Consider the following 247,001-nt stretch of genomic DNA (forward strand, 5'->3'; position numbering starts at 1 on the left):
CACCCCTATGCCTCCTCAAATGTGGTTGTCACAAGTCATCGCCGTGTTGTTCAATTTCTGAAATTTTTCCTGCGGTCAGTTCACCGGACATCTGTACATCATAACCCGCTCTGCCGCAATCGAATTTATTGGTTTCACGTTTGCAATCAGCAAGATAGCAGGCGAAGAAAAACGTTGGATTTTAGGAGTTCCCTTATTCCATTGGGAGTAATCGGGTTTAATTAATATTACAAAAGTATCCCGGCAATAATAAATTTTAAAAACCTGATGTGGGCAGCACAAGTCATCCTTTACCTATTTTTAATTACAGATACATTTTTTTTTTAAATAAATTTACATAAAAGTTTATTTCGTTAATAACATCTGATATTTTTTAATTTTTTTTAGTTATTATTGAATAAAAAGTTTATTCATCGTAAAATTTGTTTTATAATGAGAGCTTAATAATTATTATAAAATCATTTTATTTTAATTTAAAAAATAAAGAAGTGTGAAGTCTGATTCCAACTAAAGTACCTTCCCCTAAAATCCAAATATTTCAACAATTAAAATTTTTTGTTATAACTCTGGAACCAATGTAAATAAATACCATTTATGATATATTGTTGAAAACCTATGAATTAAGGATTATTACTGCAGTTAAGGAAAAGTAGAAAATCCATTTTTTTTTTTTTTGATTTTGGGATATAAGGGCAATAATAAGCCGTTATTGAGAGATTTTCAACGATATATCATAACTAGTAGTTATTTTCATTGGTTCCAGAGTTATAGCCAAATACCGATTAATTAATGAAATATTTGGATATTACAAGGGGAAGACACAGCAGTTCGAATCTGACTTCATACACATATATTTTTTTAACCTTTTTTTTTAATTTAAATATATTTATTTATTAATAATTAATTACTGACCTCAGATTTTAAGAAAATTTTTACGATGAATAAAATTCAATAATAACAAAAAATATGAAAAAATGACATATAATTTTCTTCCTGTTGAAAAAATTCCCGATTGGGACTCGAATTCATGTCCTTCGGATGGAAAGCAGAGACGCTAATACTGCGCTACAAAAATAAGACAATAATATATTATTATGTAATTTTTTCACTGTACTATGTCTAATTCTTTTCATAAAATAATAAAATTTATTTTATTTTTTTTCAGGTGGGGGACATGTTTTTAATTGGGGTTGTAGCCGCATGGGAGGTTGCCTCTAAGGACAATTTGGCTAATGGAGATCTCAATGGATAACCATCAAACAACTTCGTTTATATCACAGCTGGAGTTATAGGAGGAAAGACTGTATATTTATAACTTGTTGATAATAAAACTAAACGATTAAACTGTATTTATTTTATTCAATTTTAATATTGAAAATCCATTTTCAGGCTCCCAAACTATTTCATCTCTTTAAATGCATCATCCTGAAATTTTTCTCCTCTTCTATGCTTCCTAACATCTCCTGATTTCGTATTTTATCAACTTCCTTGGTATATGAAAGTATTATGGTCTCATACGGAAAAATTGATCGTTTATTAGCAAAATTTGCTAAATATTGTTTTTATTTCTTTAACCATTGAAAAATTACAATAGTGAAATCGGAATTTGTTAAGATTTTCTCCTTGGTTACCTGTTTAAATAAATCTATATACGAGGTAGGGCTATTAAATAACCCCTTTAAATATCCCCTTCAAAATTTTCCATTTTTCGAAACAGTGCCCGAAGTATTATTCTTCTTTGTGTTTCTTTCATGACGCGTGCCGATTTTTCTTTCACAGCTTCAACGGTCTGAAATCTTATTCCTTTTAATGCAAACTTGATTTTTGGGAACAGATAAAAGCCACATGGTGACTGTTGATACGAATAAGGCGTATGGTTTAACATTGGGATGTTATACTTGACTAGAGACATCTTGCCAGGCGATGCGGTGTGAGCTGGTGCGTTGTCACGATGAAGAAACCAATGACTTGTTCTTCCATAATTCGGGTAGTTTTTTCTTATTTTTTTACGAAGTTGAGCAAGGACCTCGAATAAAGGCAAGAATAATCGATGGTCAGATCGGATTAGATTACAAATTTTTTCAATATTTTTATCCGTTTTTGACGTGGAAGGGTGAACAACATCTTCAACGTCTTCTCCGCCATTTTGGAAACGCTGCAACCACTCAAAAAATCGAGCACGTGGTAATTCTTCGCCATATACTTTTTTTTATAAAAGATAAGTTTCAGTAGCGAAGAATTGTCGTGAAATTTCATATGAAATTTCACTAAAATTATTTTTTCTAATAAAAAATTCCAAACGAAGCATACGGGCAGAATATTATTCCTACAGAAACTGGAGCGGCAACAATCGAAAGAGAAGGCTTTAGTCTACACAGCTGTCAGTCGTACGAATTCTGCCCATGCGCAGTTCTTTTGTAGCAGCATTAGTCTCGTTATTTAATAGCCACATCTCGTAGATATACAAGAATAATCAGAACATAATGAAAATTCATTAATCAGAGCTGTATATAATTTAGTCTAGATTAATCGCTTTCGCCGGCTATAACTGCTCTCACAAAAACGCTATTAAATTTATATATAGCGCTGAAATGTCAATATTGCGTTTTTCTCAGCTGTATCACATAAGTATTTCAAAATTTACAGCCGGGGTATTAGGATTTATTTTACTTGCACTGGCAATTTATTATATTTCAAAATTACAGGATAAAATATTTAGATTTTCTTTTGCGTTGAAAATGAATATTGTGCGATTAATTGATAAGGATGTTGTAAAAGGCTTTTAGAAAGGTTACAAAGAAATATTTTAGTTAATTTTCAAGAAATTGGATCAGTGAATATTAAGTTACAAGGACCAAAGCAGGGTGACATACTTACACCCATAGCTGTTTCTATATGTTTTTTGTCTTTTTCATTCTCAATTTCTTTAGCCCGAAAACCCCGCAAAAATTTTTAAAAAATGTTATAAATAACATATTGCTACCACAAACCAAAAGTTCATTAAACCTAGTTAAAACTTTTTGCCTGTGTTGTTAGCAACGTGTATGAAAGTAAATATGTGAAGTGTACAAAAACGAGCGATTTACACTTTCCAACTTGATGCGTACATGCGTTTTGTAATTTAGTTTGCATGCATAATATTCGCTGTGAAAGCATCATGTTCATGCATATTATACGTTTGAACTCGTCGTCCTCTCAATAGTATGAAACAAGCATAAGCGATTGTAGAACGTCAGTTCAATTTCGAATTCGAAGCGTGTGTCAGTCCCCTTATTACAGTTTTTAAAAGCGTAGATTTATTAAAAAATAAGAATTTAAGTTTCGGTTTCGATCGGTAAAAAGATTGTAGAATGAGAATTATTTAAATTGTGTTTTTATTTTATATGGTGAGAAGCCACGTTCTTTGTTTTTATTACAAGTCCTCTCTGATGAAATTAGAAATTTGTAACCTAATTTCTGGATCTTACTTTCAAATCACCGCCACCCCCTTCGTTGAGAAATGCTGGTCTAGATGAAACAGTTGGGCTCAAAAAAGTAAAGATTTACAAAATTCCTTTTCGACATGATCACCACAGTCTAATTGTAAAATTGAAAGAAAAATTTCCATTTTACTTGGAAATGCTGGCAAAGTAAAATTCTGATAATCTTGCATTACAAATTACGCGTTAAGCTATAAGCTAAAAGTTTAACGTCTTAAACGAATGTATTTTTGTTTCTCTTAAAATAATTTTATCACAAGACAAATTATTACCTAAGGTAATAATAACAGGGGAAAACAATATTGTTTTTTTTAAAAGTATTTTGATTTTAAATTTTACTTTGTTACACGTACTTAGCTGTTGTTAATTTTGATTAACCAGTTATAAGGTTTTTTATCTGATTTAATTTGTGAATATATGACTTTCAGTGATTATTTATAACAGAGTGATCAATAAATAATCCTACCCTACTAAAAGTCATTTGTATGTGTGTCCATCTCTCTTAACTTACCACCGGAGTGTACCGATCACTAGCGGAAATTCCCGATTCGTTGTTACATATTTTTTTTATTATTATATATCGATATACATGCGAAATATATATTAATAATATATTTTTTACTTTCTCGTACGAATTAAAGAAATATTAAACTACCAAAAAATAAAATTTTTTAGGATTGGGCGAGAAATTTTCGTCAATTGAAGAAATCAAAATTTGAAATTCGGAATTTAACAATTTATTTACTTATAGTTCTTCCAAAAGACATTTCCGAATCAAAAAATTACAGATATATATGAAAAAAGAGATAATAATTTTTATACTATATTTTCGCGCTACACGTTTAAACGTGATCCTTCTATAATTCCGTACTTATTTACAAGAGAGAAATACGCTAATGTGGTATTCATTTTGGGTGTGCCTAATGGTAATGCTATATAGTTGTACAATAGAGTATGAAATATATTTTCCGAATCGCATTATTCCAGACCCAAAACAATTAGGATTACTTTTCGCTATGTTCGGGAAACAAGTTGTTATCTTGTATACGTACCCGACGACCTGTCCAACACGATGTTGTTATTGATTAAATTATGATGGATGTAATTCAATGCCGTCCAGACGTCAGTACACGACTTCTTTCTAAGCGAATCGCAGTTTCCCATTCGACGACTTGGAGGTCACTTAAACAAAATAAATTTTATCTTATCATAAACTACCGGTTAGCAACTACACTCAGAAGATGGTGAGCTTTGCTTTAAGTTCTCTAACTGGTGGAATACAAATCGAAAACGCTATAAGTTTATCTTGCTTACTGACGAGGCAAATTTCACTCGAGATGACAACAGCGTTCGCAGCAATTTTTGACACCGATTTAGCGACAATGTATGGTGCGGTTTTCTTCACAATCAGCTGTTGTGACCGTACATATAATCAGGCCGTTTCAATGCTGAGGTCAATTTGCATTTTTTTCAAGAAAAATAGCCGTATCTGATTGAAGATTTTCTTCTAGAGTCGAGAGGAAAAGTATGGTTCCAGCACGATGGGATGCCACCTCACTCTCACTTCTCTTGTCTCCCTTTCACTTACGTAAACCATCATTTCCTTGTGAAAGTGATCGGTCGTGGCTTAACACTAAGGTCGCCTTAGGTAACACCTTTAGATTTTTGTATTTGAGGATGGATGAAAAAAACTGTATACATAATAAAAATACATTCTCTGTAAGTATTTTTTTCGCTAGTACCATCACACCGGCGCGAATTAAATACGGTATGCGCGCGCGGTTTAGTTAGAATCATTGAATTAAATAAACGAATAAATATTATATTTAAATAAAATGATAAATATTTTTAATTAAATTGTGTGTAAACCGTGCATCAGAAAAGACCCACAGTTGCTGGTTTGTCACGCGGCTTAGGCCGCGTTCCGGGAACTGTGGACCTACAACTGTGTTATCAGCTTATTTCTTTTAATAATACAAAATATTGTGAAACTAAGGTGATTTTTATGCTGTACATCTTGAGTTATATATTAATAAAACAGCTCAATATTGACTGTTTACTGATGTAATAGTTCCTGATCTAACAGATTCTTCTTCTTTTTTTTCTCCTGTTTAGCCTCCGGGAATTACCGTCTAGGTATCACTTCAAAGGACGAGCGAGGATAATATGTATGAGTGTAAATGAAGTGTAGTCTTGTACAGTCTGAGTACGACCAATCCCGAGATGTGTGTTTAATTGAAATCAAACCACAATAGAACACCGGTATCCATGATCTAGTATTCAAATTCGTGTAAAAATAACTGCCTTCAATAGGATGGAACTCTTGACTTCCAAATCAGCTGATTTAAGAAGACGAGTTCACCAGTAGACCATCCCGGTCGGTTACTGATCTAACAAATTTATAATCCGATCTCACTGAGGAAATTGTTTCCTTTGATCTGGAGATTCTAAGTTGTAATTTCGATCAGGCATGGCATTTTTTCACAACTACAACAGATGCAATTTATCATTATCATCAATCGGCTGCTTTTAACATGTTACCGGAAATATTTGTTGAGTTTTCTTTCCTTAAAGAATGTTACAGTAATTTAATACATCAATTCATTATTTCGAAGAAAGAGACAGAAGATATAATTAAATATCTTTAGTTGTATAAACAACTAAAAACAAGTCTAGTTAAAAAATTCTATTTAAAAAAAAATAAACGGTATTCAATCTTTTTATACTTTTCTGATAAATTAATAGAAAAATAATGATAAATAAAAAATTTTTTTTAAATTCCAAAAATTGATATTTTATTATTTTTTCTGCTACACCACCCCCAAAATTACATCACAAAAAAATTTCGATTTTTCTTCGTACTATGTTATATCGAAGAAAGTAAATAAATTTCCACTAAACAACTTACAACTAATGTAACTTAAGATGTAACTTAAGATTACGTTTTTGGGCGTGGCAAAGATTTATTACGAAATTTTATAGTAATATTATTTATAATATTAAGTAATTTAATAGAATAAGAAAATATTTAAAAAATTTTTTAAAAAACCGGTATTTTTAAACTTTCATCAACCACTTCACTCAATATGTTGTTCCCGAGGTATTTTAACTGACTGATTCAGCTCTTTTTATGTTTATGAAGATACAAAAAAATATTTGTTAAAATACATGCAATATTAAAGGCGATTTTTCGAGAAGGAGGAATATTTGGGGGTCAATTTTTTTTTAATATATTAACATAATAAGCTTAATATAATGTAAGATTAGTTTGCAAAATTTTTTTAGAAAATTAACCACAAAGATTTATCTACTCCATCCACGGGAAACATTGACCCCACATTTTTACCAATAAATTGCAATATATACGTGAATCTTTGAACAAAATTTCATCAAAATAGGTTTACCCAATCAAACGTTATTAACCATCGAAAATAACACACATTTACATACGTACGTACGAATATTACCATAATACAATTTTTATTTTATTTGGGGGGTTCCTGAGTCCCGAAACGTCGAGAAATACGAAAAAAGTCATGCCCTAAATGTTTATTAATAACCATACTTTATATGTTGCTGCATAGCTCTAGGATGTAATTAACAAAAATTTATTCCTCTTTTCATTCTTTTTTGTACGGTTATAATTGACTTAAATGTGATTTCTGAATTAATATAAGAAAATCGTTGTTTCGTATTAACAATGAGATTATGTAAAATTTTCTTGATTGCTTTTGTAGCAATCTACGCTATAATTGAAATTAATGATATTTTATATATAAAGATATATTTATAAAAATAAATAAGAATCAACTTTGATTTACATTACCTCTTCTAACATAATTGTTATATTTTCTAGGATACGCAGTTGCGGTCGTAATCAAAGCAAAGATTGCTACAAAAGCATTCAAGAAAATTTTGGAAAATTTCGTTGTTAATACCAAACAACGATTTTCTTATAATAATTCAGAAGTCACACTGTTTAAATAAGACAAAGATATACCACTTATATATATTTTGAAAAAGGAAATATAACCAAAATATTATTTGTAGAAAGATAATCCCGTATGTTAAGGATATCCTTTTAGAAAAAATATGCGGTTTTATATCTCCCTTAATTAAAATATTATTATTTTGTGGCTAGTTAAGATTTGATTTTAAAATTCCATTATTTTTCCTCGATATAAGTCAACTAAAACCGTAAAAAAAAAAAAAAAAACTATTGTTAATTGCATCTTATTTTTGCGACATTAATCAAAATACGGGGTATAATTTTTTCGTATTACTCAATGTTTTACGACTCACTAAATCCCCAAATAATGTAAACAAATTCAATGCGCTAATAGTCATACGTGGATTAACAGAATTTGATGAAATTTAGTAGAAACACTCCAGTGTACGGTGCAATTTATTTGTAAAAATGTTGGGTCAATATCTCCAGGTGATGAAGTAGACATTTGCTTGTAGTCAATTTTGTTAAATGTTTTGCAAACTAACCTTACATTATATTAAGTTTATTACATGTGTACAAGCTTATCTTACCTTTTAAAAAGAAAATTTGATCGTAAATATTCCTCCTTCTCGCAAAATCATCTTCAGAGTATATTGCATGTTTTTTAACAAATGTTTTTTGTATCTTCCTAAATATAAAAAGAGGTGAAGCGGTCAGTAAATATACTTTGTGGACAAAATATTGGATGAAATGGCTAATCAAAGATTGGAAATATAGATTTCTTTAATTTTTTATATATTTTTTTTTTATTCTATTCAATTATTTAATGTTAAAAATAATATTACTATAAAATTTCGTAATAAATCATTCCTTCGCCCAAAATGTTTCCATAGGTTAGATCTTATTGGTTGTACATTTTTCATTGGAACTTTATATAACTACTTTCATATAACATAGTAAATAGTAATTGTGACGTGAATTTGGGGATGGTGGAACAGAAAAAATTTAAAAATATATTTTTTTGAATTTAAAAATATTTTTGCATGAATAACTTTTTTTATATTTTATAAGAATAAATAAATTGCTAGGAAATTATAAAAATATTGATTACATTTTTTTTTTTTAAGGAATTTGTAACTAGATTTGTATTGTGTATTTTATACACAATCAAATATCTCCAGTGTGTTTCCTCAGAATAATGGATAGATGTGTTAAATTTCTATAACTTACTTAAAGAAAAGAAAACTAATCAAGTTTTTTGGCATCCTGTTAAATTCTGCCGACTGATGATAATGATAAATTAAATCTGTTGTAGTTGTGAAAAAATACCATGCCTGACCGAAATTGGAACCCTCAAGATCAAAGGCAGAGTCGCTACCACTTCCTCAGTGAGATCGGATTATATAGTTGTTAGATCAGAAACCCATCGGGATGGTCTACTTGTGAACTCGTCTTCCCAAATCAGCTGATTTGGAATTCATGATTTCCATCCTATTGAAGTCAGTTACTTTTATACGGATTTGAATACAATATCGTAGATATCGTACAATGTAATAAACTTAATATAATGTAAGGTTAGTTTGAAAAACATTTTAGAAAATTGACTACAAGTAACTATCTACTCCATCCCCTAGAGATATTGACCTAACATTTTTACAAATAAATTGCGCCAAATACTCGAGTGTTTTTACTAAATTTCATCAAAATCGGTTAATTCAATCAAACAATATTAAGCATCAAACATATCGAACACTACATACGTACGTACGACTATTACAGCATTTAATTTTTTTACGTTATTTGGGGATTTCGTGAGTCGTGAAACGTTGACAAATACGAAAAAAATTATACCCTATATTTTGATTAATGTTGCAAACATAAGATGTAATTAACAATTTTTTTTTTACGGTATTAGTTGACTTATATCGAGGATAATTAATGGAATTTTAAAATCAAATCTTAACTAACCACAAAATAATAATATTTTAATTAAGAGAGATATAAAACCGCATTTTTTCAAAAAGGATATCTTTTACGTACCGGATTATCTGTATAAAAAAAAAATTTGGTTATAATTCCTTTTCCAAAATAATATAAAAGTGGGCAGATCTTTGTCTTGTTTAAGCAGTGTGAATTCTGAATTATTATAAGAAAATCGTCGTTTGATATTAACAATGAGATTTTCTAAACTTTTCTTCATTGCTTTGGTAGCAATCTTCTCCATGCTTACGACCGCAACTGCATATCCTAGAAAATATAACAATTATGTCAGAAGGGGTAATGTATATCAAATTTAATTCTTACTTATTCTTATAAATATATCTATATATATCATTAATTTCAAAAATAATACATTCAAATTACTTAATTGTATAGCAATAGTTTATCGAAACTTTTTTGATTTGGTGAACTTATTAAAATATGATTGCAATCATAGTTTTTTTTTTTTTTAGTTCAATGTGTACCAGTTTTTGGTTGGATTTTTTCTATATATTCGCTAATTTTTGCTTTATTGCCTCATATCATCAGAAATGATTATTTCGTTATGCGCCAGTTGAAAAAGTTGTGCTTAAATGTTTATTAAACAAAATATTAAAAAAACTTTGTGAACACAACATTAATTCCTTGTACGTCTATTAAATTACATATACACATTTTGCTGCACTTCAGTTAAAGTTATTTCGTTAGAAATTGAGATTCAATCACCTAATACTTTAATAAAAAAGAACAGTTATACAATTGGCAAAATGATAGTTTTTATTAACATAAAACATTTTACTCAATTAATTACTCTAATATAATATCGCTGATGTGTTAAATAAATTAATATAATCCACCTACCAGCACGAAGTTATGTTCTGTGTATCTTTCGTCTTACTTGGAAGCCATTATCAGGAGTTAACATTAATGCATTAAAGTCAAAGTCAGTATATTAGGAAAACCGGTACATTTATGACTATTTTTAAATTTTAACTACGATTTTTAAACTTAGACTTTAATGCGTTAATTTTAACTTCTCACGATGGCTTCCAAGAGAGCCGAAAGATCTAGAGAACGTTTCAACGTGCTGTTAAGGTGAATTATATTAATTGTAAATTTATCCAATTATTAATTCAAAAATTTTACCTGACACTTTGGGTTACAGTAAAAGTCCCTTTATTACTCTTTAAGTCAATGTAAGTCTTACATCTATCTAATACTATGTTTTTTTAATTAGTTTGGTATAACCACCAACAAAATGAAAATAAAAACAACTATTTCGGTACGCCGGAAGGCGGAGGTATATTTCACCGGTGCTATGTTGAGTAAAACGATTTCCACTTTAAAAGATGGAAAAACATTTGAAAAAAGTTTCACATATGCAGCATACGACAAGCCCCTTCTTCTAACAATTCCGGCAACAATTTGGTCATCTCTTGCCGTAATGGTGGCAATATCAAAAATTGTTTTACACAAGATTTTACGGAATGTTTAGAGGACCAACGACCACTTTTTAAACCTATACTATGCTTATTAAGGGAGATATGATTTTTTGTATCTTCGAAACCCAATTTGTCCATCCCCTGGACCAATGTTTAGTGATATTAAAATGTTTTATTTAGGTTAGTTTTAGATCCTTATCCAAAGAATGGTAGGAACTTTAAAGTAATCCGATGTTTTACTTTATAAGAAAGTTATAGCGATATTTTTGTTTCGATAAAGCCCCCTGCACTTCCAGTTCAATCGTTCGATTGTGCCCATTAACGAACTAGACCGAAATTTTTGGTCGGCATATTTTACGGAATGTGTATCGAAACTTTCCGAAGTCTACCAGGCTGAATTTAGGGATTCTGTTCCGAAAAGCAGCACGGCTAGAAATATATTGCGTCACGTCCTTATCAGGGTGACCTCCAACAGGCGTCCCGCAAACCTACAACATTTGGGAAGAAATAATGCATATAACGCCCACCCTCTGCCTTATCTCATCTGGTTGTCAAAGGCATGCCGTGTTGTTCAATTTGTGGAATTTTTCCTGCGGTCAGCTCACCGGACTTCTGAACATCTAAATCCGTTCTGACGCAATCAAATCTATCGGTTTCACGTCTGCTATCACAAGATAGCAGGGGAAGATAAACGTTGGATTTTAGGAACTCCCTTATTCGATTGTGAATAATTGATAAAATTAATATTATAAAAGTAGGCCCGGAAATAATAAATTAAAAATTCTGATGTGGATAGCACATGACATCCTTTTATATCTATTTTTTGAAAAATAAATATTTTTTTAAAAATAAAAAGTATACACAAAATTTTATTTCATTAAAAGTTTTGGTATTTTTTCATTTTTTTCGTTATTATTGAATAAAAATTTTACACAACTTTAATTTTGTTTTACGATAAAAAGTTAATAATTATTAATAAATCTATCTAAAACAAAATGTTTTTGATTTTGGGCTTTTTTGTTCAGTTGTTTGCAATCAAAATGGGAGGTGCACAACTACATGTTACAACATACCTAAATCCAAAATTTTCATCATGCTACGTGTAACCGTTTTTGAGTTAAGCGAGATACATACTTACAGGCGTCACGACGAACTAGTCAATTTGTTTTCAAGGATAGTCAAGATGAATAATTTTGTTGAAATATGGAAATCAAAATTATTGGCAATAGCACTACTTCCTTTATTTCGTACAAAAAAGTAAAAAAATTATGGATATTTAATTCCTTCTCTAACTAAAGGAAGAATTGTCTAACTAAAGGAATGATGATCAGAATTCAACTGAAATATCCATTTTGATCATCATTCAATCCATTTTGATTAGTTTCATGTTGACGTCCGTACGTACCAACAAGCCCACAGTCAAAAAAATTGGGTTTTTGGAATTTCTCTTAACTGCAGTAATAAGCCCTCATTGAGAGCTTATCAACTATATATCACAAGTGCTATTTGTATTTATTGGTTCCAGAATTACAGCCAAATAAAATTTTACTTAGTGAAATTTTTTGATGTTACAAACTGAAGAAAAATTACTTAATTTAATTATATTGATTTATTAATAATTATTGACCTCAGAATTTAAGAACATTTTTATAATTAATAATAATTCAATAACAACATAAAAGTTATTAATTAAATAAAATTTTATGTACTTACGTTTTAAAAAAACTATGTATATTTAATTTAAAGGTCGTAAAAGGAAGTCATGTGTTGTCAGCGTCAGACTGGCACACTGTAATTGCTGGTAATGGATGATAATAAAATGTACTTTTTCTATCTCGTGAAAAAATGCCCGTTTGGGGCTTGAATTCTTATGTTTATGAAGCTAATACTGCTCTACGAGAATGAGACAATATTTTATATTTTATTTTTTGATTTTTTTGCCTGTACTATGTATAATTCTTTTCATAAAATAATATAATTTATTTTATTATTTTTCTCAGACAAGAGACAATTTTCACAAACTTGGCCTTGTAACCGCATGTGGAGTTGCGGCAGGAATGGCTAATGGAGATGTTGACGGATAACCATCATCGGACAACTTCGCTTATATCACAGTTGGAGTAATACAAAGAAAGTGTTTATTTATAATAATTTTTTTTAAATAAAACTAGACGATCAAACTGTATTTATTTTATTAAATATTAACATTGAAAATCCATTTTCTGGCTCCCCAACCTATTTCACCTCTTTAAATGCGTCTTCCTGAAAATTCTCTTATCTTCTATACTTCCCAAAATATCCTGATTTCGTATTTTACAAACTTCCTTGGTGTATGAAGTTTTTATAGTCTCATACGAAAAAATTGATCGTTTTTTTGTAACAACATTTACTTAATTTCGTATTTCTTTATTTAACAATTGAGAACTTACAATAGAGAAATCGGAATTTGTTAATATTCTCTCTTCGGTTCTCTCTATAAATAAATATATATACGAGGCATGGCTATTAAATAACGAGACTAATCCTGTAAAATATTTTATTTTAAATTTATAAATATTTATTTATTATCCCCTTCAATATACACGCATCCATTATCCCTACAACCCTTCAAGCGAATTTTCCATTATTCCAAACAGTGCAGAAGTCTTCTTCTGTGAATTTTTTCATGACGCGTAACGTTTTTTTTTCACAGCTTCAACGGTCTTAAATTTTGTTCCTTTTAATTCAAACTAGACTTAGGGGAACAGATAAAAGTAACATGATGCCTGATCAGTCGAATAAGGTAGATGGTCTAACACTATATTATTATACTTCCCTAGAAACGGCTTGATAAACAATACGGTGTAAACTGGTGCGTTGTAATGATGAAGAGGAACCCATGACTTGTTCTACCACAATTCGAGTCGGTTTTTCTTACTTCTTCACGGAGTTCAGCAAAGACTTTGAATAAAGACAAAAATAATCGATGGTCAGATCGGATCAGATTACCAATTATTTCAATATACCGTTTTTGACGTGTAAGGACGACCCGGGCGAATATTATCTTCAACTTCTGCTCAGTCGTCATGAAAACGGTTAAACCACTCAAAAACCCGCGCACGTGAAAAACGTTCATCGCCATATGATTGATGTTCTGCCTGTCTTTCGGTTCAGCGCCCTCTATTGCGAGCGGCTGGCAAGTTAAACACTCGGTAAGATGAAGTTGAAGTGTACGCATCATATAGTGTTTGTGGTGTAGACTTACAAGGACGTCGGACCAGCGCCTTTCCCATTAACGGGTCATATCAAAATAATCATTAATTTATTCTTATAATTAATTAGTTTTGTTATAATTACGATGTTATTATGTATAATAGCGTATTGTTGTTGAAAATAAAATATCAGTTGATTCACGCATCCAGTGGTCATTTACCACTAGCTACACAGTCCACTTAGACATTTAAGTTGTGACCGTTCACCATATACCTTTTTTAATAAAAGATAAGTCTCATATGAACTTTCACGACAATTCTTTGCTCTAATGAAACCCTTTTTTTTCGGCAATCAAAACAGATGTTATCCAAACGAATGTTAGGCCAGACTAATATGTCTACAGAAAATGGTGTGGCAACAACCGAATGAGAAGGCTTTACGCTAAACAGCTGTCAGTCGTACGAATTTGGCGCATGCGCAGTTCTTCTGCAGCAGCATTAGTCTCGTTATTTAATAGCCACGCCTTATAGATATCCAAGAATAATCAGAAAATTATGAAAATTTTTCTATCAGAGCTTTATGTATTTTTGTCCAGATTGGTCTCTTTCGCCGGCGATAATTGCTATTACACAAACGCCATTAAAATTATGTACAGTGCTGAAATAGATAGTTCAGCTGAGAAAAACATAATATAGATATACACTGTGTTTTTCTCAGCTGTGTTGCATAAGTATTTCAAAATTGACAGCCGAGGTATTAGGATTTATTTTACTTCTACTGAAAATTTATTTTGTTTCTAAATGACAGAACAAAGGATTTTGATTTAATTTTTCGTTTGAAAGTTAATAACTTGCGATGAATTGGTAAGGATACTCTAAAAAGATTTTTGCGAGGATATATAGAAATATATGAGCCAGTTTTCCAGAAATCGGATCATTGAATTTTGAGGTACAAGGCCCAAAAAAAAATGCGACACCCTTACACCCATAGATGTTTACATATTTTTTTTTTATGTCTTGATCATTCTCAACCTTTTCAGCTCCAAACCGCCCTCCCCCTCGAAAAAAATACTGTAATGAAAATTTAGCAATCCCCATCCACAAGTCCATGAAAACTAGTTAAAACTTTTTAACTGTATCGTTAGTAACGAGTATGAAAATAGAAATGTGAAGTGTACAAAAACGATCCCATTTACAGGTTCAAACGTGATGCGTACATGCGTTTTATAATTTAGTTTGCATGCATAATATTCGCTGTGAATGCATCATGTTCGACCATGCATATTAGACTTTGAACACGTCGTGCTCTCAATAGTATGAAACAAGCATAAGCGATTGTAGAACGTCAGTTCAATTTCAAATTCGAAGCGTGTGTCAGTCCCCTTATTACAGTTTTTAAAAGCGTAGATTTATTAAAAAATAAGAATTTAAGTTTCGGTTTCGATTGGTAAAAAGAATGTAGAATGACAATTATTTAAATTATGTTTTTATTTTATATGGTGAAAAGCCACTTGCGTTGTTTTTATTACAAGTCCTCTCTGATGAAAGCATGAAGCCAACAAAATTAATTCCATTCTTGTGTTTTTCCAATGGAAAGTGTGTTTCACACACTTTCGATTATGTGGAAAACAATTTGCATGAAGAAGAGACTAGTATTCATCACAGTTTGGATAACTTGAAGATGCACTTCCGTGTGCTAAAAATTCAGTTGGCGATGTATTTCCCGGAAGAAAAAAATGATTTTTCGAAGAGACGGGTACTGACCCTTTTAGTGATAACATTTATTCACCTGCTAAGTTGCAAGTTTAGATTCACCAACAGCTAATCGAAATATCTGTCGATAAATCGTTAGCACTACAATTCACATTTGCAGGTTTCGATACGTTTTGGCTTGCTCGTCCGAGTAAATATCCTTCGTCCGAGTAAATTTAGACACAAAAGTATTGAAAATACCTTTCCACGTCTTCCTCTGTGAAAAGGGATTTTCGTTTTTGGTTGCGTTAAAAACTAAATATAGAAATCCTTTTTTTACCGCTTTAAAACAATTTGCTTTTTTACTACTCTTCTGTTAACTCGCTTTTGGACTATGTATATGAGATTCATCAAGGTACTACGGAACCTTTCAGCTGAATTTTGAAGCGCTTACCCTCATCCATTCGCTCTGAAATTTTGCATTCAAGTTTGTTTTTGATGACAACACACTTTAGCAACATCTTCAAGTCAAAGATATCCTTTTTGAAAAAATGCGGTTTTATATCTCCCTTAATTAAAATATTATTATTGTGTGGTTAGTTAAGATTTGATTTTAAAATTCCATTAATTATCCTCGATATCAACCAAGTAAAACCGTAAAAAAAATTGTTAATTACATCTTATGTTTGCAACATTAATCAAAATATGGGGTATAATTTTTTTCGTATTTGTCAACGTTTCACGACAAATGAAATCCCCAAATAACGTAAAAAAATTAAATGCTGTAATAGTCGTACGTACGTATGTAGTGTTCGATATATTTGATGTTTAATATTGTTTGATTGAATTAACCGATTTTGATGAAATTTAGTAAAAACACTCGAGTATTTGGCGCAATTTATTTGTAAAAATGTTAGGTCAATATGTCCAGGGGATGGAGTAGATAGTTACTTGTAGTCAATTTTGTTAAATCTTTTGCAAACTAACCTTACATTATATTAAGTTTATTACATGTGTACGATATCTACGATATTGTATTCAAATCCGTATAAAAGTAACTGACTTCAATAGGATGGAAATCATAAATTCCAAATCAGCTGATTTGGGAAGACTAGTTCACAAGTAGACCATCCCGATGGGTTTCTGATCTAACAACTATATAATCCGATCTCACTGAAGGAGTGGTAGCGACTCTGCCTTTGATCTTGAGGGTTCCAATTTCGGTCAGGCATGGTATTTTTTCACAACTACAACAGATTTAATTTACCATTATCATCAGTCGGCAGAATTTAACAGGATGCCAAAAAACTTGATTAGTTTTCTTTTCTTTAAGTAAGTTATAGAAAAACACATCTATCCATTATTCTGAGGAAACACACTGGAGATATTTGATTGTGTATAAAATACACAATACAAATCTAGTTACAAATTCCTTAAAAAAAAAAAAAAAATGTAATCAATATTTTTATAATTTCCTAGCAATTTATTTATTCTTATAAAATATAAAAAAAGTTATTCGTGCAAAAATATTTTTAAATTCAAAAAAAGTTATTTTTAAAATGTTTTCTGCCCCACCATCCCCAAATTCACGTCACAATTACTATTTACTATGTTATATGGAAGTAGTTATATAAAGTTCCAATGAAAAATGTACAACCAATAAGATCTAACCTAAGGAAACATTTTGGGCGAAGGAATGATTTATTACGAAATTTTATAGTAATATTATTTTTAACATTAAATAATTGAATAGAATAAAAAAAATATATAATAAATTAAAGAAATCTATATTTCCAATCTTTGATTAGCCATTTCATCCAATATTTTGTCCACAAAGTTTATTTACTGACCGCTTCACCTCTTTTTATATTTAGGAAGATACAAAAAACATTTGTTAAAAAACATGCAATATACTCTGAAGAAGATTTTGCGAGAAGGAGGAATATTTACGATCAAATTTTCTTTTTAAAAGGTAAGACTAAGCTTGTACACATGTAATAAACTTAATATAATGTAAGGTTAGTTTGCAAAACATTTAACAAAATTGACTACAAGCAAAAGTCTACTCCATCCCCTGGAGATATTGACCCAACATTTTTACAAATAAATTGCACCGTACACTGGAGTGTTTCTACTAAATTTCATCAAATTCTGTTAATCCACGTATGACTATTAGCGCATTGAATTTGTTTACATTATTTGGGGATTTAGTGAGTCGTAAAACGTTGAGTAATACGAAAAAAATATACCCCGTATTTTGATTAATGTCGCAAACATAAGATGTAATTAACAATTTTTTTTTTACGGTTTTAGTTGACTTATATCGAGGAAAAATAATGGAATTTTAAAATCAAATCTTAACTAGCCACAACATAATAATATTTTAATTAAGGGAGATATAAAACCGCATATTTTTTCTAAAAGGATATCCTTAACATACGGGATTATCTTTCTACAAATAATATTTTGGTTATATTTCCTTTTTTAAAATCATATAAAAGTGGGTAGATCTTTGTCTTATTTAAACAGTGTGACTTCTGAATTATTATAAGAAAATCGTTGTTTGGTATTAACAACGAAATTTTCCAAAAGTTTCTTGAATGCTTTTGTAGCAATCTTTGCTTTGATTACGACCGCAACTGCGTATCCTAGAAAATATAACAATTATGTTAGAAGAGGTAATGTAAATCAAAGTTGATTCTTATTTATTTTTATAAATATATCTATATATATAAAATATCATTAATTTCAATTATAGCGTAGATTGCTACAAAAGCAATCAAGAAAATTTTACATAATCTCATTGTTAATACGAAACAACGATTTTCTTATAATAATTCAGAAATCACACTTAAGTCAATTATAACCGTACAAAAAAGAATGAAAAGAGGAATAAATTTTTGTTAATTACATCCTAGAGCTATGCAGCAACATATAAAGTATGGTTATTAATAAACATTTAGGGCATGACTTTTTTCGTATTTCTCGACGTTTCGGGACTCAGGAACCCCCCAAATAAAATAAAAATTGTAATATGGTAATATTCGTACGTACGTATGTAAATGTGTGTTATTTTCGATGGTTAATAACGTTTGATTGGGTAAACCTATTTTGATGAAATTTTGTTCAAAGATTCACGTATATATTGCAATTTATTGGTAAAAATGTGGGGTCAATGTTTCCCGCGGATGGAGTAGATAGATCTTTGTGGTTAATTTTCTAAAAAATTTTGCAAACTAATCTTACATTATATAAAAAATGCAAATAGACCTCAGCATTGAAACGGCCTGATTATATGTACGATCACAACATTTTACAATTAGACTGTGGTGATCATGTCGAAATGGAATTTTGTAAATCTTTACTTTTTTGAGCCCGTCTGTTTCATCTAGACCAGCATTTCTCAACGAAGGGGATGGCGGTGATTTGAAAGTAAGATCCAGAAATTAGGTTACAAATTTCTAATTTCATCAGAGAGGACTTGTAATAAAAACAAAGAACGTGGCTTCTCACCATATAAAATAAAAACACAATTTAAATAATTCTCATTCTGCAATCTTTTTACCGATCGAAACCGAAACTTAAATTCTTATTTTTTAATAAATCTACGGTTTTAAAAACCGTAATAAGGGGACTGACACACGCTTCGAATTCGAAATTGAACTGACGTTCTACAATCGCTTATGCTTGTTTCATACTATTGAGAGGACGACGTGTTCAAACGTATAATATGCATGAACATGATGATTTCACAGCGAATATTATGCATGCAAACTAAATTACAAAACGCATGTACGCATCAAGTTGGAAAGTGTAAATCGCTCGTTTTTGTACACTTCACATATTTACTTTCATACACGTTGCTAACAACACAGGCAAAAAGTTTTAACTAGGTTTAATGAACTTTTGGTTTGTGGTAGCAATATGTTATTTATAACATTTTTTTTAAATTTTTGCGGGGTTTTCGGGCTAAAGAAATTGAGAATGAACAACACAAAAAACATATAGAAACAGCTATGGGTGTAAGTATGTCACCCTGCTTTGGTCCTTGTAACTCAATATTCACTGATCCAATTTCTTGAAAATTAACTAAAATATTTCTTTCTACCCTTTCTAAAAGCCTTTTACAACATCCTTACCAATTAATCGCACAATATTCATTTTCAACGCAAAAGAAAATCTGAATAGTTTATCCTGTAATTTTGAAATAAAATAAATTGCCAGTGCAAGTAAAATAAATCCTAATACCCCGGCTGTAAATTTTGAAATAGTTATGTGATACAGCTGAGAAAAACGCAATATTGACATTTCAGTGCTATATATAAATTTAATAGCGTTTTTGTGAGAGCAGTTATAGCCGGCGAAGCCCACCGGGTTGGTCTAGTGGTTAACGCGTCTTCCCAAATCAGCTGATTTGGGAGTCGAGAGTTACAGCGTTCAAGTCATAGTAAAGCCAGTTATTTTTATACGGATTTGAATACTAGATCGTGGATACCGATGTTCTTTGGTGGTTGGGTTTCAATTAACCACACATCTCAGGAATGGTCTAACTGAGAATGTACAAGACTACACTTCATTTACACTCATACATATCCTCATTCATCCTCTGAAGAATTATCTAAACGGTAGTTACCGGAGGCTAAACAGGAAAAAGAAAGTAAGTTATAGCCGGCGAAAGCGATTAATCTAGACTAAAATATATACAGCTCTGATTAATGAATTTTCATTATGTTCTGATTATTCTTGTATATCTACGAGATGTGGCTATTAAATAACGAGACTAATGCTGCTACAAAAGAACTGCGCATGGGCAGAATTCGTACGACTGACAGCTGTGTAGACTAAAGCCTTCTCTTTCGATTGTTGCCGCTCCAGTTTCTGTAGGCATAATATTCTGCCCGTATGCTTCGTTTGAAGTTTTTTATTAGAAAAAATCATTGTAGTGAAATTTCATATGAAATTTCACGACAATTCTTCGCTACTGAAACTTATCTTTTATAAAAAAAAAGTATATGGCGAAGAATTATCACGTGCTCGATTTTTTGAGTGGTTGCAGCGTTTCCAAAATGGCGGAGAAGACGTTGAAGACGTTCACCCTTCCACGTCAAAAACGGATAAAAATATTGAAAAAATTGGTAATCTAATCCGATCTGACCATCGATTATCCTTGCCTTTATTTAAGGTCCTTGCTCAACTTCGTGAAAAAATAAGAAAAAACTACCCGAATTATGGAAGAACAAGTCATTGGTTTCTTCATCGTGACAACGCACCAGCTCACACCGCATCGCCTGGCAAGATGTCTCTAGTCAAGTATAACATCCCAATGTTAAACCATACGCCTTATTCGTATCAACAGTCACCATGTGACTTTTATCTGTTCCCAAAAATCAAGTTTGCATTAAAAGGAATAAGATTTCATACCGTTAAAGCTGTGAAAGGAAAATCGGCACGCGTCATGAAAGAAACTCACAGAAGAATACTTCCAGCACTGTTTCGAAAAATGGAAAATTCCCTTGTAGCGTTGCAAGGATAGAGGAGAGTGTATGTTGAAGGGCATAATAACTAAATATGTATAAATTTAAAATAAATTATTTTACACCATTAATCTCGTTATTTAATAGCCCTACCTCGTATATATATTTATTTATACAGGTAACCAAGAGAAAATCTTAACAAATTCCGATTTCACTATTGTAATTTTTCAATGGTTAAAAAAATAAATACGATATTTAGCAAAAGTTGTTTCAAATATACGATCATTTTTTTTCGAATGTAACCACAACGTCTTCATACACCACGGAAGTAGATAAAATACGAAATCAGGAGATTTTGGGAAGCTAGAATAGGAGAGAAATTTCAGGATGATGAATTTAAAGAGAAGAAAGAAATTGGGGAGCCTGAAAATGGATTTTCAATATAAATATTTAATAAAATAAATACAGTTTGATCGTTTAGTTTTATTAACAAGTTACAAGTTATAATAAATATACAATTTTCCTCGTATTTCCCCAGCTGTTATATAAACGAAGTTGTGTAATGATTATTCCTAAAGATATCTAATAGGAAAATTATCGTGTGAGTTGCAAGCCCCCATCTGTGTACAACCCCAAAGTTGTAGCCCTGGTTTTCCGCCTGAGAAAAATAAAATAAATTTGTTATTTCATCTCGTGGCGAGATGAAATTTCGGATTTACGTATGTTGTAACATCTAGGTGTGCACCTCCCCTTTTGATTGCAACCGACTGAACAAAAAGTGTCCAAAAAAGCCCAAAATCAAAATAATTTTACGTTCGACTTTTTCTTAAGTGCAGTAATATTCCTTCATTGCTCGATTTTCAACAATATATCATAAGTGGTACTTATTTACATCGGTTCCAGAGTTATAGACAAATAACATTTTAATTAATGAATATTTGTATTTTAGGGGAAGGCACATCTGTTTGAATCGCAGGAAAAATTCCAGAGATTGAACAATTCGGAGATGCCTTGTGACAACCAGATTGGATGAGGCAGAGGATGGGCGTTATATGCATGATCTCTTCCAAATTGTCCTTAGGCGCAACCCCCCATTTGGCTACAACCCCAAGATAGTGAACCAGGTCTCCCACCTGAGAAAAATAAAATAAATTTGTTTATTTTATGAAAAGAATTAGACATAGTACAGTGAAAAAATTACATAATAATATATTATTATCTTATTCTTGTAGCGCAGTATTAGCGTCTCTGCTTTCCATCCGAACGATATGAATTCGAGTCCCAATCGAGAATTTTTTCAACAGACAGAAAAAATGCATTATATGTCATTAATTAATATCCAAAACCACTTTGATTATGAATATATCTTTAAAATATTCAATTTTTTATACGTGTTTAGTGACTTTTTATAAGATATAATACTTAATGTTATTGCAATTCAAATAGTTTTACGTTATTCATAATTAACTTTGAATTATTAGTTATTTTTAATTTACAGGTTATTATTGATAAAGGGACCTACAAGGGAAGTACCAAGAATCGCATTACTCAAAAGAGATGTGTAAATAATTCAGTATATGATAGAATTATGAAAGAAAAATCCATTGAATATAATCAAAGTTATAATTCAAAATCGCATTTAAATATTCATAGTCATTTTGTTTTGGAAGCAGTTTACACCTTTGTCATAAGTCATTAAATTCTGAATGCTGTTTAAAGCATTTAAAGATCCATCTTGCTACTCATATGAAGGAGAAAAATTATGTACGTAAATTTTGTCAAGAGTAATTTAATAGCAAAAGCAATTTAGCAACACATCTTAATATTCATTAATAGAGAGAAATTATGTTTGTAACTTTTGTCAGAAGTCTTTTAATCAAAGTCCCAATTTAAAATCACATTTAAATATTCATACTAAGGAGAAAAATTATATTTGTAACTTTTGTCTAAAGTCATTTAATGATGAAAGCTCTTTAAACAAAGCTTCCAGTCTCTCTTGAAGTCATATGTTTGGAATATGATGTCTTGGATGTAGGAGAATTGATATTTAATTCAGTTTGTACAAGCCGTTGAACACGCATAACTAATTGAAACTACTAACCAAAGCATGCACTGAAGTTGCAAAACATGCACCAAAGCATGTATCTTGATAGTTGCATTGGAGTCTGCTTGTCTGCACTTGTATATTCTGCTGAATCTGAGAGTATACTGAACAAATCTTGGGGATATATCCTGTCGTTTGAGCTTATTTTGTAAGGGATTTCAAGGACTGGTTTCCTAAATAGGGCCATTAGTGTTAAATACCTTCACCCCAGACATCGTGTATATAAAATGTGTGGGTTTGTAGATATGATCAATATGAATGTAGAAGTAATAAATATATTGACCTATTATAAATTTGCTAAATAGTTGGTTTTGTTAATTTGTTGGTTTTCCTAAAACAAGCATTTCATACTAAAGTTAACTCTGTGATTAATTAATATTCAATACCTTGTTGATTATGAATATACGTTAAAATTATTCAATTTTTTATACATATTTTGTGGCTTTTTGAAAGATAACACTTATTAATGTTATTGTAATTAATAAATTTTTTATTAATTCATAATTATAACAAAATATAACTTAATTTGCAGGTTGCTATGGATAAAGGAACTATCAAGGGAAGTACCAAGAATTTTATTACTTGTAAGAGCATAAATAATTCATTAAATGATGGAATTATAAGTGAAAACTCCATTGAATGTAATTGTGCATACGGTGATGTAACGATAGAAAATTTAATAGAGAATATAAGTAGTGAAAACAACTTGCTCGAGCAAAAAGGAAAAGAATTGGTTTGTGAATATTGCAATGAAAGATTCAGATGTAACTGTTATTTAAAGAGACACATTAATATTCATACTAAACAGAAAAAAAATAATAGTAACTTTTGTCAAAAGTCATTTAATAGTAAATCCCATTTAGTGAGACATCTTAATATTCATAAAAAAGAGAAAAATTATATTTGTAAGTTTTGTCAGAAGTCCTTTAATCGTAAAGATGTTTTAAATACACATGTTAATATTCATACTAAGGAGAAAAATTATATTTGTAACTTTTGTCAGAAGTCTTTTTATCAAGTTTCTAATTTTAAAATCACATTTAAATATTCATACTAAGGAGAAAAATTATATTTGCAACTTTTGTCAAAAGTCATTTTATGATAAAAGCTCTTTAAACAATCATATTAATATTCATAAAAAAGAGAAAAATTATATTTGTAACTTTTGTCAGAAGTCATTTAATAGTAAATATTCTTTAGCGAGACATCTTAATATTCATACAAAAGAGAAAAATTAATTTATAACTTCTGTCAGAAGATGTTTAATCATTTTTGTAATTTAAAGTTGTGTATTAATTTGCATCCCAAAAGGAAAAATTATGTATGTAAATTTTGCCAAAAGTCTTTTAATTGCAGTTGTGATTTTAGAACACATTAATTTCTACATAAAGAAAAAAATTAATATTTGTAACATTTATCAAAAATCTTTTAATCAGATTTATATTTTGGAAAAACATTTTAACAATATCCTTATTAGAGAATCATTATGACCTTTTAAGAAAGTTGATTAAGGAAAAACGTAATAGCATTCTTTCATATACGTATAATTTAAAACTAGTATGACAAAATTTTTCTAGTGTTTATAATGTAATGTTACATTTTTCTCATTTTTGTATGTTACAACTTAAGGCGGGGAATTTCTATCTTGTTTGTTTCAAACGCAGATTTGTATATTACTGTAGTTTATAATGTATGATGAGTATGTTTATTATGAACAATTTAAGCCCAGAACCATGGCAGTCAGAAAATTTGGTATAAAAAAGTTGTATAAGTTCTCAAGTGAGACTTGTGTAAATCACAAATTACATGTGTTTATCTTGAACATTTTTTTTTTCTCAAATAACGCTGATCTTGAATGAATCTAATACCTCATTCAGATTTTAATTTATGTACCCCAAAATTTTCCTAAACTTTCCTGTATGCTCCGTCTATTTTACCAATGTTCATTTCTCTTTCCACTTCTAAACACTTTTCTTTAATCCACTCTTCTTTCGCCAGTTTGCACTTCCTGTTTATAGCATTTCTTAATTGCCGATAGTTCCTTTTATTTTCTTCATCACTAGCATTCTTATATTTTCTACGTTCATCCATCAGCTGCAATATATCGTCTGAAACCCAAGGTTTTCTACCAGTTCTCTTTATTCCGCCTAAATTTGCTTCTGCTGATATAAGAATTTTCTTTTTAACATTCTCCCATTCTTCTTCTACATTTTCTCCCTTATCTTTTTTACTCATACCTCTTGCGATGTCCTCCTCAAAAATCTTCTTTACTTCCTCTTCCGGAAGCTTCTCTAAATTCCACCGATTCATCTGACACCTTTTCTTCAGGCTTTTAAACCTCAATCTACATTTCATTATCACCAAATTATGGTCGCTATCAATATCTCCTCCAGGGTAAGTTTTGCAGTCAACGAGTTGATTTCTAAATCTTTGCTTAACCATGATATAATCTATCTGATACCTTGCAGTATCGCTTGGCTTTTTCCAAGTGTATATTCTTCTATTATGATTTTTAAATTGGGTGTTGGCAATTACTAAATTATACTTCGTGCAAAACTCTATAAGTCGGTCCCCTCTTTCATTCCTTTTGCCCAGCCCGTATTATCCCACTATATTTCCTTCCTTGCCTTTTCCAATGCTTGCATTCCAATCTCCAACTATTATTATCATCTACATTTAACCTATCCATTTTCCTCTTTAAATTTTCTAACCTACCAATCTGTTTTAAGACTTCTAACATTCCATGTTTTGACTCATAGAATGTTATTTTTTAATTTTCTGGTGACCCCTTCCTTAGTAGCCTCCACTCGGAGATCTAAATGGGAGACTAGTTTACCTCCGAAATATTTTACCAAGGAAGGTGCCTCCAACTTTGTTACATGAAAATGGCGGGAGCTACATTTTCTTTGAAAAAAAAAAAGCTGTACTTTTCCATTACTTTCAGCTGCGCAGTAGATTGAGTGATGTTGATATGGCCATTTAAGTCCTCCTGACCTGTACCCTTAACAACTACTGAAAGAGCTACTGCCCTCTTTCAGGAATCATTCATTCATTAGTCTGGCTCTCAACAGATACCTCTCCGATATGGTTCTACCTTCGGACCAGCTATTCTATATCACTGAGCACTGAAGGGCCCTCACCAATGGCAAGGTCTCATTAGAGGGAGTTTTTAGATTAAAATAATCTTCCATCACACAAAAGTAAAAACTTTGATCACACGTGACCAGCAGTTATCAGTTTATAAAAAATAACACGATTGTTTAATATATCTAATACTATTTTATGTAACTAAAAAATATTTTATAGGAGGAATAGTCTTAAAAAAATGTTTAATTTAGAATATAAACAATCTATCAATGATTAATTAAAATTAAAATTTTCAGAAAGTTATATACTCAAGTTATACTCATTTAAGCTTATAAAAAATGTTCTTTTTATTTGAAAGTTTTTATCATTACTGAGTTTTTTCTGAAAATTTGTTACTACCTCCTCAAATTATAATAGCTATATTCACTTGCATTGATATTGCTAAGTACAAAAATATTTTCTCTTGATTTAAAAAAAAGGAGCCCAAGAATAAATATAACTATGTGGAAAATAATTTTGTGATAGCCTATACTGTTGAAGTTTTTGCATGTTTCTTGTTTAGCTATCGCTTATGAAAGAAACCCTACTGTGGTTCTCTGATGAAAGGCTTACCAGATTCATGAAAAAAGATGCTGAAATAGTAAACTATCATTACTTTTTGATTTATGGAAATTAAATTCACATGATATCTGTCTCCTTTGTGTGAGGTACTGCAAACTGCTAAAATTTGGTGAGAAAGGACAGACCTTATTCCTAGTACATGTAAACTCGGAAAGGGAAAAATTAGAATTCTCAGGAGGAACTTTATTTTATAGATTTTATTTTTAATTAATGACCTAATTTTTTCCTCGATTAATCCCATTTCGCAAAACAAGATTTATATCATTCAGACATGTCACAAATCTTTCAGATTTAATGCATCTTGCTCGTATTTCAATATTTTCTCTTTTTCATTGAATAATGTATTTTTTAAGAGATTGTATTCAACTTCTAATAAGGATGTATCAGAATATTGATATTTAGCAGCAGAGAATAAATTGTCCAAAGCTATAATACACCAGTGAGTTTACTACATTTATAAAATTTCCAGACTCAAATTTGTCTACCAGTAATGGTAGTTCAGCATAGGCCAGGTTTTCACGGTAAGGTCAGCTAGCTCCCTTGTTAACATTATTCTCCCAAAATTTATTTGTTTTAAAATTTCAACTTTTTGTTTTTTGTATGAACTGTTAATAAAAGGCGTAGAATTTTATAATTGCACGATTGAAATAAATCATTTAAAAATAAAATAAGTTGAAATAAATTTAAAATAATAAAATTAATGTTATGAAAAAATCATAACATTACTGATATTTAAATAATAATGGTACTATTCAATTAAAATTTAGAAAGCTCAATCGAGGCACAGAGTATTGATGAATGGCTTCTTGTTACCTACAATGTTCTGTCATGGTACACTAACCCCTCTACTGCGTTATTAGCCAACGCTACTTTAGACACCCTCGTAGAACTACAGAGCATCTATGCATTAACACTTTGTAAACTTTGATGAATAATATCAATAATTAAGAAATAAATTATTAAATGCAGTAAAACTAATTAAAAATAGATTATAAATTAAAACAGAGAATTGTCTGATAAGAATGTAAGCAAGTTAGATTTGAAAATGACAGCTCTGAAGTTATTAGTAGATAATTAGGTAATGTAAATCTTAAAATTAGTTTGTATCAAATTAAGCAGTTATAAGTGGAGATTGTTTTTCGTAAAAGATAAATACTTTATTCATATCACAGTACAGTTGTTGGTGGTTGGCGAGTTATTCCGTGGATAATAAAAAGAAACTGCTATAGCATTTGACTAGAAGGATAAGGGAAACCATGGGAAAACCTTGATTAGAGAATATAAGAAAATACAAAATTATACCTCGCCTTCAAAATTTATCAAGTAAGATGCTTAAAACTTTTGCAATCAACTATGGGGAACAGAAATGCTATTATTATCGATATTGGTAACAATTTCCACACAACTGGCAATGGTTTATCAACCTGACCAAATTGAAAAGAATTTTATCTATAATTAAGACAAGGTAGTTACAATCCATCCAACAAATGACTTTCCATATCCTTTTATTAATAAAACATACATTTAGTCAGCCTTTAATATTAGAATTTATAATTTTTTGTGTAGAAATTTTCAAATGCAAAAAACAGGATGTTTTAACACATTTGAACATTACTTACAAGACTTTGTAAGTAATAAATGTAAATAAATTTTTTTATATATTCTTCCTGTTAAATAAGATCTTAAAAATAAAAACTTAACAAAGTTCCAATAGGGTTCAGTTTTTGTTACAGTATGCTTTGAATGATCATCGGGGGTGTGGGGGGGGCTTTTGACTGTCATCTTGAGGTACTGTTTGTTTCACAAAAAAGAAATGTAAAGTTTACCATCCAAAACTCAACCTTACACTATAGTTATTTAATCTGTGGGTCATGAAATTGACAGTTATATGGAAAAAAGTGTATTAAAAGTGGAAAGTGAATTTTATTATAAAAAATTTAAAAGTATATATTCTAATTTCTATTACTATTATGATTAATTAAATATTCTAATCTTGCAATAGTAAATTTACATTTAAAACACAGTTCTTAATAATTTTATTGTTAATAAATCTACTATTGAAAATGAAATTTTGCTTGGTTCAAGGTTAATTTTTTCTTTGAGCTAAACTTTTTTTTTAATTTTAATTAATCATTGATAGATTGTTTCTATTCTAAATTAAACATTTTTTTAAGACTATTCCTCCTATAAAATATTTTTTAGTTACATAAAATAGTATTAGATATATTAAACAATCGTGTTATTTTTTATAAACTGATAACTGCTGGTCACGTGTGATCAAAGTTTTTACTTTTGTGTGATGGAAGATTATTTTAATCTAAAAACTCCCTCTAATGAGACCTTGCCATTGGTGAGGGCCCTTCAGTGCTCAGTGATATAGAATAGCTGGTCCGAAGGTAGAACCATATCGGAGAGGTATCTGTTGAGAGCCAGACTAATGAATGAATGATTCCTGAAAGAGGGCAGTAGCTCTTTCAGTAGTTGTTAAGGGTACAGGTCAGGAGGACTTAAATGGCCATATCAACATCACTCAATCTACTGCGCAGCTGAAAGTAATGGAAAAGTACAGCTTTTTTTTTTTCAAAGAAAATGTAGCTCCCGCCATTTTCATGTAACAAAGTTGGAGGCACCTTCCTTGGTAAAATATTTCGGAGGTAAACTAGTCTCCCATTTAGATCTCCGAGTGGAGGCTACTAAGGAAGGGGTCACCAGAAAATTAAAAAATAACATTCTATGAGTCAAAACATGGAATGTTAGAAGTCTTAAAACAGATTGGTAGGTTAGAAAATTTAAAGAGGAAAATGGATAGGTTAAATGTAGATGATAATAATAGTTGGAGATTGGAATGCAAGCATTGGAAAAGGCAAGGAAGGAAATATAGTGGGATAATACGGGCTGGGCAAAAGGAATGAAAGAGGGGACCGACTTATAGAGTTTTGCACGAAGTATAATTTAGTAATTGCAAACACCCAATTTAAAAATCATAATAGAAGAATATACACTTGGAAAAAGCCAAGCGATACTGCAAGGTATCAGATAGATTATATCATGGTTAAGCAAAGATTTAGAAATCAACTCGTTGACTGCAAAACTTACCCTGGAGGAGATATTGATAGCGACCATAATTTGGTGATAATGAAATGTAGATTGAGGTTTAAAAGCCTGAAGAAAAGGTGTCAGATGAATCGGTGGAATTTAGAGAAGCTTCCGGAAGAGGAAGTAAAGAAGATTTTTGAGGAGGACATCGCAAGAGGTATGAGTAAAAAAGATAAGGGAGAAAATGTAGAAGAAGAATGGGAGAATGTTAAAAAGAAAATTCTTATATCAGCAGAAGCAAACTTAGGCGGACTAAAGAGAACTGGTAGAAAACCTTGGGTTTCAGACGATATATTGCAGCTGATGGATGAACGTAGAAAATATAAGAATGCTAGTGATGAAGAAAATAAAAGGAACTATCGGCAATTAAGAAATGCTATAAACAGGAAGTGCAAACTGGCGAAAGAAGAGTGGATTAAAGAAAAGTGTTTAGAAGTGGAAAGAGAAATGAACATTGGTAAAATAGATGGAGCATACAGGAAAGTTTAGGAAAATTTTGGGGTACATAAATTAAAATCTAATAATGTGTTAAACAAAGATGGTTCACCAATATATAATACGAAAGGTAAAATCGATAGATGGGTGGAATATATTGAAGTTATACGGAGGAAATGAATTAGAAAATGGTGTTATAGAGGAAGTTGAGGAGGATGAAATGGGAGAAACAATACTGAGATCTGAATTTAAGAGAGCATTAAAAGATTAAAATGGCAGAAAGGTTCCTGGAATAGACGGAATACCTGTAGAATTACTGCGCAGTGCCGGTGAGGAAGTGATTGATAGATTATACAAACTGCTGTGTAATTATGAAAAACGGTAAGTTCCATCAGACTTCAAAAAGAGTGTTATAGTCATGATACCAAAGAAAGCAGTAGCAGATAAATGTGAAGAATACAGAACAATTAGCTTTACTAGCCTTGCATCAAAAATCTAAACTAGAATCCTTTGCAAAAGTATTGAAAGGAGAGTGGAAGAAGTGTTAGGAGAAGACCAATTTGGTTTCAGGAAAATTATAGGGACAAGGGAAGCACTTATAGCACTCAGATGAATAGTAGAAAGTGGATGAAAGAAAAACAAACCAACATAATTGGCATTTATAAACCTAGAAAAGGCATTCGATAACGTAGACTGGAATAAAATGTTCAGCATTTTAAAAAAGGATTTAGAAGAAACAATGAACGGCATAGATGAAGTCCTACGCAAGAACTATCGCATGAAAATAAACAAGAACAAAACAAAAGTAATGAAATGTAGTAGAAATAACAAAGATGGACCACTGAATGTGAAAATAGTAGGAGAAATGATTATGGAGGTAGAAGAATTTTGTTATTTGGGAAGTAGAATTACTGAAGATGGACGAAGTAGGAGCGATATAAAATGCTGAATAGCACAAGCTAAATGAGCCTTCACTAAGAAATATAATTTGTTTACATCAAACATTAATTTAAATGTCAGGAAAAGATTTTTGAAAGTGTATGTTTGGAGTGTCGCGAGTGAAACTTGGACGATCGGAGTATCTGAGAAGAAAAGATTAGAAGCTTTTGAAATGCAGTGGTATAGGAGAATGTTAAAAATCAGATGGGTGGATAAAGTGATAAATAAAGAGGTATTGCGGCAAATAGATGAAGAAAGTAGCATTTGGAAAAATATAGTTAAAAGAAGAGACAGACTTATAGGCCACATACTAAGGCATCCTGGAATAGTCACTTTAATATTGGAAGGACAGGTAGAAGGGAAAAATTGTGTAGGCAGGCCACGTTTGGAATATGTAAAACAAATTGTTGTAGGATGTAGAGGGGGTATACTGAAATGAAACGACTAGCACTAGATAGGGAATCTTTGAGAGCTGCATCAAACCAGTCAAATGACTGAAGACAAAAAAAAAAGTAGATGTTCGATTATCTCGTAATGATTCCTCGCCTTCCAATACCTGGTGTTATGCGAATTAACATGGCCGGATAAATGAAACCGTGCCTCGTCTGACGTGAAATACGATATCGAGTTTATCTGTCCACCAAAAATGTTTTTGAGAAGCCATTTGAAATACAGTCGTTTCGGTTTGTCTGTCTTCAGTTGTACGATTTCAATTTTAATTCATGAAGAATTTTACGACAAGATGTGGATTTAATATCAGGTTATTGAGATAACTTTTGTAGGGATATTTTTTGGACCGGCAGTAATTCTCCTTTCAATATCGGCAATGGCGTGTGGAATCCTAACGAAATATTCCCTATTTCGTTTTGCATTTGAAACCAAACCTATGGTACATCATTTTTTAACCAAATTGTGTATGCTACTTTTCGCTGGAATAAAAGCATTCGGAAATTTTTCTACGAATACTTAACGTGATTCTTCAAATGATCCAGAACGAATATAAGCTTCAACTATAGCTATCCTCTCCTGGATTGAATAAAGCATTTTACACCAACAAAACTTTATTTTTCTTCCTTTTTAGCCTGCGGGAATTACCGTTCAGGTATTCAGAGGATGATATGTATGAATGTAAGTGAAGTGTACTCTTGTACAGTCCCAGTACGACCATTCCTTAGATGTGTAGTTAATTGAAACCCAACCACCAAAAAACAGCGGTATCCACGATCTAGTATTCAAACCCGTGTAAAAATACCTGCCTTTACTAGGACTTGAATGCTCAACTTCCTAATCAGCTGATTTCGGAAGACGCGTTCACTACTAGACCAACCCGGTGGGTTACACACACCAACACTAACAATACTGCACTGTAACAAAACGGGTACCGACTGAAACATAACCACCTGACAAACGGCAGCAACAATCAGTAGTAACATATACATCCACTAGTCGCGCTAGTTGTATGAGTCTTTCATAAATAGTGTTGGGTAGCGGTTTCAATATGGGTTCGGATTTACGTTCCTCACCCTGTAGAATAGAATACTAGATACAAAATACGTATGTATTTTCTTTTGATGTAGAATTCTAGATTCTAGAATACAGAATATTTTAATGAAATTTAAGTATATTTAATAGTACAAAGGAATAATATAAATCTTAAAAACATTAATTTCTGTAATATACGAAGGTATATTACCCCTAAGACGAAAATAATTATAAGTTGTACCTCATATAATATATTATACGAGGGTAAGTCTATTATCCGCAATGTAGTTATAAATTTTATTGCAATGCAAATAGGAAACTTACATTTACACCATTTTTCAACATAGTTCCCTTGCATTTCAACGCACTTGGTCCATCTTTGCACAGATTTCCTGATGCCCTCATAAAATAAGTTTTTCGATTGAGCTGCGAGCTAGAAATGCACCGCTTCTTTCACTGTTTCGTCCGAGAGACAGTACTACCAACATAAAGAAAAATATAACTAAATTGTGGATAATAATTGACTTAACCTTGTATATATATATAGTCAATATACATACACATAGACATTTTTATAATTATTTTTAAAAGAATTCAAAACAATTTTTTACAAAAAATTTTATTAAAAAAAATGTATACAAGAATTTTTATGATGAAATTATATTACTATTTTTATCACTTAAAGAAATATTAATACGTTGAATTTTTATGTTGTAGATTTTCATTATACTTGTAAATTTTGTAATTTTGATAACCATAAATTTAGATAACGTTTAAAATTATTTTAATTAATTATTCTTGCCGTCATTAAAAATAATGTCTTTAAGATAAGTGCAAAAATGGAGTACTTCAAAAATGGAGCATTAAAAATGATGTATAGTCCAGTAGAGATTGTGAATGAGATTATATTGACAATAAATAGTAGCAGTAAATAAAGAAGATAGCTGATCATATCTAATATCTTATTACTTTATCGACGTCTATTAATATTTCTTCTTTGTTCTTACTATTACGGTTGTCTTAAGAATAATAAGATTTAACGTATGCTGCTATGAGATTAAATTAATAATGATGTATGTAATACATTGTTTAATTTTATAAATTTTTTATTCAATTTTAAACACACCTTAGTAGCTATAATGCGTGTGTACGCACACATATATACATATCTGCAGAGGTGGTTAAAGTTCACAATAGTTGAATTTTAAATTATTTTTTCCACCGTTGTATTACGCGGTTAGAATCCGTTATCATACTGAAAATTCATTGTGAAACAAATTAAGATGCTGGTGTACAACCAATCCTACTTTTTTCAAACACCAACCAATCAGAAATAGATATTATTTATCAGTAGTTTTTTTGTTTTTTTTTTTACTTTGATTTTAATACAATTTGTAGTAGTTACAAAGGTTACAAGGGTGATACAATACTGAGATCTGAATTTAAGAGAGCATTAAAGGTTTTAAATGGCAGAAAGACTCCTGGGATAGACGGAATACCTGTAGAATTACTGCACAGTGCAGGTAAGAAGCGATTGATAGATTATACAAACTGGTGTGTAATATTCATGAAAAGGGGGAATTTCCGTCAGACTTCAAAAAAAGTGTTATAGTAATGATACCAAAGAAAGCAGGGGCAGATAAATGTGAAGAATACAGAACAATTAGTTTAACTAGTGATGCATTAAAAATCTTAACTAGAATTCTATACAGAAGAATTGAGAGGAGAGTGGAAGAAGTGTTAGGAGAAGACCAATTTGGTTTCAGGAAAAGTATAGGAACAAGGGAAGCAATTTTAGGCCTCAGATTAATAGTAGAAGGAAGATTAAAGAAAAACAACCAACATACTTGGATGGAATGGGTGGAATATATTGAAGAGTTATACGGAGGAAATGAATTAGAGAATGGTGTTATAGAGGAAGAAGAGGAAGTTGAGGAGGATGAAATGGGAGAAACAATACTGAGATCTGAATTTAAGAGAGCATTAAAGGTTTTAAATGGCAGAAAAACTCCTGGAATAGACGGAATACCTGTAGAATTACTGCACAGTGCAGGTAAGAAGCGATTGATAGATTATACAAACTGGTGTGTAATATTCATGAAAAGGGGGAATTTCCGTCAGACTTCAAAAAAAGTGTTATAGTAATGATACCAAAGAAAGCAGGGGCAGATAAATGTGAAGAATACAGAACAATTAGTTTAACTAGTCATGCATCAAAAATCTTAACTAGAATTCTATACAGAAGAATTGAGAGGAAAGTGGAGGAAGTGTTAGAAAACCAATTTGGTTTCAGGAAAAGTATAGGGACAAGGGAAGCAATTTTAGGCCTCAGATTAATAGTAGAAGGAAGATTAAAGAAAAACAAACCGACATACTTGGCGTTTATAGACCTAGAAAAGGCATTCGATAACATAGACTGGAATAAAATGTTCAGCATTTAAAAAAAATTAGGGTTCAAATACAGAGATAGAAGAACAGTTGCTAACATGTACAGGAACTAAACAGCAACAGTAACAATTGAAGAACATAAGAAAGAAGCAGTAATAAGAAAGGGAGTCCGACAAGGATGTTCCCTATCTCCGTTACTTTTTAATCTTTACATGGAACTAGCAGTTAATGATGTTAAAGAACAATTTAGATTTGGAGTAACAGTACAAGGTGAAAAGATAAAGAAGCTACGATTTGCTGATGATATAGTAATTCTAGCAGAGAGTAAAAAGGATTTAGAAGAAACAATGAACGGCATAGATGAAGTCCTAAGCAAGAACTATCGCATGAAAATAAACAAGAACAAAACAAAAGTAATGCAATGCAGTAGAAATAACAAAGAAGGACCACTGAATGTGAAAATAGGAGGAGAAAAGATTATGGAGGTAGAAGAATTTTGTTATTTGGGAAGTAGAATTACTAAAGATGGACGAAGCAGGAGCGATATAAAATGCCAAATAGCACAAGCTAAATGAGCCTTCAGTAAGAAATATAATTTGTTTACATCAAAAATTAATTTAAATGTCAGGAAAAGATTTTTGAAAGTGTATGTTTGGAGTGTCGCTTTAGTGGAAGTAAAACTTGGACGATCGAAGTATCTGAGAAGAAAAGATTAGAAGCTTTTGAAATGTGGTGCTATAGGAGAATGTTAAAAATCAGATGGGTGGATAAAGTGACAAATGAAGAAGTATTGCGGCAAATTGATGAAGAAAGAAGCATTTGGAAAAATATAGTTTAAAAGAAGGGACAGACTTATAGGCCACATACTAAGGCATCCTGGAATAGTCGCTTTAATATTGGAAGGACAGGTAGAAGGGAAAAATTGTGTAGGCAAGCCACGTTTGGAATATGTAAAACAAATTGTTAGGGATGTAGGATGTAGAGGGTATACTGAAATGAAACGACTAGCACTAGATAGGGAATTTGGAGAGCTGCATCAAACCAGTTAAATGACTGAAGCAAAAAAAAAAAATTCATACTTTACATAAAAACTAAGACAAAAGAGAAGTTAATAATTGTAGAGGAAGTTCTCTGCTTTCAGTAACCTTTTAAATCTTATAAAAGCGGTAGAAAATAGAATAGAAGAGAAGAAGACATCAATAAACAATTTGGAGAATTGTTTATTTGTAGCTTGTGTAAAATTAGTAATCTTAGTTAGAATGATTGTGTATAATAATTATACAATTACATTTTTACATTTTAAAAAGGTATATTATTCTGCTGGTAAAAATAAACAATTTCCAATGCCTTTTCTATAGTTAAATTTATTTGGAATTGTCGGAACAATAAAAATCAAAAAAGGAGGTAACAAGATAACAAGACTGTTGACTCTGATCGCTTTTAATTGTGTTCCTGGTAGTAAAAGAATGGAGGAAAACATTGAAACTTAATGCAGTAGAAACAAAAAGTTTAGGTTACAAAGAGGACAATCTAGGAATAGATTGTATTGTTTTTATGGAAAACCAGGCGTTAATTGAAAACAATTTTGAAGTAGCAAAAATTCAAATAGAAATGTTAAAACTTATCGCAGAAAAAACAGGATTGTGTATTTCTTATGAAAAACAAATGTTTCACAAGTATTAAAAATAAACCAAAATCTCTAAAAACTATCATAATAGAATTAAATAAATTAATTAATCAGTCAAAAAAAAGAAAATTCTGAAATATAAATCTCATAAATGTATATTTATGAGATTTTTTACTGTAAATTTTTTACTGTATAGTAAAAAATTTCTTAAAGAAATGTAACAAAGAATTTTTTTTTTAATTTCTAATTTTTTTAGGGAGGTTTTTACCTTGTCGAGTAAAAAAAATAAAACATATTTTTTTACATTTTCTGACAGTATATACTTTCAAAAATATTTCTATTTTCAAGCATCAATTCATATTTGCAAAGTGATAACTTAAAGTAGTAGAAATGCAAATAGAATTTCAGAACACAGCAAGTGACCTGACATCAAATCTCTACCCTCTATTGTTTAGGTTTGCAGTTCTTATCCGTTCTAAACACTTTTTATACTGTGAACAGAATATATTTGAGAATGTAATAAGACTATCATGATTTGATTTGGGACATATATTTGAAAATGTTAATTTTTTTTTATTTTCAAGATTATCAAATATTTTTTATCATAATTAATAATTAAAGAACCCTCTTATCAACAATTCTTTTACATACATGTTCAAGCACATTCAGAATAAAATTCCATCATCAGAAACTTAAAAATTTAAGTTATAATCTTAATAAAACGAAAACTTCTTCTTTATGTAAATTTGTTTATGTAACGTTACCTGTCATTAATATACTATAATACATAACGATGGAGACATTCATATTGACAGGATATGAAGTAACTGTTGGTAAGCAGGTTCTTTAATTATTAATTATTTACACCAATGTGCCATGTCTGATAAAATTTATTTTTAATCACGTTTGTTAGTGCGAAAGAAAAAAGGAAAATAATTCATAAACAGGAGATAACAATAAAAGAAGACGCTTTTAAAGAAGGTGATATATGTGAAAGAAGCAATCATTTAAAGATTTTGAGATCAATATTGTTATGCTTCTTGTTTGGTTTTAATATCTGAAAACAATACTAAAATCTAAGATAAGTGATGTGAAGAGCTTTGCTCTGATAAAAATCAGAGCAAAGCTTTAGATTCATTCAAGATCAGTGTTTTGTGAAAAAGCATTTAAGAAAAACAACTCTCATTTGTGAACTTTAGATATCTACACCACTTTTGCTGAATCGGTGGAATTCCTAAGCATCTACCAAAATATCTGATCGGCATGGTTCTGGGCTTAAGATGTTCATAAATGTTATTCACATATTATAAACCAGAGTAATATTATTAACCAGAGGTTGGCCTCTTGTGGTGAGAGGGAGAGTCTCGCTCTTTAATCCCGATGTCTTGTGTTCAAATTCACAAGAATTATGGTATTTTTCACAGTGTAAAAATTGCTATTTCATCTCATCCTCTGATGCAGTATCTAATGGTGTATTACATCAATGAGAATGGTAGTACAAAAACTAGAAAAATGTAATTTTAAATTATAAAAATTTTGTTTTCTCTTAATCAAATTTCTTTTAAAGAGTAACTCTCGTTAAAAATGTTTGACAAATGTTATTTCTCTTGGTGGGTAAATTAATATGCCTCTTTAAATTACAAAGATGAATGAAACCCTTTTGGCAGAATTACAAATTGCGATTTTAAAGCAGAACTTCGATTAAAAAAGACTTCTGACAAAAGTTACAAACATAATTTTTCTCTTTTGTATGAATGTTAAGGTGTATCTTTAAATAAGAAGGTTGATAAAAAACCTTTTGACAGAAGTTGCAAACATAATTTTTCTTTTTCGTATGAATATTATTGTCTTTAAATTGTTTTTACGATTAAATAACTTTTTACAAAAGTTACAAGAATATCTGTATTTTTATATGAATATTTAAATGTAATTTTAAAATAGAACTTTGATTAAAACTTTTCTGACAAAATTTACAAATATAATTTTTTTCTTCATTATGAGTAATAAGGTGGGTTTTTAAATCGTTATCATGAATGAGAGACTTTTGAGAAAAGTTCTTTATTTTCTCTTTTTACCGTGAAGTTAATGTGTTTCTTTAAATAAAATTTACATCTGAATCTTTCATCGCAACATTCACAAACCGATTTCTTTCCTTTCTGAATAGGTAACTTGTTTTTACTACTTATATTTTCGACTTCTGTTGTTACATCACCATATGCACACTTACATTCACTGAAATTTTTTTTAATAATTCCATCACGCATAGAATTATTTATGGATCTCTTGCAACGCTTGGTACTTCTCTTGATAGTAACCTGTAAAATTAAAAATAATTGATAATTACAATCGCAAATCAAAGGGTCAAACCAAAAGTCAATGTCTGATTATGATGGAACAATAATGGAATCATCAACATGTTTTTTCATGGAGCTCGCTGTTACAACGCACACGTACTTCGACATGTCTGAAAACTTTGCTGTTCCTCAGATTCCTGCAGGATACAAGCTCCCCAGGGGCCACAGTTTGGGAATCACTGTATTAGAGAATAATAATATATATTTATAATAAATAAAATAAAACTACCACTTACTGCTTGTTTTTTTTTTAAATTCTTAAAATTAGCACTTTTGTCACGGGCACTTCTTCATCGATGTATTAAAAACCTTTTAAAAAAGACATGTTGAAAAAAGAAGGCTGTGTTCCTCCTTAGCCAGATCGTTAAAGATTATGAAACTCAGATTTTTAAGAATCAGAACATCTTTCCTTTATTAAATTTTATTTCTTTTTAAAAGGTTTATAATACATCTGATGAAATGGCATGCACTGCAAAAGTGCTAATATGTAAACATAAATATATATATATATATATATATATATATATATTTGCATACATTATCTGTCGTGTATGTTATTAATCTAATCTACTGTTGTCAACTGTTATTTTTACACAGACTTGTATATTAGATCGTGGATACCAGTGTTCTTTGGTGGTTGGATTTCAATTAACCACAGACCTCAAGAATGGTCGAACTGAGACTGTACAAGACTACTCTTCATTTACACTCGTACATATCATCCTCTGAAGTATTATCTGAATGGTAATTACTGGAGGCTAAACAGGAACAACAACATTAAGGATATCCCTATTGCAAACATCCTGTCCATTTTATATATTTTAAATCGATGAGGACAGCGATGTGTATTTGTATGGACGTCAGGAAATGTTGGCATTGCAGGAAATGAAAGAGCAGTGCCAGAACAGCAACAGTCTGTGATAACTTGGATATATTTCCTGTACGAGTGGCCGATATTAAAAATTGTCTAATACTATAAGAAACAGGTAGAATAATAAATGGAGAAGATTAAATACAAAACTAAATGCAGTTAGTTTTAAACCTTTTCATATAAATGGAAGAGTGACGTGAAGTAAAACTCGCCGAGAACAAGAGGTGGTGACCAAACTTACAATTGGTCAAACACGAATAAGAAATTTATATTTGTTAACCGGTGAAGAAAGACCAATGTGCAGTGTTTGTAATAAAGCACTTATAGTCAAGCATCTAAATGAAGAGTATACCATATATGAGGACCTCAGTAAAGGGTTCAGTTTAAGAAATAATTTTGCTGCTGATTTGAAAGATGAAATGAAGAGAAGAAAAAATAGTTGCGTATCTGCACGCCAGTGGACTATTAACAAGTCAAATAAGTAGATTTAAGCTATGTTGAGGAATCTCTAAGTGAAGTAGTTTAATTCTATAGATAAAAAAAAGGGTGTCCTGAAGTGTGGCATGTATAGGGTCCTCTTGCCTAGGACACTCAGGCTCGCCTGCATGCATTAGTGGAGGAGTCGGGAGTCAGGACATATCCAAAGATGGCACAGGGGACCCTTGAGGGTGAACAGAGAGTACAGGGGAAAAGGTATGCCTGGTATAAAGGGCAAAAGGCATGCCAGTACAAGGCATGCCTGGAGCCAGGTAGGTCAGGACCGGAAAGGGCAGCCTCCCCGCCAAGGGGTTCTTTGGCCGTCCTGAACAGGTGGTAAAATTGCTCCTATGATGCAGGGGAACTCTGATGGATTAAGTTCTACAAGACAATTTATAGGGGGACAATCAACCCCCACGGCATCCTGCAGCAACTCATGTAATGCTTAATGGCAGTTCCAGTTAGCCCAGGAGTGCTTATAAAGAAAAAAGAATTTAGATTGGTATGGTGAAGACATATTTTTTCATTTTTATTTTGTGTTTTATTTACTTTTGCATTTTAATATCGGGAATCTTTACACCCTGAAAGTGTTCTTAGTGTCTTTAATATATGTGAGTGCCTTTAATGTTTTGTGTTGTTTTTTTGGTGTTTTTAAATAAAATGTAAGGGCCCTTTAGACCCTGACATATGATGAACCTGATGGTGATTTAAACCTTATTTTAAAGAGTGTGACAAAAGCTAATGACCGTTGAAGTCGATGCCCATAAGACAAAAAAATGTTGATGAAAATAATAATAATAATGAAAATTTGGGGCTTATGACCATAGCAGTAGATATCAGTGGGACACCAATTTTCCAGATGTCCAACTAACTGCACTGCTTGAATCCAGACTAGACAACTTAAAAAAACTAATACATTATTTGAAAAATTTAAACACTATTCAAATAAATCTTCGCTGCAATACAAATTTTTTTATTAATGTTAATTTCATAGAAATTTTAATTTAATTTTTTCAAAGTCATTTAGCAAAAATATATGTGTTTTGGCCTTTGTAAACCTAATTATAAAAGCAAATGTCTACATACTATTTTCTTTAACCGTATTACTGAATCTCTTTTTTCTTACAAGGTACATATGTTCCAAATTTCTTTTTAATTTACTACCCACCGGGTAGTAACCACCGGGTTGGTCTAGTGATGAAGGCGTCTTCCCAAATCAGCTGATTTGGAAGTCGAGAGTTACAGCGTTCAAATCCTAGTAAAGTCAGATATTTTTACACGGACTTGAATACTAGATCGTGGATACCGGTGTTCTTTGGTGGTGGTTGGGTTTCAATTAACCACACATCTCAGGAATGGTCGAACTGAGACTGTACAAGACACTACACTTCATTTACACTCATACATATCATCCTCTGAAGTATTATCTGAAAGGTAATTGCCGGAGGCTAAACAGAAAAAAGAAAGGAAGAAGATGAAAATTTTCCACTGTTTTTTTTTTCAAGAGATACTACCGTAAGAGCTATCATTAAATTAAGATTTCATATTTTAATGCAGTGGGTAACTTGCAAGATGGTTTTACATTTATAGCCTAAAGAGTGGGATTAAAACACGCGTAAGAAAAGATTGGCAAAAACACCAAATTTTTGATTGGAAGCTATGACTTTCACATAATCTTAGATATCTTCTTTCTTTTTCCTGTTTAGCCTCCGGTAACTACCGTTTAGATAATACTTCAGAGGATGATATGTATGAGTGTGAATGAAGTGTAGTTTTGTACATTCTCAGTTCGACCATTCCAGATGTGTGGTTAATTGAAACCCAATTACCAAAGAACACCGGTATCCACGATCTAGTATTCAAATCCGTGTAAAAATAACTGACTTTACTAGGACTTGAACGCTGGAACTTTCGACTTCCAAATCAGGTGATTTGGGAAGACGCACCACTAGACCAACCCGGTTTTTAATCTTAGATATTTGCATCAAGTCTTGTTGTCAAATCCATTCTAAGATACCGTCCAAAAATTATTTTTTATATTTTAGTGCGTTTAATTTAAGAGTGGTAATTTAAACATTTTTTAAAAACATTTAAAAATTTATTGACTAAATTTTGTTCCATTTTTTCTCGACTTAAAATTGGTTTTTAACATGATAATTATTTTTGAGTGATTTGGTAGAGAATTTTTGGGTGGCATATAACGAAAGTACCGAACATAAACGCCAGGTATAATTGCCTAGTAAATTTTTACACAGACTTGAATACTAGATCGTGGATACCGGTGTTCTTTGGTGGTTGGGTTTCAATTAACCACACATCTCAGGTATGGTCGAACTGAAAATGTACAAGACTACACTCATACATATCATCCTCATTCATCCTCTGAAGTATTATCGGAACGGTTGTTACCGGAGGCTAAACAGGAAAAACAAAGGTATAAATGCAATGTTCAGCATTTTAAAAAGTTTACGGTTGAAGTGTAGAGAAGATCAATTGCTGACATTTACAGGAACCAAACTGCAACAGTAATGATTGAAGAACGTAAGAAAGAAGCCGTAATAAGAAAGGGAGTCCGACAAGAATGTTCCCCATCTCCGTTACTTTTTAATCTTTACACAGAACTAGCACTTAATGATGTTAAAGAACGATTTAGATCCGAAGTAACAGTGCAAGGTGAAAAGATAAAGATGCTACGATTTGCTGAGGATATAGTAATTCTAGCCGAGAGTAACAAATATTTAGAAGAAACAATGAACAGCATGGATGAAGTCTTAGCAAGAACTACCGCGTGAAAATAAACAAGAACAATACGAAAGTAATGAAATGTAGTAGAAATAACGAAGATGGACCACTGAATTAAAAAAATAGGAAGAGAAAAGATTATGGAGGTAGAAGAATTCTGTTATTTGGGAAGTAGAATTACTAAAGATGGATGAAGCAGGAGCGATATAAAATTCCGAATAGCGCAGGCGAAACGAGCGATGATTTGAGTGCATCGTCTTATTGAAGTTAGGTATAGGAATAATTTTTGTGTGAAACCTTCGCTGTTAGCAAAGGCGGGACCAAATATATCCCATTTAATAAAAAATATTATGTCTGGAAATTAATTTATAACAAAATACATTTTATATTTAGTAATTTTCACTGATATTAATTAACAAATTAATACCTTATTCTGTCTTAGAGAACATAATATTACCAATTTTTTTTTCTTAACTGAAAAAAAATATATCGGTGCAAAAAACAAAAGTTCAGTTTTGTAAATTACTATTGAAAAAAAATGTCTGTTAATTTTCGACTACATCGGCAATTGTGATGACGTAATTTATTTTTATTAAGTAATATTTTGAAACAGGTAAATGTAAAAAAAAAAAAACGTTTTGAAATTGCTTCCTTCTTTTATTTTAAATTCAAATATATATTTTAAAGCGATTATATATATTGAAGATTACTAAGTTACGTCAGGAGGGATTCATTAGAACAATTAAACAACTGTAATACAATTGACGAATCAGAAACACAATAAAGTAATTAACTTGTTTTTCAATTCTTATAACAAAGTTGTTTGTCTCTTGTCTTTTAACGTTGGACGGATAAGATATGTCACGAGGTAGTCGCTCGGGTCTGTAACGAAACTCTCCGATATGATTGACCAATCAGAAACGCAGTACGGTAATTAACTTGTTTTTCAATATCTTGTAACCTCATACGAAGTAAAAGGCAGTATCGCCGAAAACGTTGAACTATGTACATCTGTGGTAACTTGAACAATCTTCTAGACTGGATAACCACATAATTTAGGACATTATTTTAAAGTGAGGGACATTTATTTTATTGCATACAACATAGTTTTATTTTTTTTTAATATATCGGTTTTAAATTAAACATTTTTTTTCTTAATTACAGTTTAATGAAAATTAAAATTTAACCTAGATTTTTTAAAGCACGTTGTTACAGTTTATATGATGATCTTTTTTTATGAAATTTGGTTTTTTAATTTAAAATCTATTCTAGATAAATAATAATCTTCCATTTTACAAAATTTGTTTTATTCAAAAAAAAAAGAGGGGTGATGTAATCTTTTTTTGAAAAGATACATCAACATGGCAAAATTTTTATAAAATTAATTACCGATGAATTTTATGTAGGAACTAAAATGAATTTTATTCAAGAAAATGCTATAAAATGTATTAATATTTTCAATAATTTTATAGGAATTGCCAAATTTTTATATTACATCTGGATACTTGTACAAATAGTTAAGTGTAATTTATATGTACTGAATAGACATGTTTTTTCTTGCGCTTGGCTACCTTTAATGTCTACTGAAAACAAGTACAATACCTTGGTACGATGAATATCTTGCAGGAACTATCAAATTTTATTGTTTGATGTATCGAACACTTTAATTATTAGTAAATATTTTTTAGAAACTGTATTACGATAAGATTGTAGTTTGAATTAAAAAACAATAATGGGCAGTTATGTATCATATTTAAAATACTCTTATTCTTTTTTAGTTTTTTTCAGATCATAATAATTGTGTTATTTCCCCGCTTGAACAATCTTAATCTTCTTTCATACAAAATCATTGAACCAAATCTTATTGGACATCCTCACATTTTCACATCTATGTTATCAATTTCTTTTTTCAGTAATTCTCTAGAAAGTTCTAGAAATAAGAGCCAATTATCACTTGTACAAATATTTTCCATTATTGCAGAGGTATTCTTCCTTTATTTCTCAAGAGTTTATAATAATAAGAAATTATCTTTTATCTTGATTAAAGATAATTTAAAATTTATATTTGTTTCCCATATTTCGAAATTTTTCCTGGACATCAGTTGTAGTTAACTGCATTCATTTCTGGGTCTCTCGATTATAACCTGGAAAAGAAATCTTTTGTAAAGGTGTTTTATTGTGTAATCAACCAAACCTGTTTTAGCTAAATTTATTTTAATTTTTTTCAGCTCTGTAATAAATAAAAACTGAATATTCAATACTTGTTCTAATCCATTTTCAATATTTTCATTTGATCCATTACCATTTGTAGTGAATTGCCAACCGACACACAAATTTCTGAATACTGTAATACAATCAAAAAGGTTTTATAATATTTTTTAATTATTTTCAAGCAGGTGCAATTTTTTTATTTATTCTGATTATACAGATGACTAGGTAGAAAAAAAATAAGCACATAATTTTTTTAATTACTCATTTTTCTTCTAAATGTATTTTAGTCTAAGCTTTAATATATTTTTTATGTAATTCTTAACTTTGTTTGATTAGGTACTTTGGTGGTTAAGGTACTGATGTCCTATACTTTGTCGCTACATTCATATCAAAAAGTTAGACAATTATTTCAAATAATTTCTTCATTGAAATCATTTACAATTTTTTACTCTGTATTTTCTTTTCAGTTACAATTATTTTACTGAATTTATTTAATTATGTATAGCCGTTTGTCAAACTTCATACAGGAAGAAAAATACAATCCCAGTTTATGTTCATACCTTTATGGATTTAACTAGTCAAATGACCACATACTGTAAAGGTTCCATTTATTTTCATAATAACAAGTAGTACAATATAATCTTGTTCTTTATGTGAATTCTCTGTTTTTTAATGTAATGCAAACAATACAATTTTTCAAAAATATTAATAAGCATTAGTTTCCTAACCTTTTAATTAAATATTAAAATTAACCTCTTTGGAGAGAGATAAATGTTTTTACTATGTATATTTTGTATATAAATTATGTTTACACGGTTTTGTTGCCTCAAATACAGTAATTTTAACAATATACATAAAATAATTAGGTAGCTTGTAATTGCATGTCCTTGTTATGTAGCTAGTAATTTCATGCGGCTTGTAATTGCATGTTCTTTTTATGTAGCTTAGAAATATAACTGTTTTATCATAAAAAATTGTTTTACTAACATTGAGTAACTTACTAACATTAATTACACTAGTTTAAGTTTAGTTGATGGGTATTTTATGTATATCATTCATTCTGCTGTATTTGAGTTGAATATCTAAATTTAAATGTAATATAAATCGATTATCAATTATTAAATTATAACTGTTTCTTCAAAGAGGTTAAATTATAATATAATTGATTTTAAGGAACAGGGTACATAAACCACTTAATACAATTTCTCCAGTTTTGTTTAAATTTATTATTTTTAAATAAGGAGAAATTTGTGATTTACTAATTCATAGTATTGGCTTTTTTCAATCGTATTTGATCTGTTTATGTAAAATAGCCTCGCATCTTATTTTCTTTGTGGATTTGCTTTTATTTTATAATTATCCTAAGTAATTTCTTAAATAAATAACCATATTTAACAACAAAATTAATTCTAAAATGCCCCATTGATTATCTACATATAAACAAATTTAGGAATACAACACATCATCAGTTTTTTGGCATTCATTAAAAAAAAACTTTTCACCCTAACCATCTAACATTACATAAATCTATTTTTGACACCATCAAACAGTATTTGAAAGTATACTGGACTTCTGCAGAGAACCATCAAGGAACTATTACAGTATATCCATCAGTATTACCTTTGATCATTTTTGCAACCTAAAAATACACTACATTAAACCTTTCATATGAGCAAACTATATATATATAAACCCCCTGGTTTTAGTCTTCTAGAGTAGTATATGCCATATGCTGCCTGGTGGTTATCCACTGAAATTATTAGTTTATTTCCATAAATGTATATTTTTTATAAACCATTTTCCAAACCCATGTAAAACTGAAACCCCCTTCCCCCCTTGAACTGAAACCCCCTTGAAACCCCCAGGTTAATAATTACGTGGAGTGAATAATTACTGTTTGCTACTTTCCACAAAATCACCGCCCCAAAACTGCGATCGCGAATAGGTATCACCATTTGTAAGTTCCCTATTACCTTCCTTTCCTTTCAAGAAAGAAGAAAGAGGGAACGAGCCCAGCAGTCACAAGCCCAGCAGCCACTGACAGCACAGAAGAACGAAGAAACCTGCACTTTCCCCCGTTCAGCCCTTCGGGGCCTCGGGAATTTCAAGGTTAATGGTATGTAACTTCGGTTACTACCAATTCTTGGAAAGTGCAGGCCAAAGAAGAACGAAGAGGTCTTCGGAAGAAGAAGAGGGAGAAGAAGAAGGAAGACCAACCACTCGCCTCAACATCACGGACTGGAGTCCAGAACAGAGCCCAGCAGAGATGCGTCCTGAAGGGCAGCCATACCAGAAGCGGATGAAGAGCTTCTACACAACCTCTCCTATTTCAAAACTTACAATAAGACAAAATAACCCAGCAATAGCGATTCCTCCGGAAAGGGGGACGCATTGCTCCCTCCTTATAGCTAGTGTCCCGTTGTGGCGTATTCCTGCTAGCCTATTAAAGAGTTAGCACCGAAAGGACTTCAGTGGACGGTCTGAAGGGGAATTACGTCGGGAGGACAGGCTTTATAAGCCTAGCCTTCCGCGGTCGGCCCATGAAATGGGTTCGATAACGCTGGTTTAACAACGGATTGGAATGCAATTAAATCCGTCTTAAATTCACTAAAATAATAATAGACAAAACTTGAAAAATTAGATCCGAGATTAAAAAATAACCTTTTAAAAAACAAGCCCGATTAGAATGATCCAGCAGCAAGGGACTCTGTCCAGGTTCTGCGATAAAGTAGGGAGTAATAGACTCCTGCCAACTTTGCATTCCATTCCATTCCTAAAACTGAAATCGAGCACATTCTCTTTCTTATACTAGATTAGAATTGGAAATGTAATCGGTACCTGTCGCCTGCTATTAATCACTCTGCACCTCCCACTGTTCACATATAGAATTTCTTTGTAATTATATTTCATATTGTTGATGAAAAAAGACCTCCTTATGGATTACTGAATAATAAAATTAAATTTTTTTCTATAATCCTACAGATAAAGGTAGCTTCAATATTACATTTAGTAGTTGCATTATTTAATACCCCCTTTTCACTTGCATTGTCATAAATCACAACTTGATTTCATTTGCTATCATTAGCAACTTACCTTTTTTTCAATAATATAAATTATAGACTTTGTTTTAATTCCAACCAGGATTGGCCATATTATGCTGTGAAAATGCGATCTTAAGAGAATCTTGAAAGGGGTAATTAAGAGGTCTGGATAGTAATGCATACACCTGCACAAGTACAAAAGGGAAAAAAAGAAATATGTAAAATACAAGTAAATTCATTATTATTAAATACTCTCTGAGTAATTGATTTCTTTGAAAAATCTTCTATTTTTAATATTGAAAATAATAGAAAAATCCCTTAAGTTATGTTTCTTCAAATCCATAATATTTTTCTATTAAAATTATAAAACAAAAATCTTCTGGTTAATATTTCCTAGTACAGTCTTCTAATTTTTTTGTAGAAATACAGGTTCAAATTATGTAACTGTAGAAATACACAGTATTATACAGACAGAAAATTTTTGATATTCTCCGACGCAGTTCAAGGTGTATCATTTTAGATTTTTGTTCAACATGTGGCAAATCTGATATGCTCTGACAGTTCAGGGTGTATGAATTGTTTTAAATTTTTGATCAACACATAGCAAATCTATTATGCTCTGAAACAGTTCAGGGTGTATTATTGTAGATTTTTGATCAACACATAGCAAATCTGATATGCTCTGAAACAGTTCAGGGTGTATTATTTTAGATTTTTTATAAACACATAGCAAATTTGATATGCTCTGAAACAGTTCAGGGTGTATAATTTTAGATTTTTGTTCAACATGTGGCAAATCTGATATGCTCTGACAGTTCAGGGTGTATGAATTGTTTTAAATTTTTGATCAACACATAGCAAATCTATTATGCTCTGAAACAGTTCAGGGTGTATTATTGTAGATTTTTGATCAACACATAGCAAATCTGATATGCTCTGAAACAGTTCAGGGTGTATTATTTTAGATTTTTTATAAACACATAGCAAATTTGATATGCTCTGAAACAGTTCAGGGTGTATAATTTTAGATTTTTGTTCAACATGTGGCAAATCTGATATGCTCTGACAGTTCAGGGTGTATGAATTGTTTTAGATTTTTGATCAATACATAGCAAATCTGTTATGCTCTGAAACAGTTCAGGGTGTATAATTTTAGATTTTTGAACAACACATAGCAAATCTGATATGCTCTGAAACAGTTCAGGGTGTATTATTTTAGATTTTTGATCAACACATAGCAAATTTGATATGCTCTGAAACAGTTCAGGGTGTATTATTTTAGATTTTTGCTCAACACACAGCAAATCTGATATGCTCTGAAACAGTTCAGGGTGTATTATTTTAGATTTTTGGTCAACACATAGCAAATCTGATATGCTCTGATACAGTTCAGGGTGTATTGTTTTAGATTTTTGATCAATATATAGCAAATCTGATATGCTGTGAAACAGTTCAGGGTGTATTATTTAAGATTTTTCTTCACACAAAGCAAATTGCTGTGACACAGTTCAGGGTATATTACAACTTTTTCGGATATGTTATATCCGAAAAGATTATATATATTATTATATATAAGATTATATATATAGGTTATATCCGTTTGCTATGTGATATATTACAACTTAACGGATAGGAAATTCGATGTGCTCTTACACAGATCAGGGTGTATTATTCACATTTTAGCTTGTTAGGTACCAAATAAGATTCACAATTATTTTTAATTATAGTTCTTGATTACATATTGAAATTGTAAATATCTATGTTGTGTGCAATGAATAGTTTTCGCGATAGCCGGGTACAGAAAGCATTCGTACCGCGTCAACCGCGTCGCGACCGTATTTCATCATCCCGATATCGTTCATCGGGTTTCGGTTGGGGGTTGCTGTGTATATAAATGTGTCTATATATTGGGGGGTGATATATAAATATGATAATGTTAGAAATATTTTATTCATAATATTTATAATTATTCTATGTTTATTATGTTTCTTTATGTTTTCAGCTCATCACTTCGCTACCAGTGGCTGAAGTCCTCCTTCTAAATCAATTTAAATTCATAAAAAATTAAATGTTATAATTTAAATTTATTATTTAATTTTAAATTTAATCACATAAAAATTCCTTTGTATAGTTTAAATTGCTTTATAAAATTTTATTTGAAATATTAATGAGTGGGTTTTTAAATTTCCTTTTTTATAAATTATTTAAACTTTATTCATTTCATTGATAAAATTAATCATTTATATAAGTTCAAGAAATTTAAAAAATAAGTAAATATGTAGAGGCAATTTCTTAATTAAATGCAGCTTTTAAATCTGGTTCATGTAGGATATATGTTTATTTTTATATATATATTTATTTTATTTGATATTTATTATTTTACATGAGTTTTTTCTTAAATTGTTTTGATAGGTGTTACTCAAATTGAAGGTTAGAGCATTTTTATATCTAATTACAGTTTAAAAAATTTTTTTTTTCTCTTATTTGAAATATTTTAAATTTTGAATACCCCTTTGCTTTTCCCAATCAACGTTCAGCCAGCCACCTGCTTCAAAGAAGATGCATGCTTGCATGTTAGTTTAATTTTTTCAAACCAGGGTCAGCTGATTTTAGAGGTGCCATATTAAATTATTTCACTTTATTCGCTAATTTTTTTATTAAAAAAATTAACTTACTTGCAAAATTAACCATTTTTTTGTGGTAAAATCTTAAGTAGAATGTGAAAAAATTCATCTAGCATAACACTGTAATCCAAATTACTTCAAGATTTAATCATTTTTATGTGTAATATATTTGCCTTGCATATTAAAAAGGCATGAACTGACCCTGGTTTTTAGTGTGTAATTATTTTATCTTTCACATATTTTGAAATTGTGGGGGAAATAAGTGATTGGTGTAAATAAAGTGTGAAATTAAAGTGCGATCAAGATCAAAGTGTGAAATTAACGTTATCTTCCTCACTACAAAAATTTACATACTATAAATAAAAATGAGACTAGAAATAATACAGATTACCAGATTACATTCCACATCTCATCAACTCTTCACTTCATGCTGCATCCTATTTCTTCAGAGTACCAGATCGACCGATTTTTTCAGCTGCTCGATGGATTTGATCTTTGGATTAGTCGTGGCGATAAATGTAAAGCTGTGTTGCCAAATGGTAAAATATTAAGGTACTACTAATTCTTTACTACACCATATAATTTCATGATAATACTAGTATTTATTAAGAGTCCATCAGTTTATGTAATGTTTAGCTTCAGTTAGAGCAACCAACTAATGGAGCTACTCGCTCTGTGAATTCAAACAGCCATTATCACGGCATTAGCCCACTGTGGCTAGTCTAGTGGTTAACTCGTCATTCCAAGTCAAGAGTTCTAAGGTTCAAATCCTAGTAAAGACGTTTAAATGGATTTGAATACTAGATTGTGGATATTAGTGTACTTTCATGGTAGGGTTTCAATTAACCACACACTTCAGGAGTGGTCGACATGACACTGAACAAAACTACACTTAATTTGCATTCATACATACCATCCTCTGAAGTAATACCTAATGGTGGTTCCAGAGGCTAAACAGAAAAAGAGGGTCAGGCCATTAGTTTAGATTCCAGTTTACATCATTGATAGGTAACTTTCTCTTTTGATACAGCAGTTACTTTTATTTTTTAAATATTTTATTTGAAATATAAACCACCAAAATACAGTAATTAGATAAGTTAAACTTGCCATATTAATTTCCACCGACTGTTTTTTGCAGTACCCTGCATCTCCAGTATGTATTAAATTCTATTTTTATTACATTAAAAGTTATTTGTTTTAATGATATCACTTTTTTATGATAAATTATAATGTTATCTATTGTGAAATTTTAAATGATGATATGAACATAAATAGGGTATACAACGTATCCTATTCTACAGGTACAACGTATACCAAAATGAAACGACTAGCACTAGGTAGGGAATCTTGGAGAGCTCCATCAAAAACCAGTAAAATGACAGAAGACAAAAAATGAACATAAATGTACTTGTGAAAATATTTATAATTTACACAAAAATAATACAAATAAATTAAAAAGGATAAGATAGAATTTAATAGCAAGTGAAGGTGCAAGATACTGCACAAACTGGTTATTGGAAATAAATAAGGTAAGTATAAATAATCTAATTACTGTGTTTAGGTGGTTTATATTTCATATAATGTTATTTATATATATATATATATATATATATATTTATATATATATTTATACATTTTTTATGAATTTTGTTAGTTACAGCAATGAAAATTTATAAGCTTATTATGTACATTTCTTGGCTTACGATATTTCAAGACGGCTGTTCATATTTTTTAACCTTTCTAATAGTATTTTGAGTATTTATCAGTTAACACTTATATATTAACTCAATTATTCTTTTATAATGTAAATAATAGCCATGAAAAGCAACTGATTTTGTTTCATAGTGTAAAATAAATGAAATAAGAATCAAATTATTGTCGTGACAGTCATCTTTTCACTTAGATACCCCCAAACTTTTAATCATAATAAAAATGAATTTTATGTATGTTAACAGATAGAGAATGGGTTTTGATAGATGAAACAAAGCAATATCTTCATTTAACGTATTATTTTAATAGAACATATACTGTGTAAAAATTTACAAGTGGTTTCACAAGTTATTTCTTTTTTGACATGGAAATTCTGTATAGCTTTTCTTGTGACCCTACTTAGCTAGCGATTCTATTTCTGTAAAAAATGCCTATATAAATACTTCTACCTCAGATTAAATATTTAAGGAGTAAAAATGGACCCCGTAATCATTCCTAATAAATATTTTTGTTAGAAAAAGTTCAATGCTACCATACATGAAATAAATTTAATAACTAAAACAAAGCTATATTAATTTCACAACCGCTAATTGAATTTGTCTTACTTTCTTTTGTTTCAGGTAACTCAACGGTTCATTTAATATTCTAAGAGAGAGCTGCCATGTAAGTGGCCCTCCTTACATTGTGGTACCCCCTTTTATTGTAGTTTAATTTTCTACTAAAGGTACTTACTTTTGTTATTATTGTTTAATATTATAAATTTTCATGTTAAAAATAAGTTGTGTAGTTTTTAAGTTGATAGTATAATATTCTTATATAATTGCGGTAGGTGCCTTGTCCCAGTAGGGTCCCCTGATAGGAACTTTCCTGTAGGGAATTTTTTATGTCTATTTTTGTGTATGTGTATGTTTCTGTTTCAGGTTTAACATAAATTTTACATTAAAATTACTTAGATAAGCAGTGTAAATTAAGTTTTATGAAAATAGATATAAATTTTGTATATGCTGTGTATGTTTTTTCAGGTACAATGTAGATATTATTTTATTATTAGTTAGTTAGGTCGCGTCCGCGATCCCAATCCCTAATAGGGTCCTCCCTAAGGGGGAGGTTTTTTAGTCGGTGAGAGCCCGACACTACCGTCTGTTGCGGGCACAGACGGTGGCTGATACAGCTTTTTCCTCCTCCTACGCAAAACAAAAAAAAAAAAAAAAAAAAAAAAAAAAATTAACAGTTCATATTACGTGCATTACTAATCTTTTTGCAAAGTGATTTTGAGTTGTAGGTGCTGTACTGAGAGTATTTTTAAATTCATGGAAGCTGTGACAAAAAGAATGGTTACCGATTCTCAAATGTAATATTGAAAGCGGAAAATGATTATGGAAGATAAAGAAAATTTCAGTTAAACTGACTATCAACGTAGTTTCAAATCTGGATTGAATAAAAAGTAAGTACCATAAATGTCTAACATAATTTTTAAAATGCAGCAAAATATAAAAAAAAAACGACTATAATTTAGATACTTACCATTTATTTACCAATAAATGCAAAATCAGTGTCATACCAATATTTCAAAAAAGTTAATATTTTTGTGTATTCATTTATAATTTGTTTAAATTAGCTAAGTTTTTGTTATTCAAATACAGATGAATTGTAATATATTCAATACAGTTTTTAAACGATTAAATCATTGGAACTAAATTTTTAAAATAAGTTGACAATTGTTTTCTCACTTTTACCATGTTTTGTCACTTTCTCTAAATAAAAACCAACAACAGTCATCAATCATTGTAGCATCCCATCTTCCTTGGTAGTGATGCTGACGGAAACAGTCTCCCTGCTCATCACTGACAAAGCACAAATTTTCAGGAAAAAAGTCTAGGTGAGACTGTAGGAAATGAATTTTTAATGACATCCTACGTACAAAATATTTGTAGTTTTTAAACAGTTTATTAACTATAAACATAGTATTCATGTTTTCTGTTGCCTAATAAATACAAACTGTCTCTGAAGAACTTCCATGCAGCTAATGCATGATAAACAGCAGGGCTCGTCATTTCCTGTTCAACCGTTCAGTTACTGAGCACGATATAAAAATAACATGAGGCACCCAGATTTTATCTTGATCCCTGAGTGCGAAACCAAAATTAACAGGCAGTTTTTATTGATTCATAAAAAAGTTTTTCTTTGAGATTTATGCGTACATTTACCTCTAATGTAACAATAATTGTCTTGATGATTTGAGCATTCACCAACTTTTACAGAGGCCATGTAGCAAATAAAAATGAGAAAAAAATCTCTTCAGTATTATAAAGAATTTATGAAAATATAGCAAAACACTAATAACTGTGTGAACACAACAAACAGTATAGACAATAGAAGCTAGACTGAATAAAATTTTAAGCTCTGTAATAGACAACAACAGATGTCTGTATGATATCATATATATCTACTTCCATGATACAATGTAAACATAATTTATTTATTTTTTCTTTATTAGGCATGTGTGCGTACTGTTTAAAAGTAAAAATACAGAAACTATTCTTAATTGTAACGAGTAGTTCATCAAAATGAATTTATTATAAAAAAACATTACAAATTTATGATTTATGTCAAACCTTTACATAGTAGCACAATTTCAATGGCATATTGGAGATGAGCACCCAAATTACAGTGAGGAAAGTTGTGTAACATGTTAGATACAAATTTTGCATCGACAGTGTTATTTCAACGTTTGACAATATGTTTAAATTTAAACAATGTTTTATTTAAATTTAATTATTTAAAACAAATAATTTTTATTAACTATTTTACATCTGCAATGATATTAGATTATAAGAATTAATTACATTTTTAGTAAGTAGAAGCAAAGAATATAATGCGCTAACACCAATCAGCTATGCATAATCTAATTACATGTACCTTCATTTAATGCTAGTAAAAGAGTAATCGATGAAACACATGATGTTACTGTTCCCAACTGTGAGGTACATTTCGCGAATCATCTTCTGTGACGTAGCAGAAGTTGTAACTTCGGTTATTGAATTACATAATCTGTCATAATCACAATGCAGTGATGAATATAAAGCGCAAAAGAGGTAAGAGGTACAATTGCTTTCTATTTCATTAAGAATAATGATTTTCATACGCAACCAGTCCCAGTGGTGAATGGAGCGAAGGTGTTGCTTGTAGAGCTGAAAGATTTCCTGCCTTCATGTTTTAAAATAAATATCTAAATATCAATCCGGTTTAAGTAATTATTGATTACAAACCATTGTTTAACTGTTCTTCTGCAATGTTAGGGCAAATTAATAAAAACTCCCAAGTTTCACTTTAGTAAAAAAATCATGACTACGTCGCTCATAAGTATAAACATGAGATTATAATCTACAGATTTTAGTTTCACTGTATGCTTGGTCACAAAAAATGATTACAAAACACATCTCACAGTTGGAAACTGCAATATCATCATGTCTTTCATCAATTGCTCCTTTACCACTAAACAGAATGGATAAGTGGTTGAACAAGTCATTACATTGGAAATTCCTGATCTGCGACTTCTGGGCTATACAAGTCATACCATATAAAGTTGATTTCTTTAAATTTATGATGACACTATACAACCAGTCAATGTGATGAACAGAGTGAAAGGGCCAATTTCAGGGCTGAATATCAGCTGTAGTTAAGTCAGCTTCGTGCTGGTATGCAATAATTTTTGTGGGAAAGGCATCAGGAAAACCATTAAAATATCCATTTTCCTCAGAAAGCCTAACTATTGATGTTCAGTTTTTATTAAGATTGTTCAGCGTTTTTTTGGAAATAGATATGTCATGTCAGGTTATCTGTTGAGTTATGACTCCTTCAGAGACATAAAAATATTAATTATTATAGTGAACTAGATTCCTTGAGTCTATTAGAATCCCTTATTCCCCAAATAGATTCCATGAATATCAATTACATCTTTGAGCTGTGTCTTTGATAAAATTCTGGATTTATCTCTTAGGCTGAGGCAATAGCTACTTTCTTAATGGCCCCTTAACAGAGTGATATCTGTCTGCTTATGAGACTTATATCGCAGGCAAATTATTATATTAAAAGCACAACAGACTAAACTTAGATGTCTTGATGAAATTTACACTTCTTATAATTTAATTCACCAAATTTCTTCATAACAAAAAGCATAAAGTTAAATTTTATCATTTTAAGGCGGATTAAATTATGTGTTAACTAAATATTGGTAAACAAAAAATTATACTAATACAACTTACAGACTTTGTTACTTATTTGTAATTTAATCATAACTAAACTGGTAAGTTTTCTTTTTCAGCAATGTCAGATGGAGGACTTTTATCCCAGAATTTAATCATAAATAGAATTGTCATTTTCATCAAATTAGATTGGGGAGGAAACTATAAGGTGAGTTTTCAATTTAATTATTACAATGTATAAAACATGCAATAAGTAAAGCGGTATCATCAATGTACATTTAAGAATGTCCATCAGCTCTTACAGAAGGGAAGACATGTGTAAGGAAAGATTAGAAGGGCTCTAGCAAGAAGAAAAAAAAGTTTCATAGGTTTTTTAAGTTGAAGCATTTAAAAGAATTAGGAAAACTTGGGATTAACTCATCTTCATGATTCTACTAATCTTTATTTATTTTATTATAATATTTAAGGCTTAGCTCTATGTAGGGCTTATGAATGTAATTAAATTCCATTGTATGAATAACAATTTGTCTTTAAAATCAATACAATATTAGTAATGAAGCGATTAATTTGGATAACATCTAAAGTTCCAGGTTAACTCTTTCAAATTACTTCATATAAGAGGTGAAGCATATTGTGGCAGGTTTTAATGTATCTACCAAAGAGATTAACGATCTGTTTAATTTTCATGAGAAAGTTTTTATATTTTTTGGGGTAAGAGTGACATCTCCACTTTCACTGTTGGGAAATGATATTTATAACCACCGATATTCTTATGCAGAATTTACAAAATTTGCTAGAGCATTAAGAGAAATTTGCTAGAGCTAAGTGTTAAGAGAATAAAGCTCACACAGACGAAAACCCTTTAAATCATTAATTCACTTTCAGGTGTGATTTTTAATTGCAACTTACCTGCAAATTACGGTAGTAAATAATTTACTTTATCCACTAAAAATTTGTGTATTTGCACTTACATGTAGTTTCTGCCTTAACTTAAAATTATGTTTTAATAAAAAAATTATTCACTAGATGGATTGTAACCATCTAACATAACATTGCAGATAGAATGTCCAGAATTCCCGTTAATGATACAGATACTATTTTTGTTGTCCGTAAAGCAAACCGTCTGGGTTCTTTATTTGATAAATTCTTGTGGGATGATAAAATTGATTTTGTTTAACAAAATGGAGTGAACCGTTTTACTCAGAAGAACCTTTACAAAACACTAAGCTTGTAATCATTATGAATACACATTATGATTAAATATTTTCGCGTATAATGTGTAATGTCCAGTTTTTGGACTTCCTAAAAACATGAGCTTTTAAGAGAAAAAAAATGGGCTTTTAGATCATTAGCGATGCATACTTTATGAGAAAGGTAACTGTACAATCAGTTTATTTTACAATTAAAAGATTTACTTTTTCAAAAACAATATAATTAAATAAATAATAAATAAATAATTTTCAGTTAATTATTTTGTAGTAACATATTATTGATGTATTTACATTAATATTATTTCATGTGTTTGATTAAATAATTAAAATGAACTTGAAATACAACTATAATTTTTTTTTCAAATTTTATATTTATTCAGATCAGAAAAAAAACATTTATTTATAAAGTAGCAAGTTAGGTTAAATAATTTGTTATAATAAAAAAATCACCCTTACCAACAATTCATATTATATCCCTAGGGCTTTGGGTTATTCGACAATCCTCAGGAGACATATTTTTTTGTAATTTAAAACGTTAAAATTAATAACGTAAATAAAAAATTATACACTAAATAACCTACCTACGCGGGTCATTATATAGGGAAATAAGTTAGGCAACTTGATAATTATTAATTTAAATAGAAAATCATCTTCAAATTTGATATGTTCCTTTATTAATTTATTGTTATTACAATAATGTTTTGAGATTGCTTGTTTTATAATAATCGGTGGAAAAATCTAATATTTTAATAAAATTATTTGTAATTATTTTTATAATAATTAGTTGTAATTATGTTTATTTTATAAAATGTGATTAGCATAATTGGATTTATCGAAACAGCCTTTCTTTATTTTATTAATATGTTCTTTAGCTCCAATAGGAAAATAATGGTTGGTCATAACAATATATTCAAGATGGAAGTTTACACGTTTGAAACTATAGCCAACTTGCCCTTTTTTTTTTTTTTTTTTTTTTTTTTTTTGAAATTGACATTACACCCACGGGGTGGTTGTAGTGGCGATCTTCACAAATCAGTTGATTTCGAAGCCGCGAGTTCCAACATTCAAATCCTAGTAAAGACGGTTAGTTTAATACAGATTTGAATACTAGATCGCGGATACCGGTGTTCTTTGGTGGTTGGATTTCAATTAACCACACATCTCAGAAATGGTCGACCTAAAACTGAACTAGACTACACTCACATATCATCCTCAGAAGTAATACCCGACTGTGATTCCCAGAAGCTAAATTTGATAAAAAGAAGAAAAAAAGGAATTGAAATCAAGTTGTATACAGAGTGTATAAAAAAGTTCTCCCGGGATTTTCATAACATATTCTACACCTTAAATTTATGGAAAATTTCATATAAATGTATGCCTTAAAATGCTTCGTTTGTGAGTAACGGCTAATGACAGATTTCACTCAGACTTCAGCAACCCCGGTGAAACAGGTCATACTGAAATTTTTTGGACATTGATTACGGGGCAGAATTAGTGATTTCAATGGTTTTTTATCTTAAAAATTAAATAAAATACCTACCACAACTGTATCTGCAGTAGTTTTTAAGGAATCTGGGATGAAATTCAATAAATTAGGGTAAAAACCCCGTTTTTATGTTTGACGTACAATAACTTTGTTAAATGTGTAATAAACATCTAAAACCTTTAAATAAAACTTGTAGAGAACTTAATTATGAACAAAATGGTGTAAGATAATTCGAATAAAACAAAGAAAGTTTAGAAAAATTAGAATTTTATTTAGAAGCAATACAGAAGATCATACCTATCAGTTTATAATAAACATTCAAAAACAAGCCTGCCAGTTTCAAAACATTTCTTGGCTCGCTTCTGTACTGCTTTTGTAGCTGCTCTTCATAGTTCTTCAGGGCTATCCTTAAGTTATTAGGCAGCATCCATAATGCGAACAATTAATTCCTCATTAGAATGTATTTTTGTTTTATATACAATATTTTTCATGCATCCTGAAACGCAAAAATCTAAAAGGTGTTAGATCAGGTGATCTTGGTGGCGAGGAATCTGAACCTCCATAACTGCTCCATTTCTCAGGGAAATGATGGATACATTATCTATTACATTTATTTTATCAATTTTGATTCTAACACAATTATTTAAAAGACTATTTATATATGTTTGCAGATTTCATCAAATATAAGATAATCATGACAGAGTGAGTACAGCACTTATAGTTAAGATTTCATTATATGATAATCAGGTTCAGAAATTAAGGAACCAAATCGTCGTATAACATGTGTTTAGTTGATTCATATGACAATCGCAAATTTCATCGAATTATATTTTTATTATTATATTATTATCATCGAATTATATTATTATTATATTTTTGTTACCTTCATCAGTTTGTAAATATCAATGGTATTAAAGATTAACTAAAAAGCTTCTTACAAGGTACTTAATATAAAAATCATTTACAAATTAACTAACTTAAGAAGATGCATTAATTTAAGAATACAGTGTAAATTCAAGTGAGTTGTATTACAGTAATGTTATTTACAATTTAAAATATTGATTCTTTTGAATACTGTTGTCGATGTATTGAAAATTACTTCTTTAAAATAAAAGATTTGTTGGATGTTTAAATTCACTGAAATTGATGAGGCAGACTTAAAGACTTGTTGGCATACTCTACATTCCAAATACTATCAATTAGACATTTTATATTTAGATTTACCATCTTCTAAAATATTTATTCAGCTCATGAAATTACAAAAATGTAATTTACGACTGTGAAAAGGTTCTGTACATTAAGTTAAATGAATTTTTATTCCAGTAACAGGCTGTACTCTTATCTGTCTTACTGAGATCATGATTATAAACTTTGAACAAGGTTTAACATTTTGAGGTTGCAGAAGAATATACTTTCAAACTGATTTCATATCGAATCGTTTTCTATGACTTTGTGTCACTACTAAACATATGGGCATAACATAATCTTATGTAAAAACATTAGGAAATTATTTAAATATAAAATTATTAGTAAATCATTTTTAAAATTAATACAGAAAATCAGATTTTCAAGTAAAATGAAAACAAAATCCTAATTTATCTTTTTAATTCACATTGTTTTATTATTAAATGTATTGTAATGTTATAAATCCTTATTTGGAAATATTGTGCAGAAATTTTTAATAAGATTATAATTCTTAGTTTTATATTATGTAAAATTAATTTTTTTTTTCGACAGAGAAGGTAATATTGTTAATTATTATTTCAAGTACAATAATTTTTTTATATTTATTTGGTTACTTTCTTTCTGATTTTCTTGTGTTAAATTTATATTAACAATTATTTTATTACTGAAAAACTTTTTTTAATTTAATTACTTTTATACTATTTATTTATGTAATTGTGAAAATGGTTATTTCTTTTATAAAAGAAAAACTAAAAATATTTAGTGTTAATTACAAATATTATGAATAAAAACTTTCATGTTGCCCAGTAAGTATACATTAAGGTATTAAAACCTAATTTAATGTATATCAAAACAAGGGTTTATTCTGAATTTGTATTTATAATCGTGAATGATTAAAGACAATGTAAATGTTTGATGTTAACTAATGTAGGGCTCCTTCCTGACAAGAATATGTTCAAAAAAATATGAGATTTTTCTTTCTCAATTTATTTTATTTCAGAATGTAATATAATTGGAAGAACTTACAATTATTTCTGATCGTAACGTTTATTTTTTCATAATGCTGTACGGTTTAAAATATTGTAGATGTTCTGACCAAGGTTTTTCCATGGTTTCCCTTGGTTGTAAGGCAAATGGCAGAACAGTTAATTTTGCTTCCATGGTTTGTGCTTAAATTGTTTTGTGAGAACATATTATAGTTTAATCAGAATAATCAACCAATATTTATTTTCTTATAACAAATATTTGTTTGTAAATATTTAATAATAATAATGGACATGTTATAAAACCATACAAGTATTAAGTGAATTTATTTATCTTCCCCTACTACACCTTTATTTATTTACCTAATATAGCACAAATATTTGAAACTTATCTCCATTGCCTACAACATCTAAAAGTAAATTATGGGGGGGGGCAGAGCTTTCGTCATTTCAACATTGTTGTGAGAACACCAAACAACTTTGTTCAAAGTCGCCATTGTACATAGAGTACAGTAGCACCATATGAAACATTAATGACTGTTGTTTTATTTAAAACCTTTTTTTGTCTTCAGTCATTTGACTGGTTTGATGCAACTCTCCAAGATTTCCTATCTAGAGCCAGTCATTCCTTTTTGGTATAATCCCTGCATCCTACATCCCTAACAATTTGTTTTACATATTCCAAACGTTGTTGCCTGCCTGCAAAACGTTTCCTTTCTACCTGTCCCTCCAATATTAAAGCGACTATTCAAGGATGCCTTAATATGTGACCTACAACTCTGTCTCTTCTTTTAACTATATTTTTCCCCAATATTAAAATTCTTCTACCTCCATAATCTATTTTCTTCCTACTTTTATATTCAGTGATCCATCTACATTATTTCTACACCAGTTTATATAATCTACCTATCGCTTCCTTACCTTCACTGTGCAGTAATTCTGCAGGTATTCCGTTTATTCCAGGAGTCTTTCTGCCAATCAAATCTTTTAATGCTCTCTTAACTTCAGATCTTAGTATTGTTTCTCCCAACTTTTCTCCTCTTTTTCCTATATAACACCACTTTCTAATTCATTTCCTCTGTATAACTCTTCAATATATTCTACCCACCTATTGATCTTTCGTTTCGTATTATAAATCAATGTACCATATTTGTTTAACACATTATTAGATTTTAATTTATGTACCACAAAATTCTTAACTTTCCTGCATGCTCCGTTTATTTTACAAATGATCATTTCTCTTTCCACTTTTGAACACTTTTCTTTAATCCACCCTTCTTTCGCTAGTTTGCACTTCCTGTTTTAGTATTTCTTAATTATCTATAGTTCTTATTACTTTCTTCATCACTAGCATTCTTATATTTTCTACGTTCATCCATCAGCTGCAATATATCGTCCGAAACCCAAGGTTTTCTACCAGTTCTCTTTATTCCACCTAAGTTCACTTCTACTGATTTAAGAATTTTCTTTTTAACATTCTCCCATTCTTCTTCTACATTTTCTACCTTATCTTTTTTACTCAAACCTCTTGCGATGTCCTCTTCAAAAATCTTCTTTACCTCCTCTTCCTTAAGCTTCTCTAAATTCCACCGATTCATCTGACACCTTTTATTCAGGTTTTTAAATCCCAATTTACATTTCATTATCACCAGATTATGGTCGCTATCAATGTCTGCTCCAGGGTAAGTTTTGCAGTCAACGAGTTGATTTCTAAGTCTTTGCTTAACCATGATATAATCTATCTGATACCTTGCAGTATCGCCTGGCTTTTTCCAAGTGTATATTCTTCTATTATGATTTTTAAATTGGGTGTTGGCAATTACTAAATTATACTTCGTGCAAAACTCTATAAGTCGGTCCCCTCTTTCATTTCTTTTGCCCAGCCCGTATTCACCCACTATATTTCCTTCCTTGCCTTTTCCAATGCTTGCATTCCAATCTCCAACTATTATTAAATTTTCATCTCCTTTTACGTGTTTAATTGCTTCATCAATCTCTTCGTATACACACTCTACCTCACCATCATCATGGGCGCTTGTAGGCATATAGACTTTAAGAATCGTTGTCGATTTAGGTTTTGATTTTATCCGTATTACAATGACTCTATCGCTATGCATTTTGAAATATTCTACTCTCTTCCCTATCTTCTTGTTCATTATGAAACCTACTCCTGCCAGCCCATTATTTGAAGCTGAGTTAATTATTCTAAAATCACCTAACCAAAAGTCGCCTTCCTCTTCCCACCGAACCTCACTACTTCCTACTACATCCACATTTATCCTATCCATTTCCCTTTTTAAATTTTCTAGCCTACCAACCTTTTTTAAACTTCTAACATTCCACGCTCCGACTTGTAGAATGTTATTTTTTAATTTTCTGATGACCCCTTCCTTAGTAGTCCCCACCCAGAGATCCGAACGGGGGACTAGTTTACCTCCGGAATATTTTACCAAGGAAGGCGCCTCCATCAATGCTATATGAAAATGCAGAGATCCACATTTTCTTGGAAAAAAAGCTGCTGTAGTTTTCCATTGCTTTCAGCTGCGCAGTACTCAGAGTACTGAGTGATGTTGATATGGCCGTTTAAGTCATCCTTACTCCCACCCCTAACAACTACTGAAAGAGCTGCTGCCCTCTTTCAGGAATCATTCCTTAGTCTGGCTCTCAGCAGATACCTCTCCGATATGGTTGCACCTTCGGTCCAGCTAATCTATATCACTGAGCACTCAAGCCCCCTCACCAACGGCAAGGTCTCATGATTCATAGAGGAGGAATAAATATATATTAATATATTTATTTAGTGTATGGCTCCAACATGCAACACCAATTACAGTAAAAAATTACAAACAAACATTCAACAAATTAATATAAGCTACTGATTCTGGAATTGTCATCAGGAAATCTTCAGGATTCCCTTCATAAGTTGTCCTAGAGCAAACTTCTGTAATGTGTTTAACAGTATAATTTTCACCACACTCACAAAGTGGCGTCGGTGTTTTACCCCATTTATACAGGAAATAGGCGCATCTACCATGCTGAGTTTGTACTCTGTTTAGCGTTGACCAAGTCTTATGTGGCAAGTCAAAACCCGGCGCTTTTGAGTATTACATGGGATTTCGTTAGTCTGCTCTGTGGTCCCGTTTTCTCCTGGTCAGCCATCAGGACCTCCTGCGACTCCTCAAATGATCTACATTTTGTTGTTAGCACCCAGTCATCGGCTTTTTAAGCCGATGGGGAAGCGTGACACTTCTATTTTACTAGCATTTGGTTGGAGGCGCAATCTCCGGAAGTACTTTTCCAGTTTCTCCAGGTCAGCCATCAGGACCTGCTCCGACTCGTCAAACAATCTATATTTTGTTGTTAGCACCCAGTCATCGGCGTAGCCATGCATTTTAGATCTTGTCTCTGGCATGTCTGCAACACAGAAGCTGAAATGAGAGGCACAAGTACCGATCCTTGTGGCAGGTCGTTCTTGAGTTTCCTGGGTGAGCTTATATCGGATCCCATGATAACTTGGAACATTCTGTAGTTCAACATGTTATTAAGGAGGCGAGCTGTTACTGTTAGTTTGCATGAGATTACAGGGAGGACCTTACAAATCATGCTATCTTCCCCCCACACAAACATTAAAATATATCTTTAAATGTATAATTATATACACGGATTTTTGAAGACGGATATTTCAGTGAATATTGTTGATATTGACAGTGAATATTGTTGTTCATATTCATAAACAAAACAAAATTTTTGATAAAATGGACTATCATAAAATAAAATTGTTTGTATCATATATATGCTTTCACAAGCCGCCGGTAACCTTCCTGCCTATTAAATCGTCATCCGAAGAATTAATGGAACAAACATACTCAAAATATATTCTATGAACTTGTTTTATATGACGAATATTTCAATCATTTTTAACAGTATAAAATAAATATTATTCAAATTATTAAGTGTTATTCAATTAAACTTTTATTCATGTATTTAATGTCGATAGTTTGACTCAAATATGTTTGAACGTGTAAAAACAATAAGCTTTTTTTTTACTTTTTTTGTACACAAATATTACTCCTCGTAGCAACGTTTTATGTCTCTATTTAATTAAAGACGCGCGTATTCAAATTGTAGAAAAATATTTATTAATTAAAACATAAATAACAAAGACAAAAGTGAAAATTGAATAGAATACTGAAAACAGATTTTATTGACTGGCTCCAAAAGTTACATCGATAATCTACATACATCGATAAATCGAATTGATGCGATACAACAAAAACTAAAAATGACGTAGTAATTAACCTAGTAACCTAGACGTAGTAACCTATTTAATATTGAATATATTAGAAAAAAAGAAGGTAAGAAAAGTTTAGTTATTTTTTTGTGAAATAATGGGTCCGAGTGATATTGTAGACTGTGGTGTATGATTACGAACACCCCAATAGCACAGTAGTATAACTGATATGCATTCCTACCATGTGCTGTCACTGTTTACACCCTCGGTTATATATATATATATATATATATATATATATATATATATATATTCTGTGATCTGTGTGGTGTTTGGTAGTCATTAAAATTATTTTTACAGAGTGAAAGATGTATGTATTATTTACGTGTCGTAAGTATATTAATATAACTAAATATAATATAGTAAACTTTATAATAACAGATTTAATAATTAATCATATTTGGATACCCAGAAGGTAAGAAATCGCTATGTTACTTTTTGTGAAATTACGGAAGCTCACTAGGGACGGAGTCAGAGCATTAGCAAACGGGAAATTAGTCGTGAACACCAAGAGAGAGATATTCAGAATTATTCTGTAGGCGAAATAGTTTGAAGTATTCTCAAACAAGTATAATTAAAGCATTAAACATATTTATGGAAATAGGCAGATTTCGATGTGCTTGTGTTTTTTCAGTTGAAATCATATCCTACATATAAATTATATTTTTGATTAAATTTGATGTACTTGTTGTGATTGTTCAATTCTGTAAAAGGTAGTTGTAGAAGGTTCTCATAAACTTTCTATAAGAAGAGATAATCTCATATTTTTATGTTAAATTTTTAACTTTTCCATAGTGGCTTCTTTGTACCACAGAAAATTAATGCAGTCTGGCTTTACCAGAAACACTGTAATAAATTTAGATGTTAAGTTAATCGAATGCTGCTCCTGAATATTTCATGCAAAAATCTGTAATGTGTTTATTAATGGTTGGTTTGGTTGATAATGGCATATGAGAGTCTGCAGTTTTACAAGTTTTCATGTCTAATGTGACAAAGCTATAACTAGGGTCAGGTTAGGACACTCACTTTTGACTCGCGTTCTGATAATAGTTCATGTTATATATCCTTATTTTATGTTACTGGCTTCTTAACTCATTAATTATGTTTTTCTTCTGACAATTTTTTGATTGTCTAAAAATTAAATTTTTGTTTTTAATACAACTGAATTGACTTCCACTAGTACTTTAAAAACATGCAATAATCCTTGTTTAATTTAGCATCATAGTCTATATACATAGCATATAGTCTATATTTAGGTTTTCTTTTGCAAAAAATTGTATCAATATAGGTAATAAAAAACCATCACCTCTACTGTTATTGCCTACTCATAAAGATTTTTTGGAGATTTAGAAATTCAGTTATACCATAAAACTCTGGTTTTCATGTGGTCTTAGTTATAAATATAAATTATATGTATAGCAAATCATTTCCATACATAACTGATGCATTTTAGTGCTTTAAAACCCAGTTTTATACATAACATATCTTAAATTATCTTTAACAATATATTTGGTTCCAAGCTCTTGACTTCATCAGATGTTACGTTTCAGTAATATTTCATTTAACATGCTTATTTTAAGTCACACTTTTGTAGTAGGATATTAATATATTTTTATATTTTTTTTGCAGAGTATGGATGCACAAACTAACGATTCAGTTTTGGAAGAAAATCCATTATCCTTGCCCATTAAAAAAGAAGACATGCATGAAACTGGGCAACAAGAATATTTGTTTGTACATCTTGCCAAGACTGATGATGATAAATTGACAATTTTTAAACAAGTAACCTATTTTCTTCTTTATTTTGGCTTAAGTGAAAAACATAAAAGCTAGTTCTTGTAAGACTTTTCAATTTTTCTGTTCGTAAAGATATTTTTTTTTACTGTTTTTAGCCCACATATTATTGAGCATTCATGTCTGACAAGAGATATTTTCATTTATAGTGTAAAAAACATTTATTAGTGGAGTATAGGGGGTTAAATAGCTTTGTTTAACAAATTGCATCTAACATTTTATGGTAGATAAATTTTGTACAACAATACGTAACAAATAAAATACAGTGAGCAGATGCCTCATGCCTTAAACAAAGGTGACTAACATATTCATTTTATACCCACATTTAACATTGTTTATATAAATGTTTAAAAGAGTACAAAGCTATCATTGCCTTTATGAAGCATGTTTAGTTACAAGAAACTTTGTTATAGGTTCCAATAATCCTTATTCTATGTCACTGCAATTTTTGTTTCCAAACAAGGTTGATGTGCTTCTTTATATTTGCACCAGCAACCTGTTTCTTTTACCAAACAATTTAGATTGTGCAAACATTTTTCTATTGATCTATTAATTTAATGCCAATGCCTCCAATATTTCCCTTTTCTTGCACTATCATGTGTGATTATATACTGCAAATTCCAGTTGAATATTATTGTAGATGTACTCACACGGATGAGTTATTTCTATGAAAATCAATTTATTTTATAATTGTAAGAAAAATAGATATATTATTAATAGATGTTAATTATATAAAGATAATAAATTATTATTATTATTATTACTTTATATTTTGCTGCAGAGTATGGATGCACAAACTGATAGTTCATTTCTTGATGAAGATCCATTATCTTCCAGTATTAAACAAGAAAGCAAGCATGAAACAGAGTGAACAGTACATTTGATTGCTCCTGTTGCTATGATAGATGATAAACTGACAACATCTAGACAAGTAAGATATTTTCATTTACTATTTGATGGTTTACCTAATATTTAGCATTCTAAATAATATCTAATAATTAGTTATTTTGATTAAAAGCTTAAAAATAGTGATACCAAAGTGTATGTGAAATGATAAAACAGTATTTGTAGGATTGAGAAGTCACACGTCACTCCTCGTGGCTTTTGATAAAGAATAACCATTCCGAGTGAGATTTTATATGAGGTTTCTTGTTTCTATCTTTATAGTGTCAAAATATGCTGTATCTCATCACATAAACCTACTGAAATGCAGCTGATATATTCTTGCAAGTAAATTTATAATCTTTTCACAGAAACCAGTTATATAAAGAACATTATTGTCCTCAGAGAAACTACTTCATTGTGTCTCTTATGATACTGTAAATGTGGCACAGCCAGAAAAAATTTTTTGTTTACCTCCCAACAGACAGCATGTTGCATTATTGCTATGAAACATCCATAAAATCAATAAATGTTTCTTGTTTCTATCTTTATAGTGTCAAAATATGCTGTTTCTCATCACATAACAAACCTACTGAAATGCAGCTGATATATTCTTGCAAGTAAATTTATAATCTTTTCACAGAAACCAGTTTTATAAAGAACATTATTGTCCTCAGAGAAACTACTTCATTGTGTCTCTTATGATACTGTAAATGTGGCACAGCCAGAAAAAATTGTTTGTTTACCTCCCAACAGACAGCATGTTGCATTATTGCTATGAAACATCCATAAAATCAATAAACGTAAGAAATATTGTACTTCTTAATACCATTCCTATTGGTCTTTGGTAACAGCCATGAGCCTACTATTCCAAAATCTGTACTTCTTGTATAGTTTTTAGTGTGGTATTTATGAGTTTTCTGAGGGTTCCTTGGGATTTTTTAATGTGGTTTTATGCCATTTCTCTAGGGTTTTTCAGTACTCATGGATTGGAATCTTTTTTTCATGTGTATTAAATTATAATCTGTAATTATAATAAAATGATTATTCAATAGAAATATGACTATTGCATGATATAAATCTGAAAATTAGTAGAATATATTGAAATGCTACTATTTTTTAGCAAAGTATCAGCTTTCTCAAAACAAGGTTAATTTCTTAGAGTTTCTTTTCACAGAGAATTGAATTCATATTTAAATGGTAGTATAAATTCAATTTGTGCTTAAATAGTTGGCAGCTCACAAACATCCACTAAAACTGTTGAAACCATTCCCAGTATTGAATTCTCTTTGCACAGTCTCTGGCCAATAACTTTTGAATCGCTTTATATGGGACAAGACTGAGCTTATTACAAATTGCCTTGTTGCAGCTGTTTTTCTGTTAAGCTAACTTTTGCACGGATTTGTTAAGACTACATCACATAGTAGTCGATACGTCTTCATCGAGTACTTATGGTCTACCACTTCACTCATATTTCTTTACTGATCCAATCTCCCCAAAGTCTTCGATTAGTGTTCTTACGCCATATCGATTAGGAACCAGTGTACCTGGAAATCTAATAAAATACTAATCTTTCATTGTCTGTATATACCCATTATGCTTATGAAGATGTATTAAATGAGAAATATTCACTGTTCAGTGTGCACATGGAAAGACAGCCTCAATCATTTAAATACAATGAACAAACAGTGACAAGAAAGAGTCGTATCTTCTTTAGTTGACACATATTCTTGTCACAACATCCTGATTGGGTCATGGAAGCTAACTGCATTCAATACAGAATTACAAACCTTTGTAGAAAACATTATTCATATTAACACAGAATAAAATCCCTCAACCTATAATCATTTTTATGTAGGTGTGTAGATACTTTTCGAATACACTGGATTATGAACTTCCTGTTAGAGCTCGCGCTTTAGAATGGTATATTTTCAAGTTAGATGGTAGCAATGAATTTAATTTAAAGAATGTGATAACTTCTGAATATTTTGTCTACAAAGATGCTAATCATGTTACTCAAAATTTTGTCACTAAAATAGCTGTGAAAAAATGCGTGAGTTCTTTGTGTGAGTTGTAAGGGTGAAAAAAATTCTCTCTCCTTCTTTAAAACGCAATCAACATAGTGATTGGTTTGCCCTCTTAACCAGTTTTAGAGATCTTAGCAAAGAAATTTATATAATTTATTTATAAAGAGATCCTTTCATCATTACTCGAAATTTGATCAATATTGATTGTTGAAGAAAAATAAGTAACTTCATAATCTACTAATTTTTTCTAAATGATGTGGTATTGAATTTGGATCTCAGGTGTTAAATTACATGCTAAGATGCTATTGTATTGTTTTATTACATTGTCTGGCCAAAATTGTGCAAGAGTTTTTCCCAAACCTTGACACAATGAACTGTAGCTTTGATACTACAACAAATCCACAATTAACTCGAAGTGATGTTCACTTTTTTTTTGTCTTTAGTCACTTGACTGGTCTGATGTAGCTCTCCAAGTTTCCCTTTGTAGTGCTAGTAGTTTCATTTCAGTATACCCCCTACATCCTACATCCCTAACAATTTGTTTTACATATTCCAAATGTTGTCTGCCTACACAATTTTTTCCTTCTACCTGTACGTCCAATATTAAAGCGACTATTCCTTGTCTTAATATGAGGCCTATAAGTCTGTCTCTTCTTTTAGCTATATTTTTCCAAATTCTTCTTTCTTTATCTATTTGCCGCAACACCTCTTCATTTGTCACTTTATCCACCCATTTGATTTTTAACATTCTCCGATAGCACCCCATTTCAAAAGCTTCTAATCTTTTTTCTCAGATACTCTGATCATCAAAGTTTCACTTCCATATAAAGCAACACTCCAAATGTATACTATAAAAAATCTTTTCCTGTAATTTATATCAATTTTTAATGTAAACAAATTATATTTCTGACTGAAGGCACGTTTCGCCTGTGCTATTCGGCATTTTATGTCGCTCCTGCTTTGTCAATCTTTGTAATTCTACTTTCCAAATAACAAAATTCTTCTACCTCCATAATCTGTTCTCCTCCTATTTTCACATTCAGTGGTCCATCTTCGTTATTTCTACTACATTTCATTTCTTTCGTTTTGTTGTTTATTTTCTTGTGGTAGTTCTTGCATAGGACTTCATCCGTGCCGTTCATTGTTTATTCTAAATCCTTTTTATTCTGAGCTAGAATTACTATATCATCAACAAATCATAGCATCTTTATATTTTCACCTTGTACTACTACTCCGGATCTAAATTGTTCTTTAACATCGTTAATTGCTAGTTTTATGTAAAGATTAAAAAGTAACGGGGATAGGGAACATCCTTGTCTGACTCCCTTTCTTATTAAAGCTTATTTCTTATGTTCTTCCATTATCATTGTTGCTGTTTGGTTCCTGTAAATGTTAGCAGTCATTCTTCTATCTGTATTTGAACCCTAATTTTTTTAAATTGCGGAACATTTTATTCCAGTCTACATTATCGAATGGCTTTTTTAGGTCTATAAATTCCAAGTATGTTGGTTTATTTTTCTTTAATCTTCTTCTACTAGTAATCTGAAGCCTAAAATTACGTCACTTGTCCCTATACTTTTCCTGAAACCAACTGGTCTTCTAACACTTCTTCCACTCTCCTCTCAATTCTTCTGTACAGAATTCTTGTTAAGATTTTTGATGCATGACTAGTTAAACTAATTGTTCTGTATTCTTCACATTTATCTGCCCCTGCTTTCTTTGGTATCATGACTATAACACTTTTTTTGAAGTCTGACGGAACTTCCCCTTTTGCATAAATATTACACACCAGTTTGTATAATCTATCAATCGCTTCCTCACCTGCACTGCGCAGTAATTCTACAGGTAAATAGCCTATTCCAGTAGCCTTTGTGCCATTCAAATCTTTTAATGCTTTCTTAAATTCAGATCTCAGTATTGTTTCTCCCCTTTCATCCTCTTCTTCTTTCATCCTAAAATTGCTTCCCTTGTCCCTATACTTTTCCTGAAACCAAATTGGTCTTCTCCTAACACTTCTTCCACTCTCCTCTCAATTCTTCCGTATAGAATTCTAATTAAGATTTTTGATGCATGACTAGTTAAACTAATTGTTCTGTATTCTTCACATTTATCTGCCCCTGCTTTCTTTGGTATCATGACTATAACACTTTTTTTGAAGTCTGACGGAAATTCCCCTTTTTCATAAATATTACACACCAGTTTGTATAATCCATAACACCATTTTCCGCTGTATAACTCTTCTATATATTCCACTCACCTATCGACTTTACCTTTCGTATTATAAATCTGTGTACCATCTTTGTTTAACACATTATTGGATTTTAATTTTTGTACCCCAAAATTTTCCTTAACTTTCCTGTATGCTCCATCTATTTTACCATGTTCGTTTCTCTTTCCACTTCTGAACACGTTTGTTTAATCCACTCTTCTTTCGCTAGTTTGCACTTACTGTTTGTTGTATTTCTTAATTGTCGATAGTTCCTTTTACTTTCTTCATCACTAGCATTCTTATATTTTCTACGTTCATCCATCAGTTGCAATATATCGTCTAAAACCCAAGGATTTTTACCAGTTCTCTTTTTCCACCTAAGTTCAGCTTCTGCTGATTTAAGAATTTCCTATTCAAGTTTACCCATTATTCTACATTTCCTGCCTTATATTTTTTACTGAGACCTCTTGTGATGTCCTTTTCAAAAATTCTTTACCTCCTCTTCCTCAACCTTCTCTAAATTCCACTGATTCATCTGACACCTTTTCTTCAGGCTTTTAAACCCCAATCTACATTTCATTATCACTAAATTATGGTCGTTATCAATGTCTGCTCCAGGGTAAGTTTTGCAGTGAGCGAGTTGATTTTTAAATCTTTGCTTAACCATGATAGATTCTATCTGATACCTTGCAGTATCGTCTGGCTTTTTCCATGTGTATTTTCTTCTACTATGATTTTTAAACTAAGTCAGTCCCCTCTTTCATTCCTTTTGCCCAGCCCGTATTCACCAACTATATTTCCTTCCTTGCCTTTTCCTTTCTTCATATACACTACATCATCATCATCATCATCATGGGCGCTTGTAGGCATATAGACATTAACAATCGTTGTCGGTTTAAGTTTTGATTTTATCCTTATTACAATGATTCTATCGCTTTGCATTTTGAAATACTCTACTCTCTTCCCTATCTTCTTGTTCATTACGAAACCTACTCCTGCCTGCCCATTATTTGAAGCTGAGTCAATTATTCTAAAATCACCAGACCAGACGTCGTTTTTCCTCTTCCCATCGAACCTCGCTAATTCCTACTACATCTACATTTATCCTATCCATTTCCCTCTTTAGTTTTCTAACTTACCAACCTTTTTGACTTCTAACATTTCACGCCCCATTTTCATGATCAATTAATATAATTTTGGATCTTCAATATATGACTCTTTCATTATTAACTTGATTCACCCATCCAGTACTAAACCTATTTTCTCTTATTTTTCATTTCATTCAGTTCTTCCAGCGGATGAAAATCTAATAAAAATGATAAACCGATCTTATTACTCTTGTTTGATTTTTTAAGAACAAATGTAATGACCAATATCTTTATCTGGGGATGAGTTTGGAAAATATTTACACTTATTGCCAGGTTTCTATTTTCAGTTAATATTAACAGAACTAATCTACAGTAATTTTTTTTTTATTTGCCATTATAAAATTGTCTGTTGTCAGACCAGTTTTAGTTTGTATGCTTAGTAGCATGTAGTTTGGGGATTGTTAAATTTTGTTCCTTATATTTTAACTGTTTGTACTAATGAAATTTCTATTTTTGCTACATTGAAACAAATATATTGTGCTTCCTTAAATATGAACATAAGATATTTAATATTAAAGTATAAAGTTGTCAATTTGTAGATTTGTCAATTCCGATACATTTTTAACTTAACAGTTACATTTTTTTTTTTTATCTTATTGAAGAAATTATCGATGATGTGGAGGAAAGAATTACTGAAAGTAGTTTACAGACATCAAATTGTGTGGTTTGCAATAAATTAAAATATAATTGCATTTGTGATAATGTCATCGATGAAGAATATGATGATTTTAACAGTTTTTCTTTTAAAAAAAGTGCTTGCAAATTACAGAAAAACGTGTTAAAGAAAGGAATGTTATATCTTTTCATCTTCCTATTCACACATGTGTTCTTTGTCAGGAGTCTTTCACTCGGAGATCTACATTATAGTCACACTTATCTATTCATGTTGTAAAAAAAAACTTAAAATATAATTTTTCTAAAAAAACGTTTATTCGACGCAGTAAGTTAAAAACACATATCTCTACTAATACAAATGAGAAAGTTTTGTAAAAAAACTTTTAATGAAAGCTCTAATTTAAAACCACATCTCTCTGTTCATAATGGTGAGAAGAAATTTACGTGTAATTTTTGTAAGAAAACATTTTGTCACAGGGATAGTTTAAAAAGACATCTTTATTCATACGGGTTAGAAAATTTAATTTGTAATTTTTATCTAGAAAGTTTTACTGAAAAGTCAAATTAGGTTACAAAGTGGTATAAATTGTCTCTGTTATAGGATCTTTGCAGTTTGTGGCTAGTTTTTTCTTTTTACATTATTGTATATACTACTCTAAACTAATTAGTTTATAAACAAGATCATTTGGAACCATTTATGTTATATATGTACATTCTGTTAATAAAGCTTTGAAATAACTTGCATATTACATAATTCGTATTTTCTTTATTTCCGGTTGTCTAAAATGTACTGAGCCTTTGGAATCCAAAATGTAGAATACATTTATTGTTTTTGAAAAATTACATTTTGAGACTACCTGGACCATATTTTTTGATAACCTTCTTCCATTTTTCTGTCAACACCATAAATCCTACACTATAGAACTTCTAAGTTTTCCGTTCTTAAAATTGAGTTACAAGGTTTTCAAAGGCCTTTTTTGAAACTAATTTAACACCATTCAGGGAATTATTGCAGAGACTGAAACAAGTGCTATGCTACCGGTGTAGGTCCAGGCTATATGATGGACGCATCAAAATCTCCCAGTCAAGTTCTTGCAATTGTTGATAGGTTGTTAAAGATGTCGCTTTCTGGCGGTTATCAGTATGGTGTATGACATCCTTTCTATTTACTAATTCTGGCCGTTTTTTTTTTTTTTTATTGATAAGTGCAGTCACACTAAATGCCAACAGTACAGGTTTGAGTCTATCATACTGCTTGGTAGCACCAGACTGTGAGACACGATGGCCTTCCAGTTACACCTAACACAACATAATCTTCCTGGCCATCAGTGTGGGCTTTGTCACAGACTATGGAGTTTCTCCTTGCTTCAGTCACAATCTTTTTCACCATTGTGTTCTTAGGTTATCCACTTTTCATCACTGATGATCATCTGGCTTCAGAAATGGCTCAGTTTTATTACGTTTCAGTAGAGATTCACAAATAGAAATTCAATTGAGTAAAGTTTTCTCAGTCAGATCATGTGGTACTCAAATGTCAAGCTTCTTTTTGTAACCAGCTTTCTCTGATTGGACTAACAGTGTTTGGTGATGGGTGTTAGGCCACTGACAAAGTCATGAAGGCTCGCATGGCTAGACTTTTACCAGAATATCACTCACTTTTTCTGTGATTTTGTTGTTGGTCTTCGACTGCAAGGAGCATCTTGGACATAACAATTTCCAAAACAAAAGCGACTGAACAATCTTTTGGCTGTTGTGTTTGATGACATATCTTGCCCATAAACAGCACAAGTTTCTTCACGGTTCTGCGCAGCATTTGCATCTTTATCGAAATAAAATTGTAAGATCTCATCAGTTTTGCTGAACATCCACTTATTTTCATAGCACAATACCTTACGTCCAAGTATAAGAATTGCAACATTTTTTGCACATCTAGTAGCTTCAACTGCCAGCTGTCAAATAACATTCGGCCTGAATCACTGCAACTCATATACCCTGAGATTTAGGACATTAAACTATATAGTGTGCAAAACATTCATTACTTTTTAGACTTCCTATTATTAATACATAACAAATGAAAACTACAAGTTTAAGACATTGTTACTAAGATGTTCATTAAGTTAAGAGTATATTAGAAGTAATTGTGAAAGAATATTAAAAACTGTATCCAAATATATCTATAATTATAAAATAGCATGAGAGTCATTTATAAAAAACTTCTAAAAATACCTGATGAAGATTAATTTGAAATTAAGGAAATTTGTATACATGTCTTTCTTACAATGTAAGTGAGCACTAAGAAAGAATTCTGTTAAATTTTGAGTTTAAAGGTTCAAATTGAGTTAAATGTAATTTATTATTTTTAGAATTTTTCTTACCTATACTTGATTTTTGGTGTGTGTGTGTGTGTAATCTTCATGTGAATATCAAAAGTGCAGGCAGTATATGGCATGGCAGCCCAACAAATACAGCTACTGCCACTCTTATTGTATGTACGATGTGATTGGCTTTACCAGCCTCTGGTTACTTGACTAAAAAACATAATGTTTTAAAAAATAGTTGTCTATTTCACAGAATGCGATACAAAAAAAAAATATTAAAAAACCTGTGTATTTTTATTAAAATTTTTAAAACGCCTTGACTTTAGAATAAGTTGTACGATACATACATATATTGTGTTTTTTGACCGTAAAACGTACAAATTTACAGAAAAAACCCAATACCCTATCTTTGACATGATCATTTTACTTCACCTTTCAATATAGCTGTTCTAGCCATATTTGTCGGAAAAGTAATATTTATTTATAAAATAATGTTAAGCTAAAAACATAAAAAAAGGCCATTGTTGAAAACGTGTAAGTAGATTTCTTCACATAATTTAATTCAACTTTGATAGCTAAGATACTTTCTAATAGTATTTTATCTTAATCAAATCCCCATAAAGAGATGGGGGAAAAACTTTTCTTTTTTGCTCTTCTGGGTTCAAATTCCCATCCTTGAATTTTATTATATCAATATATTCTGAAATACTGGCAGAGCAGGTACTACATATCTTATCAAAGCAATTTTATGTTTACATATGCGCAAATTGATATCTGTTTCTATCTTTAATTTTTACAAATAAAATTCATAAAAAGTATTGTTTAAATTTTTGCGCTAAATGAATGTTTACAAAGTTCATATTATATTAAATATATATATATATATTTATATAAATAATATCAATCTAAAAATCAATGTGATATTTGACATTCCATTTCATTGACCAGTGCCTCATAATTATTAGATCAGTATGATGATATTCTGTTCGTAAACACTCAACAGGATGCTCATCAGCGAGTTGAGATCTATATTTTATGTCTTCTGACACATTTTGATACTTTGATATTAATACATTTTAATATTATAATATTTATTGTCAAAAATGATTTGCAAAGATATATGGTAACTGAAAAATGATTCTGTCCTGCAAGCTACTCTTTAAAGAATGGAAACCTCTCAGTAGTGCAATACAAAAGTTCTTACCTGATACGTAGTATTTTAGCTTAATGTCATTACGAAGATCCAAAGTTGCTTGCCTCAGTTCTTACTTGAACAAGCTCTGCAAGGTGTGCACACATTCCTATTGTACTAGGTGAGTAAAAGGGTCCATTAAAAAAACCATTGGCTTGATGACTATTGACTATTGATGGCTATGAACTTTTTTTTAGAATTTGAAAAATTGTATGCCTATTTAAATTAAATGTCGCCTACCATTTTTTTATATATTTAAATATATATATATATTTTTTTTTTTAATCGATGTTGTGGAGAAATACCATTTATGTACCCCCACGTGGTGGAGGAGTGTTGGACTCACATGGGTTCGGCTAGATGTTATAGAGCCTATGAATGCCTGCACCCTACCGCCGACTAAAACTCCGGTTTCACTGTTCCTTTCCACCCAGAGCCGGTTTTGCAATTAAGTATATCACAACACCGGGGGTGACAAGATAGGGGGGCTTAGCAGTCCTGTAGCTTCATCGCTGCCCCCACCTGCACAAGCGTGGACAGATGGCGACTCCACTGAAGGCTGTCCCTCACCGCCTCACCTTCTGGCTCTTGACGCTGCTTCTGACAGCTACATTATTCTGACTGTTTCTTCTTGGGCTGTTTTAGTTCACTGCTTGCTCTAATTAACTATAGTTTAATCAATAATCTAGATAATATAATGACTTCTACCAACTGTACTCAGTTTAGCTAATATTCACACCCTACATCGCTATTTACCTTCCTTTTGGACATTGGTTTCACTTGCAACTTGCTCAGAGGCTACTGGAGTCCCCTCGCTTCATCTACCACCCATGCATGTAAACACAAACGAGCGGCAACTGCATGAGGGGCTGTCTTTCACTCCCTTGCGACACCTGACCCGGCTGCCAGGGTTCTGTTGTATATTCAACTCGCTTGTCATCTACCTCTTCTTGCCTCATCATTTTCTTTCTGTTGTAACACTATACAGACAAAATTAGCCACAGCTGCAAATCGGTCGCTTCACATCACATTGTCAGGATTAATTTGCCCTGTTACTGGTGTGCACTCACATCTTTCCTTCTCCCATCTACTACAGGAAAAAATGATGTATTCTGATGTTTCTGTTTCATTGCAGTACTGACACTCTGTACTATCTGTTCTGTGTCTTGCAAACAAGTACGCTCTGAAGGAGCTGTGGCCGGTTAGGAACTGTGTAAGCCAGTAGTAATTTATCTCGCCAAATTCTCTCCCGATTCACGGTCCAATCTCGCATATTAATCGTCTTGTGTATTTACTTTTACACAAAACAGTCCACCCTATCTGCCACTTCTCTAATACCTCACGATATGTCTCTTCTTTACTCATATCATCATCTATCTTCACCTGTGAATCAGCCAACTGCTGCAGCAGAAACACTCTGGCGACCACAAGTAAAAGCCTCTGTGAACACCAAGGAGTAGGCACATGTAATTCTCTGAGCTATCCTCCTTTGTACTCCCTCCAGCTGTCATCTGTTATGATCATACCTCAGAGATCTGTACCATACCGGTACACCATACAGCAAATTTCCTGCAGATATATTTGAATCAGTTTTCTCAGGTATGCAGGGACATTGACTTTTTTTCAACACCTTGAATATAGCCTTCCAACTGAGAGAATATAATATATTGTGGCCATCTACCAATATGACCACTGGGATTTGACACGTACACCGAGTACCTTTCATTGCATTATCGACAGTTTTCATCACCTCTTTTACAGCATCAATCGCTGATCTCCTCGACCGGAAACCAAATTGCCATTGACTAAGGCCACCTCTCTCTTCAATGTAATTCCTCAGCCTGGCCTCTAACATTCGCTCTAATAACTTGCAAAGAATTTTAACTAAACAGATCGGTCTATATGGTACTGCGCACTCCGGCGCCCCAGGTTTCTGTATTAAGACCAGTTGTGATGTCTTCCAAGAAGTAGGGATAAAATCACCCTTTGTCATTTTATTCATTACGTCTAGAATAGTAACTGGAGCTTCCTCTATCAGGATCCGGACGACTTCAACCGAAATGCCAGCCGGACCCGTACTCTTATGCAGCTTCATTTTTTTACCTGCAGTCTTAAGCTCCTGCATGGTAAACAGCAGTATAATGTCAGCTAGTATTTCTTTTCTGAAAGGCTCTGTTCGTTTCAGAAAGAGCTTCGTGACGTATTCACATACCTTATCCTTCACGATCACCAGTAAACTGTCAACCTAATCTTTCTGATACCAACTGGTAGCCTTTCCCCCACAGATCTCTGTCAATGTCCTCGTGTAGTTCCTTCCAACATTTGGTCTTGGCTTTTTTAATAGCTGATGCATACACGGTTCTGGCTTTAGCATACTCCTTTTTTGCACTGTTTGGTTATAATAAAGAGTAGAAAAAGACGAAACAATTGTAAAACTGAAACGGGTAAAAGATTGATGAGCCTTATCTAGCCTTTACTTTTAAATTGATGTATAAGAAATCAAAAGAAAAATTAAGATCATGTAAGCTGTTTTTTTAAATATTTTTATTGTGTATTTTCCATAGGATCTTTTCTGCCCTGCCAAAAACTCTACAGCAGGGAGGAAGCTTCGGCCTTGCACTGGGAAATACAAAATAATTTCTTTAATACACGTTTTAACACTTCTTTAGAGATTTACTCATACAATGCTTCTTAAAAACTACATTGTTTTATTTTGTGATGTAGAATTATCACAAAAGATGTACAACACTTTTCCCTTCAAAGTTAAGATGACAGGTGGTTTAGCAAAGCAGAAGAAATTTCTGGCTGCCTGGTGAGGGGGTAAAAATATTTTTTTTTGGTTCAACCGACGGCTCTTGAATAATATATTTTCCATTTGGAGTTAAGTGGTCTCATTTGTCCCACTCTTTGGTAACAATGTTTATCCCCAGCTGGGCTGTCCCGTTCGCAAAGAAAACACATGTACCTAGTATAGCCTAACTGCATGCCTAACAAAATAGCTGTAACTTTCAAATCACCACATATGTTTCAATTATGTTTTTTATAATTTATTTTTTCAAGAACATCTTTCATCACATTGTATGTCTTTCAAATTAATACCATAAGCAATTGGTATCGAAGGATATTTATTACCGTTGTGTAGTAGAACCGCTCTTAAACTGTACTTGGATGAATCTATGAAAAGGCGCCAGTCCTCAGGTTTATGAACTTGTCCTCAGTGTGACATAAGTTCATCAATGTTTATCCAGTAAACTGAATTATTTTCATCAATAAACTATTAAAACAATTCTTTTTGTCAGTTTCGAAAACCCGAAATATTAGTATTTTTTTGAAGTAGATTCCAACCTTGCAGTCTTGATCCTAACAATTCAGCTTGATTTTTTGATAAGTTTAAGTCCCTAACAGAGTCGTTTAATTTACCTTGTGATATAAGATGCGGTATCGGAAGGTAATTCAAAATCAAAATCATTGTTGTCTTCTTCAGTACTGCCTGATTCTTCATCGCTGCTTTCAAAATATACATTCACAGGTGGCTCAGGAAATTGAATAATTTCACAGTGAGGCACAGGCCTAATTGCAGATTGCAATGAACGATATTTTACAGTATGTTTAGATTTTAGAAATGTTATGTAAAAAGTAGTGTTTTTTTACTTGATTTTTTTTTGTTTAAATGATTTTTTAAAATAATGAATTTTATGAATTTAAAATTTCTCAAATAAAAGAATCAGTCAAAGATGATGTATTTAACTCGATGTTAAATAATGTAGATGTTGATATAATTGATGAAATTAGTATAATTAATGGAATTGTTGGTGCCATACAAATTGTTGATTTTATAATTATTCATTTTATTAAAAATCCTGTAGTTGGAGGTATACCTCTTATTGATAATGATGAAATTATTAGGGATGTTTTTGTTAAATTTGTTTGAGTATTGATTTGGTTTAAAAAATTGATATTATTTTTTTTGAACGTGTTTATTATAGTTTAAGTTGATTATGGTGTATATAATTAATAGAAGAATAAATTGTTGTTTTGAAATTATTAATGAAAAGATTATTACTGGTGAATTTGAGATTTGATGAGTATGCTATTAATTTTTTTAGTGATGTTTGTTTTATTCCTGAGATTGGTGCCATAATTATTGATATTATTATTAGTTTAATTCTGGTTATTTGGGTTGCAATAATTGTGGGAATGATTTTTTGTATAGTTATCATTATTATACATATTTCTCATCTTATTATTTGCATAATTCTTGGTACTCATAGGTGAAATGGGATTATACCTATTTTTATTAAAATTCTCATTATTATTAAAATTCTTTCATTAATGGGGCAGTTAATGATAGCATTAATAATTATTGAGGTTATTATAATTGATGAGGATATTCTTTGAATAATTAAATATTTTATAGATTGTTCATTTATTTTATTTCTTTTTTTTAAAAGGGGTAGAAAAGAAATTAAATTGATTTCTATAGATATTCATGAGAATATTATTCTGTTGGAGGATATTGTTATGATAATTCTTACGGTTATTGTTGTGATAAATATTGTTTTTGATAAATTTATTTTAATTAAAAAGAGAATTTATTCATCGATGGGGTATGAACCCATAAGCTTAGTTTAGCTTATCTTTTTGTAAAAGGATGTGTGATGCATTAAGAATTTTGATTTCCTCAGTTTCAGTTTAATTCTGGATTTTACAATTTAGCATGAGTGAGGTTTCACTTAATTTACTTCATCAAAGTAATCCTTTAATCAGGCATCTTGCTTGAGTATAAAAATCAATTGTTTTTTATCCTTTTTTTTTTATATATCATTTTTTTTATACGGTACATTATTTGCTTATTTGTTTTTTTTTGCAATTTTTTTGCAATTTTTTGTGCAAATTTTTGCAATTTTTGATTTTTGAGTTTAATTTTTCAACAAAAATTTTTTCGTTATAATAAGATATTTATATTATATCATTCAATTGATTAATTATTATGTTACAAAAAAGAAAAAAGATAGTTATATTATAATATATATATTATATATAGTAATATATTTATTTAAATATATCTATTTCTCCCTTTAATATTTAATCTTATTAAGTATAATATTTTAATTCATAAGTGTTATATAAATTAAAAAATTTATTATATAATAGATAACCTCTTATATTTAAGTAACGATTTTAATCTAATATAGATTTTTAATTTAATGTAAAATAGTTTTTGTAAAGATAATCATCTAAAAAAAATTATTTAATTAAATACTTATTTTATAAGAATTTAATTAAAATCAACTTTTAATTAAATTAAATAGGATTTTATTAAAAATAATTTTATTCATTTAAATAAATTTTAAAGTTTAAAAAACCTAAGGAATATAATTATATTATAATAAGTGTATTTAAAAATATATAATTATTAAAAAAAAAAAAAAAAAAAAAAACCTCATGGTTTAATTCTTATCTTAAGGTTTAGTTTGGTAAAATAATTACATATGTTTTATTTAAGTATTTATTTTGGTTCTTTAAAAACAAATTTATTATTATTTATGATGTAAAGATTATTGTTGTTTAAGTTTACTTTTATATATTTTGAACCATTGTTTTTTTTTTTTTTATAGAAAATTATGATAATGTTAGGGGTAGCTTTATCTTATATTTGTGTGGCTTTTAGATATCAACTTTTAAGTTTACTTTTATTTATTTTGAACCATTGTTTTTTTTTTTATAGAAAATTATGATAATGTTAGGGGTAGCTTTATTTAATATTTCTTTTTCTTAAATTATTAGCTTTTGATTTTATTGACTGGTTTAAGCTATAATTTATTTAACTTCAGTTAGGGGTAGCTTGAAGTTGTATTTGCACAAGGGAGGAGATCCTTTTTTGAATGTAATTTGTTTAATTTGTTGTTTAAAATTTTGTAGTTAAGGTCCCCTTTAAATATAGTTTTAAAAAAATTTGATTTTTGTTTTAAAATTTGGCTTTAAATTTATAACGCATGTAAATTTTTGTTAGGTTAAATATCCTTAATGGTTAATTTTTATTTTCAGTGTTAAGGTTTTTTAATTTAATTTTTTAATTTAGCAGTAATAGTACTTACTGTAGACCGCTTTTGAAATTACGTAATTGCGAATATAAAAAGAAAAAAAAATGTTATGCGACTGTCATTTTAGCCAGGGTTGTCGTATCGTGACTTTTTATATTAAAATTGTATTTTTGTTGAATACCCTTTAAAATAAACGCGTTTCAACTTCTATTTAAAATTCATATCGGAAATAGATGAACGTACAAAATTATGAACTTGCAGTTCGCCTACGCGTCTGCACGGGCATTTCTCCCCACCGACCCGGCCGACCCCAGAACCCTTCCGTCAGTTGCAGGCGGCTGTTTATGTAATTAATCCGTGCTGAAAAATCTATTCTATCGCGAACCTCTACCAGGAACGACCGAGAAGAAGAAGACGGTAAAAAATCTCACTATATACATTCTTCTTTGAAGGATGAAGTTTTAGCTAACGTTAAAAGATATGCCGATTTTATTATCGCTCTAGAATTATAAAACGTACGATCTGACAACAAATATATAATTTCATTTTAAAATGCCGAGCGCGGTTTAAGAGGAGATTCTATGAAAAAAGATTCCGTAAGTACTTTATCGAAATTTATTAATGAAATTAACGCAAATGTGAATTCGCTTGAAGCGATGCAACGTCTAGCAAACAAGAATGAATTTATCGTCGTCCAATTTCTAACATCAAAATTGGATTACAATGATGTTAGATCATTGTAATATGATTACACGATATTAAATTTAATTTACATATCGATTCGTTTCACATTGTTAATTTAAAATATTTAATACTATTATGGAATCGGAACAATTAATAAGACAAAGAGGGTCAGTAAAGGCCTCTACATCGAGAATTCTCATTTTACTGACAGATTTGATCGTTCACAAGATGATAGAATTGACTTACAGATTAAGTTAAGGAATCTTTTTAATTTGCAAGGCAAATACGCTGTCGTTCGATCAAAACTTTAAATGGAATTTTATGATGATGATTTATCTTTCGATCGTAAATAAGTCGAGCAAGATTTATGTATTATAGAACGCCAATTGCAAAATTTAATAAACGATACTAATAATGATAAAAAATCATCTAATAAAGAAATCAATTTAAACACAGTATTACGCGTATTATTATTACTAATATTATTATTATTATTATTATTCGACATTTTTGGTAATCCGGCCCGGGGACCAAAAATGTCGAATAATTTATACCACCTTGGTTTAATACCTCGGTTGGGTTTAAATTATTCGCTGGTTCACTGAAATATATAAATCTTTGTTTTGATTATATCCGAAGTTATATTTATTCTAATATTCAAACTTCATATACGTAACGTTGTTATAAATTAATTATACATGACTGTTAAATACGTGTTGAGTCTCTGATGGCTGATACTAGATACTGCTACTATTTTTCTCATTACCGCAATTCTTCGACTCGAGAGATTTATTAATGAGTTATTATAGTTTAGTAAAATACTGCCGTTTAAAAATTATTTAAAATTCAATTAAAAGTACTTTATCGAATATTTTTTAAATAATAGTAATATTTACAACATTATAAAAAGAAATGTAAATATAAATACGTGTACGTGTGGAAATAATTTTCAATGACCTCTTGAGAATTACGAAGTAGTTCTTTTGTTTAGTATTTTATCGTGGTTTCCCTTAATCCATCCAACCAAATGCTGAGATAGCACCTGGTTTTTTCCGTGGAATGCATATTTACCCGTTCCTAATGCGATCTACGTTATTTATTATTGTTTAATGAACAGAATATTAATTTTACGTGTAGAAGAAACGTAAAGATATGTTACTATATAGTAATATATAATTAAATGACTGAATTCAGTGGTTTTTTTTTTTTTACAAAACTGTTGTTATTTGTAAAAAAAATGAGGTGATCTCTTTTCGCAATCATAATGCTATTGTCATGTATTTTAACACACTTGTATATAAAAAATTAACTAAAAATTTATTGCGACTTTATCAAAATGCTATACTTGAGTTGTTATTTTACTTGGTTTTTTAAAATTAATATAATTACCTGAAACATGCAAAATAGTACGACACCGAAATGGAAGCTTGCCAGTTAATTATATAACAACAAGGTAACATTCATTGAATTATATGTCTGTGTTTTTTCCTTTAATCTTCCTTCTACTATTAATCTGAGGCCTAAAATTGCTTCCTTTGTCCCTATACTTTTCCTGAAACCAAATCGGTCTTCCACTCTCCTCTCAGTTCTTCTGAACAGAATTCTAGTTAAGATTTTTGATGCACGACTAGTTAAACTAATTGTTCTGTATTCTTCACATTTATCTGCCCTTGCTTTCTTTGGTATCATGACTATAACACTTTTTTTTAAGTCTGACGGAACTTCCGTCAAAATAATGAAATAATTGCCGATATTAACACAATTTTTCCCCTTAATGGTGTTTTTAATTTATCAATAATCTGTTACCCATAAGTGCTAATACTGCAGTAAACATTTCAGCCGCTGTATTACATTTACTCATGTTTGAATATTAAAAAACTTACGTTGCCTGAAAACGATAAAAAAAACAAAACGATTTACATATTAAATTAATCAGTAAGTTTTAATAATATTGTAAATCTATAAGAAAATCGGATAATGTTAATGACGTGTCATAGAAAATTCGTTATTCGTTAATTCGTTTAGACAGATTGGAAAGAGACATCTCATAGTAACCTTGAACGTGACTTTTACCTTATTTTAAGGTTAACATGATTTTTTTACACGGAATGACCTATTTTTGATCTGCCGATGAAAGGAGTAGAAAATTTTACATTGAAATATATAATCGCAGATATCACCTTGGACCTTTTTTGAAGGTCATACGGCTAACCATCAGAGCTAGTGTTTTAGTGTAGTCATTTTTATGGTCTTTCCCTTTGGAGCATAAACGTGTAACTCGTCAGGTCCACCGTTCCTGGGATATTTGTTTAATTGAAACCTAACCGCCAAAGAATACCGGTATCCAAGATCTAGTATTCAAATCCGTAAAAAGGTTATTCTTGCCTTTACTAGGATTTGAACCTTAGAACTCTCGACTTCGAAATCAACCGATTCACCTTATTTAATTTTTCCTTTACTTTCCCGACTAGCGCTACAGTAGAGCTACAGCTATAGAAGGGGAATTATGATAATCGGCCTAATTTGGGTACATACGGTTTTCACCAAATTTTGAGGTTTAGACAGCCAAGGAACCCAAAAAACCGAATGGTAATTTTCCGAAAAGTCGTGTGCGCGTGTTCGGTGTTAGGTGCCACGTCCTAAATCACCTTATATCTCTAGAATTACCGAACCGATTATGACAACCTAATCAGATTACTACTATATATGAGGCATTGATGACATTAAAATTTCAATTTAAAAGGTCAAAGAGGTGAGGCTGTAGAGCAAGATCACCCTCAATATTAGTACCCCCTCTCACCAAAAGAAGCGCTAGTGTAGCACTGACATACAGCTGTTGTAGTCGTCTCTCTTTCTTTTTCTATTTAGTCTCTGGAACCACCGTAAGGTATAACTTCAGAGGACGATATGTATGAATGTAAATGAGGTGCAGCCTTGTGCAGTGTCAGGTCGACCGTTTTGAGGTGTGCGGTTAATTGAAACCCAACCGCCAAAGAATACCGGTATCCACGATCTAGAATTCAAATCCGTATAAAAGTAATTGCCTTTACTAGGATTTGAACTTTGGCCCGCTCGACTTCAAAATTAGGTGATTTGCATGCATAATTCACCACTATACCGACCCGGTGGGTATTTTTGTAGACGACTGTTATGTTGTGACGTCGCAGTTGAGCGGCAAAATTAAAAAATTAATAATATTTAAAGTGTAGTAAAGTATTTAAAGTGGCCGCTGGTACCGCCGCATCCGCGCGAATAGAATACGGTATGCGCGCGCGCTTTAGTTAGAATCATTGAATTAAATTAACGGAAAAATAGTATATTTAAAAAAAACGATAAATATTTTTAATTAAGTTGTACGTAAGCCTTGCATCAGAAAAAAGCCGCGTGACGGAAAAGTACTACAACTGTGTTGTCAGCTTTTTTTATTTATTTTTAATAGAGCGATTTTCTCCGTAGATGTTTGCTAATAATAAAATGGTTTTTGGTCTGGTTTAATAATATTATAATAACGTGTACTTATTCCACGTTTCGTTCTATTTTATTCAGTCAATGTTTTTATACTTTCCTTTATGTTCAGTCGTTTACATAAATTTACTTAGAATTAAATAATCTACACATATATTTTTTCCGAAAGTTTATTTCTTTTCCAGCAGTATAACACTGTGTGTTGCGATTTAAATTTTGTATTTTACATTACTTTTCTAACAGTTACGGTTGTGGAACATGTTTTATTCAATTTTTGAGGTAAAAAAATAATCTGAACCGGACTCCCAATTTTCGCTTCGTGTAATTCACGGGGGTTAGTTGCAGACCATAGTAATGTATTTTGTGAATTAATATGAAACCACGCTTCATCTGTAAAAAATGTCGTGTCGAGGATACCGACGGAATTTTAGTCGGTAATTTAGTCCTTCGGTATGATCTGTAGGCTTCAGTTCTTGAACACACATTGCTTTGTAGGGGAGTTGCAGTTCTTTTGTTAGATTTATGATCGGTAGCAAGTACGATATCTTGCTGCTGCGCTTACTTACGCGTTGACATCGATGGACTTTCGGCCATAACGTTCGAAATATCAAGCAGTTTCTGTTCGTTTAGTCTAGGTGATATTCCACTTCGATCGGCGTCTTCAATACATCCTGTCGCCCGAAATGTTTCGATAAGATTTCGAACCGTATTGCGGTGAGGAAGAGGAGTAATTGTAAACTTTTCAATAAAGTTCTGCTTCACTACATCAGTGTACTTGTTACCTTCGCGAGAGACGTCTTCAACGAGAAAAATGCGTTCCTCTACCGAAAAAAAAACCATTACGTTTCTCGGAACTAACGATTCCGATAAACGAACGAAATGAAGCGCATCGTTCAGCGACAACTCAACAGCTGACGTTTTGGTTTATTACTGAACCCACCGAGTCGATCTAGTCTTAAACTCATCGCATATCAGCCGATTTCGAACTCGAGAGTTCTAAGGTTCAAATCCTAGTAAAGGCAGTTACTTTTATAAGGATTTGATTACTAGAACGTGGATACCGGTATTCTTTGGCGGTCGAGTTTCAATTAACCACACATCTCAGAAACGGTCGATCTGACTACAAAACTACACTTCATTTACATTCATACATATCATCCTCTGAAGTAATACCTTACGGTGGTTCCGGAGGCTAAACAGAAAAAGAGAGGTTTATTACTGAACAACGCCCAGTGAATTCACCGGGCAACAAACCTAACGCCGAAAGATTAGAACGCATCTGGTAATTCTGAAGCGTATTGTACAACTGCTTTCCGAACGCAATGTATATCCCCGCAAAAATCTAAAGGAAAGGGATAATTGTTTAAATGTTATTTCGATTAAGAATTTTGTTTTTAATACGTTTACATTTACTAACCTTTGTAATAAATTATTTTTGTTACAAGGTTACAGACAACGCGGAGGTATTATTTTATCTTTTGTTATTTATCATTAGTCCCTTTTTTATTCTGGTTCAATATTTCTTTTAATTTGGTCTACGTGTCTTTTACAGGGTCCGGCATATAAACCTGACGATTTTTGAGGGATAATAATTAAACTGTGTTTCGTACTATTAAAACATTTAATTTATCAAATTAAAAATCAATTTTTGCAATTTACAGTGAATTACTTGCGTAGATTTTTTTGTTTGAATATTATATCGTCCAAATGTTTTTCATTACTCCTCACACATTCGCTTAACCTCGTTCTAAAATTTGACGTTGCTCGCTCGATCATCGCTTGTGGAAACGCTTCAATTTGTCGTCGAATGGCCTCCTTGAGTTCTACGATCGACTGCGGTCGACTACTGAAGACTTTACGTTTGAGATACCCCCGCAAAAAAAAATCACAAACAGCCAGATCAGGTGAACGCGCCGGCCAAGGAATGTCGCCAAATCTGGAAATCAAACGTCCAGGAAAGGTTTCTCGCAGAACATCCGTTGCGATTCTCGCCGTACGGACGGTGACACCGTCCTGTTGAAACCAAATTTCACGTCCTTGAAAGTCATTCGGTTTCGGTCGCAAAAATTTATTCGACACGTTTACGTATCGATGAGATGTTACTGTTACTCGGCGATTTAACTCCTCAAAAATATACGGGCCGATTATGCCGAACTTTGAAACCGCACACCGCACTGTAACATATCGACTGTGAAGTGGTTTTTCAAGAATTTGCCGTGGATTATGCGAAGCCCGATAACGCTAATTTTGTTTATTTACAAATCCTAATGGATGAAAATGCTCCTTGTCACTTAGAAGAATAGCGGCATCCTGGTGGACATTTTCGAGGATGACCTCGCAAGCCGCTTTGCGATTATATATAACGATTATTGTTTTTCTAATCTATTTGTCATCGTCTGATATTTCGACGCTCATCTTTAGCATTTCCTAGGATAAGACTAATTTCCGAGATGAAATTGCATTTTTTTTTATTCGTGCGTTCTCTATTATTTTAATATAAGGTTATGTCTCTATATTTTCGAAATTTTTAGCTATTTTTTTCTAAACGTTATCGATAGTTTTATTAGTAAAACTTTAATAAAATTCATTTTTTTTCGATAAGGCTCTTCCGAATCGAACTGCGTTCGGGTTTCTCTTTTAACCGTCGGAATATTAAAGAATCGTTGATCAAATGTTAGTAATATTTTCGAAAATTAATAAATAGGTTTGGCAATCTTTTTACCTTTATTACCTTTACCTTAATTCGTAGATTAGTTACGAAACCGAGCAGGGAATTCCAGAAGTTTCGTATATAGAAAAATTAATTTTGTATACTCCTGTAATTAACAGGATCGATCCTTAAAAATCGTTCGGTAAGCTTTATTTTATAAGATAGGAAAAGATACGCTTTAATATTTGATTAAATACAAAAGTATATTAATATAATAGAAAAAATAAAAATATTAACGATAATGTAAATACATCACCCCTTTTTATACCGCTGGCTATAATATTTTACAGCTCTACTATTTTTTCTGCCGTTTGTCAACATAGACGACTCCTGCTGATTTGGAAATAATGTAAGAAGCTACATCTACAGCCCGTTCATAAAGTCACGCTTTAATCCTCCATCTACGAAAATATTACACGCGTGTACTTTTTGCAAGCCTAGCGTTTATTTATTATTCGACGCGTTAAATAATTATTCGATCTTATTCCGAGCGACAGAATGTTTTTACCGAACCGGTCTGTTATTTTTCGTTTAGAGTCTAACGTTTTTAAACGGGGAACGTATCCGGCGGTAAATTTAATGTTCGTTTGTCGTTATTAAATCGCAGGAAATTCATTACGCGTTTAATCGCTTTTACGTTCATCGATAAAAGGAAAGTCGCTCTGGAAAGGGACTCTTTTACAAATTCGACTTTCCATCCGGGTTGTATCACGAGGCTACAAAAACATTCCGAGTAATGTAAGAATTAGTAGACCCTGACGACTTATAACAGTGACCTGACTGCTTCAAATATTTCATTCCAGGTGGTGCGCATGTTCTGGATAAATTTTTTTTTATTCCCGTTTCATTTTGGATACATCATCAACCGAAACAGTACGGTATGGAATTCTGAGAATCTTCACGTGTATCGTCCATGGCCCATCACATTATTAAAAAATCGGTGCGCATTTCGTGAAAAAGTGAAACCGGACGAATCTTCTTTTTCTTTCCTGACATCGTAGTTTTAGAGTTGTGCTGAAAAAAAGTAAAGTACGGTAATTAATCAAAAAACGGGGTAAGGGTTTTTAAGTTTCACGACCGAAGGACTCCAAAAAACAAACTAATTTGGGGGTAATGTTCGTGCGTACGTATCTAAGGTTGTTGTCGGGGTGTTTGAAGCTTAATAACTTTTGACTGGATGAACCGAGTTTGATGATATTTTGTACAGACTCGTGTATACGAGGCGATTCTTCGGTAAAAATTTGAGATCGATATCTCCAACGGGTGGAGAAGATATTTTATCGGACTCAAAATTTTGCAAATGTAGCTCTCCACTTTATATTAAGCTCAGTAGTTGCGCGCGTTAAAAAAAGAATTTGCCCAAAAATTCTTCCCTTCCTCAAAAATCGATCTTTTCATTTATCGCATTTTCATAATCGATTATTTTTTTTACGTTTTCGTGGGCATAAAGTAGTGCGAGCGACTAAAAATAATACTTTGGAGTTAATATTGGGACGGTGAAGCCGATCAAACTTTAAAAATATCGACTTCTTTTAATTGTTAAAATCTGTTTTTATTTTCACGTATAATTTATCTGTTATATGATAATAAATTGATAACCGATAGCAGAAAACGTATTACAATTTTTTCGTCGGATTTTTCACAGAAACATTAATCGCAAAACGTTATTAAGATACTATTGTAGATTTCATAACTTTGAGCGAAAATAGTCGATTACAAGACGGTTATACTGCCGTCGATACTCGTCTAATCTCACGTAGACAATGATCTTCATGAATCTTTCACCGCCAGACTATTATTTACGGGGTCGCCTTAAAAACGTACTTTTTCAAAAGAAAACCCGCACGCTTCGAACGATATATTGAAAGATAAAATATCGAAGAGAAAAACGGTTAAGCGATTCTAAGGAAATTTATACCAAAAAAAAAAGAAACGTGTCGATCAAACCGAATATTTTGAACGTTTACTGCGACATATAAACGAAATAAACTTAAAATTATGGTCTGTTTAGTTTTCTATTGCGTACAATTGAATTACTGTTGCGGTTTTTTTTTTCATCGGGTTGCACGACTTTATGAACACTCTGTATAAATTATAAAAATAACAGATTTAATGCGTTACCGCAGCGAAATTTCTTAAATTTAGAACGATTCAACCAAACGGTTTTATTTCAGTCGGTTTGTTATTGCGTATTGTTATAATTAGTAGCGCTTCAGGTTTATTTATCCAACCGCATGCGTACAAAGCATTCCTTAAATTCTCCCGCTGTAAAAAAAACCACAAAATGTTGACATATAGGCATGTTGACGGTAGCGTCTCGGCCTTTAATCCGGAGGTTCCGGGTTCGAATCCCGGTCGGTCATTTAACACTTTTAACACATTTAGCACTTTATACAAAATTTATTTGTCATTAACAGTTAAAAAATTACAAATTATAATCCACTTTAAAGCTTAAAAAGCGTATACGCGCAGATGCGTTGAGTTTTACTATGTGCTGGAACTGTCAATAGTACAATGGAGAGGAGATACTGTACTGCACTCTGCAAATCGACTCGGTACATTAAATTTTAAAGAGTAATACGATCTTATGCTAGAACTTTAATTAAATTTTGAATGCGCTTAGAACCGTTTTATTATTAATATTATTTCCAAAAAATATTTATTAAATTTTTTTTTTTGCTTTGAAGCATCATGAATCTGTTTTGCCGTCGATTAGACCGTTTAATTTTTTAAAACGTCGCGACTCTTACGGTTTTATATTTTGTAATATACATTTATTTTCCTTCGTTTAAGACTGTGAATCTCAACCTCCACGATCCCCAAAAAGTAAAAAAAAAAAATATATATATAACGAATACTTCGCGACCCCGTAATCCCTACTTAATAAAATCTAATTAAAACTATTTATCTGCGTCGATAGCGACGCGTATGAACAACCGTATGAAGTATACAAACGCCAGTAAATTTCAGGTTCCGACTTGCGTACGTGTTCCTGGTAATTTGGTCTGCTTCCGTAATATTCACAGCGAGAGCGTCATGTTGGAATACGCGTACGATACATCTGCACACGTCATGCTCTCCCCGGTATAAAAGAGGCGTAAGGAATCGCGGAACGCGAGTGTAGTTTCGAATGCGAAGCGTGCGTCCGGTGCATTTATTTAAATTTTTAAAAGCTTAGTTTCAATGAAGTTAATAATAACCGACGGTACCGTTTTTGTTTACCGTGCGGTCAGACGGAGTAAACTGTTCTTTTTTTGTCGATTAAATTCTTACGCAAAACGGATAAATTTGTGAAAAAACGAAGTGAGCCGCCTAAATCCCGTGAATCGATCGGTAAAAAGACAAGACGGTACAACGAGAGTTATTTAGAGGCTTTAAAGGCTTCCAGACAACACCGATAAATACGATTTTATTTACTGACGAAGCTACTTTTACGACAAACGGCGTCTTTAATTTAAACGTAATAATTCATAGAGCGAAGACTGCTCACTTGGTACTGTGGAAACCGGTTTCCAACGTAGATTTCACATTAATGTTTAGCGCGGCATTATTTATGACAAAATTTTGTCGTTCGTTTCTTGAAAAATAATTTGCCGGCTCTTTTGGAGAAACATTTTCAAACTCGATCGTAAATGATTTTCAGCACGACGGTGCATCACCGCTTTTTTCTTTAGTCGTTAGAAATCGATCGAACGCTAATTTCTTAAACCGGATCGGACGCGGTCGACCGATCGATTGACCTCCACGATCTGCTGACTTAACGCCGCTACATTAATTCGTTTGGGGTCATATGAAAACGATAGTATACCGACAAAATGTTAAGAGTTTCTCATTGTAATCCGAAATTATATTGAATTTATACTAAACGATCCTGAGATGATACGGAAAAACATAGGAAATAAGTTTGTCGATAATTATTTAAATAATCGTTTGAGAGAAATCGAGAGTTTGGCTTTGGGTGGGTGGTGATTTTAAAACGTATTATAAAACACTTGAACACTAGTACGGTTGTAAATGTGGAAAAAAATAATTTAATATATACGTTTATAGCCGCTTACAATCGCAAATGAGAGCTTCAATAGCGGCCGGACGGGACAGAAACGAAGCGACTGACGGACGGTCTCTGCACGGCTTGGCGTGACAGGTGGCGGGATTTGTGGACGCCTTCCGGTCATCCGTATTCCGATAGTAGAGCGCCTGGGTGATCATGCACGGTCTGTATATACGGTACGGCTTAGATCCGGCCCCTGCTTGATAAGAGGGGAGGTTTGTTAGCGGGTGAGAGCCCCGCACTGCCGTTAGCCGGCCTGACGGCGGCTGGCAGAGCTTTTTCCTCCCCCTACGGAAATATTACGAATAAATAAGACAAAACAATAAAAATCAGCGATTAAAATAAAAAATAATTATAGATGAAATTACAAAACCGAGAAGATTACACAAAAATGGAAAACCGAGCGTGCGTAATAATAAAACAAAAACCGTGTAACCGTAAGAAAAGATTCGAATTCAGTTTACATCTGCTAAAATAAAGGGTCCACCGATAGATCTAATAAAACCTTCACCGAAACCCGAACGATAATAATAATTAAAAGTTTTTTAAAACCCGGAATTAACTGTTTTCCGTTGAACGCGTACATTAATATTTGTTTAATAATTTTTATTAATGCCTTCTGAATTGTAAATCGTTTTATAAATATATTATATATTTTATAAATATTCGTATATAGGTCGAGCGTAAAATATTTAGTTTTTTAAGTAAAGCTTTTTTCGTATTTAATACCTCGAAAACGTTTATGCATTTTAAGTCTGGAGACTGTAATTTTCAAAACATTGTAGAAATTTCTCGACGGCTCTGTTTAGAATGTATAAAAAAAAAGATTTTCCAAAAATATTTAAACCGAAAGAGGTATTTTCAATTTTACGAGCGGGGGTTGTCCGTTTTAGAAAAACGTTTTATATTATTTTTATGTGTATTGCATATAACAGATTTGCTTTAATAAAGTTTTCTCTAAAATCCCTCCGAAGAAAATCGAAATTGGATTTTTCGCGATATCACTCTACTCTCTGAACGATTCGAAAACAAAATTAATACAACATATATAGAAATATTTAAGCCAAATTTGAAAAAAAAATCTGTTCCGTCAATCCTGAGATATAAGGCCAAAAGCCGTGCGACACAAATACGTACGCGCTTACAAATATATTCTTGATGAACCGATCGAACGCTTAAACGTAAACATTAAAAAAGAAAAACACGATACCTGATTTTTGATACGGATGACCGTATTTTCCCCTTTAATATAATTATTCTAGATATATTCGACGGAAAAGTAAACGATAAAGTTTTTATCTCAAATTTTGTTAAAATTTTCAAAAATGTATATAAAACTATCAAATTTTACCGTAACTTTCGTTTTAAAGATTTTATTTTAATTCTTTGAACAGAAATTAGAGCGAAATTTTTCGCAAGCCTAAACTCAAAAATGAGGCGTTTTCAAATACTCGATAAGCATAGTAATTAATCGGGTCGAATTTAATACAACGGGGTTTTAACAGATCCTCACGTCTCATGATAACCGCCGCTAAAAAAAATTATACGATTTTAGCATCAAAAAATTCCACAAGTTGTACAAAGATATGTACCTGTCTCCAAATTAGAATATTCTCTGAAATTTGTTTCTTAATTTTTTTTTAATTTGTTATATTTGTTTGCGATAGGGATAAAATAAATAACGCGTTAAAATTTCCAGTAAAGTGTAATTACATTACGATCGTATAAGAATTTATTAAACAAATTTATTTTGTTTGGTAACCGGTTTCAAGCGATTTCCAATTCAAGAATTAATTTGTTTGGAATAAATCTTTTATCTTTTAATTTCATTTTTATTTGATCGACTACATTTTCTCGATTTGTCGAATAATTTTTGAAAAGTTTAATAATAACATCCGATAAATTAGTTAAATCGCTTTCAGTACACTCACCGTTTATATACGGTACAATTAAATTAAGCGCCTCTGCTACATTTACTAGATCGTGTGTTGACTTTATTTTATTTATAAAACTTTGCGATATTTTTTTATTAAAATTTACTTTTATCGCAGTTTTTATTAAATCTTCTCTAAACGCTGCCTGTGGAATCAATCGTACCTTGAACTGAATCGACCAAAAAATTTAGCGTGTCGTTCAAATTCCACAAACAATACGGATCGCTAAACAAATCGATTAATCTTTCGTTAATAATTAATGAAAAAATTTCAAATAGCTCTTTTTTTTTGTTTCATCTACGTCTGAGGTTAATCCGGTACAATAATGGTCAAAAATAATATGCGAAGTATTCTCCGGTAGTTCTCTCTAAAAAAATTAATGAATTTATTTTTTGATCGGTAGTAATAATAATATATTGTATAGAATCATAAAGTAATAAAATTAAAAGAAACTGCTTCAGAATTTGCCTGGGTAGTTCAATGGAAATGACATAAAACCTTGATAAGTAAAGTATAGTAATCGGTTGAAATTTTACACGTCGGGGTTTTTACATATCTTTACGTCCCATGACCTCTCCCATTAAAAACAACCAATTTACAATTTTAGCATAAACAAATTCCAGAAAGTATATATATGTGTGTGTGTGTGTGTGTGTATATATATATATATATATATATATATATATATATATATATATATATATATGTGTGTGTGTGTATATATATATATATATATATATATGTGTGTGTGTATATATATATGTGTGTGTGTGTGTGTGTGTGTGTGTGTGTGTGTATATATATATATATATATATATAGGGTGGAATATTCCTTTTTTTTGAAGGTGCATTGTGAAGGTGAGAGTTCGTAAAAAAAATGGGGGATGGGCTCAAGAATGCGAACGCAAATCTTCTCTAAATGTTGCTTTTAGTACTTCTATTTTACCTTGAATGTAATTAATCAAAAATAATATCGTAAGTTTCCCACAAGGAAAAACCCTCAGTAGAAAACACGAGGTACAGTAAGAGTAGGAAGTAGCGTGCGTTTATAGTCGAAGCTTACTTTTCGAAAAACCGTTCCTACGTTGCGGTGCAACGTGCTTTCTATACTCGCTTTGAAATTCAGCCCGGAGGTCCGATTCCCGATCGAATGTGCTTCAAGACATCCGGGAGGGTGGTGAAAAAATTCCCAGGATGACGATGGACCGTTACAGCCCAGAAAATGTGGAGGCGCTTTGATAGTCGATTTTGATATTTCCAAAGCGGTCCTATTATAAGCATGCGGTCTATCTAGGAATATCCAACCGTTCGACGCGTCGAATTCTTACGAACATCTTCATTTCATCTCTGAAAGATGTTTGCCGTGCAATAACAGTCACGAAGTGATTTCCAGGAACGAATAATTGCTCGAAACTTTATCGGAAACGTTACCCCCTGAGAAAATTGTTTTCGTTAGCGATGCGCCTCGTCGATAAAATTTGCCTAATTTTCACCTATCCGGACGTATCATCAAGCAGAATATGCGCTATCGGGTTAGTAGAAACCCTAGAGAGATCCACGAGAGGCCTCTTTACAGTGATAAAATGACAATATATGGTGTCCGTTATCGAGGGTTGAAGTCGTTGTTCCTTATTTTTTTAAGAAAGGTAATCGAGCAGTTACTATCGGTTCACAGCGATTTGCGGACACGATTCAAAACGTTTTCGAACCGGTGCGTGAAGAAATGCATCGAGGAAATATCTGCTTCCAACAGGATATCGCCACAGCCCGTACAACCGAAGTTTCGCTGACGGTTCGAGGGCGATGTTTCTCGGACGGATCGTGTCGTTTCGAAGTAACACCCCGTGGACAGCGCAATTGCCCGATCTAACGCCCTGTGATTTTTTTTTTTTATGAGAATACTTGAACACAGAGATTTTCAACATCTCTTCACAAACCTGCTTCGGCTGAAGAATGTTGTTCGGCAGGCTAAATTCTGTTGGACGTGTTGGAACGTGGGAAGGTGAATTTTAGAAATCGGTTGCATCATTGAGTTAAGGAGACGGCCTGAAATTTAACAAATTTTTACGTAAATTTTGAGGTACGGGACCCTTACAAGATCCATATATTGTCCCTTTCATCGATTTGTGACTAAAATTAAACGGTAAAAATGTGCCCGATTCAGAAATTTTAGTGTGAAATTTCATTCAAATCGGCGAAAATAATTTTGGTTTGCACAAATAGATACCTTTACGATTTTTCTCACAATTATTACGTTATAACAACGATTCTAACAATTTTTCTTGTGAATTTTTTACGTTTTTATATTTTGATTCTAAATTATTATATGATCAATCCTGAAGATGGCAGAATAGTCGAAAAATTTTGAGCGAATTAACTAATCTAACGGTAAGCTGATTTTAATATTATATTTAAATTAAAGGTTTATGTCGGTTTTAAAAGATTTCTGTCAACGTTATAATTTTTTTTATTTTGGTATTTGATAGCTGTCACTTTTATCGTCTTTTGAAGCCAATTCCGGTTAATTTTACTTGCACCTGTTAATTTACGGTCAATTTTATCATGGAGTGGAAAAATGAAGATTTTCTACGTATTTTACTTTTTTATTTCCGTAAAGGCAAGAAAACCGCTGACTCGCACAAGAAGATATCTGAAAGTTTACAGTTTTGATCGCCTACAGAATGCACGTGCCAGAATCGGTTTAAAAAATTGCATTCTGTAGATTTTTCATTCGAATGTAACCGATTTTCTGGTCGAAGTACTGGTTGAAGTCCACGAAGACCAAATCAGAAGAATAATTGAATCGATCGATCGTCATATAACTGTAGGATAGATTTAACGTATCACACGCAACGATTTAAAACCGCATCCAGTGTCTTGGATGCGGTTCCACCCAAATTGAAAAAGATTCGCTTCGAATGAACGTTTCAAAATATCGAGCAACGTTTCAAAAACATAACGAATCGAGTTTTTCGATATACATTTCAAACGCATTGATGTTGACCGTTTTTTGAAACGAATTATCACCGTCGATAAAAAAGCAGATGTTCTGCAATAACATGGACCGAAAAAGATCACGATTCTAGCGTGATGACCCGGCAATAAATCAAGTCTCATAAAAAGAAATCGTGCCGTCAATTCTACGGGATACAAAGATGTACTTTTTAAGCTACTTCCAAGGAATTAAACGACCGATTCAGATGTATAATGTCGACGTAAAACTGTAGAAAGAAATCGAAGAAAATCGGCAGGAGGAACCGTGTTTCAAAATGACGATGCAAGGCCTGGAAGTTATTTAGTAACGTGTGGAAAATTATTGGAGCTTGGGGGAAAATAACTCTTCCCCTAAATAGCTCTGATCTTGCGCTATCAGATTATCATCTATTTCGAAGTCTGCAAAACTCGATGAACGGTGAAATTTTCGCTGATTATGATAACCAAAAATCGCACTCCGTTCGGTTTATTGCTGTTAAGGACCAAAAGTTAACCCACCGGGTTGGTCTAGTGGTGAACACGTCTTCCCAAATCAGCTGATTTGGAAGCCGAGAGTTCCAGCGTTCAAGTCTTAGTAAAGCCAGTTATTTTTACACGGATTTGAATGCTAGATCGTGGATACCGGTGTTCTTTGGCGGTTGGGTTCCAATTAACCACACATCTCAGGATCGGTCGAACTGAGACTGTACAAGACTACACTTCATTTACACTCATACATATCATCCTCATTCATCCTCTGAAGTATTATCTAAACGGTAGTTACCGGAGGCTAAACATGAAAAGAAAGAAACGTTGTGGTTTTCATGCGGTTGACGTAACATATCTATATATATAAAAATGAATGTCTGTATGTCTCTTATGCCTTCCTAAACCGTTCATCCGATAGCGATGAAACTTTAGTGAACGGTTGGACGCATGCCAGGGAAGGTTTCTGAGTTACTAAAATACGGGGTTTGCCGAAATTTCCCGAACTTTTCCGAATAACTCCTACAATTACTACGCTTAGGTTATGATAAAATGAGATATTTATACAAATAAATTAAATTATAAATTTTAAATTATAATAAATTTTTACATTAAATTTATTAGTAAATAAATAATATTTTAAATCTGGGAATAATCGGATAATATAATTAGGTTTTGCAATAAATTCTTTATGATTATAATGAACAACGGGGAAATTAAACTTGCATAAAGAACGGGATATATAATTTTTAAATAAAAGTGAGATGTTTATGAACATCTGTGACTAATGCAGTGTGGATAAAATAATATAACATGACGATGTTTTCCACCACTTCTTATTCCGTTTATACAATTTAATATTAGTTTAAATATACTGGTACAGATGTGCCTTCGCTTGTGAGATCCAAATATTTCAATAATTCAAATTTTATTTGGCAATAATTTTTTTTTTTTGTCTTCAGTCATTTGACTGGTTTGATGCAGCTCTCCAAGTTTCCCTATGTAGTGCTAGTCGTTTCATTTCAGTATACCCTCTACATCCTACATCCCTAACAATTTGTTTTACATATTCCAAACGTGGCCTGCCTACACAATTTTTCCCTTCTACCTGTCCTTCCAATATTAAAGCGACTATTCCAGGATGCCTTAGTATGTGGCCTATAAGTCTGTCTCTTCTTTTAACTATATTTTCCAAATGCTTCTTTCTTCATCTATTTGCCGCAACATCTCTTCATTTGTCACTTTATCCACCCGTCTGATTTTTAACATTCTCCTACAGCACCGCATTTCAAAAGCTTCTAATCTTTTCTGCTCAGATACTCCGATCGTCCAAGTTTCACTTCCATATAAAGCGACGCTCCAAACATATACTTTCAAAAATCTTTTCCTGACATTTAAAATTATATTTGATGTAAACAAATTATATTTCTTACTGAAGGCTCGTTTCGCTTGTGCTATTCGGCATTTTATATCGGTCCTGCTTGGTCCATCTTTAGTAATTCTACTTCCCAAATAACAAATTTCTTCTACCTCCATAATCTTTTCTCTTCCTATTTTCACATTCAGTGGTCCATCTTTGTTATTTCTACTACATTTCATTACTTTTGTTTTCTTCTTGTTTATTTTCATGCGATAGTTCTTGCGTAGGACTTCATCTATGCCGTTCATTGTTTCTTCTAAATCCTTTTTACTCTCGGCTAGAATTACTATATGATCAGCAGATCGTAGCTTCTTTATCTTTTCACCTTGTACTGTTACTCCGAATGTAAATTGTTCTTTAACATCATTAACTGCTAGTTCCATGTAAAGATTAAAAAGTAACGGAGATAGGGAACATCCTTGTATTACTGCGGTTAAGAAAAAGTCCAAATTTTAATATTTTTTGGGATTTCAGCTTTTTTGGACGCTTTTGGTCCGATCAATTGCAATCAAACGGGGAGATGTACCGCTAGATATTACAACAGTCCTAAATCAAAAATTTGAACATCCTACGGCTAATCGTTTTTTAGTTACGAGATAAATACATAGGTTCCTACAGACGTCGCGCCGAAGCCCTCCTGGTTGGTCTACTGGTGAACGCGTCTTCCCAAATCAGCTAATTTGAGTTCCAGCGTTCAAGTCCTAGTAAAGTCAGATATTTTAACGCGGATTTGAATATTAGAGCGTGGATACCGGTGTTCTTTGGCGGTCGGGTTTCAATTAACAACACATTTCGGGAACGGTCGACTTGAGACTGTATAAGACTACACTTCATTTAGACTCGTACATATCATCCTCATTCATCCTCTGAAATATTATCTGAACGGTAATTTCCGAAGGCTAAGTAGGAAAAAGAAAACAAGGTGTCACGCAGAGACTTGTCAAAATGGATTCGGCGATGGTGACAATGAATATTTCCGTTGTAATCTGAAAACCGAAATTTTTCGTAATCACAATACTTCCCTTTTTCGTACAAAAAATAAAAACGATTTACTTCTTTTTATCGTATCAATATTAGCTTAAATTTAGCAAATAATTTATTTTTTAAGTTCCGATTTTTTTTTTAATAATCATCGGTTTCCCACGGGTTATCCTGTATTTATTACTACTTTTTTCTGGAAAAAAATTATACGACTCTTATGAGTAGATAACACTAGTAATAATAATTATAGAATGAATAATTTTACTGGATTTTTAGGTTTAATTATGTTATCGATCTTACTTACAGTAATTCTTATTAAAATAACCGTATAAAACAAAATCGTCAAAGAATTGCAATTTTCTCGATACTATTACTTACGTTCAATAAAATTTTAAAACGGAAATAATAAAATAAAATAGAGGAAAAAGAACAAGGAGTCAGATAAAATTAAGAGAGATGCTGACAAAATCGGTAAGGAATTGAGAAAGTCTTTGTTTGGAAACATTGCTCCCAAACCGAGATTTTTAATTATTACCGTGGAGAATGGAAACTTTCAAAACGTTAGTCCATTCTTGATCGCAAGAGAGATAACTAATTGTGCTGGTGGTCCTGTTAAGGAAATTCGTAAAACCTTTAACGGATTACACGTTGAAACTATTAACGACAGTCAAAGTCAAAAAGTCCAGGGATTGAAGAAGATCGGTGAATTTTCGGTATCAGTGCAACCGCATAGCACCCTTAATACATCCAGAGGAGTTTTTGTTTGCCGTGATCTTCTAAACTGTACAGAAGAGGAAATAGTACAGGAAATGTCGAGTCAAGGAGCGATTCAGTGTCGCAGACTAACAACGAGAAGAAACGGCGAAGTTCTTCCTTCGGCCTCTCATGTATTGACGTTTAACAGGCCTACCCTTCCTGAAAACGTGCGTGCTGGTATACATCGGCTTGATGTACGTGCGTTTATTCCGCAGCCTACGCGATGTTTCAAGTGTCAACGTTTCGGGCACGCTGCAGCTAGATGTGAAGCGCAGGAAATCTGCATATGTGAAATGAAGATGCATGAGGGTGAACCGTGTAAAGACCCTCCGATCTGTATTAATTGTAAAGGGCACCATAACTGCCGATCCAGGAATCGCCCGGTCTATAAATCTGAAACGGCCATTCAGGAAGTTAAAACGCTTCAGAAGGTTAGTTATCCTGAAGCGAAGAAAATTGTTAAGTCAACGAACACCTCGACAATCGACCATTTATGCTGAAGCAGCTGCTGCCCCTTCTTCAACCAAAATTAACGCGGAGCAGTTGCTTAATACAATGGCACCAAGCCTTGCAACAACGATAGAAAAAATCATCGATGCTAAGATAGAGTCGACTCATCGCACAGAACCGTCTAAACATGAGAAGGCTCAATCCCGCATCGACATCGTCGATAAAAGAAACGTACCGGCGCAGCATAAAAAACTAGCTAAACCTGCGATCATAACACCATCGCATGAAGTAGTAAATAAAAATCTTGATTTGTCTAGAAAAGAGGAAAAGATCGCTCCGTCGTTTAGTTACAAGCCTTAGGAAATAGCGACAAGAAAATCCGACTCTACCGAAATGGAGGTGTAAGTCGTTATCGAGAAAGCACCAGAGGTAGACTATATACAAACCGTAACAACGGGGCCTCCAAAAGCTCAAAGAACAGCTTCAGCGAGAGCATCTATTTCAGCTGGACCCAGCACCGCTGTAGAGATAGAATCCAGCTCATCAGCCGCGGAAAGCGCATCGCTTGCCAGTCTAGATTCAATAGCAACGATGTTACCAGCACCGATGAAGCTTTCATCAGCTGATGTAAGCCGGCGAACGTCATCGGCATCAGAAAGAGAAGACGATGCCACGTCCGAGGCCTCAGACACACTGTCATCGGAAGTTGAGGCCGTTCGCAGAATGGAAAAACGGTGCAAGAAAGGATGGCCGAAAGGAAAGCTTAGGAAGTAATTTGTTGTATCAGAAGTTATAGGAAAATGTAAAATTTTGAACATTTTTGATACGTAAAAATGTGAATTATTGAACTTTTTTTTATTTTTGTTTTGAAGTGGGGTGGGGCTAATGTCCAAAGTAGTCGATGCCCCTAAAAACTTCCAAAGAAAAAAATAAATAAATAAAATAAAATTAAGTTTTTTATTAAAATGTGTTTAATTTTAAATAAAAATTGTAAATATTATAATTATTAATAGGCGAGATTCAATCGATATATAACGTCATGAAATTAATTATTTTATTAAATAAAGTTATAGAACCTGGTCCTTCGGAGTTCAGGTTAGTTCAGGCGAATCTCGGAGCCAATTTACGGGCTCCTGGTGGCTTCCGGGATCTTGGATCCCCGCACAGCTTGCTTCGGTCGCCATTCCCATCTACATAGAAGATTCCACCCCTGAACTCCCGCACAAAACGTTATTCTCATCGTTATGAGAATAATACAAATAAATATAGTATTCAGGCTTTTTAGGGCCCTGAAAAAGAAAATAAATTACAAAGTACAGAATAACGGTAACTACGGTAACTAAAATACACACACAACTGACGATGCAAAATGCATAACCTATTTATTTAACACGGCGGCAGAAATATAACAACGAAGTAAAAAGATTAATCTATATTTTCCTCATTAATATCTTTTTCACAACTTCACCCTCCTTGCGGATGAAAAAATAATGAATTTTTTTTTATTTCTTAACCTACAAGGGAGCCAGGGCGTCGGTCGATGGCTTAAAACTTTCCGTGGGAAAACACGAATGTATCCTTCAAATTATAAAGTAATCGGTCGGTTGATTTTCGCGTGATGCGGTAACAAACGAAGAGACGTGTATATATATATATAAATGTTTGTGTGTGTTAGGTCTAGAATGAACTTGATGCGTGTAACAATTAGCTTTCAACCTACTAACATATACCCCCTTTTGAATTTTGGAAATCGGACGATTGTTTGCAGAGGTATTATAAGAGCACCCCATTCCACCTCCCAAAACAGCACCCTAGGGGCACCCCGTTTCTTACCGGTTGATGGTGATGATCGGTCTAGCCTCCCACGAGGTGCTCGTATACCTCACCACTCCAGCCTCACACGCAATCCTCACGGGAAAACCGTAATTGTTAAACAGAAATTTTTCAATTTATTTAATATTATTTTATTTTACGCAACATAAATTTAAGGGTATTATTTTAGTAATACGCCTCGCAGTTCACGGTCCATTAATTTAATTATTTAAAGTTTGCGCTTCGACCCGTAAATCTCCATTTAGAGATTTTTTCGAAACGAACCAAATCTAAAAACTACTCCCTTACGTCAAGAAACGGAGGTAAAAATTTGTTTGCGATTCGTCGAGTAGTTTTTTACTTCCTTGTACGCAGTAAAGGAAGTATTGTAATCGCGATAAATTTCGGTTTTCAGATTTCAACGGAATTATCCATTTGACCATCTCTTAATCCGTTCTGACCAGTTTCGACGTGACGTCTGTACGTACGTATGTATCTCGCGTAATTCAAAAACGATTACCGGTACGATGTTGAAATTTTGGATTTAGGACTATTGTAACATCTGTTTGTGCACCTCCCCTTTTAATTGCAAACGACTAACTCAAAAGAGTCTAAAAAAACCCCAAAATGCAAAAATCCGGATTTAGGACTTTTTCTTAACCGCAGTAATAAGCCTTCATCGAGAGCTTTTCAACGATATTTCATAAACGGTATTTATTTTTATCGGTTCCAGAGTTATAGCCAAATAAAAGTTTAACGAATGAAATATTTGGATCTTACAAGGGAAGGCTCATCGGTTCGAATCAGAATTCATTTTCTTTTTTTTTATATTAATATATTGATTTATTAATAATTATTAATCTCTGCTTGTTAAAAAATATTTACGATAAATAATAATTAAACGATAACAATAAAAAAAAAAAAAAGAAGAAGTTATTACCGGAATAAAATTCTATAATGTACTTTTGAAAATCTGTATATGGAATTTAATAGGCGTTATCACATATGTGTATATGTAATAAATTTGGTGAAACATCTGATTATTTAATATTAATTAAAAATTATAATTTAGATTATTTTTGGATTTTCTAGTTTAATTTCCGTTTAATTTTATCAACATTTAAGTTAACTATAGAGCGACTTAAAAGTAGACCCTCACAAGAACAACATATATACTGAGGCATACGTGCCCGATCTTTAATAAACGGCAAAAAAATTCTGATCGTTTAATTCATTACTCCTCTGATATCCTCGGAGAATATTCTCCCTAGGTCGGAGTCGATCATCGTGTCGTTTATTTGTTTTTTGTTGTCGATCGTTTAATCGCTCTTTGGTTCGATATAATTCTTCTGATCTTAATTTGCGTACGCGTTCTCTGGTTTCAAAAATCGTGGAACCGTCCGCTTTATTAAAGAATTGGAGTATTTTATCTTAAATGAAATAAGTTTAAACGAAACGCAACAAAAAATGCTTATTTGTAATTTAATCGGCGTACAAAGAAGTCAAGTGGTGTCAACATCAGAATTTTTGTTGTATCTCGAACAAAGAAAAACGCGGTTCTACTTTATATAATTGTGTAGATATGTATACGAGTGTTTAAAAATAGATATGATATTTTGTTTTGATTTTTCCTCAAAAAAAAATGCCCAAATATTTTATAAAAATAATTAAAAAATTATCGATTTTTGAAACGGTATTAAGATACAGTATTTACGCGCATAAGAATAACTTTAAAGGCTTATTATCTCCTAACGTCACTGTGTTAAAATTATTTTTTTTAAATGTTTGATAAACTTTTGCGACCGATAATTTTGGAATTATTTTTATAAAAAAATTTCATAGTTTTCTCTTTCTTTGGAAAAAACCAAAACAAGAAAAAGTATTTTTAATTTACTCGATTTACGCACCGGTAAAACGGAATAGCAAAAATAAATAACCAAACTGATATATATTAATTTAAAAGTTGAAATCGTTTATTTAATACAAGTATGCGAAACTTTGCGTCTTGAAATTACAAAAAATAGTAATGAGTTTTTTGTTTGCGGGGGTTTGAATGAGATCAGAAAATATTTTACTTACCTATGAAGTCGTAAAAACTACGTAAAAAGGGTTTCTGTCTGTCCTTCTGATAGATTGCAGCCAAAATTAAATGACTTCAATGCCCCTATACAGAAGCGGTGCAAAATTTCCCGCTAATCGATTCATCCGGTCTGGAGATATCAATAAAATTTTTAAAAAATAAACAGTCCGCCGTAAAAACTTCCAGACGGATGATGTATACTCTGTTGGAATTTTTCTATCTTAAAATTGTATTTTTTTTTTTGTTTTTTTTTTAATCGTAAAGATCTATACAATGCCTTACGTGTAAAAATTTGACCCGATTAAGTTTATTATGTAATATACAATATACTACAAATACGCGTAAGTCACGTACAAAGTAAAAAAGTAACGCTTTAATTTTATTTAGAATGTTATTTTAAAAACGGGAATATTTAAAGTTTAAAAACCATTTAAAGATTAAAAAACATAACGATAATTTATAAAAGAAATTGAAACAGCTTACACTAATAAAGAAAGAAATATTATTTTTTTAATTATTATTGACTTTTAAAAGGATCAGTATTAAAAATTTAAATAAATATTTATCTATTTAAAATTTATATTAATTTAAACAAAAATAATTGTTACTTTTTTTTTATAAAAAAATTAATATTTGTAAAATGTTAGTTTAATACGCAACTTATACGTATTACTTACCCGACGTACGATGCGTATATTTACAAATAAAAAAATGTTTTGATACGGGTTTTATGTACTATCAAACATATCGATTTTATTTTTTTACTCGTTTCTTTATTCGTACTTCAAAAAATAAACCTTTTCAGATGAAAATACCGTTCATATTTAAGGAAATATTTGAATACTTTATTTGACGTCACATATTTTCGCTAAAATATAAAAATTTTTATGAACGCTTCAAATAGATATCGAAAGATGTATTTAAACTCTTAAGTATAAATTCTAACTTAAAAAAATTTCTATTTAAATTTTTATATCCGACAAATATTTTTGTCCCGTAAATGCTACGCGATGATATCGACCGATGGCATCAAGTTTCTAGAATATTTTTTTTATTGGAAAATAGTTTTACGCACTAAAAAAAGGTTTGAAGAAATATACTATATGTAATATTGTGAACCGCACGCCCTTTAATTCTCCTATATTAAATAGCGAGTTTGTTAGCAGTTTTTAAGGCGGTAGTGTATTTTTAATTTTTTATATTTATTTCCTTTTTTAAGAACAAGTTTTTAGATTTGACGTTAAATTGACATTTAGAAATAAAATTTGTGTAAAATATAATTCTGAGAAATCCGTATACGCATAAACAACTTCGAATAAAGAAGTTTTGAAAAATTTGAATTTTATTCATTTAAACAAAAAACGGCAGAAAAATAGCGTATTAAATTTTTTTTATTGTAAATTTGTCGGTATTAAATATGTATTACAATATCGTAAACAAATAATATTCGTTTGAAAAGTTAATTAATTTTTTCTTTCGGTTTATGAATTTTTAATAAAAAATGACTTTGTTTCTTAATATTTTGCAATATTGATAATAATTCTTGTTTCAATATAATAATTTCGTTATATAACAGTTTTTCTGTCATGTTTCGATCTGTTTTGTTTAAATAAATCAAAATAAAATTTCCTAAATTATTTTTTTACGTTCAGTTGATGTTACTGCGTAGATTTTCTCAGAATTTAATTCTTTACACATTTTTTTAATGGAAATTAAAAAAATATGTCAAACTAAAATAACGTTTTTACGCCAATTTTTTCTTGTTTTTTTTTTTTACGGCTATTTTCTAAAATATTATTATAGATGCAGTTGTAGGAGCAAATTTATTCAATTATTTAGGAAAACATTCATTATTTATCGATTAACATAAGATCTGTTGGCTCCAATTTACCTATCTTTTTGTTAGGTGCGCTCGAAAACTTGAAGTTTCCAGATTTAAGTTATATGAATTTTTTTGTTTATTTTTCGCTTTTAGAACGCGTCCTGAAATTCTTTGCGTTCCTTTGCGAGTCTAGTTCTGTATACGATCCATTAAAAGACGAAGATTTTTGTAAATAAAATGTTTTTTTTGTAAAGTTTACCCGGACCGATTTTAATATTTTCTTTTGTTCGAAACCTTTTCTCGAGTGTAATTTTTCTGGTAAACCGTAAAAGAATTCACCTAAATCCTTAAATTTTGAAATTAGTAATTTTTTGCCTCCTGTTACTCGATTTCCCAAAAAATTTTATCTGTTATGTAATATTAGAATATTTTTTTTTTTTTGTAAATTACAAAACGGATAAACCTTATCGTAATATTTTTAATAAGTTTATTAAAATTAAGGGAGATTAATTATTATTTTAAATAAAATGTAATAAATATAAAATAATCGACAAATCTTGATTTAATTTAATTATATCGAACGTCTATATAAGAAATAGAGATATTAATATTGTTGCTGGACTGCAATACACACACTTACGCACACATGTACGCAAGTTTAAATCGCGTGATCATTACTGTCCGACGGTAGCCAATCAGAACGAAGGAAGCCACCTGTGTTTCTTCAACACCCCTCACGCCTCGCTCCATCATCGCATTAGTCAGACTGACAGATGTTTTTACTTGAGATGCGTCATCCCAAATAAATTAAATAAAAAAAGAATTACCTCTAAAATTCCTGTTAACAAAAGTCGTCTGTCAACGTATGAGCTATACAATTTTATAAATAATCGTTTTATTTTATCATTGGCTATGGAACTACCGTTTTTTTTTATTAAAACATTTATTACTATAAAGAATTTATTTATTAAATTTATTTTATTTATATTTACATTTTCATTTAATTTTTTTTTTTATTAAACACTTCGCTTTTATCGTAATCTGAATTTTTCAAAAATCGGCCTTAAAGGATTAATATTTGAATAGATGTATAAATAAATATACACTTATACAGACTTTTGAGAAAAGTACAAGGTCTTCTGAAGCAGCTTTTTATTATTGCAATACCGGGTGAGCAACTTAAAATCGAAACTAATCGTCTCGAACTGCAGTTATTTTAGCGTCACGTTTAACACTGATATTACTGTCTACTTTTGTCAGTTTTAAACTGTCCCTGCTACAGCGCAGTTGTGTATTATTTTTTTTTCCTTGAATCATCATATAAACTTGAAGCTTGTGCGTGGAATATGGAAATTTACAATTTACATTTATTATTTACTGTAAATATTATTTTTTCATAGTAAATCTGATTTTTTTAAATCTCAAGTTAAATAACAGTGATTTTAATTAAGAAAAAATATCTACGTTTGCTATTTATACTTATAAAAGAAGCATATTTCTTAAGAAATATAAATAATGTAATGCACTTACAGCACAAAAATCTTCCTAGCAAGAGAGTTATTTTTTAGATAATAAGTAATAAATAAATTATTAGTATAAATAATATATAAGTCCCAAGATTATTTAATTAATTGCTAAATTTCATAAAAAAACGCGTAACTTCTTGCCGGTATCACTTTTGAGTAATAAATGTAAATTCTATTATTCTGGAATGAATCTTTGTTAACTTTATGAATAATAATTACATTTTTTCCTTTGTAAAGCTGTAAGCAGAAAAGAAATTGTGGAATAAATAAATAAATTTTGAATATTTTTTACATACTACTTCTATTTTTTGTTATATCCGAATACATATTTATATAAAACAAATATTGAAAAAGGAAAATTAATTTTATAATCAAGAAAAAAACCTTTACAGTCGTGGTTATTATTGCATTTGATTACTTTTAGTTGCGATTTAAATTACTGAATATTTTAGATTTTTATAATCTATTACAGTATTTCTTGTGAAATTGAACGCATTTAAAACAAATGAGGTACAAGAACCGACATTCGGTGTAAAGCTGTTTTAATGCTTTCCTGATTCTGGTTACTTATTCTTATATAGTGAAAAAAATAACGATCGAAGAAAAAGTGTAAAAAATTCAAAAAAATCAGTATTTTATTACATTTTCTGCTTTCCCACACCAAAATCACCTCTCAGAAAAATTTTTTGATTTGTTTTCATTTACTGCGTTAAATTGAAGAAATAAAATAATTCCACAATTCGGGGTGCGCCTCCCCGATCTAGATTTATTTTGACAAGTGAGCGGTTGGGACACATAAGCGGGTGGTGAATAGCACCCTACTTAATCCGCTCACGTTGATAGGTAGCTCACTAGGAGCTTTTAGGTAACGAGATCGCTAAACTGTTTTAGAGGCACAGCAGCCGTATCTTGGCACTGACATTTGGTCTATGCTCTAGGGCGATGGCGGGAGAAATGCCGGTTAACCAATACCTTCTAGTATACCTAAGTTTTGAGTAACCGACACAGTATTACAGAATAAGGTAATATTTCTGTTAGAGAAAATATTATAATTTAATAATCGTAAGTATTATTATTTAATATCGTGTTACATCCGTTGAAATTAATGTTATCGGTAAGTTACCCGTTATTTTATATTTTTAATACATCGATTTCTCGCCGATTACATTTACGCTAATTTGTAATTATATTATGTTACGATAATGAGACGTGACATGTATCGGTAGCAGTACTCACAACACATCCCGGGCGATCTTTATTAAACGACTTTGCCCGGCGACAAATATAAAATGATCTTTCAATCTAACTGAACAACCGTTAGTTGTTGGTAAGACAAAAATAAATTTCAGTTCTAATCGAAATGTGTCGGTACTTCATTTAATATTATATGCGCTGTTTAATTAGCGATTAGTATTTTAAACGAATTAAATAGCTAAATTTATTTTTAGTTTTCTATTATAATATTCACAACATATATTTTTTTATATATTTCAATACCGCAAAAAAAACTACATTTGTTTAGAAATATATTTATTTTTTTCCAGTTATACAACTAGAGAAGGAATGTGTAAACTTTATTATTTTTTTCTAGTACAGGTAGCATTTCATTTTAATAATTAAATACAAATATTTTAACACGATTTGAAATGCGCTGTTATTAAACGAGAAAATAAATGAAACTCAAAATTAAAGAGAAAAAGATGAGTTCAGGGGTAATAAGAGGGTACAGATTAACAATACTACTTGTAGAAGAGGTGTGAATAAAGGACATGAGACGACGGTACCGACGCGGCAGCTCTTTCTTAAATAATACACCGACTGACGGTTCCAGGTTCGGTCAGGTCTATATTAACATTATTAAGGGAAGGAAGTTCTAAACTGCTGTTGCTTTTCAGACATTTCTCTACTCTTCTCTTTACTTCAACGTTCTATTCGACCGTATTTCATATTTTAAGTCGGCTATACCGACCGTCTGACAATGTATTTTCCTTTTGTAAGTTAAGATTTATTTCTTCTCGCTCGATCTTTACCCCGACTATCGCTTTCAAATAGTATTATTTGTTGCGTCGGTTAAATTGTAACTTCTTTTATGCGATACTGTTTGTCCGCTGATGTTATGGTGTCCGATATTAACACCGTTGATTATATTGTGTCCCCGTGTCACCTACTTTGAAAACCGGCCTGTGTTGAACGTAAACACTGTTATTTGTAAACGGTGCTACCGTTTTTTTTAATTTCCGAACTAAATTATTAAAATCTTATGTTTATAAAATTTAGACGACCGCTTTAAACGATTATTATTCGAATGAATATTATCGATCGAATATCTTCCTAGATTAATTTTTAAAACGATAATAATAATTACTGTTATTTTGAAAATTACGTTATGAAGGTAAAAAAATTAATTATTTAATTATGTTATTTTGAAAATAAAATTTTTGGATTTTCTTTGGTTATTATTTTTTTTATCGTTTTCTTTTTGAAAAAAAAAATCATTCTTTTATAGTATTAAGGTACATAAATTAAAATCTAATAATGTGTTAAACAAAGATGGTACACAAATATATAATACGAAAGGTAAAGTCGATAGATGGGTGGAATATATTGAAGAGTTATACGGAGGAAATGAATTAGAAAACGGTGTTATAGAGGAAGAAGAGGAAGTTGAGGAGGATGAAATGGGAGAAACAATACTAAGATCTAAATTTAAGAGAGCATTAAAAGATTTAAATGGCAGAAAGGCTCCTGGAATAGACGGAATACCTGTAGAATTACTGCGCAGTGCAGGTGAGGAAGCGATTGATAGATTATACAAACTGGTGTGTAATATTTATGAAAAAGGAGAATTTCCGTCAGACTTCAAAAAAAGTGTTATAGTCATGATACCAAAGAAAGCAGGGGCAGATAAATGTGAAGAATACAGAACAATTAGTTTAGTCACGCATCAAAAATCTTAACTAGAATTCTATACAGAAGAATTGAGAGGAGAGTGGAAGAAGTGTTAGGAGAAGACCGATTTGGTTTCAGGAAAAGTATAGGGACAAGGGAAGCAATTTTAGGCCTCAGATTAATAGTAGAAGGAAGATTAAAGAAAAACAAACCGACATACTTGGCGTTTATAGACCTAGAAAAGGCTTTCGATAACGTAGACTGGAATAAAATGTTCAGCACTTTAAAAAAATTAGGGTTCAAATACAGAGATAAAAGAACAATTGCTAACATGTACAGGAACCAAACAGCAACAGTAACAATTGAAGAACATAAGAAAGAAGCCGTAATAAGAAAGGGAGTCCGACAAGGATGTTCCCTATCTCCGTTACTTTTTAATCTTTACATGGAACTAGCAGTTAATGATGTTAAAGAACAATTTAGATTCGGAGTAACAGTACAAGGTGAAAAGATAAAGATGCTACGATTTGCTGATGATTTAGTAATTCTAGCCGAGAGTAAAAAGGATTTAGAAGAAACAATTAACGGCATAGATGAAGTCCTACGCAAGAACTATCGCGTGAAAATAAACAAGAACAAAAGTAATGAAATGTAGTAGAAATAACAAAGATGGACCGCTGAATGTGAAAATAGGAGTAGCAAAGATTTTGGAGGTAGAAGAATTTTCTTATTTGGGAAGTAGAATTACTAAAGATGGACCAAGCAGGAGCGATATAAAATGCCGAATAGCACAAGCTAAACCAGCCTTCAGTAAGAAATATAATTTTTTTACATCAAAAATTAACTTAAATGCCAGGAAAAGATTTTTAAAAGTGTATGTTTGGAGTGTCGCTTTATATGGAAGTGAAACTTGGACGATCGGAGTATCTGAGAAGAAAAGATTAGAAGCTTTTGAAATGCGGTGCTATAGGAGAATGTTAAAAATCAGATGGGTGGAAAAGTGACAAACGAAGAGCTATTGCGGCAAATAGATGAAGAAAGAAGCATTTGGAAAAAATATAGTTAAAAGAAGAGACAGACTTATAGGCCACATACTAAGGCATCCTGGAATAGTCGCTTTCATATTGGAAGGACAGGTAGAAGGAAAAAATTGTGTAGGCAGGCCACGTTTATAATATGTAAAACAAATTGTTAGGGATGTAGGATGTAGAGGGTATACTGAAATGAAACGACTAGCACTAGATAGGGAATCTTGGAGAGCTGCATCAAACCAGTCAAATGACTGAAGACAAAAAACAAATAGTATTAACAACGGTTAATCCTATCCTATTAAGGGCATTTATAGTGTGTCAGTCTGTCTGTTGTGTGTCCATCCCCCTTAGCTTACCACATAAAACCACACCACTAGTCCGAGCGAAGTCGTTCCGTACAACAATAAGTAATAATGCGCTCAGGCACCGGAATGTACCGATCGCTAGCGGAAAATTCCGATCGGTTAGTACATGTCCCGTGTCGGTCAGGTGTATACTTGTTATATTATTATATATTTATTACTTCTACTTATTATTTATACTTGTAATACGTATTTATTTCTTTAATCGTTATATACGCGAAATATATGTTACTAATATATTTTTTAAATCTATTATAAACTCTAAATCTATTATATTTTTTAAATCGTGATGCGTTTAAGAAATTCGATCGTAAAGATGGTTTATGCGATGTAACGAGAGTTATTGTTAGAGGAATGGCGAATAATGTTATAAAGTGCAAAATTTTGACCGAGGTGAGAAACGGTGTGTTTTCCAAGAATAACTTTGATCGATGAGAGTACAAAAGGGTTTTCATTGAAGAGACTTCAGTTTCCTCTGCGATTAGATTTTGTATAAAAAAACCATTGAATCGGTCGACATTTATTTGAGAAGTTTTCTGGCACGGGCAGTTGTTTGTCGCGTTATCAAGAGTAAAAGCACGGAGCGGAATGAAAGTGAAATTGTCTTCAGAGCGTAGAAATAAACGAGTGAAAAATGTTGTTTTTAGAGAAATTTTGGACGGTCTAGACCGATAAGTGGAACAGTGATTTTGGTTTATTGAAGAGAAGACTTTTTTTTAAATATAATAAAAGAATCGCCTAAGGTTTTTTGTTTGTATGTTTATTAATAAATTTATTTTATATGTTTTAATATTTATATAATTTATAAATAAATTTAAGTTATACTATACAATATCATTTCGTATAAAAAAATTCAAAATTCCGACGCCTATGCCTCTCTCTTTTTCTGTTTAGCCTCCAGAACCGTCGTAAGGTGTTACTTCAGAGGATGATGTGTAATGTTGTACGGTCTCAGTTCGACCGTTCCTGAGATTTGTGGTTAATCGAAACCCGACCGCCGTAGAACACCGGTACCCACGATCTAGTATTCAAATCCGAATACAAGTAATCGGGTCTTCACTAAGGACCAGATTGAACGGGGAAGATTTCCTTATATTTTTTCGCTCTTCCTTGATCGGTTTTCATCATTAAAAAAAAAATATTTTTTACAAAAGAGGTAATCGATTTTGGATACCACCTAATAGTCCCATTCCGAGACGCCGCCCGCCAGGGCAACCAGATCGGAACGCCTAGCTGCGGAGGGCGTGCCCTAGGCACGCCGGGAGAAGCTAGTAATAAATTAAAATAATTTATTACTAGAGAACCCGATTTAATAGAGAAGGAGGTGAAATCTGGCAGAAAATAGTCGTACATTTTCGTTCAATATCTGTCTCCAGATATTTGTCAACCGATTTTCAAAACTAAGGTGTCATTTTTTCTAATAAAACGCTTAACATTTTGGTAAAAAGACATAATGTGATAAAAATTGACTCGGTCGCCGTTAACGTTAATACAGTGAAATACTAAAATAAAATAATCCGCCATTGAATAATACAATGAAGTATTTTATTTTAACTAATAAATGTGTAAACGAAACATTACTGTTGACTTTTGAATCCGATTTTCGTACGTAAATTTATCATTAATTGAGAGATTTCAACTTTTTTTTGGATGTTAGGATTATGTTAATGTTTTTTTTTCAAATTGTACTGTATATCTTTCATACTAAAAATAATTCATTTACATTTCTGATAAGTTTGTCTATCGATATAAAATAGATATATACGTACAAAATATGAATTCACATAACATATTCGGTTTAAGGCAAAATAACTTTCGTGACGTAAAGATGTCACGCCGAAACTAGTCAAAATAGATTCTGGGATGCTCAAAATGGATATTTCCGTTGAAATCTGAAAATGAAAAAAAGGTGCGCGTTTGAAAATTCATGACTCATTTACCTTTACTGTTTATAGTTTATAAAATTAACCCGACCTAAAGCTATAAATTCACGAGGCGTTTTATTGAATATGTTAGGATAACATTTCTATTATATATAATGTTTAATAAAAATATCTATAGGAAATAGTCTATAGTAAATTTGGGTATTGTTATTGTATTTGAGGGATGTAAAAAAAATTATATATATATATATAGAGCCTTTATAGAGCCCAGATTTTTATAAATCAGCCCTTAAGGCCGTTTTTCAAAACTTAACTGCCCGGTCCCCCGTCGCGCGACCAAAACGTGCTTGCCGTCAAAAAATTCAGCAGAAAATCTAGTATTTTTTGGGTTTTTTCGACATTTTAACTGTGACGACAACGATTTTGAAAAAATCGCTTCGATGCGGTAAGGGCGTTTTTCTAGGCTAAGGGAGCTTTTTTGCCGATTTTTCGCCGCCAATAACTCGGCAACCGTTAGGCCTATCGACACGGGAAAAAAATCTGCCGTCCCGATTCGACTCGGCTTCCGATCGGTAACAAAATTATCCCCCCCCCCCCCCAATCGGGCCCCTGCCCGAATACTGTCGGAAACGCGTATCTAGACAACCGCTCGTCCGATCGCGATCAAACAAAAACCGAAAATTTTCTTTTTTCAAGCTCAAAAACATTTGTCCGAAACATTATTGCGTAAACCTTCTGGTTCGTCCGAAAAAAAGGTAATAAATTTTCAAAAAAAATTAAAAACCCATTTACTCGCGATCGGACAAACCGATTCGGACCATTTTTATTATACACCATTTTTTTTATACCGTTAACACTTTATGATTATCTTTGTCATTCTCTTGTTCTTCTCTTCATTATTCTATTTTCTATCATATTTCTTAAGTTGTTCCCATCTATATATATCTTGGTCTATAATTTTGTATCCTATTTGATAGCTTTAATATATAATAATCACAAACGTGTGTTACTATCATATTGACGTACGAATTAATTTCATTCTTGACGACCGACTATTATAAACATAACAATTTTAAAAATGAATATTGATTATTTGAATTTAAATTAAATTCCCTGAAGATGGAGTAACAGCTCCGAAAGTACTAGGATTTACACTTTTTAAATGGTCGGTAAGTAGAAATTAATTTATACAAAAATAATGTTCATTAAAAAATACTGTAGTCAACGTGATATATGTGTTGATTTCCGGGACCGTTCGACCGCAGGGAAGTCCTGGATTTTATAAATTTGATTTGTTTATAAAGTTAAAGCCAAATTTCGTCTTGTTAATCTATAAAAATGGTGAAATTAGAAGGTCAGATCAGAATATCAAAGTAACGTTATTATTTACTGTTAATAGATCGGTGGAGTGGCCGAAAACAAAATAAAACAAACTTAAGAAAAATAATAATGAAACCGATTTCAAAAGAACCACACTAGAGATGAAAAATTTCGCTTTCTTAAATTTTTCAGTTTTAACGTATAAGAAAAGTTTTAATTATTTTATTTTAACGTTTTTATAATTTTATTTTTATTTAAAATAAAAATATATCTACAAAAATTTGTCAGAAAAAATCAAAAGATGCCAAGAAACTGCTACCTTCTGAGTTTGACATATGGTTCTGGCGTGTAGAAATCTATATTATTTTTCTATTGTACTAATTTTCTTGAATTTTGTTTGAAAATATATCCGGCAGAAAATGACATCAAAATGTACGTTAGGATGTTATTATATTATAACGTTCCAGTATGAAGTAATGTTAACGATAAATCTTATGTATAAAGCCAAAATTTTGTCTGTTTTAAGAAAAGAATTTCATCGATTATTATACGAGGGTTATTTTTTTTTCAAGGTAGTTCGGTCACGAAATTAAAACCACAGTGAAAATAATAAAAAATTTATTTGTAACAAGTACTTACATAGTTACGCTATTTCTCTACATAGTTGCAACTCCGATTTAGACATTTTTCGTAGCGCGGTTCCAACTTTCCAATACCCTCGTCATAAAACGGAGTCGCCTTTGTTTTCAGCCGTGTTTCTACGCCGGTCTGCAGCTCTATGTCTGTGCCAAAATGTTGTCCTCCTAGCCGGCGTTTCATGTGAGCAAAGTGGTAAAAATTGGATGGAGCCAAGTCCGGGCTGTATGGTGGTGATTAAACACTTCCCGACGAAAACGCTGCAGGAGCTTCTTTGTGCGGCCGATCATTGTCATGGAGAAAGACAATGCCTGATGACAACATTCCTCTCGGCTTATTCTAAATTGACCTTCGTAGACGTTGAAGAGTCACGCAGTATGAGGCTGCAGTGATGGTCGTGCCACGTTCCATAAATTGCACCAAGAGAATTCCATTCCGGTCCCAGAACACAGTAGCCATACACTTTCTTTTGGAGAAGGTTCGCTTGAACTTCTTCGGTTTAATGGGAGAATGAGAATGCATCCGCTGTTTGGATTGTTCTTTTTTTTCTTCAGTTTCGAAATGGACCCGTGTCTCATCCCCTGTGACAATTTTGTTCAAAAAATCGTCTTCATTGTAGTAGCGCTGGAGAAACTTTAGGAAGGCGTCCGTTCTCATTGTTTTGTGACGGTCGGACAGCATCTTGGGAACCCATCTCGCACACAGTTTGCGGTACTGAAGTCTCTTACTCATAACGGTGTAGAGAACTGACCTTGAAATTTCAGGAAACGAATCGCTCAATACAAAAATTGTGAACCGACGATTTTCTCGAATCGCTTCGTCTATTCGCTCAACGAGATCATCGCTTGTCACTCGCTTCCTTCCCTGACCGCCTGCATCATGAACATCTGTACGTCCTGCTTTAAAATTCCTGCACCATTGTCGCACTTTGCTGTCACTCGTTGAAGTTTCACCGTACACATTACTTATTCGTCGATGAATTTTAACTGCATTACACTCCTCAGCCTGAAGAAATCGAATTACCACTTCACACTTGGCGGGAAATGCTATTGTTGTAAACATCTTTACGTGCTAGCTGCGTGTTCAGAACTAAACGAAGTGACGCGGCGTGATTGAAGGCCATACTAGAAACGCTGCGTAACACATATGCGCAAAGGTTCATCCGATTTTTGCGCGGGTTTTTATTTCGCGACGGATCGGACCTTGAAAAAAAATAACCCTCGTATTTATGTCACCGTGGTAACTGAAGTAGGTTATGGAGTTTTCATCATCAAAAGTCTGTGTACTTTAGTTACCGCAGTTACTACTAGATGTCTTTTGTAATTTAGTTTCTTTTTCGAGTTTCTATAAAGCCGGAATACTGTAATTATTATTTATCAGTAGTATTTTCACAACTCTGACGGTAACAAACAATGCAGGTCTCCAGGAAATGGAGTACTCTGGTTAGACAGGAATGGTGAGCAAAATGAGCTCTGTGGTCCTGGGTTCAGCCTCGTGACCCCTAGAGACCTTGAGACTCACCTGTGTGAAACCAGATTGTTTAATTAATTTAAAACTTCTATCATTTCACTCTAATTGAACCAAGAAGAGGAAATTTTTCCACGAAATGAAAAACAACCGTCTGAATCGTGCATCTAAATAAGGTTTAAATAATAAAAAAAAATTTACATAAGCAAGAAGAACTTCATCAGAAAAAAATTTATCCTGCTTTAATTGAAGAGAGATTGTGGAACAGTGATGTTAGCTGTACAGGAAAAGATAGAAGCTTTTTTATAAGTAAACCTGACTAGTGGCTGGAAACTGTACTTATGATTTTTAGAGTGAATTTTCTCACATTAATCATTAACTTCATAGGAGTTACCTTTTATCTCTAGATTGTGTAATATTGCAATAATTTTTTATGGTAAAATTTTTCCTCAGTTATATTATTATTTTGATTTTTCTGATTATTCTTTTGTTTTAGAATATTTAAAATTTTCATTTCACTTTTATTAAATGTTTTAATCATTCTTTTAGTATAGTATCTAATGAGTTATTTCTTTGTTCATTGAATGATTTATCCTCATCTGCAATAAGAAACCTCCAAAATTAAATTTTTATTATTTCTATATAATATTATTTTAGTAATTTCATCTATAATGGAGCTACTACCTTTTTACATATTTTTAGTGGTAAATCTCTCTTTTGACAAGTTTCAACTTCATATATTTCATTGTTTGCAATCTTGAGTCTCTTTTCTTCTTACTATTTGTAAGCATCCAAAATCCTTCTTCTTCCTCTCCTTCCTTCCAATTTTTCTTCTACGAGTTTTCACAGAACATTTTTTGTAGAATGTGAAGCACCATGTTTTCCCCTTATTACCTTAACCGCTTCACCTTAACCTAATTCCGATCTTCCCCTATTCCTCTCATTAATTTTTCATTACTTTGTTGATTTGTCCATTATTTTTCACATAAAATTTCATAAGTATCATTCTACTTCTCTTCAGCTTTCTGATTGCTTATGATTCAAAATCATTATATTGCACACAGTGTTTGATAACCTTTTTGTCAGTTATTGGGCTGTTATCATTTTTACTTTCTAAACCTCATTTTCTTATAAATATACTATTTGTTACTCTTTTCCATGCATCATGCAAAGTCATCTTCAACTAGTAGCTTTTATTGTGGAATTCTATGATTTCAAATCTTGATTTTTTTCTTTTCTATAATAATTGCAACATTTTTAATGTTTATTATTATATAAATTTTGCTTGCTATCATAATTTATGATCTAAATTAAACCTTAGAATCTTAGTTGTATCTATGTTTTTAATTAAATATACATGTATGATGTGTGTGTGTGTGTGTGTGTACATGTGTGTGCGTGATATTAATTTATTTAAAACTTAATATTTTACCTGATTAGTGTTAATGTTACAGGTTCTAGTTGTACCAGCATTTGAAACTCAGAGATAGAGGACTTCATTTCCTCATAGTAAAGCAGAACTTTTACGTATGCTTGATATGGGTACATTGTTTACATTTCGTTATCATGTATGGACTAAAGGTCATGCTCCAACTAATTATGCTAAATGGCGATCTGCCACTACACCATACAGGGTAAGTTTTTGATTTTTAACATTTTGAACTTAGATACAAATGTGATACATACAAGGCATACACATACATACACACTCTCTCTCTCTCTCTCTCTCCACATGTGTGTGTGTGTGTATGAGAGAGAGAGGGGTGGATGAAAGTCATTAAATACTTTTTTTTGCCAACTGTTGATAAATTAGTTTCCTAAGAACATCAAGCAAAACTATTTTCCCTTAATTAAGTGTTGATTTAAAAAAGTCAAAATTTACAGAACTGAAAACATCACTTTTTACTTTTTAGGGTAGTTAATTTGAACCTTACTCTATAAAAGTAACTCTACAGTTACTTTTATACAGATTTGAATACTAGACTCTGGATATGAGACTCTAGACTCTAGATAGTGTTCTTTGGTGGTTGGGTTTCAATTAACCACACACATCACTCAAAAAGGACAAAACTTGCCCCTTTTTGGGTTTTTATTTATTTTTAAAGTTTCTTGATAAAAATTGATAAAAGTTTCTTGAAATATTTCATGGAAGATTTTGGGTTTAAATTTTGGTCAGGTTTTGAATTTTTTTACACGTTACAATACAATTTTAGTACAATATTTTAGATACAATTTTAGTATCTTCATCATTGATAACTTTAAATGGGTTTCACACCTACAGCTACTTAAAATAATAAGTACATTCATTTTATTTAAAATTATTTAGTTACGTCTGATATCTGGAAAGTAAGTACAGTTTTGTTATTAAAAAATACTAAAAACTTCAAAGAGGATAGTTTTATTATTACATATATCATACCTTTTCCAGTTTTCTGCATAATCTTCACCATTATTAAGGCACATTTCATATCTTGTAATCAGTTTTTTCATTGCGTTTTCAAAGAATGGTGGTGCCAGTGAAAATAACCTCTATTGTAGAGCATTTTTCTTATCAGCATTGTCGTCATAACACTGACCAGCAAGGGATCACTTGAGATAGAGAAACAAGTGACAATCACTCAGCGTCGAGTCAGGATAAGCTGGGTGGTTCCAATTGATTCCAACCAGACTAGAGTTCATTCAGACTTGAGTTTCCTTGGCAACATGTGGATGAGCATTGTCATGAAGCAATATTGAGCATGTCTCTCCTTCTGTTTTACATTCAAGATGCAGTATTTTTAGTATCAATACAAAATGAAGTATTTATAGTCTCTTCTCTTGGCAAAAAAAACCAACCAACAAAACCCCTATCTTATCCCAGAAGTTGATTCCTACATGATTTTTTGTCTTGAAGTGGTTGTTTTGAATTTCTGTTTTTATGGAGATTTTTGTCATCATTTCATAAAACGCTGTTTGAATTTTGCAGTTGTGTGAGAGACCCAAATCTTGTTACTTGTTACCATTTGGCTCAAAAAAATAATCTCCATTATTTTCATATCAAGTAAAAATGACTGATATGCCATCCATTATCCTTATATGCCATAAATTTGCCTGTGAATTTCTGCTGTAGAATTGTTTTTTGCCGTCAAAAATCATATTATACCTCATACTTAATACTTGGCAGGATCTGAATTGTAGCACTCATTATATATATATATAAAACTAATAACAAAAATAATAAATTGTTGCTAATATCTGGCTATTGTTTAAAGTAATTGAGGTATGCAAGCACCGTCTGTTTACATCACATATATAAGTGGTAAATTTAAGACAGATCGTACTTTAAAAACACTTCTCGTTACTACAGAAGAATTATGTCTCTTCATCGTGGATTCATGGCAGTCATGTAGTTCAAAGCACAGAGAAATGTAACATTAGTGAAAATGGAACATCTCAAATTGAAAAAAATTCAACTTGAGCAACAGGCTTCCTAGTAATTTTTTGACTGTGCAGTATACAAAAGCCCGTGGATGATCCGAACTAATAAAAATTTGTGTCTGTTCAGATAACGAAAAGTTCGGATTATCGAGAGTTCAATTGAAAGATATAGGATAGGGTATCGAGGAGAGTTTTGGAACTCGAAATAAGTGTCGAAACTCTTTCTTTTAGTATTTAAACATGCTTTTATTATTGTATTAATATTTACTTTCTAAAAATGGATTATATTACTGTTTGTTTAAAATGTCGGTGATTTCTGCCTGTTTCATTGAAGTTAGTGATTTTTCTACTGCATCTTTTCGTATATGAGCCAATACTAGTATAATTTTTTTTTTCGAGGGTGAAAAACGTCTTCACGTTATCATCGCCCAGATTTTTTTTAATGAAAAAAATAAAATAAAATAAAAATAATTAAAACTAGTAGGTAAAAGTAAAACTTAAAACAATCAAACTAATAATAATAAAAAAAAACAAAAAAGAAAAGCAGAAACAATTTAACAAAGTCCGAGATGGGTGTAAAGGCCCATTCTCGGGTAACAAAAGCACTAAAATAATAAATTTACAACACAACGCCGCATAACATATGCAGTCCACGAGTATGTGGCGCACAGTCATGCGGCAGTTGCATCATGCGGATAGGGGTGCTTATCCTCTTGTCATCAGGTACTCGTGTGTCCTATCCACAACCGACAGAGGACTACTTCTTCATGCCGAGATTTTGAATATGAGGAGTCACATGGCAACACAGAATCTTTAAACTTCCGGAGTTTATTATCTACAGTAGCCATCCAGTCACCTTGCCACCTTGATCTTAAAGATTGTTTTACATAATTAGTAAAATCAGAAGTAGCAACTCGGGTGGTTAAAGGAGGTTGATTGCATGCATCTTTGGCAGCGGAATCTGCATGTTCATTACCTGGAATCCCTACATGGCTAGGGACAAAGCAAAAACTTACTTCTGTGTTACGATTATTCAACTCGGAGATTGAGTTGTAAATTTCAATGACGATAGGATGTTTGGAATAAAAGTTTTTTAAGGCTTGGAGAGCACTACACGAGTCACTGCAAATAAGAATTTTTCTATATTTAGGGTTAATGATGTTTAGAGCCTTATTTATAGCGTATAGTTCAGCGGTAAACACACTCGTAATACCGCGTATAAGACCAAACATATAAGTTCTTTCATTGACAACAAATGCACAACCAACGGTATCATTTTGTTTCGATCCATCAGTGTATACAACCGCATCTGGTTTCATCTTGGAGAGAATACACTGAAAGATTTGCTGGAAGATAATAGGTAGTGTTGATTGTTTATTGTATGTCGTAAGGTCAAAAGTAAAATTTATAAGGTTTATTCTCCACGGAGGATATGAGCAAGGATACGTAGGAAAGAATGACGATGTGTCAACATTTATATGCTGCAGCAGATGCCGGGTACGGTCACTTACAGGTGCAGTACGACGTGGATGGTCCTCATCCTTTCCTAGATTAGGATTTCTAAACACTGAGTCAAGAACCGGGTGATTTGGCTGTCCTCTGAGACGAGCAAAATAAGATAATAAAAGCTGGTCTCGTCTTTCCCAAAGTGATGGTTCATCACAGTCTACAAGTAACCTTGCGACAGGACTTGATCTAAACGCGCCTGTGGCAAGCCGAAGGAAAGCATGATGTACACTATCCAGCATTTTAAGTACGGTTTGACGAGCTGAAGAGTAGGTGACACAACCATAATCTAAATGGGAGCGAACAAAGGAATAGTAAAAACGTATCATACATGACCTATCGGCTCCCCAGTTGGTGTTAGTAAGGACTCGCATCATATCTAGAAGTTTGGAACATTTTGTTTTAATTCTTTTATATGTTTGACCCAAGTAAGACGGCTATCAAAATATAAACCTAAAAACTTGACGTAAGTAGAGATAGTAATGATCTCTCCATTCAGGAAAACTTGTGGCATAGAAGGGTTTCGTAACCGAGAAAAGACTACACATTTTGTTTTTTCGGATGAAAAAGTGAAATCAGTAATCCTGGATCAAGCTTCAAGGTGAGATATAATGTTCTGCAGTAGTCTCTCTGCTGTGGGTGTTGAACGGCTTGCAATGTAAATAGCAAAATCATCAGCAAATAGAGAACATGAGATAGGAGCCTGCACACATTTGGGTAATACTGTTTATGGCTGCAGAAAATAAGGTGGCACTTAATACACTACCTTGAGGCACTCCATTCTCCAAGATGACACTACCTGAGAGCGAATCGTCAACACGACCACGAGCTGTTCGGTGATTTAAGAATCCCCGGATAAAAGCAAGCATATTGCCCTTGATTCCCTATTCTTTGAGAGTGTTAAGAATACCACGTCGCCAGGCTGTGTCATATGCCTTTTTTATATCGAAGAAGATAGCAACGAGATGCTGGCGATTGAGGAAAGCGTTTTGTATGGCTGTTTGTAGTGACACTAGATGGTCAATGGAAGATCGTCCTTGTCGGAAACCACACTATTCTGGAGATAGAAAGCCATGTTTCTCCAAGTACCATGTAAGCCTGCAGTTTACCATTCTCTCCATTATTTTACACAAAACGCTTGTTAATGAAATAGGGGGCGGTAGCTTGAGGGATTGGTTTGGTCTTTATCAGGTTTTAGTACTGGTATAATAAATGCTTCTGACCAGCCGGGTGGGAAGACTTGTTTGGAGAATAAACCGTTGAAAATATTCAAAAGTTGTTGTAGTGCCGAATTAGGAAGGTGTGAAAGCATGGAAAGGCGAATGTTGTCCGGTCCAAGGGAAGTGTCCTGTGAGTTTTTAAGTGCATGTAACAATTCCTTAAATACGAATGGGGTGTTTAATTCACCAACCAAATCACCAATGTTTAACGATAATAATTCTATCTGTATCTTGTACCTTTGAAAATCGTTATTATACGATGAGGTGAGAGACACCGAGCGGAAAGATTTTGCTAGACTATTTGCCACTGCTGAAGGTGATGAAAGGAGTTCTCCTTCAACAATAAGATCGAGAATAGATTGTTTCGGTGATCCGAAAATTGCACGAATTTTTTTCCACACAGTAGACGTGGGAGTAGTGCGTGAGATAGTGCTCACATATTTCGTCCATGAATTCCTCTTAGAATTCAAGAATACCCAACGGCACACTGCTCTAGCCCTGCGGTATAAATTTAGATGTTCAGCTGTAGGCCTATGATTAAATTTGCATAGTGCCTGCCGTCGATTCCTAATAGCATATTTGCAATCATCGTTCCACCATGGAACGAAAGGACGTCTAGGATTACCCGATGTTTGTGGAATACATCTGTTGGCATTCTCAAGTATCATGGACGTAAAAGAGGAATATTGGTCAAGGATGTTCGCATCATCGTCATACTGCGATTGGAATGCTTTATGGTATCCATTCCAATCCGCCTTTTCAACAATCCATCTCCGTGGCCTTCTTTTAATCTCGCAATCTACATCGAAACCAATAATAATTGGTCTGTGATCACTACCGTGAAAGTCATCACAAACAGACCAATTAAAATGAGGGAGTAAATTCGGTGAGCATATGGAGAGATCAATGTTAGATACAGTACCAGATGATAAGGACATGAATGTGTGTGATCCATTATTCAGTAGACAAAGGTCAAAGTCTTGTCTCACTCTGTTTATCATATTTCCTCGAGTGGAGCAGAAGATTGAGCCCCAGGAAATATGATGGGCATTGATATCTCCTACTATTAACAATGGAGATGGTATTTGCGTGAGGAGATTTGAGACATCTAGAGCACTGAACTCAGTGTTCAGTGAGAGATACAGATTGCAGATATGCAATTTGAAGGGGATAGAGCTTTACTGCAATAGCAGGAATGACAGTGGTTAGTTGAATTCTTGTAGCCGACACCCCATTCTTCATTAAGATAGCCACTCCACCACTCTCCCTACTGTCTACTAGGCAATCGTATCTCTCACAGAACTATCCTCTGAGTGTAATTGGGTCATGTTGTAGAAGGTGAGTTTCTTGAAAACACATGATTAGTGGATCATGTGCATGCGCCAGTACTCTAATATCTTCAATGCGGGACCGAATACCCCTAACATTCCACAGAATAATGTTCATAAGCGTAAAAAAAATAAATAAAAAAAAAATTAAATAATTAAATTTTGGAAATTATATAAAAATTAGCTGTACGTGATCTGGTTTTTATTTTTTGTATTTTTTATTTTAAAGAACTCTGATGCCCTAGGGTCGGGTGGTTCTTCAACCATATCCTCAAGTATATGAGGTGATGGTGGAGGAGATTTATTTGAATGGGATGCTGCAGTTGACATCCCAGAGGGGGTGGTTATGTGGGTTCCCTTTACGGGGAGCTTATTAGGTGGCTTACTGCCAGCTGTGATAGTCGCTACTCGTGCCGGTACGACTTTGGGAACAGGGACATTTGTATGTATCACACTGTTGGATTCACTAACTGCGATGGAGGACTTTTTATTCATTTTTGTCAGCTCTGAGATAGTGGCTGTAAGTGAAGCTACTTGTTCAGAAAGCATCTGAACAAGTTTTTTAAGCTCATTGCAGGATCCACACTGCTGATTATTAACATTTGTAGGAATTTGTTTAGATATAACGGTGGCAAAAGATACATCTGGTTTAACCAGGTTCCGTGAATTGTTTATCTTTTTATATTCTCTGCGTGCAGCCGGGAAAGATAGTTTTTGCTCCGTACAGATTTTGAGAATTGCCTTTTCTTCTTTAAAAGTTGGGCAATCTCGGGAGCGGGCTGTATGTGGACCACTCCAGTTTGCACATTTTTCACTTTCTTCGCAGTTAGTGTCATTGTGACCTTTAGCACATCGAGCACAGATCTCAGTTTTCATGCAAGATGTTGTAGTGTGACCAAAACCTTGGCATCTGAAACATCGCCGTGGGTTGGGTGTGAATGGTCGTACCCGAACCGAGAGGTAACCCACTTTAATCTTCTGTGGTGGAACAGGGAGATTGAATGTTAGTATAAGAGACGGTGTCGGTTCTTCTGTTCCGTTCTGTCGTTTATTATACGTTTCACTTCAACAACATCTTGGTGGCAAAGCTCATCAACTATTCCAGAGATATCTATATCTAAGAGGTCTCGACAAAAAATTACACCCCGGCTCGTATTTAATGTTTTGTGGCTTTCTGCACTTATATTTATACCACCCATATTACGGAGATGTAAGATAGATCGACTCTGTTCATCATTGAATGTTTCAATCACAATCGATCCGTCACGTAATTTCCTGATATTCTTCGGGGAGCCACTTGCACCTGTTTTGGTTTTGTTTATTAAGAAAGGTGAAACCTTTTGAAGGGAGTCCTTCCTGACTATTTCTGACAACAACAAATGTAATAATAATAATAATAATCTAATTTTTAGAATTCAATTCTAATAATTTGCGGTTCTCTTTGGCAGGACTTTTATCCTCATCAGACAAAGCTGACCGAGGTCTCTTCACAAGACTAGATTTGGTGGTTTTTTCAGATGGACCACCAACCATCATTGTGTTTGTTATTGGAACTGAAATTTTGGTCCCACGAGTACCGGCGAAAAATGGACCACTCCAGCAGAGTGAAGCTACTGCGTACTGGAGCTAGAGCTAAATACAACTAGGTTCGCCCTGGTGCCCAGTGGACATCGTTCGAGACTCACTACGTAGAGTCATTCACCCATCGGCACGATTTGTTCCCACCTTGGGTTACGGTTGCGTTTCATAAGATGTCGCAACACCACCGAGTGTAGATGTAAGAAATATAAGTATAGGTTGTTGTTGTGTAATTGTGTAAGTGTGTATGTTGTAATTTATGTAGTGTTCTTGGTGTAGTATATGTGTATTATGTAAAGTGTTCTGCAGCTCATTGTATAGTGGGAAGAAAAGCTGCAGAGGTCAAGAGAAAATTGCATCTTTATTCTGGACTACATTGGAGCATTCTCCATACAGTCTGGACTTATCGTCCAGCGATTATCATTTGTTTGGACCACTAAAAGTAGCACTTGGAGGACAGAAATTTGAAGAGGATGCTGCTGTTGAAGTGTTTGTGAGCAATTAGTTGACATCATGCTCACCTTCATTTTACGATAGTGGGCTTAAATGTTACCTTTGTGCTGGGAAAAATGTGTTTTCGAAAGAGGAAATTATGTAGAAAAATAATATTGTGCGTATATTTTTATTATCCAATTATAAAACAAAAATTCTGGTTTATATTTGATTCACCGTCGTATTAAAAAATAATAAATATATTTATTTTCTATATTGTTAATAGTCATACAATAGTTTGCGGTAAAGTGAGTGCAAGTTAATTTTTTTTTTTCAGATATAAGTAGCGTTTTCTGTTTTTCTTTTGTGAACAGTCAATCATTATGTATGAATTAAATAATAAGTGAATTAAACAGAAGTACATGAATAATTTTTCAAGTTTAATTATTCACCCCAATATAGTCCTAGATCAAGGCCCAAAAATTAATACCTCTAAGGTTAAATTAAAAATGTAACTTTAAAATTTTACAATGGACAATTAAGTTAAAATAAATGTGTTGCATAGAATAAATACTAAAAAATACAAGTCAAATATTGCATTTCACATATTATAAGGACCAAAACCATATTATTGTTTGTTAATGTTCAGTTGGGTCATTTAAGTTGTAATCTGTGAACAAATATGGTAACTGATAATTTGATGTGTCTTTAAATTAATTTTTTTGTTATATCACCTTTTATTTTTATTATTTTGCAATTGGTTATTAGTAAGAATGATGAGCTGTTAAGTGAAAAAATTACCTTGCTGGAAACTGAAGACTATTTGATAAACAAGGAGTCGGTTCCTTATTCTCTTCAAACTCATTATACGTAAAATTAATTACATAATGAAAATACATCAGATAAAAAATAAATTATCCAAATAAATGTAATCTCATAACATTTTTAATAAAGTGTTTTCTAAAAATCTGTTTTTATTTATTAACTTAAATCAATTTTTGTAGAATTTTCTGGTATTATTATAAAACATTTACAAAAATATTGTTTGTTTTTTAAATAATACTAACATTTTAATTTTTATTTTAGAAAAAAAATTAGACAAGAAAAATACATATTAATGGCTTTAACCAAATTAATCACATAAGAGAAGATATTAATCTTATTGACTGAAAGAGTATTGATAAATTAATAAAAAAATAATCATACTTGCAACTAACAGCAGACATTCTCTCTCGACTTCTTCAGCAGAACCAGAAAATTCAATTGTTGAACTAGATAAATTCAACGCCTTACTAGCCTGTGATATTACTACCTGCTGACAAGATATCTGTAATAAATAAAAAGATATTTTTGTTAACGTTACCATAAGATTTAAATTTATTTTCAATAATATTAACTAATACGGTAAAAATCATTTTTAGTGTTACCATTTCTATCAATTTACTGTTCGTAACTCTTACAACAGGTAAGACCTGTCCAGGCCTGAAAAGAACAATATTAATATTTCACACCTCTAATTGACATAATTTTTTGTACATATTAACCTAATGACAAAAAGTTATAAAGCATTTTTTGATGTTCCTTAATGCTTTGTTTCAGATTTAAGTAGCAGTTTCTGTTTTTCTCTTGTGAATCATTACATGTGTGAATTTTTCATAATTAAATTACATTTTTCAAGTCTTTTCCCTAATATTAAGTTTTAGACCAAATTTAATTTTTTGTTTCTAGAAAGAAAAATGAGTACTGAAAAGGCAGAGGTAAATTACACATCTTTGTAAGTTGTTTAACTTCTTCAAGTTGATTAACAATGGTAATTAATTAGCAGCAGCAGCAGGTGCTTTAACATCTGGCTCAGTGAAATTATACAATGAATACATAGTAATAAAGATAGTTTTGCTTTTTATCTTTCATGTTTATTGATATTTAAATATCACTGGTAGAGATGTGCTCAACCTACAGTATGATTACAATAGGTACATAAGTACGTGGCAAAGAAATTATGTAATTATGCGACAATGTTATTATTAGATTTCCAAATTTATAAACATGCAATTAATGATTGCAATTACTGTAGATACTAAAAAAACAAAGCTTTCTTTTAAATGCCGTATAATGTAAACAGGTCCAAGGGTAAGACACGTAATTCAGTATTGTGTAGAATAATAGATAATAAAATTAGGTTGTTCTTGAAAAATCATTTTATTGAATGTACAAATCATAACATCTGACAATTTCTACTGACTTAATTTGTTATGCATTTTTAGTACAGCAATTACAGAAAGAAATAGATAAATGTATTAACTTGATTTATATATTGGAATAATAAGAATAATCATACTAAATTAAAACAAATAGAATATTTTACTTTATAACAAAATCACTTAATCCCCCACTAACTTCATGAGAGGGGATCAAATCCCATCTACAGACACTTTCACTCTCTCTCTCTCTCTCTCTCTCTCTCTCTCTCTCTCTCTCTCTCTCTCTCTCTCTCTATTCTCAAGGTCTTAATTGCACTTAATATTCTGTGTATTAAGTGTAAAATTTCTCAATTTGTTAAATGCTAATGAGTCAGTATATACAGTAAAACATCTATCACTTCTACTAATAACTTAACTTTAAGATTAATCTGTTTCCTTTGAGAAAACCTCTAAGCATATTTTAATTTAAGTTTACAAGCATCTACTAATTAGCATAGCTTTACAATTAATAACAAATTTTCAAGAGGAAAAAATACATTTCAACATTATGGTAACAGCCAAGAATTAATTAGAAACAGCAAACCTGCTGTTGAAGTTCAGCAATGCTTCTTTCCACTGCCTCCTGTTGCTGACAAATATCTTCATCTGAAGATTCTTCACATTCTTCTCTGAATCCATGATGTACAACATGATGTTTTGGTGACAAAGGCTTGTGGCTCTGGAACGACAATAAAATATTTGCACATTCATTCTGGTTTAAAAAATAAATTATCAATTACAAGGTGAAATATAGATATAAGAAGAATTAAATACCACACAATCCTTAATTTCTATTAGATCATCACTAAAGGAACAAAGATACAGATGAGTGAGTAGTGATTGGCGCTTCTCGTTTTCATTGTATTATGAAACTCAAGAAGCATTTTGTGATATTAAAAACAAACACATTATTTTTATGAGTACTTCAGCAATATTGAGACTGATAAAGTGAGTTCTAGAAGAATTTTTATAGTGATATAATTGTAAATCAGATTTTTATAATTAATATACCTGATTCAAAATCTGTTGTTTTCCCATTACCTAGTAAGCACTTTATATGTTCACAACTAATACACACACACTCACTATATGGTCCCTTATATATATGGTTCCACTATATGGTTCCTTAATATTTTGTTAATAACAAAATATTAAGGAACGTGGTGAAAGTAAAGAACTATATGGTCTGACAAAGGAGATAATTTAAAATATTTTTAGTTTATGAAAAAAGTGTGCAAAAGAGTAGCAAATGAAATTTTCCCCTGGGAGTCTTTAGAAAAAAGGAGCAAAGAATTTTAAAGGAAGCATTGCTTAAGGCAATTAAGAACATTACTTCCTGTAACCACACAAAAAGCAACCACAAGAAATAGAAACATAGGCATGAACGATTTTGTTAAGAGTATCATACCAAGTTTCTCCTTACCAAAGATAAAAATTACAACTTTTCTTCCTGTATTAAATTTCATAACCAGAGAATACTCTATATAGAATATTAAATTTAGCAGGAAAAATCTAGCGTTTACCAAAAAATTGAAAAGCGTAATACCTACAAAGATAACTTCTCATCTTTGGGAATTAAAATGTAAAAATGATAATTTTATCCATGTTTACATAGATAAAATTTGCATTTTAATAATAAATTCTGAGCTCTAAATATAACATATAATAATTGAATTTTTTGTTCCTAGCAGTAATAAGAATGGTTTTGTTAAAATGATGTGTCTCATCTTCAAAATGGTTCAAAAGCCTGGAAATTACCATGACGTAGAGGAGCTTCTTAGATGAAAATAAAAGTTGATAATGATGATAGATTTGGTAGTCAAGAATCAAGTATGTTGAGGAAACCAAAAATTATTAATATAACCATCAATCAATCCATTTATGTAAGGCATATTATCTTCGAATCAATCTATTGAAAGATATAGTAGAAGCTCAATGATAAAGTCGGTGATGATTGTACAACTGATAAACTGAGGGTATGGAAATCAAATTAAATAGCATTTAACTTGCAACATTAAAATGTTTCTATATGAGATTATAAAAACTCCATTCCATAAACTTACACAATTAGCACTTACAATAATTAACACTGATTCTATTGTTTTTGCTATAGTTTTTTTTTCAAGGGATGAGGTATTTAGAATCAATTTTAATGAATATGCAACAACCTATATTCTGATTTTTTAATTAGTCCTTTACATGTAAACACTATTGGCGACAAATAATTCCTGTTATTTCCTTTGTATATTCATCTCCAAAATAAAATCATAAATTAAAGCGGTCAAATTTTTCACACTGTAATATTAAGCAAAAAAATAAAATCTTCCTGTTAAGGCTAACATGTACTTCATTGTTTACATTTTTTTTATTATTATTTTACTGAACCAGCAATCCAAAATTATTAACAGTATTGTGAATTAGCATTTTAGTTATTTAGTAATGGATGATGTATGTTTTTTGAGAACTACAATCTCTCCAAATTCATTCATAGAAAGCAGTAGTTGTTTTATAGAATTTGTTTTTACTTACAGCTTTGTGAGCTGTAAGTAAAAACAATGAGAACAAATAAATTTCAATATTACCTTCCATGATAAAATAATATTAAGCATGTTGTGAAATAATAATTACTTGTTATTATGCACCTTCAATAAAAAATCTTTAAGGATATTAAAAAAAATTATCTTGTTCCTCTTTTAAAATAAAATGTTTATGAAATAAGTTATACTAATATTTTAAAATTAGTACGATTATTAAATGAAGAGTTAAATAAAGTTCGTAGGTACAAATATGTATTAAGATATACAAGTTCAGAAACAATAAAAAAAAATAGTGTAACCAAACAGGTATAAGTTTAATTTTATTGCTAGTAAAATATTTTTGTCATTAGCAAAAGAGTATATAAAAAAATGAAAAAAGACTATGTCATTCATTTAACAGAAAATCAAGAGGTTTTTATAAACCATTGGCGAATCCATACACAAAATTCCTAACAAAGAAAAATTTTTAATTAATATACTTTATGAAAGAAAAAAAAATTGCATAAAAGATACATAACTTAATACCTATCAGAATACAAAAAATTTCCCATACAAATAAACTGCTGTAGTTGTCAATTATCATTATCCTAATGGTTTAAAAAATTTAATTTTTCCACTGGCTGCTTTACTTTTCCCCTCATTATTAAATACTTTTACAGAGATCTCTGCTTTATCATAACATTTATATGGAGACTTAAATTAAAAATATAGGTTTTTTTTTTTGTCTTCAGTCATTTGACTGGTTTAATGCAGCTCTCCAAGATTCCCTATCTAGTGCTAGTCGTTTCATTTCAGTATACCCTCTACATCCTGCATCCCTAACAATTTGTTTTACATATTCCAAACGTGGCCTGCCTACACAATTTTTTCCTTCTACCTGTCCTTCCAATATTAAAGCGACTATTCCAGGATGCCTTAGTATGTGGCCTATAAGTCTGTCTCTTCTTTTAACTATATTTTTCCAAATGTTTCTTTCTTCATCTATTTGCCGCAATACCTCTTCATTTGTCACTTTATCCACCCGTCTGATTTTTAACATTCTCCTATAGCACCACATTTTAAAAGCTTCTAATCTTTTCTTCTCAGATACTCCGATCGTCCAAGTTTCACTTCCATATAAAGCGACACTCCAAACATACACTTTCAAAAATCTTTTCCTGACATTTAAATTAATTTTTGATGTAAACAAATTATATTTCTTACTGAAGAATCACCAAAGATGCAAAAAAAATTATGATTTTGACCAGAGGAGGGCTAACTAGATTAGAAGTTAATTTTTTTAAATGGGACACATTTGCACCTCGAATTTGGATTCTAGAGACAATGATACATAAGTCTTGTCAGAAACATTTTTCCATAAAGTGGAATCTAACCTCTAAATAACCTTCGAACTTTACCTTTCTTTTCTTTTCTTTTTCCTGTTCAGCCTCCGGTAACTACCGTTTAGATAATACTTCAGAGGATGAATGAGAATGATATTCAAACTTTACCTAGTCCTGAATTCCTTTCAAAAACTCTTTTAAGCACCAAAAACTTTATATTTACAAAACTTTTTAATGTTTTCTATGCAAACACTATAAATAAATAGGATGTATCATTAAGCTCACCCAGGAATTTTGTAACCTATTCTGCATGTGAAAATAATGGAAAAAATTCATACAAACATATGTCCTAAAACGGATTGTTTGCAAGTTACGGCTTGTGCAAAATTTCACTCGGATTTCAGCTACCCAGGTGAAATGAGATCGTATTGAAATTTTTAGGACGTTAATTGAGGGACATAATTAGTGATTTCTTATGGTTTTTAACTTGAAAAAACTGTACTTATTTACAACAGAGAAATACACTGATGTGGTATTCATTTTGGCTGTTTGTAATGGTAATGCTACAGCTGCAGCAGTAGAATATGAAATAAGTTTTCCGAATAAAGCCGGTCGTCCAAGTTTCACTTCCATATAAAGCGACACTCCAAACATACACTTTCAAAAATCTTTTCCTGACATTTAAATTAATTTTTGATGTAAACAAATTATATTTCTTACTGAAGAAATATTCGTTTAGCTTGTGCTAATGATATGCATCATTAACTGCTAGTTCCATGTAAAGATTAAAAAGTAACGGAGATAGGGAACATGCTTGTCAGACTCCCTTTCTTATTACGGCTTCTTTCTTATGTTCTTTAATTGTTACTGTTGCTGTTTGGTTCCTGTACATGTTAGCAACTGTTCTTTTATCTCTGTATTTGAACCCTAATTTTTTTTAAATGCTGAACATTTTATTCCAGTCTACGCTATCGAATGCCTTTTCTAGGTCTATAAACGCCAAGTATGTTGGTTTTTTTTTCTTTTTATCTTCCTTCTACTATTAATCTGAGGCCTAAAATTGCTTCCCTTGTCCATATACTTTTCCTGAAACCAAATTGAAATCTTCTCCTAACACTTCTTCCACTCTCCTCTCAATTCTTCTGTATAGAATTCTAGTCAAGATTTTTAATGCATGACTAGTTAAACTAATTGTTCTGTATTCTTCACATTTATCTGCCTCTGCTTTCTTTGGTATCATGACTATAACATTTTTTCTGAAGTCTGATGGAAATTCCCCTTTTTCATAAATATTACACACCAGTTTGTATAATCTATCATCGCTTCCTCACCTGCACTGCGCAGTAATTCTACAGGTATTCCGTCTATTCCAGGAGCCTTTCTGCCATTTAAATCTTTTAATGCTCTCTTAAATTCAGATCTCAGTATTGTTTCTCCCATTTCATCCTCGTCAACTTCCTCTTCTTCCTCTATAACACTATTTTCTAATTCATTTCCTCCGTATAACTCTTCAATATATTCCACCCATCTATCAACTTTACCTTTTGTATTACATATTGGTGTACCATCTTTGTTTAACACATTATTAGATGTTAATTTATATACCCCAAAATTTTCCTTAACTTTCCTGTATGCTCCGTCTATTTTACTAATGTTCATTTCTCTTTCCATTTCTGAACACTCTTCTTTAATCCACTCTTCTTTCGCCAGTTTGCACTTCCTGTTTATAGCATTATTGCCGATAGTTCCTTTTACTTTCTTCATCACTAGCATTCTTATATTTTCTACGTTCATCCATCAGCTGCAATATATCATCTACCAGTTCTCTTTATTCCGCCTAAGTTTGCTTCTGCTGATTTAAGAATTTCTTTTTTAACATTCTCCCATTCTTCTTCTACATTTTCTACGTTATCTTTTTTACTCATACCTCTTGCGATGTCCTCCTCAAAAATCTTCTTTACCTCCTCTTCCTCAAGCTTCTTTAAATTCCATCGATTCATCTGACACCTTGTCTTCAGGTTTTTAAACCCCAATCTACCTTTCATTATTACCAAATTATGGTCGCTATCACTGTCTGCTCCAGGGTAAGTTTTGCAGTCAACAAGTTGATTTCTAAATCTTTGCTTAACCATGAATAATCTATCTGATACCTTGCAGTATCGCCTGGCTTTTTCCAAGTGTATATTCTTCTAAAATGATTTTTAAATTGGGTGTTGGCAATTACTAAATTATACTTCGTGCAAAACTCTATAAGTCAGTCCCCTCTTTCATTCGTTTTGCCCAGCCCGTATTCACCCACTATATTACCTTCCTTGCCTTTTCCAATGCTTGCATTCCAATCTCCAACTATTATTAAATTTTCATCTCCTTTTATGTGTTTAATTGCTTCATCAATCTCTTCATATACACACTCTACCTCATCATCATCATGGGCGCTTGTAGGCATATAGACGTTAACAATCGTTGTCGGTTTAGGTTTTGATTTTATCCTTATTACATTGAGGGTTGTAAGGTTCAGTTAACCCTGCATTCTTCCGCAGTTTATTTTATTAACTCTCAAGAAAAATCTATGATTAAAAAATGTTGTGGCACATTCTCATAAAGTCTTTGCCATGATCCTGCCTCTGTTCTGCCTACTTGATGCCAGTTAATAATAACATAAAATCAATGAATTCTAGATGAAAAGTTCGAATTTTAAGTGACAAAGCCTAGTGACAATATCATAACAATTTTTTTTTTTTTGTAACTTATTTAATGGAAAATTATAAGCAGAAGAAGCCATTTGGCATTCTCAGAGGTTAGACGTGGGAAAGGAGCACCTGATAATGTGGGAGTATATCTGGGTATAAGCAATTTTTCATGCAGTGCAACTTTACAAACTTCAATTGCCCTAAAGGTTGTCATCAGGAAGGGTACCGGCCATAAAATCCTGCCAAATTGCTTCTTCATAACCCAAAAGACAGGATGAAAAGAAAAAAAATGGAAATAAGAGTGCATATTTTTCATTGTTTTATTGTTCCAGACTCTTTTCAGTATATTAAAACACAATGCTGTACATCATGATAAAAATTGAGTATTTTGGTCTCAAACATCTATTGTGGAGAGGGAAGCAAGTTGGAAATTTTCATTATTAAAATACAGCGTTTAGAACTATATTTCAGTCATTTCACAATGCAACGAACAACATGTGAAACGACCGTAATTTGTTTGCAGTTATTTTTTTCTTTATCTGTAAAAAGTCTTTTTTTTAATTAACTGTTTATTATTAGGTTAAATTAAAGTTGTTTTTTTTTTTTTTTTGTTTTTGAACTCTAGTGAAATTAATATTGAATCAATCCAGTTATTTGTCAAGAAATTAATTATTTTATTTTGTCTGTATTCACAGCTTAGATCTTGTTATTTCTTTAATTTAATAATCTAACTATTATCAACGTATCTTTAGTGTAGGGGACCAATACCTTGCTTTGTCTGCCAATACTTATTAAAAAATCATGATGTTGGTACCACCATGTAAACTCAGTCAGATACGATAATACAGCAACCTGGAGGGCTATATTAAATCTGCAATTTGGAACACCCCAAAACCTCAAGGTAGGTATGTTAGTAGACAACAGTATGTTGTGCAGGTAGTTGGAAATCAATGTCATGTTACAATTTACTAGATGGTTAAAACTGTATGGTTAAACTAGATGGTTTATCATGTTTTACACATGATAAAGTACAGTTTACCAGGCAACTGTGTGGATAATCATGTTAATCTTACGCATAGATATTCAGATGGATCATCAAACTAGTAAAGGTAACCCGTGAAGATGGAAAACAAGTCTGAACTGTTATAAATAAACAGAGGTAAGACTGAAGCAGTCCAACCTCTGTTTGTAAAATGATGAACACAGTATCAAAGTACGAGAAGATACACAAAATCATTTTGCAACAGAGAACGATTATAGATGATTGCAAATATTGATCAAACTTTAGTGAAATATTGGACAATACCTGTGTTCAGACATGAAATCAAGTAATGATTTCTTCTTTATTTAAAATTATTATTTTATCACTTATTATATCTTACACCTATCACTTAATTTTGTTACATTGTAATACTGGTCTAATTAATTAAGTTTTACTGTGATTTCTCTTAATATATCCAGGTAAATGTTGGAACAATTTTTTTTGTATCTGTGGAATATCATATCTCTTTCTTTTTTCTGTTTAGCCTCCCAAACCACCGTAAGGTATTACTTCAGAGGATATTTATGAGTGTAAATGAAGTGTAGTCTTGTAAGTCTCAAGTTAAACATTCCTGAGATGTGTGGTTAATTGAAATCCATGTAAAGTAATTCCCTTTACTAGGATTTGAATCTTAGAACTCTCAACTTTGAAATCAGCTGATTTGCAATGACGAGTTCATAGAGTATCATATATATCCATCCTGTATGTGATCTATATAATATGTTATGTAATGATTACAATAAAAGAATTATTTTAGTTGACAACTACATTAAAGAACTTGTGTAATAAAATATTTAGTCGATGTTAATGGATACATACCCATACTTATAGATAAAATGTTATATAAAAAAACACATTTAACATGAAATATTTAATGTTATATATAGATTGGTTGTAAAGTAACTATTTTAAATTCCTAATAGTTTTATATTTAATAATATATTATAATGAAACAGTTTTGTTCTGTTTCTTAGAACTTACTTGGGTAGAAATAGAACAGTACCTGTTTATCGGAGAATATGCTCAACAATGCTTTATATCACTTCAGCTAATGCAGTCAGCCTTCCACTATGAAGTGTATTTAATATGAGTTCACCAATGGTAGCTGGACCACTCATCAAATATTGCTGTATTTGATCCTAAGAATATTACAAACTGCCATGTAAAGCCAATATGATCTGTAGAACAATCATATTGGCTTGATGCCAACCCTCTACATCCAGGTTGTGAGGTTTTATAAAAGGTGTGGGCTTTACTTGAACCTGAAGTCATACCCTGCAAAATTTTCTTAAGGAAGTGGATGTAGAAGTTTTATTACATTTTTAATTCTTAGTCGAGTGTTGATATAAATTTGATGCATTCTGATCAATATTCCACTGCAGAGTTCATGCTGAAATGCTTTGTAAACATTCTCAAAACTTACAGTCATGAGAAATGCTGGTGCTGATGTTATGTATTAATAAAATAGGTGATCTCTTATATTGTAAACATCTCTTATATTATAGCAAATTAAAATATGGAGGTAATTTACAACCTTTCTGTATACCGATAAAACTTCATAAAGATTTTTTGTGTGTAACTTTCAAAACTACACACAAACAAAAAGATTTACATTATAAGACAAATCAATAAAACACTGTTGATCAAACAACCCATAAACCCATGAGTATAAAATTAAATTACAGTACCTGTAGTTAATATTACATGGACAGACTGAGTGTATATTTTCAAAATACAAGGGACATGCACAAAAAACATTACTTCATATAAATGAAGTAATATATATTACTTAAATATATATATATAGATATATTTAAAACAGGTGTCCTAGACCTCCCCCGTCCTCCTTTTCTAAAATTGAAGGAAGTGATTTTTCTGGAAGTTAATTTTTTTAAATGGGACACATTTGCACCTCGAATTTGGATTCTAGAGACAATGATACATAAGTCTTGTCAGAAACATTTTTCCTTAAAGTGGAATCTAACCTCTAAATAACATTTTCTTTTTCCTGTTTAGCCTCTGGTAACTACCGTTTAGATAATACTTCAGAGGATGAATGAGAATGATATTCAAACTTTACCTAGTCCTGAATTCCTTTCAAAAACTCTTTTAAGCACCAAAAACTTTTTAATGTTTACAAAACATATTTAATGTTTTTACATTAAATTTACAAAACTTTTTAATGTTTTCTATGCAAACACTATAAATAAATAGGATGTATCATTAAGCTCACCCGGGAATTTTAATGAATAGTAGTGAACATATAAAGTTAAAATTTTATGTTTAATAATTATAATCGATATGATAAACTACCTGTTTTTTCTTTAATTATCAGAACATATTTATTAAGTGAAATAGAATATGGAATTTAGAATCGGAATTCAAAAAATATATCTTGTATGAAAATTTTAAAAATTTACATGCTTCAATTTTGGTCCCTCCTCTTATGAAATTTTTTACTAAAATTTATCTTCAGTCCATTTTTATCACAAAAGATTGTCACTGTAAGTTGAGTTAGGGATATCCATAAAAAATTTCAGTGAAGGTTCTATAATATTTCATAATTGTACTATTGTTCACAATTATATTATTGTTGAATTATATTATATTGAATGGACATGTATCAAAATATTAAGCCGAGTCTAATCACATGAGTATACAAGTTATGTGAGAAAAATAATGAGATTGGTAACACTGCGAGCAATCTGGCAACACTGTGTCTACCGGTCTGTGCTAGACTGGTTTGTTCATCCCTTTCACATGCTCAGTACGAGTTTCAACTCCGTTCAGCCAACACATTATCTTTGACAGCACCATCAGTAAAGTTGTGTTTTTGTTGTGTTACAAAACGGAGCATCGGATTTTAGAGCAACATTGTGCAATCAAGTTTTTTGTTAAACTTGGGGAATCCACGAGTTTGACCTTTGAAAAGTTGAAACAGACCTATGGGAACATTGCTTATCAAGAGCATAACTTTTCCGCTGGCACAAATCATTTTTGGAAGGCTTAGAACACGTTGAAGGATCAATCTTGCTCAGGGAGACCTTCAGCTTCAAAATCTGACGAAAACATTGAGCGTGTGAGATCAGACCGTCGTTTAACAATAAAAATGATAAGTGAACGGTTAAATTTAAACACTTTCCCCGTACATCAAATTTTGACAGACGATTTGGACATGCGAAAGGTTTGTGCAAAATTGGTGCTGAAAAATCTCACAACAGAACAGAAGGACAATCGAAGAAACGTGTGTGTTGATCTTCTTGAGAGGATTGACAATGACCAAGAATTCTTCAATCGTGTAATCACAGGTGATGATTACTGGATATTTGAGTACGATCCTGAAACAAAGCGAAGAGTGGCACACTCTGTCATCTCCTCGACCAAAAAAAATGCCTAATGAGCAAATCAAACATTAAAACCGTGCTGATTTGCTTTTTTCACAGTAGGGGTGTCGTGCATAAAGAATTTCTCCTCCTGGACAAACTGTCAACCTAATGTTTTACAAAGTTGTCCTTGTAAGGCTCGGGAAAAGAGTGATTCATGTGAGACCAGACATTGCATACAAGTGGATGCTTCATCATGACACGCCCCATGTCACACGGCCATTTCCATCAGGGAAGTTTTGACCTCAAAACGCATTCCCACGGTTCCTCAATCCCCCTATTCACCTGATTTGAGTTCTTGTGACTTTTTCCTTTTCCCGAAATTGAAACATGTCTTAAAAGGATGTCATTTTGGAACTCTGAAGAACATTCAAAAGACTGTTACCGACCAGTTATAAGCCTTACCGGTTGAAGCCTTCCACCACTACTACCAGGAGTGGGAACAACGACTCCACCAGCATAAAGCTGCCCAAGGAACTACTTTGAAGGGGATAATATTATTGTTTGAAAAAAATAAAAACTTTGTGGTAAGTAAAAAGTCAGTCTGATTACTTTTATCATACACCTCGTATATTATAAGTTAATTATAATTGTTTTCTAATTTTTTTATTGCAGTTATATATGTTAATCTTCCATAAATTAGTACGTTTCATTCTTATTTTATTTATGTCATAATACCGGCCCAGGGATTGGGGATTGAACTCAGTACCTTTTTTATTTTATCTATACAGTCTACAAATTATCAACATTTGTTTTACGCACTAAACATTATTCTACAATTACATCAACAAATAACAGAAACAAAAAAGAAATAGACACTTAAAAATTTATGAAACATTAATTCTAACAAAACTTTTAAGTTAGGCGGGTGCTGGGTCCACCAGCCAGAGCACTTAAAGCTTGGCGAGGTGTGGCTGGAAGGTAGTGTCCGTGCCCAGCAGCTCTCTTGATGGGCTGACCGGGCCTGCTGCTGTGGTGGGGATGTTGGCATCTGCCAGGAGGTTCCACATTGCACCGGCCAGGGAACTTTTTCCTTAACAGATTTGTAAATGTATTGCATTCAGTTGTGCATAAAAAATTAATTTTTTTTTATTTTATTAAATCATTTATTATTACTTTGAAAACTAATTTATAAAACGTATGCTGTATGCTAATATAATTGTATCAATAAATTTAATTATACAGTTTAATGTATAAATAATTTTATTCTTTTTAATAATTAATAAATTTTGTGTTTAATAGTTTGTTGAAGATTATGAACCCACAAAAGCTGATTCGTACAGAAAGAAAGTTGTATTGGATGGAGAAGAAGTTCAAATCGATATATTAGATACAGCAGGGCAAGAAGATTATGCTGCGATCAGGTTAGCATTGAATTACTGCAATGAACGTAAAAACTTTATTTCAAGTTGTATGTAATTTAAAAAATATTTTTTTTTTAATGCCATTTGGTTCACTTGTAAGTACAACGTAATTTACGAGATTATACAGACAGTAACTAGATTGTAGTTATTATTTGTAATAATAAATAAATAAATGAATGGATGGATGAATGGACAATACAGTGTCCATAAAGTCTATCCATGATTACAAACATTTATTACAAAAAAACTATTAACAGTTAACAGCTGTATGGTTTGTGAAAGAAAGAAAAATTATCAAGTTTTTTTTTACCACGTCAGTAAACTTCACATGTGCACCTTTTGTTGCTTGTCCAACAGATAATCAATTTCACACCATGTGTTGGTCAGCATTTCTTCGGTAACACTAGCAACAGCTTCAGTTATTCTTCATCTCAGTGTGTCCAGATCTGGTGCAGGTGTTGCATAGACCTCAGACCTTAACATAACCTCAGAGGAAAAAGTCTAAGGGAGTTATGTCTGCTGATCATGGTGGCCAGAGAGTGGGACCGTTGTGCCCAACCCATCTGTCAGGAAATGATTCATTCAGAAATCTCAAACTGGTAAACCTCAATGTGGTGGTGCACCATACAGCTGGAAAACCACCCTTGGTTGAGTCAGTTAGTTGAGGTATAGCTTATAGGTGTTGCAGCATATCCAGGTAAATGTTAGCTGTTATTGATTGCTTAATGAAAGAGAAGGGCCCAGTGATTCTATTGTACGTTAAACTGCACCACACATTCACTTAAGGGGAATATCTCATTTTTTCCCCGGTAAAGTATGGATTTTCTGAACCCCATATTTTCACATTATGCTGTTACTTCTCAGAGATATGGAAAGTGGCCTCGTCTGGAAAACACACGTTGCAGGTGCTCATTGTTGTTATCAATCCGTTGCAAAATCTTGGTCACAAAGGCGGCACAAAATCTACAGCCGTAATCTGGTTATAGATGTTACAGTATCTGAACTTTATATGCGTACAACCTTAGTTTCTTTGTAAAATTTTGTGCACTGTTGACCGGGGAATCCCTAGTTCATGAGATGCATGATGAGTATTTGGAAGGGCTATGTAAAAATGCTTGTTGCACAACCTCTACCTTCTCTTCATTAACAGATGGCTGCCTTGTTCACAGAAGGTCGACTGCACTTCCATTCTCCTTAAACTTTGCATACCATGTAACAATACTCTTGCTATCAGGTGCTGGTCGTCTGTACTCCCTTCTAAAATTTCACTGCGCAGTAATCTGTGATACCACAACACACATTGCGCTTTCTCGTGGATTGACGCAATTTTACAAAAAAATTGATCACATTGCCCTTTACTCTGCTTCTACCTGCAACAAACCAGTATTTATAATTTTTTCTTTCTTTTGTCACAACCGCACAGATGTAACTCTAATAGTTTTTGTGTAATCATTGTTTTTATAAGTTCATTTGATATTCAAACCAAAGAAAAAATTTATATACAGTAAAATTCCTGTAACTTGAATACCTATAACTCAAAAGTTTCTACAACTCAAAATTTATTCTAATTCCCAGCCGTATTGTACTATGTTATTCAGAAATATAATTCCTTCTTCAGCAGAAATCCTATAAGTCGAAGTAAAAAATTTGATTAGTTTATTACTAAAAATAAAATAAAAAAATACTATGCGATAAAAAAAAAAGGATCAATTAACATACAGTCAAAAGGGAAGCGAAATCTTATACATCAGGCATCAGTATTCATTGAAACTCGTTTATTGTAAGAAGTGTTGGTCAGGTGTCTTTATAGCTGTCTCAACTCGTATGCATAGTTTTCATACGTTTGTTTAGGTTTTTTGCTACTGTAAACAAGGGTGTTCTTATTTTTTCCTTACCTTGCAAGATTTTTTTAATTTACATATAAAATTGTTATCAATCATTATATTGTGGCTTGGAAAAGCTTATGATTATTATTTGTTCTATTTGTTGTCCTTCCAAAATCTATAAAAAATACCCGTGGAATGTAAATCTTAACTGTCCCATTAAGATGGGGTTCAGATGGACTTTCATGAACTCTGTTAGCTAGTTCAGAGGGAAACAGTGTAGGACATTCAAGATGTCCGGGCCTACAACGAAGGCAAAGACTGAGTTAATAAATTACTGATTTAAATGTCTACGGGCATTTACATAGGTGGCATCCCAATGAGGCCAGGCTTATTACTATGAGATGTAAAAAGTCAGAGGACAATAGACGACACCTGTTAAAGCCCATCAGGGCTAGGAACGGGGAAAGTTGGCGACCGGAATGTCACTACAGGGTTGGGATGCCCCATTAAAATGGAGAAAATGTCCTTGTTTAAAGTTTTAAATAATTATATTGGCTTTCGTTTTCATCTGGAAACTGAAACTGTAAAATGCATCCTGAATGAATAAGTAACAAAAATCTATTTTTCTTTGAGAGGAAGCAGCCTACTGATAAATATATCTCAAAAATTACTATCTGATGAATTTCCACATAAACAGAATACCAGCAATTTAATTTGTGTAAAAAAAAAAAATACAAATACAAAATACAAATTGAATTAACATAGCCCTTTTCAAGTTAACTTTTTCTTTAAAAGCATTTTTCTTTAACCTTTCTTTTAATTTTGCCATACCACAAAATTAAAAGAAAAATACATAGATATATAGTACACAGTAAACAGGTACACAGATATGGTTGCTGCAAAAATATATAAGTCGACTATTTGTATGAGGTCATTCAAATACAAACCGAAATTTGTTTACATAGCTGTTTTTATATTAGATAAAATTACAAATAAATTACTGTACTTTTCTATATAATTTCTTCAACAGAAATACATTTTTCCACTGGGTAGGTAGCTTCCTGATTCATCTATCAAAAAAAAAAAAAGATAAGCTGCCCCAACAACTAGTTGTGCACATAACGCTTGATTGCAGTATTGTCTTTGAATATTTCCTCTCCTAAAGCCCATTTCAGGAAACCAAACATATGGAAATCATACAGTGACAAGTTGGAACTCTACGGTGAGTGTTTAAGATTTCAATGAAATTTAGCAAGTTTATTGCAAATCTGAGTTGCTGTCTGCGGCTGTATATTGTCATGGAGAAGGAGGCCTTGTGAATTAGTTGCCAATATCATTTGTTGTGATAAGCAGCTCTGATGTCATCCAATCACTGGAAGAAGTATGCCGCATTTACTGCCATTCTTTCATCTAGGAATTCAATTAGCAACAACATTTTGAGTCCCAAAAGACAGTTTCCAGAACTTCTCCAGCTGACAAGCGTTTTTGACTTTGATCAGTGCATCCTGCCCACTTTTTTGACAAATGGTCTGAATGTTGCCATCATTGACGCTGGTATGCAGATGATGTTTGGGATTTTCATTCTCCACTGCATCACAGCCACTTAAAATTTTTTAACCCAATCAAACACTTCTCTGAACTGTGCCTGGAGTCTATTCAGAAATTTTCAGAGGAATTGACATCTTCATTTGTAAGAAATCTGTTAAACCATTTGTGACCTTGTGGCTTCTGAGTTACTTTGACGAAGGAGAGGCATTTTTGGACTATATTGTGACCTGCAATGAAATGTGGGTTCACTACATCCCGGAAAACAAAAAACAGTATGGATTTGGGAAAAAAGTCAAAAACGCTTGTTAGCCGGAAAAGTTCTGGAAACTGTCTTTTGGGACTCAACAGATTTGTTGAATCTGTAAGAATTCTTTTATAATTTGTTATGCAATGGATGATGGTATCTCCTGCTCAGACATTCTGCTACGATGTGGAAACATGATCTACAGGTGTGGCTGGGCAGTTGCTCCCCTCCACACATATCCAGTTAATTACCTGCAGCATCCCACTATATTCACTGCTGTTCCTCAGTCCATGTGGCAAAATTCCGGTTTATATTTGAATGACCCTCATAAATTTGTGGTTAATAAAATTTTGTATTTAATCACTGATATATGAGAACAGTTTGCAGTTGGAAGAGTATGATTTTGTGTATTTTTTTAATTATATGAACTATATGTTATGTCTTGATTAAAAACTGTGATTTAATCTACGATCTAGAATACTACTATTTTAAAAATTACACAGTAAAATGTATAATTTAACACATTTTACTGTGTTAAAATTACACAGTATTAGAGTTTACTGCTCATCTAATAATGCGATTATCTGGATATTTTAGGATTAAATCTTTGAGTTCAATAAACACTTCGGTAAAAGATTCATTTTGATCTGCCAAATTATTCTGAGAGTTTACTGAATGTCTGAGTAAATACATTTATTCAAATCTACGTGCACATATTTTGATTTAAGTACAGATAAAATAATAATATTAGAAAACTTCATTTTTAAGTCAATTAAAAAATTATTTATTTTTTAGTCTATATGGCAAGTAAATCCTTTTAACTTGCATCCCATACAGTCATATGTCATACCTAAGATATTTTATTAAACATGCTCAGTTTTAGTGAAAACATTATTTGTTTTGAGGGAGGTGAAGTGATGCAGATTTATTTATTTTTATTAAAAAAGAATGTTGTATTTCATTGTTTATTGTTATTTCTTTTTTTAATTAAAATTTTCCTGCAGTTTGTAACTGCGTGATGTTTTTGTGTTTTAGGGATAATTATTTTCGCAGCGGTGAAGGTTTCCTGTGTGTGTTTTCAATTACAGAAGATGAAAGTTTTCAAGCGACACAAGATTTCAGGTAAGAATTTTATTTGATTTTGATTTATCATTTTCATGGGAAAATTAATATATACTGAGTATTCTACTAATTCAATTCAGGTGAATCCAGACCATTCAGTCTCCAAGTTTTGAAACCTGAGTAAGGTTCTCCATCAAAAATTAAGAGGGACATCTTTCAGGAAACATGGGTGGGCCTCTAGATAAGGTTGAAGTTTAGAAAAATACATCTGTATGAATTGGTAGATTACTTCGTCGCTCATCCACTAGATAAAGTATGGTAAGCGATACCAAAAATGTATTTCTACTTGTATAAAGGTGGAACAGTGTGTGTAACTACATGCTTTTTTGCATTAAGCATCGTACTTCTATAATGCTATGATGTTAAATTGTAGCCAATGTGTTTTAACCGATGGTAGAGAACGATGTGGATGCTTGTATACAGATTCAAATTCCTTTCTCCATACTGAAAACGTAATATGCTTAATTTATAACAGTATACCACTGTACCTTTTAAATGCACACCGCATTTGAAAAGTACAGAATTCTTATAGCAATTATCCGTCTAGAATTTTTTTTTTTGTATTAGTAATTGAAATTTAATGTAATTATATGATTTAAAATCAGTTTGTATGATGGATTGTATATGTTGATAAATGTGTTAAAATATTTATTTTGAATGAATTAATTTTCAGTTGAATTTTAATTTCATTTCAGGGAACAAATATTGCGTGTAAAAAATGATGAAAGTATACCATTTTTGTTAGTCGGTAATAAAGGTGATTTAGATGAAAAACGAAAAGTTACATTGGCCGATGCACAAAGTCGTGCTCAACAGTGGGGTGTACCTTATGTCGAAACATCAGCTAAAACAAGAGAGAATGTTGATAAGGTTAGTTTTTTTTTATGTGTAATTTTAGATAGATAAGAAGCTGTAATGAATCCATCAAATTATAATAAACAGAAATACAGTAAACCATTTTTATTTGAATTTAACTTTGCAAGGTTACATCTGGATTATCAGAAATCTGGATAACTAGAAAATGAAAAAAAAAACTTTTTTTACAGGGTGGTCATATCATTCTAATGTTTAATAAAAGTATGAAAATATAAAAAAGTAAATGTATTTCAATAAAATTAAAAAAATACTTGGAAACAGATACAATGTAATAAAAAACAGATACAGTATTTCATTACAAAAATCTAACAAGTAGAAATCTTTAAATAAAAAAATAAGAATTTATAAAAATTGTCTTAAGAGAAATTAAAATTTACTTCCCTACTGTTTTTATAAAAAGTCATTAAAAAAACTTATTTAAAAAAAAAATGAGGAAAACTTATTAATAAAAGAATTATTCAAATTTTGCTGATCGTCTTATTATACGTCAGCATTAAAATAATGAATATAGAAAACAATTTTAAAATAAATAATAAAATACAAGGTCTGTTAAAAAATGAACGAGAATTTCTGAATTATGCACACTTATCTTGTCAGTTAAGTTGATCTTTTTTCTGTGTGTTATAGTAATGTCAGCGGATATACTTGTTAATTTTCAGCCAGCTGCAATGTGTTGTCTGAAGAGTGAAATAACAAGATATACTTACTGTGTTGGGTGATTTTTTTTGTATAGCAAATTTTGAATCAGAAATTTTGTGTTCAAAACGGAATTAAGTGCAACAAAGATAAAATTTTAAAGGCCTTTGGCAATGAATTTATCACTTGTAAAAATGCTTTCAGAAAGTCTGAGAAGATATCAAAGTTAATATGAAGTCTGGGGCATCCTAGCACATCAATCATTGATGAAAATGTTAGAGTTTGTGCTTGCTAATCACAGAATTGCCATTGGAGAGGTTGCTGAAGAAATAAGAATTTGATATGGGTCATGTGAAGCAATTTTTACTAATGTTTTGAAGATGAAGTGGGTGGCAGCCAAATTTGTTTCAAAACTGCTAAATTTTCAGTAAAAACAGCATTGCATAATCATCGCTGAACAAATGTTTACTACATCACTGATGACCCAGACATCCTCAAACACATCATAACTGGTGAAAAAAGGCTCTATTACATGACACCAGGAGATCGCATAACACCAATTTTACATGTGAGTAATAGTCGTTCATGAATCGTGAGGATTTTTAGCATTCCATGTTCGACAGGTTTGGCTGTTAATGTAGCCATCCAAATTAAAACTGTTTCTTGTCGCTGAAATAAACACGATCCAAAATTTCAATATCGTCATCAACAAGAGAACGAAACTGGCAACAATACTGTAAACATTTTCTGTGGTCTACTTCTTTCAGTTCTTGAACGACACTGATGCAATAAGCATGTGATTGTAGTTTTTTACCGGCCCTGAAAGTTGTAGTTAGTGAAAACCCATCCTGTGAAGAGATAACTTTCTGAATTATTTTCTGGGTGAGCAAGTCAAATATGTTTTTTCACATCCTCCAGAACTGTTAACAGTGACGGTTGACCTGTGCTTTTCCAATCGTGTTAATTCCTAGTCTCACGAAATTTATTAATCATATGCACTATTGTTGACTTATTAGGAACTGAAGAATTGGGAAATTTTGTCCGAAACTTGTCTTTTCTTCATAAGATTTACACGCACAATAAACACACATTCGTCCTTGGAAAATGCCATAGTTGACAAAATAGAGACAAATTTATACCGGTGTAGCACTAGCGCATAAGAAAAACATTTCAACCGTTACAAACTGCTAACCTTGTGTGTAATGTTGCCAACTGACATGTAGGGAGAAATAAAATTTACCTATGCGTGACTTCTACCTTCTTAATCTTAGGGTTGTGTACTTTTTGAAAAACCCATTACTTTTGCACCTCCTTGTATGGGTTTAATCTGACTATATCAAAATGATTCTTACTATGTGCTTGTACCCCTTTTCCTTTTATTTGTGAGATAATGTTTTGTTTTTTTTATTTTTTTTTCAGGTATTTTTTGATCTAATGAGAGAAATAAGATCAAGAAAAATGGAAGATAATAGAATGAGTAACAGTAGAGGAAAAGATAAAAGCAAAAGAAAGAAATTAAAGTGTGCTATTTTGTAAATAGAAAAAAAACAAATTTTTTTTTGAAACTGAAGAATAAAAATAAGGATTAAGTATGGACTTATTTGCTAATGTTTATAATTTATATATTATTATTACACACATAAAAAAAAATATATTATAATTTTCAGTGAAACAAAATAATTATTAACAAATTATTATTATTATTCTTATTATATATCTGCTGGGTATTTATTTATTTTTAAAAATTTTAATTTTACAGTGCGCGCTTGTATTATTGTCTCATTTTAGAATTAAATTATTACATTAGTTAAGTATATAATTATATAAATTTTTTTATTTAATTTATTTTTGTTTTGGTTCTTTTTTTACGTGATTATGCTTGATGGTATGTATGATATTTAATTAAGAAATTGTCTGTCGAAGGAAAAAAAGTTTTATATTATAAATAATGTATATACAGTATAAATTGAGTTGTGTACGAACAACTTATTCTAATAAAATTAATCGTATTATAAAACTGCTGTTTGTAATAAAAAAAAAAAAAAGATTTTTATTATGCGCTTTATAAGGAAAACTCTAAAAACCAAACTGAATTTTACTGTTCTTTAAGTCGCTTCAGTAAAAAAAATTGTTTTTCTTTTTAATTTGCTAGTATGTATATATGTAGGTTGCCCTTATGTACTGTAAACCCTTTTTACCTATAATTTAAATCTCCCCACACACTCTCTCTCTCTCATTGATCAATTCTAAATACTCTAAGGAGTATTTAGAGTTGATCAATTAAGGAAGATTTTTTTTTTACCTTAACGGAATCAAGGTTTTTTTATCCAGATTTCATAAATCGTGAAATTTTATTAAAAATCTTAGGTTTTATAATAGATTATTTTGTCGCTAAACAACTTGAAATTGTAGTTTTAAATAAAGTAATAAAAAACAAAAGCAAATGTTCTTATTGAATTCTGTATTTTTTTAATGTAATGCAAAATTTTTTTGACTTTGGCACAAAACAATTAGTGTAAATTTCAGTTTATAATATGCTTTACTATATAAATAAAATTTACTTCCTTTTGAAGGTTGTTTTGGAGAATTTTAGTAAGAGTTGGTTTTTAAGTTAAATTATTAATAATATTAATTAAGTTAAATTATTTGTAATGATATTGCTGATAAGTTTTAGGCTTACACCATAAAGGGCTTTGGCAGCTCTCTGAAGTAAATTTATATGAGTATAACAAACTTAGAGTATTAGATAAGAGATTATATATACTTGAGTCCATTTTAAGGAGATATTGTGCCAATTACTCCCTTTATATCTGTCAATCTGTTTTATTCTTCTTTAAATTAAAAAAAAATTTGCTTGTCACTGCCATTTTGTTTTATTTTACAAATCTACTGATAACGAGTCACAAGAAGAGCTGTGAACATACTGGAGTAGCAGCCAAACAAAAAATATAACAAAATATATGCACTACTATTAACATTGGCTTGACATACCTCAATCTAGTGTATGAAAATGGTTCACGTGAATGTTTCATTATTTTACTACCTTCTGTCATCATTATTATTTTCCACACCACCACCTGGTCTTAAAATAAATTCATCAGTTGCATTCTTCATTACTCCATCTTTTCCTGGTAATCACTTTTTATTTTTTCTACATGACTGAAATAAAACCGACCCGATTTTCTTTAGACATAGTTGTTATTCCTCCCTAAAGAAATTACTGTAATTTTATCATAATTAATTGTTAGCTGATTGAATGTAATATTTTAATTTAGCCTGATATAATCTATTGTTTTGAGGTCACAGGTATATGTAGAAAGGAGCACTAGTCTACGACCAATTGTGGTCGTAAACATTTATAGATGCAAAATGTTCTTACTTTCTGTTTTTATTTTTTCAATTAAATTATATAATGGGTATTTTTTCCATTAACCACCTTTTAAAATTAATACTGTATGTTTGAATTTCCAACAGTGGTGGCCCATTCTTTAAATATTAATTTCCTTTTGTTTATGAATCCTTATCCTTAGATATTAGGTGTGATCGATTTAATCACTTTGCCGACAGATTTTGAAATTGAAGATAAAATATTGTACAGTTTTCTGATTTTAAATTTTTTGTAAGTACCTAAATCTCATATTTACAACATCATATAAAAAGTTTTCTTTAGATTTGCATGTCATCTATAAAAAAGCTGTTTTTTTTTTTTCAAATTTTTTTGTTTAAAACCGATTCCATTTTGTAATACCAGTAAGGAATTCTTGTAGGTAAGAACAATTTTCTGTCTTTTTTTGTCTTCAGTCGTTTGACTGGTTTGATGTAGCTCTCCAAGCTTCCCTATCTAGTGCTAGTAGTTTCATTTTGGTATACCATGCATCCTACATCGCTAACAAATTGTTTTCTGTATTCCAAACATTGCCTGCCTGCAAAATTTTTCCCATCTACCTGTCCCTCCAACATAAAAGTGACTATTCCAGGATGCCGTTAGATGTGGCCTGTAAGTGTGTCTTTTTTTAGCTAGATTTTCCAAATCCTTCATCAATTTGCCACAAATTCTCTTCATTTGTCACTTTATCATCCAACTGTTCAGCATTCTCCTAGTGCCGCATTTCAAAAACTTCTAATTTTTTTCTTCTTAGGTACTGCAATCGTTGATTTTTCACTTCCATATAAAGCTACGTGCCAAACATATGCTTTCAAAAATGTTTTCCTGATGTTTAAATTAATTTTTGATGTAAACAAATTATATTTCTTATTGAAAGCTCGTTTTGCCTGTGCTATTCGGCATTTTATGTCGCTCCTGCTTTGGCCATCTTTAGTAATTACACGTCCCAAATAAAAACTTCTGTCTCCATAATCTTTTCTCGTCCTGTTTTTATACTCAGTGGTCTACCTACTTTATTTCTACTACATTTCATTACTTTTGTTTTGTTCTTTTTTATTTTCACGCGGTAGTTCTTGCATATGACTTTACCTATGGCATTCATGTTTTTTCTGTCTTAAATAAAAATTACTTATTATTTCTTTCATTTCATATCTATCAAAGCCATATTTATTATTATGCTTTTACGGCCAACATGGGACCACTTAAGTCAATTTTAGTTGGATCTTTTCTGAGAAAAGCGTGTTATTTTACTCTTTCGAGCTGCCCAGTATTTCTTCATCCGTTCAGATCTTGCTTTCTTTTCTTCATCCGTAAACACCCTCTTCGTTGTATTTTGTCGTTTGCCTGTCTCAAAGCCATATATTATAGCATTTTTATGCTTTGAGAATTTTCTGTTTTTCCCTGATGTCAATAGAATTTTATGTTTATTGTACAGAGGATTCTTTTACTATAAATTTGATTGTTGATATTGAAATGTTACAGTAATTTAACATTTCATTTGATATTCTTGTTAGAAAGAAAACAAAAGCTTTTTTTTACCTTTGTTATAATACATATTATGTGTAAAACAAGATTTTTTTACCTATTACAAATAGTGTTTTCATTCACTCGACATTGCACTTCGCTTAAAATCAAAAATGATAACACGTAAAAAATATAACAAATTTTATTCACCATAAAACAAATTTATATGAAAATACAGTACTGTGTACAATAGAAAAATCAGTGACTGGACCAGTGTTAGAAATTTATGGTTTGCACATGTGCTGTAGGACTCTTCATCTTCTTCACTATTTTAGAGTTCTTCTGACTATATATCAGTAATTGGTTATGATTTTATTTTTTTAGTTGTGTTTGGTGTTTTCATTTGTTTTTTAATGTGAGAATATTTTATAGAATTTTCAGTATTAATGTTGTAGGCGATCAACCACTGTAGTTAGTTATTTACTTCTTAGATGATGCCACTGAAATGCTATGTAAAGAAATAAGAAAATATAATTTAACTTAACTTAATCTATGCTCACTAGATTAAGTTTAGTTAATTATATTTATAATTTCATTTATTTATTTCTTTTTTCAATGTAGCATTTCAGTGGCGCCATCTAAGAAATAATTAACTAACCACAGCAGTAGATCACCTACTATGTTAACCGAATTTTCATATTGGCTGTATATTATTTCTTACTGGCTAAGTTGTTATATATTGCCTAATATCTCACCCCTTCTGTTCACCAACATTGAGGACCAGAATTTTTGCTACGATCTATTTTCTTTGAAAACTCTATTCTTTCTAAAATATGAAACATTTCGCAACTAATAAAATTTAAAAGAAAAAAATTTTTTAAATTTTCAAATAACTGATAAAAATTTTTACATTTTTTTCTTAATAAGTGATGTACTGTATATCATTATTATTGCTTATTTTTGGGGGTTTTTCCCCATTCTGTGCGTGTATGTGTTTGTACATTTGTGTATGAATGTAATTGAAAGTGTGTAATTATTATAATCATTATTAATAAATAAAAAATTTAAAAAATGAACAAGAAATATTGGATTTATATATGGACTTTTAGTAATTATTATTACAATATGTATAATCATAACAACATGTTCAATCGCCGTGCCTGGTTTCATTTTATTAGTTTACAATCATAAATTATAATTATAATATTTATTATAAGTAAGTGTAATAGGTATTATTATTTTAATAGTTTTAATATTATTATTGTTATTATTATTGCGTAGTAAACATTATTATCATGCGTGTTAATTTACAAGATGCTACTCAAAAGTTCCTGTTTTTTTTTTCAATAAAACAAAATACATTAACGGCTTAATATTTTTAACTCCTCATTAATGATTATCCTTTTAAAAATTAATATTTTTTGTCAGTACGTATTATGGAATATGATGAATTCCTTTTTCTTTCCTTAATGTTGGCGGCTTCTTCGTATATTTTATATTAATTTTTTTATTCGATATCCTTTTTTATTAATTTTTTTTTGAGAGGAAGTTTTACATTTTTACAAAAAATTAATAGGAAAACTACTATTTTGTATTTGTCTAAAAGTCGGATGAGTTTCAAAGTATAAATTTAAAAAAAATTAACAATTGCCGAAATATAATATTACTGTATGGGATTAACTGATACTTAATCTTTAAAATTTATCACTTTCAGTAAATATTATTAAATTATGCTTGTAATATGGAATAATAATCACTGTAATGTGTGGTGCACTGTGTTGGCATTGCCAACTAACAGTGCACCACATTCTTGCGGATTGTTATCTGTTATGCGGCATTACATCGCAAGTTTAACCTAGGGGCTAACATACAAACAATTTTAGGGGATAATGAAACAAAGTTATCTATGTTTTATGATTTCGTAGGGCCATCCGTTTTCATTAAAAAATTTTAATTACTGTGTTTAAGCTATTTATTTGCCGTAAAGCAAATGGTAATTTTATTATCTTAATTTTTCATTTTAAGATATATTTTAATTGTTTTTAAAGATTTTTTTTTAATTAATTTTTTAAAACAAAGTCATTGTATTCAGACAAAGATAATGCGTAAAAACGTTTTTCACCTCCCCCCCCCCGCAAAAAAAGAAAAGAAAGTTATATGGAATGTTTGTAGACTATTTCTGTTACATGGCAGAAATTTAAATTTGGGGTTTAACATCAGAAGTATTTTAGGGAACGATATGACTATTTCATTGAATGTCTTATGATTTCTTAAGGCCAAAGATTTGATTACTCGTACGGTCTTTTTCGTCTCTTTATACCATTTGATGTATGCCAGATGGTATCTTTGTTCTGAGGTGTTAAGATTTTCATGGTTGCTAGTCACCCATTGTGAATTACATACCAAAAGAACAAAAACATAATCTTTTATTAATATGAAATTGAAAATTACAGACACTTAAAATATTCAAGAATAAAAAATAGTAAATTAATATTGCTACCTGAAAAATGTAGAATGTATATAAACGAATCTAAAAGAAAGTGAAAGAAGATAAAATTATAAATCCATGTTAGTGTTTACTTCTACATCAAAATCTACACAAATCTTGATCTGCATTAAATGGTAATTTCATTAAACATTTTTCCCAAGAACAATTTTCAGCATTGGTATCTGCACCAGAATCAATCAACAATTAAATAACGTCGATATCATCACCGCTAAAAAAATTACTTACTGCTAGCAGTAAGTAATATTGAATTTCCTACATGGTCATATGTTATATTAAGATCTGCACCCATTTCTAATATTTATTTTATGAAATTTAAATTTCTTTTACTCTTCATAAATTTTAATATAGTGAAACATATCTTACATTTGTAGTCCCAATATTGTTAAACTTAAAATAGTATCTATATAAAATTGTCTCGCATGACTCCATCATATTTATAGCATGGAAAATATGTACAATTGGAAGAAAATTTACTATATGAAGTAGAATTACTTTCAAACTGGCCTTGGAAGAATCTATAAACAATCGCCATTGTTTTGGTTTATGTTCACATTTCAGATTTCATAATTCCATCAACGTGGCAAAGGTCATATTAAACTTTGAAGAAACGAATGTAGTAAATGTTTTTCACAATTGCGATAAACAGATGTTTTGACGTTTCCCTGCAATAGATGCCTTTCCAGTAGTTTGGAAGGTAGGAGCTCTGCTTTTTTTTCAGTTCATGGTCATGTTGAAATTTTTTTTACATCAAGGCACAGCTCATCACAAGTGTGCTCCTCTAGAACAAACTGTCAATGAAGAGTACTATTACTATTACATAACTGTTCTTCGTAGGCTAAGAATTGCTGTTCGATGCAAGAAACTACAGCTTTGGGAAAATTCATCACGACAATATTCCAGCCCTTGCATCACAACTTACCCAGAGATTCTTGCCAAAACACAAGATCAAACTACTTCAGCAGACTCCTTAATCACCAGACATTACTCCCTGTGATTTTTGGCTATGCACCTTCCTATGTTTAAAATTCTGCTTAGAGGAAAGAAGTCTTGAAGAACAGAGAAGAGATCAAAAGAAATGCAGCAAAATGACTTATCGGTTCACTTAAAATGACTTTGGAAAAAGCTTCCAACAATAAAAACATTGCTGGGATAAAACTGTTACATCAAAAGGAGTCTAATTTGAAGGGAAAAAAGTCACTGAACTATGTTAACTATTTTTGTTTTTATGAGCCAAGATTGGATATTTTTTGTTTACACCTTGTATTTTACTTCATCTGAATATAAATCTGAAGCAAGTCTAATTTTACGTTTGTTAGTATCTTTGGATATCATTCCTTTAGTCTAGTATCTTACCAGTCAGTGGTTATCAGATGATTATTTTACAACCTAAAGAATTACAAATTTACACAACACTAAATTAATGGCCACTAATTATGGCTAATGAAAAGTTTTTTATAAATAAAATAAGCAAGCTATGAATAATAAAATTGTTTTTATTTGTTGTTGATTAGGGCTTAATGAATACAAGTGCCCATGTGTTACTTATAGCATGTACAAGGGATAAAATAATTTCTCACACATAAGATATCACATGAGAACAGAACCGATTGAACTGATGATGATCTAAACTGATAAATAATTTTTTTATAAAATCAAAATTATTTTCATAATCCTGTTAAGAATTCAAATCATTAATAATTTTAACCGTATAAAAACAATCTTTAGAAGTTTGAAAACATTTGAACTTAGGTATAAAAAGCTGCATAAATAATAAAACGTATTAGAAAAAGGTTTATTTGTTTATTTAAGTTGGTTCATTAAATTTACACAAACAAGGTTGTAAAATAAATAAAATGAATTTCAAATTTAGTCAACTGAAATTAACTTCCATGTATTTAGACTTTAAAAATTATGTTAAGAATATATTTAAAATTAACCGAAGTAAAATATTCCAACTGAGTAACTGGTTGGTGAAACTGGAATTTAATTAATGGCCATACCTGTAAAAGAAAAAAAAAAAATATATATATATATATATAAAACTGATTAATAATTATTTAAAAAACATATTTCAGTAAAAATGCTATTGAAAAACTAGCTTTTCTTCTTTTATACAGTCAATTCAGATGCTATACATGTAAAAAGATGATGCAAGGTTATAAAGCATGGTAATAACAACAAAGAATTGAATGATCCAAAAGTGAATGATGATTTTTAACAAAACAACCACAAATTGTAAAACTTTTTAACAGTATTTTGCTGTAGTTGAAGAAAGTGGAAAAAATTGAAAGATATATATGAGGGCCTTGCAGGCATAAGTCTTATTATGTTGCCGCATACTTTGCTTCATGTTGGCAAGTGCAGCAGTAGCCAGTTCAATGTCAATGTCAAAAACACATGGCTACCCCCGCATCCACCAATCTGGCCTTCCCCACCAAGCACTGGCAGCTATGTAAACAGCAATGCAGGAAGGTGAAAGCATTTACTCTTGAATTCCCACCAGGGGGAGAAGAAAAAGATGGAAAATGTTTCCTGACCAGCCCAATGTGGGGCTAGGAGATCTGCTGATGGGATGCCAACATCCCCACCTCAGCAACAGGCCTGGTCGGCCCACCAAGTCACTAGGAGCAGACGGCACATTTCTGCCCCACCCTGCCAGGCTTCAAGCACTCTTGCTGGCAGCCTGACTAACAGGTTTACCAGCAGGAGCCGGCCCATCATGGGATCACCCAGCAGACGAACACATTCCCACTGGCCTAGCACAACAAAGCCTACTACAGCCAGGATACATAGTGGTGACAACAACAGATGCTGACCCAACACTGTGAGCACTGGGAGCCACACAGTATTGGAGAACAAACTGTCACTGAGGAGAAGCTCAGTCTGATTCCAATAAATGAGCTGCAACTCCCCACCAGCTGAACCAACCAACATCACCAGAGACCGGCAACTGAACTCAGCAGCCGTTTTCAGGGTTACCACATCAAATGCACAAATTGCACTTTTCAGGAACACCATTACAAAATCCCAAACACCCCTTTTCTGAGCTACAAGGTTGTTATAAGGTACCGTGTGCCATCAGAGGAATCTGGCAACAATTACAAAGAATCAATTCATAGAAGGTATTTATAAAAAAGTGATACTACAACCCTATAATTCTTCATACATTAGAGATGAGCAATGAAGAGAAGAAAAAATAGGCAGACAGCTTGCAAAATTAAATTTATTAATAAGGTATGTTGATGAGCAGGATCAATATTAAAAATGACCATGGATATGATGAGCAGTAATTAGAAAGAATAGGATCGTCAAATGAAATCATGATATATATTTTCTTTTTCAAAGAGTATACAGCGAAAAGGTTTTTACAACCTGAGCATCAAAATCAAAAGAATGCTATATTCAGAATTTATTGAAACAAGTATTTAAATTTTTGGTAAAGAAGAATGTTAAATTATTTAAAAAAGGGAAGACATTATAATGGTAAAAAAAAAAAAAAAATGGGAATGGATAAGCTCCTTTTATTCAAAAAATTGTTAAAGTAAATGAGGTTATGTTAGAAAATAAAAACACCTTAACAATAAATAAATCTATTTCAGTTAAATCTACTGTCCAGATTGTTATAATAATATGAAAAAATCATGCACTAACTGCATTAACCACAATTCAAACAACAAATAACATGTTAAGGCAACTATCACACACTGACAATTTTCATGGCAATACAGTATAATCAATTCATCATAGCTTATTATGTACAATATGTGGTTGCGTACTCATTACACTGCTTTTTTACCAGTATTTGTTACATACATTCTATCTACAGGCAATGACTAACTGTGGAGGCTATTCAGAAAGTAACTTCTGATTCGTTAATAAAAAAACACAAACTGATAAATGAAAAACGATTTCTCATGTACATCTTACAACTACTTTTCTACATAACTGCCATCTGAATTAAGGCACTTTCATATCTGTAAACAAGTTGTAAAATATCCTCATCATAAAACTTTGCTGTCTGTGAATTAAGCAGGTAGTAACACTGTTTTTCAAATCATCATTTTCAAAATACTGTGTTGCTGATTTCTTTATTTTTGGGAAAAGGTGATAATCACTGGGAGCCAAATCGGGGCTGTACAGAGGATGGTTAAACAAATCCCACTTGAAATTGTCAATTTGGCGTTGAGTGTGCACTGCAGTATGCGGACAAGCGTTGTTGTGAAGAAAAACAATGCCTGAACTCAGCATGCTGTACAGTCCTTCTCAATTTCTGTAACAACTCACGATAAGTTTCAGCATTGTCATAACTCTTTACATAAAATCAACCAATATCACACCTTCACGATTCCAAAAAACTGATGCCATCAATTTTTAAGAAAAAAGTGTTTGACGTGTCTTTACGGGTTTTAGAGAACTGGTGCCCCCACTGTATTGATTAAGCTTTTGTTTCCATGTTAACAAATTTAACCAATGTCACATCACCTGTTACAATGAGGTCAAGGATTTCATCCTTCTCGTTACAGCAACGGTGAAGGAAGATTAGTGGGTGACCTCATTCTCTTTTTTGTGCGTTAGTCAGAAAGAAGCTTAAGCACCTAGCAAAGCACAAAATTTGTAAAGCCTAACATATCAGTTACAATTTTACAGCACTTTTGCAATATGCAAGGAAAAAATTCAGATAACTCTGTTATTGATGATTTTCTCAAATTTTCACATTGACAATAATAATTGCAGGTGCTTACAAGAAGTGCAGAGTTAATCACTTCTTTCATTGTCTTGAATGTTTCTTCAACCTTTTTAAAAACATATAGCACCACTGTCTTACTTCACTGTCACTCATGATATTCTTCCATATACTGCAGAAAATTCACGATGAATTTCAACATCTGACAAGTTTTTTGCATGAAGGAAATGGATGAGGTCCACACACACTTCACAATCAATGAGATTTTCTAAACAGCAGCCATTTTGAATGATAGTTTTACAAGAACAAACAAGAGAGCGATATTTCCAGTAACACTACTATAAAACCTCACTGAATTGGGTTATTCAACTGTACAAAGATAGAATCACTATCCCCATTCCTTCACTCAATACCAAGGACCAGAAGTTAATTTCTGAATAGCCCTCCCAGTTCAGCGAGATGAGATGAGGAATTATTTTTTTCTCTGTGAAATCTAATTTCTCATTGCACTTGGTGATATCAAGCAAAATCTCTTTCCAAGATTTTAGCATTGTGTTCAGTTTGACTTTGCCAGTCATACAATTACATGAAATTGTGTAATGACAGTAACAATGAACGTATTTATTGCACACTATGTACTGGAGAATTTTCTGTTGCACATAAAGGAAAGGGTGATATTGAAGACCATGTGAAAACAGCTAACCATAGGAGTGCTATTAATGGTACTGCTTCAGCAAACATGAGATTTTTTTTAAAGCCAAAAATGGGAATAACAATAAGAGTGATCTAGTGTGCTGTTAAAGAAGCTATAATTTCATACCACACTGCTAGACACAAACTCGGTTTCAAAACATCAGACTGCACATCTAAACCGGTTAAAAAGTTATATGACTCAAAATTTTCATCTGCTAGAACCAAAACCGAGGCAATTATTGTTTCACCATTTATTTGATATGTTGAGTTCTTTGGAAATTCATTAATTATGTAACAGTAATGATGGATAGCTCAAACAGAAGTGAAATAAAATTTGTTCCAATTTTGTACGATATTTCAGTCTGGAGGAGGGAATCAAGTTAAACTTTTAAATTTTGATGAAGTGTCAGGTGAAACTGCTCAAATTTAGACTCTGTATCTTTTGCAGTGTGTGAAAAAATACAAACTTGGAGAAAGGTTGATTTGTTATACTGCTGATAACACTAATAGTAATTTTGGTGGTGTGAGGAGAAGGAATGTGAAGAAAATGTGTTCAGAAAAGTTCAAAGTGATTTAGATAGACCTATTTTAGGAATTGGTTATTCAGCCTACATTGTACACAATTCAATACAAACACTCCTGGACGTAGAAGTTATTGTAATAAAAATTTATAAATATTTTCACATATATGCACTATAACTTATATTTTCACATATAACTTAAAGAATTCTGTGAATTTTTGGAAACAGATTACAAAAAGTACTATCTCATAGCAGTACGAGGTTCCTTAGTTTGATACCTGCAATAGAAAGAATTCTTTCCATTTTTGATGGCCTAAAATCATACTTATCTTGTCACAAATGCCCAAAATTATTATTTGATTTTTTTGGAAATCTAGAAAGTGAACTGCTTTTGAAATTTTTATATGGTACTCTACAATCGTTTAATAATATATTTCTGAAATTAAAAGCTAATTCTATCACAGCAACAGAAGCATTTCACACATATTCTGAATTAATTTGTCAACTTCAGGAAAGAAAAACCCACAGATTTATACCATCTTCTGCCAAAGAATTGCTATGCACTCTAAAAGAAAATGATGTTCAGGAACAAAAACAAAAATTCTTCTCAACCTTAGACAATTTTTATAATTCTGATATCGAATGCCTAGAGTTGTGGAAAGCCAGTTTTGACAAAGTTAATAAGTTTCAGTGGATAAAGTTACGAACTGAAATTGCCTGGTCTGATTTAGAAGAGTGCACAGGTTGTTAATGGAATTATAAAAGATTTTGTAACTATTGATGAACTTACATGTTGAACCAGGTAATTCAAAACCAAAGGGTAGGTTGTGGTTCAAGTTCTGAAAAAGTACCAGATACTACTGAAAAGAAGTGGAAAGCAATTTTTAAGGTGTTTCAAAAGACTGATATTTCATGTTACATCATTTCTAAAATGGTGAGTTTGTGATGTCTTTGCCTGGGACATCTGCTCCAGTTGAGAGAATTTTTTCAATTACGGGGAATGTTTGGTCTGCAGAAAGGGGTAGACTTTCAGTATCTACTGTTAAACATCTGCTAAATGTTAAAATTAATTTAGAATTTTCTTGTTATGAATTTTATGATGTAATTAAAATAAACAAACCATTTTTGAAAAAAGTCATGTCTAATGAAAAATACAACTGAATAAAAATAGTTTAATGTTTCAGTAAACTGTTAAAACTTTTAAGTAATTTCAAAAATATGTCCTGGGTTGGACCCAAAAAAATATGATAAGCCTATTTATACTTAATAATCTCATATACTGTCATATGACAGTTAACATACTCTCATATGACAGTATATAAGATTATAAAGATTTCTCTTATTGCTATAGAAAGACACAGATTTTGTCCAGTATTACTGTACCAGTGTGAAAAATTCTGCAGTATTTTAAAGCATAATCCTTTCAAAGTTCATAGATTGATAGCAATCGTACATATCACCTCCCTATGCTTCAAACTTCATCCTTTGGTAGTACCCCTTCTAGTATATATTAATAATATGATTAATATATATATTTTGAGAAAACCACTGATCCACTACACTTGCTATCCATTAAATTTTGTGATTAGATTCTTTATGGTCAGACATTCTGTTTTCATTCTTGGTTTTTCAACCAAGATGAAAACATTGTAACACCTTCAACTGTCTGATTTCACGGGGAAAAATAAAATATCATAGCATGTGAATTGTTCTTCAAGAAATGTTCTATTTTCAGAAAAAAATTAAAAATCATAATAGGTCTAATATATTTGGGTCCCCTTGCTCCTCCATGGGACTCTTGCAAGAGTCCCTAATCCCTTTAATTAAAAAACTCTAGTGCCCTTAAATACCAAGAATTAAAATATTTGATGTTTGAATCATTCTCTTTGAAAATAATTTCTCTCAAAAAATATTTAAAAAAAAGCCGGGAAAAGTTTGCATATCCCAGGTTAACACTTTACAGGATATTTAAATATTTAGAGTACTACTGTGAAAAGGGTCAAAATGCTCATTAAAAAATTTTGATTTACTTGATCAACTGATGTTTTTACATTAAAAATTATGCAGTGTTAAATGCATAAATTTTTAGTAAAACATTTCCATCCCAGTAGATTCCCTTAACCAAATCATCAAAATTAATTTGATTTTATCATCAAAATTATTTTTATTTTAGAGTATAATTGCCAAAAAAAATTTTGGGTCCCATTTGACCCCCATCAGTCAACAGCTACTTCATAAAATATTTTGAATAATAGCCTGCAATTTGAAATCATCTCTGCTAAAAAGAATAGTCACAGATTCATAAATAATAACAATATTTACCTCCATCAAATCAGAAACAAAATGTTTTCATGTAATACAGTACAATACTTGGGCTTACAAGAAATAATGGTTGCATTGCCATTTTTAGTAAATTACTGGACCATTTAAAAACATTTCCCATCCATTTATTTAAAATATAATTAAAAAATGTTCTTTTAGAGAAACAGTATTACTCTTGTTTGATGGATTTTTAAATAATAATTAATGAAAAATGAAAAAACCTGAATTTTCTGCATCTCTGTTCAACATATACATAAATGTAGGCTCATATAATTTTCATCACCTTTTGAATTGTGTTTATACGTAAATATTATTTCTAGTGTTTATAATTTTAAAAATACTGGCAAAGTATAACATGACTTTCCTGGCTATTAATAATAAAAATTAAAATAGTTAGAGCCAAAAAAAAAACATTATATATCTTTTAGAGTTGGGAATAAAATTTAAGGAAAGGTTTTCTAAAATTATTCATATATAGGTTAAGCTTAACAAAATTTACTTAAATAAAGTTTTCTCTAAATCTAACACCTTTTAATAACTCCTATAATAAGAAAAAACATTTTTTCAAAAAGACTTTTCTGCATTTTAGATCCAGGGTCTAATTTATAAAAAAATTATAGACATTTCTTGATGATCCTGTGTATGGTATATAAGTTTTAAAGATTTTTTGAAAACTGAAGGAAGTTGGAGCAAAAGAACAAAAACTTTCAATTTTAATTTACACAAAATCTCAATTTTAAGAGGTGGGGGTTGATTTTTAAAAAAGATCTTTTGGATTACTCATATATGCATTGTAGGTAATAAATTTACTTTAATACATTTTTCTCTAAAATGCCTTTGAAAAAAATCAAAATTGTTTTTATTGCAACCCCCTTAATGAAATTAAAAAAAAAAATTATCAGTATATATAGAAGAAATATTTGACCTGATTTGAAGATCCATTTGATCAGTCCTGAGAAGTAAGGTCAAAAGCGCATAAGTAGATTTTTTTTTGGTTTAGATCAACTAGTTGGATCCTAAAATGTAAAAATTCACAAAAAATCCTAAAAATGTAAAAATTTGCTTCATTTTCGACATGATCGCCATACCTTCTCTTTTAATAAAGTAATATAAACTTTATGATTTCTTTATTTTTATTTTTAACTTAATTAAATTAGTTTTAATTAAAAAGACTTGATCGGATTTTTTATTTTATGATTAATTGTTAATTTTTTAATACTCCTCTGTTTAAGGCTTTATCATGGATTCCCTCGATCCATTCAGGCAAGTGCTGGCGCTATTTATATTTCTTTTCTCTGTAGAATAGCTTATCTACCCATTGACACTCCAATCTGTAACTAAAATTCAAATGAATTGCTTCCTGAAATCTGTGATAGTATTTTGGTCCTGTTGTTGCAGGTACATTTCGCAGATATAAAGTGAATAAGAATATTGTTGGGTATGATATTCTCCTACAGAGAATTGCAGTTAATTCAGTTTTTCATAACTAATGACAGATAACTATCTTTCATTTATATGGCTTATGTTAGGATATTGAATTAGTAAATTATTACAGTACTCTTTCGGAATCAAAATGAAAGTAATTTTACCATTACTTGGACTTGAATGCTGCCCATAATATTGTGTAACAGCTGATCAGCAACAACACTGACGAAAAATGAAAAAACCTGAATTTTCTGCATCTCTGTTCAACATATAAATAAATGTAGGCGCATATAATTTTCATCACCTTTTGAATTGTGTTTATACGTAAATATTATTTCATGTGTTTATAATTTTAAAAATACTGGCAAAGTATAACATGACTTTCCTGGCTGTTAATAATAAAAATTAAAACAGTTATAGCCAAAAAAAAAAAAAAACATTATATATCTTGTATCCGCATTAGTAAATCCTGTATCAGCAAGACAAAACTGTTTTGTTTGATAACAATTGGAAGTCTTGGGGTTTTTGATAAACTCCAGTACAGTTGTCATTTATAAATTTTTTTTCAGAATGTAATAAAAAAAACTATAATCATGATACAACTCTGTGCTCTTCAATAGGAATATCATTAAAGTTAATTTCTGTTTTATATTTATTCTTGCATGGAAGGTGTGTGTACATAACTCTCTGTCTGCCGGTCTTTCTGAGTGTGATTTTAGTGCAAAGGAACAAGCAGTAAGAATGGCTAAACCGTTTTTAACTGCTTGCTTGTACTATGTTAGTCTCTAAATTAAATCGGCTAGACTTATTAATTTTTTTGAGTTCTAAAGCAGATTTTTTTTAATGTGCTGCATGTATATAACTTAATCTATTATTAATTGGCCTCAGAATAGTAACCTTTCCCTGCCTAATTTAATTGAGAATGTAGAATCAGGTTAGATAATGTAAAAGGCCTGATGTGAACTTGTAAAAAGATATTACTGTTAAGCGATAGATAAAACTTCTTATTTGAGAAGTAAAAATGGTTATCTTTTCTTTATTATAATGTATAAAATTTTAATTTAAGTTGGATTTACATAAAGAAAACTTGTATGTACATGTCTGTGTATGTTTTTATTTATATTTCAGGTCTATTACGTACATGTATTTTCAGGATGTGTAATTAATAAGTGTAGTGGTGAGTGTACACACATATGATTAAGTTGCATATTATTTTTTAGTTACACTTAAAGTTACTGCTTAAGTACTAACTTAAGCAGTTATTTGCATAGTTTTTAGATATGGTACATATTAATTGAATAGCTAGTTAAATAAATCAACATCACTATAAAATTTAAATAAGATATTTTTTGAGTTATCAGTTTACATTTAATTATCATTTTTAAACAGGCCATCTATTCGTTAACTAAGCCATACTTATTTTTTATTTCATAAATGTAAAATTTGTAATTATTTCAGCTGTTTATGCTCATGAGATGTTTCTAAAACTTTCAAGTTATTTTGGAAATTTACATTTGATGATTTATTTTTAATGAAATATTTTATAACATTTTCAATTTTTTCTGTTTATTTTTAAATTTATTCATTTATCAAAAAAATCTTCCCTTCACATGGTCTTATGGATCTAATCGCAATAAATAGTACTTGTTCCAAGTTAAAATATTTCCTTCATCATTTAAAGTAGAGATTACCTTGTTCAAGTTGAGACCTCTGTTAATATTAAACAGTAAAAATATATTTTTTATTTTAAGACTAGTAAAAGGTTTTGAGAGTATAATGTTTACACGTGCCTGCTTCTTAAGTTCTTTTATTCTAATAATATGTATTGTAGTATTACTAAAAGTGATTTGTAATTTTTAAAAATAGAAAAGTTAAGACAAAAGATTACATGATCGTATATTATAATAATATTACTATTACGATAATTAAAGTATTACTAGTAAAGTATGTAATGTTCAGATATATTTGAACAATAAGAAGTTTAACTAATTGCTAAGTAAAATAATTAAATACTTTATTTACTTATGTAGTTAAAGTTCTGAATGACTTCCAACATGAAATGTTTATAATAATTAATTAGCAGCGATGCTAACAACTTGTCTATTTCATGGATTAAGTTATAACTAATTAGTGATGTTGCAGGATGCACATCCAAATTCAGTTTGTATCCAGTTTAAAGTATCATTACTTTTCTATATTCATGTTACCAGTGTTCTTGAACTGGTCACAATTTAATTAATTGATTTACATAACAAATGTCAACCTGAAAATTGGTGGCTACCAAGGTGATCACTGTTTTATTGTAACTAAAAAATACGTTGCTGAATAATCTTAAATTTAAAAATATATAATTGTAGTTACATGAGCTAAGTAATTTATATTTCTTTAATATTAATATAGTATAAGGATTCATTTATTTAGTTCATATTATGTGAAATAATTACTATTGATTATAGTCATATGGCATATAGTTAGAGTAGATCTATCTATTGCACAGATACTGGAAATGATTCACACCATCGCTTTTGGTGATGGAAATAATATATTGCTTTCAATCTTAATGTAAATTAGTAATAAATTAAAGATTTGCAGGCTGGAAATTGTTTTATTTATAAAGCAATGTTAAAAAAAGGGTTAAATCTTTATTATTGTAATATTCTAGAATTACATTTATCATATAGTAGTAAGTAATGTGAAGATAACGAGCTTTCTCATTCATATCAACCATTCCTACCCTATCCGGCTTCAAATTGAGAAAAAGCTTTTTCAGATCTTCACAGTTTCAGAAACCTCCATGCCTGCGTCTGAATAGAGGCAGTATTGACCTCAGGATGTTCCCTAGAAACAAATTAGGAATTTCCTGTTCTTCAGAAAATAAATGATTTAATGTATGTAATTCTGCAGTATTTGCAATTCAATACTCCCAAGTAAGATGTTGTCAGGGAATACGAGTTATTTTACACTTGGTGACCTTCATGTAACAAACCACTGCATTATCCTCAACTGAATACACTGTGGATACTGAAAGATTCATATTTCCTTATGTATTAATAAAGCAAGAGTACTTTAACACTTAGTGCTGGGGGTATCAAAATGTGCCTGTGTAGAATGGTAGCCATTTTTGCTTATATTTGTAACTTCGTAAATTTAGAACTAAAAATAATATAAAATTTGTACTTAAAACAACATATAAAACCTCAACTCTTCTAGTTTCAAATGATATATAATATATACTTCTACCATTTATGAATAAAAAGATATAGCAGATTTTTGAAAGCCTGTTTTTAAATAAAAAATTTTTTTACATTCGGTTCACACTTAAACTATCACCAACACTAATATTTATTAAAATTACAGTAGGCCTACACCAAAATAGTTTTACTTTTTAAAAAATTTAATTTTTAGGTAATTTTTTTTTAATGAAAAGTTTTAAAACAAGGATCTTTACATAAAGCGATTTTGCATTCACAACATTGAAATGATTTATCCTTTCTTGTCACTTTCCCATTTTCATTCAATCTTCATCACTTTGTAAATAAAAAAAAAACATCGACTGCATCATTATACGAATTGTTAGATGCCATTATAACTGTATAAAACGCGAACGTAAACAAACACGTAATTTCAACGATTGTAACTGCACGATACCAAATCGATTTTATAATAATCGATATTACCAAAAGCGCACTCCTTGTCTTATTTAGGTACTAAAATGTATACGAAAGTAGTGGACTTGAATAAATCCAATCTTTTTTTTTTTTTTTTTAAATCTTTTGACGTGGCTTGCTAGCAATAACAAGATGGCTGCATGTTGTGTGGAAACTTGTCTTTCTAAAATTATTTTAAATTCAGTCAGATTGAATGCTAATTGACTTACTTATAAATAAAGTATTATTTTAATAAAGCTGTAGTTTTACTATAACATTTAACGTATATTAAAGTGTTACGGGCCGTATACTCGTCCGTTTGACTGTGATGAGATTCGGCGTCCAGGTTCATCGCTCGGCTCTACCCTGCGTATTTGTTTTTACATTAGACTGTTGTTATTGTGGGTGAGTACGTTACGTTAATTGTACATAATTGTTTTAATTAGTTATTAAATAAGTGATTTTATTGCATCATATAAAAGAATTGTAAAGAACAAATATGGCTGATGCAATACATTCGTTGTTTTGGTCTGCTTGGACAGTGATATTTTTATAGATATATATTTTTTTTAATTTTATTATTTTTCCTGGATTGTAATATGACTTGAGTTTTAAATTATTATTTTTTCGATTATTTAATTGTAATTAATGTAGTGAGATGGACCAAACGTAAATTTATTTTCTAGCCTAACACTATAAATTTAGTGCGAAGTGTGTATTGAGTAAAAGTTTTATTTATTTTATTCGGTTAATTATAAACTTCGTGTACATTAAGTGTTTGGTGTTTCTGCCGGTGTATTGAGAATTTTTCGTTTCGCTTTCGCGTTCTTTTCGTCTCAGTATTATTAGTTGTCAAGTTCGTGTATTCATTATTTATTTTGTTAAGCCCTGTTAGAAATTTATAAATCATTACTTAAAGCATAATACATTTATAAAGCAATAACTTGTAAAGAATTTATAATTTTTTTACATTTTTATCTTTTGCAACTTTAATGTCATTTACATGATTTTATGGTGAAATGATTTTACCTTACCAGAGTAAAAAAAAATATTATATTTTAATTAAATTCATTCTTATTTTGTTGTAAGAATAATTCATGTAATATAGTGGTGTATGCCTACTTGCTGACATTGTGCTACAGTACCTGTACGTAATGTTTTGTAGCAGTATGAATTTATTTCTGTTATTTTTAATCCTTGAAAATTCCATTGAAAATTATTTTAATAGTACATGCTAGTTTCTTCTACAAATTTTACATATTCCTGAATTTGTGTTGACCATTGTGCCCTTCAACTTTAACATGTTAATTTTTACATATATGATAATGAAGAGGTAGGTTGTTTAGAAGTATACAGACAATTATTTATATCTACGTAGAATATAAAATTTAATTTTTTCATGCTGTGTATATGTGTGCTTACTCGATCATTGTCAAAAATATAGTATAGATATAAATTTTAAGATATCTTAAAATCTTTTTTTCTCTCTTTTTTAAATATAAGTTTATGTATATTTTATTGTATTTAAATTATATATTTATTTATGTTTTCTATTTTACTTTATGCTGTAAACTCAAAATTAGTTATTAGTCAGATAGGAGTACACCTCGGACATTTTTGTTGCCACTATATTTTTTTTAATAAAAAGGATTCTATTAGTTGAACATGAGTTACGGTTCACTTACCGACTTAAAAATTATTTGCTTGACTTTTTTGTGGTGTGGTTGGTATAAATTTAATTGTTACTATTTATCTTCTTGATTTAAGTTAACGTTACATTAGATTTTCTATTTTGTATGTATATATCAGGTGAACTTCTAATGTCATTACAATTAGAATCACTTTTACAGTTTGTCTGATGCCACGCCTTTTATGAATGTAATAACTTATAAAATTGTAAGCATTTTCCATAATAATTAGTCGTTTGTCCAAACTAGAAAGTGCTGACTTTTGGAGTTCTCTACGAGTTGAAGAAAGATAGTTTCATAAAACGATTGTAATTATTGCTTTTTCTTAATGTATATGATTGTTTTGACTACTGATGGTATTAAATTGCATAACTAAAATTATTTAAATTCAAGAAATTTTTGTTGTAAAATATGGTAATTCTGAGCAATTGATCAACTTCAGTTTTTTTCATGTTAACATAGAAGATGTTTAGGATCTAAATGTCTGAAAGCATGTTTGGATAGCGGGTGACCCGTAAGTTCACACCATGTTAGTACTCTAGTCGATTAGTAATCAGTTTTTGGAGTTATTGAGATTTGTTCAGTTTACTGATTTGTTCTGTGTTGGGAGATTAGGGTTAAGGTTAGGAATAAACCGTAAACTAACCTTAATGGTCATTAGAGTCGAATCGAACTGTGATTCTGGTGTTGAAGATGACCGATTGTGTTTTTTGTAAGGTGACATCCATCATTCAAATGACTTATAGCATAGAAAATGTATTATAGTCTCTTTATAGTGACCATATTTCCATTTAAAAATAAATTCAGCCAAGCGTTATATGAATCCATTTAAGTATTGTCATACCTTGGTAATTTATCTCCAACCTCTCTTCAAAAAAGTGTAACCTTAACTCAACCTCATGACAGAATGGATTAGCATCTGAGCATGTATCGATGATTCACAGAACCGGTTGCTGATCGGTTAGACTACTGTGATAACACGCTGCTGACTTTAAAATTGCACAAGTCACCTGCTGACCAAACCTGCTTTCCAACATTTAGATTTTTTTCTCCTGATACTAAGCATATTTCCTATGATATATTAAAGTATGAAAAGAATTAAATTGATCTAGTAATTGCGCAAAATTACTTAAAATAAACTTTCCATTCTAAATTCTAATGCACGTTGAATCATTAAAACTATAAATTTTCATTTAATAATAGTAGATGATTTTTAAAACAAAAGTATGTTTATAAAGTTTCTGCATTCAAAATAGAATAAATCAAAATATGTGTGTGTTTCTTGAAAATAAAAATAAATATCGCGTTATAAGATAGATTAAAAATTTGTAAATAATAAATTACAGACTTTGCGTATAAAAATTCATAATTTCTCACTAGAAAATTTCTGTTTATCGAATCAGCATTTCATGATTATTTTATCTGCATTTAAGATAAAACAGATCTTCTGATTGTAAATGCTTTAGGATCTGTTTAGTGTGAGCAAAAAAGACCATTTATATCTTGGGAAAAATTTCTATTTCATTGAATATACTACTGTAATTTTACTAATATTATAACAAAGTAGCCGAATATTTCCAAATCATATGCTGTGTCTGAATATTTTGAAGTTATTCGGTTTGTTAAATTTATGTTTTCTATTTGTTGTAATTTAAACAGAATTAAATAAATTTTAATTATATGTTCATTTGGTTTTGTTGTTCAGTCAGAAACGATCTTCCCTGTTGTTCACAACCCTTCTCCCCCCAAAAAAGGCAATACATATATGCATTAGTTTATGATTACAGCTAAGACATATTTTCAGTTTTGTTAATTGACCACAACTGTTTTATAACTTACAACAAATATTAATCTGCCATGAATTAGTATGCAACTGCACATTTACTCGCCACACACCTTTATACACCTCCATCTCCCATGGTCGTCACTTACATCCGACACCGTATATTTGTAGTGATTTTTCTTTAGGTCAAATGTTAACATTTTGCAAAAACAATACAACTATTTTTCGTTTTTATTAGCTCACGATTACTCCACGACTTATTATTTAAAACGATTAACTCCACTCTCTGATCGAACTAGTACAGTATTATTCATTTACAACAATGCACTTTGAAATAGAAAGGACCAGCCAGAACACGCTTAACTATTAAATTCTGCCGGTGTATGTGTATTATAAAAAATAGTAGGGAACAGCTAACAGAACCTGTCCCTTATTTTTTACGGTTTGTAATATATATTATTTAAAAAACAGTACATGTTACACCTTTTTGGGTCGAATGAATCGAGTCTTTTGACGGGATATTACACTTAATAACAAGTAAATATGAACTCCGTTAAATGACGTGATCCGCATTTCTCCGTAGTTACGACGTTCCGTCAAATGACGGGAACAGCACTCTAAGTGTTAAACTACAATGATTTGTGATTTTTAGACATGATGGTGAGGAATAATTGCATTATTTAATAAATAGGGGGTCTTAATTATAAAATGGCCGCCACATATTTGTTTCTAGAAGTAACAGTTATTACCGATAATTAATATCAATCAACTAATTAAAATACTATTACTAATAATAATAATAGTATCAGTGTTAATTAAGTATTTAAACATTTCACATATATAAACATACAAATATTTAACTTGATCGGTAAGTAAAGTATTTAATTATTATGTTTAATTAAATTCCCTGTTATAAAAACATATTCAAACGTTACATTAAATTTTACAAAATAGCCAATTTGGTAACTACCCCTAGTAATTACCTCTTAAGTAAGGGATGAATAAAATACCGAATTTACCGTCAACAGTTATTAATAAAAAGAAGGATTAACACAGTTTAATTTCATTTCATTAGATTATAATATAAAATTATTTATCTACGAAAACAAATATCTTTTTAGAAACACCTTAAATAAATAATTATATAATACAATTTAATGGAAAGTTGTGTTTACATATCGGTCTTACGTAAAAGTTATAAAAATTCCACAAATAAATTTTTTTTAAATATTAGGCATAGAGAATTTAGATTGTCAAAGTGTCTCTGATACAAAACGGTCTAATTTTTACTTCCTTGTACGAAGTAAAGGAAGTATTGTAATCGCGAAAAGTGTCTGTTTTCAGATTTCAACGGAAATATCCATTTTCATCATCCCCGATTTCATTTTGACTAGTTTCGGCGTGACTTCTGTACGTCTCGTATAACTCAAAAACGATTAGCCGTAGGATGTTGAAATTTTTGGGTTTAGAACAGTTGTAACATCTAATTGCGGACCTCTCGTTTTGATTGCAATCAAGCGGACCAAAAATGTACAAAACAGCCCGAAATCCAATTTTTATTTGGATTTTTGAGGTTTCTTAATTGCAGTAATAAGTCCTCATCGAGAGCTTGTCAACGATATATCATAAGCGGTATTTATTTTCATCGGTTTCATAGTTATAGCTCAATAAAATTTTAATTAATGAAATATTTGGATCTTACAAAGGGAAGGCACATCGGTTCAAATCTGATTTCATATACATATTTTTTTATTTATTTAAATATATTGATTTATTAATAATTATTAATCTCAGATTGTAATAATAGTTTTAAAATAAATAATGATTCAATAATAACAAAAAACTATATATATATATGAAAAAAATCGGAAGTTATTAATGAAGTAAGATTTTATGTAATTTTCATTTAAAAAAAATATGTATATGTAATATAATAGGCGTACAAAGAAGTCATGTGGTGTCCACATTAGATATTTCCTGTATGACACAAGTACATCAGGGAGGCTTCATGGAGAAAATCTGAAGTTTTTAATCGAAAGAGTACCATAACTTAGAGAAATACAAAAAAACTATTTTAAAGTTAAAAAAAAATTTAATTAAATCTTTGAACGGGTGGGGGGTGGATTTTTTCTTTACCTTCTGTTCACTAAGGATCACGTTTCCAAAATTTTGATCTCTTTTGCTTTCCAAAATGTCACATTTCTTCGGTCCATCTATTCAGGTTTATACCTTCTTTTTCTTTTTCACTAGAAACGTAGATTTTCAAATCAATTTTCTAAATTTATCTCTGTCTTTATACAGATCATTATAATGTTTATTATTTTTAAATCTGTTTATTTTTCTTTAAACCGGGCTCTGTTTATGTAGAGATTAAATAGGGTTTAGTCAAGCACCTATTCCGGTGGCGTCTCGTACTTGAAATTACTGGGGGTGCTGCTCCAGAAAAACCTTTTCTGGACCTTTTCAAGGCCGTGGTCAAATTTTTATGGAAATTAAAAGAACCGACAAAAATGAATCGAATAGAATAGCTGGAAGCAGGATATTAATCTAATTCTACACTTTATCGGTTTTTTAAGCACAGCACATTCTGCTTTAAAAATCGTATTCGGTTTAACCGAATTATTAATAAAATGTCAATACGGATAATATTTTTTAGTATTATTAGATAATAACTTAATAAAATGTCGGTTTAAAAACACTGCAGTCTAACGGTACTTAATTTAAATTTCTATTACATAGAAACAAATACGTAATTATTTTTTACTAATTACCTTCTCTTTTGCCCTTCCAGCGTATTTTTGGACGGTTGTGGCGATCAAAGAGTTCTTGCTTTACACAATCTTCTGATCGCTACTGAAAAACAACTAAACCGCTTTCGTATTCCTTCTACCGACTAAACTAGAAAAGGGAACGAACGTGGAACGTTCCACACACACGCGGAGTAAAAACAAAACTACCTTCTACCGACACGCAAGGGTCAGAACTGCGGGAGCGACAGTGCTTTCTCTCCCTCAAAGCATCGTTCAGCGTTCTTTACGCGCATGCGTAGAATAGCCAAACAGTACGCCGCTGTAACTGTGAAGCTCACAGTTTCATATAAAGATTTTTGTATGTTTTCATACACGCGCAGTTTGTTTACTTGAATTCTATAAGCTAACCGAATAAGATGAAAAATTGATGATTTTTGACATCGAAGTAACTTAACTAGGAAGATTTCCTTCAATTTTAACGCGATTCAATATAATTGTGTCAAGAATGCTTAACTTTTGAAAAGATTTAAATAAAACCTCTTTCTGCAATTCTAAATTATTTTATCAGAGCAAAGGTATTTAACTTTTCGCTGAAAAATAATAAAATAACAAACTGTAGTAAATCGTAAAGATACCGTAATAGATTTAGACAGATCTTAGAACTAATAATATGATTCGACACCCCCCTCAATTTATTTTGTATATAATCGCATAATTGAGGGTATAAATTAAAATAAAGGACTGTATAAATTTTATAATTGAATTTATTCATACGTATAAGAAATTTTACACCGCAATAGATTCATTAAATAAAAAGTCGAACTTTAAATTCACTTCTTTGATTTTTCTCCTGTTCTTTCTATTTTTATTAAAACATTCCTTTCTTGATTGTAATTAGCTTAAATTGTATGACACCCTACCATGTAATGCATAGAAAATTGAAATACAGCATCTATTTTAATGACAATTGAACACCTACCGCAAAAAAGTTGACAACACAGTTGTAGGATTTTCCTGTCACGCGGATTTTCTCTGATGCACGGCTTACGCACACAACTTAATTTGAAATATTTATCATTTTATTTAAATATAATATTTTTTGTTTATTTAATTCGATGATTCTAACTAGAGTGCGCGCGCATACAGTGTATTATTCGCGCGTGTTAGGCGGTACTAGCGGTTACTTTAGATAATTTTTATACTTTAAACATAATTAATTTATTTAATTCTACCGCTCTCTCTCTCTCTATATATATATATATATATATATATATATATATATATACTACTGCTGCATCAGAACATTTTGTAAGTAATATTGTTTCCTTAATTCATCATGTTCAAATTTTATTTTATCACTAGGATCCCTCGTCCGCGCTATATGCATAATTTGGCATATGAAAATATTACTACCAAATCGAATGTCGAATTTATGCCAATTACGAGAATGGCTTACCCTGATGATGTAAATTCTTAGTTCGGGAACTAAAAATATACAGAATGTTACTCTGTACAGCCGCAAATTTCTAAACTGTCGTCATTTCCTATAATTTTATTATCAAATTAATTTATTTTTACGTATATTATGGCACTGATATTTTATAGACGACGAATTAAATTTAGTAAATCAAATAATTACTGTTTGAAGTCGATATTAACATAGACATTAAATCTTGGTAAAGGAAGTTATAGATTTTTATCTATAAGGTTTTTATTTAATGATTTACATAGCAGTGAAATTGATAAGATTTAAACTGCGGTTAAGTTTCCAGGTGTCATAAGAAAGTTACAGGTAAAATTTCGTAATGACTGATTCATTAGTTTTTGCGGTTATCGGGAACAAACGAAACGCACGGCGTCAATATATGTATAGATTGAGGTTAATTAAATTTTTTTTTTTGCTGTTAACGTATATTTTTCAACAGTAAAGGATTTAAATTTTTTGCCGTTATTTAAAATATTTCCTTGATATTTTACTACAAAGTATGTGATTATTTTTTCCTAATGTGTCAGAAAATAAAATCTATTTATGGATTATATTTAACTACACTTCTGTAAATGATTCTGATAGCGGTTTATTTATTATATATATATTTTTTTTATAATTTTTATCTTCAAATTATATTTTATAAACATTACGTTTAATTTAAATATATTAGAATTAAGATTCATTATTAATTATTTTATCCGATCCTTTTATTTTTAATTTTAAGATCGATTGACGAATTAGTTAAATGTATTTTATTTGAAAAATATATTCACGTCGGTATAAATTGAATGTAAAATATTCCACCAAAGAAAAATAACTGAACTACAAATTATTATAGATTATAAAAACGATTAACGAGTGATACATAAGGATGTAATGTGTGCGCGCTCACACACACACAGTGAGAGAGAGATTTATTTTTTATTAATACTATCAAAAAGTAATGTGTGAAGTTTATTCTATATCCACCACCGACAATTGTTTAGCCAGGTTTCATACATTAAAAAAAAATTAACAGGTCTTGAATTCAATTCTTGTCTTACAACGATCTTTTCAATAATTACAATCGAAATAATGGCCACAAAGGATTTTAAAAAATAAATGCATCGGTGATGAAAACGTTTGCAATGTTAATTTTATATTTTTGGTTCGTTATAATTTTATAAAATACTGTAGTAATATATGGGATGCATTTAAGTTGTAACTGTGTAACCTTGAACGGTTGTATGTAGTCGAAGTGAGGTAGGGGGGAGCTCCCTTCCTCATACAACGTACTAGGTTGCTAGGAAACCGATCGGTTTCCTAGCAACCAGAGTTGCCAGACTTACAAATACACCAACCAGAGTTGCCAGACTTACAAATATACATTACCAGATAGACAGCGGTCAAAGACTTTGTTATTATGTCTTCCGCGCTACTAAAACAAATATTCAATTAACGCGTCAAAATGCATCTATTAACAAACTTGAATCGACAGCATATCAACGTTCAATTATTATTTTTTTTTTTTTTAGCATGTTAAAAATACAAAGGCTGACTGGGATTCGACACCTTTATTTTAAAACGGATTATTTTTATAAACACAAGGGTCAACATTGTATTAATCTTTCATATTATACGTATTTTAAAGTTTATGTAATTTAACATTACATATTGTGTAGGGGGCTGATGATGATCGTAAAATAATAATAATAATGAAAATTATTTTATATTGAAACGGTTTTTTATACTTTTTTGCATTTGAGAAACACAAAACATTTGCTTAGATTTAATACATAATTTACTACGCAAATAAGAATCATAATGTTAGTATATCATTTTTTTCATAATTCACATATACTTCACACTCACACATTTACACTCCAATAAAAGTTATGAATTATTATAAAGCTAATCGTCGATTTTTCTTTCTCGCCATAATATCTAAAATTTCATCAGGATTAACAGTAATATCTCTACATGTAATCTATTATATCTCTAAAAGAAGCACAAAGACCGACATCATATTCATATCAATAATATTGCAAATCCTTTTGTATGCGTTTGTAATACAAACATCTCTTGTTTTGTGTTTGTTTTTTCTGTATCTGAATATAACTGGAAATGTCATTACTAGAAAAGAGAAAGCGAACGAATCGTCGGTAAAGTTGAATTTCATTTTATTTATTATATATAAACTATTTTATCATCGTGTTTTCTATTTGCTTAAGATTTGAAATTTTTTTTCAAAATTCAATTTGATTATAAACACGAATTTTCCTCAGTAACGATGGATTTATAATTAAAAACTTGCGCTTTACAAGTTCAAGAACGTTCACGATCGTAATTCTTCAACTTGCAGAAATCTGATGATTGCAATTTACATGTCCTCGGAACAGGTTTTGCACACGTGCTCGAGATAGAAGGGGTGTTACATCTTGTACAATAGTTAGTTGTCATTCGTTTCTTTTGGTAACGGCACATTTCACAGAAGGTTCTCTATTTTTCTTGTCTTCCGGTCGGTGTCTGTGCTTCATTGTTTCCTAGGATCCCTCCAATAATTGTTTTCGATGACCGAGGTAAAGTAACAACTTGCAGAAGAGTTTCCGGCCAGGGTATAACTAGATCTTTCATGAAATTTGTCCTTGTCATTTATTTTTGCGGTATTAAAATTTACAATGCGTGAAAAATGCCAGATTTTTTTTTGTGGGATTTGAACCCAAAACCTTCCCGATGAGTTAAAAAGAGCAATACTTACGCATCGTTTATTTTATAATTGAACATTTTTAATCATTTTAATTTTTCGATATCAAATAAATTTTTTATAAAGTAGGAAAATATACGGCTCTATAGTTTTAATTACTTTTATTATTTTGATTTTGTACGTGAAACGATTTAAATAATTCGATTAAGCTATCTCTCTACAAGAGTGAATGATTGTTTTAGCACTTTCCGACAAGACACGGCGCAGTACCGACATCGACAAGAATATTTTCACGTTACAAGTTTTAACTTAGTTGTTGTCTACCAGTTTCAGTGATTTTTTTTGTTTTACTACCCGACATTATTTTTTATTATAGTTTATTTCTATTATCGTCATTAAACTTATCCCACAAGCAGGGCTTACTATAAGTTCGATTAATGTTACTACATCGTATTTAAAATTAGCCATATTTTAGAGAAAAATTGGAGACGCAACCGGTACAAAACAACGAACTGAGGCGACACCGTACCGACGCCTACATGTCGGTCATTGTGAAAGGTATTCCTGAGTTTAAGTTAATTCTTACGACCGCCGACAAAGTGTCGGTAAGTGTGAAAACAGCCATTGCCTGTAAAAAGATTCTTTAATTTTATACCACAAATTCATTACAAAATTTGTTGATAATCATTGGCTCCCAAATTTTGCCGAATTGCGGCGCCCTTTTTCAGTTAAAACTTTTCCACGGCGCCATACCCTAAGTAAAATAATGACTACTCGTGAGTAAGAGATAAAAATAAATTAAACTCGTGTATCTTCATTACTTAACATTTTCTTTTTTCTTTATTAAGGTTAAATTAATAATTATAAATGTCTTGGTTCAATTAATTATGAAGATTTTACAATATTTCGAAGGGCGCCGCGGCGTCAGGTTTGGGAATCACTGGTCGATAAGGTTTCTAACAAAAAGGTTTCGGTTACCGTCAATACGAAATTGGAAAATTATTCTCGATTAATTTTTCCTCATCGAGAAACAATTATTTCCATTTAAAAAGTTTTACTAGCGGTTTTAGCATTAGTTGCCGTTACATTCAACGCGTATAAAAGAAATTTCTTCTACTAAAATAACAGTTTGTTCAAAATATTGTCATATGCTTGATTGTTTCAACCGTGTTTATATTTACGTCTGCTATTTTGTCCCAATTTGGTTGAAAACAGCTCGGTCAGTTATGTATTATTTTAAAAATACTTTTAAAAAAAACATTTCTATAAATAGGCCAAAAATGTCAAATCTTGGCTTCGTGATAGTTATATCTATCTGTAGCGATATCATTTCTGTTTCTAATCTTCTTTTTATTTAGTCTGAAACAAATAAATCAGACGTTGAAATGGACCTAAAAAAAAAAATCTAAAAAAAAAAAATAGGATTTTGGACTTTTTCTTAACTGCAGTAACAACCCCTCGTCGAGAGCTTTTCAACAATATATCATAACCGGTACTATTTTCGGTTGGTTCCAGTTACAGCCAAATACAATTTTAATTAATATAATATTTGGATCTTACAAGAAGGCACATCGGTTCTAATCCGTAATTACGTATGTTTTATTTTCATTTTTTACATTTAAATATATTGATTTATTGTTCCTCCTCTATGAATCATGAGACCTTGCCGTCGGTGAGGGGGCTTGAGTGCTCAGGGATACAGAGTAGCTGGACCGAAGGTGCAACCATATCGGAGAGGTATCTGTTGAGAGCCAGACTAACGAATGATTCCTGAAAGAGGGCAGCAGCTCTTTCAGTAGTTGTTAGGGGCGGGAGTCAGAACGACTTAAACGGCCATATCAACATCACTCAGTCCTCTGAGTACTGCGCAGCTGAAAGCAATGGAAAACTACAGCTGCTTTTTCTTTCAAGAAAATGTGGCTCTCTGCGTTTTCATATAGCAATGATGGAGGCGCCTTCCTCGGTAAAATATTCCGGAGGTAAACTAGTCCCCGACCGGGTGGGGACTACAAAGGAATGGGTCACCAGAAAATTAAAAAATAACATTCTACGAGTCGGAGCGTGGAATGTTAGAAGTTTAAAAAAGGTTGGTAGGTTAGAAAATTTAAAAAGAGAAATGGATAGGATAAATGTAGATGTAGGCAGGCCACGTTTGGAATATGTAAAACAAATTGTTAGGGATGTTGGATGTAGAGAGTATACTGAAATGAAACGACTAGCACTAGATAGGGAATCTTGGAGAGCTGCATCAAACCAGTCAAATGACTGAAGACAAAAAAAAAGGAAAAAAAAGATTTATTATTATTTCAATAATATGTTTGTATTCATATAAAATGTTTACAATCAGAGGTTAAAAAATATTAATAAATCAATATATTTAAATTAATGAAATAAAAAATAAAAATACGTGTGTGAAGTCGGATTCGAACCGATGTGTGCACGGTTACGGACTCGACACGTTGTCATTTGCACCACTTATCTACTTGAGCGACGCGAAACAAATGTGTTTTATTAATAGTTTCGTCTATTTTTCTAAAATATTTAATTTTTTTGTTTTGTTTCGTTTAATACCTAATAAAATCCGTCACATTTTTAAATATATATATATATATTTTTTTTTAATAAACTTTGAAATTCTTTTGTTTCTGTGCAGATTATTCATAGTTTTACTCGGAATCAAATTCTCTACAAATTTTGTTTAAAACCTTAATGCGTTTTTATCACCGATTTAACAACGTTATTTTACACCAAACGTAAAATAGTGTTTTTTTCAACTCCGATCTTTTGCTTATTACCCCAGATTTCTCAAATACAAAAAAAAAAATACAGTTATAAGACCTTTTTTCTTTTTCCTGTTTAGCCTCCGGTAACTACCGTTTAGATAATACTTCACAGGATGAATGAGGATGATATGAATGAGTGTAAATGAAGTGTAGTCTTGTACATTCTCAGTTCGACCGTTCCTGAGATGTGTGGTTAATTGAAACCCAACCACCAAAGAACACCGGTATCCACGATCTAGCATTCAAATCCTTGTAAAAATAACCGAATTTACTAGGACTTGAACGCTGGAACTCTAAGCTTTCCAAATCAGCTGATTTGGGAAGACGTGTTCACCACTAGACCAACCCGGTGGGTACAGTTATAAGACCTACCTTTTTTCAGGTCAGATTTCATATAAAACCGCAAAAGTTCCCTCTTAATTTGGATCCCAGTATTATAGTATAGCTTAATTTGATGGAAGGCACATAAATAAGGGTGAAACCTTTCGCCAGCCGACGTTTGTTAACGAAGCCGTTTCCGAACCTATAGTTGTACAAATTTTCTTCTTTATTTTCATCGGTATTTCACGTCCTAAATGTTTGTCATATACTTCGTGAATCACTCTGTATTAAAGAGGTAACTGATATGCGGAACGCTAGAACTATATCGAATGCTTTTCTTTTAATACAATATTCTGGAAATATATTTTTCTTAATTTGAAACCAGCAAGCCGAGTCTTTTGTCTATTTTGTGCCTGTAGCGTCGGAACAAATCCTGAAAGTTTGTGATATTTTTCGTGAATATCTCTTCTGTACATTCCTGTCTTGTAACTTCTCTAACGTTTATTTTCTTGTGCTATTTTTTTGATTTAATTTCCTGATATCTCAAAACGTAAAGAAAATTCAATTTCAACCCTCACTCCCACCATCTAACCGAAAGTAAAAACCGTATTTTTCTTCGAAAATTGTGTAAAAAATAGATTTTTGAAATTCAGATTAATTGTTTAAATACAAACGCACGAAAAAATGTCGACATATCTACATGAAATATAAAAGATTACTAAAAAATGATTCACAATTTCAGTATTAAAGATTATTTTGACCATATCTTTGAGTATACGTTGAACGGGAAGCAGCTAAATAGTGTTTTTTGTTGTTTTTAATTAGGATCATTTAAAATTTCACGAACAGAATAATATTGTTCCTGTAAAATAAATTTTTTTATCGCATTTTAAATAAATCGGTTAAAAGATTTTTCAAATGAGATTGGCAATTTTTTAAAACGATAACATAATAAGGCCGCCCTTTCTCGTAAATATAGTATCGAGTTATAAACGAAAACAGCTCCGTTGTCTGTTTTGGTAAAAGTGGATATTGTTATTTTTTTAATTATAAGTGACCGTTCTTTTGAACAAAAATTGCACATAGAATGCAGAAAAATTAAAAATATAGATTAAGAGATGTAAAATCTAAACTGAGTTTCCGATCTCTAGAATAGCGTTTTTTCTTATATTAAAATTATATTAGTCCTTTATTTTTTCTAAATGTATTTAACACTTGAATTAATAATTAAGAGTATTCTGTACCTATCCGTTGTGTCAAGACTCATTTTTTATGTTACGATGTAGATATTAAAATATTTCTAAACTTTTTTAACCTATTAGCGTGAAATAAAAAGTTTTTATAATGAAATTATCGTCTTACTAGATTTTCTTTCTGAAGTTGTATTAACTGTATCTTAAAATTATTCATTTACTGCCAAAGTTAACAAAGTTTGCGAATAATTTTTCTTAGATATAATAAAAATATCAACATTTGAAGAGGCATAGTAATATGACTTTAATGAATTAATTTTTGAAAACCACAATGTCGAACAATATTAAGTCCGTAATCTAAGGAGACCTTGTAAACGTTTTCAATGCGGCCAGTAACAAACCTCTTAATCCATTTTAGCACCTAGTGAATGTGCTTAGTACTTCCGGGTGATTCAAAAAGGACCGTAACTCTAAAAGCTTATAAAAGTCTATTTAGATAACTTACAGATTTAAGTTTCTATTCTTCTAGTGACTGTGATATATGTAAAATAATCTCCTACACTAATATTAATAATTAAGAGTAATATTTTCTATAAAAGTAATGATGTTTATTAATTAGACGATCCATTTGGCGATCGTAATGAACATTTTGAATCGGTATATCGATATTTAAAATATATATTCGTCTTTTGTAAGGACAGGAAACTATTTCATTTCTCATTCTATATTCCCTAGTAAGCCTGAAAAAAGGATTTTTTATTGAAATTTTTTTGTATTTTTTCGGTCAAGAGTTTTGTATATACATAAAATTATTGATGAACAAGTATAGAACTGTGTCTAAAACTCTTTTTATAATTACCCTGCCGCTTGTGCTAAAAAAAATCAGTTAAAACTCTGACAGTAGTTAAAACAAAGACGCAAACGCTATTGTATGTAACCAATTCAAGGACAAGTATTATAAAAAAACTACGTAACAGAAAGGCTTGTACATGACCACTGTTCGTGTCGGCAAGACAGAGGATGTAAAAAACAGGCCATCGTTAAAGATAAATCATTTATTTTAAGATTAATATTTGCTTTGTTTTTGTTTGAAAAAGCGTTTGTTTAAATCAAAGTTTATATATTTAAAATAAAGTAACAAAATAATCTGAATTATGTTGCTAAATTTTTTTAACTAAAATTTTTAATTTATCGACTTTAAATATGTTTTATTTATAAATATTTATATGAACAGTAAAGGAAAACCACAACTGATAATTTTTTATTACGATTAAATTTATGAAATGTTTTTGTGTTTTGGTCAAAATGGATTTTACAGCAGTTAAAATGAATATAACGATTTTAAAAACCGTTTTTGTTTATAAATCGAGTAAATTTAATGTTTAAATGCAATTTTTATTTATATTTTCTCTTAAATTCACAGTTCAATAAGAACGAATTCACTAAACAACTTTTTATTTTATTTTTATTTCGGTATTATAAAGTAATAGTCATTTTGGTATCCGTAAAAAAATAAGTAATATCTCATTTTCCCGTGTAAATTAGATTATTAAAAGCAATTTCTTTCAAAAATTGTTTTGCGATAATATTTTTAATTAAACTAAAAAATCATCAATTCTGAAGATCGACCAAAATAAAAATATCAGATCTATAGTTATACAATTTTGAAATAAGTTATCTCCCATTTAGTTGATTTTCCATTTTAACAACATTAAATAGTTTCACATAAAAAATGGAAAATAATATTAAGGATTATTAAAAAAAAATTTTTAATATTTTTAATAAATATTACGACTTTATCAGTGCCAAATAATACTAATTAATATTGAAAGTGAATAATCATTCATAAATATTCGATTGTTAACTCGTTTAATCATTATCATGTATTTAAGATTTTGTAAAATTTTTGTACGACTAAAAACTTTTGTCCCAAAATCCCTTACTTAAATGTTCAAATAACCCGGTAGAAAATGAGATTTTGTGACGAGCGTATACGCATGCGCGCCGAATACTGAGCGCAATGCTACACCTTGTTACTTTCATCATGGTGTGAACGTTTGTCTAAGACCTTTGTGTGGGAGGGGTTTATATTATAATATAAGTATTATTTATTTGGTGGTGTTCACTTTTGTTTATCTGACCAAGTAAGTAATTTTATACCATTCTAACATAAATTAATAGAATTTAAGTAGATTTTTTTTTATGATAAATTTGTCATTACTAATGCTGTACGGTTAATTGATATACAATGTAATCATTTCTTAAAACATTACTGTGTTAATTAGTCTTAAGTTAGCGAGCGTAGGTTAATTCGTTAAATTATGTTTATAATATAATAGTTATATCGGGCGATATTGACAATAATCCAAAGGTTTGCTGTTTATAGTTATAGATATAAATTAACTTAACCTAAGCTCGCTAACCTCGACCAATTAACATAAATGTTTTGATTATTTAAATAATAAATAATTGCAATAATTACTGAATTTATAATTTAAATACTCAAAACATTTAACAGTAATGACGTATACGATAAAAAAACATTAGGTTGGATAACATTGCATAAGTTCCACGATTATCTTTCTATTTATTGAAAATAATAATACTTATTTTCTTATTTATATTCTACGATACTAATAAATAAGAACAGTGGATAGTTGACAGTTTTGCAGTAGACTCTTGGAAGTTTTCAATTAGGTTATAATTACAATAGGACCTCCATTGCTCGTTACCCGTTAATTAATCTCGTTCAATAATTCGTCATCCCTCTGGAAAAATTTGTGATTTTTATTTTAGAGGTACAATACTGATACACAAAAGAAAATTAAATTTTTAATTACTAATAAAAAGTACACCATCTGTTAGGCCTACAGCATAAAAGTTCACTTAATTGACTGATGTTTTTATATGAGCCTATTGTACATTATGTATAAATTACAGTAATCATGTGAGAAAAGAACTGATAAAATTACTTTACATATTTTTCATTCATATAAACATTTTCATTTGGGCACTATTATTTGATAAGTTTTTTTCATATTTCTTACACAGTATAGTACTTTATTTTCTTTAAAACACATGAACTAATATATTCACCAACAGTTCCAATAGTCCAAACTGAAAAACCAATAAAAATTCTAAAAAACATGAAGCAAAGTAACCTGACCGTCTCCTTTCTACCACTAACCATCCTCTACCGTCTTCCTGTTCAGGAGTCGACTTAACTATATCCATTTCAACAGACACACTTGCCTGTTGCTTGTCAGCTGCCTTAACACCATTTACCTCAGTCGATTTCCCTTTAACATCTATACCAGTGACCACCGTCTCTGTATCCTTACTGCCAGGGGCAACATCCATTGGTTGGACGTATTCTTTTTTTGTCATCAGACGCCTTCCTAGACATCACTGAAGAACGCTTTCTGTCGTAGCAGCTAGAAATGAATTCTGTGGCTTCATAAACTTTAAATGTTTATAAATTTTTACAAAAAATTATTTTTAACAAACCGAGTTCAGAAACTGATTACACAAAAAAATCTGAAATTTGAGTACCCACTTTCACTATTTGGGGTAGCAGGGGGGTCGGAAAATGTATAAACCTAAATCTGGGATATGATTTGGGGGATGTCAGGGGGTCCGGAGATAAATGAAAATAAAAAGAAGGAATTTCCCCTTATAGCTCACCTTAGACTTAGAAAATATTCCAATTGGCAATACCTGTTTAGAATATTGCCACAGCTGTACACTACAAAACTGACAGTAACAATCCTGTCGAATCTAACTGGCCACTCTTAACGTAAAAACACTATAACAGTTGAAGTACACTTCACTGAAAACGTGATTACTCATTTACTCATTAATTTACAAAAGTAAATTACACCCACTCGCATGAATCTTAAGAAACACTCATTTTACGTAATCTAACACTTGACATTACCAAAATCACAAATAACACCACTAAAACACCTTTCACTTCTGGGAGTACAATTTAATGAACTCCTATACCAAAGGCTACTCAACAACACCTTTTCTTTTCTTATTCCTGTTTAACCTACAGGAATCATCATCGGGTATTATTTCTGAGGATGATATGTATGAGTGTAAATGAAGTGTAGTCTTGTACAGTCTCAGGTAGACCATATCTGAGATGCATGGTTAATTGAAACCCAACCACCAAAGAACACCTGTATCTTCGATCTAGTATTCAAATCTGTTTAAAAGTAAACTGCCTTTACTAGGACTTGAACGCTGGAACTCTCGACTTCCAAATCAGCTGATTTGGGAAGACACGTTTACCACTAGACTAACTCGGTGGTTCGCTCAACAACACCTAGGATTTGTCTAATTAGCACACACAAAGATCATCTGCTTGACATCATCAAGGACATCAGGATATGAGAACAAATCGTACTCGCTGGTACAGATACGACATGAAGCAGTTATGACATGACAGTAACTGAGTAAGGAAATAAGTCTACCTCACAGCTGTTTCTCATTGGTTCCAAATGAAATTATTAGACGGTTTATGTTTTTAAATCGTATTAACATATTTTAGAATGTGGTTGAAATAAATAACAACTATATAAACTTTTTTTTTTAATGCAAGTAGATACCTATAATCTGTTTGTTCAGGACAATGAATAAATGTTTACAACTGTCTTGAAGGAGAAACCTCAACGGCAAAAGTTAATTCTTATTTACATCATACTTCTCATAAAAGGATTTACTTCTTAAAGATCTTGAATTTTAAAAAAGGTCAATTGGATATAAATGTCAAAGATTAACTGTCAGAACATTTGGATGACTGTTGAGTTTTGGTTAAAAAATTGAGATTTCTTCTGTAACTATAGGTATCTTGAATCGTGTACATTGTTATTTGTATTGTACAAAGTTGTAAGGAAATAAAGTCTACCTCACAGCTGTTTCTCATCGGTGCCAATGACATTATTAGGTGGTTTATTGCAATGTGATGATGTGTAAAACTTTGTATTGTATACATAATATAATTATATTAGATCCTGTTAATATTTCTGCCATAAGTCCAGATCAAATTTTCGATGGCTTTGTAAATAATCTTGTTCAGAGATAATTTTGAGTTTCAATTTAGAATCCAGTACATTTGACAAAATTTAGTAGTATTCAGTTGTTCCTTTTTTTCCAAATGTGAGCCTTTTGTCAAGGTAAATACCAAAGCATTTTGGTATTCACTAAAATGCTTTGGTGAACACTTTAGTTGCTGCTTTGAAAATGCATAACTAAAATGTGTACTTTTAATTTTCATTAGACTTTATTTGTCACAACTTCTGCCACGCTTCAATGTTGTTAAACTCTTCTTGAAGGTGCTGTGAACTTGTGAATTACTTTTACACACTACAAGCAAATCGCTTATAAATATGCTATTTTAGTGTTGTGAGAACAAGCGTATTGGAAGTGCGTGTAGAATACACTTCCTTGAGCATTGCCTACAGTTACGGAAAATATTAGAGATAATTCAGTCTCGAATGTAATCTTGAAATATCTATTACTTAAAAAAAAACTGATAATGTAGATGTCGGATTAATTTTATAAAGGCCAGCATGTTACACTTCTTAAGAGTTGGCAGATATCAAGAAGAACAAGCAGAGCAGAATTTTTTGTCTGAAGCTGTGAATATTAGGGAAAATTTGATGAATCTGTTGGTTGAATGGTACTATGATCTGTTTGAAAGCCGATCATATCATACTGATATGATGTTATAAGAGAATTAGCATTAGTTATGCAAAAGCAAAAATTCTACTCGTTTATTAAAGACAGAATAAAATAATCTTATGCTGTCTGATTGTATATGTGATTTTTCACTCGTCATATTTCTTATATGTGCATGCCAACAATCTGGAAGTTTTTTAAACAACTTTCAAATTAAAAGTCCTTTTGGATGGTATTTGGGATAAATTTAATACATATTCTTAGAATTAACCTTCACTTCGACAAAGCAATACTTGTTGACACTTACTATCTCTTTTAAGAGATCTAATCCGTGCTTAATTCCTTTGGGCAACCAAGTTACAAGGTCGTGGGATTTTTGTACAGAAATTAAAAAAAAAAACATTTAAATGACAACTTTTTGAATATACATTTTGTACAATGTTATTATACCGTCCAAATTTAAAACCCTCTGTACTATCATACTGTTGAAATCGAACATTAATTTGGTGTAAAACATGTTTATATTTATACTACAATAGTTCTCATGTGTATCTGTATATGTAATAAGACACAGATCAATGACAACAATTTTTGTTGAAGAGAAAAATCATAACAATTATTTAGAAGGATGATGCGCATTCAAAAGTCAATAGACTTGGCATGTGTTGTTATAGTCATCATGGTTATTATCAATAAACAAGAAAAATGGGTCGCTCTACAGTAGTTTTTAAATGTTACAATCTTTTTTTTTTTTGTAATAATGATCAATTTTTAGTTATATGTTTATGACAATAAAACAATTACTGTCGTTTTCATTCAATCATTTATTCTTGATCTGTATACCGACTGGTAGAGATTGATTTGTTTTTGCAGTCAATAGGAAGTATAAAGTTTGTAGGAAATGTTTATTATGTCTACATATTTCCTCTATAAAGTTTAATATCAAATCTTGGCACTCCCTCAAAGTCAGATTGAGCTTTTAAGATAGAAAATTGGGCTGTCTGATCATTAACTGGTGTTTATAAGTGAAATTAAATATCCTTGTGTTTATATTTATGGATGTGCAATCTTTACTAAAAACAATTGTCACTTATTCTTAAAAAAATAACAATATCCACCTAAACTGAACCATATAACAGTACTGTTTTCGCGTAACTTGACATGGTACTTCAGATTACAAGAAAGGGGCCTTTGTGTGCTTCTGAATTCCTGAATCATTTGAAAAAATCTTCCAGCAATTTATTTAAAATACAATTCAACATTTGTTTTATGGAAACAACTTTCTGTTGTTGATGAATTTTTAAATAATACTAATTAAAAAAAAATCTCAATTTATCTGGATTCCGATTAACATGTATTTAATTTTCAATAGTGCCCTCTAAATTGTGAATTATCATTTTGTGACTTTTTATTTTTAAATATTTACCTTAACATTATTTCATGTGTTTTTATAAAAAATTTGTATAGACTTTAAACACATCTTTTTTTATCGTATAATCTGTTTTATTATTACTAATTTATTTTATGATGACATAATATAATTATATAATGGTATTATTAAGTTACATTCAGAATAAAAAAAGACTATTTGTCGAATAATAATTAGTTTTTCAAATTTTTATAAGGTTTTTTTTTATCTTATTTAAAGGAGTCTGAGATCTCATTAAATGATGAAGTTTCACCACAGATTAATCTTAATATGAAAATCATTGAACGTGAAATAAATGATTTACACACTGTGAAGACAGAAGAAGAGATGGAATTTTATCCGGGTCATGTAAGTATTTATAATTATTGGATATTATAACAAACATGGGTTAATCTCTTGTTAATTTCATTTCTGTGTGTGTATGCGTGCACGCGTGTGTTCTGTTATAAAAAAAATTGTTTTTAATTCTCTTTCTATTTAATTAATATCGACTTATTAAGTTGTGTGTGAATGATAAACGGTTAATGTTTGAGGGCAAAAGTGTTGTTTTTAAACTTCAGTGATATCTGAAATGCGTGTATTTTTAACTTTTTCATAGAGTTATCATTTTAATAAGCTCTGGGTAAACGGTTGTTATTTGTAATGGCTTTTCATATTTGAATATTTATCAAGTTAGTAATAAAAACCTAACCTGATGCAGATTCAACAGAGTTGTGACATATAATTTTATTATTGAAATAAAAATAAAATAAAATTTAATTCTGTATTTACATTAGGAAAACTTAACATATTTACCATATTAAATGATATTTTAAGTTATGAGCTAACTTATAAGTTATGAGTAATGATATAAGTTATAAGCTGCTCTGTGGAGCTGATGCAGCAATGCTAAAGAAATCATACTAGAGTCACCTGGTGCTAAATGTTGTCTATAATTTCAGTTTTTTGTTGTGAACATTTGCCTTCAGTTATTGATAGTGCAATTTCAAAAATATGATAGTAGCGCAGAGGGTTTTATATTTGTACAGTATTATAATGTTATTAAAAGTTTATATTCAAAAATAATCATTTAAAACTTTTTCTAATTTTTGTAACCCTGTAACTTGGTTGCCCAAAGGGATTAAACACATGTTAGGTCTCTTATAAGAGACTAGATGTCTAACCAGAACCTGGACCATTCGAGGCTCAGGTCAGCCCATGCGAATCCCAGAGCCAACTCGGGGGCCACCTCAAGGTCTACCTCATGGCTGCAGACATCGCTTCAATTGCCATTCCCAATTTTCCAGGGGGACTGGTGTCCTGGACATCTGTAGATTTTCCTTTGGTTGTCGTTTCCATCTACCCAGGTGACTCCATATCCTAGACTCCCGCACTGTATGTTATTCTCATGGTTATGAGAATAATACTGATTAATAATAGTTACAGTATTCAGGCTTCACAGAAATCTGAAAAAGGAACTAAATTACAATAGGTAGAATAATGGGAACTATAGTAACTAAAGTACACACACCTTTGACGATGAAAAATTCTTAACTTATTTCTTTTTAAGGGCAGAAATATAATAATGAAGTAAAAGGATTAGTTTATTTTTTCCTTAATGAGTATCTTTAATTCATAACTTCACCCACCTTGGGGGCGAAGTTAAGTTATATCTTAACTTACAAGGGAGTTAGGGCCTCGGGTGATGGTTTAAAAGCTTCTCTGGGATAACATGAATGTATCCTGCAAATTTGAAAGTAATTGCTATTTTGTTTTTTTATCATTTTAGACGTTAACCAAATTTTCAATATTGTTGTTAGTGTAGCAATATTTTATATAAATATTTTCATCAACACTTTTATTATTTATAGGTATCAACATGCTTTTATTATTAGATTTAAAATTTTGCTTTTTATAACTATTATCAATTAATGACATGTTATATCCATTTTTTATTGTAATAACTTTAATCTAGTTTTTTTTTTATTATTATGTGTGTAATGTATGCTCTATTTAACATGTTTGTAAATTTATTATTAATTTTATGCGCCCAAGGATGATTTGAATTTTTGTTAATAGTTATTTTATTAGTTGTTGGTTTTTTATATACATGTGTTATAATTTTATTACGTTTACTAATTTCTGTCAACATCTAAAAAAAATTTTTTTCTGTATTTGTCAGTTTCGAATGTAAATTTTAAATTATTATAAGAATTAAGTTTTTTAAAATTATTAACTGTTCATTATTTATAATAAGTTCATAGATTACCAAAATATAAATATCATCCACGTATCAAACCCGTGTTTGAATTTTATAAATATGGGTAATACCATATACTATTCTACTCTCAAATTCCTGTAAATAAATTTTGTTCATAACGGCCAATGATGGAAATCCCATGGGTAAAGTATTATCTGGCGTGTAAAAATTTGTTGTTAAACTCAATTATTTGTAAAAGTGCTGTCATCTACTGCAGCTTTGGTTAATATGTACCTTTATAAGTTTATTATTTATAATATATATATTCTCCATTTGAATTTTGAAAATCGGATGATTGTGTGCAAAGATATTATAACAGCACCACATTGCATCTCCTAAAACAGCGCCCTAGGGGCGTCCTGTTTGTTACCAGTGATGGTAATAATTGGTCTAGCCTCCCATGAGGTGCTCATATATCTCATCACTCTAGCCTCACACGCAGTCCCCGCTGGAAGTCCCATGGCTAAACAGAAATTTTATTACTGTAACAAAAATTTGTTGTTACAGAAATTTTTTAATATTACTCGTATTATTTTTTTAATATTATTCAATTGACCGATATGAATCATTCATTTCAAACCCAGGTCACACAGTGACATCTCTGTCACTGTTCATTAATTCAATTCTCTCAGTTCATTAATTCAATTCATTAAAGTTTGTGCTTGAACCCATAAATCTCCACTACTACATACACATACTCATATTTTTTTTTTTGTTGAGATTGTTCATATACCATCTAATTCATAAATTACCTACAATGTGAACTTTGATCGTCATAACGTTCTTGTTTAGCTAGTTTTAATTATTATTGCTTTACATCCATTCTCAAAAATAAATATTTTCTGGATCTATGGAAAATAGCTGAAACCAATCAAACTAGGTAAACCATCTAATGATATAACATCGTATCGACTGATAAGCTTGCGAGGTGTGTGGCAGTAATGGACCCGCTAGACTCAAACAACGTAATAATTTTTTGAAGTACTTTCTATAATTTTGCAATTTTCTTTGTTGTTAAGAGCTAATTTTCCATTTTTATCATCAAGCAAAGGCTGAGTAATTGGTATTTGATTTTTTTTTCAATTTCTGTAAGTGTGGTAAATGTTTAACATCATTTATTTATTTAATTCAGATAAATGGGCATGAAACCATAAAAAGATCATAAGTACATAAAGTAGAAGATCTGTCATCATTTTTGTTAGTAGATTTAAAAGAAATATTTGGAATCATTAGATAAAGATTCCTCAACTTTAACAGTATAATTAAAAATTAAATCTTTGTGACTAAAAATTTTACATATACATTGTTGTTAAATAGTCTTAATAATAAGTAGATCTATATTATTTTTGAAGCTTATGGAAATTTTTCTTATTAATAACTGTGATAATAAGTTCACTATAGAACCGCTTTGATAATTACATTTTTGTATAAGTATATTTGGTACATGACAAAAAAATTTCTGTATTGGTGATTAATATCAAATCCCAGTCAGGCATGGCATATGCTGCAAAATTCAGCTTCCATGTTCCATGCACAAACTTAAATATTACCAGGCAGTACAAAAAATAAATAAACATTATTTACTATCAAACTCTCATTTAGTAAATGTTGAACGTTACAAAATTTATATTTTTATATCTGGTAAGAATTTATGTAAATCTTATATTTATATTTATAAGATTAGAATTCAAAATTGTAGGTAACGGTTTCTCTAAGATAAATGATGTTTATTATGATAAAAAATTTCACCATAACCAGTATTAACATCAGTGTCAGTAAGATTAGAAAAAACAAAATCATGAGAATTACCGCAAGAGTTTTAACAAATTATTTGATTGTTAATTTGTAGAAAAATATGAAAGGTGAATAGCAGGATTTTTTGATAACATTTAGCAAAACCTGGCATATTAAAGTCGCCTAATAATATTAGTAATAATTTAACTGTGATTGCACTATTTATGTGTGTTAAGCGAATTAAGAGATACAATTATTTTTATTTTATAAATTATACAAAAAAATCACATTTACTTTGAAGCATTCATGTTTGCTTTTTATTACAGCAAGCAGATTTACTGCAACTGGAAGTGGAACTGCTTGATATTAGTAATGGTGATATCATAAAAGATCTTTTAGCGATTGAAGAGACTGACTTGGTTAAATCAGAAAATTTAAAAGTTGAAAATGAAATGGTAAGAGTGTTAGATTTTGCGTACAGTGGAACACCAATTATCCAGATGGACCTTTGCAAGGCCAAATCTGGATAATTGAAAAGGACAATTTAAAAAAGTTTTATCATATAACACTTCACATATCATTCAGTTTAATGTGTAAGATACTATGTAAATAAAAAATACATAAAAAAAAATTAAATGTATTTTAGTAAAATTAAAAAGAAATTTGGAACATATGTACCATGTAAGAAAAAAGAGATTCAGTAATACGGTTAAAGAAAATAGTGTGTAGACATTTGCTTTTATAATTAGTTTTACAAAGGCCAAAACACACATTTATATTTTTGCTAAATGACTTGGAAAAATTAAATTAAAATTTCTGTAAAAGTAACATCAATAAAAAACATTTGTATTGCAGCGAAGATTTATTTGAATAGTGTTTAAATTTTTTAAATAATGTATTGGTTTTTTTAAGTTGTCTAGTCTGGATTTAAGCAGTGCAATTAGTTGGACATCTGGAAAATTGGTGTCCCACTGATATCTTTTAGTCATCAACTCCTATGGTCATTAGCCCCAAATTTTCATTATTATTATTATTATTTTCATCAACATTTTTTTGTTATATAAGTGCTTTATTACAAACACTGCACATTGGTCTTTCTTCGCCGGTTAACAAATATAAATTTCTTATTCGTGTTTGACCAATTGTAAGTCTGGTCACCACCTCTTGTTCTCAGCGAGTTTTAATTCACGTGCCTCTTCCATTTATATGAAAAAGTTTTAACTGCATTTAGTTTTGTATTTAATCTTCTCCATTTATTACTCTACCTGTTTCTTATAGTATTAGACAATTTTTAACATCGGCCACTCGTACAGGAAATATATCAAAGTTATCACAGACTATTGCTGTACTGGCAGCTTCATCTGCGCTTTCATTTCTTGCAATGCCAACATTTCCTGAAGTTCATACAAATACACATCGCTGTCCTCATCGATTTAAAATATATAAAATGGACAGGATGTTTGCAATAACAACATCCTTAATGTTCTTGTCCCTGTTTAGCCTCCAGTAATTACCATTCAGATAATACTTCAGAGGATGATATGTACGAGTGTAAATGAAGATTAGTCTTGTACAGTCTCAATTCGACCATTCCTAAGGTGTGTGGTTAATTGAAATCCAACCACCAAAGAACACTGGTATCCACGATCTAATATACAAGTCCGTGTAAAAATAACGACTTTACTAGGACTTGAACGCTGGAACCCCTCTACTATCAAACCAGCTGATATAGGAAGATGTGTTCACCACTAGACCAACTCAGGTGGGATAATGTTCTTGTTCCGAATTGCAGTAAGTGCACTTAACGAAACGAAACATATAAGCACCATCTCTTCGCGGAAATGTTCAGAGTAGTGAACAGATTGCTGTATGGCAATAACTTCTGCCGTTTAAACACTAAAAATTTTTGGCAGTTTCCATTAATGGACTTTTCCATTTACATATATGGGGCATCCAACACCATGTTTGGTTTTAGAACAGACAGTTTAAATTACTATACATTATTTGTAACTACTGATGGTTGATAGAAATTCCTGTCAGTTGATTACTGCTTGCTTGTCTTTTTTTTGCCCAAGGTATAAACCTCCCTAAAAAAATTAAGAATCTTTAAAATAAAAAAAATACTGTGTTGCCACCGGTATATTCTCTGATATATTCAATATATTTTAATAGATTTGTATATATGATTTTATTATTCTTTTTTTTTTCTTTGACTGATGAATCAATTCGTCAAACGTTGGACGAATTGATAGGAAATAGATAATCGAATAGTTGTAAGAAATAGATAATTGTGTTTATCACTTTTTCAATTGTGTTTTTAAGTATTGTTTGTGAAATATGTTTATAATACATAAATTGTGATTTTTATGTGGTATAAATAAATAACATTTTGTCCTTAATGTAAACAATTTCAGAATTATGTACTATAACATCCACTTAAATATTTAAGCAGATTGATTATTGATTAATTTCGAAATGTACATTAGAAATTATTTATTTTTTAATTTAATAAACAAAGTTACACAGAAAACAGGTTGTTTCTTTATTTTAATCGTATACCATTTCTTTCCATAAAAGCAAATCAATTGTATTACAGTGCGGACTGGATGCAAGTTTATTATTTATCTTGTAATAGTTATGATGATAAACACTAAATCAAATCTTCCCAACCTGCATACTGAAAGTGGTACTAATGTGTGTCAACAGGTTTGGGGGTTTGAATCTGAGGTTGGTTTTGAATTTTTTATTTATAAGTGCCAACCTGTCTGTTTAATATTTTGAAATTTTTTTATATCGACATCATTTAAATATGATGTGCAACCTTACTCTTTCTATTTAAAATTGTATTGTTCCAACCATGGGAGTTTGAGCAGTGGTGGATTTCTAAATATGCTAGCTAGGCTGTAGCCTATTGTGGCAAATTTTCAAAGGCAGTAATGGGCTGCCTGAAACCGAGTCAGGCCCCGGACACTTGTTGGGATATAAGGTGGTTACCGTAGATTTAAGCTCATCAAGCACTACTACTATCTCCCTCCATTCGGTCTCTACAACTGGAAATAATCGTTTCATCTTCTCAATCGCCATTTCACCCAGGAAGAGGAGCTCTTATTCATGATAACGATTTAATAACCCACCTTATGCATAATGAAGAGAAAAATTATATTTGTAACTTTTGTCAGAAGTCATTTAATCATAAAATCACTTTTAAAGACGCATATTAATATTTATACAAAAGAGAAAAATTATGTTTGCAACTTTTGTCAGAAGACTTTTAATCAAAGTTCTAATTTAAAATTACATTTAAATATTCATACAAAAGAGAAAAATTATATTTGTAACTTTTGTCAAAAGTCATTTAATCATAACAGCAGTTTAAGGACACATATTAATATTCATACAAAAGAAAGAAATTATGTTTGAAAATTCTGCCAAAAGGCTTTTAATCATCTTTCGAATTTAAAGAAGCATATTAATTTACACACCAAAGAAAAAATTTGTTTGTAACATTTGTCAAAAATCTTTAATGAGAGTTATACTTTAAAAAATTACTTCTTTTTGTTGTAATGATGTTGTTTCTAAGGCAGAGATTATGTGCGTTCTCAATATTGTACAAAATAAGTTATACTTAAGTTTACGTGAAGATATTGGTGCAACTTTTACTTTTCCTGATAGTTGTATAGTGTCAAAATTCCAGCTTGGAGCTATTAAATGATGTCATCAATCATGTTCCTGTACTGTACTTTGATGGCATTCTGCAAATACACTGGACTAATAATGACAAAATATTTTTCAAGTAAATATTAGTAACGTTTGTTTTCTGTACAAAATAAGTTGTGATCATACATATATTTTTTGTTAAATTGAAATCTGTTTATTTTAGAATTTTTATGCAAACCAAGTTATTAAATATTGTTTTCTTTTTACTTGGCAAAATAATGTAGGCTAGTTTTTGTGAAAAAGTTTAGCAATCTTATGTAGAAGCCAATTATTTCTAAAAATGTCTTTAGTTAGTTTTTATTTCTTATCTATGTTACTTTTAGTTACCGTGATCATTTTTATGCAAGAAACTTGTTAAATTTTTTTTGTACTTCAGTGTAATTTACTGAAACAATTTATCACAAAAAATGGTGTAATTTTAAATGTATATTGTAAAAAAATCAATAAAAAATAAACTTTAAGAATGAATGTAATAATAAATAATGAAAGGTACGAGTTGGGCAGCTATAGGGATGGTAGAGGCTGCAAAAAAATAAAATGTTTATTTTTTTTCAGAGTAAACTGTGATAGCATACCATTATGAGAGTCAGGAAATTTTTATCAAGGTCAGTATAATAAGTCAGGGAAAACAAACCTTAAAATTCAGTGGGAATCCTGTTTATAAACATTTTTACAATCCTTCTTCTTAGAGATCCTTTTTAATTGCTTTTTATCTAATTTACTTTGGGTTTTTTTCAGCAGAAATCTGTTAATTTTTAAAGCACAAAATAATATTTCAAAATTGTTGCTATCAGTGTAGGTATACAATTTACAATATTAGGTACTTTTCTTTTAACATAAGGGGGGCCCACTTGCTTTTTTTATTTGTGGATTTTTGCTTCTTTCTGTTACACAGTAAATACCTTGGTTTAATTGAGTTTAGGTTGGATGAGGAAATGTAACTGACGATTCAGAATACCGAACTTTGTATCGTATTACCATTGCGTTAACCTTGTCTAATTACATAAACCCGCGATCGATGTGATTTTTAGTTTTTGATAATTGATTATGTATTTTTTAGCGCTGAATAGAAAATAACCTTCATTTTTGTTTCATCATGTCAGGATTGCAAATTTCAATATTATCAAAAAGATTAAAAATTACAAAAATGTGATACAATAAAGTAGACATTTTTTTTTTAATAATAAATTAATGTAATATATATAATATTCTATTTTATATGCTTGTTTGGCTTATATTATGCATTCTTAGAGCTAAACAGTTGAGTGGTCTGAAGAGGGGGGCAGGTGGGGTCATTGACCCCTAAATTTCTAATGAAAATTGCCATAAAATAAGCCTAATTTCTATTATAGTGGTTAATTTTTATGAGGTATGTAGTGCCTTAGGAAACCACTCCCCCTCTTCACCTACCTTTCATGATGAAGTATGTAACTTTTATTCCAAGTGTCGAACTTTCTTTGGACGGCTTATACTCTGCTTTGCGCTTTTCCTTCTATGTTCTCTATAGGGTTCATCTTGGTGTAACAGCCAGGCAGTAGTCTGCCATCATTATAGTAATCCATTTTCCTTGATATGTCCTTTCCATTTCTTTCATGTCCTGATGAAATTTCTCACCCGTCTCTTCACGTCTCGTCACAAACGGCACCCAGATTTTCAGGAAAATAGTTCACATGTGAATTTAGGAAGTGAACCTTCAAGCACACAGAACAGCCTAAATTTTTGTACTTCTGCAGCATGCTCGAGCGGTTGATTTGAAGTTCAGATTCTTCTTATTGGCCAGAAACTTGGTTAGTACTTCTTTAAATTCACCCCCAAACTTCTTTTACTGCAACTTCATTTGTTTATCAAAATTACCTTGTTTGAGAAGATTTCTAATGTCAGGACCAGCAAAGACATGCTGTTTATTTAGCATTTTATAAGACGGGAAATTTGTCGCAGATCTATTTACAACATTTACCTTCTTTTGGTAAGGCTTTGACCAAGCCTAACTTGATACGCAGAGTTGGAAGAACTTTATTCTGAACCGGTCTACGTACATCGGTGCAGAAGACTAATTCCTCCTTCTGAAAAATGTGTAAGAAAATCCTTTTCTCTATACCTGAACCAGGAAAGTAATGTGCCAGCTGCTAGTAGGTTCTTCACTTTAATCTTCAAACCAAGCAATTCTGAATTTTCTTTGATCAGATGTAATTCTCGAACCAAATCATTTAGTTCAGACTGTGAATAAAACTCTGGTGCATAGCTATCTCCAGGTTCATACACCTTGACATTATCTTCATTTAAATCGCTTGTGGAACCATCTGTTTCAGTTAAATTTTCTGATGGAATTGGCACTGGTATGTCTGGACCATGTGGAACCAGACATAAAGCGTATGGCATATTTGGATAAACGATTCTTTTTTATTCTTTAAATTGAAACCGTGAACACCAGTTCAAACAAAAGTAACAATCGTCGGTGTAATTTTGTGACTCCATTAAAACTCCAAGTCTGTACGCTTCTTGTTCCCTTTGACCATCATCTAAGTCCTTCAACACATGTGCAGCAAACTTATTGGGATGCCCAAGTTTTGCCTTGATCTCCTATTTTCACCTGAAATATGACAGGTACACTTGTCAATCGAAACTTGTTATTTTTTTTTCTTGCCTTTTCACCATTAACTCATCACAAATGTAACGAAAAGAATCTGCAGCCTCTTGAAGCCATTTAGAGAACGGAAAGTTTGCTTATGGTCTGGAAACATATTTTCCACTGACAAAAACAGCAGTGGCGGATAGCTGCCAATAAAGTATTACATCTTGTTAAGTGTTATCGCAACCTGTTGACCAAGCTCTTCTTCCACTGTCTTGTCATCTTCAACCCAACCCCCCCCCCAACCATTCTCTTCAGACCACTAATCTGTTTAGCTATATAAATGCATAGTAAAGGCCAAAAAAATGAATATGTTTTTTTTTTATTTTTTAATAAAAAAATAATGTTTTATGTCTATTTTATAGTATCACATTTTCAACTTTTTACAAATTTTGAAATTTGCAATTTGTGAAAAATTCTGACATGATAGAAAAAATGAAGACTATTTTTGGATTCAGTGTTAAAAAAATACTTAGGAATTAATTGTCTGTCAGTAGTTAAAAAACATTCCTCTACATCCCAAATTTTGCAGGTCTGTTATATATACAAATTTGATACAATTTATTTATAAAAAAAGCAATAATTAAACTAAACACAATAATAAAATTTGAAAAACCAGAAACTAGTGAAAATCAAATGGCCTCTGTTAATACAGAAATACTTAATACTTTTTCAGGACAATGTTAAGTTTTTAACAGCTTTTCTTTTACGATTGATGTTTCTGTTTTGTTTTTTTTATTACATTGTTGTCTGACAGGGCCGTGCATGTTTGTAAGTAAGATTTCTTCTTGTGATTTTATTTTTAAGATTTTTATAATCTGTACAATCTAATGTATTACTTTAATGCAATCTAACCAAAATAATAAATGAAAAAAGCAGTTTGATTTTTTTAAAACGGGTTGGTTGTAGATTTCTGTCATATTATGTATATGGATAAGTAGATATGAGTTATAAGCTGAAATACTTGGTTACTATTTACTTTATAATTAAAAATAATACAATATAAAAATTGTTGTGGTAGGTCTCTCTGATTATATGTTTGCGGATAGGTACATTAATGTTATTTTGTGATAGAATAATAGTGGAATTAAAATTGCTGGAAAATGATTAATGTTCAGTAATGACACCAATTTATATAATATCAATGAAATATTAGCAGTTTATAATTTGTACAGTCAAATACTTCAAAAGAATAAATAAAAAGTTGGGGATAGATTATTTTCTTTTTAAAAATGGATGTTTAGACAGACATAACTTCCCTTCAGCCAAAATTGTTGTCAAAGATCTCTCTCATATTATATACATAAACAGATAAGAGTTCAGTAATACACAGAAATACATTTCGTTGCTATTTATTTTATAAAGTACTAGCTGGCCGTCTAGCCAGAAGCTGGACCCTCTGGACTCAGGTCAGCCCAGGCGAATCCAGAGCCAACTCTGGGTCAATTCTTTTAGTTGGTTCTCAAGTGATGCAATAACAAACAAACAAACTTTATATATATATATATATATATATATATATACACATTTTCGAATAATCATGTCAATTTGTTAGATTGACAGTGTACCCTGATGCATGTAAAAAGTTAGCCTTCAACATACTAACAAAGTCCATGTTTGAATTTTGAAAATCTGATGACTTTCCAGAGATATTAGAGAAGCACACCATTTCACTTACCAAAACAGCACGCCGTTTGTTACCAGTTAATGGTGATGATTCATCATCATCATAACTTATTCCAACCTGTTCTGCAATTTCAGATACTCTCAACCTGATCGTCTTCAAGAATGCCTCAAATCGCACGAGTGTTTTTGTCTGTAATGCTGGTCCGAGGACGGTGATCGTGTTCTTGATTTTCCACTTGTTTTCGTTCTTCTTTGAACTCTTTATGCCAGGCAAACACAAGAGTCCTTGACAATTTTTGGTCCCTGAACTGTGCAGTCAATATATGAAAAATTTCCAACGCTTAAAGTTCATGAGCAAGAAATTTTATAATTATACATTGCACGGTGGAAGGGTGCACCTATTGCTGCTACATTGTGAGCGTTACTGACGAATTGGTTGGAAGTGTGGAATGGCTGGCTCTCCCCACTCATAATGACTCCACCCAAGCATACTAGAAGCACAGGCCCAGTCCTACCAACCGTAGATCCTCTGGAACAAAAATCCCGTTTATATTTGATTTACCCTCGCATTTTATTTAACGTAAATTTAATTCTATTATGTTTGTAATATTATTCCTTTGATCGATTCGAATAATTCAGTTCAGTTCCAGATCATAAAGTGATAGAGACTGGTAGTTCACAATTCATTAATTCAGTTCATTGAAGTTTGTGCTTCAACCGGCAAATCTCCACTTTTACATATATATTAGAGATTTTTCAGAAAATATATTAGAGAGCGCAATAAAAGAAAACAAATAACACAAAGAAATAATAAAACGAACACCAATTCAACTCAGGAACAATGAAAACAAATGCACGGTATCAGCTGTTACGAAGGATAGAATAGAGAATCAATATGCTACTAGTGCTTCAGTGTTAAATTAGAATAAATATGGAACTAGACTCACACATTGCAGTAACTCATCAAGAATAAAGCAGATCAGTTCATAATAACAAATTACTAGCAAAAAAGTGGATGATGAGTTATTTCTTCAAGGGCAATTTTTATTAAGGTAGTTAATGACAAGTTATCTCTTCAAAAACTGGTAAGGGGTTAATGATTATTAATCATGAAAATAATGTTTTTATTGATTTGGGTGACTTAATACCGAAAGCAAATTTGACACGATATCTGAAGAGAGCGTAGAAAAATTTGGGTCTGATTAGGTTCCCCCCCGCTTAACACGACATTAGTCAGGTGTAGAGAACTTTTCTTATATTTGACATTAAAAAAAAATGATTTATTTTGTCCCAGATATGTTTAGTTCTTGCAAGATATAATTGCGAATAAGATATTAGACAAATGAAACATCACTGGTAAACAAAAATTGGGCTATGTAAAAATAGTTTGATAGAAGTTACATGTAATCAATATTTACTTATTGTTTGCATATTACAAAGATAAAACAATTTGCTTTGCTTTATATTTAAAAAAATTAACATAATTTCTTATAAATTGTTTTAATTCAGTCACTGTCTTTGTTGACACATTCAACGCAGACAAAGACTGCCCTAGATACTGGCTCCTTATAAATAGGGGCTCTGCACTTGTTAGTGTACCTGTTCTTTCTTTTAGGGCAGTACTTGCACTTTGGAGGCTTTTGATCGTTAGGTTCAGCAGGCTAATTTTAAACATTGTAGGCAAGGTCTACAATGTAATTTTTTGTTTTGCGGGAATAGTCAGTGTTTTGATTTGTACTCTTTTCAGCAGTTGATTTTTCACTAACTCTTTTCCAAGGTCCATCAAAATCATTTTTTCTTCTTATATTCACATGTATGTTTTGAAAATAATCAGAGCATTGATAGCACTGACATTTAGCATACCATTAAAAATAGTAAACGGCCATTTCAACCGACAACAGACTGATTCATGATACACAATATTCAGTTTTTAGACGATCGGTGATCCACCTTTAGTAACATTGCAATAAGTTATAATTTCGGGTTTCAGAGCATGTCCACTACTTTCATACCATGGAGAATAGGAAGTACAAGAACAAGTTTCTTTTCTTTCTTATCCAGAATGCAAGAAACTATGGAACAATAATTTGGGATTTGATAAAGCAAATATAGATGAACATCTGGGATTTTTTGAAACGTTGAGAAGCTCTCCTGGAATTTCCCGTTTATCTTTGCAGAGAATCCAAATTATCGTAAATCCGTAATTGGCATAGAGATCGTTTACTAAAGGTGTAGAGGTGAAAAAATTATCCATAGTCGCATTTCTAACTGTACCATCTATTTCACTGACACAGAGTTTGACTACATTTGATACGGATAAAGGGGGGCTGTCTTTAAGTTGTTGACCTGTATATCTCTGTATGTATTTGTCTAGATGGTTCTTCAGTCTACGGTAGCATAGATTTTATTCTGTATCGACACAGTTTACTCTTCATATACACTAAATTTACAGCGTCCTCTGAAGACCTGCATCATCACGTCAACCGTGACACTTTTTCCTACACTGTATCTTTCACTACATGTTTTTACAAATCCATCAAAAATATTACGAATAGGGGCTAAATTATCAATCTTTTTTCATTCAACGTGTATAGAGTAATCATTAAATCTCAGTGCTTGCGGTAGCAAACGAAATCTTCACTGGAACATAGTGGCAGTAAATATTTCAGTTGCTGTTACATCTACAGCTCAAAGATCATTTAATTCAATGCGATTCTTTTTTTAACTCCAATGATATACATTAACCCTAAAGATACAGCTAATTCTGTTTCATTAGTTAAATAACAGTCCTGTACACCTCTTGAATATTTTATATTCATTTTAGTCCAATTTCTGGTTTGTAAAATTTATGATTTCATGCATCATTGAATCCAGACAAAAGTGTTTCCAGCACTCCATAGTTATTTTGTTGTCTTTTGCTACTACTCTTGCTAGTTTAGTAATGTTTTAAGAATGAGCATCAACTAACTGCCACGACTACAGCTCTTATAATTTTGGAGAAATTCCTAGGACGGTTTCATCCTTTTCCCAGTAGAGCAGAAATGGCGTATAAAAAGGTGAGGTTTTTTCTCACAACCTGACTAATGGCTGGTTAACCAAATGACATTTTTGATTATTAAAATTATGCAATATAATCACAAAAAAAAATTGTAAATTCATTGACCTCTTTGCTGAACAGCTACCTCATGTGACATTTTTAAAAACAGCCACAGCTTAAGAAAGATGAAGTCTGAAAAATTGTTTATAACCTCTTTTTTTTTAAATTTGCATTTCATTTACATTAATACAATTAGATTTTTGATCATGAAATTAAAGTTAAAAAAAATGATTTTTTAAGTATGGATTTCATTAAGCCCTGTTGATTTTTGGGCTTAAAATTGTATTTATCAAAGTAATTATTTATTTTGATAAGTTACCCAATTTGATAAAGTATTTATTATTCAACAAAGGTAAAAAATGAAAGTTTTCTAAAAAAAATATAATCAAGTCATCTATAAGCTGGTAATATAAGTTGGTCTGAGATATATTCAAGTAAACAAAAATCAAATCCACTAAAAGAGAAATTAAATTTATTAAACTAACAAAGAGAAGTCAAAGTATTAATTAAGGAGCTCTGTAATATTATTAAAGGTTTTCAATGATGTGAAAATGAGACTTTAAATAAAGACTTGGAAAAAATCACAAGTTATTACAGCATTAAAAATAGTCCTACACTGGTTGCAATAAAAGAATGAGTTCTTTGTAATTTAATGATAGTAAAAAAAATTTATATTTTCTATTTAAAAAAAAGACAAGCCGCAGCCTGCCCCGATCCAGTCTCCTTAGGTTACAAACCTTTGATCACTAACCTGGCCTTGGGCCAGACAGTCCAACTACTTTTACACCTAAGCAGACCCCCCGTCACCAAGGTGACGTCGATGTAACTTTCCCCCAGTTCAGAAGAGAAAGGTAGCGGTTCTGCCTTGTTAAGCTTGTAGAGGTTCCTGGCATCAATGAGCTGTGCGACACTGGGGCCAGCGAGTGGTGAACCCCAGGCGGAAGACTGCGTTAGCAACCAGCATTCTTGATGCCCGGGAGATCGTTCAGAATCTTCGCCAAGCCATCGGCGTACTCCTTGTGACTCGCACAACGGTGAACTACTCGTCAGAAAACTGAGGCGAACTCTTCGTCCCGGCGAAATATACCATATTTCGCTCGTTAATATTAGTACAAAGATTAGTTTCTCCGCGCCAAGCTTATTTTTTTGTTTAATTACAATAATTGAGTAATTATTCAAAAATACAAAGTATCTTAAAAAGAAATGAACACAAATAGTACGAAATGTGCACGAGTTGAAAAAGTAATAGGAAAAATAAAATATATACATAAATACGTACAGCCAATGGTAGATGTATCTTTTGCCAGCATATGCGTATACTGTTTTTAAAAATGTAATTAATCGGTCTACTTATTATAAAACTACGCCAATAATATTTTTGTTTTGCTTTATTTTATTAAACGTGTTGAAGGTTCATCTAATAGATAAATGCGATTGTTTGTGAATCTGTCTGTTTGCAACAGCATTATACGAGAACCAACCGACCGATCACTTTAGTTATAACTCTAGCCTCACACACAGCCCCAACGGGAATCCCATTATTGTTAAAAAATATAACATTGAAATATCAATTACTTAAAAAACAACTGAAAAGGTACATGCTGACTAATTTTAAAAGAGTCGGTGTGACACACTTAATCTAAAGGCTTGGCAGATATCAAGAAAACCGGGAGAGCAAACGTTTTTTTGTCTAAAGCTATCTGAATATTAGCAAAGTCTCTATAAATCTGTTCGATGATACTATGATCTGTTTGAAAGCCAAAACGGTAGTCGGATAGTTTGTTTTGTTGTAAAAAGGTTCTTCTATATCTGAAAAAGACAGGATCGGTATTCAAGATCGACATTAGGCCAATTCATTAAACATAGTTATTTTTTATAAATCATCAATAAAATAAATATCTTTCTCCAATCTTATCTGTTTTAACGTAATTTAGGATTAAAAGTAAATAAAATTGATTAAATTTTCCTAGCTTCTTTAAATTCAAATTTCCATTATCAGAAGAATAGGAGATCGACTTTAGATGAATTCATTAAACATAATTGTTTATATATCATCAATAAAACTAAATATTTCTCTTTCAAACTTACTTTTTTTAACGTAATTAAATTTAACTTCATTTTTTCACGTAGGGGGTAAACGTATCCTGCAAATTTGAAAGTAATCGGTCGGTTGGTTCTTGCATGATGTGATAATAAACAAACATACAAACTTTTATATATATATATAAATTTCCGAATAACCGTGATCTGTTAGATCGAGAGTGTACCGGATGCATGCAAAAGCTAGCCTTCAATTTTCTAAAAAATACTCTGTTTGAATTTTGAAAATCGGATGACTGTAGAGCACCCATTGTACCTTCCAAAAAAGCGGCACAGTGGCATCCCGTTTTATCAGTTGATGGTGATGATTGGTCTAGCTTCCTGTGAGGAGCTTGCGCACCTCACCACTCTAGCCTCACACACAGCCCCAACGGGAATCCCATTATTGTTAAAAAAATTTATTTAATGTGGAGTTAATTCTATTATTTTTTTATATTATTCATTTGATTGATTCGAATCATTCAGTTCAAACCCAGTCCACACTGTGATACCCACCGGGTTGGTCTAGTGGTTAACGCGTCTTCCCAAATCAGCTGATTTGGAAGTCGAGAGTTACAGCGTTCAAGTCCTAGTAAAGCCAGTTATTTTTATACGGATTTGAATATTCGATCGTGGATACCGGTGTTCTTTGGTGGTTGGGTTTCAATTTTCCACACATCTCAGGAATGGTCGAACTGAGAACGTACAAGACTACACTTCATTTACACTCATACATATCATCCTCTGAAGAATTATCTAAATGATAGTTACCGGAGGCTAAACAGGAAAAAAGATTCCACACAGTGATAGACACTCGCCGTTCACAGTTAATTAATTCAGTTCATTAAAGTGCGTGCTTCGCTCAGCAAATCTCCACTACTATACATATAATTTTTTTCGAGATGAAATACGTCTAAAAACCTTCTCGGTTATGCCAAGAAACATGGATAAACAAATTTGGTCGTAACTGATTGAGTAGTTACTTTGAGTAGTATCCCGAACAAAAAAAAACCTCTTCATCTTTTTTATAATAGTATAGATAGAGTACAGTATCTTGCATCTCTTACAGTATTTTAAATGCAATTAAAAAAACTTTTGAAGAACTAATATTACTTTATCGATGCATTTTTAAATAATACAAATAAAAAAAAAATAAAGTTCTGCATCCTTCACAGTGTGTATATAAATGTCCTCAATTACTTTTTGTTAATGCCTTCTGATTTGAAGCTCATGACTTTTTCTTTTTCTTTCTAGCCTCCGGAACCACCATTAATTATTACATCAGAGAATGAATGAGGATGATATATATGAATGTTAAGTGATGTGTAGTCTTGTACAGTCTCAGGTCGACCGTTCCTGAGGTGTGTGGTTAACTCAAAACCCGACCACCAAAGAACACCAGTATCCACAATCTAGTATTCAAATCTGTATAACAGTAACTCTCTTTACTAGGATTTGAACCTTAGAACTCTTGACTTCAAAATTAGCTGATTTGCGATGACGAGTTTGAAAAAGAAGTTGCTACTAGTAACTTCTTTTTTGAACTTTTTTTCAATGTCACTACTAGTGACTTCTTTTGATTTGTGATGACGAGTTCACCGCTAGACCAACCGTTGGTCTAGCGGTGAACTCGTCATGACTTGAAAGCTCATGACTGCTACACCATACGTCCAACAATGGACATGTTTCAAAGCAGCAACTTACTGAGCAGTTCGTAAACTCCAACAATTCATTTGCTGCATTATATTAAAATTTCTTACCATTCATAACAACGGTTTAAAGAAACCGTCTGCAAAATTTTTCATTCTTTGTCTTGCACAACAAATAAGAGACAAAAGAGATCACATTGGCGGCTGCTGCAACTGCACCAGTTGTATAATTTTCATTGCGAGGACTACTGTATTTGATAGAGACTTTGCATTGCCATCAACGTTTAACACGCGGTGAGACAAAGCATAAAATGGCAAACATTGAAGTTAATGTTTGAAACAAATTTGAGATCAATGTTACATTTGTACATTTCTTATTATAACCCGAATGTATTCTGAAAATTTAAGTAAATTTTTATTTTATTAAACTTATTTAACTGTTACGTGAATGAAAAATTATTTATTAAGTCTGTTGTGCAATATCATATGTGTGTGTGTGTGTGTATATATATATATATATTTATTTTTTTCATCATTATAAACAGATATCGTTTGTATTGAAATATACAATTACATGTGTTGGCGTCACTGTTTAGTAGATTGGGATCATTTGTTTATAAGCGTTGTTAAAGTGAAATTTGTATTGTAATATTAGTATTATTTATTTGTGTTCACTTTTGTTGACCAAGTAAGTAATTTTATACCATTCTAACATAAATTAATAGAATTTAAGTTTGAATTTTTTGTGTTTATGAACTGAGTGTAGCTTTAACTTGTGATGAAAATTTATTTAAGTTCGACGTAAAATCGTTTATTTAAGCAGCACATTAAAAAATTATTATATCGTGGGCATATTATTACTAGTCGTTTTTTAATTAGTAATTTAGGCAATTAAGCAGTTTGTTCCACCTTAACTTTTGTATCGTATACGTTATTACTCACGTGGTGTAAGGCAAGGTTAGCCTGCGTAGGTTAACCCACCGGGTTGGTCTATTGAACGCATCTTCCCAAATCAGCTGATTTGGAAGTGGAGAGTTCCAGCGTTCAAGTCCTAGTAAAGCCAGCTATTTTTACACGGACTTGAATACTAGATCGTGGATACCGGTGTTCTTTGGTGGTTGGTTTTCAATTAACCACAATTCTCAGGTATGGTCGGACTGAGAATGTACAAGACTACACTCATACACATCATCCTCTGAAGTATTACCTAAACGGTAGTTACCGGAGGCTAAACAGGAAAAAAAAGAAAGAAAAGCTTGCGTAGGTTAAGTTTCGTTGAATTATATTTATAAAATAAATAAATAACAATGGTAATATAATGGTTATATTGGATGATATTAACTATAACCCAAAAGTTTGCTGTTTATAATTATAGATATAAATTAACCAAATTTAACCTCTGAATCTTAAGTCACTCTGAGGTCAGAGCGTAAAAAGTAACAACTTTTTACTTGTCTAGAAAATAAACTCCATAACTGCAGTCTGCATATCTAACCTTTAATGATTTTACATCAGATTTTCTTCTTTTTTTGTCTAGAATCCAAGCAAAACATTCAGTTCAAAAAATTCTGAGGTAGTTGATATTCACTTCCCTTTTCAGAAACAACTCAACAGAGGCATTTCCTTTCATTTTTGTCAGTGCTGTTCTATTTATTGTATATGTAGCAGAAAGGACTGCTTCATTACTTCACCCCTAAGCAATTTGGGTAAGTTGAGTGCAGAATGCAACGAGGATCTTGCCACCTCACAAATGATTCTGTTTTCTTTCTCAGCTACTCTAGATTGTTGTGGAGTATTAGATACCGTCATAAAATGTTAACACTTGCATTAATTTTTCCAAGCCTGATTCAACTATAGTAAAGTGTTGTTTTATTAGATGGACATTCATTTGATTTATGCCATATAATTTGCTTTTACAACAAATAAGTCCCACTTAACAATTTTTAGAGAGATGACCTAATTTTCTACAACAAAAACATTTCTTGCCATTGTGATTAGCCTTAGCATGACTCCCTTTTGCTAAAGTTTGATCTAGAAGCATGCTTCCTGGGTTGACTGACAATCAACCTTGAGTTAAAGATGTTTCGTATCATAATCCCAACTCATATTTAAAAGTAGTTTTGCAATTCAGACCGTGTCTTCTGTTGGCAAGTCATGCCATGTGATGTAAATGGGGTAAAACACATGAGGCAATGTTTATTAAAGCCTTGCGCACGCCATTCTCATATATTGTTTTGCCTAGGAGTATCATTTCATTTGAAGTTCACTGTACTTTGCAAGAGGAGTGTCAGATTTATTTTAATTTCAACCATACTTTGTGGGCAGTAGGATGTAACTCTACCCAATAAAAAATTTCTATCTAGAGAAAGAATAATTCTTTCTTGACTATTCTTCTTTTTTCTATTTGCTATGATCCATTCACCAGTTTCTTCTGATAATCAACACTTCCAGTCTCAGGCTTTTCAAAGGTTCTATTAACAACTTGAACAAAAATATGTTGCTCTAAACATGTCTGCACAATAATATGCCCATTAGTTTTTCAATTTTGTTTTCTTCTGATGTCTGTAAATATTCCATAATTTCCAACTAGATGTAGAAAAAAAACACCCCATCGCTTGATAACCGTAAACTTATATTTACAACAATATAAAGGAAAAACCTCCACGTCAATTTTCCATCTAATGTGTTTACCGAAAATTGCCTGCTCACCTACTATATTTGGTAAAACTCGCTAAAAAAAATCTGAGATCGGTTACAAAAAACTATTTCTTTAATTTTTGATTGTGAGATCCATGTAATCCTTACATAAATAAATTTTAATATTATTTACAAGTATTCTTATATATAAAAAAAAAAAGTTATATTTATAACCCTTAAGGAAACTACCTATGTACATCTCTTAACTACTACTGCTATTATTACTTACATCATACTATGTTATAAAAAACTATTTACAGAAAACAATAACATTTCATTATATCTATCATTTAATTATGAATTTTGTTATAAATAATTCAATACAGATTTGTTTACACAAAATCATGATCACAACAACGTTTCAATCAAAAGTTTTATGAGATAACAAAATTAGTTAACAGCTGAAGCAATTAAGATAAAATAAAGCTTCATACACAACATTTTGTCATTACCCTTTTGATAGTTTTTGTTGAGGTTTCTCTGTCTTCTGTCTGCATCTTTATTTTTTAGTAGCCACTGCAGCTCTGTCTTGCTGTTTTGATGACTTCTTACCTTCAGTGTTGATAAGCCTATATACTGTTGCAGTCTCTTTTGTAGCTCCATCTTGACTGATTTAAATTTGCATATCATTGTTAAAAATTTGTAAAAAAAAATGTAAAGTCAATTCTTCCCTAAATATTTTGGTTCTCATTGGAAGTTTATTACTTTCTTTAGTACACAGATAAAAGTAATCGATGCTGAACCACTCCCTTGTCTTAGTTCTGTTTTAATTTCTAATTCTTCTGACAATTTTACATCTGATTTTGTGTTTAGAATAGTCTGTCTGTTTAGTAATGTTAATTATGTTGAGATCCTTACCAAATACTAGAACATTAAATAAGGAAGTTCTATAGATCGAGTTGTATGCCTTGCCATTTTTTCTCCTTATTATTGTTTTAAGGGTTGTGTTTTGTTGTGCATATGATCATACTTTTCTGAATCCTTCATGTTCTCCCAGTTATTAAGTCTATGATTAATTCAATTCTATTTTGAAGTACTTTTCAAAGTATTTTATTTGTCAAAGGTAAGAGGAAAATCCCTTTGTGGTTGTTTACTTCTGTTTCATCTTTTTGTTTGTGTAGTAGATCTATTAATACATTTTTCTAATTTTCATGGGATTTTTCAGTTTTCCATATCTCTTCTAGCAAGTTCTTCAGTATTTTCTTGGGTTTTTCATGATTCTTTCCATAATTCCATATTTTTCAAGCTATCACCTGCTATCTTGTTATTTAATTTCTGGCAAATTTTGTCTATTTTCATTTAATAATTTTTTTTTAAATTTTGCAGTTTATGTTGTTAGATTTTGGAATTGAAATCTTATCTTCTTGGTAGTGTAATAATTTTTCAAAGTACTTGCTGGAATTTTACAGTTGTCTTTGTTGTTATGGCCTATGCTATCAAATCATACAGCTAAGTCTTTAATAGAAGATACCTTTTGTATTGCAGTATTATTTTGTATTATTCAGTTGCACAATATATCGGCATTTGCAAACCTTCAAAATTGAGTATGAAATCAATTTTCTTTTTGTAATTTAAAAGAAATACTAAAAGAAAAAAAAACTAAAAAAAGAAAGATGTGAGTAGCTTATGAATAAACTGTCATTTATAAATACTATGAAAATTAGAGAACCGAAGTGCATGCCTTGTCTTACTCCACATCTAGCATAAATAGACTTAGAAATAAAATTATCAGTTTTAACATAGGGAATTCTGTTTGTACAAAAGGAATATTTTATGGGAAAAACACATCGTTGTAATCATTGAAACAATTTGAACAAGATGACTATATTTTGAAAATAAAGTATTTAATATTAAGCTTTTTATTGAGGTCAGAAAGTTATAAAAATATTCTTCCAAAAGTACAGCCGCAACTAGTAGTTTGCATGTATCCTGTTTGTTATAATAACCAGGGACACACAGTCATGGTTTAATAATGCCTTTCGTACAGTTTTATCAGACTACTTTATACTTCGTTGACATTAATATTATTATTATTATCATTATCACATTATTATTATTGTTATCATTATCATCATCATCATTATTATTCGCAATATTTCTGCCAAAGACTCATCTGTGTAAAAAGAATAACAAATTTAAAGACATTAAAATCATATCAGTAAACATTGTACAATTTAATATAATGGTGAAATTTAAAAAAAAAATATGTAAACGCAGTTGCAAGCAACCACTTTTTCTTAAAGCCACTGTTTGATTTCAGCTTTCCTTCAGTTGTTGTGGTAACTTTATTATTTACAACTTATTTACACACTCCACAAAGTACAGAATGAAAGAATATTCATACCTTACTTTTTTCACATTAAAGCGCTTTCGGGCATAAGCCTTTTTTTTTTCTTTCTTTTCTTTTTCCTGTTTAGCGTCTGGTAACTACCGTTTAGATAATTCTTCAGAGGATGAATGAGGATGATATGTATGAGTGTAAATGAAGTGTAGTCTTGTACATTCTCAGTTCGACTGTTCCTGAGATGTGTGGTTAATTGAAACCCAACCACCAAAGAACACCGGTATCCACGATCTAGTATTCAAATCCGTGTAAAAATAACTGGCTTTACTAGGACTTTAACGCTGTAACTCTCGACTTCAAAATCAGATGATTTGGGAAGACGCGTTAACCACTAGACCAACCAGGTGGGTTTCGGGCATAAGCCTGTCTTCAGTAATGTTTACTGAATTTACACATAGGTAACATTTGTTAAAATTTGTTCAGTCAATAAAAATTTCGTTTTAAAAATTTTAATGTTATTAAAATTTACTTTAATTTGCGATCTTATGTTAACATATTACTGTACTGATTATCTAATTTATATGAAATTGCTTATAAATTATAAATTACCAACTTAAATAATATTTATAAGAATATCCCTAGTGAATTCTGTCTGCAGATTCATTAAGCTGAATTTACATTTGCGTCTGGTTTAAAAGTATCTAATTGTACAGTGTTAAAGTGTACAGTGTATATTAAGAGAACAAACAACTCTCCCTGTTTTATTATAGGTTATTCAACTTCAATGTATGCACCTTTTGTAGCTTGGCAGATGTCTAGAACAATAATCTAACTCTTGGCAGATGTTTAGGAGCATCTGCGGCATTATTAGACATATGAGTAGTATAGAAACCTCGGGTTCAACTGTCATTTTGCTTTCTATGAAAGTAGTGATTATTTGGAATTGAACCCGATGTCATGTTTTTTAGATGAACATGTGTTTGTAGTTAAATTTATGAGCTGAAAGAGTGGATTTACTGCAAAATATATAGCCAAACATGGATTTGAGATGTCCCCCAAAATTACAGTAAATAACCAACAATCAAATGAAGTTTGAACCTGAAGGTCTCTTTTCACGGGTTTATTAGATACATTAAAGAACGGCTACTCACAATGATGAATGTGTGTTCACGTTAAATTTACATGTTAAAACAGTTAATTTATTGAAAAATTCATAGTAAAACAATTGTTTTATTCATTGAATAGTTTGATGCTGTCATGGGGATTCCCCCGTCTCTATTAATAACTATTATTTTATTATTATATTCTCATCGAATCCAATCTTTCATTTAACTGCAATCACCATGATTAAGTGCAAATTGTATTATGATATTTGGTCATCATTACTTTCAGCGATTGTGTAATATATCATTGATTATTATTTAATGTCTATAATGTCAGTTTAAACTTCAAAATCATTGTTAGTTCCTTATCTCGAAAATGGTGTGTCCTAGGCCAATTCTAACACGATTTTGAATGGGTTAACTGAATGGGTACTTTCCAACTTCCTGGAGCAATAGCTGCTAGTTTCATGCGTCTAGGTCCAACCATTCTCAAGATATGCTTTTTCTTACAATATTTTTTGTATTTGATGATGAAATAAAATAAAAATATGTTTTTATTATCTAGCAGTCAACAGGTTAACAGTTCTAATCACTTTTAAATTTATTACTATGTTTTGAAAAAATCTGTCATCATTACTTTAAGCGAAAGCGGGATGATATGTGATAAAAGTTGTGGATTGTTTATTTTTTTATTGTTGAGATAGCTAATGACATTATCTTATGTATATTATACATAAAAAATTGATATTTATTATATTAAATAATGATTTATAAAAAAGGGCGTATCTTGAAAAGGGTGCGTCCTACACAATCTTTGATGCGATTTTGAAAACCTTAACGGTTTAAAAGAGTACTTTCCAGAACAATAGGTCCTAGTTTCATGCATCTAGGTCCAACCGTTCCCGAGATACTTGCGCTAGTAGAATTCGCTAATGTCAGTTCACCTCAAACCTATTTCATTATCAGTTTTTAAAATAATCTTCTTTATAGTATATGTTCCTTCAGATTTGCAAGGCTAAAATAATTTCATATAAAACCGGAAAAAAACAGTAAATGCTGAACAAACTCTATAATGCTATATTGAACCCGACGTTGAATGTGAACGTGTTCAGTGTAGCAAACGTGAATAGCATAATATTTATACTCATCATTAGCTTTTTGTTTATTTAAAATTACAAGGCAATTATCACTTTCATCATGTGGGAAATGTGTGATTACAAATATGGTGTGGGCATGGATTTTTACATTACCATTTCGTTAATTTGCAACTTGCGTTTTAAATTCTCATCTCCAAGTCTATTATTTTCTATATATTACAACTTTGAATGCAGCTAAATATTATCGTTTTGATATGAAAGTCTTTGATGAAATAATCTTTCATATCACATTTATCATAAAACTCTTTTGATAGCCATGAAGCAATATCGAGTAATAATAATATTTTATAAACATACGTGTACCAGTAGTAATTGTGTTTTATTTTATTATCACCCGTAATCTCATAAAAAGCCGATCCAGGATTCATTTAATTCTTTAGATTGTTTTTTTTTGTAACAAATTATCAAACTGTTTCCCTTCATCATGATATAACTTTGTCGCATTAAAAAAAGGGCCGATGAGATTTAATGTAATAATAGTTCTTTAGATTGACTCACCTTAACATTCTTCTTTTACTGTTGCTGTGATTTGCAACTTATTAAACGTTTTTTTCATATAACATCTAACTTTTATATGTACCAGAAATTAGTAAATCTAATTGATTTTTATTACATTTTAGACTAACTTCATATATAGTGTTTGACTCATCGGAATTCTGAGTAGCCAAAAATAATAATAATTTATCTAAAAATAATAATATATTAAATCATCTAATTCTTGTTTTAAACTATCAATGTCGATTGCTGTATCAAAATGATTGCCTTTCCTTTTAAATTTAAGATCATGGCATGCATAATTGAAAAATTTAATACTGTTTGGCTCTTTTACTTTTCGATATAGGATTTCATAATCGGGATCTTTTTTTTAATTTAAAAGAATCATAGAATAATATACGAATCGTCTGGTTGTATCTATAATTACAATACAATTATCTTCATTATCGTGTGTAAATGGTACTGCCATAGTTTTATGTCTCTGCTTTATTGTTTAATCTATCATTTTCAAACATATGATTTGAATATTCATGCACAGTTGTTTTCTTTTTCGATTTGATGTAATCAATCCTCGATATTTTCAAGTTCTTTTAATTTTGCTTGTAACCGAGTGTTACACTCAGATATATGCATCTTGATATAACTTAAAATTTTTGATGAAAAAATCTATTAAATTTTATTACATTTAATATAAAACTTGGGGATATCCAGGAAGCTATTGATAGTATTAAATTATCACAAACCTTTTATGACATTCATAAGACATTCTCTTATTACATTCCTCTTATGATTTCACAGTTTGACCAGTGACTTTAGACATTTCCACAGCAGCCGGAATTCCGGCTGAGATCAGTGTTGTAGTTGATATATGCAACAAATATTTATTACCATTCATTGTTTAATATGAACTATTTTATTGTAATTTCAACTGTATGTAAAACATAAATTATTTATAAACCTCATTTATAGTTCAAAAATGATTTTGTAATTTACTTATTACAACAGTAATTATAGGTACTTAGTATTAACACCACCACAGCTATAGCTTTATTTAAAAACAAAGTAGTCAATCGGATTTCGGTGGAAAATGGGCCGAAAATAGAGTTTAATATAAATAAATATTTATTTTATAAATATAATTTAATCAAACTTAATCTACGCTCGCTAACCTTGACTAATTAACATCGTAATTTTTTGAGTATTTATTTAATAAATTCAGTAATTATTGCAATTTGATTATTTAAATAATAAATAATTGTAATTACTGAATTTATTAAAAAAATTAGGGTGTTAATTAAGTCAAGGTTAGCGAGCGTAGGTTAAGTTTGGTTAAATTATATTTATAAAATAAATAAATATAAATAACCATTTATATTCTGTTTTGAATCTGTTTCAGCCCATTTTCCACCGAAATCTGATTGACTACTTTGTTTTTAAATAAAGCTATAGCTGCGGTGGCGTTAATACGTGAGTACCATAATTATATATTAAAATGATCTCATGTTTACAGATTGCAGATATTTTAGAAAAATATGATGATTCTACATACAATATATCTGAATATCTTACATTGTTATATTCAAAATTACATGAAACTGTAAATGTTATTGATTATAAACTTAAATGTAAAAATAAAACTAAATATAAATTATATTGAACATGGGAAAATTGTCCAAGTTTACTATACATAATTTTCAATGTAAAAACACAGCGTCAAATATATTGCATAATATTGCTTTTGAATTGGTATATCGGAAAGAAAATTTAGAAAACGAAAGAAATCCTCTTTTAAAAAGAAGTTTATGTTTAATGTAAATCAAAATGATTATGTGTATGAAATGGTAGTTGAATTATATAAAAATTTAAAACCTATAATAAACTTTTTTATAATAAATATTCTTTATATATTAGATTATAAACAATTATATTCATATATCCAAATTTGTATAAAGAAATTTACAGTTCTAACCATATAATGCACCTACATAAACTATCAAGTTTTGTATATAACCAGTTTCTGATTGAATTAGCATACGTCTTAATGCCAAAGGGTACCGTTTTTATTTTACTAAACTAGTTCAGCCTACCTTTCCAGTAAACTTTAATCAATCGCTAAATTTTTTCATGTGTATATACTTCTCTGAATCTGTTAACAAGATAACAGGTTTTATTTTTTGGAGATGGTTAAGTATTATTATCATCAGTAAGGTGGAGGAAATGTGACAGAAGTTTGGCTCTTATGGGATAATTTTTTTTCAAATCCAAGAGTTGTAAAAAGGGATTTGTGTCATAAATTTGAATTTTTGGCTTCCAAACAATTGCTGATAGCTTATATACAGCTGCAAATAAAAGCATCTTATAATTATCAGTCTTTTTCCACGGGTGAAACCTCAAAAACCGGTTTAGTATTTTTTTTTAAAGAAATTTTTGACATGAAGATTAGTCTGCTTCATAGAATATCAACTAATTTATTCGTAAAAAATCTAAATAATGAATACATTGAATAATATATTGTTAGGGTCATCAATTGGAAAGTTTATTCCTGGAGTTCCAGTAAATATTTGAGCATTACAAAGCTTTGTGGTAACATCGTATGTCAACCATTCTAAACCCAATGTTTTGTCTCTTTTTTTTGGCAACAGATATTCAAGGTCTTTTACTTATTTGAACAGGAGGCTGTAAATCCTGTCCCTTATCATGCTCATTATCGGTAATATCCCCAAGAAAAAGAGCAACTAACATCAGCCATGTACACAGAACCCTTCTTTAGTTATACTCGTTGCAATGCCAGTAGAGCCTGTCAAACTTTCTGGAGAAATCACGTTGTGGAATCGTCTTCAACTATTCGGTACAAGCCCTTCGGGTGGCTGGAATTTCATAGACAAAGCAGACATCCTATCGTCATCGAAATTTACAATGCAATCGCTGAGTTGAACCATCACGACACACAAGTGAGTTTCTGTTGGATCTCTAGCCATGAGGGGATTCTGGGTAATGAATGTGCAGATTCCGCTGCTATAAAGACGCATTTAGTCAACCCTCTTTCACTACTATTGTTACTACATCCTAATTTATTAACTGTGTAAAACTCACACTTTGCGCAAAGCGGCTAGATGACTGGATTGCTACAGTAGACAAGTGTGAGGGCAAAATGTTGTTTTTAAACTTCAGTGATATCTGAAATACATGTATTTTAACTTGTCGATAAGTTGTTTAAGTTTAACTTGTTCTCATTTTAATAAACTCTGGGTAATCGGTTGTTAATTGTATTCACTTGTCATATTTGAATATTTATCAGATCAGTAATTAAAACTTGACCTGATACAGATTAAAGACAGTTGTGACATAATTTTATTAATGAAATGAAATTAATTATGTATTTACATTAGGAAAAGTTAACTATCATATTTACCATATTATTACAAAAGATATTTGAAGTTAGTGCCCTGCAGAGCTAATGCAGCAACGCTAAAGTAATCATACTGAGAAACACCTGATGCAAAATGTTATCAGTGTAAACGTTCGTTTTTAGTTATCGATAGTGCAATTTCAAAAGTATGATAGTGTAGAAGGTTTTATATTTGTATAGTATTATAATGTTATAAAAAGTATATATTCAAAAATAGTAATTTAAAAGTTTTTTTAACTTCTGCATAAAATTCCCATATTCTTGTAAGGTAAAAGGATTAATCTATTTTTTTCTCAATGAATATGTTTAATTTACAACTTCACCCACCTTGGGGGCGAAGAAATAATGAATATTTTTAATATCTTAATCTTCAAAGGAGTTAGGGCCTCTGTTGATGGATTAAAACCTTCTCTGAGATAACCTTCCTGCAAATTTAAAAGTAATTGGTCAGTTGGTTCTCTGGTTCTTGCATGATGCATTAACAAACAGACAATAATATATATATATATATTATTTTTTATTTATTTAATCAACCAAAGTACAGAATAAATAAAGTAGGATGACTTAACTTATTATACTACAGCTGCATTATATATTCATCTCAAATTACATTACAAACTTCGTAAAATATAACATATCATGCATTTATTTATTTTATTTAAAATTTAAAACCTTTAATCTTTTTTTTAAACTTATTCAGTTAAATTAAAAATTAAAGAAAGTAGTAATTAGTAAAGTAGTTTGTGAAGTAAGTTCAGTTAAATGGACAACATGCATAATTAATTGCTTTACTTAAAATTATTTTTTTAATTTTAATTTGATTTTATGCCTTGGTCATATTTTTAGATATGTTAAAATGTTTAAATGTTAATTTTAATTTTTCATATTTTAAATTTTGTTTAATTTTTAATTTAACCGAATAAGTTTAAAATAAAAATAAAAGGATTAAAGGTTTTAAATTTGAAATAAAATAAATAAATGCATGATATGTTATTATATTTTACGAAGTTTGTAATATAATTTGAGGTGAATATTTGCATATATAGTGGAATAAGGTAAGTTATTCTACTTTATTTATTCTGTACTTTGGTTAATCTAATAAAATAAATATATTTACATATAGTGCAGAGGAGTATAATTCTTAAAAGAATTGTTTAAAACAAAAAATTTATATATATATACATTTCTAAATAATTGTGTTCTGTTAGATTTTGAGTGTACTTTGTGCATGCAAAAGTTAGCCTTTAACCTTCTAACAAATACCCCATTTGAAAATCAAATGATTGTTTGCAGACATATTATAAGAACACAACTCTGCCCTCCCAAAACAGTACCTCAGGGACATCCCATTTGTTACCAGTTGATGGTAATGATTGGTCTAGCCTCCCACGAGGTGCGCTCATATATCTCACCACTCTAGCCTCACACGCAGTCCCCACGGAAAGCCCATTATTATTGTTAAACAGAAATTTTTTAAATTTATTTAATATTATTCTTATTATTTTTGTAATATTATTTAGTTGAATGATACGAATAATTCAGTTCAAACCTAACTCACACAGTGATAGAAACTCACAGTTTAATTAAATTCAAACTCTAATTCAATTCATTAGAGTTTGTGTTTCAACCGGCAAATCATATACTTATATACTCATATATATATATATATTTTTTTTTTTTTTGAGATTGGTATAATATCTAAAATCTTCTTAGTTATGCTGAGAAATGTGGGTAAAAATCTGGTTTCATTGATCGAGTAGTTTTTTTTGTGTATCTCGAACAAACAAAAACCCTCTTCCTTTTTATATAATAGTATATAATAAGAATATACTTTGTTCTTAAATAATTTTTGATAATAAGTAGATCCATATTGTTTTTGAAACCTATGGAAGTTTTTCTTATTAAAAATTGTGATAATGAGTTCACTAGAGAACCGCTTTGAAAATTACATATTTTTATGAATATTTTTGGTATGTACCAAAAATATTATAGTCATGTGACTAAAAATATTGAATAGTCATGACTATCAATATTTTGATAGTCATGTGACTATCAACAATATTATTTATTAATACATAGTTGCAATTCCTAAGCAAAGATTTCTATATCATGATCAATATCAAATCTCAGTCAGGTGAGATATTTTTCATATCCTGTAAAATTCCGTTTCTATGTTTCACACATGAGCTTCATGCTTATGTGGCGATATAAAAAATAATTATTATTTACGATCAAACTCTCATTAAGTAATTGGTGTATATTACAAAATGAGTTTTTTTATAATTTGGTAAGTATTTATGAGAAATAAGATAGAATTCAAAATCTTAGATAACGTTATCTGTGATGATGTTTGTGATAAATGAAAAATTTCACCATAAGCAATATTTACACTAATGTCAGTAAGATGAGTAGCAGCATTTTTTGATAACGTTTAGCGAAACTTGGCATATTAAAGTCACCGAATAATAATAGTAAGCAAATTAGATATACAATTTATTTTTATTTAATAAATTTTACAAAAAATCATAAACATATTTACTTTATAACATTCATGTTTTGCTTTTTATTACAGCAAGTAAATTTACTACAACTGGAAGAGAAAGTGCTTGATATTAGTAATGGTGATATTGAAAAAGATCCGTTAGCAATTGAAGAGACTGACTTAGTTAAATCATAAAATTGAAAAGATGAAAATAAAGTGGTAAGGGTATTAGATTTTACATAGAGTGGAACACCAATTATTCAGATGGACCTTTGCAAGACCAAATTTGGATAATTGTAAAGGACAATTTAAAAAAGTTTCATCATATATACTGCAGATATCATTTTAATGTTTAATAGGTAAGACACTAAGTAAAAAAAATAAAAAAGTAAATGTATTTCCGTAAAATTAAGAAGAAATTTGGAACATATGTACAATGTAAGAAAAAAGAGATATAGTAATACGGTACAATGTGTAGAAATTTGCTTTTATAATTATTTTTACAGAGGCTGGTATCTATGTTTTTGCTAAATGAATACAAAAACGTCAATTGAAAAACTCAGTAAAATAATTATCAATAAAAATAATTTACATTGAAGCAAAGATTTATTTTTTCAAATAATGTATTGTTTTTTTTTTTAAAATTGCCTAGTTTGGATTTAAGTAGTCCAGTTAGTTGAACATCTGGAAAATTGGCATCTTACTGTATTTTTCATTGTTATTACTTTATTTGTAAATTGTAAATTTTGGATTACATGCAGTTCATTTCTTAACTCATATATATACACATATATAAAAAATGTTTTTGGGTCCATGCCCATCTTTAATGATATTTTTTATTTAATAAATTCTTCTTTGTTTACATTTACACATTAATTTTAAGCTTTTTACATTTCATTTTTTTAAAATTGTTTGTTAATAAAATTAAAATATTTTAAAACTTTCAGAACAAATATTTTGTTCAGTCAAGAGAATGAAAACGTATTCCAATCTTATGATTAAAATTGATGTATGTATATATACACATTAATCAATTATATAATATATAAATATATTTATTTATTTATTTATTATCACATTTGGGTGTAACATTTAAGATCAGACTTTCTAAATTTTCTTCAAAGTAACTTTTACAAAAGTCAGATTGAGCCTCCACAGATTGTTCCACATATAGCTGTTGGCTATATGTGGAACAAACATGAGAAAATTGTCTGGTGAACTGAATCTAAACAAACTTCATAGCTTCATTTATCATCAAATCACACCTCACTAGATCACATCTAGAGTTGTAACTCAGGACCTAGTCTCACTACAGGTGAATGAGTTGTCTATATATATATATATATATATATATATATATATATATATATATATATATATATATATATATATATATATATATATATATATATTATATATATATATACCATCATTTGTATGTTTACATAACTAATTTATCTCCTTGTTTTTTTTTCTTCAAAACATCCAATATTTAAATCCAGTAATTAAAATTGTAATTAGCTGCTATAATTTTGTTGAGCTCATGAACTAAGTATTGCATTTTCAAGGTTTCTCTTTACTGTATCTACTAGATTTATTACTATAGTTAAATTAATGTTTTTACTAACAACAAGGTCTTAAAAACCTTTGCTGCTGAAACTAAAATAAATTTGTAAAATAACATTAATACTTTTTTATTTTAAATGAATCAACAAAACTATATTTCTTTTAAAAATGTATAATGCTTGTATTGTATTGAATTTTGTATTATATATTTTAATGTATTTTGTTATTAAATAAATTAATAAATAAAGGTGACAGAAAAGTTAAATATTATTTGTTTATTGCTGACAAAATATACCTACATTTGTTATTCTCAATTGTGATATAACTTATATACATCACACTCTTTTTGAACTAGCATGAATAAGCTTGGTTCACTGCAAAATGACACACCAATTAGGTTGCTAATGGCAGCTTTAGAATATTATGGGCAGATGTAATTTTATGTATATGCATATTATTATAAATGTAATTATGTAAAATGTATAAATAATAATTTACTAATCGAATGTTAAGTGTATAAGTGCCCCTGATTTTAATATATATATATATATATATATATATATATATATTTTAATTCTCTGATTGTTTTTTGTTTTTTAACATTATATGAGCTTCAGTAAGAAATATAATTTGTGTACATCAAAAATGAATTTAAATGTCAGGAAAAGATTTTTGAAAGTGTATGTTTGGAGTGTCGCTTTATATGGAAGTGAAATTTGGACAATCGGAGTATCTGAGAAGAAAAGATTAGAAGCTTTTGAAATGTGGTGCTATAGGAGAATGTTAAAAATCAGATGGGTGGATAAAGTGACAAATGAAGAGGTATTGCGGCAAATAGATGAAGAAAGTAGCATTTGGAAAAATATAGTTAAAAGAAGAGACAGACTTATAGGCCACATACTAAGGCATCCTGGAATAGTCGCTTTAATATTGGAAGGACAGGTAGAAGGGAATAATTGTGTAGGCAGGCCATGTTTGGAGTATGTAAAACAAATTGTTGGGGATGTAGGATGTAGAGGGTATACTGAAATGAAACGACTAGCACTAGATAGGGAATCTTGGAGAGCTGCATCAAACCAGTCAAATGACTGAAGACAAAAAAAAGGTCGTAAAAAAAGGAAGTTAAAAATAAGCCAGACATAAGCTGTGTAACCCACTGAGTGGTGAACGCGTCTTTCCAAATCAGTTGAGTTGGAAGTCGAGAGTTCCTGTGTTCAAGTCCTTGTAAAGTCAGTTATTTTTACATGGATTTGAATACTAGATCGTGGATACCGGTGTTCTTTGGTGGTTGGGTTTCAATTAACCATACATCTCAGTAATGGCCGAACTGAGACTGTACAAGACTACACTTCATTTACACTCATATGAGTGTAAATATCCTCATTCATTCTCTGACGTATTATCTGAAAGGTAATTACTGGAGGCTAAACAGGAAAAAGAAAGAAGACATAAGCTATACTCGCTAACCTCGTGTTAAATACACAAATTATATATGATATTCTCTAACACTCTGGAGGCGATTAATCAAATTCACCGCATTCAGTATGCACTGATGGTAGAAGTTGAATAAAGATATTTAAAAAAAATTGAGCATTTTTGAACATTATCGTTCATCAATGCACTTAGCATATTCTTTATATCCTGATTGGCCCTTCCAAATTATAAAATGTGGAAAATTTGATTAATTTTTTTTATAAATGAGGTGAATTTGATTAATCGCCTCCAATATTAGAGATTAACATATATAATTTTTATATTTAACGTTAATTAGACGAGTTTAGCGAGCGTAGGTATGTTTTGCTTAAATTTAAACTTTTTTTTAGAAAGGTTTCTCATAAAAAATTATTTACCTTAGAGGTTGGTATTAGATGATTGTTTTTTTAATTATTATCGTTTCGACCCTCACCATAGGTTAACTGTGTTTGTCGACATATACCGGCGAAAGTCTGAATAAACAAATATTTCACTGACTTATTTGGTATGTGTCGACATTCAACGGAGAATATCGATATGTACCATATATTGATTTTTCACAGTAACATTATATACTAAGCTTTTATTATGATGATTAGTCAAGAAATTAAATTGGTATTACGTAATAGATATATCCGCCGTACTGTGTGTGAAACTTCTATTTCAAACTTCTATTTCTATTTGATTTGCTCATTCGACATCTTTTCGGTCAAGGAGATGACGGAGTGTGCCACTCTTCGCTTTGTTTCAGGATCGTACTCAAATATCCAGGATTCATCACCTGTGGTCACACGATTGAAGAATTCTTGGTCATTGTCAATCCTCTCAAGAAGATTAACGCACACGTTTCTTCGATTGTTCTTCTGTCCCGTTGTGAGGTTTTTTTGGCACCGATTTCGCATGTCCAAATCGTCTGTCAAAATTTGATGTACGGTGAAAGAGTCTAAATTTATCTGTTCACTCATCATCCTTATAGTTAAACGACGGTCTGATCTCACAAGAACCTACACACGCTCAACGTTTTCGTCAGATTTTGAAGTTTAAGGTCTCCCTGAGCGAGGTTGATCTTCAACGTGTTCTCGGCCTTCCAAAAATGATTTGTGCCAGCTGAAAACTTGTGCTCTTGATAAGCAATGTTCCCCATAGGCCTGTTTCAACTTTTCAAAGGTCACACTCGCGAATTGCAATAATAATTGATAAAAATATAGGTATAAAGGCAAATATATAATATTGAAAACATATATAGAATTGTAAGATAACGTAAAAAGCTCTTTCTTGAGATATTAACAGATCAGTATTATGTAAGCAAAGGAATCATTTATGCTGCTAAATTGCATGAAGTAAATAAATAAATGTTTGCTTTCAGGCTTTTATGCATGTTAAAAAAGCCGGCAACCAAGCACTCAGTTCATTTGTTTTGAACTTCAACTTGACTGATCAAACCAATTCTGAGGTATCGCTGTGAAATATATACACAAACATCTAGGAAAAATTATAAAACATTTTTTGTTATTGCAGCTTAAAATTGAGGGGCCGAACTGCAAAACTCATATTCTTCATCCTTTTCTGAAAATTATATTTTAATGGATTCTTGTATTCTATGTTGAAATCTACATTTCTTTAACGTCAATATAAAGCAAAACAAACACTATCGTATTTAATAATGAATATAAAATCTGGGTTACCGTCAAAAAACTCACATTCTCCTTAATGTCTGGCTGAAAAACTGATGTTCTCTTCGCCAACCAATGAGAGGCTTCGACTTTGATCACATGACATCAGCTGTTTTCAGCAAGCCTGTTGTTCAGGTAGTAGTGTTGCGAGTTAAAATATTTGTTTTTCATTTTATTTATGAAATTTTAATCTTCAAAAAGATTGTTATCCTTTCCTTTGACTGTAAAAAAGATCAACCTCTTCGCAACCTACCCGACCAGTCTAGTTATTACAGTAGACAGCTATATTTCAACAAAGTTTGTTTCGTTAAAGGACACTCAACTCGAAATCTAAGCTTACAAAATAAAATGCAACAGCCTGTGTTTGGACAGAAAATGAATACAGTAAAAGATCTGATGACATCTCATCCTTCTTTTTGATTGTTTGAATGCCACTAACCTTGAACCCTAGGGCACTGTTCGCCTTATAAGTGATGGGTGTGGAGAACAAAATAACAATTCTATTTTGACAACTATGATAGGTAATCGGTTATAAATTGCACCACCCCATATTGCAAAGCTGCAGATTGTATTTCCTATGACCGGGCATAGTTTCCTATCTCTGGGCTGAGTATTCAGAAATATCGAAAAAGGAGAATAAATATGATAAATATAAATACGATGCTTTTTACGATAGAAATAAGATGAAAATAATTACAATGCAAACTTTTTTTAAAACATATAATATACCATGAGGTTGACTGAAGACTTGAGGTTGTGTTTTGTTCTGCCCTGCGATAGTACAATTTGTGATACGGTTTTATGTTTGTTAAAAAGGATTGTTTTACGTATTAAGATTATTTGGATGATGGACTATAACATGTTGCTGTGATTTTTGCGATTGGACCTGTTACACATAGGATACAATCTTTTTTTATATATTTTATTGTATATAGTATGTTACTATAGTATAGTTTTAATAAGAAAGAGATGTTTATTTGTTTACTGCATCGGCAGTAAACAACTTGTTTTGTTTGAACATTTAAATTAAATTGTTTCTTATCAGTGATTAATAATTTATTTTGACTTTAATAATAAATACTGCTCGAGGCATTCCAGAGGTCACCTGTGCGGAGTAGAAGGCCGCTCACCTTGTGGACTTCCTTCGAGAAGTCTGTTCCAGACTACTCCCCAAAAGATAGTTGGAAGAGGCCATGAAGAGAAAAGAATGTTATCGTTTTAGGAGACTGGCGTCGCGGGCGTATTACTACTCTATGAAAGATCTCTACACTGTCCGGTACAGAGAATATAGAAAACAGCGAACTCTACTTATTCGAGTCTCGAAAAGGGCGGCGGCTGAGGTGGACGCTGACTGTTGCGGGAGACCATAATCTATCTGATACCTTGCAGTATCGCCTGGCTTTTTCCAAGTGTATATTCTTCTAAAATGATTTTTAAATTGGGTGTTGGCAATTACTAAATTATACTTCATGCAAAACTCTATAAGTCAGTCCCCTCTTTCATTCCTTTTGCCCAGCCCGTATTCACCCACTATATTTCCTTCCTTGCCTTTTCCAATGCTTGCATTCCAATCTCCAACTATTATTAAATTTTCATCTCCTTTTATGTGTTTAATTGCTTCATCAATCTCTTCATATACACACTCTACCTCATCATCATCATGGGCGCTTGTAGGCATATAGACGTTAACAATCGTTGTCGGTTTAGGTTTTGATTTTATCCTTATTACATTGAGGGTTGTAAGGTTCAGTTAACCCTGCATTCTTCCGCAGTTTATTTTATTAACTCTCAAGAAAAATCTATGATTAAAAAATGTTGTCGCACATTCTCATAAAGTCTTTGCCATGATCCTGCCTCTGTTCTGCCTACTTGATGCCAGTTAATAATAACATAAAATCAATGAATTCTAGATGAAAAGTTCGAATTTTAAGTGACAAAATCATAACAAATTTTTTTTTTTTTTTTTGTAACTTATTTAATGGAAAATTATAAGCAGAAGAAGCCATTTGGCATTCTCAGAGGTTAGACGTGGGAAAGGAGCACCTGATAATGTGGGAGTATATCTGGGTATAAGCAATTTTTCATGCAGTGCAACTTTACAAACTTCAATTGCCCTAAAGGTTGTCATCAGGAAGGGTACCGGCCATAAAATCCTGCCAAATTGCTTCTGCATAACCCAAAAGACAGGATGAAAAGAAAAAAAATGGAAATAAGAGTGCATATTTTTCATTGTTTTATTGTTCCAGACTCTTTTCAGAATATTAAAACATCATGATGTACATCATGATAAAAATTGAGTATTTTGGTCTCAAACATCTATTGTGGAGAGGGAAGCAAGTTGGAAATTTTCATTATTAAATACAGCGTTTAGAACTATATTTCAGTCATTTCACAATGCAACGAACAACATGTGAAACGATCGTAATTTGTTTGCAGTTATTTTTTTCTTTATCTGTAAAAAGTCTTTTTTTTTAATTAACTCTTTATTATTAGGTTAAATTAAAGTTTTTTTTTTTTTTTTTTGTTTTTGAACTCTAGTGAAATTAATATTGAATCAATCCAGTTATTTGTCAAGAAATGAATTATTTTATTTTGTCTGTATTTACAGCTTAGATCATGTTATTTCTTTAATTTAATAATCTAACTATTATCAACGTATCTTTAGTGTAGGGGACCAATACCTTGCTTTGTCTGCCAATACTTATTAAAAAATCATGATGTTGGTACCACCATGTAAACTCAGTCAGATACGATAATACAGCAACCTGGAGGGCTATGTTAAATCTGCAATTTGGAACACCCCAAAACCTCAAGGTAGGTATGTTAGTAGACAACAGTATGTTGTGCAGGTAGTTGGAAATCAATGTCATGTTACAATTTACTAGATGGTTAAAACTGTATGGTTAAACTAGATGGTTTATCATGTTTTACACACGATAAAGTACAGTTTACCAGGCAACTGTGTGGATAATCATGTTAATCTTACGCATAGATATTCAGATGGATCATCAAACTAGTAAAGGTAACCCGTGAAGATGGAAAACAAGTCTGAACTGTTATAAATAAACAGAGGTAAGACTGAAGCAGTCCAACCTCTGTTTGTAAAATGATGAACACAGTATCAAAGTACGAGAAGATACACAAAATCATTTTGCAACAGAGAACGATTATAGATGATTGCAAATATTGATCAAACTTTAGTGAAATATTGGACAATACCTGTGTTCAGACATGAAATCAAGTAATGATTTCTTCTTTATTTAAAATTATTATTTTATCACTTATTATATCTTACACCTATCACTTAATTTTGTTACATTGTAATACTGCTCTAATTAATTAAGTTTTACTGTGATTTCTCTTAATATATCCAGGTAAATGTTGGAACAATTTTTTTTTATCTGTGGAATATCATATCTCTTTCTTTTTTCTGTTTAGCCTCCCAAACCACCGTAAGGTATTACTTCAGAGGATATTTATGAGTGTAAATGAAGTGTAGTCTTGTAAGTCTCAAGTTAAACATTCCTGAGATGTGTGGTTAATAATTGAAATCCATGTAAAGTAATTCCCTTTACTAGGATTTGAATCTTAGAACTCTCAACTTTGAAATCAGCTGATTTGCAATGACGAGTTCATAGAGTATCATATATATCCATCCTGTATGTGATCTATATAATATGTTATGTAATGATTACAATAAAAGAATTATTTTAGTTGACAACTACATTAAAAAACTTGTGTAATAAAATACTTAAATAATAAAATACATTTAAATCTTTTAATGCTCTCTTAAATTCAGATCTCAGTATTGTTTCTCCCATTTCATCCTCGTCAACTTCCTCTTCTTCCTCTATAATACTATTTTCTAATTCATTTCCTCCGTATAACTCTTCAATATATTCCACCCATCTATCAACTTTACCTTTCGTATTACATATTGGTGTACCATCTTTGTTTAACACATTATTAGATGTTAATTTATATACCCCAAAATTTTCCTTAACTTTCCTGTATGCTCCGTCTATTTTACCAATGTTCATTTCTCTTTCCATTTCTGAACACTCTTCTTTAATCCACTCTTCTTTCGCCAGTTTGCACTTCCTGTTTATAGCATTTCTTAATTGCCGATAGTTCCTTTTACTTTCTTCATCACTAGCATTCTTATATTTTCTACGTTCATCCATCAGCTGCAATATATCGTCTGAAACCCAAGGTTTTCTGCCAGTTCTCTTTATTCCGCCTAAGTTTGCTTCTGCTGATTTAAGAATTTCTTTTTTAACATTCTCCCATTCCTCTTCTACATTTTCTACCTTATCTTTTTTACTCATACCTCTTGCGATGTCCTCCTCAAAGATCTTCTTTACCTCCTCTTCCTCAAGCTTCTTTAAATTCCACCGATTCATCTGACACCTTGTCTTCAGGTTTTTAAACCCCAATCTACATTTCATTATCACCAAATTATGGTCGCTATCAATGTCTGCTCCAGGGTAAGTTTTGCAGTCAACGAGTTGATTTCTAAATCTTTGCTTAACCATGATATAATCTATCTGATACCTTGCAGTATCGCCTGGCTTTTTCCAAGTGTATATTCTTCTATTGTGATTTTTAAATTGGGTATTGGCAATTACTCAATTATACTTCGTGCAAAGCTCTATAAGTCGGTCCCCTCTTTCATTCCTTTTGCCCAGCCCGTATTCACCCACTATATTTCCTTCCTTGCCTTTTCCAATCTCCAACTTCTATTAAATTTTCATCTCCTTTTACGTGTTTAATTGCTTCATCAATCTCTTCGTATACACACTCTACCTCATCATCATCATGGGCACTTGTAGGCATATAGACGTTAACAATCGTTGTCGGGTTAGGTTTTGATTTTATCCTTATTACAATGATATTATCGCTATGCGTTTTGAAATCCTCTACTCTCTTCCCTATCTTCTCGTTCATTATGAAACCTACTCTTGCCTGCCCATTATTTAAAGCTGAGTTAATTATTCTAATATCACCTGACCAAAAGTCGCCTTCCTCTTCCCACCGAACCTCACTAATTCCTACTACATCCACATTTATCCTATCCATTTCCCTTTTTAAATTTTCTAGCCTACCAACCTTTTTTAAACTTCTAACATTTCACACTCCGACTCGTAGAATGTTATTTTTTAATTTTCTGGTGACCCCTTCCTTAGTAGTCCCCACCCGGAGATCCGAACGGGGGACTAGTTTACCTCCGGAATATTTTACCAAGGAAGGCGCCTCCATCATTGCTATATGAAAATGCAGAGAGCCACATTTTCTTGGGAAAAAAAAGCGGCTGTGGTTTTCCATTGCTTTCAGCTGCGCAGTACTCAGACTGAGTACTCGGACTGAGTGATGTTGATATGGCCGTTTAAGTCATTCTGACTCACACCCCTAACAACTACTGAAAGAGCTGCTGCCCTCTTTCAGGAATCATTTCTTAGTCTGGCTCTCAACAGATACCTCTCCGATATGGTTGCACCTTCGGTCCAGCTACTCTGTATCCCTGAGCACTCAAGCCCCCTCACCAACGGCAAGGTCTCATGATTCATAGAGGATTTATTTTCAGTCGGTATTTAAAATTGATACTTTTTTTCTTTCGACATGTTTCTTGTTTGACATGTTTTGTTTAAGTTTCTTTAACATTAGTAGGGAAGGATTGGCTAGTTTTTTTTTTATTATTTATATACATATATATTTTTATGATGACAGATATAAATTAAATTATAAAGGTAAGGGATTGATTAAATAATTCTAGATTCTTGCCAGTTGTTGAATCTTGTTTCAAAAAGTAGGTATGTTTATTAACAATTGGTTGACAATTTATTACTGGAATACAGTTAAATTAATGTGTTACAAAGAAACTACTTTTATATTTATGTATAAAAAAAAAAAAAACTTATATCCTATAGTTACAATATGAGGGTGAAATATTCTGTTTTGCAAATATGCTAAGTCTAACTAGGATTCAAACCCACAAACTTCCAGATGAATAGTTGAGAGAGATCTTACTATTGTTTTAAAAAAGTTGATGGTATTTTAGATGTATTTTATAAAAAAATAATTTATTTTGATTTTTTTAATTTAATTGAGAGAATAACATGTTGGTAATGAAATGTGTCTATTAATGTGATTAATGTAGATTAACTGTCATTTGTCGGTTGTTAAGAAGTAAATAATCTTAATTTTAAAAGTTGTAATTTTTCTTTTATATTATGTTAATAAGGTAGTAAAAAATGTATGTCAGAAAACTTTAAATATCACTATTTAATGTTTATTCGTTACATGATGCGTAGAATAAATTATATACATATACATATATATATATATATATATATATATATATATATATATATATATATTATATATTATATATAAATAAATATTATTATCTATAAATAAATAATATATTTTAATCATAAAGATATTTAATTGTATTGATAATATACACAAATTTTGTTTTAAATAAATTATAAAAGAAGTATATGCAGATGAAATAAGAAGAGCAGAAATTATTGCATTTTAGTAGCAGATGCTTTTTTAAAGTTTATCAGAAAAAATTAAAGTAATAAACTATTTTTTAATTGTTATTGTTAATGTTATTGTTAAATAACATAATAACATTGTTATTGTTTACTTGTTATTGTTAATTAGTGGTGATATTATATAATATAAAATGAATTGTATATTTTAATGCACGCTTATGTACTGTACTGTTCACAAATTATTTGTGCCCTAAAATTTAGATAGTGTGCAATTCATAATTAATGAAGTTAATTGTTCCTTCAGTGATTATATTATTTAAAATTAATTATGTTTCATTGAATTAATTATTAATTACCATAATTAATTATTTTAATTTAACAAATTATTTATTATATTTTATTATATAAGTAATGGAGCTAGTCATTAATTTAATGTTTTGTATATATAATTTTAGTGTCAATAAATGATAATGATTTAACTGACTTTTTTTATTGTTGTACAATCCTGATTATCTGATCTACATCTTAGTCTGTATAAAGCATTGAATATATATTACAGAATTATATTCTTCATTTTTTTAAATTAATATCTTATTTATAAATATAATTTCTTTTCAGTAACATAAATAATAAACATGTATTTTTGTGTATTTTGAGAATAATGGTTTTTTCACTTAGTTCAGTAATCATGAAATGGGTTTATCACAAATGGCGTATTTAATTTTTCAACGAATTTATCACTTGCAATGGAATATGGCTTTCTTCACTTGTTTTATGCATTAGTTCATCCTTCGCTAAAGGAGAACAGTTTATTTTTAATGAATTACCATTAATTTATAATAATAAATAATTACTCACATATTTTAATCTTTGAAAATCCGATAGATTAAACTTATCATAATAATTTCCAATTATAGATTATCCTGCATCTTTGGTTGGTATAGAATTCTATAACTACATTAAAATATATTCTTTTAATAATTTGTTATTCCAGATTGTTTTCTGTTTTGAAATTTTGAATTACATTAAAAAATGTACCTGTAAACTTTGCTGTCCAGTACTGGAATGATTTAATCTTTGAAATACCTTTAATTCTTAAAAGAATACATTCTTATAATTATACAAGTAAGTATATTAATATAATATAAGCGTGTCCCAAAAAAAATCATCTGATTTGAATTATTTATATTTTGAAAACTATTCAATATAAAAACATAACATTAATTTTGTATTAAAGTTTTTCTACATAGAAACTCATGGGTGCTCAACATACTCGGAATACATCCACACTAGTTGAATTCATCCCACACTTTTTTCTCGTTGGAATTGGGAAATTTGCCTAACCCAAATGCCCAGCAGCCCATACATACTGGGTGTGTGGGGTTCACCGTCTACTGCAGTGGTACCCACTAAAAACCACTCCCTCATGTGATGTGGTGTTGGAATTGCCATTAAAACATTACCTCAATATCATGTGCATCCACACACCTTACATTCATACAGAATACATCTCATTCACATGCTACTGTACACTGTATGCAACTCTTCTAATATATACAAACTTCACTTATTTACATTTTTTTTTTTCACCCTACTCCCCTGGGCCAGACATACAATTAAGTAAAGCTGAGCCCAGGGTATATATATTTATTCTTTTTTATTTTGTCCTTTTACTCTAAGGCAGCCAACCTGCCAACTGGCAGTAAATCTGGCACGGCAGTTCGGCCCCCCCTGTTCAGATCTTTCATCTTTATTTTGCCTGCCTCTAATCTCCAGGAGGGAGTAACAAGGCCCAACTATGTCACTCCTGGGACTTTTTTTGTCCTTCAGTTTGAAGATGGCTGCCGTCACCTCATCTTGTGTGAAGCACTTTCTGTCACACTTGATGTATTCAGTAGCACCGTTATCTTTGCAAGAAAACAATCTAATCAGTGGGAGTCTCTCTATCTCCTCCATGAGGATGGGGAGCCGCCTACTAAATCGCTTCATAGCGATTTGATAGGCTCGCCCTCATGGATCTGAATTGAGCTCTCTGCAGAATTTTCTCCATTTATTTTTTTAGACTGCTTGATTTCATAATTTAGTAAGTGTCATGAAGCTACATATCTTTTTGCGCAGCCTCTTCATATGCATCTCCTCCTGCAACCCTTAACCGCTATTTTTGGCATCATAAACTCTGAAGATCACTTTGCATATGCACTATTTGCACGGTCCACAAATATACTGAGTAAGAGCATCAAATTTCTACCATCTCTGCTCTGTCTGGCAACATTTTCAACGACAGTTGCAACTTGCCTTCATGTCAGTCTTAAAGGTTTCTGAATGGCTATCACACAAAACAATGGGTCTTCGATTTCTAACAGTGTGGCCAAGTGATTACTTGCCGTTTTGTCCTGCAGGACTGTCCAGTTACACTTGGAGCGCTCCCATCATCTGTCCATTATGGTTAAATCCAGAATTGAGATATGTCCCCTCGCCACACAGGTAGGTGTGTGGTCATTTAAGCAGTAAAGACAATTCACTGTCATGGGGTCTGAAAGAACCTTGCCGTGCAGTTTTTGTAAGGACTACTGGCCATCTCTGCTCTTTGTAAGGACTTCTACCATCTCTGCTCTGTCTGGCAATATTTTCAACGACAGTTGCAACTTGCCTTCATGTCAGTCTTAAAGGTTTCTGATTAGCTATCACACAAAACAATGGGTCTTCGATTTCTAACAGTGTGGCCAAGTGATTACTTGCCGTTTTGTCCTGCAGGACTGTCCAGTTACACTTGGAGTGCTCCCATCATCTGTCCATTATGGTTAAATCCAGAATTGAGATATGTCCCCTCGCCACACAGGTAGGTGTGTGGTCATTTAAGCAGTAAAGACAATTCACTGTCATGGGGTCTGAAAGAACCTTGCCGTGCAGTTTTTGTAAGGACTACTGGCGACAACAGCCTTACAATTCAAGTAACCCATCAGGATGATCTTCCTGGGCGTTTTGACAATGACATCTTTGAGTCTACCCACAAATGCCTCAAACTCATAAAAATTCACAGTTGGGACTGACATAGGCGGCGCCTATGTCAGTCCAACAGATATGATTTATGTGAAATCAGATATTTTTGCAAAACGTGGATTTCCTAGATGGTGGTAGGGTACATGATATCCTAAAAAAAATTTATTTTTTTTAGGATATCATGTACCCTGAGAGCGTGAGAGACATAGAGAGAGAGACAATGAGTGAGAAAGAGAGAGTGATAGTGAGAGAGAAAGAGAGAGAGAGTGGCAGAGAGAGATAGAGACAAAGAGGGATAGAAACAGAGTGAGAGAGATTGAGAGAGAGAGAGAAAAAGAGGGCGAGAGAAAGAGACAACAACAGTCACAGAGAGAGAGAACGAGACAAAGAGAGATAGAGGGGTGGAGAGAAAGACAGAGAGCGAGAGAGACAAGAGGAGAGAGTGATACAGTGAGAGAGGCAGAAAGAGAGAGAACGAGAGAGAGAGAGAGATAGTGACATACAGAGAGAGAGAGAGACAGATAGAAAGTAACAGACAGAGCCAGAGAGAGAGAGAGAGAGTGAGTAAGAGTGTAAGACAGACAGAGAGAATGTGAGAGGCACATATAGAGAGAGAGAGAGAGAGCGACAGAGACAGAGTAAGAGTGTGAGACAGACAGAGAGAAAGTGAGAGGCACATAGAGAGAGAGAGAGAGAGTGTGAGAGACAGTGGCAGAGAGGCAAAAAAACAGAGAGAGAGTGAGAGAGAACGAGAGAGAGAAAGAGAAAGACAGAGAGAGAGAGAGAGAGATATACAGTGACAGACAGAGAGAGAGAGAAAGAGATAGACAGTGACAGACAGACAGATAGAGAGTGAGAAAGAGTGAGTGAGACAGAGATAGAGAGAGACGGACAGAGAGAGAGAGAGGCAGAGACAGAGAGAGCGTGAGAGACAGATAGAAAGTGACAGATAGAGAGAGAGTGACAAAGAGGGATAGAGACAGAGAGAGAAATAGAGCGAGGCGAAAAGACAGAGAGAGAGAAAGAGAGAGAGATTGACAGAGAGAAAAACACAGAGAGAGAAAGAGAAAGAGAGCGAGTAAGAGAGAGAGACAGAGAGACAGATAAAAACAGAGAGAGAGGCAGAGAGTGAGAAAGACAGAGAGAGAGAGAGAGACAGAGCGAGCGTGAGAGGCAGACAGAGAGAGAGAGAGTGAGAAGACAGATAGAAAGTGAAAGAGAGAGAGAGAGAGTGACAGTGAGCAGGAAAGAGAAAGACAGATACAGCGTCACAGACAGAGATAAAGTGAGAGAGAGAGAGAGTTAGAGAGACAGAGACAGTTAAGACAGAGATATAGGCAGAGAGAGAGAGAGAGAGAAAGAGATAGAAAGAGAGAAAGAGAGAGAGAGACAGTGACAGAGAGGTAGAGAGACAGAGACAGAGATATAGGCAGAGAGAGAGAGAGAGAGAGAAAGAGATAGAAAGAGAGAGAGAGACAGTGACAGAGAGGTAGAGAGAGAGAGAGAGTCAGAGTAAGAGAGTGAGTCAGAGAGAGGAAGAGAGAGATAGAGAGTGACACAGTGACAGAGACAGATAAAGACAGAGATATAGGCAGAAAGAGAGATAGAGTGAGAGTCAGAGTAAGAGAGTAAGTGATGAGAGTATGAGTGAGGGAGAGAGGCACAGAGAGAGAGAGAGACTCACAAAGAGAGAGCGAATGGGAGAGAGTCCGACCGAGACAGAGACAGCGACACAGAGAGAGAGATTGACAGAGTTTCGGATTGACATAGAGAGAGGGGGAGACAGTGAAAGAACGAGAGAGAGATAGGGAGAGTGGGGGAGAGAGAGACACAGTGAGAGAGACAGAGAGAGGCGAAAATACAGCGATAAAGAGAGAGAGACAAAGAGAGTGCGAGTTACAAAGAGAGAAAGAGACAGATAGAGAGTGAGAAAGAGAGAGAGGCAGATAGAGAGAGAGAAAGAGAGACAAAGAGAGAGAGACAGATAGAAAGTGACAGACAGAGAGAAAGAGACAGAGAGAGAGAGAGAGAGAAAGCGACAGAGAGAGCGTGAGACAGAAATAGTGACACCGACACAGAGAAAGACAGCGACAGAGAAAGAGAAAAACACAGAGAAAGAGAGAGGCAAAGAGAGAGAGTGATACAGTGAGAGAGACAGAGTGAGAGAGAGAGACAGTGAGAAAGAGAGAGACAGATAGAGCGTGAGAGACAGAGAGACAAAGAGTGAGAAAGAGAGAGTGATAGTGAGAGAGAAAGAGAGAGAGCGGCAGAGAGAGATAGAGACAAAGAGGGATAGAAACAGAGTGAGAGAGAGAGACAGCGACAGTGACACCAACACAGAGACAGGGAGAGAGAGAGAGTGAGAGAACGAGAGAGAGAAAAACACAGATAAAGACAAAGAGTGAGAGAGAGAGAGAGAGACACACACACAAAGAGATAGAGAGAAAGAGAGAGTGAGACAGAGATAGAGAGAGAAAGAGAGAGTGAGGCAGAGACAGAGAGAGCGTGAGAGACAGATAGAAAGTGACAGTGAGAGAGAGTGACAAAGTGGGATAGAGACAGAGTGCAAGAGAGAGACAGAGACAGAGAGAGAAATAGAGAGAGGCGAAAAGGCAGAGAGAGAGAGAGAGAGAGAGAGAGTTTGACAGAGAGAGAATGAGAGAAAGAGAAAGAGAGAGACAGACAGAAAGACAGAGACAGAGAGCGAGTAAGAGAGAGAGAGTGACAGAGAGAGAGAGAGACAGCGACAGAGACACAGATAAAAACAGAGGGAAAGGCAGCGAGTGAGAAAGACAGACAGAGAGAAAGAGTGATAGAGAGACAATGAGAGAGAGCGTGAGAGGCAGACAGAGAGAGAGTGAGAGAAGATAGAGCGAGAGAGAGAAACGCACACACAAAGAGAAGAGAGAGAGAGAGAGAAAGAGAGTGAGAGAAGATAGAGCGAGAGAGAGAAACACACACACAAAGAGAAGAGAGAGAGAGAGAGAACGAGAGAGTGAGAGAGAGAGCGACAGAGAGAGAGAGAGAGAAAACGAGAAAGAGTGGGAGAGAGAGATAGGGAGAGAGAGAGAGAAAGAGACAACAACAGTGACAGAGAGAGACAGTGATAGTGAGACAGAGAAAGAGCGACAGAGGGAGAGAGAGACAGACAGATTAAGAGTGTGAGAGAGAAAGAGACACACAGAGAGAGAGTGAAAGACAGAGAGAAAGAGACAGACAGAGAGTGAGACACACACAAAAAGAGCGAGTGAGATAGAAAGTGGGATACAGAGATAGAGAGAGAGACAGAGTGAGACAGGTACAGAGACAGAATGAGAGAAAGTGACAGACAGAGAGAAAGTGAGAGAGAGAGAGAGAGAGTGAGACAGAGATAGAGAGAGACAGACAGAGAGAGAGAAATAGAGAGAGGCGAAAAGACAGAGAGAGAACGAGAGAAAGAGAGAGACAGACAGAAAGACAGAGACAGAGAGCGAGTAAGAGAGAGAGAGATTGAGAGAGAGAGAGACAGCGACAGAGACAGATAAAAACAGAGAGAGAAAGACAGGGAGAGAGACAGAGAGAGAGAGAGAAACCGAGAGAGCGTGAGAGACAGTGAGAGCGAAGATAGACAGATAGAAAGTGCAAGAGGGAGAGAGAGAAAGAGTGTGAGACAGACAGAGAGGGAGTGAAAGGCACATAGAGAGAGAGAGAGAGTGATTGAGAGAAAGAGAGAGAGACAAAAAGAGAGAGTGATACAGTGAGAGAGACAGAGAGTGAGAGAGAGAACGAGAGAGAAAAACTGAGAGAGAGAGAGAACGAGAGAGAAAAACTGAGAGAGAGAGAGAGAGAGAGAGAGAGAGAGAGTGAGAGAGAGAGAGAGAGCATGGGAGACAGAGAGAGAGTGAGAGAGAGACAACGGGTGAGAAAGAGAGAGAGAAAAGAGAGAGTGAGAGAGAGAGAGGCACATAGAGAGAGAGAGAGTGAGAGAGAGACTCACAAAGAGAGAGCGAATGGGAGAGAGTCCGACCGAGGCAGAGACAGCGACCTGTGTCGCTGTCTCTGCCTCTCTCTCTCTGTAGAGAGATAGATAGATAGATAGTCTCTCTCTGCTATCTCTCTCTCTGTAGAGAGAGATAGACAGAGTTACGGATTGACATAGAGAGAGGGAGAGACAGTGAACGAGGGAGAGAGAGATAGGTAGAGTGGGGGAGAGAGACAGAGACAGAGAGAGAGAAACAGAGAGAGGCGAATATACAGCGATAAAGAGAGAGAGACAAAGAGAGTGCGAGTTACAAAGAGAGAAAGACAGATAGAGAGTGAGAAAGAGAGAGAGGCAGATAGAGAGAAAGATTCAGAGGCAGAGAGAGAGAGTGCGACAAAGATAGAGAGAGAGACAGAGAGAGAAAGAGAGACAAAGAGAGAGAGAGAGACAGATAGAAAGTCACAGACAGAGGGAAAGAGACAGATAGAGAGAGAGAGAAAGCGACAGAGAGAGCGTGAGACAGAGACAGCGACACCGACACAGAGGGAGACAGCGACAGAGAGAGAGAAAAACATAGAGAAAGAGAGAGGCAAAGAGGGAGAGTGATACAGTGAGAGAGAGAACGAGAGAGAGAAACAGAGATAGAAAGAGAGACAGTGAGAAAGAGAGAGACAGAGAGAGCATCAGAGACAGAGAGAGAGAGAGACAATGAGTGAGAAAGAGAGAGTGATAGTGAGAGAGAAAGAGAGAGAGCGGCAGAGAGAGATAGACAAAGAGGGATAGAAACAGAGTGAGAGAGAGTGATAGAGAAAGAGACAACAACAGTGACAGAGAGAGACAGTGATAGAGAGAGGGATACTGACGGAGAAAGAGCGACAGAGGGAGAGAGAAAGAGAAAGAGAGAGAGACAGACAGAAAGATACAGACACACACAAAGAGAGACAGAGAGAGCGACATAGTGACAGAGGGAGGCAAATAGACAGAGAGATAGTGAGAGGGGGTGAGACAGAGAGAGACAGAAAGAGAGAGTGACAGAGAGAGAGACAGTGTGACAGAGAGAGAGAGGGGAGTGGTAGAGTGTGCAAGACAGAGAGAGAAACAGAGAGGGAGAGAGAACGAGATAGAGAAAAACAGAGAGAGAAAGAGAAAGAGAGAGAGTGAGAAACAGAGAGAAAGAGAGGGACAGAGAGACAGATAAAAACAGAGAGAGAGAAGAGAGACAGATAGAAAGTGAAAGAGAGAGATAGTAACAGAGGGACGCAGAGACAGAGAGACACAGTGAGAGAGAGAGACCTACAGAGAGAGAGAGACAGAGCGACAGGGAGAAAGACAGAGAGACAGAGTGAAAGAGAGAGAGAGTGTGACAGCGATAGAGGGGGAGAGCATGAGACAACGAGAGAGAGAGAGACAGTGAGAGAGAGTGACAAAGAGGGATAGAGACAGTGAGAGAGAAAGACAGTGTGACAGTGAAAAAGAGAGAGAGGGAGACTGAGAAAGAGAGGGATAGTGAGAGAAACAGAGAGAGAGTGAGCGTGAGAGGGAAAGACAGAGACAGCGGGAGAGAGAGAGAGAAGGAAAGAGAAAGACAGAGACAGCGACAGAGTCACAGAAGGAGAAAAAGACAGAGAGAGAGAGAGAGAGACACGCACACACACACACACACACACACACACACACAGAGACAGAGAGTGAGAGAGACACAAAGACACAGACAGAGATAGAGTGAGGAGGGAATACATCCAAAATTGCCTCGTTTGCGAGTTATGGCTAATGGAAGATGTGGCTCAGATTTCAGCTACCTCTGTGAAATGAGGTCGAACTGAAATTTATAGGATGTTAATTAAGCGGCAGAATTAGTGATTTGTTATGGTTGTTGAGCTTTCTTTTTTCCTGTTTAGCCTCCGGTAATTACCTTTCAGATAATACTTCATAGGATGAATGAGGATGATACGTATGAGTGTATATGAAGTCACAAGTCTTGTACAGTCTCAGTTCGACCATTCCTGAGATGTGTGGTTAATTGAAACCCAAACACCAAAGAACACCGGTATCCACAATCTAGTATTCAAATCCGAGTAAAAATAACTGACTTACTAGGACTTGAATGCTGGAACTCCCGACTTACAAATCAGCTGATTTGTGAAGACGCATTCACCACTAGACCAATCCGGTGGGTTATGGTTGTTGACCTAAAAAAATCGAATAAAACAGGTCTCAGAACCGTAACTTCAGTAGGTTTTGAGAAATCTGCGGTGAAAACCAATAAATTGGAGGAAAAAACTCTATTTTTTACGTTTGATGTACAATAATTTTGTTAAGTGG

At 31.6% G+C, this 247,001-nt stretch overlaps 2 protein-coding genes and 1 long non-coding RNA gene across 8 annotated transcripts; 2 read left to right on the plus strand and 1 right to left on the minus strand.

Annotated features, from left to right (window-relative positions):
* The first annotated feature begins 66,350 nt into the window (after positions 1-66,350).
* LOC142334159 (ras-related protein Ral-a-like) lies at positions 66,351-153,500 on the plus strand. 2 transcript variants are annotated; one of them, XM_075381953.1, is made up of 8 exons: positions 66,351-66,441; positions 68,007-68,159; positions 68,953-69,102; positions 122,799-122,978; positions 145,282-145,403; positions 150,057-150,143; positions 150,839-151,013; positions 153,075-153,500. In XM_075381953.1, the coding sequence occupies exons 4-8, from the start codon at positions 122,874-122,876 to the stop codon at positions 153,189-153,191; spliced, it is 606 nt and encodes a 201-aa protein (XP_075238068.1). In that variant the 5' UTR covers positions 66,351-66,441; positions 68,007-68,159; positions 68,953-69,102; positions 122,799-122,873; the 3' UTR covers positions 153,192-153,500. The 2 variants fall into 2 exon arrangements, with proteins under 2 accessions (XP_075238068.1, XP_075238069.1); XM_075381954.1 differs by lacking the exon at positions 66,351-66,441 and adding an exon at positions 66,632-66,687.
* Positions 153,501-160,799: 7,299 nt separating this feature from the next.
* On the minus strand, positions 160,800-172,316 carry LOC142334162 (uncharacterized). Of its 2 annotated transcripts, none has more exons than XR_012758793.1 (3): positions 171,899-172,316; positions 168,159-168,570; positions 160,800-161,013 (listed from the first exon to the last, which is right to left on the minus strand). It is a non-coding gene; the product is annotated as an uncharacterized LOC142334162 (long non-coding RNA). The 2 variants fall into 2 exon arrangements; XR_012758792.1 differs by lacking the exon at positions 171,899-172,316 and adding an exon at positions 170,681-171,879.
* A 101-nt stretch (positions 172,317-172,417) lies between these two features.
* Positions 172,418-227,853, plus strand: LOC142334160 (uncharacterized). Of its 4 annotated transcripts, XM_075381958.1 has the most exons (5): positions 172,419-172,710; positions 194,329-194,457; positions 198,409-198,537; positions 222,012-222,082; positions 226,597-227,853. In XM_075381958.1, exons 2-4 carry the CDS (start codon positions 194,380-194,382, stop codon positions 222,054-222,056), a joined length of 252 nt encoding a protein of 83 aa, XP_075238073.1. In that variant the 5' UTR covers positions 172,419-172,710; positions 194,329-194,379; the 3' UTR covers positions 222,057-222,082; positions 226,597-227,853. The 4 variants fall into 4 exon arrangements, with proteins under 4 accessions (XP_075238070.1, XP_075238073.1, XP_075238072.1 ...); XM_075381955.1 differs by lacking the exon at positions 222,012-222,082 and having other exon boundaries at positions 172,418-172,710; XM_075381957.1 differs by lacking the exons at positions 172,419-172,710; positions 222,012-222,082 and adding an exon at positions 173,379-173,638.
* The last annotated feature ends 19,148 nt before the right edge of the window (positions 227,854-247,001 follow it).

This window comes from Lycorma delicatula, chromosome 13, assembly GCF_047948215.1.
Source record: "Lycorma delicatula isolate Av1 chromosome 13, ASM4794821v1, whole genome shotgun sequence".
In the NCBI taxonomy this organism is placed as follows: Eukaryota; Metazoa; Arthropoda; class Insecta; order Hemiptera; family Fulgoridae; genus Lycorma; species Lycorma delicatula.

Coding starts and splice junctions, on each gene's coding strand:
- LOC142334160 (XM_075381955.1), top strand. CDS start 194,380: ATGAAAATCATTGAACGTGAAATAAATGATTTACACACTGTGAAGACA. Junction 194,458..198,408: donor TGGAATTTTATCCGGGTCAT/GTAAGTATTTAT, acceptor TTTTTATTACAG/CAAGCAGATTTACTGCAACT. Junction 198,538..226,596: donor TAAAAGTTGAAAATGAAATG/GTAAGAGTGTTA, acceptor TTTTTATTACAG/CAAGTAAATTTACTACAACT.
- LOC142334159 (XM_075381953.1), top strand. CDS start 122,874: ATGCTTGATATGGGTACATTGTTTACATTTCGTTATCATGTATGGACT. Junction 150,144..150,838: donor CAAGCGACACAAGATTTCAG/GTAAGAATTTTA, acceptor ATTTCATTTCAG/GGAACAAATATTGCGTGTAA. Junction 151,014..153,074: donor CAAGAGAGAATGTTGATAAG/GTTAGTTTTTTT, acceptor TTTTTTTTTCAG/GTATTTTTTGATCTAATGAG.